The 226552-nt window shown below is 40.9% G+C and overlaps 6 protein-coding genes and 1 long non-coding RNA gene across 33 annotated transcripts; 4 read left to right on the top strand and 3 right to left on the bottom strand.

Moving 5' to 3' along the window:
- Window positions 1-4939: 4939 nt before the first annotated feature.
- Window positions 4940-15025, top strand: FAM8A1 (family with sequence similarity 8 member A1). Its single transcript, XM_061592219.1, has 5 exons — window positions 4940-5749; window positions 9478-9598; window positions 11146-11269; window positions 11711-11850; window positions 13264-15025. Exons 1-5 carry the CDS (start codon window positions 5344-5346, stop codon window positions 13406-13408), a joined length of 936 nt encoding a protein of 311 aa, XP_061448203.1. The 5' UTR covers window positions 4940-5343; the 3' UTR covers window positions 13409-15025.
- Window positions 15026-24844: 9819 nt separating this feature from the next.
- Window positions 24845-75650, bottom strand: NUP153 (nucleoporin 153). Of its 6 annotated transcripts, none has more exons than XM_061592198.1 (22): window positions 75242-75650; window positions 64495-64711; window positions 62516-62728; window positions 61165-61304; window positions 60946-61074; window positions 59726-59842; window positions 59569-59613; window positions 59431-59484; window positions 51461-51607; window positions 49690-49742; window positions 47944-48073; window positions 47037-47174; window positions 45484-45576; window positions 45207-45297; window positions 44744-44848; window positions 41366-41989; window positions 39371-39565; window positions 36756-37565; window positions 28699-29097; window positions 27689-27970; window positions 26426-26531; window positions 24845-25922 (listed from the first exon to the last, which is right to left on the bottom strand). In XM_061592198.1, the coding sequence occupies exons 1-22, from the start codon at window positions 75377-75379 to the stop codon at window positions 25838-25840; spliced, it is 4311 nt and encodes a 1436-aa protein (XP_061448182.1). In that variant the 5' UTR covers window positions 75380-75650; the 3' UTR covers window positions 24845-25837. The 6 variants fall into 6 exon arrangements, with proteins under 6 accessions (XP_061448182.1, XP_061448172.1, XP_061448145.1 ...); XM_061592188.1 differs by having other exon boundaries at window positions 26426-26579; window positions 64495-64708; XM_061592161.1 differs by having other exon boundaries at window positions 26426-26579; window positions 75242-75649.
- Window positions 75651-79340: 3690 nt separating this feature from the next.
- On the bottom strand, window positions 79341-92082 carry LOC133368272 (tRNA selenocysteine 1-associated protein 1-like). 9 transcript variants are annotated; one of them, XM_061592339.1, is made up of 9 exons: window positions 91948-92082; window positions 89309-89472; window positions 88367-88435; window positions 87378-87569; window positions 85032-85208; window positions 83431-83550; window positions 81639-82035; window positions 80822-80864; window positions 79341-79721 (listed from the first exon to the last, which is right to left on the bottom strand). In XM_061592339.1, exons 4-9 carry the CDS (start codon window positions 87494-87496, stop codon window positions 79585-79587), a joined length of 993 nt encoding a protein of 330 aa, XP_061448323.1. In that variant the 5' UTR covers window positions 87497-87569; window positions 88367-88435; window positions 89309-89472; window positions 91948-92082; the 3' UTR covers window positions 79341-79584. The 9 variants fall into 9 exon arrangements, with proteins under 9 accessions (XP_061448323.1, XP_061448332.1, XP_061448286.1 ...); XM_061592348.1 differs by having other exon boundaries at window positions 87378-87454; XM_061592302.1 differs by lacking the exon at window positions 87378-87569 and adding an exon at window positions 87161-87285.
- PAK1IP1 (PAK1 interacting protein 1) lies at window positions 91558-104450 on the top strand. 6 transcript variants are annotated; one of them, XM_061592245.1, is made up of 11 exons: window positions 92320-92337; window positions 92889-93114; window positions 97204-97366; window positions 97797-97917; window positions 99175-99249; window positions 99442-99494; window positions 100919-101064; window positions 101148-101245; window positions 101880-101979; window positions 103201-103330; window positions 104229-104450. In XM_061592245.1, exons 2-11 carry the CDS (start codon window positions 93106-93108, stop codon window positions 104375-104377), a joined length of 1044 nt encoding a protein of 347 aa, XP_061448229.1. In that variant the 5' UTR covers window positions 92320-92337; window positions 92889-93105; the 3' UTR covers window positions 104378-104450. The 6 variants fall into 6 exon arrangements, with proteins under 6 accessions (XP_061448223.1, XP_061448224.1, XP_061448248.1 ...); XM_061592239.1 differs by lacking the exons at window positions 92320-92337; window positions 92889-93114 and adding an exon at window positions 91558-91893; XM_061592240.1 differs by lacking the exon at window positions 92889-93114 and having other exon boundaries at window positions 92065-92337.
- A 227-nt stretch (window positions 104451-104677) lies between these two features.
- Window positions 104678-129063, top strand: LOC133368094 (transmembrane protein 14C-like). Of its 9 annotated transcripts, none has more exons than XM_061592227.1 (7): window positions 104678-106007; window positions 113851-114091; window positions 115236-115312; window positions 120546-120877; window positions 120990-122437; window positions 122768-122936; window positions 125830-125928. In XM_061592227.1, exons 2-7 carry the CDS (start codon window positions 114051-114053, stop codon window positions 125845-125847), a joined length of 2085 nt encoding a protein of 694 aa, XP_061448211.1. In that variant the 5' UTR covers window positions 104678-106007; window positions 113851-114050; the 3' UTR covers window positions 125848-125928. The 9 variants fall into 9 exon arrangements, with proteins under 9 accessions (XP_061448211.1, XP_061448210.1, XP_061448216.1 ...); XM_061592226.1 differs by lacking the exon at window positions 125830-125928 and adding an exon at window positions 124209-125822; XM_061592232.1 differs by lacking the exons at window positions 120546-120877; window positions 120990-122437; window positions 122768-122936 and adding exons at window positions 126878-126965; window positions 127877-129063 and having other exon boundaries at window positions 125830-125931.
- Window positions 129064-148354: 19291 nt separating this feature from the next.
- LOC133368320 (uncharacterized) lies at window positions 148355-148724 on the bottom strand. The gene is made up of 2 exons (XR_009758624.1): window positions 148642-148724; window positions 148355-148432 (listed from the first exon to the last, which is right to left on the bottom strand). It is a non-coding gene; the product is annotated as an uncharacterized LOC133368320 (long non-coding RNA).
- Window positions 148725-148945: 221 nt separating this feature from the next.
- Window positions 148946-224816, top strand: GFOD1 (Gfo/Idh/MocA-like oxidoreductase domain containing 1). The gene is made up of 2 exons (XM_061592237.1): window positions 148946-150119; window positions 219005-224816. The coding sequence occupies exons 1-2, from the start codon at window positions 149867-149869 to the stop codon at window positions 219922-219924; spliced, it is 1173 nt and encodes a 390-aa protein (XP_061448221.1). The 5' UTR covers window positions 148946-149866; the 3' UTR covers window positions 219925-224816.
- Window positions 224817-226552: the final 1736 nt, after the last annotated feature.

Raw genomic sequence — 226552 nt, 5'->3', positions numbered from 1 at the left:
TCTTGTACAAAAAAACTGGTAAAGGGAACCTTTAGTTTATGTCTGCTGATTTACAAATGCTTAGAAATGGGGTCAAGTAGCTGAAACATGTTACAAAATAGGATGTTACAAAATAGGGTTGGCCTTACACCCAAGATCTGTGCAAAATAATCCAAATAAGGCTTTTGTTTATCTTGTTGGCTGCCAGGAAGACAACATAATAAAGGGTCCCTACAGTTTTAGACCCCCTTTAGGATGCACACCTTAACGTGGTGAGAGGGTTTGAGAGTGCTGAAGAAGGTGACAGCAATGCCATCAGGAGGCTAGACCAAGAGGCTAGACTCCTAGCAGGGGCACCCAAGGCAGAATGGTCAAAGCTGAGACACCAGACTAAGAAGCATCCAGACTCAGAGGAAGGCAATGGTAAACCACCTCTGAATACCTCTTACCACGAAAACCCTATGAACAGAGTATCCAAAATGCAACACGAGATAGTGCTGGGTTAAAGCCAAAAGGAATCCCAGAGACTGATGCACACAGATGTGAAAGGAGAGTCCGGAGTTGTACAACGCATGCAATAGTAACATGGAATGTGGGAAGCATGAACCAGGGAAAGTTAGAAATTGTCAAGGGAGAAATGGAACATATCAACATTACAATACTTGGCGTGAGTGAATTAAAATGGATAGGAATGGGACATTTTCAATCAGACAACTACAAAATATTTTATGCAGGAAATGAGAAATCAAGAAGAAACAGGGTTGCTCTAATAGTGAGAAGTGATGTAGCAAGAGCAATTAGGAGCTACAACACAAGGTCTGAGCGAGTGATATCAATGAGATTAAACAGGAAACCTATTAACATAACCATCATCCAAGTCTACTCTCCAACATCAAATGCAGAATAAGAAGAATTGGAGAGATTTTACACAGAAGTACAGGAAGAAATTGATCACACATCAAAACAAGATATGATGATAATCATGGCGGACTGGAATGCGAAAGCAGGGAACAGAGAAGAACTAGGAATTGTGGGGAAATGGGGCTTAGGAGACAGAAATGAAGCAGGAGAAACACTTGTTGAATTCTGTGAAGCCAATAATTTGTTTCTTGCCAACACATTTTTTGAGCAACCAAAAAGACGACTACATGTGGACATCACCAAATGGTCAATATGGGAATCAAATTTATTATATAATTGGCAACAGAAGATGGAGAAGTTCCATACTTTCTGCAAAAACAAGACCAAGAGCAGACTGCGGTCGAAAATCAGAGTAAAGCTAAAGAAGAACAACAAAACAATCATAATGCCAAAATACAATTTAAATAACATCCCAGAAGCATATAAAGATCAAATAAGGAACAGATTTGAGGCTTTCAACTTAGTTGACAGAGAACCAGAAGAACTATGGAATGAAGCCAGAGACGTTATCAGGGAAGAATTCAAAAAGACAATACCTCTAGTTAAAAAGAGAGAAAGACCTCAATGGATGACTGAAAAAAACTCTTAAAATGGTTAAAGAGAGAAGGAAAGCAAAAGCAAAAGGAGATAGAAACACAGTCAGAACCCTAAATGCAACAATACAGTGACTAGTATGTAGGGACAAAGAGAACTATTACAATAGTTGCTGTATTGTTGCATTTAGGGTTCTGACTGTGTTTGTATCTTCTTTTGCTTTTGCTTTCCTTCTCTCTTTAACCATTTTAAGAGTTTCTTCAGTCATAGAAGTCAGTAATAGAAGAGGACAACAAAAAGGGTAGAACAAGAGCCCTGTTCCAAAATATTAGCGAAATGAAAGGGAAATTTAAACCAAGAAAAGGGATGTTGAATCAACAGGGGAACACACTGACTGACCAAGATGAAATAAAAGGAAGATGGAAGCAATACACTGAAGAACTCTATAAAAGAGATGCAAGGATGACAGATTCATTCACGGAGGAACAGTATGATGAAGAACCAGAAATTTTAGAATGTGAGGTGAAAGCTGCTCTTAAAATACTTGGAAGAAACAAATCACCAGGAACAGATGGCACACCAATAGAGATGCTACAAGCTACTGAGACTGAATCTGTCCAAATTTTGACAAAAAATTGTCAAGAAATATGGAAAACTAAACAATGGCCCACAGACTGGAAGCATTAAATGTATATCCCAATTCCAAAGAAAGGGGATCCCAGAGAATGCAGTAATTATCTAACTATTGCCTTAATATCCCATGCAAGTAAACTAATGCTCAAGATTCTACAACATGCTGTTCAACATCTAAATGAAACCATTGGGTGTGGTCATCCGGAGCTTTGGAGTGCGTTGCCATCAGTATGCTGATGACACGCAGCTCTATTTCTCCTTTTCATCTTCTTCAGGTGAGGCTGTCAATGTGCTGAACCGGTGCCTGGCTGCGACAATGGACTGGATGAGGGCTAATAAAATGAGGCTCAATCCAGACAAGACTGAGATGCTGCTAGTGGGTGGTTCTTCTGACCAGATGGTGGATGTCCAACCTGTTCTGGATGGGGTTGCACTCCCCCTGAAGGAGCAGGTTCATAGCTTGGGGGTTCTCCTAGAACCATCTCTGTCACTTGAGGCTCAGGGAGCCTCGGTGGCACGGAGTGCCTTCTACCAACTTTGGTTGGTGGCCCAACTACGTCCCTATCTGGACAGGAATAACCTGGCTTCAGTTGTCCATGCTCTGGTAACCTCCAAATTAGATTACTGCAATGCACTCTACGTTGGGCTGCCTTTGAAGACGGTTTGGAAACTGCTGCTTGTGCAGAATGCAGCGGCCAGATTGGTAACAGGGACCAGACAGTCCGAACATATGAAACCGATTATGGCCCGCTTGCATTGGCTGCCTGTATGTTTCCGAGCTCAACTCAAGGTGCTGGTTTTGACCTATAAAGCCTTACACGGCTTGGGACCACAATACCTGATGGAACGTTTCTCCTGATATGAACCCACCCATACACTACGTTCAAGATCAAAGGCCCTCCTCTGGGTGCCTACTCAGAGGGAAGCTGGGAGGCTGGCAACAAGGGAGAGGGCCTTCTCAGTGGTGGTCCCCAAATTATGGAATGATCTTCCTGACGAGGTGCACCTGGCGCCAACACTGTTATCTTTTCGGCACTAGGTCAAGACTTTCCTCTTCTCCCAGGCATTTTAGCATGTGTTTTAAATTGTTTTTATATTGTTTTAAATTTTAAAATATGTGTTTTAAATTGTATATTTGTTCTGATGTTTTTGATTGCTGTAAACCGCCCAGATAGCTTCAGCTATGGGGCGGTATACAAGTGCAATAGATAAATAAATAAATAAATAAATAAACAAAGGCTCTTACCATATATGGAGCGAGAAATGCCAGGCGTCCAAGCTGGATTTAGAAAGGGAAGAAGCACCAGAGATCATATCGCGAACATACGTTGGATAATAGAATGGACCAAGGAATTTCAGAAGAAAATCACCCTGTGCTTTATAGACTACAGCAAAGCCTTTGACTGTGTAGAGATCATGAAAAACTATGGAATGCTTTAAAAGAAATGGGGGTGCCACAGCATCTGATTGTTCTGATGCACAACCTATACTCTGCACAAGAGGCTACTGTAAGGACAGAATATGGAGAAACCGATTGGTTCCCAATAGAAAAGGGCGTGAGACAGGGGTGTATTTTATCACCCTATTTGTTTAATCTGTACGCAGAACATATCATACAGAAAGAGAGATTGGACCAAGATGAAGGAGGTGTGAAAACTGGAGGGAGAAACATCAATAATTTAAGATATGCAGACGATACCATACTACTAGCAGAAACCAGTAATGATTTGAAACGAATGCTGTTGAAAGTTAAAGAGGAAAGCACAAAAGCAGGACTACAGCTGAACATCAAAAAGACTAATGACTTTAATGACAACAGAAGATTTTTGTAACTTTAAAGTTGACAATGAGGACATTGAACTTGTCAAGGATTCTCAATACCTCGGCACAGTCATTAACCAAAATGGAGACAATAGTCAAGAAATCAGAAGAAGGCTAGGACTGGGGAGGGCAGCTGTGAAAGAACTATAAAAGGTCCTCAAATACAAAGATGTATCACTGAACACTAAAGTCAGGATCATTCAGACCATGGTATTCCCGATCTCTATGTATGGATGTGAAAGTTGGACAGTGAAAAAAGCAGGTAAGAGAAAAATCAATGCATTTGAAATGTGGTGTTGGAGAAGAGCTTTGCGGATACCATGGACTGCAAAAAAAGTCAAATAATTGGGTGTTAGAACAAATCAAACCAGAACTATCACTAGAAGCTAAAATGATGAAACGGAGGTTATCATACTTTGGAGACATAATGAGAAGACATGATTCATTAGAAAAGATAATAATGCTTGGAAAAACAGAAGGAAATAGAAAAAGAGGAAGGCCAAACAAGAGATGGATTGATTCCATAAAGGAAGCCACAGACCTGAACTTACAAGATCTGAACAGGGTGGTTCATGACGGATGCTCTTGGAGGTCACTGATTCATAGGGTCGCCATAAGTCGTAATCGACTTGAAGGCACATAACAACAACAACAGTTTTAGATCGCTAGGGACAGGTTGGCTCCAATGGAGGATACTGGTTAGTTTCAGATAGGAGTAACAAAAGAGAGTCTTAAAAACGTAACTAAGGATTCATAGGAACATATGCTGTACTGGTTGCTGCTTACTCTGAAGATCTTTAGAGACCTCTTCTAGAGGCTTTCTCGGAGTTAAAAAGAGAATATGCTTTAAAGCGTGCTTGGTCAAAACTCACGAGCCAAGGATGCTATGTACTATTATGCACTGTTTGTCCAACAGGTGCCTCTGCAGCTTGGGACCTTCTGATCTCTACTTGCAACGGAATATGACGTAACTATAAGGGTTAGAAGAAGAAGAATCGTACTCCAGTGCGAGGAATTCGGTTGGTCCACAGCGGAGACACGCCTATCTCCCTAGTTCTTTCCTTACTGATCTCGGGTCAGCTGCTTCTTTTTTCCCTCCTTTATTGCGGGCGGGGCATGATCTAAGAAGTATTGAGCGGCGCAGCGGGACCGTGCAGGGCGAGACCATCTGACACAGAACGGGGGAGGGGCAGGTCAAGAGTCACAGAGTGGTAGTCTCCGGTCCATTCCTGTGGCCTGGCCTCTTTCATCTCTCCTACCTCCGCCCCTGCCGCGGCCGCCGCCAGTGACGTTGAAGTTACGCAGCAGCAAGAGTTGTGTTCGGCCTGTCTTGTGTCAACCAGAGAGATAGATAAAGACAGTACGCAGGCGGGGAGCAGGATGGTCCTGCAGCTGCGCAGTGCGGAGCGCAGGCAGTGACAGGCACAGCGGAGAAGGCGGCTTCGGGCCGGGCCCATGGCAGAGCCCACGGAGGTCCCAGGCGGCGGTGGCGGCCCTGAGGAAAGAGATGCCGCCTCCACCTCTGAGTCACTAAGTGCAGGAGAGTACTCGCGGCGCGTGCATCAATGGCTTTGGGACTCGTACTGCGGCTACCTGAGTTGGCAGAGCGGCCTGGCCTCGCTCATGGCCGGAGCCGCGACGGCGGCTGCCTCTGCGGCCACCCCGCCCCCTGGCGCTTATTACTACAGCCCCTTCTACTACCTCCTCGCGACTCCTTCAGCTCCTGCGGGCACCCCCGCTCGCGCGGTCCCGACTTGGCAACCGCCGACAGGCAGGCATGCGCCCCTGACCCAACGGGCTGCCGCCGCCCCTACCACCGCCACCCCTGGCAGCTCCCTGCGGGAACCCGGCCGGCCGGCAGGTGAGGAACTATTCACAGCCCACGGAGCTCCTGGGAGTGCCATTAGAGCTGAAGTAGCCGCCATGGGTTAGGGGTAAGGGCTGCGGGTCGGGTTACCATGGTGATGCGTAGGGGATTGGGTGCTGGGTAGAAGGGGTGCTGGGTGGGGCGTATCAGCAAGGGGTGCTGGGAGGGCGGGTTGGCTACGGGGGGAGGGGGCTTGCACACAGCGGCCTGGGTAACGTTTTGGTAAATGTTGTGGCACCTTAAAAACGACCAAATCTACTGTGGCTTAAGCTTTCCTAAACACGAATGGTATGAAGTGTTGTAGTCACATTATGTGTGTAGAGGGAAGGAAACGCAGGCAATGAGGTTTGTTGGTCCTCTACTTGGCCTTCCTCCTGCTGGAGCCTAGGGTGGCTAACAACAATCTTAAACTACAATACCCATTTCATAAAGCAGTAATGTAAAATTCTCAACAGAACAATGACAACTTTTAGAATACAATGCAGTGGATAATAAACTGTTAAAATAGAACCTAAATATATTGATTATTAAATTTCTACCCTACTCTTTCTCCCAAAGGTGGCAAAACCGTGGCAAAAGAAGGATGCTTTTAGTTGATGCCTTAACATTGGCAACGTGGGGAGGAGGCAACCAAATCTCAGCCGGGAGGGAATTACATAAGGGGTCCCTTGTTTGTGCCATTGCCCAACCAACACAGTTACCACTCAAAAAGCCCTGCTGGGAAGTTCACTGAGGATGCAGTGGAAGCAGAGAGAGCAAGCTTGGATGGAAAGACAAATAAAAGGCTTCTTGACCAGATCAAGGTTTATCTAGTCCAGCATCCTGTTTCTGTTTCCAACAATTGCTAGTGCCTCTGGAAAACCCACAATATCAGTCAGAAGTGCCGTTCACAGTATGATATTGAAACATTTCTAATTTCTGCAAAAAAAACCCCAACGTGCATTGAATGCAGAATGTCAAGCCCTTCCCTGAAAATAAATGCAGAATATAAATTCTTGACATATCATTTTCAATAATTGATCTTCATGCGCATTTTCAGAGTAGAAAGAATGGAATTTATAGTAAAAAAGGCCCCTACCAAGTCAGGTGTAAAAAGCAGGTTACCAATTTTAAGAAGAGATACTCTTAGAATTCGGAAGAAAAAGAACCTTCTCCAGACTGGGAAGAATTAATGTGGTGCTGGTTTTTAGGGTGGAAAGAACATTTAGAATTAAACACAGTTGAATTCTACAAATTGAGTTCCTGTATTTTCATTCTTACTTTAAATTTCTAATCTGCCCTTTGGGCTATCCAGGCCCGCAGCTGATTTATAACAATAAAACCTAAATAGAAATATATAGACCACTGTTGAAAACTGGATTCTGATGGACCCTTCGTCTAATCTGTAGATCTTCTTCATTTGTTCTTCCCCCTCTGGTGCCCTCTAAAACACGCATCACGACTAGGTGCAAAATAATAGTTGGGGATGCAGAATCAGATGCAAAATGATGGGGGTCAGAAGGCAAAGACAATTATCTACTGCTCTCCATGAGTATGCACTGGGATCACTTGTACATAAAAATCTACATCTGAGTTGCTGCATATTAAGGATTTATCACACAATTCTCAAACTGGCTAGCAGAGCTACATGAAGATTACAATAAAAGCAGCCAAGTAATCAGTGTATTTTATAGGCAAGGAAAACTTGAGGCTGAGAGAGATGTTATTAGTACAAGGCTAGTCATGGCAGAAAAATATTTTTACTTGCAAATTTAATTTATTTGCTGTTGTTGTTGTTACATTTGTATACCGCCCCATAGCCAAAGCTGTCTGGGCAGTTTACAACAATTAAAAATATTTAAAACAAATATACAAATTTAAAAACACATTTTTAAAAAACAATTTAAAAACACATGCTAAAATGTCTGGGAGAAGAGGAAAGTACTATTGAGAATTAGATTACTTAAATTCTCTAACTTAGCTAGGAAAAATATACTATTTACATAAAGCATAAACAAATACAAATCTTTATTGTTACAGTCAATGACCAGCATAAAATAGAGACATAAAACTCTCATAAGAGGAGATTATCCTAATATACAGAAGAATAAAATGCAATAAAATGGGCTAAGAAAATACAAGATAAAATTGTTAAAATGTGATATTGTAAGATAAGATTGCTAAGACGTAAGATTATAAAGTTCCAAGACGGGGAAAAAAAGGTTACAAGATGGCTAGGGTCAGTTCCTGGCGAGTTTTACTCACTGCAGCACAAAATCTGGCAACACTAAAAGTAATAAATGTATCTTGGCCAGAAAGGAGTAAAGAAACTTAGAATGCCTCTGATTGTCCTGAGAGAGAAGTTATTAGTACAAGGCTAGCCATGGCAAAAAAAAAATTTACTTGCAAATTTAATTTACTTGCTCTTGTTCTATTGAGAATTAAATTAATTCTCTAACTTAGCTTGGAAAAATATACTATTTAGATAAAGCATATTCATTAGAATATATTTGCATAACATATTTAAATAGGTATAATAGAGTTCATTAAGAGAAAAATATAATCAATTAACAATGAAATGGAAAGGAGGATTGTAAAAAATAATTCATTAATATTGTAATTCTTAAACACAAGAACTTGATTAGTACATTAGATTCCACATAAGTAATCAGAAATCTATACCAATCTATTGCAAATCATACAGAGATCTGCAAGTAGATCCCAGTTCTACTTTCTGCCCATACCAACCCTAGATGCTTCAAGGCCAGGCCTTGGTTCTCTGTGAATAGTAATAAACCAGGTAATAAACGAATAAAAACATTATTAAAAAAAATAGCCCAGGTAATATTGCAGCAAACCTTGTGCCAAGATAGCATGGCACAAGGGAAGATGGTTATATATAATCCTTTGTGGAGTCCCTCTGTACTTTGTTCTCTTCTTGCAGCAATCGTTGGTTCACATAGAGAATACCATGTACAGTACAGTAGGGCCCTGCTTCTCGGCACCCCACTTTTCAGCGTTCCACTAATACGGCACAAGCATGGCGATCAGCTGGAGGGAGGGGGCTGGAGCTCCCTGCACTCCAGCTGATCTCGCCTGAGGAGGGGAAGATAAGCTGTAGCGTGCTACAGGTGATCTCCTCCTCTTCTGGCGCAATCAGACTCCCATGCTTGAGCTGATCACGCTGCAGGAGAGGAAGATCAGCTGGAGCGCGCTCCAGCTGATCTCCTCAGGGTGATCAGACTCCCACGCTGCAGCTGATCACACTGCAGGAGGGGAAGATCAGTTGTAGCACGCTACAGCTGATCTCTTCTGGTGCGATCAGACTCCTGTGCTCAAGCTGATTGCGCTGGAGGAGGAGAAGATCAGCTGGAGCGCGCTACAGCTGATTTTCTCCTCCACCGACCCAATCAGTGGGTTAGGTTCCAGACCCCCACGCTACAGCTGATTTGCTTTTCGGCGATTTTTGCTTTTCAGCGGGGGTCTGGAACCTAACCTGCCTATGAATGGGGCCCTACTGTACTGGTAAATTTCCATTCATCTGGAAGGGGTTTCCAGTAGTGTTACTGACTTGTTTAGCACTATACTGACAACTGTATCAGTTGCAGATGGTTGGAAAAAAGTATATAAAGTGAAATAACTAATAATAAGCCCAGCCTGTGCATATTGTACATTTTTTCCCAATCTGTTCATTTTTCATTAAAATATATTATAGTACTGAATACTCTTTTCTTTAAAAACAGGTCGTGAATATATTATCCCATCCTTGGCTCACAGGTTTATAGCAGAGATGGTGGATTTCTTCATTCTTTTCTTTATCAAGGCAACCATAGTTTTGAGTGTTATGCACCTCAGTGGAATAAAGTAAGTTATATAATACATAATGTAGCAATTGTTATAACTGTGGCTCAGCTTCTTAACAGTACCCCTAGTTCTTAGTGAATTAGCAAAACCTCCATCAGGGCTATACTGCTGGTGGCAGCTCAAGGACTGAATGTTCTTCCATACCAAAATAATTCCTAAACCTACAAAAAGTAGACATTAAAGAGAAGGATTCTAGCCTAGTCTCCCTGTCATGCTAGGTTTCTAAGTATAGGACTGGGTTTTTTTCCTATTGCGGGACATTCTACTTTGTAGAAGCATAAATAAATAAAGGGACTCTACACATACTCAGTGGCATCCTATTCTTCAATTGTGTGTTTGCTTGCAGCTCTGGAGTTGCTGCAATACTTGAGTCATACTTTGAGGCTAAGCAAATGCAGCACCTGATGAAGTAATTGTTGCAGTGGTGTATTAGTAGTGTATGCCCAGGCGTGCCAGGCAACCCAGTCCCAGTAGAAGATAGCCACACACACGCAGATAGTTATAAGTTTAAGAGTCTTTACTGACAGGATTGAAACAGACATGAATTCTCTCTCTAGCTTTCCTAGCATTCAAACACCCCCACACTCAAACAGTTTCACTTTCAAGGATTTATAGAGGTGCAGTTCCATGCCAGCTGGAGCCTTTGTCCTTGGACTACTGTTCAGTGTTTTAACCCATTACTAGTCTTTCCAGTTCTTTCTTTGTGGAAAACTAGACACATACATCTGAGCAGCCTACAGTAATTGTGTACTGGAGCACAACAGTTCTTGAGTATAGGTGACCACTGACTTAATAATGAATATTGTTTCTATATAGAGCAGTTTATTGGAAAACTATGTTGACATTCCTTCTTAAATTATGAAATGCTTGTTAGTTTACCAGCTAGTGCATATTTCACAGTGTATTCTTATAATCATTCAGCACTGTATTGGTTGATACAAAATGTTTAGATGTTTCAGATGGGGTTTGCTTACCTCACAATAATTGATTTAAAATAGCATTTGCATGCACTTTCAAGTATTCAAAACACTCTGCATACACTACCATATTATAAAACTTACAACAGCCTCATGAGGTGGTTGAATATTTTTATCCACAAATTGCTGGTATGGGGCTGAGAGTGTTTAGCTTCCCTAAGTCTACACTGTAAGTTCATGACAGAGGCAAAATTAATCTTGAGGCCTTCCTACAGTATACCAACTCTCACAATTTTGTAGATGTAGAATTGTGCTTTTAAATGAAAGGGAGGAACTTCCTAAATGTGAAATAAGCAATAAGAAATATTTCCTGCTTGAGTTTAAACTATTGCAAGAGTAAGTAGTATCTAGTTTGTGTAATATAAATAAAGTTGGGACTGGTTGAAATCTAGACACAGCTTGTTGTGGTACTCACTATTCATTCGCTATTCACTACTGAATTCTATGCAGTTAAAATTCCCATCAGGTGAATATGTCATTTTTGACAGGAATGTGTTCATGGAATAGAGGTGTTCATACTGTAGAAGTTCGCAGAGTGTTTGTACTTAATGAAATGATTTTTTGCTACAGGGATATTTCCAAGTTTGCCATGCATTACATCATAGAGGAAATAGATGAAGACACTTCCATGGAAGATTTACAGAAAATGATGATAGTGGCTCTTGTCTACAGATTGCTAGTCTGTTTCTATGAGGTATTGAAGCTTAACTACACATTCAGTAGGATTGCCTCTAGAGATGATTTTCCTTAAACATTTAACTAAGTAATGAGAATATATGCCTTAATTTTTAGTTAACTTAAACTGAGAGGGATACTGAGAGCTTTTAGAAAAGTCATTGATATCAGATATGTTGTCTATATATAAAAGGAATCCCAGTTTATATTAGATTCTAGTGTGACCAAAAAGCAGAATCCCATGGAAAGTAAGCTTCACTCTTGGTGTCTGAGGTCACTGAGTCACCCATGACAGGGAGCAGGTTATCCCTCCCACTCCAGTGATGTCTCTGATTACACCAGATGTTGTAAAACTCTTCTAGTTGCATTAAGATCATTTTTGAAGTGTTTGACATTGGAGTATTGCACAAGTTGATTCATGTTTGCTGGTGACAAAACTTAACATGGTATTTTCTTTCAGATTATTTGTATTTGGGGAGCTGGTGGAGCAACCCCTGGGAAATTTCTGCTTGGCCTTCGAGTTGTGACATGTGATACATCTGTACTTATTGCACCAAGTCGTGTGTTAGTGATTCCATCCTCTAATGTGAGCATGACAACGTAAGTTAACTTTTTTTATATCATTGTTATGCCAGTACAAATAATAGTTCATCCATGTTTTTCTAGTAATATTGAGTAAATTGTTATTTTTTTCCTTAAGTGAATAGGGCCTTGTGATTAATTTTATTTGAAGTATTTTTACCTACCTTTTCACCTTAATTTTCAAGGTAGCATGCAACCTAATTAAACTTGGTACAATAACAACAATAAAACAATGGGATTTTTAAACAAAATAAGCCTACAGTAAAAAAAAAAACTGGCAGTGAAAATAATAAGCACCATTAAGATGTTTTTTAAAAACACACAGCAATAGGCAGACCTTACTTCATTGTTGAACTAATAAGACTAACATTTAACTAGATAACTCACTCATTGTCTTGAGGGGAGTGAGGAGCATACTTTCTGAGGAAGAAAGTTAGGCTATTTCTAACTCTCTGAATTAGAAAGCAATCTAACTCAGGGAACCCAGCGGAAGAGAAGCCGGCGTAAAGTTCTGCTGCATCCAACTGCTGTTCAGGAGCCTTTGGGTTGAGCTTCACACAGGGACCAGAAAGTAAAGCCTGCTTTCCTAAACACCCTTACTGGGGAGTAAACCCTCTCCATTGGCTTATATTGTATTTATTTTCTTAGACTGACCTTTTTCCCAGTGTAACTTTTGCCTGAATTGGGACCTGCAGGAGTGCTCTGAACATGGGTTAGATGTGGTCTAAGTCCCCTCACCACAGCCCCTCCCCGGCACACCCCCAACGCACCCTTTTTCAGGACATATCGCTGGCTTCACTTACTCCAGTCTTGGCTGAGCTGGCTGAGCCCCAGCTTGAGGGACTTACACCTGCGTAGCCTGGCTGAGCCGGCACCTAGCCAGCTCAGCTGGAGATCCACCACATCCAGCTCCCCTCAGCCCGGCATAAATGTGAGTTGGATTAAGACCTTACTGTCCTGAATTTTATCCTTTTTGAGGTATAGCAATCAGAACTTTACAGGGTATTCTATGGTACAACTATGTTTGCCTTTGTATTAAGGCATTGTGATATTGATTCCTTTCCTAATGATCCCTAGTTGTTTTTCCTGAAGAAGTGGTTTGTATGTTTAATGAATGGTAAAGTTGTGTTAATAAAACATAAAATTTGAGTTGTGTAGCAGTAAACCAGCTGTGAAAGGGGCAAATAGGCTATAGCATGGATATGTTAAGAGTGGATACTTAGAACTGGGAATATTATTCTTGATTCTGAAAGCAACAATGGAAAAACTGTCTTAATGAAAGCAAACATGTATTGGTTCTTGGAAATGGGGGGGTATTCTGAGAGTGATTATTTTGTATGGCAGTGCTATAGCAGTTGTATAACACTGTCAAAATTATTCCAGTTCACAGAACAAACTGCAGTTACACTGTATATTTTCTTTTCCTACCAGATCTACAATACGAGCTTTGATCAAGAATTTTTCTATTGCCTCCTTTTTTCCTGCATTCATTACCTTGCTGTTCTTTCAGCATAACCGAACAGCCTATGATATTGTAGCAGGGACAATTGTAGTAAAACGAAATAGTGTCAGATGATACCCAAGGAAGCCAAGATGCTGCTATTCAAATGTGCTGATGACATCTGCTGGATTTCTGAATCTGTCACTCCACAACAGTGCCAATGATGATGCTGAACCCTTTTACTTCCAGCAGTGCCATAAACATTGGGGGGAAATGGCACTGATATAATTTGAGAGTATTTGAACTGAGCAAGATAATTAGTTATGTTCAAAAGATCTTGGCAGCTTCCAGTAAGAGTGTCTTCTGGTGTGTGAGAAATGCTAGTTCTGCAGTGTGGATCCTATATCAAAAAACAGACTTATTTTTCATGAACACTAAAACTGTTGTTACAGGAGGTAACTAAAGGGATTACAGTGTTTGAGGGAAATTGCTAAAACTTATATAATCTTATCGTGGTGGACTGAGTTTGCCACTTTATAAAAGCCTTATTATGAATTGCTTACACAAGCACTGTATTGTACTATTCAAGTTTTCTTTAAATATTTTGTGTTTAAATGTCTTGCATGATGAAGGTATCTTGAACATAATTCCAATAACTGAACATGTCAGATATCATCATGGAAGGCAAGTAATTCTGGTCTTGGTAAGCTGGTAAATACTGGCGTTCTGGCAGTATTACTATAGGGAATTCGGACAAATTGCAAGGTAATAATTATTAAGGATAAGGAAAGGTTTGATTTCTCTTCCTCTTCTCTCTCCCCCCCCCCCATGAAAGCACAGAAAACTTAAAACTGGTGCAAAAAATAATTATTTGTTTAATAAGAACCACAATAAGCTTGCGATATGAGTAGAAGAAAGTTTATACATAGCCTTTTGACCATTTTATAGCAAAACAGATTTTTTTAAAACATCCAGTAATACTGTCGCTAAAGCAATAGAGGAAATTTGTGCAACATGTTTGAAAAGCAAATATGAATAGGTATACTCTCACTTTATCTGGTTGTGTGCCTAGACAACTTAAATTATACTTCTTGAACAAAACATATTTTGCATGATTTATTTTTACATATAGAGTATTAGCTGAATAATGCATTGGTATAAAGTTTTTAAGCCTTGGCACATTTTAAAAAGTATTACCTGCTCCCTTTGCCTTCTTTTCCTTTAAGATCAAATACTACTCTGTAACTAGAACAAGATGTTTCTATTTGTTTCTGGTCATTTGATAAGAAACTAACTTATGGGATGCTGTTGTTTTTTAAAAATCATACATGTCTTTTAAAAATGTAATTACCGTATATACTGCTGTTTTCAAGTTCTTAAAAGTATCGCAACTTAAGAAAGTTCACAGCTGCACTGGAATAGGTGCACAATGGTGTTTGAGATTCAATATTCTTGTCCATGTATGCAAGCAGTAATCTTAAACCTCAAAAGACAGAGCAAATGTCTAGTGGTGACTTTCCAATGTTGTTGCAAAATTCATCTAATTAGACAAACGACTAAGGCTAGAAAAACAGTTAAGGTGAAATTGACTAGGGATTAGCAAACTAAATACTCCTTGCAGAAATTTTGACAAGTGTTGTGTTGGAATAAAGGTGAATGTGTGAGAGGCTCTTGGAGGGGATCTTACAGGAGTAAGTACTTAACTTTTGTCCTAAAACTCATTTCTCAAACGGTAAAAACTTTGTGCCCTGACTGCTTCTTTTCTTTTCTTTATTCAGAAAAGTGAAATGAGGCAAGTTAGTCTTTAGGCTGAGAAATATAGGTATAAATACTCTTGCTACTACAGTTTGCAGCACTGGACATAAATACATCATGAGGAAGAATGGCATAGGAAAGCACTGATAGGGGCTTGGTAGATTTACTATACCCACTTGCCTTAAATATTCTATTTCTTAGAACTAGCAGAACCTATGAGTTGGCTTGCAGGCAATGTTAAGTCAAACTCTAAAGTGAACATTTCTGGAAAGGAGATTTCAGCCACCATGCATCCTGCTCCCAGTGAGCTAAGCAATAGTCGGGCTTAGTATGTCATCCAGCCCAGGCTCATGGTTAGTCTTATTCCAGCCAAATCACAAACTGTAACCAAGGTTTGTTCATGGTTAGGCATAGCATCACACAAGAACCAGTTGTGACAGACTTCAATAATTACAACTTTGCAGTCAGTCACTACCTCTGAGGGAACTGCTGCTGTGTGCTGAAAAATAAAAGTTCAAGCTCTATGAATCAAAGTACACAGTAACAGAGGAAGCTCCACACAGCATTGCTGAATTATGTATTGTTTTGTTGTAGCTTAATTAAAGTTGGTCTCGTCTAGGATAGCATCTCTGCATTTGGTGTGATTAGATTATTCACTTCTGATGATGCGAAATAGCAGAATTGCCTACCCTCAGAGCAGTCATACCCAGAACAGTGAATCGCAGAAAAGCATGGAGTGGCGCTGGGCAAAGTGTGCTGGAACTATTAGGGAAGTATTAATACATATTGCATAGTCTTTTTGGATATGAAGAAGGTTGCCACCAGTTATGGGATTGTAAATTTCAGCTTTTTATGCCTGCACTCTCAGCCCAATATTAATTAAATTTGTAAGGCACATTTTGCACATAGTTCTCCATGAAAATTGAAGGGTATGTTGCCACAGTTAGTATTTAGTAGCTTAGATATTATCATTTGTAGAGCATAAAGAACACAAACTGCTTTGATAATCAGTAATTTTCATAAATATGCAGTACTGCAAGGGGCAGGCCAGGCCAACCTCGGGGAACGAGGAATAGATGTTTAATATCCATTCCATGTTCCGGGCCTGCCCACCACCAGAAGATAACTGGGGGAGGTGCAGCTCCAACCAATCTTCGACTGCTGCTCTGTAATGCCAGGTCTGTAGTACAGAAAACATCTCTCATCCATGACATGATCATGGATGAGAATGCAGACCTGATGTGCATTACGGAGACCTGGCTGGATGAGGCCTCAGCTCCTGTGCTTGAGGCCATGTGTCCAGCCGGTTTCCAGTACGCGCAGCAGCCGAGGATTGGGAGGTGGGGAGAGGGAGTGGCAGTTATTTATCGGAGGTCCTTGGTTTTTGCCAGACCCCCTCTCCATGAGACCAAGTTTGTTGATTGCATGTACTGGAGGTTGGGCCCTAAGGGCAGTTTAGGGATTCTCCTTGTGTACTGCCCACCCCGTTGCACAGCTGACTCCCTGACCGAGGTGCTGGAGGTCGTCTCGGCTGTGCGGGTTCTTTCCCCCAACCTTTTGGTTTTGGGGGATTTTAACCTGCATGCTGAGGCGGCTCTCATAGGAGCCCCTCGGGATTTCATGGAAACCATGACTTCCTGGGAACTGCACCTTAGTAATTCTGGGCCCACCCATGTAGCCGGTCATGCTCTTGACCTTGTATTTGCCTCGAGAGGGGGAGGTAGTGCTCTGAAAATGGGGGTTATTTCTTCAGACCCCGTGTCATGGTCAGATCACTATCTGGTAAAAATGGACCTCTTATTGCCGCACACCCTCCGCAGGGGACAGGGACCTATTAGGATGGTCCGCCCCAGACGCCTGATGGAACCAATAGGATTCCTGAATGCACTGGGAGACTTGGAGCTGACTGAAGACTGCCCGGTCGAAACCCTTGTGACAGAGTGGAATAGAGAGATCACCGGGGCAATAGACCGGGTGGCCCCGAAACGTCCTCTCCCCCTGAATAGAGCTCAAATCGCGCCGTGGTATACACCACGGTTGCGGGGTTTGAAGCAGGAGGTGAGATGACTAGAACGCCGGTGGCGGAAATCTCGCTCAGAAGACGATCGGACACGGGTTAGAGTAGCAATAGCGGCCTACCAAGTGGCAACAGAGGCAGCAAAGAGGGGGTTCTTTGCTGCTTCTATTGCATCTGCAGAATGTTGTCCCAGGAGGTTGTTCCAAGTGGTCCGAAGCCTGGTCGGTCCAGTTGCGCAGGAACCCTTGGAGCACTCTAAAGCCTCCTGTGACGCATTTGCAAAACATTTTGCTGATAAAATCGATTGTCTGAAGAGTTCGATTCTGTATGCCGTGGACACAGGAAGCGGGCCAGAGGCGGCCAGTTGCGATCCGGTCCGGTGGGATCGGTTTCAGCCTCTTCCCTCTGAGGAAGTGGACAAGGTGCTCTCTACTGTGAGACCGACCACCTGTTTGTTTGATCCTTGCTCCACATGGCTCATTATGAGCTGTAAAGAGAGACTGAGCGAAGGGATCAAGGCAGTGATAAATGCCTCCTTGGAAGAGGAGGCACTGCCATCTGCCCTCAAGGAGGCGGTAATAAAACCCATCTTAAAGAAGTCCTCCTTGGATCCCCAAGACTTGGAATAACTTCCGCCCAGTCTCCAATTTACCATTTCTGGGCAAGGTGATCGAACACTTGGTGGCCAAACAGCTACAGACACACGGAGGAAGCAGATTATTTAGATCCATTCCAATCGGGCTTCAGGACTGGACATGGAACTGAAACAGCCTTGGTCGCCCTGGTGGATGATTTGAGGAGGGCATTGGATAGGGGTGAATACTCATTCCTCATCCTCCTGGATCTCTCTGCGGCTTTTGATACCGTCGACCACGGTATCCTTTTGGATCGCCTGGAGAGATTGGGAATTGGGGGCACTGTGCTACAGTGGTTCCGATCCTATCTCTCTGATAGGCACCAACGAGTAGCAGTGGGGGAGGAGGTTTCAGACCCGTGGCCTCTTAATTGTGGTGTGCCACAGGGCTCTATCCTCTCTCCCATGCTATTTAATATCTATGTAAAGCTGCTGGGGGCCATCATCAGGAGATTTGGGTTGCAGTGCCACCAATATGCGGATGACACTCAGCTCTATCTCTCATTTAAGTCCTCACCGGAGTTGGCTGTGGAGACCATTTCCAAGTGCCTGAAGTCCATAAGTGAATGGATGGGAGGCAACAGGCTGAAACTGAACCCCGACAAGACCGAGGTACTGCTTGTGGGAGACGAGAGAAGTTTAGGAGATATTGACCTGGTGCTGAATGGGGTTAGTTTGCCCCTAAAGGACCAGGTTCGCAGCCTCGGGGTCATTCTTGACTCCCAGCTGTCCATGGAGGCTCAGGTATCAGCAGTGAGCCAGGCAGCTTGGTATCAATTGCATCTGATACAGAGGTTGCGACCCTATCTTCCGGTTCATCTGCTCCCACGGGTAGTGCATGCCCTGGTCTCCTCTCGCTTAGACTACTGTAATGCGCTCTACGTGGGGCTACCCTTGAAGACGGTCCGGAAATTACAGCTGGTACAGAACGCGGCGGCACGGTTGATTACGAACAGCCGCCGGCGGGATCACATCACCCTGGTACTTGAAGATCTACACTGGTTACCAGTTGTTTACCGAACCCAATTCAAGGTGTTGGTATTAACCTTTAAAGCCCTACACGGTTTCGGTCCAGTGTATCTAAAGGAGCGCCTCCAGCATCACCAAGTATGCCGCCTGACGAGATCAGCCTCCCAAGACCTCTCGGTCCCACCAGTTAAAACAGCTAGACTGGTGCAGACCAGAGAGAGGGCATTCTCGGTTGTGGCCCCCACCCTCTGGAACTCACTGCCATACGATCTACGCCATGTCCCTTCCTTGGTAGGTTTCCGTAAAGGACTAAAAACATGGCTATTTCAGCGGGCATATAGAACCCCTAGTTAATTTTAGTTTTATAGTGTACAGATGGGGGTAAACTGAATATGTGATAATTGTATTTATTTGTGTATTTTATAACTGTATTTTAAAATTAATTATGTACGCCGCCTAGAGTGGCTGTTCACTCAGCCAGATAGGCGGCCTAAAAATAAAATTTTATTATTATTATTATTATTATTATTACTTGTGTTAATAGATATTAACATAAAGGTTAATTAGACCAGCATTAAAACTGTTGATTGCATGATTACTTTTTTTACCATACGTAGGTTAATCTCTGAAAATGTTCAGTAATATGACTTCCCCTCCATAGATGAGGTTGGTCTTTATTGATAGAATTATTTTTTAAAAAGCCAACATTGAACAAAAAGCTAGCAGAATCAAGAAAATATTATTTACACTACACTAAAACCCTCACAAACTGTTTATTAGAGCTTTATAGACCATGTGCTTCCCTCATATGTATGCATTTCGAGCTTTAAAAAAAGCCCCCCAAATGTCTGTATTTAAATGTTCTGTGACTTTGCTCAATCTATTTAACTATCACCCAGGTATCTGTAAGTACCACTTTTGAAAGTTTTAATTAAATAATTTCTAAAATTTCTCAATATGAAGTAATCATCTACAAGGACTTCTATATTTTATGTAAAATGTCCACTCCAGTTGGTTGAACAAAAGGGTATATGTTTACATTAATAAGCATTGTTATTTTCTGTAAGAGGGCACAAAAGCTTACTGAAATGTTTTAAAACTTTGCATTCCCGTTCTGATAGGTAGCAAGAAGATATTCTGTTCTTAGGCATGCTCATCTATGTGCCTCTAGTAGCCATAGCAATCTGTCCTGTATTCCACAAAGCACTAACCAGGGCTGTGGAGTCGGAAGCAATTTTGGGTGGAGTCAGAGTCGGTAGAAATGTACCGACTCCGACTCCTTCATAAATGGCAAATGTATATTAACTAGTAATAACAAATTTACTGTAGTAAAATGGTAGCCCCAGGGATTGGGCTCGTGGGAGTTGTAGTTCAAAAAAGTAACTTTTCCAAGCTCTGGATTCACGTGGCGGTGATGAAATGCCTTGTGCTACCATTTTACTACAGTAAATGTGTTATTACTAGTTAATATACATTAGCCATTTACGAAGGAGTTGGAGTCAGACAGTAGAAAAATAGAGGAGTCGGAGTCAAAGGTCTGGTGTACCGACTCCACAGCCCTGGCACTAACTCTCAAGTCTTAGGCTTATATGCAAATTACTAAAACAACTAGTCACTCAAACATTAACAGAATAAAACACAAAGTCTCAGCTGGAAATCTGTCTCCATAGGCAGAGGTAATAGCTTCTGGATACCAGAGTATGCAGGAGGGGAGAGTGTTCTTGTGCTTAGGCCCTGCTTGTGCGCTTACAGTAGGCATCTGGCTGATTGCTGTGAGAACAGAATGCAGGAATAGATGGGCCATGAACCTGCTGCAGCAGGCTCCTTTTGCAGTCCAGGTGCATATGTGGAAAAACCATGCCCTGTGGCAGAATTAGGGGAATGTGCGGTTGGTTTTATTTGATCAGAAACTACGTGGTACATAATTTCCATGGTGTAACTCTACAGTGTGTGGTGTATATTTTTGATGACATCATCAAGATGGGCACCATCAAAATTCACAAAATCATGAATATCTTTAAATTGTTTGATTTTAATTTATGACTCGATTTAAAGATAAATCAGAGCTACAGAGTAACATTTTTCATAGTGTAACTGGTGTGTGATGCATAATATTGATGTCATCAAGATAGCCACCATCAAAGTTCCCAGAAATACCAATATGTCCATAACTAGTGGATGGATTTTAATTTTTAAGATCTCAGTTTAAAGGTAATTCAGAGACCTACAAAATAGTAAGTGTAACCTAAAAGTCAATAATTTTCACTGTATTGTTATGTCCACAATTCTTGGTTTGTAAGCATCTACTGTAGTGTCATATTGACCACTTATTGAAGTCAACAGACATGACTACTTTAGGTTTATTAATTTCAATGGGTCTATTCAGAGTAGGCCTTTTACAGACTAGTAAACTAGCACCAGAATCATTTCTGGAATGGTAGCCCTGCAGATATAAACAATCTTGTGCAGCGCTCACTTGTACCTGCATGAAAAATGGTTTGACTGGCACAGAGAGATGCCATATACAGCCAAGCTAATGAAGACAAACTTTAAATCTGTCTTTGAACAAGATGATTATGATAATGACTTATTTCACACAGAATATTTTGCATTTATCAAGTAGTTTTGTCATTTTGTTGCTCACATCTGAGTATTAAATAATTTTGGCTTTTTTCCCCATTTTCGTTTTTGTACAGTTAAGGTGTGTTTTTCAATGAAAGCTATTATTTACTGAAGGCTAATGTGCCCAATAAATTTACTACAGTCATATGCTATTGAAAAGTTGCCTCATATTGGCTCAGATGGTACCAACCAACCAGTTCTTAGACCCTGGCTCACAGACTAATAATTTGATTGCATTACTCTTGAGCCACCATGCTTTGGAAAGAGGCAGTATCCAGCAACATTAGCAAGTTATGTCAACATGTGGAAGCATCATCAGAGTTCTCTTACCTGCCCCCCCAACCAAGAAATACTTTTCTCTACCATATACATAAAAGCCAGTTCCTATGCGCCATTTCTCTCTGATGTGTGAAGAGATGGAACCAAGGATGGCATTGTGCATATACCAAAGACAAGTTCTGTAGCACAAAGTGCATTGGCTGCAACTAGCAATGGCTCAGAATGAGTATTTTTAGCCCCCCACACCAACAGATGACCATCCCTTTGTTTCTCCCTTTATGTAAAAAGCACACGAAAGCAATTTACTCCTTTTGGAAAGGGGTACAGGAAAGGACAAATGGGATCAATAAAGTGCTCAGCACTTAAGGTCTCAGAGCATAACTTGTTCTTTGCTGTAAAACAAGTTATAAACCATCACTGAGGACTGCTAGGATAAAAGCAACATGTTATGTGTAACAAGTGTTCCATCAGGTGCCCGGCCACTACTGTTGACTTTCCAACAATTTATTGAAGTCTGTATTGGGGAGTAGATGGCAACCCACTCTGCTGAGATCCTGCCATAGTCCCTTAGCCCCACTTCTCTCACACAGACAGGCAGAGTACTGCAAAGGGTACTCCCTTCCACTCAAGAACTGGAGGTGGCAACCCCAATTGGCACCCTGATAGGAATTGACCTGGCATGTTTCTGCTTCCTGGGTCTTTTTGTTATTAACTTTTTCAAGCACAACAGAATCCTTTTCTGCACACGTTTTGAGGAACCCACTGGTCCCTGCTGCCCCATTTTCTTTACCAAAATCTAAACAAAGAAGGGAAACTAACATTAAAAGCTTAAGTGCTAAAGCTAACCATGTTAGGGGCCCAATGAATCCTGAAGCTCTGAGACATGTTGCCTATCTTCAAAAGACAGAGCCAATTGGGGAGCTTTCCTTATCATTATGGGAGAGACTTCACAAAGGGCAAAACATCCTCATTCTGCTGTTTACAACCACATTCATCATGCTACTTTGTAAATTGAAGAGAATAACAATTCAGAAAATAAGATTTTATCTTTAAATGTAAAGTGTTTCATTGTAAGACAATGGCCAGTTCCTACAGCAGATTAGGGCAAAGACACAACTGGATCCTTTGGGAATCATAGAAAACAATGGAGAATGGTTCACTGGATGTTGATACAGCAGCAGTTAGAAACACTTAGTTCAGTGGTTCCCAACCTGGGGACCGTGAAGTAATCCAGCAAGGATTTTAAAAAGTCTTCACTCCCTGAACACACTGCTCCCCACTGCCGACGACACCTCCCCCTTGCTCCAAACCAGAGGGAAGGACTTTTGCTGAAGAGCCAGAACATCTTTCAGGTGCGCTGAGGGCAGGCATCTGCCTAAAAAACACATGGTAGATGCCGAAGGAGGCTGAGGGTGGAGCTACCAGGAGAAGAGGGGATTACCATTGCAGACTCCCATCTCTTTGTACTGCCGCTGCTGACAAAGCCCTTACTCAGATCGAGAGAGGGCTTTTTGTAAAGCAAAACAAAGCAAGGCTGCAAGGAAAGTCTGTTTTCCCCCTTCCTCCCTGGCAGCCAGCCTGCCTGCTTTTCTTGGCTCCCGATTCACTGCCATCTCCTTTTAAAAAATTCTCATTTGCGAGCCCGCCCAGATCTCACCTTTGGCCCAGACAGACCCATGGAGCAGTGAGGACTTGCTCGCCCCCCCATCTCTGAGGCCAAGTAGCTCTCTCCAAGATGCTGTGGGAGTTGAGGGTTTCCCCCTTTCCACATGCCCAAATGCACGCACGCCTGCAGATGCTTGCAGGAGGGACAGGTGTTTGCGTGTGCGCGCGCTGATCTGCTCCTCTCATCCCGCAAGTGCACACTAACCAAGTCATCAGTTCTGATGATCATCCCACGGCCTAAAAGAACTAAGCCCCCTACTCAATCTATCCACCCTTTTGTCTTCACAATCTAGCATTCCTACCACTACCACATAGCTGTTTCTTTTATTATTTTAAAAAAGCTCAGCAGGTTGGCTGAGGCTGGGGCTCACATACTGCAGCTTATTTATTTATTTTTGCATTTATATCCCACCTTTCCTCCAAGTTGCTCATGGTGGTGCACACGATTCTCCCCCTTTCCATTTTATCCTTACACCAACCCTGCAAGATAGGTCAGGCTGAGAGACTGTATCTGGCCCAAGGTCACCCAGTGGGCTCGGATTTGAACCTGGATCTTAGTCCAACACTATAACCCACTGGTGTTGAGAGACAGGACTGTACATCTTCAGACTGTGAGGGGGGGAAATCCCAATTCGATTGGCCCTTTGCATTAAGAAAGCAACACCTCCCTGTCTGCAGGGAGTTTTTAATGCAAAGCGGTATTTGGAGATGTGATTTTGCCACACACCATTTTTTCAATTGACAGAGGCTAAAACAGAGGGGGGTGTCACAATTTTTTTTGAGCTTATAAAGGCTGTCTCGTACTCATAAACTTTGAGAACCACTGACCTAGTTGAAAGGTGTTCAACTCTCCTTGAGGCATGTACATAGGGAGACCTACCTTCAAGGGGAGGGAAAAGGAAAAATCAGCATAAGCTCCCAGACTAGAGCTCCAAAATGTTCTTGAAGATGCAGACCTGTGCATGGGACTCACAAAGAAGAATCCTTTATTAACCAAGTCAAGGCTGCCAATCAAGTTACCCATGATCATCTTTTATCTTTCAGCTGTTGCAAAGTACTTGACAGCAGCAATTAATTTTATTCTTGTCCTTAGTTTATTATGTATTTAATATGCATTTATGATTGCAAATTAAAACTCAGTTGAACGCTCCAGACAGACAACTGTGTTCAGCCCTCTGGGCTTGGAAATTTAGACGGCCTGTTACTAGTGGAGTCTCAATAGCACAGACTATGCGTTTAATTTACACTGCACAGTGTTGGTTAAATGTAGGTATAGCCTTGAGAAATAGATCCTACTAACTGCTCCGGCTGGGAGGAAGGGCCGGATATAAATAAAATAATAAATAAATAAATAACTGAAAATTTGTGAGAGCCAGTATGGTGTAGTGGTTAGAGTGTAGGACTACAACCCGGGAGACCAGGGTTCAAATCCCCACACAGCCATAAAGCTGACTGGGTGACCTTGGGCCAGTCACTGCTTCTCAGCCTCAGAGGAAGGCAATGGTAAACCACTTCTGAATACTGTTTACCATGAAAACCCTATTCGTCAGGATCAACTTGAAGACAGTCCATCATCATCAACTGAGGATTCAGATAAGACCACATATACTTATATTAAAATTCACACACACACTTTTCATCATTTTTATTGATGGCATTTATCCCATGGTTTAACATGTTAATTATACTGTAATAAACATGGCTTTAATATTAAACTTTTCCTTATTATCCAAAGTCACCAGAGTCCATTTTCGTAAATATAAAAATATATACTTAACACTTTGTACAATACTGGTTTTTGGTCCAAACAAAAATGGATCAGAAAAGCCAATAAACTCACTTTAAGAATTCCCAATTTTAAAGGTCTTTAATGGATTTAGGCAACTTTGAATAATGAGATTTACATAATAAAATCTGAGACAATACTAAACAAAAATTTGCTGTAACACACAAAATTAAAATTTCAAGTTCACAGATTTGTTATGCCAAAGTACATAGAGAAACAGAATTGTATTTACACATTTGTTTCATAATAAAATAATGAAAACGCGAGACAGGTGATAAGGAGTTGTAAGAATGAAAATAGAAAGAGCATCTAATTATTGAATGAAGTACTACTGATCTAACTAGTCCTTAGCATGGACTAATCATTCTTCCTCTATCAGAAATTTTTAGTGCACAGTACACGCAACTCGCTCACTTCACACGTACATCAGCACAAACTTCGCATAGAAATCACTCATTATCCACATTCTCTACTCTATACAGACTCCCTTCTGATATAATTACAATTTCGAGGTGTCAGTAAACGCAGATGAGCGCACAAAGTGGTGCAAACAGAGGTATTATACGAAGCCATTCGCTGTGCAGGCTATATTTATATCTATAGCCAGACCATGCCAAGTCAGTGAAGAAAAACTGTTGAATTCTAAAGTAGTTTTGCTTAAGATCTTCCCAGCCACCAACTCTAATTATTAAAAAACCTAAATGGGGAGGGGGGGAACCGTGAGCAGAGTTTAGGTAGACCTGGCTTCAGCTAAACCCAGCATGAGGTACAATTCAGTAATTGAACAATGCAGGGCAACCAGCTGTGGTAAGAGAGTCGCTGTCTGTAACAATATTTTTATTTTCTACGCCTAACAGCCGTCTTTATCTTCCGACCAGTCAGTGAAGATCCAGGTGTGAATATATTTTTCCCATTATTCCTGCTTTAGGGAGGAAAAGAAGCAAAAGTAAGGGACTTGACTTAGGAGTGATGGTGATATGTCTGAAAACTCTTAATATTGTGGAAGAAACATAAAAAAAAAACACTGTAAAAAAAAAAGGCCACCAAGTATCCCAAAGATCACTTACTGAAGACATCATTTTCTAGAGATTCAGTTAAGGAATTTTAATCTAAGCTTCTGCTTCAGCAGCACGCACATGATTGATCTGAGAGGCTTAATGCCATCAACTTTAAATTCATTTCTAACAGAAACAATTATAGTGAAATTTTAATTTAGAGCAGATTTGTACATTCACTTAATACAAAGTACAGTCCCCCTTCCCCAATTGCTATTCAGTAGTGCAGTATTCCTAAGCAAGTTCCTGAAAAATACTCCCTTGCAATTTGCGCATGGAAGCATTTTAGGGGACTACATGCCTTCAAAATACATAGACTTTTACACAAGATCGTGTCAAATCTATTGCAAGGTCTTAACCCTCTTCTTACCCCAGGTTAAATGATGATGGCTGGGTGAATGAAAATCCTGAAGAGCCTGCAGGCTGTGCCGGTGCACCAGGAGCTGCACCAAAGGTAAATACTCCTGGGCTGTTGCCTGTAAAGTTGAAATTACCAGTACTACTTCCGAACTGGAATACAGATCCTAAAAGAGTGAGATACTGTCTAAGCCTCTTAGATGGAAAGCATTTTCCCTCACAACATTTGTCTGCAGAGAATTTAATCTCTCAAAGACCATTGAATAAGCAATTACAAAGGAGTAGAAAGTAAGTACAGCAGTTCACTCTGTACTTATAGCTGCACACCACAATAAGATTCCAAAACAATGACCTAGATATAAAGAACCATGCATGTTCAAGAGCGCACATTTTTTCTACAAGACCTCCCAATGCTACATGGCAAAACTCTTTAGAAACTGATGAGAGCTTCAAAAGCAGTTTCTAATATAAAAAAGTCAAAAATCCAATACAGCATTTCCAAGCCCATAGGCACATCTAATGTAGATTTTTGGCTAACCTTCTCAAATGTCCTCTATAGTATTCTACACAAGCATCAGACAGCAAGTTTGCTAAGCAATAGCTCTTTGGATGATATTTTGGTTGAAATGGCTCATAAACTATGGACAAAGCCATGGATCTTCAGAAGAATGAAAATTATTCAAATAAAGTAGCTAGATCGAATAAACCATCAGAACAATAACTTGGAAAAAAAGTAGCTAGATTTCTATATAGGCCTTGCAAATCACATTGTGCATTTTTGACAGTCAAAAATGTCTCCCTGTCTCTTCATAAACATTTTACACTTCTACATTTACTATCCCACTGAGCTGTTAATTTGATCAATTCTGGCAATTAACAAAAATTTCTAAATACAGAGGGCCTTTTTAACATTTATAAAGTCTATGCCATCTGTACACTGAATCAGTGCCTCTGTGTATAGGGATTCTCAAACCAGGAAATTATGCGTACAGATGTTTCAACATCTGACTACACATTACCAGCATAAAGTATATTGATAGGAGAGGTCAATACACACCATTTGAACGTAACTGTAAGACACTTTCTGTTTCTAGTATTATGTCGATGCTACTCAACTTTTTAAATCAATGGTTAATGGCAAGCACGACTTGATTGGAGAAGCTTTTCCTTTCAGGAGGCACTATGCCAGCACAAAGGTTAACAAGAGGACTTAAAAATAAGGACATAACCTAAACATAGCTCTGCTTGAGCATCAACACCAGCCTACAGCACTTACCAGAATTAGGAACGGCACTTGAGCCAAAGCCAGGCTGTTGGGTAGCTTGTTGTCCAAAGACAGGAGGCTGTGCACTGCTTGACACAGAGCCAAAAGCTGGAGGCCCAGGCTGAGCACCAGTAGGGAATAATGATGATGATGAAGAGAGTGACCCAAAGGTTGGAGCAGGGGGCTGGCTTGAGCCTTGGCTTTGACCAAATGTTGGTGTCTGGCTTGCACCAAACGCAGGACCAGTTGCAGAAGCTGAAGACCCAGAGCCAAACACAAATGAAGAGGAGGAACCTAGAAAAGCAAGCAACCAAGTGAGTTAAACTTGGGAATTGCATGACTGGTTAAGAAACTGTTTAGATGCTTCTCTGATGTATATTGACTTTTGCTTATATAACAGTTTCTTTCAGCTATTCATTAATTGTGAGATACCTTAAATGGTCAATAATTGTACCTGCTCTTTTATGGCTGACTGTAAGTGGATTTCTATTATTAGTTCCTGCACAGTTTACTAGGAGACGTGCCCCTACAGCAAATGTATTTGAACATGCCTCAGAGTAAACTCCTTAGAAACAATAGTGATGGCAGCAAACAAACAGAAGGCAGCCATACTGATAAGGGACATACAGCAGAGCGTGCTGAAGGCATAGCTGTGGTAGAGAGAAGACTTAGGTAAGTGCAGAGGAAACTGAATCATTCTGAACACTTTCACTGCTAGATTAAAACTTATTATAGCAGTATTTGATGCACAGGGGTCCATCAACAGAATGTATTAAGCTGGTGTAGCACTATGGTTAAAGATTGTGAACTGGTCTCTTAGTACTTAGGAAAAACACTAATATCATTTATTATCTTATTTGCACCAAGAACGTGTTACTCAGACAGAACTGCCATACCGCTGATACTTTGCCAATTCAGTCTTTTTACTAGTATTTCAGAGCTTTCTGTACACATTTTGCACAGCAAGTTTCTGGAAAACTGAATTTCTTCAATAAATACCTACAACCGAGTTTTGAGCATACCTGTAGAGCCTGCTGTTGTGGTGGGTGCTGCAAAACTGAAGCCAGTGTTGGCTGTACTGCTAGTGGTGGCTACTGTACCAAAAAGAAATGGAGCGGGAGTGCTTGTACTGGAGGTGGTTGTTGGTGGCTTGCTCTCTTGAGAGAAGCCAAAGGACTGGGATGTACTGGAGTCAGAGGGATTACCAAAAGGAGAGCTGCTCACAGTGTCACTGGCCTGTCCAAACAAAAAGGTTCGTGGTGGAGGATTTGAAGAAGAGGTGGTGCTGCTGAACACACTACTACTGCTGCTGCTGCTGCTGCTGCCGCTGCCACCAACAACAACAGAAACACTTGGCGTAGCAGTGTTAGAAGAAGTGTTAGAGCTCAGGAAACTAAACGCAGGTTTTGCTGATCCTGGATCTGAAAGTGAAAGTAATTAAAGTATTTTAGAAACAAGAAATGAAGATACCAAGTAAAGTTAGATCGTAGAATCATTGCTGGATGGTATATCAAAAGTCTTCTAGTTCAGCCCACTGTCAATACAGGAAACCTGCTCCTAAGTGACCAACCATCCAGCCTGTTTAAACAGCTCTAATGAGGGAGAATCCACCACCTTCCAAAGCAGTTTGTCCCACAGTCAAACAATTCATATTGTCAGGTATGCTTATTCAAAATCCCCTTTTTAGTAATTTGTTGGTTTTGGTCTTATCCCCTGGAGCAACAGAAAACAAATTTGCTTCATTATCTGTGTGACAGCCTTCAAATATTTGAAGATGGCTATCACATCATCTCTTTATATCTTTTCCAGAGTAAACACACCCAACTCATTCAACTTTTCCACATAGGACCCGGCTCCTAAACCTCTTGACATCCTTGTTGCCCTCCTCTGGACTTATTCCGGTTTGCTGATATCCTTCATAAGATGCAGTGCCCTGAATTAGACACAGAACATCAGGTGAGGTCTAACCAAAGCAGATTAGAGCGTATCATTCTCATGATCTGGGCACTATACGTCTGCTGTTGTAGCCTAGAATTGCATTTGCCTTTTTGGCTGCCACATTGTACTGCAGAGTCAGGTTCAGCTTGTGGCCAAACAACTCCCTTGATCATTTTTACATGTATGGCTGCCAAGCCAGGTGCACATTTATGTATTTAAAGTATTTTAACTCTGCTCTTTAGCTAAAAAAGGCTCCCAGAGCATTATCAACAATAAAGCAGCCTCTGTCCTCAGGCTTATAATCTAAAAGCCCATCTAAACACAGATCTTTACATTTCTCTGTTGAAATTCATTTTGTCAGTTTTTGCCCAGTTCTCCATCATCTTGAATCCTGTCTTCTATTCTGTCCTCAACAGCTGTTAAAACTAGCTGTGGATCTTAACTGGGCAACTTCCAAGTGTTATTTAGAACTAAGCTCCAAACTTTTTACAATAACAAGTCACTGTATGTCAAGTACAGAGGTAGATTTTAGATGCTGCAAAGCAGTAAAGGGTTTCAGGTATTATATATGGAAGTGTGCACGAACAAGTTCAACTAACAACGCTGCAAAAGTTGTACCATGTTTTGCACAATGGCATCACGCAGTTATGAGACATAATGGCCCTATTCAGGTACGACAATTGCAATCTAAAAATTAAATGGAGAACAACAATGTATTCAAATGTTTCCTTCTCCATTCTCTCATGAGCCATAACCCAACATTTCTGGGGTCTGCTAAACCACAGACAGTGCCCCATTAAAGACGTATCAGGAAAGTGTGGTTTTATTTCTTCATAAAAAGCAGAATATGAAACCTGAATCTTCATAACCTGGTTTGTAGTTGGGAGTTTTGGCCACAATTTCTCAGTTCAGATATAAAAGGAAACAATAATTTTAACGCTCCAGAATTTTGATTATAGTGGACAAGAGAAGGGAAGAGGTAAACGAAGGTGGGCACAATGCTCAGTCTGATAAACCATGGTTTAGTTAGACCGAGATGGTCCGAAATGGGCCACTGTATGCAATGTTTGCACTAAGGCACAGAACTTCTATGTTAGGCTGATCAGTTGCCACCCACTTTGCAACAAGATCTCCTGATGCCATGTGACATGAAAGCAGGTTTGTCACAGATATGCCCATGTTTCAAGACATTCTAAATGGCAAAATCTTGGTTGAATCTCTCAGCAGCTCTACCATCACATGCAAGGAACAATTCAACAGTGGCAGGATACATTTTAGAAGAATTGTAGAGGATGCCAAGTTAGTTTATCTTCTTGCTCTAATTATTCCTTCTCCTTTTTACCTTACATTCTTGCTCTTTTGGGCCTTTGTTGATAAACTTTTCTCCATCCAGCCCTCCTTTCATTATCTCTGATCTCTATCCCCATCCCCACGTCTGCCTCATTTTCTTTCATTTATTCAATTTATTTCTGATTTTTTCCTAGCTTTTGTATTTATCTTGCACTCATCTCTTGACTCTATTCCCTTTACGTTTCTCTTGCAATTCTGTCTCTAATTTACACATCAGTTCTTTCTTTATCCTCACATACTCTTCTCTTGAACATGCTCTCATCTCTTCCATTTCAGAGGGGAAAAAACCCCTTCCTTAACCCCCCATTTCCTATATTACCCTATTTGCCCTCCAATTTGTTTCCAAACTCTTCAACGGACAGTTCTTCCATTCTCTCTCTCCCCTCTCCTAATTCTGCTTTTGAAATTATCACTGAATTGTATTTTCGTTACTTTTACAAGAGGGCAGGAGGGGTTTCACTAGAATCCCAAATTATGTATGCAAAATGCTTCAATTTAATGGTTGCTATGTAAAAGTGAAGTATCTTATTTTTAAATCCCACAATCTCTTCTACCTCTTCCATTATTCTGCATTTCCCTGTGATTTTGTTTTAGCTTGGTTAAAAAGCTTGAATAACTTTTTACTACTTTCATTGTCTTCCTCTGCAGTCTTTACTTTTCTTTAATTTTAATTTAGTAAAACTATCACAAAGAGACTGATGCCAATGACTCGCATTGTCCTGTTTCCTCTTTTTATAATGTATATATTCTTCCTTTTGCTTCCATTATCCATGTCTGCAGCTTAAACTGTAATTTTTACCCTAATGACTTACAACTCTCATTTCTCTGTTCGTGACCTTGCCTCTTCTTCTCTCAGAGCTTCTATATGCCTCACCAAACATCCTCTAAACTCAAATTTAATCTAAAACCAAACTTATAGGTTTTCCCTCCTGGATCTTCTTTCTTATTCTCCTTTCTTGGTGTTATTTTCCCCTTTCCTCACATTTGCTTGGATTCTTTTCCCCCCTTTATTTCCTTATCTTCAAATTCAATTTATCTTCAAATTCAATTTATCAAGCCAGGGAGGGAGGTGCGGGGCCAAGTTATAAGAAGTTTGGGCGGCAGGCGCTGGAAGGGTGCTGCTGGCAGACCATGCCGGAATAGGGGAACACGGGATAGATGCATTATACCCATCCCATGTTCCGGGTCTGCTCAGAACCAGACGGAAACTGGGGGATGCAAGGTTCCTACCGACCTTCGACTGCTGTTTTGTAATGCCAGGTCTGTAACGCAGAAGACCTCACTCATCCATGACATGATCTTGGATGGGCGGGCAGACCTGGCACGCATTACGGAGACTTGGTTGGACGAAGCCTCTGCTCCCATTCTTGAGGCCATGTGTCCACCAGGTTTCCGTTATGCACAGCAGCCGAGGGTGGGAAGGCGGGGAGGGGGTGTGGCAGTCATCTATCGAGAATCCTTGGTTTTTGCCAGACCTCCTCTTCATAGGACTCAATTCGTTGATTGTATGTACTGGAGGTTGGGCCCGAAGGGCAGTTTAGGGATCTTGCTGGTGTACCGCCCACCCCGCTGCACAGCAGACTCCCTGGCCGAGGTGCTGGAGGTGGTCTCGGCTGTACGGGCATTGTCCCCAGAATTGTTAGTGCTGGGTGACTTTAACGTGCATGCCGAGACCACTCTCACTGGAGCCCCTCGGGATTTCCTGGAAACCATGGCTTCCTGGGAACTGCACCTTAGTAATACTGGGCCCACCCATGTAGCCGGTCATACTCTTGACCTTGTGTTTGTCGTGGGAGAGGAGAGAAGTAGTCTGAAGTTGGGAGTGGTTTATTCCACCCCTGTGTCATGGTCAGATCACTACCTGGTAAACATGAACTTCTCGATACCATGCCCCCTCCGCAGGGGTGAAGGACCTATTAGAATGGTCCGCCCCAGGCGCCTGATGGATCCGGATGGATTCCTGACTGTGCTAGGGGAATTGGAACTTGCTGAAAGTCGCCCGGTCGAAACCCTGGTGAAGGAGTGGAATGATGGGATCACCAGGGCATTAGACCGGGTGGCTCCGAAACGTCCTCTCCCCCTGAATAGAACTCAGCTAGCACCATGGTATACACCGCGGTTGTGTAGTCTGAGACAGGAGGTGAGACGACTAGAACGCCGGTGGCGGAAATCCCGCTCCGAAGATGTCCAGACACAGGTTAGAGCAGCAGTAGCTGCCTACCAGGTGGCAATAAAGGCAGGAAAGAAGGCTTTCTTTGCTGCTTCTATTGCGTCCGCGGAATGCTGTCCCAGGAGGCTGTTCCAGGTGGTCCGAAGCCTGGTCGGTCCAGTTGCTCAGGAACCCTTGGAACAGTCAAAGGCCTCCTGTGACATATTAGCAAAGCACTTTGCTGATAAAATCGAACACTTGCGGAGCTCGATTCCGTGCGCTGTGGATTCAGTGGATGAACCAGAGTTGGCCAGTTGCATGCCGGTAAGTTGGGATCGGTTTCGGCTTCTTCCTTCTGTGGATGTGGACAAGGTGCTTACAACTGTGAAGCCTACCACTTGTCTAACTGATCCTTGCCCATCGTGGCTCCTTATGAGCTGCAGAGAGAAATTGGGCGAGGGGATTAAAGCGGTGGTAAACGCATCCTTGAAAGAGGGTGTAATGCCATCAGCCTTCAAGGAGGCAATTGTAAAGCCCATCCTGAAGAAGCCCTCCTTGGATCCCCAAGTTTTCAATAACTTCCGCCCAATTTCGAATCTACCATTTTTGGGCAAGGTCATTGAGCGAGTGGTGGCCAACCAGCTGTCAGCACACTTGGATGAAACGGATTACTTGGATCCATACCAATCGGGTTTCAGGACTGGTCACGGAACTGAAACAGCCTTGGTCGCTCTGGTAGATGATTTGAGGAGGGCATTAGATAGGGGAGAATTCTCCTTTCTTGTCCTCCTCGATCTCTCAGCGGCTTTTGATACTGTCGACCACAGTATCCTTTTACATCGCCTGGAGGGATTGGGAATTGGAGGTACTGTATTACAGTGGTTCCATTCCTTTCTCTCCGATAGGTATCAACAAGTAGCATTGGGGGAGGAGGTTTCAGACCCTTGGCCTCTCAACTGTGGTGTGCCACAGGGCTCTATCCTCTCTCCCATGCTATTTAACATTTATATGAAGCCGCTAGAGACAATCATTAGGAGATTTGGGCTGCAGTGTCACCAATATGCAGATGACACTCAGCTCTATCTCTCATTTAAATCTTCACCAGAGTCGGCTGTGGAGACCTTGTCCAAGTGCCTGGAATCCGTGAGTGGATGGATGGGAAGGAACAAGCTGAAGCTGAACCCCGGTAAGACCGAGGTGCTGCTTGTGGGAGACAAAGGAAGGTTGGGAGATGTTGACTTGAAGTTCAATGGGGTGAGTTTACCCCTGAAGGACCAGGTCCGCAGCCTTGGGGTTGTGCTTGATTCCAGGCTGTCCATGGAGGCTCAGATTTCGGCAGTAAGCCGGGCAGCCTGGTATCAACTACACCTCATACGAAGGCTGCAACCCTACCTTCCTGTTCATCAGCTCCCACTGGTAGTACACGCCCTGGTCACCTCTCGTTTGGATTACTGTAATGTGCTCTACGTGGGGTTACCCTTGAAAACGGTCCGGAAACTACAACTTATACAAAATGTGGCAGCTCGACTACTTATGAACAGTCGCCGCCGGGATCACATCACACCAGTGTTGTTCGATCTACACTGGCTTCCAGTTGTTTTCCGGGCCCAATTCAAGGTGTTGGTATTAACCTTTAAATCCCTATACGGTCTCGGCCCAGTTTATCTTACGGAGCACCTTCAACGCCACCAATTATGCCGCCCGACAAGATCAGCCACACAGGGCCTTCTCTCAATCCCGCCGACAAAAACAGCTAGATTGGCGGGTACTAGAGAGAGGGCATTCTCAGTGGCGGCCCCCACCCTCTGGAACTCCCTCCCACAAGATCTCCGGCATGCCTCTTCCCTAAATACATTTCGTACAGCCTTAAAGACCTGGCTCTTTCAACAGGCCTTCGGGATTTCCGGGGAGGGTTAATTACTAAGATTGGAATGCCTCCTACCCTGTTTTAATATTATTGTCTGCTGCTGTATTGTTCTTATATTGTTTTTATATTGTATCATTGTATTGTATTTTATCATATTATGTTTTAACTGTTGTACGTCGCCTAGAGTGGCCATTGGCCAGATAGGCGACACAGAAATTAAATTTATTATTATTATTATCTTCTTTATTTCTAAGATCAGTCTTCTCTTTCTACAACAGGGACACTTTTACATTCTCCTATTCCAGACTCAATCATTGTAATGTTTTATGTTATGGTCTTCCTGCTACTCCATCTTAAAAATCTTTGTTCTCAAGTCTTCTGCTTGTTTGATCTGTTAAAGCACATTGCTTTGACCATGCATTTTCCCTTGTCCACTTTCTAGCACTGGATTCCTTTTCCATCTTGCATCTATCATAAGCCATTACTGAACTTTGTGTCTTCATTCTCTTGCTTCTTGCTATCTCTGTCCCCTTGTAATAAATAAAACAATAATTGCAACATCTCAATGTTCTGTGATTATTTTCCTGACTGTAATTCAACTAAGAGTCAGCCAGCTCCTAGGAAATCATCCATTCATAAATGCCTATGTATAAAGAATGTTATATACAATTCTCATTCAACTCACATATTCAGTTTCTCAAAATATGGTTCCTATTCCAACTTTCCTATGCTCTAAGCATACCTTTCTTTAAGAGATGTTGTTTAATACTGGCTATCTTACCAGTCAAAAATACTTTGTCAACTCAACAGTTAAGCAAGAGCTGAGTATTTAAAGGATTTATTTTGTAAAAGTATAGCAAAGAGAGATTGATGCCAAGGACAGAACTTAGTTAACTGATGAAAATTAAACTCTTGTGAGCAGTTATTTATAGCCAGCTATATTATACACATTAAAAGTATGCCAACGACATTCAAGAAATTGAAGAGTTATCTGGAATCCCTGGGGCAGCCCACAGTTTGTTATGGTTTATTATTCATGTGAAAAATCACCCAGGAAACCGAAGTTATCCATAAATAAAATAAAATATTGTTTAATATTGATCATACAATCAGCAACTGTAAATACCTAAGGTAGTATTTAACCACAGTCAGAAAATAGTCAAGTCAATTAAACAACATCCCAACCCTAATGATATTGCACCATTTCTGACATCTAGCTATTAAAATATCTCTGCACAAGCCATTCAATCACATCTTAAGGTGACAGAATTTAAAATCTGAAATGACTGCTATTCCATAATTAAAGAGCATCTCAACAATTCACTTCAGATATTTAAGTGTAAACAGTAATTAACACTACCAATTCTCTCAGATAAACTTAATCCACCTCTTAATTAGAGCTACTGTCAGAATTCTTATCTAAAGTATTTGGAGGACTCAGTTTAGAAGAACAGATGGGCTGTTTCAAAGCATCAGATCCTCCCAGTATCTATGGGCAGGTTGCCAATTTTAGCACTGAGTTTAGTCTATAGAACTGAGCCTTAGATGACCAAATGAGCGGTGCCATTTATAGCTAATTTCCCACCGCATTAGGCTATCCAAGGAGTACCTGCTTTTTCTAAGCACTGCCCAAACATTTCACTAGGAAACACTTTCTTCTGAAGTATTTCAGGAAATGGTGATCATTAGCAGTATTCCAGAAACAAAAGACTGGCAACAGAGATAGATACAGCAAGCAACTAAAGTCTGAAACTGTAAGGAATTTTTGCACCTACTTGCAGTGCTTGCTTGTGACCCAAATGAAAAAGCTGGCTTTGCTTGTTGTTCAGCTTCTTTGTCTGCTGGTTTTGTCAGGCTGAAACTAAATGTAGGCTTTCCTGTGCTGTCATCTTTGGTTTGCTCTGCCTTCCCAACTGAAAACATGGGCTGTGCCTTTGATTCTTCATTCTCTGTTTTCTTTCCAAACACGAAAGGATTAGAAGGGACAGTCACAGGTTCCACATTACCAAAAGAGAAGCTACCTTTTGTTGAAGGATCATTCTTCTCCTCTACTTTCTTAAAGGAAAAGGGAGTTACTGCAGCTTCTTTTTCCTCTGTATTTCCAAATTTAAAGCCACTTATTCCAGTTTTATTCTCAGATGCAGCTGAAGAGGCTGTGGAACCTGTGCCAAAAGTGAAACCTCCTACAGCAGGCTTGCTAAGTCCCTCTTTCTTTTCTTGCTGTCCAAGGTTAGCTATTCCAAATTGAAATGATGTAGATGTACTTCTAGCTACAGAGGGAAGTCCAAAACTGAAGCTGCTGTTATTCTTGCCATCTTTCACACTGTCCTCTAATTCAGACTCTGAAGGAAAGCTTCCTAGTTTGGACCCTTCTGTTTTAGAGAACTTAAAGCCTCCTGTCATCATGTTTGCAGATGATCCCAGTTCTGATGTAATACCTAATTTGAATCCTGTTTGCTCTCCAAATTTGAAGTTTTTCCCTGCATTGTCCAACATCTGAGGTGATTCTGAGGATGATGATTGAATACCAAATTTGAATGATGTAGTAGATGGGGCTGTAGAAGCAGCAGCACCAGTACCAAATGCTGAAAAGAAGACAGTACAGCAAGTATGTTAAAGGCATAACGTCTTTACACAGAGAAAGCCTGCATGGTCTAGTTCCAGTTGCTTCATAAGTTAATCATAGCAACATTTTTATGTTAAAGATTATTTTTTGTTGGAAAAGTGTGATTTTTCTCCATCCACAGAATTAGGTGTTCTTATAAATGATTCATTCTAGATCAAAAATTACTGATGAGCTCTGATTAAGAAATACGAGTCAAAGAAAATTTGGGGAGAGGATAAATGTATTTTTCTCCATAGATTTGAAGATGGTGTCAGCATCATTAATACAGTTGTATGTAAAAACTTATTGGAAAATAATTTTTAAATTATTCTTCTAATAAGAGTAATTATGTGACTATACACACTCTGGGAAGAATAAATAGGCTTTGCTAAACTCATTTTGTTGAAGAAAAGGATCTTCTACAAATGTATGTAAGAAAAAGGCCACTTGCATTCACCAGAATGAGCAAATTTCACTGGAATGACATCACTTCTGTTACTAAAGTGGGTGATCCGCATGCTGAGTGCCAAAACGAGAAAGGGAGAGAGCGGGAGGGAGCCAATGCAGGCAGGAGGGGAAGACCCCTCAGGAATGCAGAGGAATCCTGTTTTGGAGGAGAAAAAAAATTAAAGCACAGTCCCAGCAAAGGGGTGCAACAAGGACCCTACTCTCATGCTGTCAATGCTTGCTGGCAGCAGAGAGCAGCATGCAGACATGAGCCCTCAATCAGCTGGAATTGAGAGGTTCAGTAAAAGGCAAGCAGAAAAGCTTGTTATTCAGCCTGGGATCTATGCCGCCCACAGAATGCTCTTCAAGTGCACCAAACCCATTTTCTCTCCTTCTTCCCCCTCTGTAAGGATCCTTGTAACTGTGAGGAAAACTCTGTTGTTTAAAGGGCTAGAGAAAAGGGAAACTGGTGTTACAGGAGGCACATCCTCCTAACCCAGAAATGGAGAACCTCAAGCCCAAGGCCCAAATGCTACCCTAAAGTCCTCTCTATTTGGTCCTTGGCCTTGGTCCTCCAAGGCCCACACTCCTTGATGGTCCTGCCTTGAACCCTCCGTGAATGATTTTGTATGGTGGGAATGTGTCCTTGCATTTTGTTAATGCCTCTTGGTTGCCTGGATGGAGGATAGATTTGTTGAGTGTGTGTAGAAACTAGTCTACTGTACAAAAGTAACACTCACATTCATTGCTCTGCCCAATTTGCCTCTGACCTTGCCCACCACTGGCATGTGCCCCTTGGAAGGTTATCCAGAAGGGAAAGTGGGCCTGAAAAAGGTTCTCCACCCCTCTTTATAACCTAAGGTTCCTTAAGCTGGAAGGGGGGAAAGCCTCACAGAGTTTAAAGGGGATTAGGGGATAAATTGGATGTGCATCTCTGACAGATGTGGTCTGTATCCACTGCTGTTTTCAATGAATGTGCACATGTATATTTGAATGTGCGTCTCAGCCACATGGAGATGTGCATGTGCATGTGATTCAAGGGCACACTGCACTGAAAGTAACATAATATGAATAGACAATATCTGCATTTGGGTGGTTATCTGACTTAGCCCAGCAGTTCTGGATCCAACAAGTGATACACATGCATAAGACTGCTTCCAGGCATGGCACTTCTCAGTTAGTTGTGAAAAATTAGACGTTAGAGAGGGAGTACAAGGAGAAATGTTCTCTTCACCCTGAGCTTTCAGGGATAGAAAATAAAAGTGGAGGAGTAAAATACACAACCATGATTTTCTTTTGAGAGACACAGAGAGAGAGAGATCTATACTTTTTACATACCTTTGAGTTCAGTCTTGCTGCCTGGTTTTGCACTCTCACAAGCTACGCACTTTGTGGCGTCTGCTTTGTTTTGTACCAAGCAGGTTTCACAGTCCCAGCTTCCCTCTGGTTTCTTGAATTTCTCTAAGCCTAGAAATCCTCCAGAAAGAGCAGGTAATGAGGAAGCACTGCTACTCACCACAGGCACTGAACTTCCTAGATAACAAAACACGATATAAAGTAAACCATTGGCAGTTTTGCCCATGAAGGCCAAACAATGATGCAGATGATACCCATTTGAAACTTGAAAGAGAAATTTAGATAGAAATTGAATTATCCAAACTGAAATTAATGGCATGTATCCAATGTAGTGTTAAGTAACTCATTCCATTTGCACAAGGATTTATACTTGCACAATGGAACTTTCCCCCCTCCTCCCCCATGCCCCTCCTAAATCTTCTTCTGGAGGTTCCACCAACTCTCCAAGGTAGATTTTGGGAGGGTGAAGGACATGCGTTGGAGGAGCAGAGGGGGGAAGTTCAGTTGTGCAAGCATAAACCCTTGTACTAATGGAATAAGTATATTGGATACTGCCTAATAACTGCCCTTTGGCAGAGCAGACTATGCTGCTATCTTCAAGCAGTACAGACCATCATTTTAGTGTTTTCTCCCTCTGAAGAAGCTATTATAGTTGTCTATACTTTTTAACTGTTAGGGATTCCAGTTTATGACATTTCCTATATCAATACATATAATAAAAATGTTCACGGCTGCACATATAGGTGGTGCTAAGCCAACAGCAGCATGAACGCTTCTACCCCCCGCCCCCCGCCTGCATGCAGCTTGCCACTGCGCACCTCAGCAAGCAGGCAAGGCTATGCCGGTGGCAGCCTTGGACAGCGGGCAAAAGGGGCAGCTTAGGTGGGATGGTGGTGCCAGTAGTGGCAGCTTGGGTGAGAGACTGGTGTGTAGTCTAGGTGCACTGCACAACAGCACGGTTTATCTGCACTGGTGGCAGCAGCCCGGGCAGGTGGGGGAAGGCCTTTGTGTGGCCTAGGTGCGTTGTGTGGTGGCAGAGTTTGTCCAAGGTGGGGCAGCAGAACAGGTGAGGCAAGTGGGTTGGTGAGGGGAGTGGGCATGCCTGGGAGGTTGGCAAGGGTGGTGAGCAGGGGGCAGAGCATTTAAACATCAGCTATATTTTTATGAAGAAATGGGTGATGTTTTGTCAACATCTTCATAGGAGATCTCAGGTGAGCTAGATAGGGAAAAATATTTGTAACTAGAATATTCAAAACCATCAGAACACAGATTCTTGCATATGACAAGAGCTAATTTTCTTACATGATTAATGTACCAGTGACAACCTCATGAATTTTAATTGTTTAGGGTAACACGAGAAATAGTTTCAGAGAGGTGTCAGATTCCATTTATTTTTTGAATAACTAGGAGGAAATTACCTATATTTTCTTCCTATTTTAAGGACACAATCCACAATCTAGTAATGTTGCATTTTTTACTGTCAATATAAAATCCACTTAGGAAAGATAATCAAAGGTGACCTCCTTTTCCTTCAGTCTGGGCTTCTAAGAATTCAATCTTAATCAGACTGAAGCTAGAATTCGTAAGAGCCTATATAGTTTGTTGAATAAGCCAGAATGTCAGGTTAGGATGAGATTATTCTTAGTCCTAGTCTGCCAAGGGGTTAATTTCTGGAAGTCAGAAGAATGAATGCAGCAAAACAATCTGTTATAAAAATAAAGAAAGGAATCCTGAAAAATATTATATGCTCTTTTCAGAATCCCTCCACTTTGCTTCTGCTGGCCATCATATAATAAATGTTGTATATTGTATATTGACAAAAAGGGATGAGAACAGGAAATTTAATTACAAATATGGCAAAAGAGACTTCATAGTATATTCTCACATTTGAAACTCCAGTGCCCTGTGTTTTATTTTCATTACTAATGGAGATAAACATTTTCCCCAAAAAACAATTTCCAAAGGCTGCAAACTCACCTGGTTTGTCTGACTGACAGGCCACACATTTGCTATCCTCTGCCTTATTTGACACTAAGCACACAGAACATTCCCAAGCACCTTGTGGCTTCTTGAATTTGTCTCCAAATCCTAAACTGACTGTAAGATCAGTGGAGCCAGAAGAGGAAGTCACTGTTGTTGCATTGTCTGCCACCGCAGGCAACACAAGAGCTGGTTTTACTCCTGTTCCAGGTTTTGGTGTCTCACAGGCCACACATTTTGTAGCTTCCGGTTTATTCTGGACCAAACAAGTATCACAGTCCCAAGTTCCAGCTGCTGCCTTAAACCTATCTCCAAAGCCCTGTGTCCCCGTTGAAGAAACAGCTGATTTGACAGTGATGTTCTGAGTTAAACTACCAGTCTGCTTAGTAGTGTCTGATGCTGGCACTTTAGCAGCTTGACAGGCTATGCATTTGTTATCTGCCAGCTTATTTTGTACAAGGCATGTATCACACTGCCAATAGGTTGATCCTTGTTTCAAAGTATCTCCAAGTCCTGAACCCACTCCAGAGAAACTACTTATTGCAGGCCTTGTATAAACTACTGTGCTTGCTGCAACAGGCGGAGTAGCTGCTGAAGAGTACGTGGTTGGAGAAGCAAAGCCTAAGAAAAAGAACAGGAAAAAGCCAGAGTTTCTAACATATACTCTCCTTCTACAGGAAGACCAAACAAACCATTTTAAAATTGAAGTATCACCAATTTAGGATAATGTAGAGCACGTGGTTACTCAGATCTAGAAAGATTGGGGGGAAATGGAAGAATTACTCCTTGTTGTGGTTTGGTAAAAATCACAGCACCTAAAATGAAAACCTTGCAGAAAGTTTTATACATATTGTTGTATATGTATACATACGTATACTTCCAGTCTCTTTTCCATTGTTGAATAAAATACAATTAACAAGTTTATTTGGAAGGGTAAACCCTTTCAAGCAGCACTATCACTTAGTTAGAAAGGACTACTAGCTATTCTGAATACGATTAAATATGCAGCTGTTTTGACATCAGGTTTCTCAATGGAGATCAAACTTTGAAAACAGGAGTAGAATCATGGAACAATATCCCTTAGAAACCCCTTTAAGGAAGGAATGCCCTGATCCAAAAATACTGGGGCACTATTAAACATCCAAAGAAAAAATATGTTATAAAAATTTAGTGAAAGTATAGTTATACCCATTGAAATTTCATCTAAAGTCTCAGCAGGGTTTCGCCATGGGTAAAAATGTGAGTAATTGTTCTGGCTGGGAGGAAAATGGCCCATAGAGATATAGATCATATGGATACAGATAGTGATATTTCTACAATGAACAAGGGTTATCATCCTTTGATAATGTAGGGTCTCAACTACAAAGTCTGTTCATATTTTCAATACTTAGAATTAAAAAACACGTGCTAAGGCTTCAAGATTATGTAATACTGATCAAAGGAAAGGTCAGCTTTCTAAAGTTCATGCTATTCTGATTAATCTAGATTCTTTTTAATGAAAGATGCAGACAACAATGGAAACTGATTTGAAAATCCCTATTACTAAAGAAAGCTGGCAATATATTTACAGCTGACAATGATGTCTCTCAATGACGGTGGTTATTTAGATTATATCAAATGTAGTGCTAAATGACTGCAAGGATTTAAGATTGCACGAAGCAACTCTCCCTCCTGTCCCTAAACCCGCTCCAGAGGGTTGGGGGGAAACTCAGGACAGATTCTTGCACTAATGGAACAAGTTAGCTAGATACCACCCTTAAAAAAAATAACATTGTTAGTTTATACACCAAACTGGATTAAGAAAATTTATAATCTTAATACTGGAGGTATGCTATTGGAAGTCGCCATAAATCGTAATCAACTTGAAGGCACATAACAAGAACAAAAGCTACATTAGCCAACTATATGTATATTTTGGTATTACAGAAAGAAAACAACTGAATATGTAATTCAGAAAGTGCTAAAATGGCCTTGTTGACTGATATGAGGGGACTAATTAGGGTTAGTGGACAGAAAACTAGTGGCTAATATACAGGTAGCTAGGATGCTTATGACTAAAAATTGGGAATCTTATAAAACCCCTACTTTGATTGAACAGCTGCCAAAGATATGGATTATGATAATGACCACTGTTTCATAGTAGATCAGGCAATCTACAGGCAAACAGTAAGGTAAAGTTTGGAAGTGTTTCATTCTATAAGGAAATACACATAGACTATCAACAGGGAGTAAGCTTATTCTAGGAGTTATATTAACTTTGTTGTGGTTGTCATTTTTCTTTCTGTATAGTCATTATTTGTTTATTCTTTGTTCGTTTATTCTTGTGCAAGTTTAATGGTTCTGTATTAAAATATATTTTTTTAAAAACTGAGGTATCAATCTCAGATCAGTAATTGATTATTGAACTAACAACTTGCAATCATTTGCACAAACTAGATTCATATACTTCAATTTTGGAACAATGTTAACACTGTTCATAGCTATTTTAGGTAGTTTAAAAAACACCCAAAATTAATCTATCCTGATAGCAATATTTAGGTTCACACAGAATTCCATACATTCTGACAAAGACTAAAGTAGCAAAAAGTAGGAAAGGAAGAACTGTGAGCCAGAAGGTGATAAGGGCATAGAAGCTGTATCCCCATCCCTTAGGCTATGCTTAAAGTTCACACCGATTTTTGAGCTGTCATCAGATACTATGTTTTCACACATTAATTTCACCGGCATACAGTCTGAAAACTTACTGATAAAGAAAAAAATCAGACAAACTAGAGTCTGCATCCAATGTTCAATATACACAGTTCTGATTGGGAATTGTTTAGTGCTAAATTTTAACGATCACAGATCTGGTAGAATGGGAATATGGCTAATTACTATCTTGCTAAAACGTATGACTGTTTAAAAATAAACTGGACAATATATATTATCTGAACAATATATATTAAGAATTGTCTTATACTCCCTAATCTGGGATGATTTAGATAGAGACACCATGGAGCCCTGTTAGTCTTTATTCTGGAGAAGGGAGCGTACATTTTACTCACGCATATTTACCCAAGCATGCAGAGCAATAAGGCTCATGGAAAATCTCTGTTACAAGATTTTTCTATGAGCCTTATTGGCCTGTATGCTTGGGAAAGGCAATGGGAAAACCTTGAACTATTCATACCTCTAAGATATAGGATGAGCATGAGTCACTGCTGATTAAAAAAAGAAACCAGAACAGCTCCCATTATGTTACTAGACTGCTTCATAAGCATTCAACATCTGATAAACAATTTTTCAGCCTCTCCATTCAACATAGTTGTTTTCTTTAAAGTTTCATATAAATACAATATTGCCAGTTACTAACTAAAACCTCATCAATTGACTCACCGGGGCCCTTTAAAATATCCAGCACACTTCCTTCTTTCAAGACTTTTGCAGGCTTAAAGGGACCATCACACTCATTTGCTCTCTTATTGCTGATATTATTGATAGCTGCAGATGTGAAGAAAATAATTGTTTGAGGAGCTTCATGGCTTGGACTATATGTACTTGAAAGGATCCCCCCTCCCGAGGAATACATCACTTGTAAACAGTACACATTTATCTTTAATGGGGTAGCTTACTGGATGAATTACAATCTAATCTATTTGGGGTCCACAGGAGCCAAATAATTATGAGGTAAAGATGCTTGGATATGGTTTTATCGAAACTGAATTTTATCCAGAACTGATACCTGGAATACATTAATTTCTGATATCACAATGGACATTTTAAAAAGTCAAATCTTAACTAGGGTCTGACCAGAATTCTCTGCTAGGGGAAAACGTTTACATTAAATACACTTAATTACCTGCATTTATCAGAGGCAACACTGGAGTATCCTTGGGTCCTGCAGGATCAGATGATTTTGCAACAGGAACACTAAATTTGAACCCACCAACCTGGCAGAGATTTAAAAAAAAGGCAAAAGAGGACAATAACCTAGCTTGCACATCCTAATAAATGTGAATTGTAGATTTCTGGTTCCTAACACTGAATTTCTAAACTGAATATTAAATATATATTTTATCTCTTCTATCATTCCCATCTTTCTTTTGTTATAAGTTTACATATGCATTATTACTTACAAACACAGATGGCAGCACTTCTGCTTCTGTAGATTTTACAATTGGAGATGAAAATCTGAACACAGGACTGCTAGCATTACTGGCTGGTTGCACCTGATTTTTTAAAAAAATTAATTTTTTTAATAGCTTGAATGAAGTGAATCACTAGTCACTAGTTAATAATGCAAAAAACCCCAACAAATACATTCAAATTTGGAAAGAGATTTTGGCATGGATCCAAAGCAACCCATTCTGCATGCCCAAGACAAATTTAGACTTCTGTTTCTCAAGCAGAAGCCATTGTCTTCTCACCCTGTACAGCACAAGAAGTTGTTTATCATACTTGAGTTTCAAAAGCAGTTTGCAATATATCACAGGACTTGTGTCAATGTTTATAGCAGTAGGGTCAGATCTACACCATACATTTAAAGCACTTCTATACCACTAACGGTCATGGCTTCTCCCAAAGAATCCTGGGAACTATAGTTTGCTAAGGGAGCTGAGAGTTGTTAGGAGACCTTTAATGAACAACGCTTTCCAGGAGTCTTTGGGGGAAGTCATGACTCTTCAAAATGGAATAAGAGTGGTTTGAATGTGTGGTGTGGATGTGACTGCTAGTGTCAATACTTATTCTATTTCTGAACTCCTAACTCCTTAGCAGTTTTTCCCCCCTTTGGCACTCACAGTACCTAAATTTCCACTACTTAAAGAGGTTTTTTTAAATTAAAAAAAAATTATGCTGACTCAAGAGTAGCATGAATTAGTCTATCTCTCAAGTACTGAATTAACTGACTAAACCTATACATGCCTACTCAGAAGTAAGCGCCACTGGGGTTTACTCACGGATAAGTGAGAATAGAATTGTAACTTATGTATCCTTAAAGCTTACTGGGTGTATTGCTACAATGTAACTTTTTACAAACTGCTACACTGAACAAAGTCATCCCCCATCAAGAGCCTCTGTAGTTCAGTATAACTGGCCCAACTATAAAAACAATCCAGTGAAAACATTTGTCTCAGTACCACCAATATGACAACTACACTACTATCAATCTTCATTTATTATCAACCTTTGTAACAGGGGTGCTCTAAAGCCCAAGGGAAGCACTGCCTCATGGAACCCTTCTGGTGACTGCACACCAGTGGTGGGTGAGCCAAAGACAAAAGTGGGTGAAGCAACAGGTGTGACTCTTACATTTGAACAGTTGCTACATTCCACCCATGCAAAAGTCAAATTTCTACACATCTCTCTGCATTCAGGCAAACAAGAAGGCATCACCATAGCTCAAGGATACATTCTGGCCAGGCAAATACACTCAATGAGGGCACAGAGCAGGGCCAATGAAGGGTGGGGACTGGGAACAGTCTGACAGCCAGACAGGGAGGCCTGGAGGGCTGCTTTAGGGCCCAGGGTTTGAGATCCCCCATCCATAGAAGATGCCAAGGTAGCACAGCCTATGCCCATATGACTGAACATTTAAGTGAGATGGAGAGCAAAACGGTTTGATGAAGCCACAGAAGGGAAGAGGTAGATATGGGCATGCAAGCAAAACCTTCATTCACATACAAATTACCTTTTGAGCCACTGATTGTGCAGCGCTGACAGGTGAAGATGAAACAGTAGTACTAACAAGAGAGCCAAAGCTGAAGTTTGGCAAAGATGATGTACTGATGGGTAAAGATATTTCTGGTAGTACTGGCATCTCCATCTCCTAGAATTGAGCATTATGAGATTATTTTTCAAGTTCCATTAAAATATGTATTTTAGTTCTACTCAGCCCATTTCTACAGAAAAAAGATGAAAGCAACTCAGCCATTAATGAAACAGTTGTTAACTTAACCACTGAAATCTTAAGGAATTTTAATTCACACACACACCCCAAAAATGCTTACAGGGTAAATAAAAGTGCAGAGTATATGAAACTTCAGATAAAGGATATGACTGTTTTAAAGCTTTTCCTGTATTAACTGCAGCAAAAGCAGAGCCTTCGCCAGCAGCAGTTACAGCAACATCCCATGAGTTGTACCTATGTCTCAAAACCTATTGAGCTGTAACTTACTGCAACTGTAAGTTTGCACTGATTGCCACTATACAGGGCCATTCCTACACCCCTTATGATGCCACTGCTAAATGAAAAAGCATCTTGCAGAGCACTCCTGATTCACGAGGGCACTTTCCCTAGTTTTTAGTGTTATTCCTGCTCCAATGCAGACGACAAGTCCACCTCTTCAATTTCTAAACTGGAGTATGGATCCACTGTGCTGGGACCCTTTGTATAAAAATCCTATACTCTACTACTGCTGCAAAGTAGAGCATAGGCTTGGTCAGCTTTAAAATGTAATGATGAAAATACTAAACGTTCCTTTATTCAATCAGCCTGGGGATAAGCAGCTCTGAAGCTCAAAACTACTCATCATGTATTATCTCGATTTCACAGCTTCTAGATTTATTTTTTTACCCTTACAAACAAATATTCTTACCTCCTCTTGTGCAGATTTTGATACATAGTGGACACCTCTTTCCCTTCTCATCTTGCCACCACCACTGCCTCCTGCTGCAGGAGAAAGTCCATTGGTTGCAGAAGTACTGAACCTGGGGTTTGTGACACTGCTGACAGATAATCAGTATGTTATATAGCATTTCAAGGTCCTACAAACAAAGCAACAACAAAGCATGCATATGCACACTGATGATAACCATATATCAATATATACAAGGGGAAAAGGAATCCATAAAGAGGCTACATAAAATGGCAAAGTTGTAAGGCAGATATTAAAATAGAAAAGTAAGATGTTGTAAAAACTGTTTTTAGCAACTTGGATAGTGTGTAAATTTCACAAAAGAAATGACCCTCACTATTTTGGACACCTGAGGGACTTATGTGCCCTTGCAAGCAGGGTAGGGGGGATGCACATTTAGTAACGGGTGATCTTACACAATCAGTCTGGTAGGGTTTCAGTGCACAGCCAATGTGGTGTATTGGTCAGAGTGCTGGAGTGGGACCTGAGAGACCAGGGTTCAAATGCCCACTTGGCCATAAAGCTCACTGACCTTGGGCCAGTCACTGTTTCTGGCCTAATCTATCTCATACGGTTGTTGTTATGATAAAATCAGTAGGGGGAGAGCCATGTTTGTATACCACCTTGAGCTCCTTGGAGGAAAAGTGGGATATAAACGTAGCGGTAGTAATAAAATATCAATAGTAATAAGAATTTGTCACTGGAATAGAATTTGGACCGCTTGTAATGTTTGCAACAAATGTTTGGACATTTGGACTACTTGTAAAGTTTGCAACTCCTTATATCATTTGTCAATTATAAGTGCTCAAGTCACCCTAATTCATTTTCTGTTTAAAGCTACTACCTCTATCTTCAGTTCAGAACGGGATCTTGTGCATTTCATATTCCAGGCTTGTATTTCAGAAGCCTGGTTCACAGGTCACAGTAAGACAAACTACAGCTTAATGGGATCATGCAAACGTACTGGCTTCTGGAGAGAAGCTTACACCTGCTTTGCTCCTTCACAGTTCTTTTAGCTCAATGTAGAGTGACAGCTAAGCCAAGGTTTGGTTTAGCGTGCCATCTGAACCTGGGATTGTGGTTAAACTCTCTCTTCCTTAATCTTGGCTACAGATTATAGTTAAGAAGGAGAGAGTTTAACCATGATCCCAGGTATGGATGACATGCTGTGCTGAGCTGAACTCAAAGGACTAGGGAGGTGCAAAGCACATGTGATCTCAGGAAGTAGCACATTCATGCTAAGCCATGGTTTGCCTTAGCATTACATGCGAATGTGCCCAGAGTTGCTGTTTCCTAAGTAAAAACAACAAAGAGTCTTATGGCACCTGAAACACTGACTGTACTTTTTGCATTTCATTTCCCTTTGACTTTACGGTTCCCTCTCCCCATATGTACATATATCACTAGCAGAGAATTATACTTCATGCATCTAATGAAGTAGATTCTAACCATGAAAGTTTATGTCATAATAAATTTGTTAGTTTTTAAGATGCCACAAGACTTTTTGTTGCTTTTGCTGCAACAAGACTAACACAGCTACATCGCTAGAAACTTCTTTCTACGTAAACATTTCTCTGTTATTACTACCCTCTAGGATAATGCATATTATTCAGTTACTTGCATTGAAAAAAAGGACAAATTTACATAGTTCCAGTCCACAAGAGCTACCACAAGAGGTCCTTTGGAACTAGGATAGACATCACATACCTATCTGACAATTCTGTTTGCTGATCTACTACCAGATTTTTCTCTTGCGCTCCCTGTAAGGAGAAAAAATACTTTAGGTGTTAATTCACTTTTTCTGATTTGCTACTCCTAGAAAAAGAGAGAGTAAATGTTACAGCAAGTAACAAGAAGTCACTGGTCCTTGTTTACCCAAATGCCTATTTCATGTACTTTTTAATATTTTTGGCTTTCTGCAGTAGTACTCCTTTACTACCTTGAAGTCATCCCAAAAAATCTCTTTCACCGCAAGCTGTATTTCTTCTTGTTAGCAATGCCCATGTGACAGTTCCATTTCTGCCTACAGCAATTATCTACCCTCCCAATTTACAAAGTAAATTGGCTGCTCTAGAGGTTTGAGAAAGAATCATTCTGCAGCATCAGAGATTCAGGGTTGAATCCAATAGTGGCTCTGTACTAATGCAAGCCCTTCTGCAATTCCCTCCTACCCAATGGAGCCTTGTGTCCCTCAAAAAGTTCTAGTGAGGAGTGGGGGACCCTCTAGAACAGTGTGGGACATGGTGCAGAGGCTGCAATTGGTGCAGCGGTAGTGGCAGAGTGCTTCACCTTGCACTAGTAGAAAGGCTTCCACTAGCACAAATCTGCCATTACATACAGTCCTCAGTACATAAGGTTATTTTCAATTAATATATTAAAACTTAGTTTCTCAGATACTTAATAAAATGCAGGAAACATGAAAATTTCCCTTTAGAAACTTCTAACAACTTATTCCAAAGATTTAGATAAACAGAGCCACATGTCAATAGATCTCCAATTTGATCTTCCAATGTTTCGTTTTGTTTTTAACATTTGCGAGCTAAAGGAGTTGTTGCTGTTTGAAATATCTGTAAAACTTTTTAGCAAATCTAATCCACTTCATACACTATGTGCAGTACTTCTCAACAACTGTGGGGCCAGTTGTCCTGGAGGTTTTCCTCTTCCTCCACAATTTTTTAAAAATTACATTTAACTTACTAACCCTATCAGGAGTCCAATTTCCCCATTGAAATTAATGGGAAAGTAAAGCTATGGAATGCCTAACTATTTTCTATTCCTAGCAACTTCTCAAAATAGGGTAGGGAAAATAACTTTGCATTTTGTCTGCATCATAATTTCATTTTTTGTGGTTATACCACTTAAAGAGCACTGCTTCCCCAACATTCCTGTGTGTATGCCCCCCCAAAAAAAATTACAAAGCACTGCAGGTACATTGGACCCCAGGTGTAAATTTTACCGAGGGTTAATTCTGCTCCAAGTTGGCTTTATCTTGACGCAGGAGTTATTTCTCATAGTGCAAAGCTACAACACTGATTTCTAATTTGTAATATTTTTTTGAAAAATAAAGAAGTTACTGGGCCCTTAGTATGAGTCCAGCATTTCACCTTTTCATCTCTTCTGTTTTCTCCTCCAGGGTTTCCTGATAGCCCAATGAGGAATTTCCAGTTAACATTGTGGGGCCCAAGGTGCCCCATCAGCCTTTGTGAGACTGTGTTTTTGGAATAAAATCTATTTTTTTTATTGTTAAACTGGATTCATTGTGAAATCAGTGATTAACGTTATTTGCTGCTAGGACTTCAAGAGGGTCCACTGAAATCCCAACACTAGACTGACACTGTCCAAAATATTAAAAATATTGGTCCACAAGGGTTATACTGTAAAGCAGACATTAGGGCTCCAAATCAGATCACGCTGTGATGATACTGGGGAGGAGTGGGGCTGTGGTTAAGAATGATGTATAGTTAGATGCTTTACCTACCTTATGGTTTATCTCTATTCTCTGTCGGATCCTGCCTGATTCAGCAGCAGATGTAAGAGATGGTTTAAAATATTGTGAACGACTCATTGACAGGGAAACAGTCTTCGGTGTCACAAGCTTCTGGACTGGAGGATAATGGGATTCAGCCTTTAAAGGAAGCAGTGTTGAATGAATCAAAACCAATTTGAATAAAGCTAGTTAATGCAAAATGAAGGTATCTAAATCCATATATGGAGTGTTTATACACGTTTCAAGAGAACAAATATGAAAGTATCTCTTATTACCATTTAAAACCAACATAGTATTCTCTTCTAATATCCAGCATGAAGAAACTCCTGACTTTGTCCAAATTCAATGAATTGTATGTCCATGAATTACCACATTTAAGCTAGAAATTAGGCACATATCTAAAGAAATAAGGCTGAGAGATTGCAACCTCAGTAATCCACACTAGACTGGGAATAGTTGTGACTTACGTCTGAATAAATATGAGTAAGATTGTACTGAATAGATAGATCCCGAAAGTAGTATGGCAATTTTTATTTCAAAGGGAGTCAATTTTTTCAGCTTCAGTGTTACATTAAGTGTCAACATTACATAAGTAAAAAAATATCAAACAGAGATCTTATATATAGTAACAATGGCAAGGAAAATCTTTGCCAAAACACAGAAACAGGAGAGAGGCTCAAGGGAATTAGAACTAATTAGGAAAATCTGGGAGCAACTGGAAGTGATAAAACTAACTGTGATGCTATGACTTCATAAAATAATCAAGGAAGAAATGGAAAAAGTGATACCTTTAATAGTACATACAAGAGAACTGGGTATAACAGATATAGGATTACATTACTTGCAGCTGTGAATTATTGAATGAACTATTAAATTATATTAAAATTTAATTAAATAGCATATTTTTATTTTTATATTCAGATCTATGCGTATAATTCATATTTGCATTTTTGATACTTGTATTGACATGTACTGAGCAATTCTGTCTGGGTTTTTTTAATGGATTATTAAGGAGAATGTTTGTAATATGTATACATATATAATTAAAGAACACTTTGGAATTTGTATTGTTAAAATTTTGAAATCCACATTATTATATAAAAAAGTATATCATAAATCATTTAGTTAGCCATTCCAAACAAACCATTCTAATAGCTAATGAACTGAAGTAGTCATTTTTCTACAGCGGAGGAGGCTCCCCTTCAACGGGTTGCTCTACCCACTCATTCCAATAGGCGGGACTATGCAGATCAGACTTAACTGCTGTCCTGTGTGGGAGAACTCCTCTCCTAGTTCCAGTTCTGCTTAAGCACCAAGAGCACAGGACATTGGCAGAGCTTGGGCAGATGCATGCAGGGACTTGTCTGGAAACCAGAGCCCAGGGAGTCAAGCCCACCTACAGCAGACCAACTATCTCCCCAGAGTCCCAGGAACCTGACCAAGAGAAATGCATGGATGATGAGGATGTTGATAAGCCCAAGTGATCCAGGGTGGTCATTCCGGGCAGACACGTATCCATCTCATACGGCTATTGTGGTACACTAGAGGCTAAGACAACATGGATAAGTGTGAAGTGAATGGTGGGTGGCAATGCTCCACTGAAGTCTCTTCAACCCAACCCCCGTTATGATGGCACAGCTCTGCATGCCAAATTCTGCTACTGGATACATCATATCATTATCAGTGTGGAGTAGTGGTTAGTGTTGGACTAGGACCTGTGAGCCATGAAGCTCATTGGGTGACCTTGGGCCAGTCACTGCCTCTCAGCCTCAGAGGAAGGCAATGGTAAACCACCTCTGAATACCGCTTATTCATACGGTCGCCATAAGTCGGGATTGACTTGAAGGCAGTCAATTTCCATTTAAACACAAGACACAATCACCCTGAGGCAGGAAGTGTCATTATCACTGTTGGGTAGTGATCAGGATTCTTCAGATGGTGGTTATTTTGGAGTTATCAATTTCCATGAAGCTTTTTCAAGGGACACTGCAGGATCAGTTAACTAAATATTCACTAAAAGGAAAAAAAAAAACTTGTGGTGTAAGAACGTACCCGTACTGCCAACAGATATTCCTATCAAACTTCAAAAGCAGAGAAATTGGGTGGCTATCGGGAATGCACTAAGGGAGCAGGAGCTTTGAACTACTCTCTGAGATACTGTACTGCCCTACAAATTTGTAAAAATGCAAACACAATTTGGGTTGGTCTTTCACAGTCCAATCCACTTGCTGTGTAGCTTGGAAGAATTTGGTAACATGTGCCTCTGAGCACAAGGGGGCAGAAGTGGAGAGAGGGGGAGGAGGGAAGAGAAAGAAGAAAAGATGGTGTGGAGTGGGGCAGGAGGGAAGGGATAGGAGGGAAGGTTTGATTATTTGCATGCTTATTGAGTTCACTGGGATTTACTCCTGTGCAATCATGCTTAGAATAGGTGAAACTGACCTGGGGAGGGGCAGGGTGGGGGAGGGAGAAAGGGGAGGAGTAGGGAGAGGGAAGCTTTTAGAACACTGGCAGTTGGTTCTTATTGAGCATGACTGCTCTATCCATAGACTCCAATGTTAATTTTCTTAAATTAATAATAATAATAATAATAATAAAATTTTATTTCTAGGCCGCCTATCTGGCCGAATTAACGGCCACTCTAGGCGGCGTACATAGAGTAAAATATAACAGAGTAAAATATAACATATAATACAAAACAACAATAAGTATACTCAATCCAAACCTACCCCCATCATACAAAAATTTAAACTAAATTAGACAGAGGTCTCGAATGCCTGCCTAAAAAACCATGTTTTCAGTTCTCGGCGGAAGCCTGTCAGGGAGGGGGCATGGCGGAGATCATAAGGCAGAGAGTTCCAGAGGGCGGGGGCCACAATTGAAAATGCCCTCTCTCTGGTCCGCACCAGCTTAGCTGTTTTGACTGGTGGGACCGACAGAAGGTCTTGGGAGGCTGATCTCGTTTGGCGGCCTATCTGATGATGCTGAAGGCGTTCCTTTAGATAAACTGGACCAAAACCATGTAGGGCTTTAAAGGTTAAAACCAACACCTTGAATTGGGTCCGGTAAACAACTGGTAGCCAGTGCAGATCTTTAAGTACTGGAGTGATATGATCTCGGCGGCGGCTGTTCTTGATCAGACGTGCCGCCGCGTTCTGTACCAGCTGTAATTTCCGGACCGCCTTCAAGGGTAGCCCCACGTAGAGCGCATTACAATAGTCTAAGCGAGAGGAGACCAGGGCATGTACCACCCGTGGGAGCAGATGGACAGGGAGGTAGGGTCGCAGCCTTTGTATCAAATGTAATTGATACCAAGCTGCCCGGCTCACCGCCACGACCTGAGCCTCCATGGACAGCTGGGAATCAAGAACAACACCGAGGCTGCAAACCTGGTCCTTCAGGGGCAATCTTACCCCATTCAACACCAGGTCAAAATTACCCAACTTCCTCCTATCTCCCACAAGCAGTACCTCGGTCTTGTCGGGGTTCAGCTTCAGCCTGTTTCCTCCCATCCATTCACTTACGGCCTCCAGGCACTTGGAAATGGTATCCACAGCCATCTCTGGTGAGGACTTAAATGAGAGATAGAGCTGAGTGTCATCTGCATATTGGTGGCACTGCAGCCCAAATCTCCTGATGATGCCCCCCAGCGGCTTTATATAGATGTTGAATAGCATGGGAGAGAGGATAGAACCCTGTGGCACACCACAATTGAGAGGCCAAGGGTCTGAAGCCTCATCTCCCAATGCCACCCGCTGGTGCCTATCAGAGAGATAGGAATGGAACCACTGTAAAACAGTGCCTCCTATTCCCATTCCCCTCAGGCGATACAGGAGGATACCATGGTCAACGGTATCAAAAGCCGCTGAGAGGTCCAGGAGGATGAGGAATGTATGTTCACCTCTGTCCAACGCCCTCCTCAAATCATCCACCAGAGCGACCAAGGCTGTTTCAGTTCCATGCCTTTCCCCCCCTCAAAAATGCAAAAGATGAAGGTTAGAGTATGGGGCAAGGTCAGTAATGGGATTACAGGTACTCTGGGAACATGGCTGATTTTTAATTAATTTCAACAAATTATGAGACTGACAGAAAAAGGGTCTGGATTTTTTTACTTTAAACTGTGGATTCTCTCTTTTGGGTATCGCCATGAAAACTTAGAGGGTTGTTAAGCAAGCATTTCTGAGTTCAGGACTATAAGTTTTGTAAGATCTTGTTTTGAAATGAGCTTATGGGAAGCATCAGAATTGCATGGGGGGGTAATTTCAATTTTACATGGTAGAATGTGAAAAATCCATGCTGGTTATAGTATACAGCCACTCTTGTGACTATATGATTAAGTTTAGGACTATATATTATGGGCTGGAGAATCTATTGTGACAGTCTAGTGGTTAAAGCAGGTAGCTTCATAGTCTAGTCATAGCAACCATACTAGATGGAAGTAAAGAGTGATTGGTATGGCTCTTCCTGCTTTGATATATATTGTCAGGAGAACGTATTCTGCTTCAAATAGACAGTACCCTGGCAAAAGCAATAAACAGGCAAAGATCCAAATATTGTTGCTAGTTAGTATGCCTCCCCCAATGCTCTTAAGAATGTCTGAGCTTTTGATCAGTGTACTTTCACTCTAAAAACTGTGAGAAGGTCTGTCTTCAAACCCACACTAACAAAGTGGATCAATACCTGAATTTTTCTGTGTTATGAAGTGTCTGCTGCTTCTGTGCCTGAGAGGATCACTGTTGATTCCACTAGTACTGCTACTTCAGCTGTACTCTCTACCAACAGACATTGGTAGGGCAGCCACATGGGCACCAATTATACCACTGTGCATCACTATGAGTGAATAACTTTGGTTCTTCCAAAGGTGCCTTCAGAGAATGAGCAATTCAGCAGGTGGTCTCAGGGATCCCATCCTGGGATGGATACAGCTTTTGATACAGTGAATGTTTTTTCACTGTAGAAAAAAGAGAATGTTGGACTTACTATGGTAAGTTCCTTTTCTGCAGTGGATGGACGGTATCCTACCCACCCTGGAGAGGTGACTCTTACTGCTGGAAGGGGGTGGTCTCAGGCTGGCAGGGTTTCAGTCAGTACCATTTGGCTGCTGGGATGCCTAATGCCTCTCTCTTACATTTCATTTTGCCTCTTATGTTTGTTATTAAGGGCAGCAGTCTCTGTATTATCAAAGAAAGTTCAAGCATTTCTAAAGTTGTTTACTGTTTGTGCAATGTTATGTCCCAAAACTGAGGGAGGCTCTCTTCTACACAGGACAGCAGTTAAATGCATAATCCTGCCCACTGGAGTGAGTAGATACTCTATCCACTGTAGAAAAGGAACTTATCACACTACGTTCAACATTCTACTGTCAATGTATTGATTTTAGAGAATAGAAACACAATAAAAAGTTTAAGTTTTTTTTAATCCCAGCATTCCACTAACCCTATATTTTGATTGGTGCAAGGACAGTAATGGGACGTGTGCACCAATTCTGTTGGGTCTATAGCAGGGTCAGATTTCAGCCACTGCTTCAAAGACTAAAGTAGTGCAGAAGACTAAAATCATGACTACTTTTTGCAAATCAGTAGGATTTTCCAATTAAATACAACCTAACAAGAGAAAGAGGGAGAGACTCTGTGTGTGTGCATATGGGAGGGAGCTATATGCAGACACTGGGTTGAATGCAAAGATGCCTTTCCATAACTGAAAGGTCTTGGACTTTGGGGACCATCTCCTACACTGTTTTGTAAAGTCCTTCGAACCTCTGGAGGAGATAGTCAAGGACATAGGAGAAAGGAAGATCCATGTCCCATTCTGTGATTTTTCTAATGCACCCCAGCATTGCTGTATTTATTTCCTAGACACAAATGACTAGGAATTAGTCATTTTATGTTGTAGGATTAATTCAGCAAATGGCAAAACAAATCCAAAATTTTGTTTATTCTTACCAGAAGTAATTTTCTCCTCCCACCATAATACAATAACTGAAGAAATTGGTTTGCAGCTAAATATAGCAACAAGAACTTAAAACTTTGAAAGACTCTTTTAATGGAAGTTGCCTACATCTTCTGAAAGTACTATGCAACTTCCAAATGATGTTTACCATGAAAATTCATTATTATTGTCTGAAACCAAGTTAAGGCATTTTTAAAAAGTTATAATTATTTGATTATTGTAGAAAAGTTCCAAATTGGTACACTGAGGACTTCAGAAAGCCAGCTGCACTATACAATGATATCTGTAATGATTTTACTCAAGAAACTAAGTGGGTTGTTGACAGCCTGCTCACTTCAGTGGCAAATCACCAGCAAACCTCTCTTGGCCAACTATTATTGCTGCCAACCATTTACTACATGATGAATAGACAATTCCTCTTTTTTCACTTAATAACAGCTGGGTACAGTATTCGTTTTCTTTATGACATCCCTAGTATCTGTTGCCTGTTAGCTAGTGTTTAATGTTTCAGCACAAGTGTGAGTCAACAGCTTGAACATTTTAACTACAATAGTGTTTGTTTATACCAGGCCAATACTGCAAATAAGTAAATTAAATTTAAAAATAGTACTTTCATGAAAAGGAAATAACGCAGCACAAGACTAAACAGATTATATCATGAGAAATAATCTAAAGTTAGGGTAATAAAAATCCTGTCATGCCCCCCATATCTTGTTATCGTATCTTATTTGTTAATTTCTTATGCCTGTCAGTATTTCTCTGGTGGTGACTCTGGAATGCCCTCACCAAAGATTGGTGCTGATCTTTTCAGGGCTAGGTTAAGTCATTTTTATTTGTTCAGCCATTTTAAAGATTATGTTATCTCAGTCCGATTTTAGCTTTTGCAACCTCTCTGATACAATGTTTTTATTGGGTAACAAATAGTATTGATATTTTTTATGTTTATTATACATCACCCTGGATTCCATTGAATGAAGGATTGTTTAGAAATATTTTAAATATATACAATTATATTAAAAATTCTGAAGACTTAAGATGAAAGACTTGACAATTTTACAATCCCTATTCTCACTCCTTGATGGGAGCATTTGGTGATATCTAACATTAGTCAAACTCAGAGTGGATCTACTGATTTCAGTGGGTCTGCTCTGAGCATGACTAACATTGGCTATCAGGAAAAATGTTCGCATTTTTTGAGAAACATGCCAGGTTTTTTTTGTTTAAAAAAAGAAGCTATTTTCCGTAACTATTGGGCAAATGGAACAACTTCTGTTCACACAATGAAGCTTCACCTCCCTCTCCTGCCACCACACTCCCTGTAATTGTTCTGCAGTTCCTCCAACTCTCCAAACCAGACTGGGGGGTGCATGGGGGGGGAGGGGAAGTATTCTTGCTCAAATGGAGTTGTTCTGCTCATATAATGGATTCTACTCACTATTTGCCAAGAGATGCATTTCCTAAAGTCTTATACTTACACCCTGTACATTACAAGCAGGTAATAAAAAAGCAATATTAAAATGTTTGGAGAGGGCCTGACAAATCTGCATTTTCCCTTAGGGATATATCCAACAGCTCTCAGAGAACAGAAGAGCTGGTAAACCATGTGGAAATTTTGCCTTCTCCTGCTAAGTACAGCTTAACATATAACACTTCTGGCAAATCTATGCCTCTTAATTTCTCCTTGTTGCACATTTTAGTCCGGATAACACAGACTAACCGGATAGGGACATTAAATATAGAGGATGCAGTGCAAGATTTAAATGTCTTCATCCACTGCTATTCGTATAACCTTGGCTTTATAAAAATTCAGTTTAGTATTCCAGTAATATTTGCTCTAGGTGACAAATTTCAAAAGCAAGTAAACAGACAGATTTTTAGCAGAAGTAGGCAAATGCTAACAGCTTTCTTTACTAGAAGTCATATGGCAGTTTCATGTGACTGCTGCATATCAAACAACTAAATCAGTTCAGCACTACTCAGAAGCAACTAGGACTTCAGGTTGAAAGTTAGCTTACCCTTTTCCTTGGTGAATGGAAGCCGGTGATATTTAGCATACTCCTTTCTACAGGCTGGAAAATAAAAGAAAAAATTAAGTAGCATTATTGTTTTTTAAAAAAATAGGATGCATTAAAAAAGTTTGAAGACTAACTTACAGATGACAATGAAGAAGAAATAGAAGAGGGAATTCTTTTGGCATCCTGTTGAAAAAAAAACATTAAGTTAAGCTACATGTATTCAAAGCAAAGGTTTACTTAATGCAATTCATGTTTAGAAAGTTTCATGTTATGTATTGAAAAATAACAAATTTACTGCTAATGGGCTTGACATCTTCTCCAGAGACTGCAAGATGCGTCGTGCAGTGGAACTTGTCACTCCGTAAGATTGTGCATTCACCTGCTTGGCTTTCATTTGCCTTCTTACTGGTGTCTAAAAAAAGATTATAGAAGTTACAATGCTTTATTTCAACCTCTACTTGCATGGTACTTAATCAATTATCATGTCGGCCACCAAATGTCTAGAAGGGATTTGGAGGCTCAAATATGTTCATTGTGGCTCAGATAATCTAACCAGGGCTGTGGAGTCGGTACGCCAGACCTTCAACTCCGACTCCTCTATTTTTCTACTGTCCGACTCCGACTCCTTCATAAATGGCAAATGTATATTAACTAGTAATAACAAATTTACTGTAGTAAAATGGTAGCACAAGGCATTTCATCACCACCACGTGAATCCAGAGCTTGGAAAAGTTACTTTTTTGAACTACAACTCCCACGAGCCCAATCCCTGGGGCTGATGGGAGTTGTAGTTTAAAAAAGTAACTTTTCCAAGCTCTGGATTCACATGGTGGTGATGAAATGCCTTGTGCTACCATTTTACTACAGTAAATTTGTTATTACTGGTTAATATACATTTGCCATTTATGAAGGAGTCAAAGTCGGAGTCAGAGTTGGTACATTTCTACCGACTCCGACTCCACCCAAAATTGCTCCCGACTCCGACTCCACAGCCCTGAATCTAACAAGAGTCTTTTCTGCTGATTTCATATATATTAATATTTATTATTTATACAGTATCAACGTACATGGCACTTTAGAAGCTTCAGAAGCAAAAGACAACAGGTCCTTGCCCCCAACGAGGTTACAACCTAAATTTTCTTGGACAGTGAAAAGACCTGCAGTATTGGGTAATTAATTGAAATTGGAAGCAAAAACTTTTGAACTCCTCCTTGCAGCCATGCTGAAGAGGAAAGAGGAAGCATAAGCATGATGCTCGTGCACATAAGCCTGGCATACATGAGCATTACATACGAACCACACCATTGTATGGTTAAGAAAGGGAGACCAGAAACTCACAGGTTTATATTTCAGTGCTGTAATGTTCTCAAAACAATTAAATACTAATGTGGTACACATATAAGTATACTATGGAAACTACAAACAGAAAAGCTACATGAGCATGCTCACTATACGCAACCACCCCCTTCTTTGACTATCCCCAAATCCACCCTAGATCACCAGCATAATTCTTACTTGATAAGGAGTAATCCGTGCTTTAGACTGTCTTGCTGCTGCAGCTGCACCACCATACATGGTTTTCCCAGGATAAAATGGAGAATTCCCCAGTTGGCTTGTCTTGAAAATGGATGTGTTACCAAGTGACTGTAAATATACATTGACATCTAATTAGCAAAGTGGATACAGAAGTAGCATAGTTAAAGCAAAGTTGTGCAGGACTTGTGCAGGACTTACAGGGGACAGCGCTCCAAAGGTAGACAGATTAAACCCAGGCTTTTTAGAGCTGGTGGCTGAATGCTGAGAAAGGGAGACAGGTCTTTCCATCTCTGCAGACCAAAGCGGTGGTACTGAAGCATTTTTTGAAACAGCTATATCTAAAACAACAACATATGTACATAATTGTATCAATACCTTATTATGTTATAAAATATAACATTCTCCCACTTTGCAGTCTCTTTTGAATGGAGTCTGTAATTTAACATGTGGGAATTTATGACGAGATACAGACTCTCATTTCTGAAGGTCTTAATAGATAAGAAAGATCATAATAGATCAGATCTAGCAGGTTTTCACTCCTCCCAAAACACACTGGCACTTACTGGTGATCACAGGATAATCATGAAGAGAAACATCACGCAAGCAGGTACTCTGCAAAACTCTACACTGCCACTACATGGACTACAAATATCCTTATGCTGGAGCTGACTGATTAAAAGTTTAAATATTTTTGAAAAATAAATCACTGAGCCAATGTTAGCTCACATCAATATTATATTCCTGTATAACAACAGATTTAAACAAGTATGGTTAAAATCACCACACAACTAGAAGTCTGTGAATGCTGTTTTGACTGAAAAATGATTAATCTCATCAAAATCTTCAGAGGTGGCTCTGCTCTATGTCCTGCCACCATCCAAAGTTAGATGAATAAATACACAGGACAGGGCAGGAATGGAAAACCTGTACCTCTCCAGATATTTACAGACTAACTCTGATCAGCCAGCATGGCCAATGTTGTGGGAGGATGGAGTTGTAGTTCAACATAATCTAAGAGTCACAGATTCTTCATCCCTAGGACATGGCCTTCTCAGTGATGGCACCTAAACTCTGGAACTTCCTCTCTCAGGAGTCCCCTTCAACATCCTGTAAAGGCTATACTGTTCCAACAGGCTCCAGGAATAGTTTGTGATGGCTGGCTCCTTTACTGTGTTTTTTAAAAAATATACTATTATGTTTTACTGATTGCTGTACTTCTCTGTTCCTTTTTTATTTTTAACTGTGCTTCGTGTTAATTGCTCTGGGGGCCTTTGGGATGAAAACAAGCACAGACATATTTACTTGGCTCCTTCTATCAAAGGATCATGGGATAATCTCCTTCCCTCATACTGTGTTGCCTCTCAACATTTCCCACCTCATCCCAATAACAGCATTACATTACTAACATCTGAGTGCTAAAACATATAGTTAATAATTGCCATTTGTGTATAATCTGTTCCAAGGTGATATCAATGAAACACAACCATCTAGTCATGTTATGGAATAATTATACAAAAAATTACCCTAAAAAATCTGATGAACTTGTTACCTTTATCAGATGCCCTTGAAGAGAAGCCACTTGTAGTTGAGATGTTGTCATCATCGTGCTGAGAGGTAGAATCTTTCATTTCCTTTCCAAGTGAAAGTCCGGAATTACTAATTGGAAATGCAGACGATGTGGAGGGTTGACAAAGTGGTGGTGGGGAATCCAAGATGTTGAAATTAAGATGACTCCGATGCAGAGAGGGTCTTGTTAAAATATCTGTGAAATTTAAACCAGATCTACTTGTTGAAGGCTCTCAAGGGGAACAAGGCAACACAATAAGAATTCCCTTAAGTAGCAAGTATGCATATAGCAGAGTCAAAATTTATTTACTATCAACAGTAGTTCTACAGCTAAGCTTCAAGTGTAAAAAATAGATTATAAACTAAATTTAACTTGTACCACATACAAGCATACATGGTTTCATCTATCCATCTGAGAATAGCTACTACATTTCTTCCAAGTACTACATAACTACGACACAACAGAAATGATAGCATTAATAATGACTCATTAGTTGAGATGTTAAAAAAAGAAAAAAAAAGATGGATCTTTGCAATCCTAATCTATACTCTGGTGTTCAAATAGATTCATAAGGATAACAACACCATATTATAACATGACAAGTTAAATCTAAATGTGCAGAAAATAACTTAACTAAGGCTGCAACGCTAGCCACGCTTATCTGGGAGTAAGCCCTAGTGATTTCAATATGTCTTACTTGAGTAGACATGATTACATTGCGCTGTAAATTACCTACTGAGTCATTAGAAGGCCACAAGATTGTTTACCTACCCATGTGTAAACAAAAAACTTTGGCTACAAGTTCAATCTTACCACCTCTCTAAAATATAAACTGCATGACACATCTACATTTGGGAAAGAGAACTGCATAACTACTGTTTCCTCTTTCCAGTAAACCCAGTGGTACATTAGAAGAGGTTATCCACTCAATGCAAAGGGTTACCAGTTCAAATATTTGGTTCAATTTGCAAAAAATAATAGTAGTACCACTTTATTGATGCTTTTTAAACTTTGTTTAACAACATTTCTGACCAGGAGAATAAATGAGAATATGAAAAAAAACAATTAAATGCTTGTGAACTGAGATTTGGATCCAAAGACTCTACCATGCAAGAGGAACTCCATAGGGCTGGAGATCATCTAGATCAATTTAGGGGGGATTAAAGAGACTCCAGCCTCCTGATCACATAGAAGGAACTTTGGAACCATGCCCATCTATATTGCACTTAATTTAAAATATAAGTCACCTAAGACAGGGATTGACTGATTATTTATTTATAACCTGCCCTTCCTCCGAGTAGGAGCGCAGATTATGTTTGCTCAGCTCTTGCCATACTAGGCCTTTTTTGCCTGGGAGGCCAGATCATTATCTCCTCCACCCATGGCCCAACTTTGACAGGTGGATGGGACCACCCACCTGTCAATCATCTGATGTGTCAAAGCTGGCCCATGGGATGAGACAGGTATGAAGCAGGATTTAACCACCCATTCATCCACTGAACGAGACAACTCTAAACCACCCTCATATCAGCTGCTTTCTGCAAGGTTAAGCTGCATGCAGTAGTTCCCTACAGAGACCCCAGCAGGATTGGCACCCCATTCACCAGCAGATGAGCAGGTTAAATTCTGCTTGCTGCAGGGATTGACTACACAAGCCTGTACCTTGCAGGGGACTGATGTGTGCCATCGAATTAAGCAGAATTGAACCCTGTCCATCAGATTAACAGGTGGGTGTGGCTTTTGCAGGCTCAGCTGTAACCCCTGGCAGGCCAAGATTAGCTCATGAGCCAGAGGTTCTACACCCCTGCACTGGAATCAAAGTGTCTGTAACTACTATGTTTTTAGCATTTCTCAAGTATCCAGTTAATCAGTCTATAAGCATATATTTGATATACGTAGGTAGATCTCTGCATACAATTAATAGAAGCTAGATATAATGTTGGAGAGAATTTTCAGCCTACCATCTAAAGGAATTCTTGCAGGTTCGGGAGTAATTCGTCCATCAATCTCAAGGGTATTGTCAGCATCATCATCTGCAAAGGCAGGATGATAGTTTACACTCTCCTCTAAGCTCCTTTGTTCACTTGGGGTTGCTTCTTCGTTTTGTCTGAAGTATCTCTGAAGCCAAGTTGGAACCATACTCTTCACAGATTCCTTCACGATATTTACAATTCCCTGCTTTAAATAAAGAAATGGTTGTTTATTATATTTGGAACATCAATTACAATGTTTGGCTTATAAAGCTACAAACCTGCCTACTATAACCCAACTGTAGGCTGTTAGCAGCTATTTACAATGATATGAAGCAGCCTGAAATAGCAAATTGTTATAACTTCTATTCCAATTATATTAACATTTTAAAAACAGGTGCTTGCATTCTGCAGTTAACACATTAACCCATAATGACTCCTCAGTGTAATCATCAAGCACAGAAACACTCCTAATGTGCAGACGTTGCCTCAGTTCTGCTACCCTATGATGAGTGTGACAAGCCCCCAGCTTCCTCCCAATCTTGGAGGTGGAAAGGACAGCAGCTATCTTTCCCAGGGCAACTGCCTCCAAAGCACAGTGCAGGGATGATTCCGTTTCCCTCTCCAACTCCACTGTTGCAATTTTGTGTGTGTGTCCTGCTTCCAAAGTGCTCCAAGTGCCTCAGAAACAGTGCCAAAATAACAAGTTCAGCTTCCAGTCCTACCTCCAAGCTGGAAAGGGAGGTGGATGAGATAGGTGGAGGTTTTTTTGCACTGTGCTTCCATGCAGCACAATTTCAAGTATGTTTCCCCACCACCCTCCCCAAATTCAGACTTGGAACTACAGCTGGGAGCACGGAATTGTCACTGACTTTGTGCTGCATTTCAGAGGTACAGGTGAGGTCAGAGATTAGATTTCTACTCTTTAGGGGAACAGCAGGGTCCTGGAAACTATAAATTTTTCATTGGCCCAAAAGCCACCCAGAATATGTAGAGTCTTCATAATGAATCTTTTGGAAGTGAACAAGAGGACATAGCTCCCAAGTGATGTCAAAACAAATTGGGGAAATAAAAGCAAGACTACACTTCCAAAAAGTATTCAGAATTGCAGGATTGTTCAGCCTATTAAGTAGTTTCTTTCACTTTGAGAAAATAATTCACATACTTGGCCTTTAGGTTATTGTATATTGAAATGAATACGTATCATTGCCTCCAGCATATTCTTTGGAAACAATTGAAGTGTTACATTAAAAGGCATACTTTTTTATTCAGCTCAATCTGACTTCCTACTTTTATTTTAGTTACGTCAAACGATCATGTTTTCCCTTTCAAAATTCTGGACTGAATAATTAGATGAGAACCAGTTATATTAAGAATGTTGTATATTGCTTGTTAGAAAAGACAGATTACCTAAAATTGTTACTTTCCTCCCAGTTGTGAAGAATTCTTATACATCCAGCACTGTATTGCTCATCGTAAATTATCATTTATTCCCATTTGCCTTCTTATGTATATGCCTAATGTCTCATTAATTCAATAAAAATAGTCATGGGATGAAGACACATATTTCAGGAACATTCCAAGGATTAAAAACTACTGAGCTATAAGAAGCAAGGTAATTTCAAACAATTCCTGTTCAATCTTCAATGAAGATGTAATTTTATAATAGACTAAACTAGGGATGGCTAACCTGTATTATTAGGGGGGAGGGAACACTCTGTTCTCTGGACACAGCAGCCTGGATACTAGAAGTATGTTGTACCACACAAACTAATATCTCTACAAACGGACAGGCTCCATAAAAGAAGTTGGCACCATATAGCATAAAGAGCTTCAAATGTTATGGCATTGCTGAAACATTACATACAAAATCCCACAGACATAATATTAAAGTGTGGATTTTAGTACACAACTTGAAGCTTTTTTCCCTGCACATATGGTCAAATATTTTTCCATAGCTCTGATTAAAATGTGCGAGGGTGGCTAGAAACCAGATATGACAGCTTACTGAGGTCTGTCTCTGGCCTCTGAGCTGCCAGTTTATAATAAGAGGACAAAATAATTTTCCTACAGTCCACAACTAAATGTAGTTCAACAGCAAGAAAAATATATGCTCTTTGTGACAAGGAATAGCATCGAAAGGTTGAAATAAAATTATGTCCTCAGTAAAATAAAAACCGCAGAATTTGTGCCACAGAAAGCGCTTTGAGTTTTGGCCAAAAAGCTCTATCTTCATCTCATCTGACCACAAAACCTTTTTCCACATCACAGCTGGGCACTCTCATGCTTTCTGGCAAACTCCAGATGTGCTTTCAGATGGTACTTTTGGAGTAATGGATTCTTTCTTGCCACCCTCCCGTATAGGCCACTGTTATCCAGTGCTCTTGATATGGTTGCCTGGTGCACCATTACTCCATTTGCCGAGTCAACTTTCTTCACGCGTTGCAGAGCATGTCTAGAGTGCAGATAGGGAATTCTAGTGAGCTAGCTTACAGATTTCTATGAAGCGTACCGCTTTTGATGTTTCCATTACTTTAATAAAACAAGATTTGATTGCACCTGCGTCTCAGCCTCGTGAATCCCGCTCTGAACAGGACAGGGATAGACTTTTTAAAAAATTGTTCATTGGATCAGCAGCTTACATGTGACTATTTGTATGCTGTTTATAATACTGGTGTCTTGCTTGTTTTGCTTTACATCATTTTTGTTTTTAAAACATTTATTTATTTGTTTTTTATGACTTGTTATTGGCTCTTTTTCCTTTTTTTTGTTTTAGTTTTGATTAAACAAAATGACCAGGAAATGGTATGAACTGTATGCTTATTAGTAGCAGCTAGAGGAGCTGCGTTGCTCACCTGGCTTCCCAACGCAGAGGTTGATGCCAGTAACTGAGAGGGAGAGGTGGCAGGGGCAGAACCAACCCAACACTCTGCCACAACCCAAAGGGCAAAAAAGAGCATCACTAGCCTAGAATTTTCAAACTGAGAGAGTGTGCTAAGTCAGACAAGGGATGGGCTGATGAGCGTTCAAACACAGCTATTTTGTTTGCACCTCAAGAAGAACTGATATACTGCTTGAACAGGACAGATGCCAGCAGATGATGTTAAGGTATTCATTGAAATTCATTTTCATATAAGTTGTGAGCTTCATAAGCCAAGTGATGGAAATGCTTGTATACTATCTGGAATAAGTTCAGAATAAAGATGACTCAGTTAACAGAAATTAGGGTTAGAAATAACTAACATTCACTACCCACAAACAGGAAAAAAGAGATCCTATTTTTTAGGGTAACATTATGCAACAGGAGCCAAGGGTTTTATCACATCCACACCATACATTTAAAGCATTCTCATACCACTTTAAGAGTCATGACTTCCCCTAAAGAATCCTGGGAAATGTAGTTTGTTAAGGCTTTGGTGAGTTTTTAGGAGACCCCTCAGAGGCCTACCTTAACAAAATACAATTATATAAGAACATAAGAGCCTGCTCAATCAAGGCCAACGGCCCATCTAGTTCAGCATCCGGTTTTCAGTGGCCAACCAGTTGCCCATGGGAAGCTCACAAGCAGGACCTGAGTGCCAGCACACCCTCCCCTCCTAATGTTTCCAGCAATTGGTATTCAGAAGCATATCACCTCCAACTATGGAGGCAGAGCATAGCCATCATAGCTAGTAGCTTCATCCTCCATGAATTTGGCTAATCCTCTTTTAAAGCCATCCAAGTTGGTGGCCATCAGTGCCTCTTGTGGGAACAAATTCCATTGTTTAACTATGTGCTGTGTGAAGAACTACTTTCATTTGTGTGTTCTGAATCTTCCAACATTCCCCTTCATTGGATGTCCACGAGTTCTAGTTTTATGAGAAAAACTTTTCTCTATCTGCTTTCTCCATGCCATGCATCATTTTATACACTTCTATCATGCCACCTCTTACTCACCTTTTCTCTAAACTAAAACACCCCAAATGCTGTAACCTTTCCTCACAGGGGAGTCACTCCATCCCCTTGATCATTTTGGTTGCCCTTTTCTGAACCTCTTCCAGCTCTACAATATCCTTTTTGAGATGAGGCAACCAAAATTGAACACAGTGTTCCAAATGCAGCCACCTCGTATATTTGAATAACGGCATTATAGTATCCGCAATTTTATTTTCAATACTTTTCATTTGCCTTCTTCACAGCTGCTGCCCACTGGGTTGACTTCTTCATCAAGCTGTCCACTACAACCCCAACATCTCATTCCTGATCAGTCACCGCCACTTTAGATCCCATGAGTGTATATGTGAAAATATTTTTTTTGCTTCAATATGTATAACTTTACACAAGTTTACATTGAATTGCATTTGTCATTTTACCACCCACTCACTCAGCTTGAAAGCCCAAGTACATTATGTCCACTGGATCACCTCTATCAATATACTTGTTGATACTCTCAAAGAACTCTAATAAACTCATGCTGGTTATTTTATCTTTAACAATACTTTCTACCAGTTTTCCCAGGGCAGAAGTTAAACTAACCAGTCTGTAATTTCTGGGGTTCTTTGGGAGAAGCCATGACTGTTAAAGTAGTATGAGAATGCTTTAATGTACGGTGTGGATGTGACCACTGATAGAAGACTGATACAAGAACATGCTATTTTGGTGCAGAAATATTTGCAAGATCCAGACCCAAATGCCCAGGGTTAATTTTCTTCAGGTAAATTATCCCACTGCAGAGACTGCCAAAAGATAGGTACTCAAATATACTGAACGCAAGGTAATCCAGATCTATTTCACAAAAAAGCTTCTTACAAGTATAATAAAACAAATGTTAGCAAAATGTTCCATATCCAAATTATATTTGAAGCTCTTTCTATGTTTTTGTTGTTAATCACTTTGGGATATTTCATGGGAAGTGATTCATAAATGAAATAAAATAAATAAAAGATGTAGTAATTCAAAGAGATTTACTCACAAAGATGCTTAGGATTAGAGCTTTACAAGGAACACAAATCTATTCAAGCATACACCCTTAGGCAAAAGGTGAGGAACACACTGCCAGAATAGTGTGTGGGGCTTTCTTAGAGCAACTCTGGGTGCTCCTTTGCCATGTCAGAAGTTGCAGTTTTATATTACTTGCTTAGTACCTTGTAAGGTTCTTCCCTCTGCTTAGATATACACTTTGGACATGTAGTTGTACGTATGGTATCCAGAACTGCCGTTAAAAACAAAAACACAACAACCTTTAAATCCTCCTCTCCCTCAACTGTCTCCAGGCAGCAGCCATGCTAGCAGGCCACCTCACTGGGAAGATGGGAATCAGGGCTCATTCCATCACGGACCCTTCTCTTCTCTCCCTTTACTATAGTCCAATGGAATGGCTACTGCTTCTCTGTACACATCTCAGATACCCCTTCTTTTTCTATTTCCCTACCAAAGGTATAGCTGCAGCTCCATTTGGGTTGCCTTTTGTTCATTTTCTGTACTCCACAGACCTATTTGCAACCGCATGTTACCCCTCTTTTTCTACTTCACCACACAGCAATCTCCTCTCTGAACCCCTATCTTTTGCCCATTCCACGTCTTTCTATACAGTATACCTATTCCTCTGCTGTTCCTTTTTCTCACACTGCCATCTCCTTGCTACTCCCTTTTCCAAAATCTGTAGGGCTATCTGCACTCCCTTTTTCTCTTTGTATCCTATAACTCTCTCTTCTCTGTATCATCACAAGTCTCTCTGCACCCTTCTCTCTTAGAAATCAAAGGAAGAAGTTAGAAACTATTTCTGTTTAATTACTATCTCTTTAATCTCAACTCTCTCACTAATCTTGGCAGCAAGGCTTTCACTTCTCCAGTAATGAACAGTGGATTGCGCAGCATGGCTGCATGCAACAGGCTAGACAATCTGGTGTCAACTCCACCATGCGTCTCTTAATCCAGGAACATTGATAAGGTGCTAATAAAGTTTTGAGAAGTTCATTTTATTTCAAAGGTGTTCTTTTATAGCTGGGAAAGAGGGGATAAAGCAGTCAAATGTGGCAATAAATCAGTGACAAAGAATCTATTTAACTTTTATAGAAAAACGATAGCCACTGATAGAATACTTTAAATCTGCCCATATATTATATATGAAATCACATATACATTACACACGATGTGCACATTAGACACCTAAGACAATATAAAATTGTGTATAATAGTACTATCTGGCTTTGAATATTGGGGAGAGGGCTAAAGGTTTCCCTTTTATTTTGTGGAACCAAGTGTTTTTGCATTAGTGGAATAATCAGATGGAGATTTGTTAAGAGAACAGTTTTGAGATGTTAAAGTAAAAACGTTTTCTTCACACCTCTGACATCATACATTATACACACAGATATATTTGGTTGCACAATATAGTACAAGTCACAGAGCTGGACCAAAATATTCACCACAAATTGAAGGGCCTTTCCATTGAAGGGCCTTTGTTAATGGAGATCCAATCCAGCGAATGCTCATACTCTGATGACAGGACATTCCCATGGAAAATAAAATTTTGGCTACCCCCCTTTCCCACTGCAGTCCCACATGCCGCCTCCCACTTTGCTCTCCTGAACAAGCGTCTGGAACAGATTTTCAGGCAACATTGGAAGAATGAAGAACTGCCAAAAATCACCTCTTTCCCCTTCTACCCATAGAAGTGTCCAGTTAGCAGAGTTCTGCCAAACAAATCCATATCCAGCAGATAGAATATTTGTATATAATGTGCTATAAACAGCAACAGTATTATAAATACAGGGTTGGATCCAGACTTAGTTTGTTGAACTGGAGTCTCATAACTGGAGTCTCACTGAAATATATGAGACAAGTTAGTTATGACTAAAATCAAGATTGACATGTCCCATATATTTCAACAGAATCCAAGTTCAACAAACTTAGGCTGCAATCCTAAACCCCTACCCAATCCCAACCAGCACATGCAGCAGGTGGGAGTGCACTGACAGAAGGCCAATTCATCTGGCCAACACCTCCATTCAATCCAAGACCCCACATAGCCGAGTGTGTGCATGTGTGGGAGTTTGAACTCCGTTAGTCTGGGTCCAACACATAGTTTGGGAGCCATGTGCTTTAAAGGTTGGTCAGGCAGTTATCTGCTACATAAGATCCTCAAAGTCAAAGTAATGAATAGATTATACTCAAGATGCAAAGATCCGCTACTAATCAGAAATAACTTAACTCCAAATGGTTTTTTTATCTTGAATGATATATGGCCTCTAAAAGTTAACTTGGAATGATCCTTCTGCAGTGGTTCCACAAAAAGCAGCAGTTTACATTACAAGGATTATTTTTATTGGATCGATTTTGCTAACAAACAGGCAAAAATGTGTTTAAAGCAAAACAAAGTATTTTTTTTAATTATGTAGAATCTGCTTGTATACAGTAAAGATTTAGTAGACAAAAGCTCAGAAAAAATAAACAAGCAAGGAAATCCTCAGTGATTTGTCAATTCACTTACATTTCTTGGGGCTTACCAAGTGGGAATAAAGGAAAATAGTAGTGTCTTTTTTTAAAAAATGTATTATTTTATTTGTTCTGAAATACAACACTATTTAAAATCCTCTCACATACATAATTTGTAAAATTCTTAACAGGATTAAAGATACTAAATTTAATCTTAAAACAAGGTTTATAGGGATTTAGGCTTCCAAGATTTACACATTCCATTAACAAAGCCCAAAACTAATTAATTGGATTTAGATGATAATTGCACAAATATTAAGGCAGAACAAAACTGTGCCACAAGACAAATGAACTGCTGAATCTGCCTTCTCCACAAAAAAATCAGCTGTTTTAAAAATATATTCCCTATAGAAGTGAAAAAAATCTTTAAAGCTACAATTCCAGAGGTGAACATTATAAAATAGATAAGAAACTGAAACAATTACAAAAGATGTAACACTATCACGCTTTATATACAGATCAAAAGGAGATGACAAATATCATGCCCATAAAATGTTCACCCATTTAATCCATACAGTGTAACGGTGGTAACCTATATGAGTTGTATCCAACCTTAGTCATACTCAGAACAGGCACACCAAAATGAATGGCCGTTACTATCTTAGATCTATTAATTTCAATATGTAAAGTCTGAGTAGAACTTGCTTGACACAAATCTATGCATCCATTGCTATAAATACATAAATTGTACTTTTTAAAGATGTTTTTAAAGCTTTTTTAAAAAAAATGTTTTTAACATTGTTTTAGTGTATTTTAAGGTCTGTTTTTATGATGTTTTAAAGTGTTTTTAGCACTTCTGTTTGCTGCCCTGGGCTCCTGCTGGGAGGAAGGGCAGAATATAAATCGAATAATAAATAAAATAAAGAAAGAATTAGACTCTAACTACCAAATATGTCAAAAGTACAGACTACACTACTACACTAAGTACAGACTATACTACAGTACTACAGTAGGGCCCTGCTTATACGGAGGGTTCCATTCCAGACCCCCGCCGTAAAGTGGAACCCATAGACTATAATGGGGCCGTTGTGCAAAAATGATGCGAAAACATCGCAAAAGAGCAAAAATCTGCTTTAAAATAGAAAACGAAAGCCGCCACATTAGCAGAACGCCAGGAAGCGAAGGGCCGGGAAGCAGGGCTCTACTATACACTAAGCTGAGAAATGCAAAGGGAAACAGGAATCCTACCTTTAATAATTGCGTAGGAGAATTTGCTTAATCAGTTTCTCACCTCTACATAACAAGCTTCAACTACCTAAAATCCCCTATTACACACAATGATTATAAGGTATAGATGTTTGTCCTACTTTCTGCTCACACTAGTGGTTGTAACCTAACACTTATTGTAGTGTATAAACAGATCAGTAATAACCTCCCATGTCAAATGCATGACTCCTTTCAAATACATTAAAGGAAAGTGCTTTTCATAATGTAATAGCATTTAACTTTTCAGATATTTTCAAAAGCAATGTTTTTGAACATACCTGCAATTATTTTTGATCACAATTTATATGCTTTCCGGTTTTACAACTTGGGCCACTATTTTCTCTTGACTTGATGGGTATCTAGCCTTTGGTTGTAGTCTACAAATATCCTATTTATGGCGAAATTAGTATCTTCTCCTTCCTATTTACTTCATTTATACCCCACCTTTTATTTCATCATAGACAAAAATCCCATCTGATTATTAAGGCTGCAATCATGACCCCACTTACCTAGGAGTAAGCCCTATTAAACTCAAAAGGACTTACTTCTCAGTAGATATGGTTAGGACTGCAAACTAAATCCACAGGATCATTAATGTGCTTATGGAATATACTTGTATGATCTTTTTGGGGGGTGGGGTTAATTCCAGTCAATGCTTTTCACATTTTTCAGTTCTATCATAAAAACACAATTTACTGGCCACATTCACACCAGACATTTATTCCACTTTAAACAATCATGGCTTTCCCAAAAGAATCCTGGGAAATGTAGTTTGTGAAGGGTACTGAGAGTTATTAGGAGACTCCTATTTTCCTGGCAGAGCTAAAATTCTCAAAGTGGCTTAACAGTCAATCTCTCATTCTAGGGAACTCTTGGAATTGTAGCTCTGTGAGGGGAATAAGGGTCTCCTAACAATTTTCAGCACCTTTCACAAACTACACTTCCCAGGATTCTTTGGGGGAAACCATGACTGTTTGAAGTGGAATAATAGTGGAATAAATGTATGGTATGAATGTCACTATCCAAATCTGAAATATTTGTATGGATAGCCATTTCTATTTACATGTTGTTTAACACAACAAATACACCTTCTAAAGATGATCTTTATATATAATTCCATGCTGAACATTTCAGAAGACCACACAGCTAAGTTGCATTTAATGGCTCTTTAAGATGGGCTGGTATGCTGTGTACAGCTCACAAATTAATAAAATTTAAGTTCTTTCTAAACCTGTGCTTTAAAAAGCCAATTTGGTTCCTCCTAGTATTCAAATAACAATTGACTAATCATAATTCATATTTTGCTTATTATATTATCATATAAGCACAAACATAACCAGATTTTGTTTCTCAAATGTACCATCAATGAAATCAAAGCACAGGTGTGGAACACTCAGATGACACTGTGCACAATTACATATTTCAACCCTAATAGTGTAATCCCAACCGTATCTACTCAGAAGTAAGCCCTGTTCTATTCAATGGGGCTTATTCCTCGGTAAGTGGGGTGAGAACTGCAGCCTAAGCCAAGGAAGGGTTCTGTGATTTGTAAAGGTAAAACACTACCCCTCTCGGTCCTATTTTTAACAAGCGATCCCGCTAAAAAGACTTTCGGGAAAGAGGAAGCATTGATTCCGACGAAACACGTTTTGCTTTTCTGCCTTCCTTTCCGCCCCAAAAGAAATCAAGAAAGGGGAGAAATCCCATAACCACACTAGTGCCTCAGAGGGGAAAAGGGAATCCCGTTCCCCGCCCCCTGAACTTTTAACATTCATATCGCTGGGGTTTCCCCTCGAAAATCAATTCCTCTCCCCTTCACGCACGCCCCCTTCGCCAGGGATTTTCTTCCCCCTCCCCTTCCGCGGAAAAAGAGAGAAAGAACATCTTTCTTCTCCTCGAGCTACCAGGTGGTTCACCCAGAACGTGGCCTGGCTATTTCTCATGCCGACCACGGCGACTTCCACGGGGGCGGGGGGAACAGAACATGAGCCTCCCCGGTCAGTTCCGGGGGCTTGCGGTGTTCGGCGAGCTACATGCGCCCGCGGCGGCCTCTCACCTGCTTGTTCCTTGGGTAAGGCTTCGAGGAGGCCGCTGCCAGGTGGTATCGCCGCGTCCGGATCTTCCCGCCGCCGCCGCTTTCATAGCTGCCGCTGCTGCCTCCTCCCGCAGCTCCGCCGCGTTCCCCCGAATCCATATTGGGGCCTCCCTCCCACCCCACGGGTGCGCGGCTCAAACAGAGGCCTGGCCTAGTCCTGTCCCCCCCGCGCGCGCGCGCGCGCGCCTTTCCCTCACACTTCTTTCCCCTCCTCCTGCCCCCCAACCCGTACTGTGCTGTCACTGCCTCTATGACGATGCCCCGCGCCGCGCGGCCTGCCTCGCGCCCTCACAGGATGCCCTCCCTCTCCCTCTCCCTGGATAGCGCGCGCGCGGTGAATCCGTCCCTGCCGCTCCAGTTCCCCCTCCCTTTCCCCCGTCACCGTCTAGCCCGCCCGAGATTCCCCCTCCCTCCTTCCTTTCCTCCCGACCAACCAGAGGACACCCGTCTGTACAGATTTGCGTCACCAAACCGCGACCCGTCATCGTGCATTATTCTAGTCACTACTCAATGGTCCAACAGCTCTCATGGGAAATGTAGTTTTGGAGATAGAGGCTGCGCAAAAACACGGCTATCTTGACCTCCCGGGTGGTTGCCACTCCGACGCATCAATGCGCCACAAAATCTCGCGATACTTCCTTAGCAAACGTCGGAGGTCGATATTCTAGAATTAGAATTATTTTAAAGGCGCCTTTTTTTAACCCTTAACCAAGACCAGAATTTACGAACAGTACTTTCCATTACTGGGGAGAGGTCCTAATTTTGGTAGGGCGGTTGATCCTATTGGACACTAGCAGTACAGCGCTTTTAGATTCGAGACTGGAGACCATTGTTACTGCTTTGTCCACCCAGTAGTTCAGAATCAAGAGAAAGATCCAGTTACGGCATATATAGGCCTCGTTGACTGCAGGGGGAGCGTTCGGTAACGGTTTTTAGTAGCCCGCTATGAATCTATTAAATTGGTAAATCTCTTTTAAATCTAAATGTTGCTATAAGTTGGAGGATATGGTACCAAACAGTTTTAACGTAGGCACACAAATTATGTCGGTTTCTAGAAAAGCCATATTTTTCCCATTAGATTTCAAAATGCTTCCTTTCAGTTGGATCGTGTCCTTTACCTATCATATAATGCATTAAAGCATTTCAAAACTGGATAAACTTACCGAGCAACAATGTCTATCACTAGAAAGGAATATACCAAATATTATGTAGGCAAAGGCCATCACTTGCACAAAAACAGCATGATGAAAACAAAATAGTACATCCAATGTTCCACACAGCAAAACTAATAGCACAATACAAAAGAAGTGAATTGCTACTATTTATTAGCATTTTAACCCAAAGTTAGCAACCCTGTTATGTTTTTTTCTCCCTCCCCACTTTCATTGTTCTGAAGCATGCTGGCAGTTAACCATACCATATTTTTTTCATTTTTAATAGAACTGCACCTAGATCAAATATGAACCTGTGTATTTGGTTTGTCAGCCGAAACGATCAGGATGTCCTCTGCTCTCCAAATATTTTGGTACAAATTTTACCAAATTTGTACTTGAGCAACTACAGACTACAAGGCAGCGCTGCATTTCTGGGTTTCGTTGACTGTCCATGCCAGCATCAGCCCTCCTCCAAGGAAATCTCTCTGAACTCTCCTAATGTAAATGCAGAAGGAAATCTATTCATTCTTACCAAGTAAATTACTCTCAGATATGCTGGATGTGTATTTTTTGTTACATATATTAGGAGCTTCTAGCATCCAGTCTTGGGTAGAAGGGAGATGTTCTTTGTATATTAATCTCTGCCAACAATTCATGGAAATCTAAATCCAAAATATGTTGCCTCACTCAATCTAAGGCTTTCCTTTTCCTTGCACTAGCAAAAGTTCAGATGTGATTACTATTGTAATTATCAGCATATGATTTAACCCAGCCACTATCAGGAATACTAATCAGTGCGAACTTGGACTTTCCAAGTTTCCCTCTATAGGATTTGATCTAATAAACTAGCAACTTGCTATTTATTAGAGGACAACTTTGGCGAGTTGACTGCAGCTCAAAACGGGAAATGGCAGACCATTTGGTACCAGAAATGCTGTTCTTGGGTACTGATTTTGAATAGATTCAATCCTTCACAAAGCCATGTTACTCCAGAACTGTACTCTATAGAGTATCTTTCCCAGTGTAATTAGAATATAGGAAATTCTGCTTTTATGATTAACGTATAAGGGAAACTAATGACAAAATGAATTGAGTTACAGTAGGACTGGAGGAATGGTAGGTTCATAATTGCTATATACTTACCCTGGGAGTAAGCCCCATTGAACATAATGGTTACTTCTGGGGAGATATGCATAGGACTGCACTTTAATTTATATCCTGCCTTTCTACCCAAAGGAGACTGTAACTTGTGTGCAGCCCAATCCTATGCATGTTTATTGCTTGGCAAGTTCCACTGCGAGCACACAATTCTGGCCTTCACGTAAAGCAGAAAGAGTTCTCATTTTACTTAAACTAAGGATATGAAGTAATTGGATTTTTCTAGGTCAGCAACTACAGTTTAATATTATACATGAGCAAATAGCACTATGGACACCTATTAGCATAAATGCCTGCCAGTTAATTAGATTCTATCATCTCCCTCACACCCCTCAGACATAATAGACTTGTAAAGGAAAGGTATGGAAGAGTTGTGTACAGCCAAGAATAACCTAGTCCAGGGGTTCTCAAACTGTGAGAATGTACCCAGCATATGCTGGGGGGTAAAGAATGGCCGAGGAAGGAACTGGCAATCCCACCCCATATATACGGTCTGCCTAGTAAACGTCGCAAGATGTCACCCTAAGAGTCGGAAATGACTCGCACTGTAAGTGCGGGGACACCTTTACACTTAAAAAATATATTAAGTTGAAAAATTTAGTATAACAGTGTAAACAGATGATGTCCTAACCCTCTTTAAAGCTAATACCTTGTTCAATCATTATATTGCTAGCCCAATGTTTTAAAACTGTTTTGAACAAATCATCCAAAGACAGTTATTAAACCTGTTCTTCCATCCAAGGCTGATTCCAGCAATTAGTTATACAGGATTTTGTGCATGAATTGGTCAAGCACTAGTCACTATCCCTACGATCATCACAAGTTCCTATCTATGAACATTTAGCAGTTTCCAGCTATCTAGCCCTATCTCTGAAAAAACGTGTTTTGTGTCTAAAGGTACAAATCTCAAAGCAACTTGTTCCCAAGTGTTTCTTATCAAAGATTCCTCTGACAAGGTTTTAAAAATTGAAGCCTCCTTTGACATGTGGTGTTTATACGAAAATGATTTGGGGTGGTTTTGGCTGGGGCAAAAGGTGTTTTATACAATGAGTAGAATCCCCCAAACAAGTTGATCAGTATGACCTCAGGCACAGTGCCACTTAGCAGTTTTCCAGAACAAGGAAAGCTGCTCCACATGGATCTCATCCACTCACAGCAAGGACAGAAGTAGCTGTGCTGAATGGAACTGACTCCCAGGGAGGTGGGTACACCACTACAGTCTGAATACTTTTTTATTCATTTGCTTTTGATCTTTACTGGCAATTCTAATAATTCAGGAAGCAGATTCTCTTCCTAAAAGACAGCTATTTACTCTTGAATGTCTTTTAATGAATTCACAATGGGTAATTTAATATTTCATCACATATCCAATGGAATTTTCGTATTGAAAAGGCAACCAAACTGTGGTTAGAGATGAGGACCAATAGGCAATAGCTATCTCAGTTATGTCTTTCCTGAAAACATCCTAGTGGAATCTAGCTAGGACTACCAGAGACAGTACTAGGACTAGACTGCCCCTTGTTCTTACTCAACAAATAATTTATTTGCTTACAACACTAGGGCAGAACTTCATGCAAGCTAAACACCAACTTGCTAGATAAAAGACCTAAGATCCATCTAGTTCAGTTCTGTCATCAGTTTGTGACCAGCCTAGTAAAAGTACCACACCAACAGAAGTCCCACCACTAGATTTTGAAAGCTGGATCATATACTTAGTAAGGTAAAAAAAACAGGTTCCAACTGACATGTTTGCAGAAACAAAGTTTTATTATTTACATAGGCAAGTCTATCTTTAGACTAACTTTACATTTCTAGAATATTTACATGATTTCAAGATACTGAGTGATGAACAAAAATTACAAAGGCCATCAAAGCATAGCAAAAAAATCCAACACTGTGCTTTAAAACTTAGAATCTAAAGTAATGTAGAAGAAATGTCAATTTAGCACCTTGGTCATAATAGTCATGCTGTGGTGTTAACATATGCCACTTTTAGAAAGCAGTAGGGATCTCAGAGGTGACCGTATCCAGAGGTTGCCAATGACAGCTCATAAGTGTGTCGAAGAGTTCTTCACTTCTCACCATAAATTCTCTGTTCATTCTGTGAACATCTATGTTGAGTTGTGGATCTGTTCAAGCAAACAATGAAAGGCCCATGAACAAATAATCTAGTAAAACAGCAGCTGCACAAAGAAAAACCTTTTAAAAACTGTATTTTCATTCCTTTTTATTGTGAAATTTTATGGAATAGCTTAAATTGAAAATACCATATGTGCCCTGAAGACATTCTTATCAAAACCTATGTAAAGTGATTTTTAAGGAGTTTCATCTTCAGATTCTCTAGATCTTAATGACTTTCATGTAATTTCTGTTATATTATCCAAAGAAAGGGATAAACAGACTTTTCTTGACATTGGCCAAAATTCACAAATTATCTTTAAGTACATACCAGAGGCCTTCCACATCTATACCAGATGAAATATTTGCATATTATGTTGTACTCTGTAGTAGCTACATTGTTGAGGAAACATTCTAAACTGTGTACCCTAATCTTATTTTTATGATACCCATATTCATTAAATTTCCAATAAGGTTTGGCTGCAATCCTATACATACTTATCTGGAGAAAGCCCTATTATCCAAGTAAGCATGCAAATCACTGCACTATCAGAGGGTGGCATTCCCTCAAAGACAGTCTCCCAGGGCCTTATATGCTAATGGGACCAAAAGCAAAAGTGGGTGAAGCAACAGGTGTGATCTTTTACAGTATGCTACATGTCAGCTGAGCAAAAACCAGAGGTTTCTATGCCAACCCCACATACCTCTCTATTCTCCATCCAGGCAAGCAAGAGGAGTCACTACAACTACACTACAAAGAGGGTCTGTGGCCTGGGAAAGTTCTAAAGGCAAAGGGCTACATATGGGCCATAAGAATTCTCCAACCCTGGTGTAATGCAACATTTCAGAGACCTTCTTTGGAGAATATTACTTTTTGCAGCGATTTCCTCAATGAAAAAAAGGGGCAACGTTCAATTGTTACTTCCACTTCCATAAATGGGACTTATTCTTGCTCCCCTTCCTGCGTCACCCACCCCAGATCTGAAGGTTGGGTGACCCTCTGGAGCAGAATGGGGATATGGGAGGTTTCAGGAGGAAGGGGAATTCTGGTGGATCTCACTTGAGATGAGCATCAAATTCCAGTTGGATATTCTATTAATATCAAAATTACCTTCTGTTATTAGATCATCATTCATAACCATAGAAGTAGTTTCCTGGGGGAAAAAATAGGCATTTATTTATTTAATTTAAATTATATCCTGCCCTTTCTCCCAGAAGGAGTCCAGGGCGGCAGAGAAAAACACTAAAAAAACACTCTGACAGATCTTAAAAATGAAAGACTTTAAACCATTAAAACAAAACATCTTTTTTTAAAAAAAAAAGTTCTATCTAAAAATTATTTCTATCTGCAATTTTTAAAAAGGTAAGAGTTAAAGCACAGTTGCTATAAACAGTATATAAGCTAATCCCCAGCTTCATCCTCCACCCCTTTCCTTAAAGTTACATAAAGTTAGTGATTTAACATAACTGAACTGAGCTGTATTTTGAGTTTACTGCAAGGATACATTTCAGCATAATGTAAGCAGAGTTCAAGGACAGTGGTTTACACAAACATCACTTCTTCATCTTACTCAAGATAAATAATTGCATTCAGTTAAATGATTGAAGAAACCTGATCGATAATTTTAGTTATAATCCTATACAGCTTGGGAGCAAGTTCCACTGATCTGGGCAGGACTTACTTCAGAATAAACCTGCATAGGTTTGGGCTGTAGAAGCCTTACAGTTACAAAAATGCATAGAACCTAGACCTCGATTTCAGCCTGCCCTCTCATACCCTCCATTTTAAAACAGCACAAGCTTTACAATTATTGTAGATATGACAACCATTAAAAAGCAGCCAACACCCATATTTAAGGTATATAGCCATCCTCTCTACCTATGCCCCAATAAGTCATCTTCAACTGTAAGTTCATTCAAGTGAATACCTGAAATACAGCTGGATTCATGGTCTGTTGTCCCATATTTCCAGTTGGTTGCATCCTTTCATAAGATGCGTAACTGTAGTTGTAGTCACTATATTCAGCATTATAATCTCCATATTCTGTACTATAATCTCCATATTCAGGGTAGTCACTGTAGCGGTCGCCAAAACGGGAACCAAAGCGCTCAGCATAACGTTCAGGAAAGCGGTCACCAAACTGCTCAGGATAACGGTCAGGAAAACGGTCACCAAAACGGTTACCTCGTTCAAAACGATCAAGGCGTTCATAGCGATCAAGGCGTTCATTTCTATCATAATTATATTGGCGATAATAGTTTTGATAGTCCTGGTAATAATCATTATAGCTATAGGGCTGGTACCGCTGAAATTCTGCTTTCAATCTAAAATAAAAGGTGAAAAAACTTAACTTACAATTAAAGTATTTAATAAAATCAATCACAACATGGAAAGTCTGACATTCCAGTAAAAACTAAATTTTATAGAAAAGGTTGACCTGAATAAAGTCACAGCCACCTTAAACAGCAAAACTCAAATTAGCAGACATATAACACAACCATCAAGTCCACTCACTATGCCATGCACCAGCACCACATTTAAAAGAACTTATAGTCTAAATATTAAATGGGTAGGTTTATTTTTCTCAAAATGTAATTCTGTTTAAGAATGTGGAAGATCATATACTATATGACCTGTATATAGACCTGTTTTCCTTTTTTTTTTTTGTAAACCTAAACTGAAGAGTTTGCATTATATCTATGTGGCAAAAGGAAGGCTCATATTTTGTTCATAGCTACAGTACAAAAGTTGCTTTTTATGGGTTATTAATAAACTATTTAAGCAGTCAAAAGTTAAAGGTAAGAGTTTAATGTCTGAGTGTACATACATACAGAAAGACAAGGATGAATAATGAAAATAAGAATGTGGATTTTCCCCACTAGAACAGTGGTTCTTAACCTGGGGTGCATGCACCCCAGGGGTGCAAGACACTTTTTCTAGGGATGCAAGGCGTTGTTCAAGAGATTTTGGAAATCTGTCATTTATCTTAAGTTAGGGTAAAACACACATTAAAATAAAAATAAATTAAAATAAAAAATGAAAGTATTTTTTCAGGGAGTGCGAGAGCATATTTTGGAAATCCAAGGGGTGCTGGCAGTGGAAAAGGTTAAGAACCACTGCACTAGAATGTGCAAAAGCAAAGCAAGGAAAATCAATTAGATTTAAGTACAGTCATCCTTTGTTAGTAACATTAAAAATGTTATTCATATTTAAAATGTAAAAGTGGCAACATATTAATTCTAGAACAAAATTCGAATGGAATGAGAAAACATTTGCTTGTGGACATGACTGGCACATAGTATAATCTTGCAAGGTACATCCACTAATTGCTCTTCGAGAATTTAAGCCCTGAATGTAAAAACAAACTTACCAGAAGCCTGGCCATATACGGTAATTATGCTGATTATTCAAAAGATGTTGATAAACATTATGCAAAAATAAAAAAACCCTAAGCTCCAGAGTAATCAGATACAAATAATGTGTTTGTAAGAGATCTGTTATTTATTTATTTTGTATCCCGCCCTTCCTCCCAGCAGGAGCCCAGGAGGACAAACAAAGCACCAAAAAACTTTAAAGCTTCATAAAAACAGATCTTAAAATATATTAATACAAAACAGCATTAAAAACAATTTAAAAAAAACCTTAAAAAAGGGTTAAAAACATTATTAAAAACATATTAATCTGTTAGCAAGCTTCATGGGTTAATTATCATAAATTACCTTTTAGAAATTCCTAAAGTCAATCGGATTCGTTTTCCACCTAAACCAGGTGCATTCTGGCAATCTTGCAGTGCTCTCATCATATCACCTTCTTCAGAAAATCTGACAAACCCATAACCCCTACACAGTTTTAAGACATGTTTTAGTAACACTGGTAAAGAAACAGAAAACATTCTACTAATATTCAATTCAGAAATTTAGTGCTACAAATCAAGTTTACCATTTGTGTTCCTTGGTGTATCAACCACCCTTCCGGTTAACTCCCCTCGGTGAGTTAAAAGAAATGTACATCTTCTTTAGAATTATTATTTTGAAATAAAGAGTACCGTAATTTATCTTATCAAACCCTAACATCAGGATACACTGCAACTGCTTGACCTTTAAACAATCATACCACATTGTATTTTAGGACTTAAGAGTAAAATCATCTAAGCAAGGTACTTGTCATGATACCCCAAATGGTTCTGCTGTATTGGTGGACTCCAAGGTCTCCTAAATTTCCACTAGTCAGTCAAATCAATTATATCCAATACAATGTAGCTATAGACTATTTATTTTTATTTATTTTATTATTTGATTTATATCCTGCCCTTCCTCCCAGGAGGAGCCCAGGGCAACTACTTCTCTACGCCACTGGTAAGCTGTAGACACTTAGTATTCGGCTTACGCTTGATCCTAATTAGTATGTCTTCCTTCCCCCACTTAATTCACCATGTTTACTGAAGATATACAATGTTAGTAAAAGCTAAAGAATCTATTGTACTGTAGATTGAGCAAACTGGAGCTCAGAAGCTGTCTTAAAGCCTTTGCAAAAGCCTCTTTGAAATAGCTCATGTGCAGAGGTGCTTCAAAGGGTGCTTTTCCACAGAGTTCTAATCCCCACTCAACTAGTGAACAGGGATTACATCCTGCTGCCTTGACTGCATGATCTTGTTCCCTACCTAGTTCCCTACTCAGTCAAGGCAGAATTAAACCCAGTCCTCCCACCCATCCCATGAATGACATCAGCTGATTGGTGAGTGGGTGTGGTTCAGGGAAAATGGCCTCAGGGACCCCATGAAGAACCATGACTGACTTACAAGTTTAGGACTGTATCAGGTTTCTCAAACTCCAATAGGCCTCACTATACAACCATAAACAGTTACTCAGCACTGCAGCTTTGACTTTCTCTTCCAAACTTCAAGTATATACCAACGGTTCCAACAGGCTGAATGTGAATCTCACACATCTCCATCTCTCACCTTACATTTGTTTTAACACTAAATTCCTTCTTCATTTTTATAAATCAACAATCCTATAGGCACCAAGAAACTCCTACAGGGCTCATTTTGCTTCACTTTAGCTCTCTTCTTTAGAAACCTTTATACCCACTAGAAACTTATCTTGGGCCTGCTACCTGTTTTCCATGTGGATGCCAGGATCATACTGTGAGAAAACTGAACACCGCTAGTCTGCTTTCTTGGTTTTTACTGTAAATTGCACTTGGGGCGGGGGCGTCTCAAACCATTTCTTTCTTAAAGTGAAGACCTCATTATGCTTTTAAAAACTTTAGCAATACATTGTTTCAAGCCAACAATGTTTTTAAAGCTGTAATAGATTACCTGGAATATCCCAGCAGATCTGTGGCCACTTTACAGTCTACAGACGATGGATACCTTTTGAAAAAGTAGTCATAGAGCAAGAAGTCATCCACTTCAGGAGTTAACTCTCCTACAAATATTGCAAATTCTGGCCTGGAAAATTCTGGCCTAACAAATTCTGGCCTTGTAAATTCTGGCCTGGAAAAAATTAAAAGAAAAAATACAATCAGTCTCTTGCAGCCTAAACCTCAGGGCCCTGTATCCACTAGGTTACTTTCCACAGTGAACTCCACTCAAATACCTACCTAGGATCGATCCAGCCAATACTGGTTTGTCCTTGCCCATGGTGCATTCACTGGCACCATGCACAGAAGAAAGCAATTATCTTGGGTCATGTCTGAGCAACAATCCTCAAACCACTTTTTCTGAAAATCAGCTTCTGATCGAATTGTGTGAGGGGCTGCTTCCACAGCACAAACTGCCTCTACAACAGTCCCCCATAAAAAATGTTTACTGTAATGTTAAATCCATTTAGCCCTGACAGAGGTCAGCTGGACAAAGATAACTTAAGCACCACTTTAAGTAGTTTGTGGATTGTTATTAGCCTTCTCGGCTTTCCGATTCAATATAGCAGTCCTCAAAGTTAGTCCAGAACAACTCTCTTTCATAAACAGTTCTCTCTCATGAACGCTAAGCAGAAGGATCAAGATTTTCATTTCTTTACTACAGCTGTCATTGTCATCAGTAGACCACAAACTTACAAAGGTATGCGGTTAAAGTTATAGCGCCAAGACAAAAATCAACAGAGGTATACATGCAATCTAATGCAGAAAATATTAAAAAGAAAGTTCTTCAGCAGTTCAGACTAGCTATTAATTCTAACTGTTTTGTTGCTGCCACCTTCTCTTAGAGCTGTGGAATTACCTGGAGTCTTCTACTCTGCAAACACCTTTTGTGTGGTGCAACATGTTCTCTCCAACAATGTTTGTGGCACATTGCTATCTGGGTAACATGCAAAGAGAACTGATATTTGGGAAATCCTGTGTAGGCAGCAAAAGGTTGGACTTTATGATTTTGCTTCTTCTAGCCCTATAATTCTAGAATTGATCTTTATATTCCCAATTTAGACTTGTTAAACAGAAGCAAGAAACAGGGAAACCGAACATAAAGATAAGCAAATATTTGCAAATCATGGTTCAGATTAAGCAAAAAACACTTCAAAACACTGTAATGTTAAGCATCACAGGTGCTTTCAGCAAGTGGGGCATAGATATCTGAAGTCAATAAGCAGCCTTTTCCCAACAACCTTTATCAGAGAATACCAACACATTTAATACATATATCTACTTACATATTCTACTAGTCAAAAGCTGAATGCCAAAGAAGCTTCAAGTAGTTTTATGGATAATTATCCTGACAAATGGACACAAATTAAAATAAAAACCGTATTTGGAAAAAATTATCATAGCTGGTTTGGCTCCAATTATATACCAGATTCCCTCTTATTTTATAGCCTTAGTAAAAATTGATCTGCATTTGTGGAAATGGACAATGCTCGCCAATATCCTGTGATGAACTTGGCTTCTAATTCAGATCCCAACTGTCATGATATTCTTTGTGTAGCACTGAGATATGTTTCTTGTGATTTTTTTCAACATGTGCCCTCCAAGTTTAATGAATTTACGTGGCAAAATCTTAAGCATCAAAAGGTAAAAAAGGTACAAATGACAAATCATATTTTAAACAATGAAAAAGCATAAAAAAAACCTTTGGGGAAGTTGTATACAACACAATAGGCAAGAATACTCATGTCTATTCTGGATGTCTACCATCAGATGTTAATGCTGGACACAGATTTCTCCAGTCAGTCCAGGAACCATTGCCTTTTAACTTATTTCATTTCCTTTTAGTTAAAGTTCACATCCACTGAGCCTTTAAAAGCTACCAAACATCTTTAACAACTCTAAAATTGGCTTATTTCTTGATTTGTTCAGCTATGTGATGAGCAGTTTTTCTATTCACAAAACTTTACAAAAGAATTTTTCAGAACAACCTAAGGTTGATTTTGGTTAATTTCTTGCTACTTGATTTAAATACTATTATATGGACAAGAGCCGGCTTTTTTCTTGTCAGTTTCAAGGTTTCTTCACCTGCTTGGAATACTAGAAAAATCTGGTCTTCCTGCTCTTGCTTTACTCTTTTTCTTCCGTTTTTTGTGGGGGGATCTCCACCACAGAGGCAGGCTTTCTTTTTTGGCCTTTCCCACTGTATCCTGCTAGAATGAAAAACAGTTATACAGTATTTCATCTCAATTAAATGCCTCCCTCCCTCTCCCGATCACCACCTTGGTGATTTCCCCATATTCACCTTTCCCTTGACAGAAGCCTGGGGTCCCATCTCTCCCTCCGCCTCCCATGAGGGAAAGCAGCCTCTGGGGAAAATGCCTGGCAAAAATAACAGAGCCAAAGGATTGTATGAAAAGCCATATTCCCCTGACTTGGTCAAGCTGGCTATAGGAGTAACTGCTTTTCACGCCAACATTTTGACTCCCTCGGTTTCCTTAATTTAAAAAAAAAAGTTAACCATTAGAGGCTGACCAAGCATTTAGTTTAAGACTTGCTTTTACAACAGGACCCCACTTTGGATTTCTCCAAGGCTCGCTCAGAGATGCTACAGCAGAAAGAGGTCCAATGAATGAGATGTAGAGCCAGGTCACCAATTTTTATTTTAACTTAAAAGTGGTCTTGGGCTCAAGATATTGATCCCACACTGCCAGGTGTTGGCCACTATCTCAGGGCAATTGTCTGGGGTAGACGGAATCTTAAAAGCACAGTCATGGGAACTCATGTCCAGCTTTCACACCAGCAACATGCAAGGGGAAAAAAAATGCTGTGTTCAAAAAAGAAGCCAGCAGAGGCAGTTATATGGGAAGGAAAAGGGAAGGAGGAGGCAGTCAACAAGGTAACATAGGCAATATCCCTCGCCAGAGGGATATAGATTCAACATTTTCATTAAGGTTTACTTACATGGATAGTATCATTTCACTTCTAGGTCACCAGTGCAGGTATCCTAAATAGTGAGTGTTATAGGAAAGTCCCACCACAAGAACTCACTGCGCAACAGTGCAGAAAGCAAAGCTTCATGTTCTGCCCCCAAGCTGCTTCAGTTGACGTGATTAAGGATTCCACAGCAGGGGAGAACAATCTGTCAGAAATTTATCTGAGGAAAGCATAGGACTAAAACCACCACCACCCCTCCCCCCAGAAATCCTTGTTTTAAGTTTGACATTCTCCAACTGCTCTAGCCATAAGCTTAGGAGCTATGAATGTGGCCTCATTCTCACCAAATGATCTTACCTGGCTAGCCATTGTTAAAAGCTATCTTGAGAAGAAAAGGAAATATGCTGCAGTTGCTCTATTGGTGCTCTAAATAAAAAAGAAAAAAAACTTTATTAAAAATAATTCAGCCCCACACACATTGTTCTGGTACCTACAGACCATTTGGGAGATTTTGTCAGAATCCTTCCCTGAGGAATGTAAGAGTGACAAAGCACAATAGTAATTATATATGAAATTCAAATCCAAGTCCTTCAACCTTCCAGAGATTTTTGGGACATGCAGGGGAGTGCCACAGAGGCGAGGAGAGAAAGGGTAAGTCACACCGGAGAGCAGAAGTCCATTCTGCTGGCAGATGGACACTGCTGAAATGTCACCCAATTTCTTTAGATTTTGTTCATCATGGCCTATATATTGCCAAAAACTTCAATGGAAGATGACAGAACACAATGTTTCTCGAAATGAGTAACTGACTACCACTCATTTATGAGTTTCATTTAAGGTTTATGTGTTTAATAATTTATCTGTCATCTTTCAACACTGACGTGCTCTCAAAACAGTTCATACTAAAACTACTACAATTCATAAAATACAAAGTTATGAATAAGGCCTGGTCTGACTTCTCCAGGTGAGGATGCAGCTAGTATACCAGTTGAGAAAAGACCACTAATCCCATGAGAGCATCTTACTGAAGTGCCAGATCAAAAAGAATCCCCAAGCTGTAAATCTGCCTCTTCAGGAAGAATTCAACACTACATGGGAAGAATCCCCTCCTAAATCAAAAACTGCATTCCCACTTACAATGCTAATATCTCGTAACGTATACAGTAATGAAGTTAACACTTTACTCCACTTACAAGATTGCTAGCAGACATGTAATCATTTTTTAAAAACAAGCGAAGAACTTGTTCTACAACTAGTTTTTCAAACTGAATATTTTCAAGTTCTGCTTATTCAACTTACCAATCAATGTCTATTACACAAACTGCTGAATAAAAAGATCTCCTGATGCATAAGTTAGAGAATACCAAGCAAGATGTGATCCAATATATTTCTGGTTCCAATTATCCACACAAAACTGTTTTTGGTATTTTCCTCCTCAAAGACTGCTGAACAACCTGTTTTCACTACAATACAAACAGAAGCACATGTTTAGTTTCATAGCAATATGACTTATATTGATCCAAGGGAAATGAGGGGGGCTTTGCTGTTTTGTCACTGGTGTTACAATTTTTTGTGCACTTGGTTTTGCTACTGTAAATGATCTAGTAAAGGAAGCCCTTCTTTTGTGCACTGTACTTTTAATATCTACCAAATCTGTTTTACCCTAGACCACTGCACAATAGATAGAAACAACCAACCCTTTTTCAAATAAGGGCAGGTAGCACTGGCAAAATTTTGACAGACAACTGTTGGTTGATAAGATTTTTGAGAAAAAATGCTAAATGAGATAGACCTTGGACTGATCCATCAAAATATTTATATTCTTAAACAGCATATACTCAAGATTACTAAACAGCTAAGTATGCCTTAAGACCATACATATGCACTTGTGCTTTGTGCATTTAAAAGTGTACCAGTGAACTATGAATAGCGTAGCGTATGTGTTTTTAAAATAAATTATACAAGATTGAAGTCCACAAATACACATGATATTGTGAAGCTTGCTATTAGTTTAAGCAGCATTAAATATTGTAGCATTATAGTACCTAAGTAGATGGGGACATTACTTTTCATTTATGTAAGCAGCTCTACAAAGTTTTCAGCAGACTGTAAGTACAGTGAATTCTATCATGTCCAAATTATAAGCTTACTCAAGATTCCAGATGTGGTTACTATCAAATAGTGAATAGACTACTGAACTATCAAGCAGTAAACAGACCACTGATGCAACTCAGGAGAACTGTTCTTATGGAGTGATGCAAGACTGGAGCAAAAGAGGACACATCAACTTGAACTGCAATTCCCAGCATACTGCCTCAGAAAGCACAGAACATAACCACTGATAGCCTTATCCCTCCATGAATTATTTAATCCTCTTTTAAAGTCATCCAGCTACATGCTGTGGGAACATAATTCCATAGTTTAACTCCAGAACAAGATTTTGGACACACGTGGGTGAGGAGAGGAAGTGAAGTCCTGTGGTACAAGCACAGCATTGTATTCCAACCATAAAGAGTTTAATCGATTTGGAATGTGCCCTAGTAGTTTGGGTAAAATATAAAGAAGAAAATAACTGCACACGAGTTACATATTTTTCTCAGAATGCAGTTCAGACTTCAGATCCACTGTTGGCATGTTAATATACTATACTATAACATAAAGAAATACAAATAAACAGCAAATTATTAGTAAAATGGAAGTGTCTGTGAAAAAATGTTTGTTTTTACACTTTTAAATCTGAAAAATTCAGAAAGTCAGGAGATCCTATGATAGATAAAATAAGAAAAGTGAGTAAAACAGTTACATTTAAAGTCAACCCAATAAAAATGTGTTTAATAACTTTAAAAAAAACTTATCAGGCCTTTCATTTCCAAATTTTATTTTATCCTAAGCTACATATTTATATAAAAAAGGTGACTTTATAGAACACGCCTACCATCTCTGTATCGCTCCCTTTCGTAATTTTTATCCTGGTTTTTAAGATTTACGGGCTCCAGGTTTGCGGGGAGAGGGCGTTAGACCGCAATTCTAGACATGTCTATTGGGATTAAGTGCTATTAATTCAATAGGGTTTACTTCTAAATAATGACGATCAATAGTACAACCGTAATATATTTATAACAAACCCATTAGGCCGAGCGGGTGTTATATGGAACCTTGCAAGCCAATCCTTCGCATGTTCAAAAGCAAATCTTATCGACCATAGTCGAGAGTAGGCGTGCACAGAATTACAGCCGTAAAGTGCTAAACGGAGAAAACGGGAGGGAAAACTCCAGCCCGCGCGGAGGCCTCCCTAATAGGGGCGGGGCTGGAGAACCTCCACGCGAAGAGTTGGTAATGGGGAGAGGGAAACAAAAGCCCGGAACAGCCCAAAGAAGGTTTTTCTTAAACAGGAGGACTTCCCCTCATCACCCGCTAGCCACCAAGCTCGCCAATACTAACGTCTCTGGCCTTCCTGAGCGCCGCCATAACGAGCCGTTCGGATATCGCAACGCTCCCTTCCGCTGCCGCACCGCGCAACCCAACCCTTCTTCCTTCTCCTCCAAGAACTTCCGCCCAAGGCTGCCCCTGTGACTGCCTGTTTTCCCTCAACCCGCTTCCCCATCTCAACAAGTCACCGAACATATTGAGGATAAGCGCAAAAAAAAGGCGTTCAAACTGGCGGTGACAGCCGCGCGGGCGTGCCACACTTTTCACCTCCTGATCAGGCGGAGAATTAGACACCCATCAACCCCACCACGAAAAAAAGGGGAGGGGTAGCTGAGCTCCAACAGGAAAGAAAAGGACCCAACGGCATTAGGCGCCGCCGAAGAGGCCCAGAAATGGAGCTGTTAGGGGGCTGCTACGAACAGATTTTGTTCGGGTTCGTGATACGGTCGGACGAGGTAATCCTAAAAAAGATCGGGGAGGCGGCGAAGGGCCACACGCCGCCCACTTACCGCACTTCTACCACGAGGGCCGCACGCGGCGCCCAAGGCGCCTTAGCGGCACGACATACCAACGTGCAGGGAGGATACGTAGGGATGGGTTCGCCTCGCCTTGCTTAAAGTCTTCTTTCCCAGAAGCCTCCGCGGTATGACCGCGCGCAGCTCCGCCCTTGTGGGTTGCGAACATTGCCGAGCGGTGGAGTAGGAGGTATAGATGTGGGAGGCAAGGGTGTCATCCTGTTTTCATGGACTAGACCTAACCTAATTTTACCAGATATACGAAAAGCTGGCATATAGGCACTTACTGTTTTAAAGAGTGTGTGTGAATGTGGGCCCAAAAAGCCATGGGTGGAAATGGCACTTTTCCATTTCTATATACATCTTAAAAGCAAAAGAAACATAGTAAGTATCCATAACAGCATTAATTGGTAATGATACAGGCTTCCTAACTTTGTTGTCCAAGCTGAAATCAATGGTATTGACGTGTAGGTATTATGCATGCTTGGAAGTAAATCCTACTCGAGTTTAGTTTTGAGTAAACAGGCTGTTAAAAGGGTTATGCAGACAAGGAAAATATAACAGCAGTTGTGTTTTTTAAAATGCACCTTACTCGTATACTGCAACTATTAAATGTATAGGACTGCTGTCCTCCTTTGCAATAGGCTATGCTAGAAGTACCAGCTGTATTGGGAGAAAAACTGGTAACAAAGAAATCAAAGATACAACCTATCTATTTATGGATAGATAAATAAATATAAGATAACTATGGGAAATAATATTTAAAGCCTGTCAGGTAGCATCAGCAATTTGCCTGCATAGAATGAGCCCCGTTTGGTCAGCAAGAATATATCCACCCACCACCCTATAAATCCTGATGCCAGGACTGCAGATTATATTTTTGCATCCTGATTAATTTGTGCGATATGAACCCAACTGTGCTGGATCTTTTCCAGGTTTGACTATTACTACTAGATGTGATTCTTTCCAGGAACCAGGTTGTCTCCCACCCACCGTTATAAGGTTAAACAAAAAAGTCAATGAAGAACCAGAACATCCTAAAAACATTTATAAAAAGAACTCCCAAATCCATCCTTCCTAGCACCTTGTACCTTTTTTTTTTATAAATTCCTTAACTTCCACCACTCCAATGGAAGCATTGAGCAGCTCTGAATGACAAAGGTAAAGTGATCTGCCTGGTGTAAAAAATCATGAATAAATTGTGGATTAGGGGAGTCTGTTGCATATATATGAGAATACTTCATAAATGCATCATTAATGGCTTTAACTGTATAGGTATGAATACAATCAACATTCATTATAAAAGGGACTTTGTGCCACCCAGCCTTCTTACGTAAAGCTTTAGCCAGCAAGTGGGATTACTTATTACCAAAGTTGTGAAAGGAACAATTCAAGTAAATCATGCTAGTATTTTTATGATCGATGTCCAGAGGTGCCAGTTTGCTGTGCCTCTGTTCCAAAAGCTGTAAAGTTTTCTGTTCTCCCGATAGCTTATGTGAAAGGTTCAGCTACTTCAATAGTTAGCAAACATCTGGCAGAATCCTTAGCGTGTTTAAGTATAGATGCTTCCTTAATGCATTGTCTTCTGATAACAGGTTTAAGAGCATTCCGCACCACAGTTGGATAAACCTCAGGTCCAAATTTTCTTCAACATAATGTTTATTAACATCCTGTAGCCTATTAATTTCTTTATGCAAAAGTAAATGGAGTGGGAGATACCATGGACAGAATGAGGCTCCCCTGGCTCCCATATATCATGTTGCTGTTACAGGGGCATAATCAGAAGCAGGTATCACTCCAATCCTTGACTCCATAATCCTTTTCTCCTCCACCTGGGAAATTAACAGGGAGTCTATGCGTGAATAAGATTTGTAATATGGGGAGTAGAAAGTAAAATCATTTTCTTGTGGATGTTTGTGTCACCAGATGGGGATGGGGTTTGATGCATGGTTCTGATCCGCTTGCATTCTGATAGTCCGTTGCTTGATCCCAAACCACCCTTTTTTTGTTCCCGCTTGCACTTGCTGATTTGATCTGCTGTACACATTTTGGGGCGATTCAATCTGTGGTTTATTTTTATTTTTTTGGTGGCCAAAATTTCGTAGTTATCATCAGTGTAGATACTTATATAATGATGACAGTATTTGATGTGGTTTTTTGGTGGCAGGAAAATCATTGTGTAATTTTTAGGTAGCTTATGTGAATGATCACAGTGTTCCCCTTGTATTTTTGGCAGTGAGAAAAACATTGCATAATGTTTAGGTAGCTTATTGATCACAGTGTTCCACATGGTTTTTTGGTGGTGGGGAAAACATTGCGTAATTTCTAGGTAGTTTATGTGAATCATCACAGTGTTCCATATGGTTTTTTGGTAGTGTTAACGTAAAATGGGGGGGGGAAGTTTGAAAGAATAAATTCTTGCCGATTTGCAGCAGCGGCCACAAAATCCGTGCCGATTACAGCTGCGGCCCGCTGGTCCAAAAGGTGCTGGTCCAAAAGGATGGCAAACTATCGAATTCAGCTGGAACCCGGTGCCAGGTCCAACTTAGCGGATATTCTCTCCCATCGCTAATATCCACCATACCAAAACATGTTAAAATGTTAAATATAGGGGTGGAGGATGAAGCAGTGGAAGTTAGCATTCTGGAACTGTCTGTAGCCCTATTCATAACAACATTAAGGTCACCTCCTAACACAAACATCCCTAACCAAAATTATCCAAAACACCCAGACCTTCACACAAAAAAGCTGTCTGGCCCACATTTGGGTTGTACAGTGAACCCAAAGCGAGAAGCTTGCCCTCTAAGTGCCCTTAAGCAAAAATATGTCACCCCCTTGAGTTAGTGTATCTTCAATAACTATTGGGCAGTTTTTGGCTAGCAAACAGAAACACCTCGAGCCTTGGAAGACCCGAAGGAATGATATTGTTCTCCAAGCCATTTGTGCTTAATAACGTTAATATGGGCAGCCTTCTGGTGAGTTTCCTGTTAGAAAAATTACATTAGGGGCTAGGTTTTAATAACAGAGCAATGCTTGACCTCTTACATGGATTACCCAGTCCCCTAACGTTTAAGGAAAGAACTTTTAATGTGCCCCAAACCAGTAACAGAGTGCAGCAATTCTCTTATACCTGGCATGAATCGTAGAAAAAGGTATAAAACAAGCTCCCCAAACGCAGCAGGAAAGGGAAACTGTAATAAACATGAAACAGGAGCACCATCAAGTGAAAAAAACTCAGGGCAACCCCAGCAGGGCAGGTTGATGCCCCTAACCTCGAGGTGTAGGGAGGGAGCCAGACTCTGAAAGAGAATGCATGAAACCAAAAGCTGAAACAGCCTCCCTCATCTGACAGGCCAGAAGAGTATCAAAAGCATAGATTGCTGACAGACTAGCAATGCATAAACACAGTGAGTAGAGGAAAATAGGTGTGTGAAACTTCATTTGACATCGCTAGCAAAATCCTGGCCCCAAGCTGCCAACTTCCCTGATTGACCTGGTTGAGATCCTCCAACTGCTGCTGCTTATTTCCTCCCCTCTTCTTCTTTATGTTTGTGATCCAGCCACAACCTTCCAACAGCATTCGTTTTGCTTCATGCAATGATGAGGCAGAGAGAAATTTGCTTTTATGGCATATGACAGCTTTAAAGGAAAATCCCCAACGGTATCGAAGTCCAGCTTTTTGCAAGGCTTTTGTAAGTGGGCTAAAATCAGGAAACCCAGATCTCTCAATGCAGTCTCAGCTGGTATTTTTAAATCTTTCCACTATTGCATGATGAAGTCTGTGGGATTCCCCACTTCTTAAAACTCCAGTAGTCCACGTAGTCTAATATGCATTCTGCGGGCTTTGTTCCTCTGTTCCTCCCACTTTAGTTGAAGATCGTTGGTGGTCATTTTGAGTTGCTCCAGCTTAGATTGGTGTTTCAGACCAATATTAAGGGCTTCATTAGCTGTTGTGGCAACTCCTTACATTTGGGATTGTAAATCTGAACGTTTACATCTATGGGGGCTAGCACATCTTGCCAGCCCCCTGCTGGTTCTTTTCTAAGAGTCTTTTTGAACCATTGCAGCAACATCTTCATCAACAGAATAATGCTAGTCAGTTTTGTGCCTTTACCTTGTCATGTCATGTCATGTCATGTCACTTTCTTCTGGGTTTGACAGGTCTGATTCTTCCGAGGGATTGGCCTGTAGCAGGGCCAATTCTGAAGCTTTTTTCTGCGTTCTTTTGGGAGCTGAGCACATCCCCTCATCTTTTTCACCATTTGACAATAACTTAAGCTGTCAGCATGCATCTAAACGGCCCATTCAGACTTAGGAGCAAAGACCTTAAATGTCCATCTTGCCTGATGGCAACCCCCATGCCCAGAAGCTGAGTTCAGCTGAGCTTGCTCTTCAATAAGTGCATAGAAGTAAAATCTTGGGACACCCTTTTATTTAAGAACTCCCCTGGCAGCTGTAGGCAACCACAAATTCCTTGCAAGTATGCAGGTTGATGGAGAAAGACAGATTGCTCAATTTCTCCTCCTTCAGCCCCTTTTGTTTTCTATGCTAGCCATGGAGAAAGGAAAATCTCAACCTCCGTGACCAGCACAGAAACACAACTGGAAGGAGGTCAAAATAATCTGAGTCAACCCTGGTTTTCTGTTACCTGTATGCATACAGACAGAGATCCCACAACAGCAGAACTGAATGACCTACACTTGGTGAATATCTATGATTCTTCATTCACATGTAACCTTTTTTTAAAAAATGCACCAGTATACTAGTTTATGCTACGGTAGTCTAACATTTTTTATTTTAAAGGAGCATTCTCCATTTAAAAATATCTCCAAACGCTTCCTTTACAAGCATGTTAAGGCAGATAATGTAGCTCATCAAAGTGTTATAATGTTTTGTATTCTGTCAAATACAGTTACAGTTCCTGACTATATATTTACTCTGCTGAGTGACAGTAAACTAAGTGCAGCTTAGTCACAATCATAGCTACTGTATATTTTTGGAAAGGTGTTTGTTTGCTATGCATTTGGACACCTCTAAAGATATAATAACTAAATGTTGCTTAGTGGTTCCTGAGATCAAGCAGCAGATTTTCCTCTGCTATAATTCCATTGCTTTCATAGAATTTAATAGTAATAGCAATGAATAAGTTTAGCTGGATCAAGCTCTCTGAAGATAAGTGCACTTTTTCTGTTTTAAAAATTGGAATATTATAAGCAAATAATAAACATTCTTTTTATGTTTCATTTTCAGAACTGGGCAGCTGTTCCTGATTTCACCCACCATGCTCACAGTGCTTCATTGTCAGCAGTAGCTGTGAATGACAGATATGTAGTCACTGGTAGCAGAGATGAAACCATACAGATCTACGACATGAAAAAGAAAGTTGAACATGGAGCACTGATGCAACACAATGGTAAGGAATTTATCATTTTTGTATTAGTTGCATGGTATGAGAAAGAGATGTGTATTAGTGGAAGTTGGTTCCCAACATGACTTAAGTACAGAGAAATATGAATAGTCTTAAAAATATTTGCCCTGATCCAGAAGCTACTTGCATATGTGGAAGCACCAATGTGCCTGTCTGCATAAAGGCTTTCTGATTCATTCCAGTGGTGTTAATGAAAGGGAAAGCCAACTTTAGCAGGAGCCCCATTTCTTTCCAATTCTAATTAGCATAACACAGAAATAGCCATAATCTTCCAAATATAGTTTTGTATGCGCAGTTTTGCAGGGCATGTATAAATCTGCTATGTTGCAAAATTCTCATTTAGAAATGTAGAAGACTTACTTCAGTTCAAAGTGGCTGTAATACATTAAATAGAACTGATTTTGTTGATCTTCAGGCACTGTAACCTGTTTGGAATTCTATGGAAGTGCACATTTATTGAGTGGAGCTGAGGATGGTTTAATGTGTATTTGGAACACAAAAAGATGGGAATGCTTGAAGTCCATTAAGGCACACAAGTAAGTATTGTTTTTTTTAAAAAACAACAGCACTATGGCTTGGATCCAGAGATGCTCTCTTCCCTCTCCTGCAACCTTTCAACAAAGCTGTTTGAGAGAATCCAAAATGGCATAGTACGTGGTGCAGAGGCCTGTAGTGGTTGGTAGAAATTGGATAGGGACAACTTGCAGAAGCCACATCCCATGCTGTTCTGGAGGGTCCCCTTATGCTGGTATAGTCTTATCACACAAATGTGCTTAACCAATGAATAACAAAACATCATAAAATAATTGCAAAACATCATTATGAAGCTATTATTATTGAAACAGCAATAGTATCAGACAAACAACCACCAAGTCAGCCTAAGTCTCTTACTGCCCCCAAACTCACCTAAACAAATACAGTTTTGTTGGTTTGTTTCAAAATTCTAAAAACCTAGTACAGGTATGATCAAGCTGAAGCAGGTTTCTCATTTATTTATTTATTTTTATTAAATTTATATCCTGCCCTTCCTCCTAGAAGGAGCCCAGGGCAGCAACAAAAACACTAAAACACTCTAAAACATCTTAAAAATAAAAGACTTTTAAACATATTAAAACAAAACATCTTTTAAAACGTATTAAAACAAACACATAAATATGGTGCCTAATATTTAAAGGGAGAATATTCCAAAGGGTAGGTGCCATACCTTCAGAGAAGGAAGTTAGTGCAGCAATTGAGGATGCTGTGTTCTAAGCTTTCATTGACCCCATCTCCCAATGTTATGGGATCTGGAGACATCACATCTTGAAAAGTTGGGAAGTTATTTTTATATTTAAGCTATTTATATCTCATTCTTGATCAAGATCTCAGGGCGGGTAACATAAACTCTTCTAAAATAACAATATCAATATTTTACAGAATCACAGTTCTATATAAAAACACAATAAAACACATTTCAATAAAATCACAAGAATATATAAAAACACAGTATATCCATCTCACAGCTGAATGTCAATATCAGTTTTCAAAAGCCTCATGTTTTAAGGAGATGCTTGAATGACAAAAGCATACGTGCCAGCTGGATTTCAGGGGGCAAGGAGTTCCAAAGCCATGGAAAAGGTCCGCCCACATATCACCCCCGATATATCGTTCCTAATGGCAGGACGCTAAGGAGGGCCTCCCTAGCAGATCTTAATTCATGGGCAGGATTGAATATCATTGAGTTTTGATTGAATATATTGTTAATGTGTTCATGGGAGTCATGAATCATGACTGATACTTGCTCCTTTTATTAGGGGACATGTGACATCTCTTTCTATTCATCCTTCTGGGAAGTTGGCTTTGTCAGTAGGAACAGACAAGACGTTAAGGTGAATCTTCAGAAACATCCCATTTAATTTTATTTTTAAAAAAATTACTCTTTTTTTTTAAACCAAAGCAATCGGCAAGTAATATAAATTCAAAATGAGTTTCAGAGGAAAAAAATCTTAAATAATTCATATTTAAAAATTTGTTGTTTCTCCACTCCAAAAGGTGTTATTAAGCAATGTGTTGTTTTTCAGAACATGGAATCTTGTAGAAGGAAGATCTGCATTCATAAAAAATCTAAAACACAGTGAGTATATCTGCTTTGCATTTTGTTGTGTTCTGTAAGTATAGAAACAGTTACGTATTGCTGAAGTCTGCAAGTCTCACATTTTGAGTCAAGGTCCATAATTGCTGTCTAGTTGCATTTGTAATGTAGCCTTTCAAACAGTGCAAATCTCTTATTTGCCTGTACGAATGTTTGCTAGGCCAGCTTTTCTCAATGCCCTCATATCCCATAGAATGTTAATTCAAGTAACTGGCCTTTTCACTGGCAATTGTTTCTGACAGAAATGTCAGTCCCATCCTATCCCTCCTCTGAGCCCTTCAAAGTCCCTATCAATCTATGTTAACTACTCATGTTCTTAGTCTTCCATACTCAACCTGTTGCCAGTTACCTTTGGAGATCTCCAAGTAGTCTTCCTTTGTGCCTCTTCCTCTTCAGTATAGCTAGAATTTGGTTCCTCTGTTTGGAGTGCTTCTAATGCCTTTGCACTGGTTTCACATGAGAAGTAATATTTGGGGCAGAATAATTAGATCATGCTTTAAAAAATTGTGCAACCAGGAGTAACCAAATTTTTTTTGTTGGTCTTTAAATAAAAGCTGAGATCAAACGTAGTGACCATCCAGATTAAACCTTCAGTTACATGGAACAATCAGGTGGCTGAAAAATTATGTGTGTTAATTATAAAGTCAGTTTGATAGCTCTTTACTTCATGCAGATTCCTTAATTAACAGCACTGTCAAAATAAAGACCCTCAGGCTGGTTTTGTGGGTTGTATCCAGTAGTGTCCCTCATGCTGACAGAAAAATCTTTGATCATTCAGAAGCTTCTATTAGTGGACTTAGGAAGGAGCTTGGCACATCATCCAGATCTGCTTCAAAAGGGTAAAGGATCCTTCAGACAGCATGGAAGGTGAAGTGGGAGGCTGCAGGGAGGAGAGGGGATTGCTGAAAATTGACAGAAGCCTGCACTGGATCAAAGATCCTTCTAGGAACACGAAGAATGCCATTGGTTACAACCTGCTATGTATTCCAAAGTAAAATCACTAAGGAACCTTTGGTTTGTAGATTGCTGATATATTTGGTTTCTATATTTTCATAGCATTTTATAAAGAGACACTTGAAATCATGGCAGAAATCTTACATTGTTGAGCATGTTTATTGTTTTGAACAGAACCTTTGTCACAACAGTCAAACCCCTTTGTTAATCGAACTGATAAAAATAAATATATTTGTAAACTAATTCGCCTATTAAATACCCAAAAATGTAAAAGGGGAATGGGAAGCCAGGAGCTTAAAGTCATTTATTCTCATTTAGGTTTTCTTTTTGCTTAGATTATTGATAATAATCAGTATTAGATTTTCTTACATCTTCTGTAGTAAGGTGATTCTTTTGTGTTTATTTGAAATTCATATTTTACAAAATCTGTATCATTTTTCCTCTTAATGTAGATGCGCATCTTGTTAAATGGTCACCCAGTGGTGAGATATATGTGGTAGTTATAGCTAACAAAGTGGATATGTACAAGCTTGCAACTGCTTCTGTCTTTGGCTCCATCACTACAGAAAAGAGAGTATCTTCAGTAAAGTTTATTACAGTAAGTAGTAACACAGTGTCAAAGTAGCAAAAGCATTTTAAATAAAGCCAATCTCATCTATGTTTTCATAACCTTTTCTTTAGGATTCCATACTTGCCATTGCTGGAGATGAAGAATTTGTACAGTTATTTGATTGTGACTCTCAAAAGTGCCTTTGTGAATTTAAAGCTCATGAAAACAGGTATTTTATTTTTGTTGCATAATAGAAAGGGTATTTTGCAAGGTCTGGCTTAACTTTTAGAAGTATATAAAAGTTAACTTTCACACTTTTTCTTCTGGGTCTTGTTTTGTGGGGCATGAGTATTTTCATTTTCAGTCTGTCAAGGTGCAACACTTTCACATTTTTACTTATTTTAACATGAGAGAAAGCATGCGTTCACTTTCCTCTTTTAAACCGGTAGCACTTGAAGTGATTAAATTGGGCTAGATTGTGTCAGTTATCATTATTTGATGTATAACATGTCGCACAACAGTTGTTTCAGAACAGTTGTTTTGTATCTTGTCAGAGGGATGAGTTAAGCACTCAGATTTGGAGCTGGTGAAAGCTGGCATCCCCACCCACTACTCCACAAGGCAGCCTCCCAGATACCCAAAAATGCTGTGCCAGGGGACTCTGCTCTCCCATAGAAGGTGCCTTTACATGAATTTGAAGGTTACACCTTCCCCCTCAGCCTGCCCCCACCCCATTCAGCAGGGTTGCCTGCTTAACTCTGGATCCAGCCCATATCTGTTGAATATTACCAGTTTTTTTTGCTCTTGCTGTTTACTTCTTGTTGATTTTATTGTAATATTTAATATCAACTATTGATCCATAGAATAAAAGAGATTTATAGTTTTGAAATGGAAGGTCTACACATTCTGGTGACTGCATCGAGTGATGGATACATTAAGATGTGGAGTCTTGATCTTAACAAGGTTTGTATATTACCAAGCTAAGTCAATAATTCATGGAAGAACACTAAATTCCAAAAAGTACTCTTAATTGATTTCATTGATATTTAACATGGCAATCTTATGTAAAAGCTAACAATGATATCATTGGGATTTACCTCTAAGTAAACATAAATAGGATCACATTGCAGTTGTACCTAGGGCAGCCAGGTAAAAGAAGAACAGTGCTTTTGCATCATCTACCACCCTTGTTGTGCTTGTCTGATCCTGTTTTAAAAACAAAAGTAATTTTGCTGTTGGTTTAATAGGATGTGGATTGCACTTATAAGAGCATAAGGAAGCTGCTGCCTTGTTCTTAGACCATTGATCCATCTAGCTCAGTATTCTCTATTATACATTGATTGGCAGGGGCTGTCTAATATTTCAATATTTGGTGAACGATTCTGAAATATTTGCCTAAACAAAGACATGTATCTGCATTGTTAAAATGAAATGGTAGCCTTTCTAAAACATAATGCAAATGTGTTTTTCATCCCTGTTCTATGTATGTATGAACATTAATTTCCTATAGGTTGTTGTTCCTCAAGGACTATCAGCTTTTTTCATATAATTTTTGTACAATTATTACTTTGGTAGATGTGGTTTTATGGATGAAAATGGTTATTAATTTATTTAGATAATGTGCATCAAATTGGTTTCAAGCCCATGTTTATATGATCTGTTGGTAGTAGAAACTGACAGTTTACAAGTGATCCGTGAACAGTTTCTTACAGAAGATCAGGCACCATATGAGGTTTCCATATGAAGTCCCCATCCTGTGCATTCTGTTCACAGAATCAGGATATAATTAGATTCCTTGTATATATGGGTACAGAGTTGGATCCGGTCTAGGTTAGTCATACTTTTGCCTCTTTGGAATTAGTTGTCATGGCTAACTTTTTATTTCAGTGGGACTTGTTACTAACTTCACTTGGATCCAACCCAATGAAGTATGAAATTTAAGCGATTGTAATTCCCACCATCCATTGCTACCATCGCCTCAGCTTCTTCATAAACCTTCTATATATATATAGATATATATAACTAGATATATAGTTCATATATGAGATGACACAGACTGTTGTCTTGGAAAGCTCATCCCACAATAAATGGAATAATTTTTCAGTGTGGTACAAAATGTCTTGGCTGCTACAGAGGATAACACGACTCCTGGAATTTACATTAACTCATTCCTTTTTTCTTCAGATTAAGAATTCTCCATCATTGCTATGTGAAGTCAATACTAAGGCTAGACTTACGTGTTTAGCAGTTTGGCTCAAAAGAGATTCAGAAATCAAGGAGACCCCTAATGAAGCTGCAACATCTTCATCTCAAGGTACCATAAGGCTTTCCTAGAGTTGTGCTAGTTTTCAGCCGTATGAAATGATAATGAAAAGCTTAAGGGAGGTTGGGCTGATAAAAAGAGTCAGCATGGTGTAATGCTTAGTATTGAACTAGGACCTGAAAGACCAGGGTTCAAATCCCAACTCAGCTATGAAGCTTGCTGGGTAGCCTTGGGCCACAGTCTTTCAGACTAACCTACCTCACAGGATTGTTGTGCAGATAAAATGGAGAGGAAGGAGACCCATGTACACCACCTTGAGCTCCTTTGAGGAAATGTGGGATATAAATGTAATAATAAATATTAGCCAGATTCTGCCATAAAGTATATTTACAGATTTTCTGGGACAGTTGATTTTTGGCTGTCATCAAATCAGTTCACTCTGCAGAGATCAAAAATGCAGAAGTCCAGTGATGGTTTGATTTAAGTTATGATTTAGACAAGTGTGATCATGTAGGTTACTGTTTGTGAATGCAACCCCCCCCCCCAAAAAAAGACCAAAAAAAACCTGGGTATGGAGAATTTTTTATTTTATAAAGTGTAGAGGATTGTATCTGGTTGTGACCTTCCATTCACCGAAAGCTGTTTTCCAGAGAGGCTTCTGTGAATGGAAGGGAGGGAAGGTGATTTTGGCTGTTTTCCCTTTCCCTCTGGAGCACCCTGCACCCCTCCTGAATCTGTTCTAGAGAACTGGAAGACCCTTTGGAACATAGCATGGGGGGCTGCAGAAGAAAGGGGGAATTTGTGAAAATTGTTTTCCTTCTGCTTGTGTTGATGGAAGCCTCCATTGGAGAAAAGAGTCTTCCATGAGTGGAGGGACATACTTGTAATGCTTTAACTACTTTGGATTGTATTCATCTTGAAATTTAACAATAAATAACTTTTGTTCCAGCACATGAAGAGGAACAGCCATTGACAAAGAAAAAGAAAAATTGTTGGACTGAGTGTGAGAAGTCATCAAAGGGGGATGGCCAAGAAACACCCGTGAGAAGAAAATCTGCAAATGTACAGCAGCAGAAGAAAAAAAGTTGCAGAGATTAAAATGATTGTGTGTGCATTACCGTTTGCAGTTCTAAACCAATAATAAACGGCCACCAACCTGTTTTCACTTTAATTGCAATGTTATGGCAGTGCATTTATGACAATTTAATTTATTAATATTTGTAGAAAGCAGCCATTCCAAATGTTTTCAAAGGGGGGAAGCATCTTAAGTTTTAATTTAAATATTTTATATTAAAACATCTGAAACTTTCTGCTCTAGTAGTAAAATTTGTTTGCAAATTCTGAAGCTCAAGAGTACATTGGATGCACTTTTGAGCTTCAGAAAGACAGTATTGCCCCTTATATACCCAGTTGATTACTGCGCTCTGCAGGGGAGGGCCTCCTGCAGATACCATCTTATCAGGAGGTCTGTTGCTCTCAAAAGAGGAAGTGGACCTTTAGCGTTCTGGCATCGACTCTTTGGAATTCCCTCCACTTTAGACAGTCACCATCTCTATTATCTTTTCAGTGGCTACTGAAGACCTTCCTCTTTCAACAAGCCTTTTAAGTGGAGACCTTATCCCAGTTTGCATCTGTTTTGGAATTGCTTTTAAACATGTTTTAAAATATTTTTTTAAAAGATGTATATTTTAAAAATATTTTTAATATGTTTTGTTTTTGAGATGTTTTGAAATTGTTAGCGTTTTGTTCTTTGCTTGCCGCCCTGGGCTCCTTCTGGGAGGAAGGGCGGGATCTAAGTTTATTATTATTATTATTAATATTAATAATAATAACAACAACAACACCTATTATATTTCTGTGATTCAAAAACAAATCTCCATACTATCAAAATATTTTTTAAAATATTAACATACAGTGACATCCAATGATACTGGTCCACTTGTGCAACAGAAGTTCTGGTTTCTTTCTCCCCCCTCCACCCCTCTGTGTGTCCTCCAAAAATCTGCTTTAAAGGGCCCCCCAACCAGCTGGAGATTTTGGGGATGGAGGGTGTTGCAGGAGAGAGAAAGGGGGGGCAAAGCCCTGTTGCACAAAAGGAAGCCCACTTACACTATGCTGGATCTCACCCTTTTTAAGCAAACGTTTCACTTTTGGATTCTTAGCTGATAGGCTAAATAAGGATCCATGTATTTTTGAATGCATATGCAAACCATCTCTTATATATAGGATAATGTAATTATATATGCATTAGCATTATGGACTGAGGCTATAGTTCCCTATATTTTTGTACTTTTGGCCATTACGAGCTATCTACTGTCATGTATATATGTTTAACAATCAGTGATGTTGGAATATGGCTAAAATACAAGCCAGGTTTTGTGCTTTACTATCTACTGTCCACCCACCTTAATCCCCCCAATACTGGGCAGACAGCCAATGTTTACACCTTGGCAAGTGTAAATGAAGAGATAAGACAGCCTTAGTTTCATTTTAAGGCAACAGCTGTCCTCAGAGATTGCAGTACTGTGTTCAGATCTCAGACTGAAGTAGCAGATACAGTCCACATGTTAGTGTAAATGTCAGATAGAGGCAGTGTTTAGAAGGGAACATGTGAGATAAACAAATGCTATAAAAGACAAACGGCCGTAGAGATCTGGGTCAGTTGTCCTGACAATGGCGGAAGACAAAAGAGAACATCTGCTCTGGATATCGAGATCCACACACAAGGGTAAGATTACTCCTTTACTGAGGTGAAGTGATGTATGCTGTACCTTGAAATGTGATATGTCAGTGTACATCCCCTGTGTCTGTGCCGTGTTGGATTGGTGTTCTGATACAAGGTTATCCACTTGTACCTGTGAATATATATGTTACATGTTTATAATAAATAGAAATCAAAAAGAATTTCTGTTGCTGATCTTTCAATTTTTTACCTGAGGCATCCTTGGACTTTGAGAAAGTTCTCAAGTGGGATCTCTGCCCTCTTGGTTTGCCTGGTCAGATCTAACTGCTGGCAAAAATGGTGAGAACTTAAGTGACCACAAAGTTTGTCATATAAGTTATCTGATAGATATGGACCAAGGAGAGACACAAGAATCCTCAATCCTGTGCAGTTTCACAGATGGAGATGGTTGGAGCCCATCTCAATAAGAGTGTTTTGCATCCATTTTATTTAACTCTTCCAGGATTCATCATGCACTTTACAAACAAATTTGGACATGCATTATAGTTCTAAATAAGGCCTGAATAGCATAAGGGAATTTATGATTTCTGTAAAGATGTCAAACTGGATCAGTCTCCAAATAGGCAGAATCTAAATTTTGTAAGTACTAATTCAGGTGCTTGTGGCTTGGATTCAACATGGTATCTTGTTACTAAGTTGTTACAGTTTGTTTACATACTGTTTGTTGGCCAAAAGGCCCCCATAGCAGTGAACAGAATATGGATACAAAAAAATACCAAGTATAATAAACACAAAATAACAAAAATTAAATTCCTACCAATCACACTGGATATACATATGTGAATTTACTTTGTTAGAATTTATTACCCACCCTTCACCCAGTGGTCTCAGGGCATGCAACAACTATTTTAAAACAGTTAAAAACCTAAACACAGAAAATAGGGTGGGTCCTAAAAATAGACCTCTCAAGTGTCTAAGGCCAGGGTAAAGAGGTGCGTCTTTAGCATTTGCCAAAAGTTGTACAATGAAGTTGCCTAACACAACTTGGTGGGCGGGGGAGTTCCCCAGCTTAGGGGCTGCCACAGAGAATGCTCTCTCCCAGGCCACCGCCGTCTGAGCTTCCAAGGGTGGCAGAACTACCAAAGGGGCCCCCTCTGGTGATCTCAACACCTCAGAGGGTCTGCAGGATATTTGGGGCCTAAGTCATTTAGGGCTTTAAACACAAACATGAGCACCTTGAACTGGTTATGCTCTCACCACAAACATAGCTCCCCAGCATTCTACTTCTCAGAAGCCAGGCTAATACACACACTCCCTGTCACTTACTCTGAATGCTCCAAACTTACAGAGGAGCAAGCCTAGTCACAAACAATTGCCCAGTGAGAAATCCTAGTATATTAATGACAGAGCTTGCAATCCTGTGAACACATACCTGGGGATGAAGCTTACCCAGAATTTGGAAGTAATTAATTACTTTTTTGAGGAACGAGTGGGTAATTCCTTTACATTTTAATTGTACTAGGAGTAATTTTATTACTTTTTAGGAGTAATTGTAATGTTTCCAGCATTACTTTGGGGCATTACTTGGGGGGAGCAGGGCAAGTCTTCTGCTCCTCTGATTTGCGGATGAAAATCGTGCCTCAAACTGGGCTGTGCAGCATCGCTCTTCCCTCATGCTCTGTGGGTGGGTAGGAGGCGACGAGGGAGGAGGTGGAGAGTGAGACAGGGTGGAGTGGAGAAAACAATTGTTTAAAAAAATGGATGGTGGTGGGGAAGAATGGAATGGAGGGAAAAAAGAGCCGGAGGGCAATAACATGGAAAAAGAAGGAGGCAGCAGCAGAATGGAGATAAAGAACTGTGGAGGTGAAAGATGACAACGTGTGTGTGTTTGCACTTGGCACACAAAGTGGTCTCCACCACCCTCTCCAGCTACTGTGCTGCATTTGCAGTATTTTAACTTTTTTGCATCGGGAAAATGTTTGCTTGGGTAAGTGTCCCTTAGTTGGTGGCAGGGCAGGGTCTGGGAGGTGGTTAAGTGAGAGAGATTATGTTGGCTGGCTGGGGGGGGTTGCACTTGGTTTGACGTGCAAAGATCTGAGCTGTGGCCTCTGCCTCCCTCCCCACCTCCCTTACCAGCACAGAGACCACCATTGCTATCTTATGGATAAAAAGAATTATTCTACTACCTCTGTATCTGTGTGTTTATTTTTAATGTTGTTTTAGGCTACTTAGATGTGCAGCAGCCAAGGCCAGCACCTTGTAGGCGTTTTTTTTTAAAAAAGTAACTGAAATGTAATTGTATGATTACTTTTTAGAAAAAGTAATCAGTTACTTTCAGAGCAATCGTAATTGTAACAGTAATTACTACGTTTTGGGGGGCATGTAATTGTAACTGTAATTTATTACTTTTTAAAAGTAATCTTCCAAGCTCTGAGCTTACCATTGAAAATGGTAGGGTTTTCCTCTGAATAAATAGGCATAGGTTTACACTGTGGATAGAATTAACATTGGCACCTTGGGAGTACAGATATAAAATGTCTGGAAATTTGGAAGCCATGGGGGGGTTCCCCAGGAAAAAGATATATTACTTATTTATAGCACCTTTTATAGAAAGTCACTTTGTTACTTTAGGAACAACATGTATTATGATAACTTGGTTTTAAATTATCATGCTTGATATATTAAAAGTACAGTTCAATCAGACAAATAATTACAAATTTAGTTACTTTTTTAAATGCTTTAATTTTTTGTTAGAAATAGAGCTACAAGCTGCTTAACTGTAAGGAACCTAGCATCTCTTTTGTTTTGCCAGTTTATGAGGAGCAGGCAAAAACAATAACAATGGGAGAAACTAAAAAAAGAAATTATGTGTTCTGGAAATTATTAGGTCTCCCCTAGTCCTCCATAGTGTCAAGTAGACACAAAGCAATAATTTCTATAAAATAGAAAGAAAACCAAGACTCATTGAATACTACCTGAAATTTAATCAGTCTAATTTTCTGATCTATCACTATCAGTTTCTTTTTCATATTTGTCCTCATATTTTCATAGACTTTTAAAATAGAAGATTTGCCTGGATTGAAACAAGCCTTTATACCTTTTCACATGTCATAGTCCAATAATGTCTAACAGCTTGTTAGGGCTGTTTTCTCTGTCTTTTTGTTATCTTCTGGAATAAAACTCAATGCCTGTTGGCACTCCTTTTCCACATCTTCATAGGCACACAAAACCCATCAACATAGGGAGTAGTGTCAGGATGCAGGATTGGGGCCCTGAAGTTTCAGACGATGAAGAGAGGGAGGGGGGCATTTGGACAGAGTTGTGTGAAGGAGAAGCAGAAGAGGGGGAGGGAATCTCAGAGATAGAACTGTCTGGGAGTGAGGACCTTGAATGTCCAACAGACACAAATTCCTACAGTGAGCTTCCCACGCCCCCTCCCCCTCCGAGCTTGGAGGAGAAGGAGGGAGGGCAAGGAGGAATCCAACCCCCTCCTGGTCCAGGAAAAAGCAAGAAGAAACAGCCAGATGGTTTAAGCATTGCCCCCCCGCTTTCCCCCATACCTGAGTCAGATTTCTCAGAAGGGAAGGGGGCGGTGGCACCCCCTTCACCACGTACAAGGAGACAGCAAAAGAGGCGGCAAAAGAAGGGGGAGAGGCGGGGTGTGGATGAGGGCACTTTGAGGCGGAGTGACAGAATTCGCGCCCGTTTGCCCCCTTCTTAAGGGACAGGGGGAGTAGTGGTTCCTTGTTCTGTCAACTCTCTTCTATTGTCGCAGGTTATGTTTTGTAATTAAAGTTCATGAGTCGGCGTAGTCTTTGTCTGGATATTACTTTAATAAAAACTGATTTGCTTGCATCAACTGGTCTGGTTCCTGAGCCTCAACCTGGACACGACAAGTAGGGATGCAAGAAGACCTGCCCTTCCAGGTGGAGAATGCATAATAGAACTATCCCCAACTTTCCCCACCTCTTGCAATCAGCCAGCCATAACTGAGACTCCTTCGTTGTGTATGTTGCTGGGGGGGAGAAACCACAACCTTGTGTAATTCCCAGCCTTTTTGGTATGGCAACCCATCCATGTATTGTCACATGAATTTTGGGCCTCTGGTCTTTGGCAGCTGGAGGTTTCATGCATTTTAACTTCAGGTTTGCCTCTTTTTATAAACATTAGTCAAGGAATTCAAACAAAAAGTTACTTAACTCTCCTATTCATGTGGAATTTATTGAAATATTAATATGATCTACAAAATTATTCACAGTTTTTATTAAGGGGAATGTAAGAACACCAACCATTTGATTGCAGGGCATTGCTGCATAAGCTATAAAAATATTCTAAAAACATACACAAGCAGTATATCTATTAATATTTTAAATTGTTTTATTCACTATAAAAGTCCATTTTGGTGAGTATCAATGGGATGGCTGAGCATGCATTTTGCCCACAAGTAGGTAATGGGGGGGTTGAGAGTTGCCCACACATCAGAGGCAAGTTGTAATAGTTACTCAAAACAAGCACCTTGTGGCAAACTCACTGGATCTGCTGCCAGCAATTGGTTCCCAACGTTAAAATGTAAGACTTGAGCCTTTCTGATATTTGGTTACAAGCAGCAACACACAGCATTATAACATGTAAGAGGTATTCATCAGACCAGTGAAGGATTAAAAATAGTAATTATTTTGTTTATCTATAAAGGTCATGGCCCACATGCATGTCATGACCCGCAGATTAAGTATTAAGAGGGTAGGGAAGGAGTAGGGAGAAAAAGCAAAATTATGGATTGAAAAGGGGAAATTGAAACGAGGCTGCAAAGAGTTCTGCAGGAGTGCAAAAACATTATATGGAATGCTGAAAGAAAAGGTAGTGTGGGGTGCAGTTTGCTTTGGTAAGCAGGAAAGATTAGGATAGGTCAGAGGTCACTAATCAGACACCAATGGGCACCAATGTGCCCACCAGTATCTCCTATGACGCTCATAAAAGGTCTCAGCAGTGGCGACTGGTGCCTCCATGACAGTGGGGCAGTGGAATCCATTCCGGCTGAAGCACCTTGGACAGCTTGAAAGTTTGGACTATAACCCGGAGCCAATTCCACTGCCCTATTGGCATGAAACAGCTGCAGCACTGGGGAACTGAAGAAGACCTGCCCTGGGAGTGAGTATCTGAGCATCTGGGTGCTTGCTTGCTTGCTTGCTCCTCTGGGTTGCTGTCTCTTGAGACATCTGGAGTCCCTGGAAAGTGCTACAAGGACTGGGACCCCCTGCCTGAACCTGGCTTCAGAGAGAGGCTGCAGTCATTCTTGCAGCCTCTTGTATCCGTTCCTGGCTGGGTCAGGTGTCATAAAAGCCCGGCTGCCCTTGAGGAGCCCCTTAGGGAGTCCCGAGGGTGAGGGCGCTACCCCTTCTATTAAAAAAAAAAAAATCTAGAGGAGATTGGTAGAGGGAAGGATGTAGAGGGATCCTGTGCAGGGTGAGAGCCTGTGCAGTGAACTGAACGATAGGAGAAAGTTGCCAGATGCCTTCAGAGTGAGAGTCTGCAAATGGCAGAAAGCTGGCCTTCTCTGGGTGTGAGACGGGGAGGGGGGGAGTAGATGTTTCCAGTGTAAAAAATATTGAGTGGGTCTGACTGTCCCCAATTCTCGCAGAGGCCTACTGGGATAATTGGCTCAGGTAGGTTTTGTTGGTGGGCTCTTGTTGGATCCATATCAAGTGTTTAGTATGAGTCTTAGTAGGGAGGGACATGGGTGATGCCATCCCAATTTCAGTCATCACGGGTAGAGGGAGGTATGGCCATGGGGAAGTCGTGAACTACCATAGAAGATGAGGGCAAGGCTATCTATGCCTTGTTCCTTGCTCCCACTTCTCCCATGGACAGGTTCCTCATTGCTCATCTGCTGTGCCCACTGGCCTGTGTGTGCTGTTGTTTAACGCCAGATTGGTACACAACAAGACCACACTCATCCATGGTTTGATCATGGATAAAGGTGCTGATTTGGTGTGCATTACCGGGACCTGGGTGGGTGAGCTGGGAGGAGTTGATTTGACCTAGCTTTGTCCACCTGGATACTTGGTGTAATACCAGCACAGGCTGCAGGGAAGGGAGGGAGGAGTTGCTGTGGTCTACAGAACTTCCATCCCTGTCACCAGGAAACCACTCTGTCTAAGAGCTGGCTGTGAGGGCCTGCACCTTGTGTTGGACCAAGGAGACAGTAAACTAGGGTTGCTGCTGGTGTACTGTCCACCCTGCTGCCCAGCAGCTTATTTGACCAAGCTGGCAGAGGCCATTTCGGCTGTGGTGCTGGAGGAGTCCAGAATGATAGTCCTGGGTGATTTCAATGTCCAGGTTGAGGCTGCCTCTCGTGTTCTGGCTCGGGACTTATCATGAGATCCGTTCCACATAGGAAACGGACCTTTAGTGTAGTGGCACCTGCCCTTTGGAATTCTCTCCCCTTAGACAGGTGCCTTCTCTGGTATCTTTTCAGCGCCTACTGAAGACCTTCCTCTTTCAACAAGCCTTTTAAGTAGAGCCCTTATCCCAGTCTGCGTCTGTGTCAGAATTGCTTTTCAATATTGTTTTTTAACCTTTTTTTAAAAAATAGATTTTTAAAAGCTTTTAAAGATGCTTTTTTAAATATGTTTTAATGGTTGTTTCGTTTTAATATATTTTAAAGTCTGTTTTTATTATGTGTTAAAGTGTTTTTAGTGCTTTTGTTTGCCGCCATGGGCTCCTACTGGGGGAAAGGGCAGGATATAAATCTAATAAATAATAAGAAGAAATAATGCCACCAGCCACCATTGGGTCTCAGTAGATATGCCCTCAAAAATCCACAGTGCATGAGAGACTGTTTGCACCGTCTTGGTGTCTCCTACATTATTATTATTTTATTATTATTTGTATTTATTCAATTTGTAGCCACTTTTCCACACAAAAGTGCCCAAAGCGGCTCGCAACACAACAGAAAAAATGCCTATCAATATGCCATTACAATAACAGTTCAATATTAATTCAAACACAGTGTAAGAATCCAAACAAAGAATTCATCACACCACCTTGAACATGCTGACATTTCTTTATGTGTCAAGACTGGATACCAAACCCCCCTTCTGTTCTGAACAGAGGTGAGGTACAAAGAGCTTCTCTCTTGGTGGCTGATAGTAAGTGCCTTTTTTCTGATGGAGGAAATCAGCATTTTGAGGTTCTTTCTCTTCTTTTTAGATGTGGCAGCCATTTGGCAGCCACCGCTGCTGTTGTGTGGCTGCTGCACATGCACACATACAGTTTCTCAACATTCAAAATATTCCAAAATGTGCCCACTGGCCCAAAAAGATTAGTGACTGCCAGGACAAAGAAATCTCTGGCATGGGTAAAGTGGGAGATAGTGGAAAGCCAGGGGCCTATGTGTGAGGTAGAAAATGGTAGCTGAGATGGTGCCAAAAAATATGCAGAGTAGGAAAACAAATGAGAGTAAGGAGAGATTTGTGGGGTGAGGAGACATGCTCAAGATTCCATCAGATTTAGGGTGCAATTCTAAACTTGCTTACTAAGCCATACTGAGTTCAATGGGATTTCTTCCCGGGTGTTTATTGAATTGCTGTCTTACTTCCTATCGATCTACAGCCTTCCTAATCCACCCCCAGAGAATCCAATGAAAATTGTTAAATTTTATGCTACAAACTGAATGCTGCAACATTTGGTGTAGAATTTAGGTAGCAAGAACCTCCAGTCCCTGAAAAACACGCTGTAACATTCCAGCCACTAAAAGAAAGTTATTATTTTGAGCTACCTTTATGATTGTCGAATAAAGGCATTGCACTGGCAATGACGAAAAATGCATTCTAACGTTCAGAAGCGTTTGTTCTGACTGACGCTTGCCCCCACCTTTTATATTTACCAGGAACAGCCATAGAAGCATGGAATAGACTCAGAAGTGGTGACTAATCTTCACATGAGCCCTTGGCGATCGAACGTTTGGGCTGACTTTCTGCCTGCTAGAGACCACTCTCATTGGCCAAAGGATTGAAAACGCTGGGCAATGAGCTGGTTGGCCGGTCGCGGCTTTGCGAATGCAACTCGAGTCGTTGCTCTGATTGGCCCATGCAACGCTCCTTGCCCCTCCGTAGTTCTTCCACTACCCGGTAGGTTCGATACTGGAAAGTGAAGTTTGGTAGCGTTGCAGTTGCTACGTTGTGAACTTGCCGCCGCTACTGAACATCAAAGTAGGTAACTGATTCCTGCCACTCTTTTTTTCTTGAATAAGACGGAAGACAGTGAATGGCTTTGTACTGAATTTTTGGTGCGTATGATAGTCGATGAACGATTCTGTGAATAGATATACGAGAATCAGCTAAAGCTCAGAGGGGGAGTTCCCATTACAAAAATTCACACGGGCAGTAAAATAATTGCATAAATGTATTATGAGGAATCCGAATTAGGCTCTTGATATGATCACAAATGCTCATATGGGCTTTTGAATCACAACTCTTTTCTAAACCTGGATATTCTAGATTTTAAAACAAAACACAACTCCAAAAAGAAAATTCTAAATTTCAAGGAGGATCCCGCTCCTAACAGAATAGCTATATAAATATGACTAACACCTGTGTATTAATTCTGATAACTGTGCTAATGGTGACATGAAATTGGCAGGTAGGCAAAATTGGCAATATAGATTGTGCCTATATTGAAAAGTGTCTTTTGAATTCCAGTCTTCCTTCCACTATAGGGTACAGTATTATGCTCCCAACAATGTAGTTCAAACTGACAGTTATGTATGTTATGTTTTCCTTTCATCTGCTCCCCACCCAGTTTCAAAATTTAGAAGGGTATTTTAAGAAAAGCTTTTAAAAATGTTTTTAAAGAAGTTTTGTTTTAATGTATTTTAAAGTCTGTTTTTATGATGTTTAAAGTGTTTTTAGTGCTTTTGTTTGCCGCCCTGGGCTCCTGCTGGGAGGAAGGGCGGGATATAAACCAAGTAATTAATTAATTAATTAATTAATAAGGAAAGTAATTTTATGGGTCTATATGACTCTAGTCTGTAGACATTTAGTAAGTCAGTGTATAAGCCTAATACAAAAGAGGTTATTTCTGAGTCCATTCCATGCTTCTGTGGCTGAGAATATGAATTCTCAAATGCTATGTCAGAGCCAAAGGAACAGTTTACACGTAAGGTAGTTTAGTACAAGACAGATAAATATAAAGTCAATTTGTATCTGATTGCGACCCATTAAAAAGATTTTTAGTAGTCTTTGAATTACCATAAACATTTTTGTTGCATTCCAGAATGGGGCTGGACTGGATTGGTTTTGGCTATGCAGCCTTAGTGGCTTCTGGTGGGATGATTGGCTATGCAAAAGCAGGTATAGTATCAATGTATTCTCATGGTGTCTTGTTTTCTGCAATTAAATCAGCCTTCCATAACCTGCTGGCCTCTAGCAGTCGATGGACTCCAATTCCCATCAGCCACAACTAGCATGGTCAATGGTCAGGGAAGATGAGGGTATCCAGTTAGGGAAGGCTGAATTTTTTATTTATTATCTGTAACCAAATTCTCTCTTGTAAAAAAAGGAAAATTTCAAGTATGCACTTTTTCAGTCTGTATAAAGATAAAAAGTTGCCGTTATTGGTGACTGCTGTACAATGCTGATTTGCAGTTGTAGGGAATGGACACCCTTCCATTTGAGGAAGTGCTCTGGAATGATAAAGTCACAGAGAGCTATGCTGATAACTTACGGCAACACCCTCACTTTTTATATGGTGCAGGCTGCATTGTTTTTCACTGAATTTCAGACGGTGCCTCTTGAGGTGTTGGGCCACACATTAGGTTTTTTGCACAAATGTGTAGACTGAGGACAAGCATGGCACATTGCACAGTGATCCTAATGTGTAAATTATCACCTCTGCAGATATAACCACAACTAAAATCCATTTCTAGGATTGTAATGGCATATTTTTCAGCTGTAGCACTGACTGCTGAGTTTCCTGTTCTGCCTAAAGATGGGAAATTTCTTAAAATGCTAAACCTGCTGGGGAAACAAACGCTCCCTCCCCTCAGAAAAACAATGGCAATATGTGAATGGTGGTTGAAATACATGTAATATATGTTTTCTTATAAAACCGAAATTTACTTAACTACTTTAAGAACATGAAATGTATAATATATATCTTGGCAACCCTAAGTGGAGCTGTTCTGACATTTAGTTTTATTCAGAGATGAAAGTGCAAACTGCTGCAGCTTAAGATCCAAAAGGAGATCTTGGGGAGAATTGAGAAAATAGGAAAAGAAATAAAACAGGAGTTGAAAATAGAAACTAACGACATTGTGGCAGACAAAAGGATTTCTATTACCTAGTCTTAGCAATGGCATATAGCCGTCTATATTATGAAGAAATGGGGAAAAGTTGTATATTTAGAGAAGGAAAGCTCAAAAAGTAAACATTCCTATAATGAAACTAAAGACTGACAATAAATCTGGATATTGTTCATCATCTGTGTACACAGTAAGGTCCCATGAAGTCAGAGCTTGGAAGTAACTCGTTATTTTTAACGAGTTACTTGTAATTAGTTACAATTTTAAATAACGAGTGGGTAATTCCATTACATTTGGCAAGTAAAGGAACGACTAGTAATTTCCCTACTTTTCAGCTGCAACTTTAACATTTCCACGTTAGGTTGGGCGTTACTTGGGGGCGGGAACAAGGGGAAGTCAGCTCCTGGCTGTGATTGGTTAACACAAGACATGTGCCTCACACTGATTGGACCTCAGCGCAGACTCTCTCTTCCCTCGTGATCTGTGTTAGGAGGCACGAGGGAAGAGGTGAATAGGCAGGGCCTGCTAGCTAGCGTCTGACTCTGAGAGGAAAAAATGGACGCCGGAGGAAAAAGCCAGGGCAAGGAACGCAGCAGCAGAATGGCGAAGAGCTGTGGAGGTGAGTGACGATGATTTGTGTGTGTGTGTGTGTGCCCCGGTGTGTGTGTTTTCGGCTGGAGTCTCTGGTTTTGGGGGGGGGCTCCAGCTCTCTGGCTACCACCCCTTACTCTCCGGACTCTCAGCTTCAATTTAAAAAAAAAAGTAAGTTTCTAGGTGGTCTAATTCCCGAGATATACACCAAAACGTCAACTGCCCCCCCCCGCACAACTTTTTTTTAAACAGATCCATGCTCTAGCTACAACTCCCATCAGCCCAATCCAGTGGCCATGCTGGCTGGGGCTGATGGGAGTTGTAGTTTAAAAAAAGTAACTTTTCAAAACTCTGGCTGTAACCCCGCCCTTTCATGATTGTAGCCAATGATGCCAGAGTTGTGACTTGTTGATCCAGGCATGCCTAGGCTGAACGTCAGAATATGGTGGGTTTGAGTTTTTTGCAGTTTGCATAAGTAATATGGCTTAATGTTTTTTTTCCTCTTCTGTCCAAGAGTCAGACCCTGGGCTATGAAATATGAAAGTATTTAATCCAATATCTGCTTTTCTGGGAGTAAAGCCATTTCTGGGAGTAAAGCATGTACCTGGAGTAAACCCCATTGAACTCCATTAGGACTTGCTTTTGAGTAGACATGATTAGGATTGTGCTGTAAATTAATGGGGCTTGTGAGTAAACATAGTGCAGACTTGTGTTTGTGTTGTAAATCTCTCTCCTTCCAACCCTATTTTTAAAGAAATTAGGCAGGGTTTATCACAGTTTTTATTATGTAGGAAACTAATACTCATTTTTTAAAAAAATGAATGACGTTTATTTATTTATTTATTTTTATTATTTGATTTATATCCCACCCTTCCTCCCAGTAGGAGCCCAGGGCAGCAAACAAAAGCACTAAAAACACATTAAAAATCATAAAAACAGACTTTAAAATATATTAAAACAAAACATCTTTAAAAACATTTTTAAAAGCTTTAAAAACATTTTTTTAAGAAAAAGTTTAAAAACATATTAAAAAGCAATTTCAACACAGACGCAGACTGGGATAAGGTCTCAACTTAAAGGACTTGTTAAAAGAACAAGTTCCTTATCACTTGAGGCTGCAGTTTTCCCTGGTTGAGTAAGCCCCATTGAATACATTGGGACTTGCTTCTGAGTAAACATAGGATTGCACTACAAATATCTTTACAGGTTATATAAATAAACATATTTGATAGTCATGCTTATATAAATATTTTCATAGAATCATAGAATAGTAGAGTTGGAAGGGGCCTATAAGGCCATCAAGTCCAACCCCCTGCTCAATGCAGGAATCCAAATCAAAGCATTCCCGACAGATGGCTGTCCAGCTGCCTCTTGAATGCCTCCAGTGTCGGAGATCCCACTACCTCTCTAGTAATTAGTTCCATTGTTGTATGGCTCTAACAGTTAGGAAGTTTTCCTGATGTCCAGTCGAAATCTGGCTTCTTGCAACTTGAGCCCATTATTCTGTGTCCTGCACTCTGGGATCATTGAGAAGAGATCCCGGCCCTCCTCTGTGTGGCAACCTTTCAAGTACTTGAAGAGTGCTATCATATCTCCCCTCAGTCTTCTCTTCTCCAGGTTAAATATGCCCAGTTCCTTCAGTCTCTCCTCATAGGGCGTTGTTTCCAGTCCCCTGATCATCCTTGTTGCCCTCTTTTGAACCTGTTCCAGTTTGTCTGCATCCTTCTTGAAGTGCAGAGACCAGAACTGGACACAGCACTCAAGATGAGGCCTAACCAGTGCTGAATAGAGGGGAACTAATACTTCACATGATTTGGAAACTATACTTCTGTTAATGCAGCCTGATATAGCATTTGCCTTTTTTGCAGCCACATCACACTGTTGGCTCATATTCAGCTTGTGATCAAGAACAATTCCAAGATCCTTCTTGCATGTCGTACTGCTGAGCCAAGTATCCCCCATCTTATAACTGTGCATTTGGTTTCTTTTTCCTAAGTGTAGAACTTTGCATTTGTCCCTGTTGAATTTCATTCTGTTGTTTTCAGCCCAATGCTCCAGCCTATCAAGGTCCCTTTGAATTTTCTTTCTGTCTTCCACGGTATTAGCTATGCCCCCCAATTTTGTATCATCTGCAAATTTGATAAGCATGCTCTGTACCTCCTCATCCAAGTAGTTAATAAAAATGTTGAAGAGCACTGGGCCCAGGACCGAGCCCTGTGGTACCCCACTCATTACTTCCACCCAGTTTTGTCATGCTGTGTCCCTATAAGTATCCAATTGCATACTATGGTTGTACAATACTTCCTTTACATTTTAAGTATGCCTTGGGGTAGTCATGGTTCTCCATTGTTTTCATCCTGAGGGGCAGATAGGCTGAGAAATGGTGAGTAGCCCATGGTCACCCACTACACTTTATAGCTTATTTCCATTTTGAAAAATTAATTAAAACAATTTACATGCAGTCAAAATTTATTAAGCGGATTCACACAATATGTGTAAAGCACATCCAACTCGCATTTAAAGCGCATGACTTCCCCTAAAGAATTCTGGGAAGTGTCATTTCCCCCTCACAGTTATAGTTCTCACCACTCTTAACAAACTGCAGTTCCCATGATTCTGTGGTGGGATTCATGTGCTTCAAATGGGTGTTGAATGTGCTTTAAAGGAATGGTGTGGATCTGCCCTAGGTATGATGTTCATTCAAGAGTGAATTGAAAAGAACAATTTTAAAAGATACTTCTTACTCTTACTCATTTTTCAGACCTCTTTCTGAAGTAAAGGGTCAAATCTGTAAAAACATTTGGAGCAGCCACATTAAAAGATAAGGGCAGGGTATTCCAGGCAGGGGGTTGCCAACCCTGCTTGGATATGGATGTCTTTGCAGAAGAACCCTAGTCAAGGTTTACCAACAGCACAGTCCAAACTATATCTACTTAGAAGTCAGTCCTGTTGAGTTCTATGGGGCTTAATCCCTTAGTAAGTGTGTTTAGAATTGCAGCCTTCAGGAGCCTCCATCTTTACTCCCCAAAGCTCCCATCTAACATCTCCACAACACTAGGCTCCTTTGTCTCTGCTGTGGCCTTCTGGTGACTGCCCTAGCCTGAAGGCACTTAACTCTTCTTGCTGAAAGCAAGTAGGCTAGATTAAATGTTCCCTACCCAGGCTCATATATATAAAATATAAAAGATAAAAGATAAACGGCATTTTGTCAAAAGTATTTTTGTCTACATTTTATACCTCATCCTTGGTTTTCCAAGCTTGACATGGAATGCTTCTCATACAGAATTAATTTGAAATGCTGCATATTTATTATCATAATCATCATATTCAAAATAAAAAATATATGTACCGCCTTCAAGTTGATTCCAACTTATGGTGACCCTATGAATAGGGTTTTCATGAGGCTGAGAGGCAGTGACTGGCCCAAGGTCACTCAGTGAGCTTCATGGCTATGTGGGGATTTGAACCCTAGTCTCATTTTGTTCTCACAACAACCCTGTGGGATAGTAGGTTAGACTGGCCCAGGCAGGGTTATTCAGTGAGCAAAAATGATGCAAATAGGATCTCTTTTAATTGTGCTATCGACCTGCTTACTTCCACTCTGACTGGGGGATCTTGCAGCATGGGGAAGAGATGGGGGCACATCACAGCTGTTCACCCATATAAGGAGCATTATCTCTTGTTTATTACAGAGACGCCTGTTGCAGGTTTTGCTGCTGAGAGCAGCAGTCAGTTAGTGCGGCCACTTGAGTCACAGCTTGTTGATCCTGAGGAGGCAAAACTAGAAAGTGAGGTTCAGAAAGGAGGCCCTGTGCACAAGGAGGAGGAGGGCATGAAGCAGTGCCAGTTGCCCACAGCCACATCTGCAGAACAGCAAGTACCATGGTTTGGCTTTGAGAAAGCTTGTACATTTGTGAGCCAGAGTGGGAAAAATGTTGTTGTACGATGCAATTACTGCCTTCCAAGGATCAAAAATCTGAGATCAGCTGTTTCCTCCTCATCCAATGTGAAGAAACATTTTGAGGTAAGCCTTTGTCATGCTGGTCCTCAAAGAGTGTCCATTGTCTATTTATGTTTAAATTGTGAAGTTCCTCTTCCATTTTTTCTTGGATTCATGCTTTGTTCTTCTTCCTCAGAGGGCACACCCTGAGAAGCTGAGAGCAATTGAAGAAGCAATAAAGGCAAGGAGACGTGGCCTTCCTGAACCAATGCATGACACCCCTCCTCCCAAAATGCTGAAGCAGCAGCAGACAACGCTTGAGAGGTGGGGATCTGGCAGGGAGCCTGTCACCCAGAGCAATCTCGACAGGAGAATCATTGATTTCATTGTAGAGGAGACATTACCACTTCAAACTGTGGACAAACCATCATTCATTAATCTGGTTCGCATTGGACTCCCCAAAGATCTCACCATCATATGTGCCAAGACTCTGAGAGACAGAATTGAGAAGAGAGCATGCCACATGAGAGAAACTCTTGCAAACCGAATGGGTGCTGTGGCATATATAGCAACCACTGCAGATTGTTCGACCAATGGCAAGAAGAGTTCCTTTGGGGTAACAGCCCACTGGATCAACCCAACTACCCTGAAACGTGAGGTCGGGGCCTTGGCTTGTAAGTGTCTGAAGGGGCGCCATACATACAATGTCCTTTCAAAAGCACTGCATGATGTACATGTGCAGTACAGGATCCACAACAAAGTTATGTGCACTACTACAGACAATGGCTCCAACTTTGTGAAAGCGTTCAGAGTTTTCATGGCCAAAGAACCAGTGGAAGCTGCAGGCACCAGTGACGATGATGGTGATAACCAGGAGGAGGAGGAGGCTGAGGTGGAGTTTGTGCCTATCTGTGAGATCCTGGACACAGGACCTGAGGCAGAGGAAGAAGCTGCAGACTCAGGAGAGGATTTTGTTTTACCACCACACCAGATATGTGCTAGCCACACCCTCAACCTTGTGGCAACACAAGACATAGAGGCCATGCTTTCTGACTCCTCCAAAAGTAGTCTTCTTGGTCCTTTCAAGAAACAGTTTCGTTCCTTGATGGGAAAGTGCAGCAAGTTGTGGTCCAAGCAGAACCAGTCAGCCCAGATTGCTGAGTATATCCATGTGCAATGTGGTGTGTATCTGAAGGTACCGAATAAGACCAGGTGGAATTCCACCTTTGATGCGTTGAAGCAACTACATGAGCTCCTGTCAACTGTGCCACTAAAAATGCATGCCATAATGGACCGCTGCTCCTTGTCCAGGATCACAGCTGCTGAGATTGAAGTGGTACAGGAATACAAAGAGATTATGGAGCCACTAGCCCAGTCCCTAGATATCCTGCAACGGGAGAACGGCATGTTCATGGGGTATTTGCTACCAACGCTCTGCAATCCGGACCGCAAGTTAGAAGGACTGGAAAACAAACCTGAGAGGTACACATACTGTTTTCAGCTGCTGAGAGGTGTGCGCGAAGCCCTAAGAAAGTGGTTTGCAGCTATCTGGGAGGACAAGAGGCTTCTTCTGGCAGCCTGCCTACACCCTCGCTTCAAACTAGATTGGCTGGAATCGTGTCAGGCCACCACCCATACCAACAAGTAAGAACATTAGGGAAGCCCTTTGGGTGGATTACTCCAAGGGAAATGTTGTCTCCAGGGAGGCATCAGAGGGCTTAAGGTGGTAGGCAGGGGCTGGTCCTTTTCTTCCTGGGGCTCCTCATCACAACCTTGGGTTGCTGCAGGTAATCCTTAAGGGTCTGCTGTGCTGCCCCATGAGTGTGGTGACTTGGTCACCTTCCTACCTTCCATGTCATCATCCACAGGCTCAGGCTGGACCCTGAACCAGGGGACATGACAAGCATCAGGAAATGAAGAGCAGATGATGGTTTCCTAACATATATGTGTTAACATATCCTCTCTCTTTCTTAGATACACAATGGAAGCCTTGCTGAAAGCTGAAATAAAGATGGGTGTACTTAATGAGGACAGTGATCAGTCTTCAGATAAAGACCAGGAAGGAGATGACTTAGAAGATGACTTCTTTAACTTTCTGCCCCAGGGCAAGAAGTCAGCTGTGGACACTGCTGAGGAGGAACTGGTGAGGTACCTGAGGTCTCCCAGCAAGGAAGTGTCATCACTCCATGGCTTTCCACGTGTGCTGCAGTGTTTTTTGCAGCACAACACAGGCATGCCTTCAAGCGCCGCAGTAGAATGCCTGTTCAGTACTGGTGGCAACGTAATGACTGTAAAAGACATTCCTTGTCTGACATGCTCTTTGAGCATCTTGTTCTTTTGAGACATAACAGAAACATATTATAAAAGCATTTCAAGTTTAAATTTGATTTCAAGAGTTGGGGTATCTTCATTGCTTGGAGGGATGTGAGATTCTGTTATGCCATTATGTTAATCTTATGGATAAATTTTTTTATTCTACTACCCCCTGTGTGTGTGTTTATTTTTAATATTGTTTTAGGCTTCTTAGATGTGCAGCAGCCAAGGCCAGCACCTTGTAGGAGTTTTTTTTAAAAGTAACTGAAATGTAATTGTAGTGATTACTTTTGAGAAAAAGTAAAGTTACCTTCAGAGCTATTGTAATGGTAATTACTACTTTTTTGGGCCAAGTAATTGTAACTGTAATTTATTACTTTTTAAAAGTAATCTTCCAAGCTCTGCATGAAGTCTTACAGCGCAATCCCAACCACATCAACTCAGGAGTAAATCTAATTGAATTCAGTGCAGCTTACTCCCAGCTGAGTGAAAGCCTTAGTGGGACTAACTTCTAAGTAGACATGCATAGTATTATTCTGTTAATTAGGAGTGTGAGCTCCATTAAATGTGGCAGGGTTTGTTTCTTCTGAGTCAAACATGCGTAGGAGCCAACTGCAAATGTTACAGTAACTGTTAAGAATCATACCTCTTCTTACCAGCTATATTTCTTTATATCTCTGTCAATAAACAATACATCCTTGAAAAAACTAGTAGAATTTTATTGCTCCAATTAGTATTTGACAGATCCAGAGATTCTGTAAGTTTAATGAACTTAAGGAAATGGAAGGTTTGCATGAATCATTCTTCAAAAAGTGTGCCTGTGATTTCACACAAGCCTTCAGTTTCCATGAAACTGAAAAGTATTTTATTCTTAATTGTGAAAAAGAAAATATTGCATGAGATTTTTCCCTCACCCCCCAAAAAATGTCAATTAAAAAAAAAGAAAAAAGTTTTTCTTGGGTTTTTTTTGCCGGGGTGGTGGTGTCCCTAGGCCTTCATATCTCTGATCCTGCCAGTGATTAAATTATTTTAATTCTAATGAAAGTTTCAACAAAGTTAAAACAACAACCTATACAACTAGCAATGGTTTTTGTGTTCATAGAGCGCAGAGATTGCATTTTTCTCTCCATGGCATTTTTCTACAAGTGAATAATTTAACAAGGAAGGTCTCTCAAGAATTGACAGTAGCAGTACTGCAACAAAAGCCCTTCAGGACATATTATTCTCTGGGCTTGCATGTTTAATTTCCATTAACCTTGATGGAAAACGTATGTATTGATTTGTGATGAGACTTTTCATGTGACAGGGCTTTCATCTGATCCTCTTACATCTTGAGTAGTTGAAATGATGGTTAGGCACATATGACTGTTGAGGTTAGAGAGCAAGCAAATCAAAAGAAAAAGCATGTAAGCAGAGGCCTTGTGGATCAAAAGGAAAAGGAGGGAAGCAGGCACCTTCTGATTTTTAAGGTACTTGGGAGAAGGCCTCTAAAGAAACATTTGAATTCTAGCACTGGCCTTTTACTCCCAAGGACATTATGAAGCACACTTATTATGAAAATAACAAATCCTTCTGCATCATTCCAGTGGCATTGATGGAATGAAGATGAAATCACTAGACAAAAAAAAAATTCAAGACCTGTTAAAAAATGCCCTTGATGCGTCAAGTCCAATTAGGTTTGACCTGCAAATGGAACAAGTGGTGTTTGAAGTCAGTACTGAGTGTACCCTTAAGTCTCATTTATGGAACTCTTCAAGGGTAGCCAAAGGTGGTGACATTTCATCAATTTTGTTTGCAGGTCACCTCTTTATATATAACCTGATAATGGGACTAGAAGCAGCCTCCTGAGCCACTTTCCTAGAATATCCTTTGCCAGAGTAAAATATTAATGGCTTATTTTAAAGGACACCCAAATGAATGTTGAGTTAACACCGAAGTAAATGTAATTTTGCATTAGAAGGTTGTGGGGAGATGACAGAAAGAGCAGAGAGTTTTGTTTTTGTTTTTAAAAAGATGGATTTGTATTTCTGGTTTGTAGGCAACCTGGATCCAATGCCAAACTTTGGTTTGATCAAACCATAAAGTGAGGGAGGGAATTAGAATGCACAAGGGGAGGGGAGAGCATGCAAGTTCAACACTTGGACAAAAACAAACCACAATTTGCTGTTACACATGAATAATGTCTTCATCTTTGAGGAGATGACTAATCCCAGTAGTCTTTTGTATCAGTACATTCACCATTCAGTTATTTAAAAAGGGGAATTTAAATAGTTGGGGTAAATCTTACTTTGTACCCAGACGGCATATATAATTATTAAGTCAGCATGGAAAATGGAAATAGTGGATATGAAATATTTTGTAAGTCAGGACTTATCATGTTTTTCAGACATAGGATATGAATACCAACAGGCAACATGGCACTTATTTTTAGTTTTACAATATATGATCATCTTTCTCTTCTGTTTTTATCCTGCTCTACCTTCCTTGGTCTTTGCTTACCAAAATCTTGAAAGAAAATGGTGGTGCCACTGGTGCAACCCACCTCGTTTTGCCTTATTTGTGGATCTCATTCCACCAGTTGAAGACTAGTGCTACATGACATCAAATCAATTAAAATCTTAAAAACTGAAAATTGCTTACAACAGGATGACTTTTACTGGTTAGGTTTCTGTATTCAGTGTATATCTCCAGCTTAACCAACACCACTTATTTTATTTTTAAAGGCAGTGTCCCATCTTTAGCAGCTGGTCTTCTTTTTGGCGGGTTAGCTGGACTTGGAGCTTACCAACTTTCTCAAGACCCAAAGAACATTTGGCTTTCACTGAGTAAGTGTACTCTGAAAAATGCACATATGTGAAATACATACAAGTAACCCTTGCAACAGCCCTTTGAATACATCTAAATTTTATATCGTTTCTCCACAATTATTTTGTTCAACGACGACAAAACCACTTGATACAAGCTGCAAGTGAAATACTGTACCAGTTTTGATTAGGACACTGATTTGGAGTAAATGTGGGGCCATTTCATGTGTAGCCTTGTGTGTTATACCAGGAAACTGGTTACAAAGCAACAGTACCTAGAGACCATCATTTTATAAATGAAACTGCATGTGTAAATTAAGGCAATCCTAAACACACTTACTGTGGAGTAACTCCACTGAACACAATAGGACTTCATCAGGGATGGTGGGAGTCGCAGTCCAACAGTATTTGGAGGGCCACAGGTTCCCACCCCTCTCAGTATCCCATGCTCTCAGTTGTGCAATATGATACAACCTGCAATTATGATACCACTGGATGTTCTTTAGAGTAAATGTTCTCAGCTACTTAGCCCAAATCCAACATGCTGACCTTTTTTACTTGGTGATACCAGTTTCCTCTGGGGTTAGATGTTAAGTAGAAGTGAATTGCTCATTTTACAATTTCTAATTCCTATCTTTTTTAAAATGTTTTTTTAAAAAGTTGTAGATAATTTGAATGTGGTGTGAAGCATCCAGAGCACTTTGTTGACTGGGTGCTCACCAGTTTTCTTACTAAATGTAATTTAAAAGCTGGGTAGAAGCATATTAAAGACTTTTTCAGTTACTATTGTTACTAAATTGTGTAAAGTGATCACATCGGTGCACACTTCTGCTCTGTGTTCTTATTTTGTTTCTGTATGTGAAATAATAAACTTACATGATACTGTTGGCTTTTTAAAAAAAAATATCCTCAAGTGGGCAGAAACACCCATGAGATAATGCTGCTTTTGCTTTTATCTTTCATTTAGTTGCTTCTGGAACCTTAGCTGGTATTATGGGCATGAGATTCTACAACTCAGGGAAATTTATGCCTGCAGGATTGATTGCTGGTGCAAGGTACTCTACTGAACTTTTATTTTATTTTCAACATTAAGGTGGTATTCCTGTTGTGCATTTGCTTTGGAATAAGTTCTACTGAAATCAAGCTTCTAAATAGACACTGTTAGCAAAAGGTTGTAATTTTAATTTTTAAAAATTGCATTTCAACAATTGTATGCATAACACTTTTTTTGGATAGGTAGTTTTGTTATACATTTGCATAGTTTTTATTAGATCATTTTATTAAATGAGATCTGATTTATTTTGAGAAGTCTGTGGCTCTAAAGACTGTAGGTACCAACCACCTCTCAAAATGTTGTCATTTTCTTCTCCCCCCCCATCATTTAGATTCCATTTGGTGACAACCAAAGACTCTTACTGTTAGCCCTTCTTTCAGCCAATCAACAATTAATGCATTTTCTTAGTCACCTTTCTTTAAAATGTTGACTTACAGAGATAAGTGTAAAGCCAAACAATAAAACAATGAAGCCATGCTGAAAGCATACGTCCCATAAACATTAGCAAAATAAATAACTGCAAAATATACCACTGGTGTTCTCTAAAGCCAAATGAAGCTGGTGTCTATGGCTGCATTCCAAGAAGGGAACTTTTCTCGTTTGTACTCTGGACTCCCCTTGGAGAGATGAGGGCCCAGAATGTTTTAGCACTGGCAAAAGATGAGGCCAGAATTTCCCTTGTCTGATTCTTATGCACTGCATGGTTCCAGCTTGGCAAGGCTGAGAGTTGCGGTTACTGGCATAATGAGTAACCACCACTGAACAATATGTTTATTTTCTCCCCATTTCTGCCTCAGTTGTCCTCCAAAACAAAATGTGGATGGGTGGGTGCATGTGCAATCACTCAGAAGCAAAGCGATTGTGTAGGATGTTTCTGTTGTGTCCATAAATTGACTACATTTTTCTTTAAAGCTTGCTGATGGTTGGGAGACTTGGACTGAAGATGTATGAAAAGCCACACAAAGGATAACAGGACATCACATGCAGCTTGAGACGTGGATAAGAAGACTGAATACCAGGCACCAGGATGAATGTGCTGTGCTAAGCAGAAAGAGAGCGAGCGAGCACACCCTAAATATTGAATGGTCTAGTTTTAAAAACATGTAATAGAAATTATTGACAGTCTCTTTTTGTGTACAGAAATATTTCTTTTCACATTCTAGAAGTAACTACTGTTTATGATATGAAATTTGGTGTGGCACCTTTGTTGTAGATAAAGAGAATGTGAGTGACTGAAAGGCAGAGGCAAGCACCTGGTTTAATTGAGAAAGAGATTATAAATGGTCAGTCCCAGGAAAGGCCTGGCTGAATGCAGTCTGTATGTTTTTTATCTGTTCTGCTGCATAGAGACAACAGAGAAAAGGGTCAATCTGGGCTTCCTTTCCCCCATGGCCCACATTGCCTTATTCTAAGAGTGGTGGGAATATTCCCTTATACAACATGTTGATCCAACATTACTCTTCCAAATTCACATAGCAAGAACTTTTAAGAGGATGCTTCTAAAGGCAAAGGTGATATAGCCTGAGAGCTCCACCCTACCTGCCTCAGACAGCAGTGTTGGAGAACCTTTGGTCCTTAAGATGTTGTTGAAATCCAACTCCCATTAGTCCCAGCCAGGATGGGCAGTGGTCAGGAATGATGGGAGTTGTAGTCCAGCATCCTCTATAGAGGGTCACAGATTCCTCACTCCTGTTATATAGGCTGTTGCTGCAGCTACTGTAGCATAAATCTCTGCAGATGCCATCACAGTTTCAGTGCAAGAGAGTATCAGGCTGCCGTGTCTTAACTGGGTTGGCTTTTGAGCTGTGTTTGAGCTATGCTTGCTTATGTAGAAACATAAGGATAATTTTTTTGTTAAACCTGCTGAAAATACTTTTTTGTAATTAAGCATATACTTGGGTAGTCAAAACTATTTACTGGATTGGGGTACTCTTGTGCTCTTTTTCAAACTTACTATTATTATGAATGGAAGGTGTTGAAATGCAGTCTTTGATCATGTATCCATGTCTTATCCTTTTTTTTAAATTACAAATTGGGGAAAATGTTGAATTCAGTGCATATATGTTATTTTCTTATAGCATTAAAGCCTACACAGACTACTTGACACTTCTATTATGATTTCTTTGAAGAGAGGCTATGACTACATCTAGGAGTGGATAGAGCGTGCTATAGCAAAGTAAACATCTTAAAAAAATTCTTGCAACTTACAGATCAAAACCTTCTTTGAAAAGAATGGCAATGTGTTTTTTGAATGAGCGCCTATGTGTCTTATAAAAATGTAAGAAGAGTCCAGCTGGATCAGACCAAAGGTGCATCTGGTCCAGCATGTTCTCACACTGACCAACCAGATCCGTATGGGAAGCCTGCAAGCATAACCTGAGCACAACAGCACTCTCCACACTTGTGATTCCCAGCAATTGGTAGTCAGAGACATGCTGTCTCTGACACTGGAGGCAGTACACAGCCATCATGGCTAGTAGCCATTAAAAGCATTATCTTTCATGAATTCATCTAATTCCCTTTTAAAGCCATCCAGATATTTTAGTACTGTCCCTTGTACAGGTTCCATACTGATCTTTCTGCAATCCTAGCCAAAAAACCAAGAAAGATGGAGAATTTGTGTAGGCACCGAGCCCTTGCAAACATCACCTTTATCTACTCTGGTTTTAAGTCTCAATGGAAACACCTTGGCTGTATTCTGAACTGAACCCTCAGTTGCACTTGAGAGATAAGCCTTTTCCTCTCCTCATCCACCACTTAACAGTAGTTGGCATAATTTTCTTTACAGTGAAGTGCTGCCATTTCAAGCGCAACAGTGTAGGAACAAAAGCATTTGTCCTCTATAGACAAGATGTCACTGATGTTCCAGGATTGTTGTTTTGTTTTTAATGTACAGTTCTGCAATATCTGTTTCAAGGCTCAAGCACTAGCAAAATTGGTCTTCTCTGCAGTAGCCCAATTTACAGAATGCTCTTCCCAGAGAGGCCTACCTGGCACCGACCTTGTCATTTTTCCTAGGCATTTAGGCAACACCAATGATATGACTGTATTGTTAAATTTGTTTTTAATGTATTTGTATGATTTTTAATAGTATATTTTAAATCAGTGGGAAGCAATATATAAATTCAATAAACCTCATTTAACCAATGCATATCCCATATTGCAAAAAAAAAAACCCACTTTACATAGATAACATATTTTTTCATAGGCTTGGTTTATGAAAGGAAAGCATGACGTAAAGTGCTTTTGCTGTCTCATTGTTGAATGCATAGGACACGATACCTTCTCTTTAAAGTAAATTCCCTTACATGCTGTCATCAGTGGTTCCTGCATCCTAGTTGTCAGTCATTGTGTTGTGAGCTGATGGTGCCCTCTCACCTTCAGAGGAGTGCCAACTCCAGCTGAAGTGGTGTTGAGGTAGTAAATCATTACTATCCATGCAGTGTTTGTGAAAACTTTTTTTCATTTGATTAGCGTTATTTAGCTGAACATTTTCACATCTTGGAGAAGAACAGTGCGATGGCCAGAATATGCCTAAAGCTTTCCAAATTATGATTTGTTGTATGGATGGATGCGGCAGGAACACCAAATGTTTAGTGAACTTGACATGATTAATCATTACGTGATGCGTCCATGAAGACTGGAGCAAAAATCTTTGTCTAAATGCTAATATATGAAAAGGGAGTGCACATGCAGTGTGCTGGGCAGAAATTAAATGGGTGATTTTTTCCTATCATTGTTTCCCTGTGGTGAGAAAAGTTCTGTGCAGCTCTGCCAGCAAAAACTGGCAACACTATGGAACACTTAACATGCAGATGATTGGGAGAGATGTTTTTTGTTGCTACCTAACATTCAGTTACTGTTACTGTGTTGCAGGTCTGTTTTGCTCATGACCCAATCATGTGTTGTGGCCAAGAAGAAATAAGGCATAGTGCTGTTAAAAAAATAAAAAAAACAATTTATAAATATTATGTCCACCATGTGGAAAGGCTTTTTGGCAGCTTTCACTTAAGGGTAGTAAGGTTTGCACTATTTCATGGGTTCTAAAACCAAAGGATTTATGAATGAATAAATACAGGACCAGATTACATGTAATAGTAGAATAAATCTGGTCCTGTATTTAAGACAGATACAATTAACATGATCAAAGTAATGTACAAAGAACTATAGGTGGAACCCCCAAGCAGGACTTGGTGCATAGCCCTGGTTTGGCTTTTTACTAAACAGACGCTATTCAACAAATACTTCTTTGTGTGGATCACATTCACAGTAGCATTTGCAGGTTGAGACAACAGAGGGTGCTAAAAAGCTGTGTTATCTCAAATAGGATTAATACAGATTAAAACAAAAGTTGAGGGATAAAAAAACACTGGGTTGTTGGTTTTTCTTTTCAACCTCTGAGGTGGGCTACCAGATGGTTTTGTCCAGAGACTAGGAATTTGGACTATTGCTGGAATTTTTGAGTAAAAACAGCATCATATTCATGTGCACTGAAGTACCCAGTGATATGGGCCCTCCCTTGAGCATCCATTTAACCCTTTGTTACATGTAAGGTTGTTGCATGTATATAATTCTTCCATAGCCACGCAGAGTAGCAGAAAACCAGAATGAAAATGATAAAGATGGTGGGGGCAGAACCATGTGGTAGAGGTTGGATGTCCAGGGGGAAAAGAGAATAGGGCTACTGTAACTTTGATAGTTGTGTAGAAGAGAGAGGTCAGCAGATGTAGCTTAAAGAGGTAGGAGCCCTCTTCTCTTCTTCACCTGCTGGTCAGGCTAGATAGTAATGTGACAGCAGTGGCTATGGAGATTTCTGACATACTTGTTTCCCTGTTATAGAATTTAAGTATAGCCTTTAGCCCACCACATCTTCCAGGAGCAAAGAGAAAGTGTTTGCTATTTGCAGAGCTTGGCAAAGTTACTTTTTTGAACTACAACTCCCATCAGCCCTAGGCAACATGGCCACTGGATTAGGCTGATGGGAGCTGTAGTTCAAAAAAGTAACTTTTCCAAGCTCTGGCTCTGCCCCTTGACTTCTAGAGTCTGCCAGGCTCAACCCACCCCAGCTTCCATGGCCAGCCCTATCATTAGTCAGGGTGAAGTAGTTGCCTCAGGTCACAAAAAGAAAGCAAATTGTTAATCATATAATTGACTATTATTGGGCTGCATCCAATGTTGCAGTTCCACTGATGCAACAGACTTAGGTGCTTAGGTGCGGGCAATGGAGGTTCTTCTTCTTCTGGCTCCTCCAGCCCCCCTCTGCATGCCCTCACAATCAACTCTGGAGGGTTTGGAGACCATCCGGAGATTTTGGGGACATGTAGGGGAAGGGAGAAAATGAAGTCCCTTTGTGCCAGCAGAACTACGCATCTGGAGGATTGGACAACCCACTGTATTTCCATTCCCAGAGAGAGATTTTTTTTGCTTCAGGTGCAAAAATATCTGTAACACAAGGCTACCAGTAGTTGTAAGGATCACAGAAATAATGCATGCCATCCACACTGAACTATGCAAAGATGATGTAATATATTTTTTAGACAGAATTGTGTCGGCGTTCATGTCATAGGAGGACCAAAAAATTTGAGGCTTGCCCCTTCATATTGTAAACATTTTTCAAGCCCTTGGTAACGTTGAACTGTAACTATGTGAAGTTATTGTCAATATATATTTTCCTTGTCCCCTCACAAGTATGATTTGTTGCCATGATTATTGCCTAGAGAAGAATCTGAATTTCTTATTGGAAGGGGCGGTGGCTTTTAGCTCAGAATTCCAGATAGCCTTTAATTTTTTGCAAGGCTGATCAAAATAATTACAACTCTACCAGCCCTTCCCCATTTTTAAGGACAGATTAAAAGAAAGAATTAAAATAATTCAGCTATATATCAATGGAGAGTGAGAACTGAGCCAGGAAGGATACGGCACGGCCAATTAAACAACCTTATTAAATAAGAGCTAATTTTGTTAATCTCTCAATTTCTCTCCTACTCTAGGCTTAATGCAGCCACAGTGAAGGGACGTTTGGACAAAGGGGGCTACAAAAGGTCAACCTAGCCTTAATTGTCTTGTTTAAATTGGGCCAATGTAACTGACCTCTTTCAAAGCATAAATAGCTGTCTTGAATGAAAATGTAGCGTTGTGACACTGAAAAAATAGTAGCATTACAAGTCATTCTTGGCTTCATTGCTCCATTTGATATGATTTTTTAGAAATATCTGATATAAGCAGAGCTACAATTTTGGTATAATATAACATCAGTCTTGTTTAAAATATTTCTATTACCTCCTGCTGCTTCTTTCTTTCATTGTTGGGTATTTTGAAATTTATTCTTGTTTTAATATGTTGATGAGATAGTAAGCAGAATAAAAACTACTTTTGAAATAAAGAACAAATAAATAAATGCATTTCACAGCGAACATGTTGGATCTGTACACTCAGCAGGCATCCAGATGCGAAGGTGCATAATGGCCTCTATACCTTTTAATGGTGGTGTATAATAGGGAAATTTAGTTGATGCAGCTTTTGTATCCCCTGGATGCAGAGCTTTGAAAAGTTAAATTTTTGAACTACAACTCCCAACAGCCCAATCCAGTGGCCATGATGGCTGGGGCTGATGTGAGTTATAGTTTTAAAAAAGTAACTTTTCCAAGCTCTGCCTGGATGACAAGCTTTACCTGCCAAACTTCCCTCTTCTACAAAACCATCAAAGGTGCAGTAGTCCTTCTGTCATCCTTTATATCTAGTCCAGGGGTTGCCAGCATGATCCCCGCAGGTATTAATGTGCCAGCCAGTAACTGCTATGGAACCCATGAAAGCGCTTGGTAAATATATCTTCAAATAATCTACATTGCATGAGAGACTACTCTTTCTGCTCAGTTCCTGTTTGCAGTTTGCACTGGCTTGGCCTCACCTATAGGCCCCCATGGCAGCCATTTTGTGTTATGCCACACCTCCACAGCAGCGATTTTATGACTGGCACCCACAGCACTTTCTCAAAATTTCAAATGTGCCCACTGCTGAAAAGATTACCAACCCCTGATCTAGTCCAATCTATTAAAATAAGAATTACTACACTGGATTAGAGCAACAGTCTGCTGAGCTCAGCTCCTTGTCAGCTAGGGTTGCCAGGTCAGAAGCATACCAAAACCTGAGTTTTTAGGGGCAGGCCCAAGTGATGTCATGGGGTGGGCCTGAGTGATGTTACGGGGTGGGCCCGAGTGATGTCACGGGGCGGGCCCGAGTGATGTCACGGGGCGGGCCCAAGTGATGTCATTAAGCATGATACATTAAGCATCAACCACAGTTGCTTGGAGCATACAATTAAAAAAATATCTGACTGGAAATTAAGCTAGACATCTTAGCTAAAAGATGGAGCCTGGGTAGGGAACATTTAATCTAGCCTACTTGCTTTCGGCAAGAAGGGTTTAAGTGTCTTCAGGCCAGGCCAGTCACCAGAAGGCCACTGTAGGAAGAAAGGAGCCTAGTGTTGTGGAGATGTTAGATGGGAGCATTTGGGAGTAAAGATGGATGCCCCTGAAGGCTGCAATTCTAAACACACTTACTAAGGGATTAAGCCCCATAGAACTCAACAGGACTTACTTCTGAGTAGATATAGTTTGGATTGTGCTGTTAGTAAAGCTTGACTAAGGATCCTCTGCAAAGACATCCATACCCAAGCAGGGTTGGCAACCCCTTGCCTGGAATGCCCTGCCCTTATCTTTTAATGTGGCTGCTCCAAACTTCTTTACAGATTTGACCCTTCACTTCAGAAAGAGGTCTGAGAAAAGAGTAAGAGTAAGAAGATTCTGTACCCTTTCTGTCTGCATAGATACCCTCATCCTTCCCCTGCGCCCAGCAGAAGCTCTGGGCCAGGCGGGACGCAGTGGCATCTCATAGAGGACACCCTCCCCTTTCATGGGGTGTATGATTTGTCCTGGCCCAGAGCAGATTTTGGGGTGGGCACCCCCAATTACTTATTTTTCCTGTATGTCTTTTTCTGCTTTGATTTTACATAGATGCCCTCTTCTGTGCCCTGGACCCAGCAGAAGCTCTGGGCCAGGTGGGACGCAGTGGCATCTTGTAGAGGACACCCTCCACTTTCCTGGGGTGTATGATTTGTCCTGCCCCAGAGCAGATTTTGGGGTGGGCACCCCCAGTTACTTATTTTTTCCTGTATGTTTTGGTTTGCTTTGATTTTGCATAGATGCCCTCCTCCGTGCCCTGCGCCCAGCAGAAGCTCTGGGCCAGGCGGGACGCAGTGGCATTTCGTAGAGGACACCCTCCCCTTTCCTGGGGTATATGATTTATCCTGTCTCAGAGCAGAGTTTGGGGTGGGCACCCCTAATTACTTATTTTTTATGATTTTATGACATCATTATGTATTTATGATATCAGAAGCCTCATGATTTTGATTGCATACATGTATTCTTATTCTTGACGGGGAGAGTCCCCCGATCACAGTGATATATCATACAGGGTACCCCAACGTATATTTTGGGGTTCAGAGACATGTTAAGTTTGGTTTGAAGTTGCTGTAGTTGTCAACTCTTCTTTTTTAGTGTTTTGAACTTTCAAGCAAATAAGGAACTGGGAACTAGGAACCAACTTCAGCGTCGTATCAGTTAAATAGATTAAACAGTCACGGGGGGCGGCGGCTGACATTTTGGTGTATATCTCAGGAACCAGACCACCTAGAAACTTAATTTTTTTTAAATTGAAGTTGAGAGTCCAGAGATTAAGGGGTGCTAGCTGGAGAGTCGGAAGGGCCCAAAAAAACCCGGAGACTCCAGCCGAAAAACGGAGACCTGGTAACTCTATTGTCAGCAGAAGCCTCAGGAAGATTCACAAGACAGGCCTCATCTAGATTTCCATGTCATACCCAGCTGTGAATTACCAGGATCTGGTTGTCACAGACACCCTGTCCCTAAAAATAGACAGAGGATGCCCTTTATGACTATCGTGGCCAGCAGACACCAGTAAATCTGTCTACCACATAAATGTTACTCACTTGAAGAGGCAACATGAGAGTGCAAAGGCGTGTGGGGCAATGACCTTAACCTTGTTCCCCGTTGTTGTGCTGGCTTCTCATGTTTGTGTGTAACTTGTGCAACAAGGAACACTCTCCACTTGTGTAGGCTTTCCATCTGATTTAGAACTGTGATCACCCAGTGAATCATGGGAAGAGCCTACACAAGTAGAAAAGGCTGCTCACTTTTCACCCAAACACATCAGCAGCTGGCACAAGGCCACAGCTGGCACTAGACCTTTAGCTGCCTGAAGCGAAAGACAAGGTGGCACTTTCCATGTACAGAAGCTGACTGGACTGGCAGTTGAATCCTATTTCAATACTGGTGATGGAACAGGGTACTCCACCACACCTGAGAGCTTGGTAAAGGATACAGGGCAGGCTATGTGGCACACATAAATCTGTCCTCCAATGCCACTTGAGGCAGCACCTTCACTCTGACAGTAGGGTTGGCCTTGCAGAAGTTGTATCCTATGTTGGGAGCAGGACTCAAGGCACAGCCCTGCAGTTCCTTTCTGCTCGCATTGCCCCTTCACACAACTAACACCTAAATAGAGCTATTGCCAATCTCATCTGTTTTATAAAGCTGTTTATGCTAGCAGCTGTTACATAATTCCAACAATACAGTGACTACACAAAATACTGACATGGAAAGAGTGTGTTGATATGTAGTTAGAAGAGCAGAAAGTTTGTAGATATGCTAGCTCAGAAATTAAACAAATCCCAAACATGGGGAGGTGGAGATTAAGGCAAATAACAACAGCCCACTTGGAGATGGGGGACTAAATAGCTTTGTGAGTTATCTGCTTGTTCAAAAGAAAAGTTAAACCTTCTCTGGCATTATACTTGAATATTGGAATGTTTGCCTTTCTGGGACTTGACTGTGTAGTCTTAGATGATAACATTTAAGGAAAACAGGGAGAAGGAAGGCAGGCACAGAAAACTCAAAGGATCTAGGTCTGCAGTGCCGTAGACACAGGCACTTAGTGGCACCTTGCCCGGATGCAGAGGTCTGCAGGTTTGATGTCAAAAGCAGTAAGAGGAAGGAATCAATACACAGCACATCATCATTTAATGACCCTGGCTCTCAAGATCAAACTTCTTTTGTCCTTCAGTTTGTTTGCTTTGTAATGCTTTGCCACTGTTGCTTACAAAGTAGTAGAATTTTTGATACTTTATGGTTTCATTCATCCAAGGAGGCTATTGACAGATTTGGTAGTCTCTTTTTAAAACAAGACACTACCAAATCTGTCAAAAGTCTCCTTGGGTGAATGAAAACATATAGTATATAAACAAATTTAAAATTATTTTTGTATGCTAATACTAATTACTTATGAAATGCTTGTATCAGCTTTTGCCAGTGCACTCCTATGCATGTCCACTACAAATAACTCTCATTGTTTCCAACGGAGCTTATTCCCTGTTAAGTGTGTATAGAATTGTAGCTTGATTTACATGAAATAATCTTAAAGAGTATTAAGTTAGGAACTAGCACAGCCTTTCCCAACCAGTGTGCCTCCAGATGTTGTTGGACCACAATTCCCATCTTTCCTGACCATTCGCAATGGTGGTTGAGGCTCATGGGAGTTGTGGTCCAACAACATCTGGAGGCACACTGGTTGGGAAAGGTTGAACTAGTGTACAAGGAATATAGCACTCCATGAAAATGGCTGTGAACGCATCAAGCAAGTGTTGAACAATCTTGCACTTTCAAAATGCAGTTGTTTACAGATCCTCAGTCCCTTGCTACAGAAACAAGGCCAAGGACAGTGCTTTTCACACCTACTATAATCAGTGTCTCCTTTCTACATTGTGCAGTGTGTTTCATAGGATTCTAAGGGTAGAGACACACTCACTGTTATGCCGGTTCCAGTGTGTCTCCACTTCTCTTTTCAGAAAACAGGGGCACCCAATGCTAGTCAAACCCCACCTCTTTTTACTGTAAAACTTGGTGGGAGCAGCTTGCGTGCATTTTTAAAAATTAGCTTCAAAGAGATTTTGCAACTGATTGGCAGATCAACCAGTTCCCCCTCCAGGTGCGGCCAATGGAAATGCTTTGCTGAAGGCGACTAGCGTGCTCACAGCCTATCACATTCAAGGATAAACACTCAGTTCATCTGTGTGACCCAGGGCAGGCCAAGCCTGCTAGCCTCTGCTTGAAGAGCGTGACTGACAACGGCCTGGATTTTTTTCCAGCTGTACATTGTAATATAATCCATTTGGGGGTGGGGGATTATTTTTAGGCAATAAGAATCTCACAGCATTCAACCACTGAATGCAGTGGGACTTAATACTGACTCTGAGCAGATGTATCTACGATTGCACTTTAAGTTACCTTTGTTAAAAACAAAAACAAAACAAAAAATGTTCACATTTAAATGGCATCAAACACGTGTTCTCTGGGCAAAAGCAATTCCAGCCACATGCTAGCAAAAACTATGCATCAGGAAGAAAGAAAAAAGAGAGATCTGGACTTCCCTGAAGATTACATTCAGGATTGGGTAGTATATATCCACCCCCTGGCGATGTGGACCAATAGAATCTTGAAGATAAAGGCTTGTGAAAGGCCAATCAGGGAGGCTTATGCTAACAGGATTTCAATCGTTAATAACTAATGAAAGATAATTTAAACTGGCACTCTTGCATATTGAGTGATGAGAAAGAACCAGGAAGGATATGTTAGCTACCTAATTCCACATGAGGTAGTCTGTCAGGATGAAAGAGCATTTACAGGACACTGAAATATGATGGACAAAAGGTAATTGTACAGGAAGATAATTATTGTTGCCATGGTAACAAAAGGAAATGCATATAAACCTTAGGCTAAGTAAAAGGAAAAAAAGGCTTGCAACACTTGCTAAAATTAATGCCATGCTGTCAAACACGTCATGATGACCTATAGCAGGGGTGTGGAACCTGTGGCCTTCTCGATGTTGCTGGGCCAACTCCCATCATCCCTGACTGTTGGCCATGCTGGCTGAGGCTGATGGGAGGTGGAGTCCAACAACATATGGAGGGCCACAGGTATCTCACTCCAGCCTATAGACTCAGTTCATCACAGGTGAGATGAAGGAGATATGGAATAAACCAAACAGCAAAACAAATTATAATCAGTCTACCAGCCTGACCCTGATGGATTTCTAGATTAAAGAATAGTTACCTTCCAGCACACTGGCCCATGGCAACTGCAATGTCTAGTTTGAGTGACAGAACCTGTTAAAGCATCTCTTCTTGATTAGCAATCCTGAGCTAGCCCAATCTCCTGCCATAGGATCATAATATTTTATCATAGAGCCAATATGGTGTAGTGCAGGGGCCGTGAACCTTTTTGCACTAGTAGACACATTTTGAATTTTGAGAGTGCTGTGGATGCCAGTCACAAAATGGCTGCCATAAGGTAGTGGTATAAGACAAAATGGCTGTCATGGGGTATGGCAGAACACAAAATTTAAAAGTGTATAGCCATTGCTTCTCACCCCAGCAACAACCTCATGTTTACCATGAGAAGTTTGCTATGTCCTGCTGGTCCTGATTGTGAAGATACAGCTGTTAAAGAACCCTGTTTTCTCCAGTGCCAACCCTAAACCAAATCCTAGACTGTCATCCTGTACCTACTTACCTGGGAGTAAGCCCAAACGAATGCAAAGAGACTTACTTCTGAGCAGCCATGTACAGTAGGGCCCCACTTATATGGCAGGTTAGGGACCAGACCCCCGCCATAAAGTGAAAACCGCCGAAAAGTGGAACATTGATCAGCTGTAGTGCAGGGAGCTCCAGCTGACAGTGCTTGGGCTCTGAAGCTCCCTCCACAACTGCTGATCGGTGTTCCGCTTTTCTATGCATTGCTCTCCCCCCCTCGCTTGCTCACCCTCATTATGGTGGGGGAGTAGTGCTCACTTTCCACAGGAGGCTCCCTGCCGCAGACTGCAGGGAGGGAGCTGCATGCACGCATGCGCTTGCTTGCCCTCCACCGCCTCCCTGGCTCATCCCCCCTTGCCTGCTCGCCCTCCTCCCTGCCTGCTCGCTCACTTGCTACCGTCGCCTCCTTGGCTCGCCCCCCCTTAACCGCTGGCTCGCCCTCCATTGGCTCCCTCGCTCGTTCCCCCTTGCCCGCCCCCTGCCTGTTGGCACGCTTGCTTGCCCTCCGCCTCCTCCCTTGCTCATCCCCCCTTGCCTGCTTGCCCTAACCCGCCTGTTCGCGCACTAGCTCGCTCTCCGCCACCTCCCTCACTCGTCCCCCCTTGCCCGCTCGCTCTCCTCCTGCCTGTTCGCACTCTCGCTTGCCCTCTGCCACCTCCCTTGATCATCCCTCCTTGCCCGCTCGCTCTCCCCCCTGCCTGTTTGCATGCTCGCTCACCCTCTGCTGCTTCCCTCAACAATAAAATGGCACGGGACGCCCTTCTTGGACTCAGCTGCTGAGCGCGTTGTCACAGGTTGGAAATGTTTCTTTTTTGAACTACAACTCCCATCAGACCAACTGTAGTTTAAAAAAGGAACGTTTCCAAGCTCTGACGACGCGCTCAGGGTGTCAGGAGCCATCAATTTGTGCACTCAGCACCTCTCTTTTCCAAGTTCTTCGAGTCATACCACAAAATCGCCGCAAAAATGGAACAAGCGCCGAACATATGGAACATGGACACAATTAAAAACTGCCACATTAGCGAAGCGCCGAGAAGAGAAGCACCGGAAAGCGGGGCCCTACTGTACACCATAGTACTGTAAGTTAACTATACAGTGATTTCATAATGAGTGCCTGGCTTTAGGTGCTGCACAACAGGATACGTAACAAGAGACATATCTAAGCTTTGTGTGTGTGTGTGAGAGAGGTTTTCACATTTTGCATTTGCCATTTGGTTGTGGATTCTTTAACATTCATCCACACTTACTGTGTAGTACTATTTGGAGAAAATAACGTAGGGAGTACGTGTCTCAGACAAACCCACCATAGGAAAGATGCATCCTGGTTGCTAGGAAAAAAGGGAGGATAAACTATGGAGATTTAGAAGACTGTTGCCCTGGGTTCCTGCTGGGAGGAAAGGTGGGATATAAATCAAATAATAAATAAATACTGTAAAATAAGATAGAAGCAGGAAAAATGCACCAAAGGGGAGGGAAAAACAGCAGCTCGTCAGGGTGTCCAAACAACTCACTTACTAATTACAGCTCTGACTTCACTCATTGGCTGAAAACACTGGCCATCTAGGCTGGCTCATTTCACAGATATCATTTGGAAGGGTACCTGCACATTTTACTTCATAACTTTCTTCCTTGGAGGGCTGAAGACTTTCTTAAATGAAAACTCAGAGTCTGGGGCTCCTACTCAGGGACACCAATGAAGGCCTTCATAGGCATCATGGAACCCACAAGCACCACCGTAGTGACCTCTGTTGTAGAAGTTGATGTCAGATTTGAACTGGAGACACCCAGGTTCAAATCCCACTCATCTATTAAGATCACTGGGTAACCTTAGCCGAGTGTTTAGCCTCACGTACTTCACAGGGTTGTTGTGAGGATAAAATGCACACCACTTTGAGCTCCCTGGAAGAATGGAATGATAGGCTCTAAATTCAATCAATCAATCATTAAGAGCCCTTATGCTAATCTCTCCCCATAGTAGTTCCTTCCAGCGCCTCTCCTGACAAGCTATATACACAGGCAGGGTGACCCTGACTTTCATTTAGTAACAACTAGAAGAAGAGACCTCAGAAAGGAGAGAAGCTGGTTTCAGCTAGCCACTGGTTTTGTGGTGACTGATTCTTGGGGAATCCACTGTTTTGTGATGACTGGTAGGGATATGTAAGCGAAACTTTTTAGGGATATGTAAGCGAAACAGTGACCTCAATCCTTGAACCAAAAAATAAAATAAAAATTATTTGAAAACATAATGCTTGGAAACAGAATAATGATAGTAATACTTATGCAAATTTGTTTTATTTAGAATTATTCTGAGCAGCGTCTGGCTTTTCTTGATACAGAATTTTAATATACATACATACTCAAGTATGAATGCAAGTATTTATGACTTATGTATTTTGATCCAGAGTACACCAAGGGATAGGGGTTGCACATGTTCCTTTGCTGGAGCTTCCATGTCTCTCCTGCACAAACTCATGATTTCATCTTAAGAAACTCCTGATCTGAGCATGTACATGAGAATGTGTCTAATGTGGTATAGTTTCAGAGGACTGAATTGCCTCAGAGTGCACAGAAGGGAGTCTGCTTGTTTGAAAGTGCTTCCATAACAAAGTCTCCTTGCATTTGGAAAGCTAATGTGTCAGTTACATAAGATAATTGAAGTCTGGCACTGTTTTCTTTTATTTATTTGTGTAAAAAAATATTTTAAAAAAAATCTAAAATGATTATTTCTCAAATCTAGACGTGTTCATTTAATTAATTACATTTGAAAATCTAAAAAAATTAAGTTCAGAACATCCGTAGTGAATTCAAGTTTTAAAAATGTTGATATTAAATTCTTTTGTAAACCACTTAAGAGTTTGTTTTTCACAATCAAGTGCTATATAAATTATGTCAAATAAAAATAAACAGACTGTACCAACACTTAGAGCTTTGCTGCCCACATCTCATAATCCAAATATTAAATGTACTGTTTGGTTTATACAGAAAGTTTCCAAAGGATCATTCAGAAGATTGTTCAGATAATGCTGTGGGTTCTGTTTTGGTATATAATTTTGAGTTACATTGTTGACTATGGGGACTCCTATTGTTTTAGTAATACTGTTCAATGCTGATTTATCATTTTTGAGGAGGGGTGGTATTAAACTATGGCCCCGTTCAGATGTCACAGTCTTGGCAGACTGGAACAAGCCATGTCTCACAACATGTGCTCTCTTTGCCCCTCTCCTCTCCTCTCCTGCCTGATTTTGGCTACAACATCCTGCTTTCTTTATCTAGTTTTGGGTAACATCCTGACAGGGTAAGCTATGGTTTAAAGGCTCTTTCCAAATTAGGATATAATCAGAGCCAAATCAGAGCCAGATCCTGGAATTTATATACTGGTTCAAATGGAGCTCTTAAACCAATTTTTTTCATTTTGGACATCACAGGAAACTATGGTTCAAGAAACCAGGATATTTCTGCTGAAGATAGTCATCTGAAGGGAGGACAGAAGAGGTGAGGAGGGAGCATGTGGATGCACAGTTAGCACCTCCCTAGCCACCTTGTGCTGCCACACTCCCTTGATGTCCAAGCATTCAATGTGTGTCAGAAGGAGTTCTATTTGCATACCAATGTATGCATGTAAAGCTCCGTCACACAAGGAGGAGGTCTACACACATACGCTGGTGCTCATGGAGAACTCCTTTTGGCATATGCCAAACGCCTGAACATGAGGGAACTGTGGCTGCCAGTGCAATGGGGGTGATGTGATGCTAGCTTTTGCGACTCCCCCCAACTCCTTCCTTCTTTCTGTGCACAGAGAGGGTAACCTGAACTCCTCCTATTGTCATGTCATTAACTGGGCCATTGAGTCCTTCAGTGGTTCACAGCTCAGCCTTTTAGGCACTATTCATTCAAGTTTATAGTGAGAAAATCACTAATTAGATACCTGTTAATTAGATACCTGTTAATTAATTAATACCTGTTATTCATCACTTGACAAGCATGTGCCTTTAGGCGTGCCATGCCAGTAATTTCCCTACTATAAGCACAGTAAGTGAGCACTCTGCAGGTACACACGGAATGTATAATCCTTTGCAACAGGGCACACTTTTGCATACTGGATCATTTAGGCCACATTCACACCAGGCATTTATTCCACTTTAAACAGTCATGAGGATTCCCTCAAAGAATCCTGGGAAGTGTATTTTGTGAAGGGTGCTGAAACCTGTTAGAAAACTCATGTTCCCTCACAGAGCAACAGTTCTCAAGACTTTTATGGGAAAAGGAAATGACTGTTAAACCGCTATGGCAAATTGTAGCTTTGTGAGGAGAATAGGGGTCTCTTAACAACTCTCAGAGCCCTTCACAAAGTACATTTCCCAGGATTCTTTGAGGGAAGCCATAACTGCTTAAAGAGAAATAATAGTGGAATAAATGTCTGGTGTGAATGTGGCCTTAAATATAACACATCTTAACCGCTGTTGTCTTTACAAGAAAAAGCAAGAATATTGTGGGGTGTCCCTACAGAAATGTAGTAAAAAGAGGTCTTGAAATGAACGGTGAGGTTTCAGAAAGGAATGAATTCCCATTAGTCTGAAACTTCAAATTTCACTGAATCAAAGACTTCCAAGGTCTCAGTCTCCACATCCTTTGTAGATGCAGCAAGCATATTAGCTAGAGGTGACTCAATAAAGTCTCTGTGTGGGAGAACCAGACAGGTCTGAATCACCAGTTTCTTTATCTCTGAATCACAATTAGCGTCATGTAAAACAGCCAGAGTTCTCAGGATTGCATAAAACCAGACAAGATGATGAAAAACCATGTAATCAGAAACTGGTTTGTGCAAACTTCACTTTGCACTGAGAGATGTCAAGCATGTTTAGACAGGAAGTTTAGCACATTCTTGAATTCCAAAAAAAATTCCATGCATATAATAAGCTTTAATTTCACCAGTCCTGTATCTGTGTGGGTTTTCACACTAACTGCTGTCTTTAAAAGCAGCAGAACAGCAGATGGGGAATATAATTATATAATACTATATAAGTCTATTGAAGGAGATTCCAGGTGAAATTAAGAAATAAGAGATACAGGGAGAAGTGTGAAGAAAATGTTAAAAATGCCTAATGCAACATATGTATTTTTCTCTAGCAAAAGGAAAGCATTTTAAAAAACTCTCTTGTCAAACTGACACTTCATACCCAACAGTTCCCTTTGAGCTCACAATGTGTTAATTAATCCATGCAAACCAGAATTCAGTCTTTTAAGTGTGAGCCTTAAAGGCAAATTTTTGCTGTTCCCAGACCCCTTACGCTACCATCGTAAACTTTTCCATTATAAACTACAAGCAGACTAGCAACTGCCTACACTATTTGCCCAGTTACCTGTGAAGCTAACACTGCCCTCCAGAATCTGTGAACCTTTGGGCAGGTCCACTGCAAGTGAAATAAAGCCCCCACTTCCCTGAGCCCCCTGCAACATTTAGGTGATACCTGATTGTTGATATGATGAAGCCACACTGGTGTCAGATGCCACTGATGAAGTACCTTAAAATCAGATTCCCAAACTCTTGCAGAGGTTGTGTGTAGTGGTTCCTGAATTCAGATCCCCCCCCAAATCTTCAGAGATGTCCAGCCCCAGGTCCTGCCCTCACACTATGTTAAGTCTTGCAGTGCTCCCAAGTTTCTGAAATCAAGGTCTTATACACCCAAGAAAATATTCATTTCTCTAAATAAAATAACTGAATGCATGCATTTTCAAAGTATTAAGGACCTGCCCAAATACCCATCTCTGTGCATTTTTTTAGGCAAACAGGATAACCTGTGCACTTAAACCATGAAAGGCGTATGCTTTGCAAACGCTCCCTAAGCTTACCATCTTTCAGAGGGCATCCTATGTTTAACAAGTTCCGTAATCTGAAGATGCCCTTAGTCTCCCTGACAGTATACTGTCTGTACTTATCACGATCCCTGAAGACTGGATTATCTAAGAACAAAATCAGTTGTGTTGCATAGGAGAATGGCTCCATTATTATTATGGTAGAGATGATGACAAATTTAGCAATGATATTGAAGATCAGTATTGTTAACAATCTGCAATTCATAATTGTCTTTAATAAATCAGACAGAATTCATATGCACATGGCTGAAAACTGGTTACTGCCCCTGGCTTGCGTCTTCAGCCTCTCCTCAGCTGAGGTGTCATTTTATTTTATTTATTTTATTATTGGATTTATATCCCACCCTTCCTCCCAGCAGGAGCCTAGGGTGTCATGCAGTGTTCAAAAACAGTCTAAATGCTGAGAAGAAAATTAACATAATTTTGAGAAATGGTGTAGCTTCTATTATGGGCTGGCATAAATGGGACTCAGAGCCATGAAGAGCTATGTGCTGTATGTGTAGGAAACAAAGTTGAGAGCTAGGAAATGAATCGGAAGAGTGCCCTGAGATAGAGTGATTGAAGAAAGGACAGAGGCCCAATTAGCGTTATTTTGCAGTCCTGCTTCTTCTTTCTTGCTCACGAGTCAGATGAAGCATGACCCAATCAGTGATAATATCACAACTTCTGTCCCCTTATGGTGAGATTTCTGACTCATTTTATAACAGCTTTTTATTTGTTGTGTTGTCCTTGCTCTGTAGATTTCCATGTAAACTAACCACTTGCTATTCTTATCATTATTGGTAGGAATGGCTTTGATCTAGCAGTACTGGTTTGGCTCTCTTTTCCCTAACCTTTCTTCCTGCCCAGTCTTTAGCCTTCAGCAGGTAGAAGTAAATCTGTGGGAAGTTTTATCCTCCATTTTACTCTCAACAACTGGATGTTATCTATATGTTCATCTGGATGTTACTTTTCAGTGCAAACCTGTGCTTAACTGGAAAGCGATTCCCCAAAATCTTCACTTTTCACTGGGGTAGGGGAAGAACATTTGCGACTTTATCACATTTCCCTCCTCCTTTTTGCGGGTGGGGGAGGTCCTTTTTCAATATACTCTATGCTATGCAGTTTTCTGCAGTTAGAAATCTCAAATGAAAAATGTTGCTGGTGCCAGAGATGTTGGGCAGTGAGTGTTTCTTAATGCACAACAACATTTTACCCTGCATTAAGTATACAATAGGTGGTAGTTACATGCATATCCTTTTCCTAGCAGCAAAAATCAAGCAAATGTATGCTACAGTATACCCCCGCACCAACCCAAATTGTATATTATTAAGCACAAGACAACTTTTCAGTTAAGAATAATAATTTTATGTAATGTTTAATATTTATATGCAGGTGCGCAGGCATCTACCTTTAAGAAAAAAGAGGAGAAAGACACACCAAATTGTATGCACGTATGACTCTCTTCATAGGTGTGCATGTATTTACCTGAGTAAAAATAAAAAAGTGATCTTTCAAATGCCACCCACTTACCATGCAATTACAACTGTAGGGATGTGAGTTGTATGATAAAGAAATACAATATATGACTTAAGCCTCCTCTACCTTTTGTGGCACTTCCAAGTGCATATAGCAGATTCATGTTATAAACAAAGGAAATTACAGTGTTATATTCCATACAACATGAACCCTGACTGGCAATTGGATTTGTGCAAAATACTACTACAGTGATGTCTTACAAATAAAAGGGAGCTCCACTGTGGATTGCACCATAGTAGGCTGAGAAGCAAAGGCCTTAGAGAAGCAGGACTAGGGGATGAAGAGGAGTACAGAGGTTAATGGAGTATTTCCACATGGGTGTTTATTGTGGGATCAGTGCTTCTCATGCATGCACTTTTCTGCAGTATCCACATGACCTTCTTGTCAGCCTGTACTGCCCTTCCCTGCCCCCACTGAATCTGAATCTACCCTTCCCAAGGAAAATCTCATCAGATGTTCCTCAACTGCAACTCCCATCATCCCTGGCCTTTGGTCATGCTTGCTACGGGTGATGGGACTTGTAGTTTAGCAACATCTGGAGGACCAAAGGGTTTCCACTACTGTGATAAGTAAAAGAAACCTGTTGCCAGTGCCTCATTTGCAATACCTCAACAATTCATTTGGAAATTAAATTAGTGGAAACATCCACTATTGTAATGGGGAAGAGAGGAAATACAAAGATCATTGTTACTTCAAACCAGTCATCTGGCATCTGGATTAACAATATATAATGCTTTACAGAAGAAAATAACATTTTCCTCACATTTTCTAAAGGCTGCTTGCAGTATTACATTTTTCCACCTGCATTTTAAAAATGCATAGAAGGAAGCATAAAGAACTGTGTCTGAGGGCAGAGACACACTTACTGTTATGCCAGTTCCAGTGCAACTCTACCTTGCTTTTCTGAAAACACGGGCACACAACGCTAGTCAAATCCTGGTCCTTTTTACTGTAAACCTGGTGGGATCAGCTCAAGTGTGTGTTTGTTTTTTTAAAAAATTGAGCTTCAAACAGACTTCAGAACTGATCGGCAGATCAACCCATTGCCCCTCAAGGTGTGGCCAATGGAAGCACTTTGCTGTAGGCCACTAGTCTGCTCACAGCCACAATGAGACACGTGCCTTTTTATGTCAAAAAGGCCTGATTCCAGAGCCCGAGACTGATGTGGGATCTCTAGGTATGGTCTTGAGAGTTCTGCGGGTCTCTTATTTGCAAGGAACCCTTCTGTTCCATCATTACAAGGATGCACATCTTTGGTCACTTTCTGGTTCCTCCTAAGCACATTTTAAAAATGTGATTAAATTGGGGAATGAATGACATGAGTTTCCAGACTTGCCTGAGACTAGAAAGGAATCCTTATTTATTTATTCTACTGATAGCATGTACATGCCCGATAACCACGTTTTGTGGGCAGCCTGCAATAACAAGAAAAACAAGAAAATGTAATTATAAACCCTAAGAACATGAATAAACAAGGTAGCATTAAAAAAAAATCAGCAGAGAATAAAAAAAACAACCATTTCAAACTCTCAAGCACTAGCAACGATATTTTAAACTCGTGTTAAAACAATCGCAAAGTGTTTTTTTAAAGTTTTTAAAGGCCCAGGAAAATAAAAAGAATCACCTTGTGCCCAAAACAAGGCAAAAAAGGCGCGAAGCGAACCTCCTTAGAGAGGGAATTAAGACGTGTGGGGGGGGGGCGCAACTTAAACGCAGTCCAGACTTGCCTTGATGCCCCAAGGGAGAGGGATTGCGAGAGCTGCGTGGGGTGTTTTGTCGGAAAGGCCGGCCGTTCCCCCGTGGCCTGCCATGATAGCCTCCCGACCTTTCGACGTCCTTTCCACAGCACAGCGGGCTCCGCCCGGGGTCAAATACTGCCGCAAGCCAGCCTGCCAGCCCCAAGAGAGACTGAGCAAGAGAAGCCGCTCACATTTGCCTCGCAGCTCTTGGTGCTGTTTTTTTTTCCTCTACAGCAAGCTCTGGGGAAAAGGAAAAGAGAAAGAGCGGGGGGAGCAAACCAGCCGGAGCCACCCCGCCAGCTAGATTCGCGGCCAGTAACACGCTGAGAGCTGAAGAGGGCGTTGCAGGAAAACACACAGAGGAGGTGACAGTCCAGACTCCTCCTTTTCTCACAATGTTCAGGAGTGTATTGTGGTGAACATGGCAGATGAAGAGGTTTTAAGACCCGGGTAGCTGCTGCTGCTGCTGTGACTGTTGCTTCCTCCTCCCGCTGCTGCTCCTAACCACTGCGCCACTTGTTGGCTGCCCTTCAGCTCCTTTTGTGGCCATCATTAGGAGGACGACGATGTTGGCACACGGCAGTTGCAAAGGGAGGTAGTAGCGTTTGAAACGAGCAAGCGATCGGGTGTATTTTTTATTTATTATTTGAGAGAGAGTGTGTGTGGCTGCTTGTGTAATGCGGGCAAGACCGGGAAGCTTAAGAATCCGGGGCTGGGTTTGTGTGTGATGATCCGGCAATGGAGGGGCAGCGACGAGGAGCTGAAGAGGTTGCTGGTTTTGCCGATGAGGCGGGGGGCACGGCAGGGGCCCGCCGCCAGGAGCAGAGTCGACCACTGTTGCAAGGATCGGGTGCCACTCGCCCTGTGCGGCGGCGGCAATAGCAGCAGCAGCAGCAGTTCTCAGCTGGGACTGGGCGCCCTTTGCATTGCAACTCCGCATTGCTCGTATTATTGCAGCTCCGCGTGAAAGGGAGGAGGAGAGCCAGCCAGGAGGAAGGGAAGGGGGGGCATTGAGAGGGGAAGGGCAGATCGCAGCAAGGCGGATTGGAGGAGGAGGAGAAAAGGGGAGGGAGGCAGCTAGCAGCAGCAGCAGCAGTAGCAGCAGCAGCCATGCTACCCGGGGTGGGTGTGTTCGGCACCAGCCTGACCGCCCGGGTCATTATCCCGCTGCTAAAGGACGAGGGCTTCGCAGTCAAGGCGCTTTGGGGGCGCACTCAGGAGGAGGCGGAGGAGCTGGCCAAGGAGATGAGCGTCCCTTTCTACACCAGCCGGATAGACGAGGTCTTGCTGCACCAGGATGTGGATCTGGTCTGCATCAACCTGCCGCCACCTCTGACCAGGCAGATCGCGGTCAAAACACTGGGTGAGTTTATATGGCCTGGCCTTTGGGGGCAGCTGGGACCCTTTGGGGAAAAAGAGGTAACTTATTGAAAAGGTAGTGTCAACCCTCATGGGAAACCTAATGCCCTGGGAGTCCTGTGTCCTGGATGCTTTTAACCCTGTGGGTGGGATCCTGTTGCAGCTACCTCTTGGGGGAAAGGATGCTCTGCACGTGCTCAGAGGTATGGGTTTATTGTTACAACGTAGTCTCCAAAACCATAGGGGGGAGGGTCATAACACATGCTTTGTATGCAGAAGGCCCCAAGTTCAGTCCCTGGCATCTTCAGTTTGGACTGGGAAATAGGCCTGCCTGAAATGTCGGGAGAGTCACTGTTGGTCTGTGTAGACAGTGCTAAGCAACATGGACCAGTGGTCTGGCTTGGTATCAAGCAGGTTCCTATGTTTCTAACTTATTAGGTGGCCTTAGGCAAAATGTTTGTATCAGAGGCAGTGAGCCTGTGATTATCAGTTTCTGGGAGCATGAGGAGAATGCTATTGCATACATATCCGGCTTGTAAGTTTCCCCAGAGGCTTCTAATTCTGTGGGACAGAATGTTGGACTTGATGGGCCTTTGGTCTGATCCAGCAGGGCTGTTGTTATGTTCTTATGACCCAGCTCCTCCATGAAAAGCACGCTGTAACTCCTGAGGTTATTTTAAGCCCCGGGCATGGAGGGTCATCTCAACATTCCCTTTTTTCTTTGTGGTTTGGCATGTGTGGAGAGCCAGTGTGGTGTAGTGGTTAGAGTGTTGGACTACAACCTGGGAGACCAGGGTTTGAATCCACACACAACCACAAAGCTCAGTGGGTGACCTTGGGCCAGTCACTGCCTCTTGGCCTCAGAGGAGGGCAATGGTAAACCCCCTCTGAATACTGCTTACCAAGAAAACCCTATTCATAGGGTCGCCATAAATTAGGATTGACTTGAAGGCAGTCCGTTTCCATTTTGGCATGGGGTAATTTCTAAAACTCAAGCCTTTTTAGGTGGCTCACTTCTTCTCTAAAAGCCCTTCTCCCTAATCCTAGGAGTGTGGCCATTTAATCGGTGAGGAAAAGGCCCTCTGCACACACTCAAAGGTACCTTTGACTGATTACTGGCACTGAAAACAGGTTCCACTTTTGAGTCTTAGAGAACATTCAAATGAAATGTAGTAATTAGTGGAACATAGCCCTTGATGGGCTCTTATTTAAAGCTCAGGGAGGAGCTTTAACTGTCCTCTCACATTTTTTCCAAACACACCCTAAGTTTTCTTTCTGGTCAGGATTGAATTCCTTTTCCCCAGGTGTCTCTTTGAAGCCTTGCCTATGTTTGTTTATTTATCTTATTTTTATCACAACATTCATCAAGAAGCTCATGGCCAGCATATCTCACAATTGTCTGAAAAGTGGGATAAAATACAGTAAATATCATCACCACAATAACTATGTGAGAGAACAACTATGCTGAGAAAAAATGAATGGCCCAAGGTCACCCACCCAGAGAGTTCATGACTGAGGAACTGAACTCACAGGGTTCCTGATCCAACACTGTAACTATCACGGCACACTGTTAGAATACACTGCCCTACCTTTTTCTTCTGTTTTGGCACTAGGGACGTTTTCTTTTTTAAGTAAGACATGCCTGGTATTGGTCTCTTATATACAGATTAGCAAACTGAGGGTAGGACTTGTGTCTGCTGAGAGAATTGTGAAAAAGAATTATGGCCATATCTACTTCTAAATCTAAAATCAATGTAATTTTGAACTTGTATGCGTTGTAAAAATGTCACCTGATGTGTTCTTTTCTTTTGGGGTGGGGGCAGGGGCAGAACAATTTTGTTTCTATTTATTAACTTTTATAATCAAGGGTGGTGCCCATTGGGACTAATAGTGTGGAAGGCAGGAAGACCGGCATAGGTGGAGCCAGAGTCACCTAATTCTTCTTTTGTCCCCATCCCTCTCTCTGCTGAGTTCTACAAGGGCAATGCTAAGGCGAAGGCGGAGGCAGCTGACAATCAGTGCCACCCTTGGGAAGGCAGGCAGGCTGGTGAGGGCTGGCTGAGGACAGACTGAGGTTGGTGAGGCAGTGACCCATTTGCCCTAACAGACCAGCCTCTCTTTTGAGAAGTGCTGTCTAGGTATGATGCAACAAACCTGAGTTTCCTGAATCATTTGATTAGTATGTCTGAAATATGCAGTGGAACCGTATAAATTGTCTAATATAAGAAGTAATGGATGCAATAAAAATGTGCACAGTTGTTCTTTCCTTCCTTCCAACCCTCTCATTACCACCCCGTTATTTATACTTTTTCAAGTTTTTCCCCCCAATAGAAATAGCTGTTTGTAGAAATTGTATGGTATGACGAGAGCATCCTATTTAAAACCTTGGAGTGCCGCCGCCAGTGATTGTAGCTGTTAGTGAGCTAGATAGATCAGTTGTCTGACTGGGTACAAGGTAGCTTCCTACGCTCGTACATTTAAATGCATCAGTTCACAGGCTACTACCGCCAGGAGAGATGGGGCCAGCCCTGCTGGTATTGCCAGTTTTCTCCCTCACCACACATTACAATATAAATGTATTTATTTCATTTATATTCCACCTTTTCTCCAAGGAGTGCAAGACAGCGTACATAGTTCTCTGGCTCCCTTTTTATTCTCACAACAACTCAGGGAGGCAGCTTAGGTTGAGAGGCAGTGACTGGTCCAAGGTCACTTACTGAGCTTCATGGCTGAGTGGGCATTTGAACCTGTCTCCCCAGTGCTGGGATGCCATGGGGGGTTGGTACCCTCCAGATGCCAACTCCCATTAGCCCCAGCCAGCATGGCTAATGGTCAGGGATTCTGGGAGTATCTGGAGGGCCACAGGTTCCTCTTCCCTGCTTCATTTATTATCAAATTTCTGTTCTGCCCTTCCTCCCAAAGGGACTCAGGGCAGCAAACAACAAAGCAGCAAAACAATACAATTATAAATAAAATAAAATATTTACAACATTTTAAAATGTTGAGAAGAACAATTAAGGCAACTTGAGCTGTCCCACTGGTATGGTACAGTGGGGAGTGCTCAGCCTGTTGAAAAATCAGAAAATTCATTCAAATTAGTTCATTTAAAAATAATAATCTCAGAATGATGTAAGAATTTAGAGAGAGGGATGCAGGACCACGAATACCAGCCAACCAATATGTGTTAGTGACAGTGATGTAGCTGTATTTCCACATGGCATTCCAAGTCAGAGAAGGACACTAGGGAATGCAAACTACAGTTTTCAAAGCAATCTAATGAGTTTTGAGATTTTAAAATCTCTTCATGAGGAAGCTCAATTCATTGTTAAAAGTATCTTATTCAGAAGGATAGCCCTTACACATATTATATTTGCTGAGCAACAAAGTATTTATTGGTTTACACTCAAATGGACACCCTGCCTTTCTATGCACTTCAAACTGCTTGCAATGCTTTTAAAAACAGAAATAATAACAACCAAATTAATTAAAATACAGTAAAATAGCAGATAGAGAGCAGTACAGCAACAGAAATGGTAAATGCACTAGTGAATAGGCCCTTGCTAAAAAGTGCTGGCTGAATAGACCTGCCTTTAAGAGCAGACTTCAAAGTTGGCAATCAAAGTGATAGATGCATGTATGTAGGGAAGTTGTTGCATGATCTGTGCCATAATCGAAAAGGCCCTTTCTCTTGTTCCCACCAAAGTTCAGTCAGAAGGGCTGCAGTGTCATCAATATGCGGATGACACTCAGCTCTATCTCTCGTTTAAATCTTCACCAGAGTTGGCTGTGGAGACCTTGTCCAAGTGCCTGGAATCCGTGAGTGGATGGATGCGAAGGAACAAGCTGAAGTTGAACCCTGATAAGACCGAGGTACTACTTGTGGGGGACAAGAGAAGGTTGGGCGACATTGACCTGAAGTTCAACGGGGTGAGTCTACCCCTAAAGGACCAGGTCCGCAGCCTTGGGGTTGTGCTTGATTCCAGGCTGTCCATGGAGGCTCAGATTTCGGCAGTGAGCCGGGCAGCCTGGTACCAACTACACCTCATACGAAGGCTGCAACCCTACCTTCCTGTTCACCAGCTCCCACTAGTGGTACACGCCCTGGTCACCTCTCGTTTGGACTACTGTAATGCGCTCTACGTGGGGTTACCCTTGAAAACAGTCCGGAAATTACAACTGATACAAAATGCGGCGGCTCGACTACTTACGAATAGTCGCCGCCGAGATCACATCACACCAGTGTTGTTCGACCTACACTGGCTACCAGTTGTTTTCCGAGCCCAATTCAAGGTGTTGGTATTGACCTTTAAATCCGTACACGGTTTTGGCCCAGTTTATCTCACGGAGCGCCTTCAACACCACCAATTATGCCGCCCGACAAGATCGGCCACACAGGGCCTTCTCTCAATCCCGCCAACAAAAACAGCCAGATTGGCGGGTACTAGAGAGAGGGCATTCTCAGTGGCGGCCCCCACTCTTTGGAACTCCCTCCCACAAGATCTCCGGCACACCTCTTCCCTAAATGTGTTTCGGAAAGCCTTAAAGACCTGGCTCTTTCAGCAGGCCTTCGGGGTATCCGGGGAGGGTTAATTGTTATAATTGTAATGCCTCCTGCCCAGTTTTAATATTGTTGCTGCTGATGTATTGTTTTTATATTGTATTATTGTATTTTATCAATTGTATTTTAACAATTTTGTAAGTCGCCTAGAGTGGCCATCGGCCAGATAGGCGACGAAGAAATTAAATTTATTATTTATTATTATTATTATTATTCACATCTAAGAGGTAATTTATTTTTTATTTTTATTATTTATTTACAAAAATACTGGTATACCGCTATTTCGTTAAAAACATCAAAATGATTGCCTGCATAAGCCTGGTGGAGCAGAAAGGTTTTCAGCAGGCGCCTAAAAGTTGAATCTCTGTTGGCAGAGCATTCCAGAGAACTGGGCCGATGACACTGAAGCCTCAATTTTGTGTTGATGTTAAATGAGCCTTGCCAACTCAGGGGATAGCAGTGACACCTAAGTAAGCGCTGCCTAACTACTTAAAAAAAGGATTGGAGGGGGAGAGATGTTTTAAAAGTGGTGTCACATGTTGTCGGCCATGTGCTCCTATCAGCAATCTGGCCACTGCATTTTGAACCAGGGCCAAGGGCAACCCCACATAGAGTGCATTGCAGTAATCCAGCCTCAAGGTTACCAATGAATGAACTACAGAGATCAGGCTATCTCTGTTCAAGCATGGCCATAGCTGACAAACCAGACAAAGCTGGTAAAAGGCGCTCCTAGCCACAGAGGATATGTGGGCCTCTAGTGACAAAGATGAATCCAGGAGTACCCCTAGGCTATGGACCTGGTCCTTCAGAGGAAGTGCAACCCTATCCAGAACAGGTAACCTGCCTGTATCCCAGACAAGGGAACCACCTACCCAAAGAGCCTCCATCTTCCCAGGATTCAAGCACAGTTTCTTGACTCTCATCCAGTCCACTACAGCATTCAGGCACCAATGCAGAGCGTACACAGCCTCTCCTGATTCAGATGTTGAGAAATAGAGCTGTGTGTCAGCATATTGCTATCTTGTTCCAAAACTCCTAATGACCACTCCCAATAGTTTTATAGAGATGCTGAATAGCACCGGCGAGATAATAATACCCTGTGGAACCCCTTAGCACAAGTGCCAGGAGGCCAAGGAACACTCACCCAGTGCTATTCTCTGAACGTGACCCTGAAGGTAAGAGCGGAACCACCGTAATGCAGTGCCTCCAATACCCATCCCAATGAGTCAGTCCAGGAGGATACCATGGTCAAGAGATCAGATGCTGCTGTGCCATGGAGCCTGCTTTGCTCCTTGATATACTGAGCTGTGGTTGATTAAATGGACTGGGTGAAGGCTAGAGCATAAATGGCATAGATCTTGCTCTGGAGCAGACCAAGCACTTGTTTGGGCTCACAATCGGGCCTACCACATGGCAGTGAGGGCAACAAAGAAATCCTACTTTGCTGCCTCCATTGCATCCTTGAGGAGCCACCCGGCTGGGTTGTTCCACGTGGTCTGGAGGTTGGTCACTCCTGACCAGGAGGATGGATCTCTGGAGCACATGGTGTCTAGCTGTAGCTGGCTCGCTAAACACGTTGAGGCCAAAGTTACTGAGCTCCACAGTGATTTAGACGCTATTGTGGCAGTGCCAGCTGAGTTGTCCAATGCAACAACAAACCCAGTGTTGTGGAATCAATTCCAGTTAATGTGGCCTGATGATGTGAAGAAGATGCTTGCAGTGATGTGCCCGACCACCTGCTCATTAGTTCCTTGTCCATCCTGGCTTATTACAGCTAGCTGGAGTGGGGTGACTGAATGGGTCACAGGTGTAGTAAACACATCTTTGCATGATGGTGTGATGCCCACTGCCCTTAAAGAGGCGGTAGTGCATCTATTTCTTTTCATTTGATGTTTCCTTGTGCGTTTTTCAAAATGCCAGACAGAAGTATTTCTCTTTAATGTTTGTCAAGAGCTACATACCTAATACAGTTGCATAACCCTTTCTGAAAAAAAGAAGTGTCTTCACTTCTGCTTTTCAAACCCCTAACGCATTGCAACAGCTGGTTCAGGTTTCACTGAAAGAGAAGAAAATGAAGGCAGGAATAGGAGTACATCCTCCTAACTTGCCACCTTCTGGCTCTGCTCCTAATTTTTTAACAGCAGCCTGATACTAAGAAATTAAGCAGGGGAAGATTTTCTGTCCTTTTCTTTCTCTTCATGGAAAAGCTTCAACTACTTAATTTCTTTGTGTCATTTTGCTGTTAGAAGCCCAAGTATAAGAACAGGACTAGAATGAGGTAACAATCTCATTCTTTCTTTCTTTCTTTCTTTCTTTCTTTCTTTCTTTCTTTCTTTCTTTCTTTCTTTCTTTCTTTCTTTCTTTCTTTCGATTGATTGATTGCATTTGTATACCGCTCCATAGCCGAAGCTCTCTGGGCGGTTTACAACAATTTGTTAGGCCCTCCTTCTGCTCCTTCCCAGGCTGCCTTGGGGTGCCTCCATACTGTCACTATTTTGCGGGAGGGATTCAAACGCATACTGGAACTGTAGGTTTGTGGAGTTAAAGTGGGTTAAAGAGCTCTGCAGCCCTAGCACAACAAATCTACTTTTAAAAAAATAATTGGATTTTTTTGGTGTGGTTTTGAAAATGACATTGCATTGGAAAGTGTGGGCTAAACAAATGACTAGGGAAGATGTTTAAATACCCCACAAGAAAATGAGGATGAATGTAGGATGAATGCTTGTTGTATAACTGCTGCACAGACACATCAGAACAAATGCTCAATAAAGACTGGGTATAATCTAACCTCCGCATGAACTTTGTGCAACCAAATCAGGGTAAATGTTTAATAAAGAAGTTGTCTAGAGGAGCCCTTAGTCCACAGAGATATGTCTACATATTTCTTTTCCAGAAAGCAATCATTGCATCCATTTTATTAGTCATTGTCTTTTACATCTACATGAACAGCTGAAATAAAACAGATGCAGTTTTTATATAGTGTGAACGTAAATAATATTACCTGCTAATGTCTGCTAATGCAGATTAATGTAGATCCTGTTTTCAGCCCAAGGACCACATTCCCTCACTGGGAACCTTCCAGGGACCACATGCTGATGGTGGGCATGGTCAGATGCAACAGTGAGTGGGGCAATAGGTGTGACTTTTATTTTTGTACCATAGGTTACTTTCTAGCCATGGATAAGCCAGAACATTCCCTACAAACCAAAACTGACACCTCTCCATCCGGGCAAGCAAGAGGCATGATCCTAGTTCAAGGACACTTTTCAGCCAGGCAAAATCACTCAGGGAGAGCATAGACCAGGGCCAGTGAGGGGTGTGGCCTTGGGAGAGTCTTGAGGGCAGCATAGAGAGGTCTAGAGGGCGTATTTGACTCCTGGGCTGAAGTTCCTGACCCCTGTAATGATGTATAAACACCAAAGGCACAGAGTTAGAGGCTGAAGGAAAACGCAACATAATCTTCCATACAGACACACTTCTGCTTTGTGTTGAATGGCACAAGCATTTGATACTGAAACAAAATTTAATTTGGGGCAGTATGAAGAAGACTGGGAAATGCAAGACGCTGGTGGTTCTTTAGTCCTCTCCCCATCTCCATGACTTCTAAAACCCCTTGCAGAGATCATAGGCAGCTGGTCATAGGACTCGTCTGTCTAGGCCAGGATTTTATTTTTTTTCAGATTGCCAGTGGCTTGCCAGGGTCTCAGGTAAAGGTCTTCCGTATCATGTGTGAAACATGTGCTGTACAACTGAATTATGGCCCCTCCTCCCAAGATCAGAAAGATAGCTATTTATTTAATTTAAAAATGCATACGTTGCCCTTCATCCAAAATGGATTCCAGGATGCTATCCAGAGACATTAAAAATTGCAGAAATACCGTAAGATATAAGAGGAATAAAACCATCCAATCAGCTAGAAGTATCATGTAATTAAAAATGCCTGGGCAAATGCATAGGTTTTAACTTGGCACTGAAAAAATTCGCTGTCGGCACCAGGCATAACTCCATTGGGAGGGCGCTCCACAATCGAGGCGTCACCATAGAAAAGGCCCTCTTTTTGTACCTAGATAATGTACTTCTAAAAATGTAACTTGCAAAAGGGCCTTCTCTGATGATCTTAGCACAAAGGGGTTGGAGGCACTCTTTCTGATATTTAGGCCCAAACAATTTAGGCCTTTAGATGAAAGCATCAGCACTAGATGCAAAGTGGGTAAATGAGTAAGAAACAATGACAGAAAAGAAAATGGGTTGTTTTGGCACCTGCTGTTAAAAACATGCCCTTGGGTTGTGTTTAGATTGTACTAAAATATGCTTTCTGTAAAATAATTATAAATCTGGAATCACTCTAATGACTTTTGGGGCCTCTTGTCAAGATCATTTTCTGTGGTTTTTCTTTCAGCTTTCTATGTGCAATTTGAGGTCACACATTGGCCCTTTGAATACAAGCAACTTTGGGAACGAATATGACCAGTCATCTATGAAATTGATAAAAATATTTTTAGATTCTAAAATCAAATCCTGATAATATTGTTTCATAGAGTGGTCTTGGCTGCTTGCCATTTATACTTATTGCATCATTATTGTTTGCAGTATATTCAGTAATGCTGCATTACTACCAGACAGACCAGTCACGCTAAAGGTTCATTAGCAATGTCATGGATAATTATTAAGGCCAATTTTGGCATAAAAGAGTTGTCTAGCCTGTTCCTAAATACATTCACTTGGAAGTAATTGCTACTGATTTCAACAGACTCAATTCTGAATAAGCACTTGTAGGATCAACCTTACCATCTCTGTGCTTAGTAAGGGAATGTGGTCATCCCTATACAAAGGTCTAGTACAGTGTTTCCCAACCTGTGGGTTGCAACCTGCAGTTGGGTTACGAAGCTTGTGCAAATGGAGCTTGTGCAAATTGAAGCCTTTATAAATAAACCCCAAATAATTATTGCTTGCAACCCTTAACTGGTATGATGAATGCCTCTTACAACGTTTCCTGGCATATTATAATGCTGTGTGATTCTTTGTTGGAAAGGCTCTATTCTTAAGTTCTAATACATGGGAATTGCTCTCTTGTGGCTGATGGCGGAGAAGATCCAAGGTCTAAAATTTATGTGACAATAAACTATACCAAGTAAATTTGGACTTCTGGGTCATCATACCAAAAAGGTTGGGAACCAGTGGTCTAGTAATCAGTGTATCAAGTGTTCAGAATCTCAACAGACCACTAATGCAGGTCTTTTCAATAATAAAAGACTATGAAAAACCATTTCTTATGTTATGGAGTGGATTTTCCTGCTGGGAGGAAGGGTGGGATATAAATCAAATAATAAATAAACAAACAAACATAGTTCCATTCAGATTTAGTCTAGTAAATAAACAGATTCCAGTTCTTATGGAAAGTATCTGTAGATAGTTTACTTTCCCGACAATTGCCTTAGAAAGTGTATTTATTCATAATTGTTGTACATCATATGTATAGATACTTTGTACACATACACATGCACACATACCCTCAGTATACATATATGTATATTGAGAACACATCAATAGACAGGACTTATTTTCCCCTCAGTTCTTGGCAAGTATCTTTTTAGTTGCTACTAATACATCTCCTACCAGTTCTCAGCATTTTGAAATGCTATTACATAAAAGTAAGGCTCAACGGCATGAACAGTTTGCCCTTTATGACTTGGGGCCCACGTGTCTCAGAGAGTGCCTGTCCCCTATATTGTTCCCTTGCCAGCTTCATTCTCCTTCTCAGGCCTTGCTCTGAGTTCCTGTTCTGTGTGAACTGGGGTCACAGCGAAGAGCAGTAATTTCACATCAGTTTCCTTGAAGCTGTGGAATGACCTCTTCCCTGCCCCACAGACCTGTAATTCTTCCTTTCTACTGGCCTTCTGGAGGTGGTGTCAAACTCATCTCTACAGTAGAGCTGTGTGTATTAACTTAAATAATTTAAGTTAATGGCATAACTCTTAACACATAGTTTGTTTAACAAACCACAAATTAACCCACAGACAATCAAACAAACCTTGACTTGTTACTCCAAAGTTTGGTTTGTTTCCAGCTGTTCTTACCTCATGCATTTGTAGTTTGATGAGCAAACAAACCATGGTTAAGGAACAATGCCAGATTCACACATTAACACCAAGCCATGGTTCAAGCAAATCAAGATTCATAAGCCAACAACAAACCATGGCTTCAGATTGTGTTCATTGGCAGTTAAAATAAACTATTTAAGCTGCTCAGCAGGGTTGACACATAATGCTAAAGCATGATTTTATAATCATAATTTAATAAATCATGGTTTAGCATCGTGTGAACCCGGCAATTGTAGAAGTTAAGTCAAGTTCTTTATATTGCTTCTAATTAACTATATTAAGCAAATAACATTTTACATATGTTAGGCTACTTATATTTAGATTTCTGATATTTTGCATTAACTTATAGCCCCATCCCTGTTACTTTCTGTACTTTCAGTTCTGCCAACCCAAAAATGCCTGCTGTGGGCCTGATTTGAACTCATATCACTGTCCACTAGTATGTCCACTGGCTCTCCATTCACTTGCAGATTTGCTTTTAGTGTGCAGAATTGAAGTGTCATTTAATTCACTGAAGGTGACAAGCTACTGTCATATTATTAATTACTGTATTATTATTTACATGCTCCGTGAAAATAATTGTTGCATTTTACTAAGGTTAAATATTTTCAGGACATTCATTCTTGAATACAAATAGTCCTGTTGTATCTCACATTGAATACAAACTGTTTTTCTCAGTCCTTTTAAAAAACTCACATTTTAATAGTGCTTTGTGCTGCTAAACAGCTGCTGTGGAACAGCCATTGATTATACCGTACGTACGTCAGTAAGATCAAGCCAGAGTTAGAATAATTTATGTGTCTGAAGTTAATCCCTACCCTCTGGATGCTGCCAGATAATCTTTGTCAGAAATTATTTATCTTTATGGTTCAAATAAATACTTGCAAACATCAAATATTTTGCTTTGGGAATTGTTCTGTGTTCCCATGTCTGTGTATTTTTATCAGGATGGACCCTGAAGTTCATCTTAGTTTTGTATGATTAATATCTTGATATTGATCATTTCTTTAGCAATGTTTTGCCTCAGTATTACTCCTAATGAGGTATTGTCTTCAATACTTGATTCCTTTTGGATTTACTACATTTGAGGGGTGATTATAATCATGATCAGCTGTCCAAAACAGAAGATTCAATAGGCCATATGGTGCTTTCCAGAGAAAGTAAAGCCAACTCCCATTGATTTCTGCCTGAGATCAGTACATGTGTTATACCATGACAAGGTCAGCTTGAAGGAGGATATTGACTATTAAGATTGCAGTCCTGTACCTTTTTTTCTGAAGTAAGATCCATTTAGCTCAATGGGACTTTATTCATAGTAGAGATGAATAGGGATTATACTGTATGTCTGGAAAAAAGTCACTTCATATTGATAATTAGGCAAACACCATGACTGTACTCTTTTAGATGCCTGCTGAAAACTTTTCTGGTTCAGCTGGCCTATCCAGACACATTATTTTGTTACATCTGTTCTTAAATTTGTTTTGGATATTTTAGTGTGTTTTATTGTTTTTCAATGGTTTTAATTCATACTGGTTTCAGAAACAAAGACAGCAGTAACAGGACCATAGCTGAGTCATATGTGGCCTGTATTTCTACGCAAATATATATTTGTGTAAGAGTGTCACCATGGTATAATGCACATGGCTGCTGACAGATGGTGCTAGCCCTGCAAACTACAGTGTGATGACAATTAGGAGGTGAGATTTGGAGGAGGAGAGGAAGAAGGATGGGAAGGTGAGAGGAGCAGTTGAGGGGCAGCCTGAGAGGAGGGAAGAAGGGAAGTGGGGGAAGAGTCAGCTCTGTTTGCTGTTGAAAGAAGCTGCATGGGGTAGCTTGCAAAGGACTCAGATTCATTGCACATGCTTGTTCCCTCCTGGCATATGCAACCAAAGCAAGCTGCCCCTTCCCCACCACCCAGACATGGTGGGGGGAGGGAAAGCTTTGACTTCTCCCTCACTCCCATGCTTGGGATGGGTGGGAAGCACTAAGTAGGACTGAACTTCCCCCTGCATTACCTGATGCAAGGAAGATCAGTCCAGATTATTTAATTTTTAACTGTATATTTTATCACAGAATGTTTGCCTCCCTAGGCTCCTTTGGGAGGGAGGGTGGGATAGAAATTTAATAAACAAGTAAATAAATAAATAAATAAAGGTGGGAAAATGTGCCCAATTTTTTACCAGCCAAGTGACTACATCCTCAGTACTAAGCTTTTTCTTTGTTTGTTTCTTGCTATAGTTCATACTGCATACTTCTTTATCAAGTGTGGGGAACTTCTTGGTAACATCGCATCATCGATGGAATGGAGATGCCACTTTATTCAGGATCTCCTAATTAAACCATTCTTTAAAAACGTACATAGAGAATCTCCATCCCTACTCGCCATCGTTTTCAGTGGGTTTAAGGCATAGTCCTCATTTTCTTCTAGAAACAAGTTGAACTGTATTGTGCTCTTGGATATCATCAGCGTACTTATTAAAGTTCTGCCGATTCAGCCCAACGTGTTTAGAAACATGATTCAAAACTATGCAGTGCTCTTTTGTGTCCAGGTTTAAAATGGATCTAAGAGTGCTGAATATTGATCTCACTAACCAAGTGTGGTATTAAAAGGGCTCCCATGAATATCAATAGAAATTCTGATGCATTAAATTACCTAATTGACCTTCATTCCAGAGCTGTCAGCCAAGCATCTTTTTTAAAGCAGTTCTCAACTCACTTGGATAAATGTAAATAAATAATAATCTCTTATAACACAGTACTGCTGTTTCACTTTGATTTATTCTTCCTATTTATATAAAACAATTTGATTGTTGATATACACTAGGACAGTTAAAGCACATTTCATGGCTATCACTTTTAACACCAGTTGAGTGTTCACAAAAGTGTTACTAATTTTTTTAAGCACTTACACCATCCGCAAGGATGGCCTGCAGCGACTTTCCCCAATCTGGAGCCCTCCAGATATTTTGAACTGTAACTCCCATCTCCAGCCAGCATAGCTGTCCTGGCTGGGACTGATGGGAGTTGTAGTCAAAAACATTTGGAGGGCACCAGGTTGGGGAAGGCTAGTCTAGAGTAATGCACTTAATGGAAAAACACTATTTGAAGAGCTTTGAACAGGTTGCATTTGATGGCTAATGTTTTAATGTATAGCTGCTGCTCTCATGTTAATTAAATCTCCAGCATCCCGTTCACATGTATTGATTCAGCTACCTCTGTTTTTCATTTAGTCCCTTGGCAAGAACGCTGGTGAGTTTTCCTGCTAGAAGTTAGTGTTTGTTGCCTCCTGTGCAGCTGGTATAATGTGAAATACTATGTAGCAATAATAATAGAAGTACTAGAAATGCACATTGCTGATCCTCCTTCTCTTCTTTTGAGGTCTGTGACCCCAGGAACCTATTAAACCGCTATTGGTAATTGCCAGAATGGATGAATTACCCCGAGGATTCTGTTCATTTCTTGCTGAAAACCTGAACGGACACATGGCTCAATTAAAAATGAAGGCAAAAGCTCTTGATTATGACATTTTTATGGGCAGTAATTATATTCCTTGTGGAAAACGGTTTGTAGCTCAGGTGTAGTTGACATTTGATTTCAAATCCCAAGGCATTGTCTGTGGCCTTGCTAGTAATGAGAAACCCAGGTTATTTGCTAATTAGTCCCCCCTCCCATTTTTCATATCTCTTAGATATAAATATGACCTTGAACATTGTGATATATGTTAGTGGGCATGAAAAAAAGTCCAGAGTAAATTTGGGTGGGTTTTTTTTTCCTTTCTCAGATCTCATCATTCTGAAAGCCATTTTGCAATTTGAACCTTACTGCACAAACCATTGTGGTTGAACTGTTACTTGCAAACCGCATCTAATAAAGTTACTAGCAAAACTTCTATTCATTTGAATGGAGTGGAGTTGCAATTATACTAATGGATAAGTGTGTCTTTGTTCATAGGTACTGTGTTTATGGTCTTACCTATGATAACTGATCCTCATTTACCGCCGAATGCTGTCATCTGCTACTAATTTTTACCACATGCCTTCATCCACATGTACACATGGATGTATATGTGTACTTGACTGACATATGTGGGATCTTTAGTCAAAATGTATGATGTACCATAGGGAGTTAACACTCATGCAAGGGAAAATTAGCAACCATACAAGAACCCAATACTTAGAATGAAAGAATATGCAATTAGTTGCAAAAATAGAAAGATTATGGTGAGGGAAGGGCAATAAATGCCAGGTAGATACAAGAATATTGTAACTGAGTTAGAAGAGGAGTTAGAGCAGTCTTTGCCAATGTAGTGCCCTACAGATGTTTAGGACTACAACTTCCATCAGCCTGAGCCAGCATGGTCATCTAAAACATCTGGAGGGCTGCTGGTTAGGGAAACAAAGAGTATAAACAAACAGATTCTTCTTTGTCTAGGGAATGGTGTAAATCATGACGTTGCCCTTAGCACCAGGACACCAGAATTGCTTGAGATATCCTTGGTAAATCTGCAGTGGGGGCCTGGGGTCAAATGGAGCCTCTTCAGGAGCATCTTTGGGTGAAGGCTTAGAGGGTGAACACAACCACTGATGAGTTGTGCATTCCCTTGGAGCCCAGACTGAAGCCAAGTGCAAAAATAACTTTCACAAATGTACAGAAGATAAACTGGGGTAAAAAATAGGGTGGTGGTCAAAGCTACCTAAGTGGAGCCTTAAGCTAGCCGGAACAACCAGTTGACTTCAAACTGAACACTTAGTTCTATTTTTTTATTCTTTTTATATGCTTGGTTATCCAAGGGAAGGATTTCCCCAGAACAAACAGGGGAAAGATATGTGGAGTACTGCTGGACCTAAACTTCCTTGTCATGAGTGATGAATGCAAACTGGGCTCCATGTGATAATTTGGGTGGAGATTTCTAACGTTAATGGGTACTAACAGGTATGCTTTAATTTGGATTCTTGCGTTGAGCAGGGGGTTGGACTCAGTGGCCTTATAGGTCCCTTCCAACTCTATGATTCTAATGGGTGACTAAGGGCTCATCCAGACGACTGTAAAATGTGTGACATGATCACTTTGTGTTTTCATTATTTTTCGGTCGTCCATATGACGCTGCACGCTTTTGCCAATTTTTGTGCGGTTAAATCCGCTCCTGCAATACCGCAAATCATGCGATTTGCTTTTTTAAACCAGAATAATCCACTGTACCTTCAGGCACTCGGATGCAATACTGCGGACTTTACAGCTGTGGGCATTTGATGGGCAGTTCTTGGGCGGTTCCCCATATCCCTTCCCTCATTCTCAGCCAATCACGTATTTCTACTGTTGCACATGTGCACGAATGTCTGGGGAAAGCCTGGGAAAAAGGAACCTATCAGAGCAATGGTGTGGTGTTGGGGGGCCCCCTTGCAACTTCTACTGCGCAGATGCAAAAAAGCGCATTTGCGCAGAAGCAGCAACAGCGGTTAATTTTTAGCCAGCCTGCAAACTGCGCAGCCGCTCAGGGTGAGATCTGCAATTGTGGTTGTTTGTAAACTTTTTCAAGGGAGAAAATATTTATCTTTGCCTACCCTCCACCTCCCATCCCTCACCCCCCGCATCAAATGCCCTTCTTGAAGGTATTGGTCTTTGCTTCCAGGCATCCAGAGTCGAGGGAGAGGGGGGAAGAAGAGAAATAGAGGCTTTCCTCTTGGATTACAGACACTCATGCACTCTTAGTCAATTTCGCTGTCCTGCCTGCAAGGCTACTGTCTTTGAGTCTTGTCAATTTCAACCACAGCCTGCAGGTTCTTGGCAGACCAGCTGAGCTGAAAAGCATACAGTAGCTTTTGTGAAATATCACAAATACAAGCAAAAAACCCACAGGAATTATTGGCATATAAGTGGTTTGCTAGAGCGTCTCAGCCACCCGCAACCATAGAGACTGGTGGTCTACCTTCCTAGACATGACACATCGTTACTTGCTGTTCTGGAGAAATAAGTGGAATTGCAATCATGTGTATCTCCAGAAACTTAAAGGTAGAAAAGCATACAGTCGTTTTTGCAAAATATCGCAAATACAAACAAACAAAAATACAGGAATTATAGGCATATAAGTGGTTTGCATGTTTCTTTTATCAGAGGGAACACTGCAAAGCCTGTGCTGGTCACTTCAGTGCAGATTGACACAGCAGCACCCGGGGCTGTTTGCCCGCATTCCCTGCCTGAGCCAAGAGCGGCCATCCGTGGGGGGGTTGTTTGCTTCCCTCAGGGGAGCATTCCTGCTGCCGAGCCGCATAACGGTCTGGGGCTGAACCCTTCAGTGAATGAGCCCAAGGGTTATGGGGGGATTCGCCCGGCGATTACAAGCGCTGATCCCTTGCACTGCCCACAATCCCCCTGGATGGTCAGGGACACCTGGACACACACACCCCGGCCGGCGCTGCTCCAGAGTGGTGAGCGACAAGGAACTCCATTACAGCCACTACTACCAAACCATTAGGAAATTCAAACTTTCGCGCTCGTACGTTCAAGCGCATATGCCTTGTTGTGCTTTGTTGCAAAGGGGGAGAGGAGCATACGTCATATTTTTGCGGACCAATTGGCTGATGGGGGGAGTGTTATGGACGGAGCTGGGAAAAAGTGAGAAGAAGTACGGGTCCTCTCGCTGCGTGTGTGGTCGCAAAAAAAGTGGTTTTTTTTATTGGGAAAGAGCGAACAAACAGGCAAAGTGAGGACTGTCAGATGACGAACCAGATATGGAAAACGTGGATTATCCCGCTCCGTTTGGATGAGCCCTAAGTACCTACAGTGTGTTTTCCAGCGAGTTCTCCAGTGATTCTGCCATAGGGCTTCACCAGGGCTCTTGGAGGACTGACTAGTGGACATGCTTTAAATGCCTTGATTGCCCTTGTGGAACTAACAGAGAGGAAGGTATGTGCATTTTATGCAATTTCACACCTCTTTGTTTCAAGAGTTACACCTATTGAACAGGCTACAGGTGATCTTGTCTTGTTTGGCTCACAGCATACCCTTCTAGACCGGGGGGGGCATGCCCTAAAGTCAAGGTGCTCGGAGCAATAGTTAAGATGCCTGTGAGGCTGAGTTCCTTGGTAACATCAGTTTTCATGTGACTCACCCTTGTGTTTTTCACATTTGGGCTTAGCAACTGCAAAACAAGAATACTGTGGAGTGAAATGGAATACATCTACTAGTTGTGGCTCTATGAACTAGAATGTTGAAGCAAATTATAGGCAGGTCAGGTTAAGTATACAGAAATAAATCAGACCTGCACACCTTGTAGTGCAGAAAGCCAAATATAGTGCACCAGTCATATTTTGTGATCTTTCAGGGGCTTAATAAACTTCGTAGTTTTGCTGCTTGAGGCTGCGAAACATGAAGTTCTGAAGCAACTGACAGGCTACAATACCTGGCTCCCTCCATCTTGTTGGGTCTGTTCTTGATTTGTTGCAAGTTATGTATACCTGGACTAAATGTTCGCATTAGTAGTATTGCTTCAGTTATTTATTCCTCTTAGTGCTCAGTAAACTACACACCCTGGCCATTGTAGACCATCATAAACACAGATGAGGGAGCCTGTTTGGGGGTAATCAAATGAAGGCAAGCAGATGTTCTAATTCAAGTGTTTAACCAGATATTAAAAAGTGAACAATGAGTAAAAATATTTGTGACTGTGTTGAAACATTTAAATCTATAAAACTGTCACACATGCTGTATTTAATACTGCAATAAAACTAAACTACTGTATCAAAGGGATATGGTGAAAATATGTGTATTTAACAGTGCTTGGAAGTTCCACCTTATCCTTCATTTCCTCATATGATAAGGCAGTTTTCAAGTTCCTTATGAGGGGATGGAAAATAACTTAAGGAACTTCTAGACAATGCTCAGTTGATAATTGAGGGGGCTTTAAAAACAAAACTTGATGTTCTACTCCATATGCAGCTGAAAGAGATACATTTTACTTTGTCATTGACATGATATATCTCATCCCATGTAATCTTAACTGTTGTAAACTTCCCTGGGACCTGCTGGTGAAGGTTGGATGATGATGACGATGATAAAATAAAATTAGTGCTCATGGATTGCAGGTTTTTCTTATAGAAAGAAAAAGAGGGGCATCTCATAGAACGCTCTGAATTTTGAAATAGCAAGTTCCAAATTTCAGAACAATAAATTTCAAGAGAAATCCCTAATGCTGTCATAAAAAATATTATTAGGCAAATGAAAGCATATATGCCATGCTACTTCATATGCATAACACTTTTATAGTGCTGAAGTTGGAACCACATGTGCAAAAAACAAAGCTTGAACAATATCCACAGATAATTCACTCTGTCGCTCAGCTTCAGTTATAGATCACAACCTAGAGAGCTATTTTAGGTATGCCCAAAGAATGGCATGTGCACAGCCAAACTCCTGATTTTTTATCTTGGAGCAGGAAACTGCCATGCTTCTCAAATGTCATGAGTTTCAGAAATGGCTTGTTATACAGCATGGGAGACCTGCTGTTTGAGAAGCATGGAATATATGGAACACTGAGTATATGGTGATTGCTGTGTGGTTCTGTGCATTAGGATGCCCAGATGCAAAAGGGAATGGGGTTTCCTGTACCTTCAAGAGAGGGAGTCTAAGCAGGTGCAGCTTGTCTTAGCCCTGTTCTCCTTTTTGTCAGTCAGCTCTTCTTTGGCCATGGTTAAAAATTTGATCTAGCTGAAATCTAGCTTCCTGTGCTGCAGTTTTCAGCAATAAACACCACTAAAATAATTCAATAAAATATGTTAAAAAACTGTCCCCAAAAGACAGGAAAACAACAACAGTTAAAAACAATATAGGGTAGGGCAAAAAGCCCAGCAGAAGCCAATTTTCAAAGGCCAACTGAAACAGAAAAGTTTTTTGAAAGGTCAGCAGGGAGGAAGCTATACTATTCTCAGAAGAGAGTTTCACAACAGAGGGGCTGCTATGGAAAAGCCCCTGCTCCTAGTGGAGGCTGATTTAGCATCCCTATAAGGTGGAATCTGGAATTGTCAGAAGATTTTAAGTGACAGAAGAAGGTTGTTCATGCAGGAGGAGAAATCCCCTGAAATATCCAGAACTCCAGCGGTTTAGGGCTTTAAAAGTAAAAACCACCATTTTGAAGGGCGCTGCAAACAAACTGGCAGCCAGGACAGATGTTTTAAAATGTGCAATATATGTGAATAGTGGCCCACATCTGTTTTTAGGTGTGCTGCACATTCTGTACTAGCTGAGGTTTTTGGACTGTTTTCAGATAGAATACATTGCAATAGTCTCTGAGGTCACCAAAACATAGGTCAAGAGTTTCCCACCTTTTTTGCGTTGTTCACAGGATCAATTCTTCCTATTAAATTTGTTTTGTATTGTTTAAATATATATTATTTCATACAATGCTGTATGGATGAATTTTTAATGATGCATTTATTTATTGACATCATGATAATCTGCAATTGTTATGATAATGATCAATTGTTACTGCTGTTCAATTTATTTGTTATGAGGACAAGATCTTGTGGAAGAGTGGCATATAAATAGACTGATGATGATTATGAAATCCCTCTCCTGTCTAGGTGGTACTCATGTAGGATCTGCTTCTCAGGTGTTATCATTTTCTTTCAGCTGGGAATGCTAGTAGAAGAGTCTAATTAGTATAAGATGCATTCCAAATATCTTTGAAGTATTAAATGATCTTCTTACTCCATGTTTGCAGTGCAAACAAAAAACACAGGATTTGACATAGAAAAATGATAAGCAACTGCTTCTAGAAATAGAATACTGACATTTTACATATTGATCTGTAATCAATGTGTAACCTAAAAGAATAAAAATGGAGCCCCAGTTCTGCAGCACCCTCTGTTTCAAGTTCTAAAAGATTTAATGCTACTGAAAAGAGACAGTGGGTAGAATCTTGGTCCCGGTGGAACCAGGTTTAAATTCCACCTCAACAATAATGGTCACTTGGAAATTTTAGAATGCATATAGATGTATCTCATAACAGAGTGTCTAGTTTTTTCCTACCATGGGGTGAGCTTGATTTTACCCTCCCCCTTGCTTTAGCATTGCAAATGACAGACGTACTTGTTTCCAGGTCCAATGCTTGACTTACCTTCTCTTAAATATTAGACAGGCATCATCTCTTATCTTTTCGGCACCTACTGAAGACTTTCCTCTTTCAACAAGCCTTTTAAGTTGAGACCTTATCCCAGTCTGCTTCTGTGTTGGAATTGCTTTTTAATATGTTTTTAAACCTTTTCTTTCTTTTTTTAAAAGCTTTTTTTAAAGCTTGTTTTAAAAAACTGTTTTTAAAGTGTTTGTAGTGCTTTTCTTTGCTGCCTTGGGCTCCTACTGGAAGGGCGGGATATAAATCAAATAATAAAATAAATAAATAAATAATGATCACTTGAACATTTTAGAATTTACTCCTCAGATTTACCATTCCTTCCATGTTTTGCACAGGCTGTCTGCCTTTTTATTTGTTTTAAATGTCATTTGTAGGTTTAAAATGACTCTTGATTTGGTGGTGGTTGGGACTGAGTAAGTTGCTCAAAGTTGCTGTTGAATAACATAAATTTGTACAACTGACCTCAGTGCTGTGAAGGCACTTCAACAGCTGCCACAATCCTTCCTCCTCCTTTTTAGATACATCTGTATCTCCTCCAACCTAATTTTCTCATTTGTAAAGTGACTTCATTCTGTGACTTCTTCTGAAGATAGATGGTTTAAGGGTTGCAGTGTACGCTGTCAAATTAAAACTATTATATAAACAATAGTTATTAATAAACCTTCAACTGTCCTTTAGTGTGGTGGATGGGATGTGCAGTGTGGGATGACAGATGCAGTGTCAAGATGCTATCACAGAGCAAGAGAATAGCCTGACTAACTCAACTCTGCTCATTCCTTGGCAGTAGCTCTGTAGGGAAGGGCCAGCATGCATTGTCTCTCCACATAACAGTGAAGGGTGAGGCCTTCCAAGGAAGGTGAACCTTTTTTATCACAATTGACTCAGGCTATCCTTTAGCAGTGGGGATCTGGCTAGTGGGCCAGATCATTATCTTCCCATTTCCTCATGGGCCAAGTTTGATGGGTGAGCGGAGCCACCCACCTGTCAATCACAATAACATCAGGTGACCTTTTTTGCCTGCATGGGTCTTGCAGAGTGCTTTGCAAGGGGCTTCATGAGACCTGACAATCAGTCCCTTGCAAAGCTCTCCTCAAGACCCAACAGTCAGCTGATAGTCTGGTCTTGTGCAACATTTTGTAGAGGGCTTTGCAGATGCTGCTGATCAGGTGATTGGTGGTGCCTCCTTTCAGTTGATCCAAGTTGTTACCTGCCCTATATCTGACATCATATCAGATGTCAGGTGTAGGGCAGGTGGGTGTGGCTTGGCCGAAATGGCCTCATGGGCCAAATGTGGAGGCCTGGTAGGCCTAATTAGGCTCATGGGCTGGAGTTCTCCACATGTGCCCTAACAGGTTTTCCTTTGCAGCCATGCCTTTATCTTGCCCTGCTTTATGAATGAAAGAATCAGAGAGAAAAAAGCCTACTTCCTCCCTGTTTTGTATGTGGCCATGGATGGCTCTACTATTAGGCAAAGTGAGGTGATGGCCAACTCAGGATACTGGTAGGAGGGGAGTAGTGGCCAGGTATTGGAGGTAGGGTTGCCAGGTTCAGGGCCTGACTGATCCTGTATCTTTAGGAGAAGAGAAAGTCAGTCAAGTGCAGGTGTTCTTGCAACACTGTAATGGGAAAAACCACAAGGTGGAATTCTCCCTTCTCCCTGCACAACTTTTAAAGATACAGAAGACCTCTTGGAGGCTGGGCCTGGCAACAAGAGGTCTTCTGTATCTTTAAAAGTTGTGCAGGGGGAAGGAAGAATTCCCCCTTGTGGTTTTTCCCATTACATGGTTGCAAGAACACCTGCACTTGGCTGACCTTCTTTTCTCCTAAAGATACAGGATCAGTCTCGGGCCCTGAACCTGGCAACCCTGATTGGAGAGCAGATCACTGTGTGCCCCCTAAGCTAGGTGTGGTGGGGGGATGCTGTCTTATCACTATTGTTGAAATGAAATTGAACTGCCAGGCTAGTCAGGTTATGTACATAGAAATTTTTTTGCGGGGTGGGGGGGAATGGGATACACCATCCTTCACTTCAGGCAGCAACATGCCTTGGGCCAGCCCTGCTGTCATTCAAACTGGGAGTGGGTTACACCTGAAGAACCACCCCAACCCTGTTTGTCCTGCTGTGGCAACAGCCTAGATGATGGGCTGTCATGTGGAATATTCAGCAAAGGGTTCTTCCTCTACCGTTATTCATCAGTAACATTCAGGAGGAATTTAAAAAACATTCCTGTTCACCCAGGCATTTGATGACTGAAAGATACTGTTTCCGGCAACCTTGAATTTATTAGTTGCGAAGGTAAATGATTGTTTTTTAGATGTTCTTAATTTTTTAAAATGTTTCTATTTTATTTTAAAGTGTTGCTTGCAGATTTGTTGTTTGTTGCCCTGGGCTCCTTTGGGAAGCAGGGTGGGATAGAAATTTAATAAATACTCATAAATACCATTGTGGACAGTGAACCCAAGGCAGTTCTGTGCACAAGGCTGGCCCAACCATTAGGCAGAGTAAGGCAAGCATCTTAGATAGCAGATGCTTTGGAGCAGCAGCAACAGCCCCTGGCTGTTTCTTTTGAGGCCCAAGCCATTCTCCTCTGTTACCACAGGGCCTCTTCTGGGTCCCCTAATCTGGCCTGCTGCCTCAGGTGTGGTGGAGGATGCTTATCCCATCATCACTATTTAAATATTTTAAAACAAAGATTCAGTCTGCCAGTTTATTCAATTTCTGTTGTGGAACTGGGAGGGGATAGCAGCTTGTCTGCCTCAGGCAGCAAAAACTCTTGGGCAGCCGAAAAACAGAGCAGCATTGTTTCTCTCTGCTTTGCCAGAGCCACTTCTTTATCTTGGTCATATATGATTCAAAACCAACCAACCAAGTTGGATGTTGCATCTACTCCTAGAAGCACAGTGGAACACAGTATTTTCTTCATTATCACGATAGTAGTAGAAAGAGACAAAGTCATCTGACTATGCCATATTTGTACTTCAATCATACTAATCCCATTTTCCCCCATCCCCAGTTGACAAGCAATGCATCAGCAGAATAAGCAATTTCTGGCAATGAATGTCTGTTTTATTTTAGTTGCTGATGACAAATAGTAATTTATGAGTGGGATGTCATGGGGAGGTGCTTGGCGGATGGTGCTGATAAGTGGGAAGTAGATGGTGTGCGCAAAGTATTGTGTCTGTGACACATCAGAGATAGATCATGGGCAGAAGGTGATGGAGAGGTAGAAGTAATAAGTTCTAGGCATGCCATTTGTGCGTGAGCTTAAAGGCATGATTGGGCCATGCTGCTACCTGCCAGGTTTCAACCAGCACCAGTTATCATAGGCAACCAATGATATTTCTTCATTTGTAGTGAAAGGTCACAGGTTGGTTACGTGATTGATGATTTAGCCTCTCAGAAGTCGGAAAAAGCCCTGTACTCCTTTTCATAGCAGCCTTCCTGTGCTGCCAGTCACCTCCCTTGAACAGTATGCTATAATGTTTGAAAGAGATTATATACAGCTCTCTTGGGAAGGAAGAATCCTGACTAATCTGTTGAAGCAGAAGAGAATATGGCTGTGGTGGGAATTCCTATAAATATTGAATAATATTTATATGAGAATCCCAGTTTTTCTAGGAAACAAAAATTATGTGTGTGTGTGTTTGTTTTGCTGTGGTTGTGCCAGATAAATAATGATTTTGCTCTGGGGTCTGTCAGCAAATGTCCTTTTGTTGGTCATATATCATGAATCTGTCTTAATGGATATTGGAGAAAAGGTATTACATCAGCTTCCTATTAGCAGTGATGGCTCCACAGTCAAGGGACTTTGTGCATTTACTTTTAATGCCATATTCAGTTCTTCAGCACATTATTTGTTCCCTTAGGTGCCAGAGATTATTTCTGCCTTATTTGCACAGAAGATGCATATGATCAGTTGATAATGTTGTAAGACATTAGCAAAGTGTCATAGCCTGCTGTTGATAAAGTAAACGGAGCCACCACAAATGTAAATATGACAGAGATGCGGTTTGCATATTTTGATAAGCCAAAGTTTCTGGCTTTTCATGGTTTATTATGCTGAGCAGTGTGCTGGTGCATACTGCCTGATTACTCTTCCCCTGATAAGAGTGGGAGAAACAAACCAGGAAGCTGCCATTAAATATGGCTTCCAGTTACATCTGAACCTAGTATAGTAGTTAATTGGTCCCTAACAAGCCACAATTGCTGGCCAACTTTAAACCATGGTTTGTTGTTGGTTTATAGAAGATTGTGATTTGTTAGGAAGCAACAAACCATGATTCTAGGTTTGGACATAATAGCATCCTTTAAGGCTCTTCAGGGGAAGGATCCAAATGAGTAGCATTAATATCCCACTGTTCACCCAAAGGTCTCAGAAAAAATACATTTATTTTTAAACAATTGAAAATAAAACCAGCACAAGTGCTGGCCTAGCACTAGATCTGCAGGGGAAGGAGAAGAAAAACTCGAGTGGACCGGGGACTGTCTTTGTTGTGTTTTTCTGTTCCAACATCACTGTTTTTCTTCCCAACATCACTGTTGTCTTTTTCTCTTATTCTATTTGACCTTTATGAAACTTGTTGGAAGAGGGAGAATGGGGGAAGTTCTTAATGTTCTTAGCAGCTGCCCCAGACCTTTTCTAGTGGTTTCTGGAATGACAGAGAAATAGCAGAGGGGAGTATAAGCCTAGACCAGAGCTCACCAACCTTTGGGGGGCAGTGGGCACATTTGGAGTTTTGAGAAAGTTTTGTGGATGCCAGCTACAAAATGGCTACTGTGGGAGTGTGGCATAAGACAAAACGACTGTGGGTATGCCCCCCTTTCAAGGGGGAAAAAGCACTTACATCAGCCACCGTTGCATTCACTCACAGAGAGAAACTCTTTGCATCTCTCTCTGTTCAGAACAAAAGGGAAGGTGGGTGCCCATTGCTGGCGTCCACTGGAATATGGGCATGTTAAAGTAAGGGTATTCAATGAAGGAGAAGCCAAGCTTGCGCAAATAGGAACTGAGGGTAAAGAGCAAACAGTCTCTCACATGTAAAGGTAAAGGTGTCCCCGCACTTATAGTGCGAGTCATTTCCGACTCTTAGGGTGACGTTTTGCGATGTTTACTAGGCAGACCGTATATATGGGGTGGGATTGCCAGTTTCCCGGCCTTTCTTTACCCCCCAGCATGTGCCGGGTACTCATTTTACCAACCACTGATGGATGGAAGGCTGAGTGGACCTCGACCTCTTTTACTGGAGATTCGACTTCCTCCTTCCGTTTGCTGCCCCTGGGCACTATGTTGGTAATCCCTGGCCTAGGCAGTCTCACACATGCTGTCTTTACTCTTTGTCCCCCAAAACCATTCAGGCTAGCCTGGGCCTTTTGCCTCAGTTGGCTTCAGGGGAAATGATAACAGCCCAAGTAGGGTTGAATGGTTCATTTTTGTCAGAGATGGAGCTGTGTGAAGTTGGCAGGTCCCTGGCATAGTGACTAAGCTATGGCATTTTTCCTCTTGGTCTAAATGAGACATACACAAAAACTAGACAATCTCTGTGTTGAAGTTGAGATGAGCTGTGCTAGTTTTGTGTGTGTGTGTGTGTGTGTGTGTATTTAGCATGAATTGCCTGCTTTAGCAGTTGCCTGTGTCTCTTTCTGGAGGCCTGGCTCATTTGTTGAGAACCCTGGTTTAATATATAAGAAGCTCACACGTGTGCTTTGAAATTGGTTGCAAAACAACCCTTCAGCAGAAATCTTTGCTTAGAGGAGTACATTCAGGTTTGCAGCTTCTATTAATGCTGCTCACATGTTTAAAATTATGCTCAGAATTGGCTCCAAGCATGCATGGTTCAGGTCCACACAGCATTTTATTTATTTACCTACATTCTCTCCATTCGCTGATACTTTGGAGGAAAACCACCCAAAAAAAGAACAGTTAAAGAGCTACTGGAAAAGTATGTTTTTTTATTTGGTAATGCACACTGAAAAATATCCCATGACTAAGAATAAACTGTGTGAATAAACTCACCTTTGATAATTCGTGCTGTACTCTTGATAAGACGAAAATGAATCCCCTCGGAAAAACTGCACTGTGGGATGGTACTGAGTATCATTTCTTTTAAAGTGTATGGAACTAATTATGGGAAACAAGTAGATTGTCACTGTGCAGTTTTTATGGAAATAATTCTGTAGGTAGTTGTGAAATTATTCATACTTTCCAGCATTGGGGAAAGGATTCTAACAAAGCAGGATAGAGGTTACTAAGATAGCCATTCTTTCTTTTCTTTTCTTTTTTTTTAAAAATGCTTCTTACCCTGTAGATGTAGCAAGTTGCAAGCATCAGTCAATGCCCTGTCACATATCCGTATGCCAATTGTAGTCTTCAAAGACAGCAAATCGTAAAGAATTTTAGATTCATTATAATACAGACCAATAGGAAAGAAGGTTGTTTCTTTCACTGGAGTTTTTCCTCTCTACACTTATACATCACATCTCTACATCCTATTCTTCCAAATGTTTGTTCCTTATTCATTTAGTTTGAGGTTTTCTGTTCCAAAGGATTCCTGTTGTTGTTCAGTATTGCTCCTGTAGCTGTGCTAAGCAGGGAAGTGAGCTCCCAGTCTAATGCACTTCCAAGGCTTGCTGTGAAAATATGAGATTGGGAATATTGCCCTCTCTAAGTCCTTGAGATAGGAAGGAAGAAGAACAAATTGCTTAGTTTGAGAGTCACTGTGTCATAATGGATAGAGAATTAAACTTGGTTTCACATCCCCACTCAGCCACAATGCTCGCTGGGTAGCCTTGGGGCAGTCACTAACTAAATCTAACAATACTTGTGCAAATTGTGCTTCATTCAACCATACTTCATTCAACCTTGTATGATACAACATTGATAATGTTGCTGTTTTATAGATACAGGGCAATATCAGAAGGTCTAAACAAGTTACTTTAATCCATAGTTATGCTTTTTAACTATGGATTTCCTCTGGTCTTTCATACACCTCCCCCTGAAGTATTTTGATCTGGTAAAATTTAAAAGGGAGGAGGTGGCATGTTCCAAGAGCTTGCTTTGGCTAACAGACACACTATCTGTAAAGGTCAACGCTTCTGGGCTCAGTGCCATGTTACACTGTACTGGATGACAGATAGCTTTTAATAATATTTTATCAACCTTTCGCTCCCTGATTCTCCCAGTGTTTCTATGTTATTTGTGATAAAAATATTTTTCAAAAATAGGCAGTCACTGAATTTAATGTCCTATAGTTATCTGTTGTAAATTTAAAAGTGTAATAAAATAGCACAATGGCCTGGTACCCTTTCCCCCCCACCCCTCTAAGGCACAGTTCAAGTCAGTCCTCTGTCTCTTTCTAGCACCAGTCCCAAGACTCTCTCTCTCTCTCTCTCTCTCTCTCTCTCTCTCTCTCTCTCTCTCTCTCTCTCTCTCTCTCTCTCTCTCACACACACACACACACACACACACACACACACACACACACACACACACACACACACACACACACACACACACACACACACACACACACACACACACACACACACACACACACACACACACACACACACACACACACACACACACACACACACACAAAATCATCTCCAGCCGGGAGAGGGGGAAGAAAGAATGGCCCCTTCCGCTCACCTTCCAGAAGGGTCTCCAACTGTTTAGTTTCTGTGATAACTCATTACCCTGGTTTACATTACAAAGCAGATGCCTCTGCGTCTGTGTTGGAATTGCCTTTTAAGATGTTTTTAAAGCTTTTTGTTAAAGATGTTTTTAAAGCTTTTTTTAAAAAAATGTTTTTAAAGATGTTTTGTTTTAAGGATGTTTTGTTTTGAAGTCTGTTTTTATGATGTTTTAGAGAGTTTTTAGTGCTTTTGTTTGCTGCCCTGGGCTCCTACGGGAAGGAAGGGTACTATATAAATCTAATAAATAAATACAGCAGATAGTTAACTGACTTAAACTTATTAATTTTAAAACCCAGCCAAGCCATCCAATGCTTTTCTATTCCACTTGACTCTTTTTATCAGATAGATTTTATATGTGTTCTTGTATCTTCAGTGTGAGATATATACAAAGTAGTTCATTTGATATATTTACTTGAGAGTGCTTCTATCCTAAGTGGTATCCTCTTCTTGCCTGCCTTTCCTCCAGTTCTCAAATTTGCAGTGCAATGTGCAAGGGCAAAATCGCACACCAAGGATTTTGTAATTAGTTTCTGCAGCCACTGCAGTGAAAGTCAAACAAATTCATGATGGAATATGTAAGAAAGAACAAGGGAGTATTTTGAAACAATCTGTTTAAAAATGATGATGGCATGCTTGGCTTTGTTTTTCTCATTCCTATGAATATAGAACAAGCCTACAGGATGCAGCTGGGGTGAGCTATGTCCGTTGATTGTAGCCATGCTTGGAAGGTAGACAATAAACCCATGACTGTACATTCTTTATTGAATGGTACATTCAGTTGCTTGCAAAGCTGGCACTTGCTCTTTTGTTTCAAGTGAGTGACATTTCATGTCTGGGGACCAAGGAAATAAGTTGCTGGTCAGATGTAGGTGGTTTAACATTAGCATACACTTTAGAACGGAAACATTTTTTCTTTTTTTCAGAATGGCAGTGAAAAGACAGTACAGTTTCATGATGTGGTGAAGTAGTGGTGGTGGGCTTTTTTTTGTAAAACCCGTTCAGATATTGGTCACACACACATGACATTTAGGGCTGCTTTTAGAGAGAGCCTGTGCAGTTTGTCAGTCCTGAGCGACAGACGTGGGTGGCAGTTGCATACAGCTCTCTGTTTAGCAATCCTTGGTATTATAGTCTGTTACAGGCAGCATGTGCTGAAAATGTGCTAGGCGCAATAGTATCCACTGAGAATGCAAATATATCCTGTTGATATAACAGGCAATGTTAAGGGTACTGTATTCTCTTAACTGTACCTGTTTAATAGTCACAATATCTGCTTGGGATATGTGGCACATTTGCACTGAATGGTGAGATTTATTGTCTAGCTGGTGGGTTGCCAGTGTGTGTTTCGTGTATCACATTTGCACTTAATGGTGAAACATCTTCCAGCTGCATCTGTACATTAGGCTTGTTTAATAGCAACTTGGTATATATAGAGTATTTTTATTCTGAACATTATAGCATTTGTAAGCTAAAAATGCAAGGGACAAATTAAAATATACAGATATGAATAAAGAAGGCAAATTAAATATCTGTTTGGCACCCACATCTTCCTCCTGCCTCAGGACTGGAAGGCCATATTAGTGTTTTTTTAGGCTACGCCTTGGGCTTATTCTTTGGATTCCTATAGACTTTAAAGCATAGGAATATGTATTACAGTCTGTTGAGATGTCACTGGAATAATGGGTGGCATCAAGGGTCAGTTTCGTTGAGCACTTAGCGTTGACCCAGCAGAGCGCCCACTGATGAGTCCACTGAACCTTCTTTTCCTTTTCACCACTGCAAATGGCTTGTCTGTTTTCCTCCTGGCCCAGAGAGGATGAGCAAGCAAACAGTTGCAGCAGGGAGAAGGAGCCGTCTCTGTCTGCTTGCTGGTCTGGCAGGCAAGCAAGTGGTAGCAGTGATGAGGTAGAGCAGCAGCAGTGGCTGGCAAAACCAACAGTGAGGAGGCACATTTGCTGAAGGAGGGGCCCCCACTAGGGGTTTATTGCTGAAGCCCCCTCTCCCCCCCCAAAAAAACACCTGGAGCTGGCACTGATGGGAATAAGCCGCATCTTAGATATTTATCCCAATTATTCATTGGTAAAGTGGAGCTTCCCTAAATTGCCTTTAGTTATAGTAGGCAGCTGAAACTCATCAACTGTGGTCAAACACAAGGAAAACAAAACCGTTCATCATAGGCCCCTACAATAAGTTTGAGGGCATGCCCTACAGAGCAGACACTGCCATGGCCTTTAAGGGTGCTCTGTACTCCACCTACCTGCAGTTCTCATTACACTTTTTGTTTTTGCTGCTGCTGGAGAAGCCGCTGTCACCACATCACAGGAAAAAATGGCAGGCATCCTGAATGCCAAAAGAGCTTGCAGGGGGCAAAGGGAGACATATCTACCCATGGGCTGGGGGTTCACAACCCCTACCATAATATGTCATGATTTTTCGTAATATTTCTTACAATCAAAGTTTTCTTTCTGTGGACTTATTGAGCAGTTACTGTTCAAAGTGGTTGAAGATCACCACCAATCTGTTTAAACTACTCTTAACATTGTCTTTTTCAATTTTTGTAACCTGCCCTGAGACCTCATGGTGAAGGGCAGGTAAGAAATAAGAATATAGGAAGAGCCCTGCTGGATCAAGCCAATGGCCCATCTAGTCCAGCACCCTGTTCTTTCAGATCTTTATGGGAATTATTAATATAATAAACAACAACAACAATAGACCAGTCTTGCTGACAACAGAATAATACAAAAGCTGCCAACCCTTTCTTTCAGATGCCTTGAGGAACAGACAAAGTCTTTCCCCTCACAACCTTAGAGCCATTGAGTTCAGGAAGAAGAATTGCCTGTTACGGATAATATGCATTTACTTTAGGAAACAATAAGCTTGGCAGTCTGCAAAATATGACCTAATTTTGGGCAACACGCTTATCCATTAGTAAGCTGCCTTGGCTTGGGCATTATATTAGCAATTCAGTGGATGCATTTTGTAAATGAGTTGTGAGGGATGCCAACATTTTGTTCGTCAAAATTATTAAGAGTTGCAAGCAGAAATTGAGAAGGTGAATCTTTCTGCCTTAGGCAGTAGAGGTACAGCTGCTTGGAATGGTAAAATGGCTTGGATTAGCCCTGTCTCCAGGAATAATATACAAAGTCTAGATACTACCTGCCTTTTGAAGTCCATTTTTAGATTAGCACAGCTCCACCCTTCCCTTCAGCAAACATAACATGTGATTAGTAAAAACCACAGCATGTGAATTTTTAGCTCTGACCTCTTCAGTAGGCTAATGAGTCACTGCAGATACGTGTGGTCTTCTTTTCTCATTGCACACTGATTAGATGCTGGTGCAAAAAAAGAAAGAAAGAGAGAAAAAACATGTCAGATAGGAACTCCTGCTGCTGTTGCTGCAAGGTATCTTGGGTAGCAGTAGGTTAATATTGGTTTCAAAGCCTGATGGGGGTGGACAGGTTTGTCACCAATAAGATGTGCTTGGCTCTAATGTGTACCACTGTAAGGATGATTTAATATGATTTAAGTGCAGTGTACATTTGCAGCTCCTTTTCTTTCTGGTATAATACAGACAAAAAGAGCCAAAATAGATATTTTGAACTGGGGGAAAATGTGTGATTAGAATATATTTCACAGAAGCAGTGTTATCTATATTCAGTAAAAGGCAAAAAAACCCTTGCAGTTTAAGAATGTACCTATAGCCAACAGATATTTCTATCAAACTTTCAAAAGCAGGGAAATTGGGCAGCTATAGTGAATGTACCAGGGGAGCAGGAGACCTGACCTCCTGTCTGAGATATTGTACTCTCCTACACATTTGTCAAAACACAAACACAATTTGGGTTGGTCTTTCACAGTTCAATCCACTTCCTGTGTAGCTTGGAAGAATTTGGTAACGTGTAAGATTTTCTCTTGAGTTTATTTAGAGCCATCTACATGGTATTTGGGTACACTATTGCCTTTCCTTTCAAAAAGGAAAACATTGTGAACAGTATCATTGTTTTTCAGCATTTCCCCCACCTTTTTGTTCTACAGCAGGCACATGTAGTCTCCCACCCAAATTTAAACTGGCCACATCAGCATCAGACCTTTATTTCACTTTAGACAGTCATGGCTTCTCCCAAAGAATCCTGGGAAGTGTAGTTAGTGAAGGGTGTTGAGAGTTGCTAGGAGATGCACTGTTCCCCTCACAGAGCTTCAAGCAGAGCAGCTGACTGTTAAACTGCTCTAGCCACTGGATCTCTGTCAGGGGAATAGGAGTCTCCTCTCAGCTCCCTTCACAGACTATACTTCTCAGGATTCTTTGGGGGAAGCATGACTGTCTCAAGTGAAATAAAGGTCTGGCATGGGTGTGGCGCCTGATTAGCCAAGCCAAGCCGCTGTGAGTCTAGCTTTTAGAACACTGACAGTTGGTTCTTACTGAGCATGCCTGAAGCTATGATAGGCTTCAATGCTAAATTTCTTAAATTAATTAAACATCAGCCAGGCATTTTTTTTTAACTTTTAAACTGCAGAAGATGAAGGTGAGAGTATGGGGCAAGGTGAGCAATAGGATTACAGATACTCTGTGAACATGGCTGATTTTTAATTAATTTCATCAGATTATGAGAACTCTGACAGAAAAAAAATCCAGAAGGGGTCTGTTTTTTTCCTCTCAATTTTTACACTTTGAACTCTCGATTCTCTCTGACTGTTTTGTGTATTGCCATGAAAATGTAGAGGGCTGTTAAGCAAGCATTTCTGAGTTCAGGATTATGTCTTGTAAGGTTTTGTTTTGAAATGTGCATATGGGAAGCATCAGAATGGCATGGGGGGTATTTTCAATTTAACACTGCGAAATTCAAAAAATCCATGCTGACTATAGTATACAGCCACTCTTGTGGCTGTATAATTATCCTGAAATTTTAACTCCTTTAAAAAAAGTTTTTTAAAAAAGATTTTGCTATTGGAGAAGGCTTGAAAGAAAACTTTTTTTTCCAAATACACTCTAGTATGAGCCTTGATGAGCCAGTGAGACATATTGTACTGCTGTCAACTTCAGAACATTTTCTGTGCTATTAGCTTTGTTTTACTTTGTGTTCATTGAACTGTGGTGGGGCTTTGTGCACTAAGCCTGTACGCATGGGAAAACAATGATCCTGAGAGCTCATGGACAGGCCATGCTTTTGAAGTGCAAACTGGAATAAATTAAGTTATGACACTTCCTGTCACACAGGCTTCTCCCAACCCTACTGAGTTTAGAAATGTGAGTGTAATCCTGCCAGTATTAAGCATTTTGAACTCCCATTGATTCAACTTGAGCAGGTGTGGGGAACCTTTGGTCCTCAAGATGCTGCAAGCATAGCCAATAGCCAGGAATGATGGGAACTGTAGTTCAGCAACATCTGGAGGGCCAAAGGTTCCCTACCCATGAACTAGAGAGACTATTACACTGCAATCCTGTGCACCCTTACCAAGAATGGATTGAGCGGCTCTTACTTCTGTGTAAACATGTTTAGGATTGTACTGTACAACATTTAATTTTCCCTGGATTGTGGCCATGGATGTGCTGGGCCTGTCAAAATGCTGGTTTGGTTAAGTCACAGTTAAAGTGTGCGTGACTATGAAAGGATCTCAGTAACAGTCACCTCATCTTTTGGCACTGTCTAATTATGGTTTGTCCTTATCCTGGGATTGCCAGCCTTCCCAGATCAAAAAAAGAAACTGTTCTCTGCTTATTTGCATACACATATATTAATTAAATAAATGCAACAATAAAACTGTCCTTTTGTTGACATTTCCAGAGGCATAGCCATGGTAATCTTTTACAGTAAACACACACAGAGAGACAGATACCTTTAAGACAAACAAATTTACTGTGGCATAAGCTTTCATGAACTAGAGCCCACACGTGCATGAATTGTTATCCTCAATTAGCAAATATATGTAATTTTTCTTTATAGCCATGTATACATATACATGGGTATAGAGGGGGAAAATAGTACTGTAAACAGTGGGCCAGAAGTCGATAAAATGCACAAGGTGCAGTCATATTTCTATACAAAGCTCAGATGTATATTAGCTCAGTGACCATTCATGACAAGAGTAATTGGCGATAAACTCAGTCTTCCACCATAATTGCCATTTGCTCCTGTTGTGTATAGTCATTTTGCTTATCGTGTATATATTTGATCTACACATAGAAATGTTACAAAACTGTCCTTTCACGGCTTCTTGGCCCAGATGTTTACAATTGTTTTTGCGCGCATGTGTGTGTTTGCTACCAGTAATTGGTGCATCTGGTGTAGTCTAGCCAATGAAAGTTAACACTACAATTAAACTGTCAATCTTTAAGATGCCCCAAGACTCTCTGTGTTTGTTGAAGCTGAGTTGGGAACAAAATGGACAAGTGGCTCAAAAGCAAACAAAACTATTGTGTTGTAAATTTGGCCATGTGGCAACCTGTCCATGTAATGAATCCAACAAAACTGGGAGCATTTTTTTCTTCTCATTGTGTGATTCAGCAACTCAGTTATAAAACAACTAAGTGGTCTGGTGATTAACGGTGCTGAAATATAGACTGTGGTTTAAGGACTCCAACCGAGAACCTCATGAGCCTGGGACTTACTGTAATAAGCTTCTCAGGATTGTGGGTTCTCACATCTCCGTTTAAGGCACAGAAAGCAACAGTAGTGTATAATACTGACCCCTGCAATTGGCAGGAAGTATGAAGCTTCTGGATAGGATAGGCTTGGTATCTAAATCAGAAACCTGCTGTCTGCTCTTGCCAGATGAACAGAACAACCTGTCTGCCTACTGCCTGCTACAGCTCCCCAGTTCCAGCAGTGATGGCTTAGGCTTGGAAAACACACATTTTCAGGATTCAGGTACTGCCATCCATTGCTCCAATACTGGATTCAAGCTCCAAGAAAGAGCTGCTTCATGCATTAGGTTATAGCAGGGATGGAGAACATCAGGCCCAGGGGGCCCAATGCAGCCTCCGGGACTGTGTATCTTGTCCCCACAACTCTCCCCAGGCCATACACTTTTCCAAGCCAGCCCCATCACCAGACTTGCTTTGCACCCTCCTTGATTTTTTTGCCTGGCTGGAATGTGCCCTTCAACTCTGGGCTCCTGCTGGGAGGAAGGGTGGGGATATGGAACCGACTGCCTAGGGAGGTGGTGGGATCCCCTTCGCTGGATGTCTTCAAGCAGAGGCTGGACAGCTATCTGCGGGAGATGCTCTAGCTGTGGATTTCCTTCTGTGAGCAGGGGGTTGGACTCGATGGCCTACAAGGCCCCTTCCAACTCTATGATTCTATGATAAATCAAATAATAAACAAATAAAATAAACTCTGATCATGTCTCTTGCTTGCCAGGATGGAGGGTGGAAAGGAATGTGAGAGTGTGTGTAGAAACTGGCCTACTATACAAAGGAAAAAATCATATTTAATGATGTTCCTCTTTTGCCTCTGGCATCACTCTTCACTGGCATGTACCCCCCCCAAATGCTGCCCAGAAGGAATTTGTGGCTGTTGGGCTGAAAAACATCCCCCACCTCACGTCATCAGCTTGGACAGCTTCTTGAAAGTTCAGAGCAAAACTTGGAGTGAATTCCACTGCCCCGCTGACATGGAGCCACTAGCTGCCCTGGTTATAGCAAACCTATAACTACCACCACATACATATACTGATTAGGAAACTTCAGGCAATTCTAGTTCTCTGCTTAGTGTACCTTTATAATACATATATTTGCAAACACAAATTTGTTGTGTTCATACATTACATTGTCACGTGTGCTTATAGAATGATTTAATGGATAGATCTTAACTGTAAGATTTTCTCTGTGAGTTTATTTAGAGCCATTTACATGGTATCTGGGTACACTATTGCCTTTTTTATTTAAATAGTGTCATCACTGAACATAGTGCTTTGCATAGCACGTAGCAAAGAAGACTGGTTCCTGCTCAAACAGCTTACAATCTAAGATTTTACGTTGAGGGATACAACAAAGGGAGAGGAAGATAGCAAAAGGTAACAAATTAATAAAAGGGAAGAATAGTGTAGACAGATGTAGCAAAAGAGAAATGTGAACCAATACAGTTGAAGGGTCTGTAGAAGACTCCAGTCTTTAGAAAGTAATTTCTGTAGCTATTTTTGTACTTGCACCTACATCCATTATTGCTGGCCAATTTATTGCATACTCTGAGTGCCAAAGTTTGGTTTCCATGTACTTGTAATTGGTACTTATACTCAGTGTTTCAGAACGTCACTCTGTTCTTGAAATCTCTCAAGTCCTGCGGATCTCCAATAACTAAAAAATGCCCCATGCAAGATCTTTCATTATTAGACATGTTCAGAGGGAAAAGTGCAAGGGAAGAGACTGCATTTAAAGTAGCCTTTTCAGCATTCAGCTTCCTGCAGTTCATCTGCAAGATTGCAGAGGCAGAACGTGCTCTGTTGTGCATTGCACTAAAAAGTCAAATGATTACGGCTCTGAATGGCACACTCCTGCATTCTTTGCAGAGCTTGGAAAAGTTACTTTTTTAAACTACAACTCCCATCAGCCCCAGCCAGCATGGCCACTGGATTGGGCTGATGGGAGTTGTAGTTCAAAAAAGTAACTTTTCCAAGCTCTGATTCTTTGTATGCAAACGGCTAAGGCTCAGAAAGGTGTGTAAAAAGTTGAACTTGCTTAGCTTTTGTAAATCTCAAATAAACCTTTTCATCGTGACCAGATAGTTTACTTATTGATAAGCACAATGGAAAGTATCTCTGGGAGAATCGTTGCTGATCTGTGAAACTGTCCGTTCACTTCAGTAAAATTGAATTTTGCTCTGCATTTAATGCTTCTGCTTATTGATTGGCATCTTATCTGGCCATTTTAATAGTCACCATTGGTGTTACAAAGAAGAGATTCATAGATCTGCTTCAGGACTTGAACATTTTCATGTGTAAGCTAGACTGTGAAAGTTGTATTCGGTTTTGGGCTAGAGCTAGATACAATGAACATGGACTTGTTGCCTACCCCAAAGCACCCTATATTGTGTGTTCCCCCATCATGCCACTTATCACATCATTTCTTCCTCACCATGCCCAATTCTACATTATTGCCTGGGCAGCGCTGGCCCAAGGCATTTTGTTGCCTGAAGCAGAACAGCAAATGGTGCCCCCCTCCAATCAAGGTGAATAATGCCCAAGGTTAGCCAAGTTAGTTTGGCACTTGAAGCAAAAACCAAATCAAAACCACAATCACATCTCTCTCACAGTAAAAATATAATACTAGCAATTGCTGCCTTTTCATGCCATCCAAAATCAGTTAAAAAAACACCCTAAGGGGGCAAAATACCTCAGAAATGACCAATGATGGCTGAGCATGCTCAGTAGCCACAGAATGCTGAATGGAAAAGTAAAATTGAAGGGGGCAGGGAGGGACAAATGGAATGAGGTTTCCTGGAAGACGTATGGTTGGCTGGCTGGAACCCTGAACAGGAGCACTCTTACTAAGTGGTAATTTGTTTCAGGTCCCACTTCTAAGCCTCATTCTTAAAGGTTGTGACATTGCATTGGAAGGGTTGCAGTGGCACATGCCCCTCGTACAAGTATCTGCGTTATTGCATCAATACAGTTCTCAAGATACACATATGTGAACCGGTGCTCTAGAAGTATACCTGTGCTAATGCAGTGTCCTTCACATAATTATTTTTGATTATGCTGGCATAATGGAGGCAAAAGTTGATTCTGCTGGATTCTTGCTGATAAAAACACTGCCATGACATAATCTGACAAATTGTGAAGAGAGCAGAGAGCGAGAACAGATTAATAATGCTGAGGCTTCTGTCTGTGGTACATACCTAAAATGCAAAGAGCTTCATTTGAAAGCCTGGCAATAGTAATCCTAAGGAAAGTGAAGATGTTACTAGGAACCTAGATAACAGCTGGATTATTCTGACATATTGGCTACATTCATGTCACAGCAGCAGTTGGTTGTGTGGGAGGAAGAGGCACTGCACACTGCATTTTGGCAGCAGCAGCCCTGCACTCATTGGGACATGGAGAGGCATCAGCAGCAAGGGCAGAGGAGCTCTGAGTTGGCATGTATGGGGCCACCCCACCTTGGAACTTCCTGATCTCAGTACTGACACCTTTCCCCTCCCTTGACCTTTCCCCTCCCTTGACAAGCACTTATTGTTATGGGAACAAGCCTATGTGAGAAGACAAAGCTTAGAACCACTCTTTGATCTAAGAGCCTCAGCTCATCATAGCATAGGATTGAGCCTCTCCCTTCCACTCCCTCCTACAATACATTAACTAAGATCACAGCCTTCCTTAGATATGTTTCTGGTTCTGTCTTCTCTCCTCTTCTCTCCTGCTTTCTCCCTCCAGCCTCGTCACACACAGTTTGGGGTTCAGGAACACACTATATTGTGGTTAGTCTTCTAATCTCCTTGTGACCATGCCTGAGGAGGGAGGGGGGAGTGTGCAAACCCAAGGCTCACATAAGTGCATTCCTATCAGAATAAATAATTGTTTTTTGTTATGTCCAAATGAAGCATTTGTGTTGCTTCCTAGTATAATCCAGGGTTGTATAATGCTGTGGCAGCGTAATAAAAAAGTTTAAGAAGTGGACACAATGAATAAGTTTTGAATTGTTGAAGTCTGTTCTACTTACTAGAATTAAGGTATTTTGCATCATCTGTTTTTCATGTGATATTTCTGTGCCCTTCAATGTATCATAAGCGGTTGGTACATTTAAATTCCATTCCCAGTTTTGTTGTGAGAAACCTTGATTCAAATGAACAGAAAAACCCTGAAACATGAAGATGAGTTGAGCTTACTATGAGTTATGGAGGTCTCCAACAGCATCATTAAGCTCCTGGCTCTGTTTCAGTATTTAATATTTTAGAGATGAGGTAATTAAAAAGAAGCAATTGGTATCTACAGCCCGTTTGTGGTATGAGAAGGATGTGCAAGTAATTTATAGTCTACAAAGGTTAATTATTGAAAACAGCATCTTCCCTAGGACTGGCATGTATCTAAGTTACTCTAGATAATTTTGTGTACATTTCATAGAGCACTTAAGAGATACATGAACATGCTTTTGTGAACCATACTTGGCTGAGATAATTCCCAAATGCAGCACAACAGCCTCTTTAGAATAGCATAGAGAAAGGGCACAATCAGTCCAAAGTTAGCTGCAGCAAAGTGCCATTAAAAGCACTCTTGTATTCACTTACCTGAAAATCCCATTGAATTTGCATAGGATTGCACTGTTAAAGTAGTTGCAATGCAGTCATGTTTCATTCCTTTTGATGGGACTTAGAGGACAATCCCAACTAAATCTACTCAGATGTCCTATTGAATTCAATGGGGTTTACTCCCAGGCAAATGGGGTAAAAATTGCAGCCTTAGTTGTGAGTTTTGTTGGATTAAACAACAAAGAGTCTTGTGACCTTTAAGATTAATACATTTATTATTGGAGATGCTTTTATGGATGAGAATCCCCTTCATCATATACAGGAAATCTTATCCTTGATTGCAGCAATATATTTTTGCTGGATTGTGCTCAAAGGTTTCATGTTATACACAGTTTCTTGGGAGTAGGTTTCACTTAACTTAGTAAGACTAACATCTGAATGTTATCCATATGTAATCGTAAAAAAAGGAAAAAGTCTGAAAAAACCAGTACAAGGGTTCACATCCTTTTGAGTGAGTTATTCCGGAATTTCACATTTTGTATATGTTTATAAGGACAACATCATATGTAAATTGTGCAAGTAACCATAAAATCACATTTGCTAAACAGCATTGGTTTTAGATTTTTATTTTTTGAGTGATTGCTTATTTTGTGGACATCACTGCCCTTGACTGAAACAACCTCCTTTAGTTGTTTTAGCTCCTTCCAGGTTTTTGCCCATTATTGTGTGCTGTCCCATTGTGTCAAGTACTGTGAACATTTTAGGCCACTTCACTTGTGCAAAGTGGTCTTCATGTGATTGATGGATAGTGGAGACAGGGTCCTGAAGAAAGAAGGGGCTAAGGAAAAAGTAGAATTTGGGCAAAACCTAGGGATAGGAAGGTGTATGCGTTATAGGAAGGGAGTAGATAGGCAAGGGTTCTTTGTAGGACTGGGGACTATAGGTCAGGCAGCCAGGACGCAGTGCATAAGTCCAGGCCCTAACATGGGTGCCTTTCTCCTTAGGTGCTACAGAGAATAGGAATTCATCCCATTATGACTTCTACTGCCATTGCTTATTGTTAGCTGGCAATTCTAAGGCAGAATGAGAGGCAAAAAGCTATGTGAATGTGTGCTGAATTTTGGATATTGATTTGAACTAACCAGTTTGTTTTAAGTCTGTAGAATTCTTATTCATCATCTGTCTTACAGAACTCTGCTAAAATGTGTATTTTCTGCTTATAAATAGTTCTTAACAAGAGAGATTTTCTACCAAACTTTTCAGAGAACTTGCCCTCCTTTGTGCTTATAGTATCCACCATCCTCTGGAAGAAGGGAAGAGAGAAGGAAGACCAGCCAGGTCAGCTTAGTGGGCACACAGCCTTATGATACGCTACTGGATTACCCCCTCACAGACAGGGTTTATTTCTGGAAGCTGGGCTGGTCCTACCATTAGGCAGAGTGAGGTGGTTGCCTGAAGCGGTGGATCCTGGGTTGTGGGGAGCAGCAGTGAGGTGTCGGAGGACAGAGCTATGTCTGCCGTACGCACCCTAACTGTTGCCTGTTGCCCTTGGATGAAATATACTGTTTCATCATCGGTGTTGATGCGAGTTTCAACTTCCAGTTCTGTTGACTTATGAATGTAGAATGAGGGGGGCACCATCTTGGTCCTTCACTTCAGGACCAAAATGTTTTGAGCTGATCCTGTATATGTGCAATTCTATCTGCTTTCAATATTAGCCCAGCCAATTTTTGCCAATAAAACCAAGTCCTGCTGCTTTATAATGTACCTTTTGAATATTTTTGTGCCAAACAGAAGTACATAAAACAAGTGAAAAAAAGTCTTCATTTTTAATCAGAGATCAGTAGGAGCTGTAAACCTGAGTAGCTTCTGTGTGAGCTGTGAATGAATACTCTGCTGCAGTGATTAATGTGCAAAATCAATGCTACTTTGATTTGAGAGATCCTGTCTGTGGTTAACAGGGATTCCTGTTGTCTTATGATATTATTATAAATGGTGTTTTGTTTTTAAATTCTATTTCATTGTGTGTGACCTGGCCACAGACCCAAATAACACAATAAGTGATGGACTTGGAGGAACTTGAGGCTTTATTGCAGCTCTGATTTGAGCACAAAGATGTTTCTGCGGTTTCCTGGACCTTGTTTCTTCTGTCTTAAGCTAATTGACCTCATGTAAAAAGCTTGCTCTTACTTGTGAACACAAATTATCATTTATCTTTGGTACAGAACATCTCTGTTTCCAAGACATCATTCAGAGAAGGAAGCTATAGCTTATGGATGGAGAACCTGGGGCCCTTTATATGCTATTAGACACCAACTCCCATCAGTCCCATTCATCATGGCTATTGGTCAGGGACAATGGGAGTTGTGATCCAACAACACCTGGAGAACCACAGGTGCCCTAGCTTTGTTGTAGGTAGTGTAAAAATCAAAGAGCATGAATGTCTTACAATATAGTGTACAGAACATGTCTACTGAGGCCCATTTAATTCAAAGGGATTCACAGCCAGGTAAGTATATAGGATTGCAGCCTTAGTTTATCCTCTTCTCTTTTTGTTTTCTCTTGATACATTTCTTTTTTTCCCTTCAGACTTTAGTATAGCAGCAATTTAACAGGAGATGGTAACAACTGTGATGCAAATTACCATAGGCTGTGGTAGCTGTTCTCCCTTCTTCGTGTATAAAGATCAGCACCTTACTAGCAACCAGCCCCAATAGATTAGTTGTTGCTTGACTGCATTTGCCGCTTATATTTTGGAAGCAGCTTTAAGATCCTGTTCAACACAGAAGAGGGCCCCAGCCAACTTGGCCAGTGGTCAGGGATGATGGGAGATATAGTCCAAAAACATCTGAAGGGCCACAGATTCCTCACCCCTGCTATAAAATAAGGTCAGCAAAACAGCCTGTCATAACTTAACCAATATATGTAGTATAGTAAGGTTAATGGACAAAAGAGGTACCCAAGCTGAATTTCACAACAGCTGTAAGCAGCACAAAACACAGCACACTTCAGACTGCAGAGAACTTACAACTCCTTGTTAGAAGAACTCCTTATTAGAAGAACAGGGCCATTTTCTTTCTCGCCATGTAGCTTTCAGGGGAAACCCTTGTGTATAAACAAAGGAGCCCCATCATTAGTGTCTGAAAGGAGATAAGGCTTCCTATTGGGGTATAAATTATAGCACTTTAAAGAGTTCCTCTTGTAATTCTGTCCGGGCCATGTATTCTGGGAATGGTAGCCAGTCAGTTGCGGAAACATAAACTAGGAGTAGATGGCCATTCCTGGCCTTGTGTAAGAATTTGTGTTAAGTGAAGGAGGAAATTCTTGTTTCTATAATTGTTGAAGTGACATAATCAACTTGAAAAATCCCTTTTCTTCCACTTCCTCCCTAGAGGCGATTCTTTTTCTGCTCCTGTCACTTCTGTGGTTCATAATTACATTTAACTCTCCCACCCCCAAGCCATTTCTCCTCTGAGTGTTTGAATAGAAATGTGAAGTGAAAACCATTACTTAGTGAACAGATGTTAAAAACATCAAGGGGGAAGAACTTGTTCCTCCATCTGTTCTCTGCCACCTCTTCCTTTGACTATTAGGGTACCACAACTTTATCCTTGGAGACTGTTAGTAGAACTTCTGAGTAGCATGTTGCAGCTTGCAGGCTCTGGAAGTTATAATATTGCATGACTCCTTGTATTCAGTTTTCAAAATAGGACACATGAAAACAATAGAAAGACAGGAAATGAACGGAGGCTTCTGAGGTCCAACATTGGAAGAACCAGTGTTAAGTAGGTCACATTGCAACTGAATTAGAACTTAGTTTATTAGAGTTTACTAATCTAGCGTATTTTTACAGTTATGTACTTCAACATCACTAAATTAGCTCAATTTTCTGTTCAAAACAACAAAAGTGAACTTAGAACAGCCATTCACAATTCAACTAACCTCCTAAAGGGAGGGGTGGCCAACGTGCGCTTCATAGGCCACATCCAGCTTCCTCTCCTCTCCAAATTCTGTACCACATTTGACCCATACCCCTTTTCACCTGAAAGGCATTACTGCCAGGATTGGCTCTACATTAGATGGGGAGAGGCAGATGCCTCAGTTGGCAGATGCTGAGACACAGAAAGTGTACAGAGCTGTTTTTTAACATACCGGCAGTATGCATCACCTAAGCTAACTGCCTTCGGGTGCAATGGAGGATGCTGTCCCATTGCCAGTGTTGAAGTAAGCTTCAACTGCCATTCTAGACAGCTTTTGTACACAGTGTGTGTGTGTGTGTGTGTGTGTGTGTGTGTATTATCTTGTCTTTTGCCTCAGGCAGCAGAATTTCTTGGGCCAGCCCTGTTCCTCCAGCCACTTGGAGTATGCCTACCAGGTGAGAAGCGGTGCTTTGCACAATGTTTTTGACCTGATCAGAGTGGTTTTGCTCAGGGACTGGTGCTGGTTGAGCTACAAAGGCCAAAAGAGAATCATATTCTGTTGCTTTTTTGCTGCTGAGAGGCACCTCTTCCATCAGAATATGGGAGGTCACACCAGCTCTGTTTGTCATTAGTTCAACTAGCCCAAGCTCAGAAGAGTGGTGTTGGCTGATCCAAAAGCAGTTCATGCTTCTTCTCACTCAGCTAGAAAGTGCCTCTCTCAGTGGGAAATAATTTTGATTGCCCTTTCTTTTGGATGTGTGACAGGAAGCTACCTGACTTGGCCATCTTTGTGGTAGTGTCTTTGCTATGCCTTCTTTGTGGTGGCCTGTTTCCCTTTATCTTTCATAAGATCAGTACAGTCTTTTTGGACTCAGGAAGGTGTTCAGAAAGAGACCCTGCTGCACAGTTTTATAGGCTTAGGTAAATTGTGGAAATCACTGAAAGCATGATAGAATTTTTCAAAATCCTTCTTCCCACAGGTCCAGATCATGAAGTTGTTATTGATGTATTTCAGGCAGAGAAGAGGCACTTAGGAATAGGAGCCTAGGTCTCCATTTTTGCCTGGAGACTCCAGTTTTGGGAGGTCCTCTCCAGGTCTCTGGGTGAGTCACCTTAATCTCTGGACTCTTAGCTTTCATTTTAAAAAAATAAGTTTTCTAGGTGGTCTGGTTCAAAAGATATAAACCAAAATGTCAGCTCCCCCCCCCCAACTTCTGTTAGTACTGGCTGTTCTAATCCCTGCCCTTTCAGGTTTTTAGCCAATAAGTGAAGTCACGTTGTGATGGACAAGATTTGTTGACCCCCAGACAATACCTAAACCCCATTTCAAGTTCTGAGAATGGTTTCCTTTTCCTGCTTGTCTCACATCGGGAATTCAGTAAATGTATAGCTTTCAGCAGCATAAAGAGTACTTTGTCTGTACAGGATTGGGACATGCTTCTGAGTAAACATGCATAAGATTGCACTACAACAGAAGATCACGGCAGGATTTTGGTGGGCATACACAGTAAACAATTTTAGTTATAATTATAATAAAAGTGTACATGCAGGGTTTTTAATTACTTGCAAAAATGGCATATTATACATTTTATCTTTCAATTAATTTTTGAACAAGTTTTAAAAAGTATACATGCTTCAGTGTTATACTTTTCAAATTAAGGAGTCAAACAAGTTTAAATTTTACTGGACTTTTGAAGAGGGTAGTTTATTTGTCATATTCATAACCTGTTTTGAAAACCTTCCCAAAATGAAACTTCTGGGAGTAAGGCTGCAATGTTAATTCCACAAACCTGGGAGTTAACCCCATTGAATCAGGAGGACTTACTTTTGAGTAGACATGGTTAGGATTGTGCTGAAAATCAATGAGACCTTTGAGTGAACATAACAAAGGATTGTGTTGTAAATCTTTCTCTCCCCCTCCAATCCTTTTTTTAAGTAGTTAGGAAGGGCTTACATAGGTGTCACTGCTTTTATTTGGCAAGAACCTTAATACTTTGAAATGGCCAACTGGTTTTGACAATAAACTATTATATGGGGTGTATGTATTTTTACATCTCCAGTGTGTGTGTGTGTGTGTGTATGGAATATTTCCAACAACCCTATGAGGTAGGGTTGGAAACCAAGGCAGCTCACAACAAGAAATAAAGCCATGTAAAAACCAATAACCACCAAACAAGTATAAAACAGTTGCACAAGAGCTTGAAGTGGCATGATTCTGAATTTTGGATTGGGTGAGTGAAGTTCCTTATCACTGAATTGCAGTCCTGTGCATGCTTCCCTGTTTGAGTAAGCCCCATTGAATACGTTGAGACCTGCTTCTGAGTAAACATGCATAGGATTGCACTGTAAATATCTTTATAGGTTGTTTAAATAATAAACATCTTTGACATTCATGCGTATATATTTCTTTATACTATGTCTTGATATGTATCTGATTTCACACTATATGTATGTATCTAATTTCACACTGATTTCACACAGGTTGTAAATTGTTATTTACAAATTATTATTTCCTCTACATTTTAAGTGTGCCCTTCTTCTTGGGGCGGTCATGGTCCCCGTCTGTTGTTTTCAACCTGAGGGTCAAATTAGGCTGAGAGATGCTGTGTAGTCCATGGTCACCCTGTAAACTTTGTAGTTTATTTCCATTTTTAAATTTAATTAAAATGATTTATATGCAGCCAAAGTTTATGAAGTAATGTAGATCCACATAATACATTTAAAAATATATCCAACTCACATTTAAAGTGCATGACTACGCCCAAAGAATCCTGGGAAGTGTAGTTTCCCCCTCACAGTTACAGTTCCCACCACCCTTAACAAACTACAGTTCCCAGGATTCTGTGGTGGGATTCATGTGCTTCAAATGTATGTTGAATGTGCTTTAAATGCATGGGGTGGATCTGCCCTAGTATGCTGTGCATTCATTAATGAACTGAAAAGAACAATTTTAAAAGATACTTTTTTAAACAGGGCTGCAGTTCAGTAGTAGGGCACATGCTTTGCGTGCAAAGGTTCAACATTCAATCTCTGGAAGAGACTATTGTCTGGAATCCTGGAGAGCCAATGCTAGTCCATGTCATAAGTGCTGAGCTAGATGGTATAAAATGGCCTGACTCAGTATAAAGCAGATTCCTATTCCTTTGTGCCTAAAAGAGGAAAGAGATCCAAGGGCCACAGTGACTCCAAAATTTATTTATGTATTTTATTTACAACATTTATATGCCGCGTTATTATAAAAAACCACAAAGCGGTTTATAGAAGAAATTAAAACAACACAATTATTGGCAAAAACAGTTAAAGACAGGTATTTCAAAACATTCAAAACAATAAAACCAACAATGAGTTAAAAACAGATTAAAATAGAATATGCATGCCTGGTAGGCTTGCCTAAACAAAAATGTTTTAGCAGGTCCAAAAAAAGTGCAATGAAGGTGTCTGCCTAATGTCAATAAGCAGGGAGTTCCAAAGCGTAGGTACTGCCACACTAAAGGATCGATTTCTTACAAGAGCAGAACAAGTACTATGTGGAATCTCTAACATGGAAAGCCCACCTTGAACTTGGCCTGGTAGCAAATCAGCAACCAATGCAGATTTCAGAGCAGAGGTATTATGTGCTGACAGGGTCTCACTAATGTCAGCAATCGTGCTGCAGTATTCTGCACTAACTGCAGCCCCTGGGTCAGGTTGTGCTGCATGGGGATTTCTGTGACCTTGGCTGACTGGCTGCTAGGATTTTTTTAGTTTGGTTAGGAGCCCTGACTGGTTGTGGGATGCTGAGTTTTCTGTCTTACTCATAGGAATCTTGTTGTGGTTGGTATGGTATTGCATTTAGGAAATCAACACTGTCTTTTCTTTTTCTATTTGTATTTCATTTACCTCTGACCTTACTCCCTTACATCCATCGAAGCAACAACAGTGGTTCCATGTGGTCAGCTCAGCCCCCTCAGCTCAACCCCCTTAAACCCACTGATGATGCACCTTGTTATTTGCATGATGGTTTATTTCTTGCCCAATAGTCGTAAAAGAGAATTCACATACTGGGAAGTGTAGCTTCAATTGTTGTTCCCAATCTACTGCCTGTGAAGGTAGACCAAACCATGTGTGTTTTCTCTCTGTCAGTTTACTCACTGGAATTGGGTTGGCTGTCAAAGTGAGTGTATAGCAGCCCACAGAGTAGGCAGGAAAGACTAGACAATCTTCTTAACTCTTACTCATTTCTCAAACCTCTCTCTGCAGTGAAGAGTCAAGTCTGTAAAGTTTGGAGCAGCCATGTTAAAAGGCAGGCAGGGCATTCCAGGCAGGGAGTTGCCAACCCTGCTTTGATATGGATATTGTTGCAGAGGATCCCTAGTCAAGCCTTACCAACAACACAATCCTAACAATATCTACTCAGAAGTAAGTCCTGTTGAGTTCTATGGGGCTTAGCCCCTTAATAAGTGTGTTTAGAATTGCAGCCTTCAGGGGCATCCATCTTTTATTCCTGAGTGCTCCCATCTAACATCTCCATAACACTAGGCTTTCTTCCTACAATGGCCTTCTGGTGATTGTCCTGGCCTGAGGGCACTTGACAGAAGCAAGTAGACTAGATTAAATGTTCCTTACCCAGGCTCTCTAAGCAGGTGAGAGGAATGATCCTGTCACTTCAGCTGGACCTGGAAACACCCTCATTTAACTAAGATTTCTATCTTAATTTCCAATCAGATAATTTTTTTTGTTCGAGTGGTATGCTCCAAGAAGCTGTGGTTGATGCTTAATGTATCATGCTTAATGACATCACTAGTGCCTGCACCCTATGACATCACTAAGGCACACACCCATTACATCATTAGGGCCTGCACCTGAAATCTCAGGGTTTGGGATGCTTCTGCCCGATTAGGAAGTGTTCTAAGGGAGTCGTAAATATTGGCATACCGAAAAGCCATACAGATACCCACAGCTGTAGCAGTGATCTAAATATGTAATTTGTCTTCAAATCTGAAACAGTGGTGGGTCAACCACCCTCAGTCACCAAGTGTGCTTTGTACTCTATCTTTGCATGAGACGTCTCTATTTAGAGTGTTTCCATACCTGTGTTGTCATATAATAATAATAATAAATAATAATAAATTTATCTGGCCGAAACCACTCTAGGCGACGTACAACATTAAAGTTCAAATACAATATAAATACATAATAAAATACAGTGCAGTCAACAATAATCATTTTAAAAGCAGCAGTACAGAACAGTTTAGGGCCATCAATAGACAGTTTTAAAACAATATAAAGAAATTAGCCTACCCTGGGGATCCCAAAGGCCTGTCCAAAGAGCCATGTTTTCAAGGCTCGGCGAAATATATCTAGGGAAGGGGCATGGCGAAGATCGAACGGGAGGGAGTTCCAGAGAGTGGGGGCCGCCACTGAGAATGCCCTCTCTCTAGTCCCCACCAACCTAGCTGTTTTCGTTGGTGGGACGGAGAGAAGGCCCTGTGTGGCTGATCTGGTCGGGTGGCTTAGTTGGTGGTACTGGAGGTGCTCCTTCAGGTAAACTGTGCCGAGACCGTATAGGGATTTAAAGGTTAAGACCAACACCTTGAATTGGGCCCGGAAAACAACTGGAAGCCAATGTAGATGAATTAACACTGGCGTGATGTGATCACGGCAGCGGCTGTTTGTAAGCAGGCGTGCCGCCGCATTCTGCACCAGTTGAAGTTTCCGGACCATTTTCAAGGGTAACCCCACATAGAGCACATTGCAGTAGTCTAATCGAGAGGTGACCAGGGCATGTACCACCAGTGGGAGCTGATGAATAGGGAGGTAGGGTTGCAACCTCCGTATGAGGTGTAGTTGATACCAAGCTGCCCGGCTCACTGCCGAAATCTGAGCCTCCATGGACAGCTTGGAATCAAGAACAACCCCGAGGCTGCGGACCTGATCCCTCAGGGGTAATTTTACCCCATTAAGATTCAGGTCAGCAACACCCAACTTTCCCCTGTCACCCACAAGTAGCACCTCGGTCTTATCAGGATTGAGCTTCAGCCTGTTTCTTCCCATCCACCCACTCACGGATTCCAGGCACTTGGACAAGGTCTCTGCAGCCAACTCCGGTGAAGATTTAAAGGATAGAGCTGCGTGTCATCAGCATATTGGTGACATCGCAGCCCAAAACTCCTGATGATAGCTCCCAGCGGTTTTACATAGATGTTAAATAGCATGGGAGAGAGGATAGAACCCTGTGGCACTCCACAAGTGAGGGGCCAAGGGTCTGAAACCTCATCTTCCAATGCTACCTGTTGATGCCTGTCAGAGAGAAAGGAACGGAACCACTGTAAAACAGTGCCTCCTATTCCCAATCCCTCCAGGCGATCTAACAGGATACCGTGGTCGACGGTATCAAAAGCCGCTGAGAGATCCAGGAGGACAAGAAAGGTGAATTCTCCCCTGTCTAATGCCCTCCTCATATCATCTACCAGAGCGACCAAGGCTGTTTCAGTACCGTGTCCAGTCCTGAAACCCAATTAACACCCGATGGTGTTTTTGGAGGAGATCATGAGTAAAGTGTGTTATGTTCTGTAGATAATTAAGAGTCCATTTAGTCAGGCACACATTGCTGTGTGTGTGTCAGTGCCTGAGACAACAGGGCACCCAGGATGACTTGTTTTGTGGATTTGGAGCATATTAGCAAAGAAATCTGATGACTTGATGTTTTAAAATCGCTAGTGTGGAAAACTTAGTAATTGCTATTCTCCCATCCCCAGCCTGAAGCATGTGTTGAATGTGTCAAGATGACCTTCCCTCTGCTCCCTTTCTTACTTTTTACTTCTCCCCCTGGTCTCAAGGACTGGGACTAGCAGATATTTTCAGGAGCCCTTTGTGACATCCTTCCCCAGCACCGCCTGTGAAGCTCTCACTTTGTGGCTACCAGCAGACAGGAACGTCAGGTTTATTCTTACCCTTTACAGCAATAGCACAGATCTCAACAGATTCCCCCTGCTAGGCCTTACTACCCAAGACTCTGTATCTCTTATAACCTTTAGACTGTGCCTTAGTCTCTGCCAGGCTATCTTGATACCTTGTGTCTATGGGTATAGGTAATTCCCAAACCCCCTTGCAGCCTCTTGCACTGAAGCTTACAGCCCTGGGTTTCTCTGTGGTACTGGATACAATTTCCTCTGCTCCGCCGCTGCCACTATTTGATACAACTGTTTGTTGGTCAGTGAAGCATGCTGTGAGACTCACAGACAGGGTTTTTAGCAGAGAGAGAGTAAAACCTGAAGCAGAAGGGTTAAGCTGAAAGAACAGAGTGCCAGACTGCCAAGGTCAGCAGCTGGCTGGGAAGCCTGATAAGGTGAGACTCTTGCAAAATCTCAGTGTGTGGGGGAAAAGTCGTCTGTGATGAGAACTGTGTCTAATGTCTTTGCCTAGTAAAGACTCTTACAAGAAACTGGCCTGGCCTGGCTTATTCCTGTTCTATACGACACTTGGATTCCATCCTTGTATGATCTATACACGCACACGCAACAGGGGCTATGGGCCCAGCTTATCATACAAGGTAACGGGTTCGAGAGGTGTTGACGTGACGTTGTTGCAGAGAGAAACAAAGTGCAAGAAAGAGGCAAGTAAGAATGGGCAACATGGCTGTAAACCTGTTATCCTGGATGCCGATGGAGAGACTGAATGCTGTAAACTACTCCAGCTGGAAATGGAGAATGAGAGCAGTTCTGATTAAAGAAGATTTGAATGATGTCGTAGAAAACCCCCCTCCGGCAGCTCCTTCAGCAGCGTGGTTGAAGAAAGACGAGAAAGCGAAGGCTTTTATTACTCTGGGGCTGTCTGATTCTCAACTGTTGCTGGTGAGTAATGAGCCGACAGCTAATCAGATGTGGGAGAAGCTAAGAGCCGCTCATGTGCAACAAACTGCAGGGAGCAGGCTGTGTTTAGCACGGAAACTTTATCAGATGCGTTTTACAGATGAAGTGACTATGACAGAGCATCTGGCTGAATTTCGAAGATTAAATGCTGAGCTTCAAGATAGAGGAGTGCATCATAGTGACATTCAGATGGTCTATATACTGTTATCTTCATTTGATCAAAAATGGGATGTCATGGTCTCTAGTCTTGAGACTTTACCCGACGGACATCTGAATTTGGACTTTGTAGAACAGAAACTTCAACAAGAGTGGAATAGAAGACAAGAGAATAAGAAAACAGAGTTAAAAGAGACTGTGGCTGAACAACAACAACAAAATCAAAGAAGCAGGCAAGAGAATAAAATATGTTACTTTTGTGGGTCCCGTGGACATATACAGAGACATTGTTTAAAGAAGAGAAATAACAGGGACTTTGAAAGTCAGAGAACAAGCGTGAACTTTGTTACTAAGGAGGACAATAAACTCATTAACTCTAAGTGGCTTCTTGACAGCGGAGCATCTAATTGCCTAATCACAGACTCTAGTTTATTTTACACTTCAAAGCCGGCGCAGGAGAAGCTTTATCTGGCTGACGGATCGACTCAGGACGCGATTGCAACAGGCACGCTCAGGTTGGGTAATCTGGGAACTATATTAACAGATGTGTTATTAGTTTCTGGTTTAAAATATAACATTCTATCAGTTAGAAAATTGGCTCAAATAGGTTGTAAAGTTACATTTGAAGGGGATAGATGTTTTGTGAGAAAGGATGGTGAAATATGCATGCAAGGGAAATTACAGAACCAAATGTTTATGGTTGAGTGCAATCTTGATAAACCCACGTGTGCCTGGATAGGAGTTAATAAAAATAAACATGATAATTGTTTACATGAATGGCACAGAAAATTGGCTCACGCACATTTTGAAAAGGTAAAAAACACCCCACAGCATAGTCAAGATTTGAAATTAACACACTGTGAGCATGTGGATGAGTGTGAGGTATGCTATAAAACAAAAATGACTGTGACTCCGGTAAATAAGAGCTGTGAAAGCACGACCACTGAACCCTATCAGCTCATACATGTGGATTTGGCTGGACCTTTCCAGTGCTCAAAAGGTGGAGCAAGGTTTTATTTAGTGATTGTGGATGATTTCTCCAGATTTACACATGTGTTCTTATTGAAAAAGAAAAGTGAAGCAGAAGAGAAATTAAAGGCATTTATACAAAGGACAGAGACACAATATGGGGTTGTTATCAAAAATATCAAATCAGATCAAGGTGGGGAATTTACCAGTAATTCATTTAAAACATATTTGGAAAAGAAGGGAATAATACAGAGTCTCACTGCTCCCTTCAGCCCATCCTCCAACGGAACTGCAGAGAGGAGGAACCGGTCATTGCAGGATTCAATGAGAGCCATGCTAGCAGATGCAGATATGAATAACACTTATTGGGGTGAATGTATTCTGTACACTGTTTATATTCAGAACCACCTTATGCACAGAACAATAGGCATGTCTCCCTATGAGAAACTGACTGGAAGAAAGCCCAGGGTGAAACACATAGAGCGTTTTGGGGCAAAATGCTGGGTACATATTGCAAAACAGAAAAGGCATGGTAAATTAGGCTCAAGAGCTCAGGCAGGACGCGTTTTGGGATTTCAGAATTCATATTATAGAGTTTGGTTGCCTGAGAAACAACAAGTAGTGTTAAGCAGAAGCATAAAGGTGATAGATAAACCTTGGAGAGACAGTCAAACAGTGATACTTGAGGGTGCAAGCAAGCAGGAAGCAGCAGATGTTCCTTTTGGGCAGCAAATTCCATTAAAAACTGCATTGACTGATCTAATACACGGTGGCAAACGTACTGTGAAAAGGCTGAGAAGTGAAGACATGGCAATGCAAGATACAGAAATGCCAAGTACAAGTGCAGACACAGGTACAGGTCCAAGTAAAATAGAGAGTGAGGAAGAAATGGAAATAGATAATGTTAGGAGATCAGAAAGAAAAACGAAAGGTCAACCACCTCAGAGATTCACATTTAATGTTACACAACAGAATGATGAGACAGATGAATATCCAGTAGAATGGGAAAAAGAAGGACCAATAGATAAAGAAACAATGGATCTCATGTGGAAGTTTTGTGTTGAGGAATGAAATATAAATGTATTATCAAATAAAAGTGAACAAACATAACTCTGTAAAACCTGTGTGAATAAAGAAATAAAGAAACAAAAACCTGAGCTGAAAATGTAAATAGAAACTGTAAGGAAACAAACTGATATGTATTGTAATGAAAAGTTAATATTGTAGAAATGTAATAATGAGAAATGTAAGTTTTGTAATCTGTGAGTCTCAGGTGGGGGCTGTTGGTCAGTGAAGCATGCTGTGAGACTCATAGACAGGGTTTTTAGCAGAGAGAGTAAAACCTGAAGCAGAAGGGTTAAGCTGAAAGAACAGAGTGCCAGACTGCCAAGGTCAGCAGCTGGCTGGGAAGCCTGATAAGGTGAGACTCTTGCAAAATCTCAGTGTGTGGGGGAAAAGTCGTCTGTGATGAGAACTGTGTCTAATGTCTTTGCCTAGTAAAGACTCTTACAAGAAACTTGCCTGGCCTGGCTTATTCCTGTTCTATACGACACTTGGATTCCATCCTTGTATGATCTTTACACGCACACGCAACACTGTTCAGCCTTGGTTACTTGCTATCCCCCCTGGTTTGTGTTTCCCAGCTGAAGGAATCAGGCTTTTGTTTAACCAAGAAATATTTATTTAGTATTAGAAATAACAAGATTACTTAAGGAATGTTTCACAAGCGTATGGTTTCATCTATATTCTGTTATGTACTTGATTTCTTACTAATTGCCTCAGAACTCCGACTCACTCTCAACACCAACCTCCAAACACCACTTCACAGCCACCACCTCAATTCACCACCAAACCTCCACCCAGATTCAACTGTCATTTTTCCATTTATACTCCCAGCCATTCAAACGCTCAGCCAATCATTCAGCATTCTACTGCTCATGTACTCCCCCTCTCTTTCACTCCACTTACCATATATCTTCTATATAACCAGCACTTACCATATTTACAATATAAGCAGGAACATCACACCCTTGTCCAACTGCCTTTGCAGATCCATAGAAGGTGGAATATAAGCTTCTGGCAGGGTTTTTTGTTGTTGTAAAACTCAGATGATTAAAATGTTTCTGTAAGGAAATATTGCATATTTAGGAAGTTAGCTATGTACATCTCAGGGCAGATGGGATTTACCTCACCAACTAGCTTGGCATAAGAAAAAAAGATTCCTAGTTCAGTGTGATGCACGCATAGACATGATCATTATCTTGAGGTACAGAATTCTGGAGTGAGTTAAATCAGGGCCTGAAGTAAATTGAGAAAAAGAGCCCCTAATTAGCCAGAAGCTCTTTATTTATTATTTTATTTATTTGGTGTTTTTTTTTTAATGACTGCTTTTTCAGCTGATGCTCATACAAAGTGGCTTAAAGACATAAAACACAAGAAGGGAAAAACAACAGTACAGAACTTTAAACTTAAATTTTGCTCAGCAAAACTCATCAAAATTTAAAAGAGCCAGGAAAAAACAAACAATTCAAGCTATCACAGGTGGAAATTCCATGTAGCAAATACTTGCATTTCTTCTTTTGCAAGGCAAAGTGACTTTGTTTTAATCACAACCTTGCTTCAGTTTCAAATTTTGCATCCAAGCAGTATGAGAACTCATTTTATCTGGCATTTTGTCAGTATAGCCTCCTTCCTGCATGGAGTTTCCAGTCCTTTAAATAATGATGATATTGTAACATATTCTGAAAGGATCAAACTTTCCCATCCTTGCTGCCTTCTGTATTTCAATTTTCTGTCAGTCCCCATTTCATTATGGTGATAGAATCCAACCAAAAGGATGCAGAAACTTTATTATGCAACCGCATTTGATGTGGCAGGGATCTGGTTGTTTTGCAGAAGTCATGCATTTAATTCATAATATTAATTCTTGAATGGACAGTTCTACAGATATAGGAACCAAATGTTCTTACATTATTGACAGACCAATATATCAACAACATTAATTTGTTCAAGGCATGGTTGGCAGAGATCTTTTATTTTAAACAGTCATTGATTCCCAGGAATTACTGTTACAGTGACTGTCTTTTATTTTTTGTTTCCAATCTCCTGCCTCCATTTCTAGCTGAAAAGCTTTTGAGGTGGCTTACAAGCCGATTTATTTTGGACAGGACAGTTTCAAAGTACTGTTCATTTTGAAATGTTAATCTGCCTCTCAATTAAAAACTGCACATGCAATTATTTTTAGGCAAGAGCTATAACCTTGGGGGCATAATTAACCCTTGTCAGACATTACCAGGAATAATTATTATTTCTGTGCTTTTGTCTGTACACCCCGAAAGATATCAGAGCTTTTTTACACAGAAGATATAGCTCACTGGTGGGGAACTTCCAGCCTGCAGGCCTAATGAGGCCTACCAGCCTTTCCATTTGGCTCACAAGGTCATTCTGGCCAAGCCACAGGACTATACCCTACATCTGACATATATGATGTCATGTTTGGATAGGTACATACCAGGATGAGACATAAGGGGGTTCACAAGCACCACCAATTAGCCAATTGGCAGTGCCTGCAAACCCTGAGCACATAGCTAGGCATCTCTCCTTATCAGTCATCCATCTTGTCTCCCAGGCTATGACATGGTATAAAGCTAGCATTGGGATCCAGAATTGTATCACATGCTATGTACTAGTTATAATGTAACAAAAATGGAAATGGACTGCCTTCAAGTCAATCCCAACTTAAGGCAACTCTATGAATAGGGTTTTCATGGTAAGCAGTATTCAGAGGAGGTTTACCATTGCCTTCCTCTGAGGCTGAGAGGCAGTGTAACAAACAAACAAACAAACACTGCCAAAATGAGTTCAAAAAGGCATAGAGTGAATTGGAAGTTGTTAATGAGAAGGGTTATCTGTATGAGGCTGAGGTGTAACTAAATTTGAATGGGACTTGCTGCATAATTATATCAGGGTTAATCTTACTCATCAGTCTACTTGTGGTGCGTCATGTTCCATGGTGATCTTCCTTTTACTTACTTCCAGCCAGACATTACCTTTTGTGGAATAGCCAATGGAAATTACTTTTCACCAGTTTTCCCTCCTGCTATCTTTAATATGACTGCCACTGTGTACTGACAGAGCTATAGCATGGGATGAATTTGGAGTCTGGCCACATTAACTTGTCACAGCATATGAAGTGTGTCACTAAAGCACAATCTATGAAGGCTAATAGAAGACATTGAGTGGTTATGCGAGGACAAATGTCTGTAAGGAAATTGATGGGCACATACTATTAAGCTAAAACTTTGTTGATATAGGCCTAGTTGATATATTGCCTAGTGCTTGGAATGGATTTGCAATATTCCACTTGACACTGTCCATTTAGTGAATTAGCGGGTCCTGATCTGTAACTTTCATGAAAAAAGCACAACCCTCTATCCCTTTGTAACTGAAAACTAAAAAAGAAAATGCACAGGCAGTAAGCATTCTGCCCAGTTTTTCAAGTAAAGTCAGCCTGCCCAAAGCCTCTGAATCTGCAAAAGAGAGTCAGCCTGTCTCATGCTGAGCGTAGGCAGGTTTCTCTCACATAAGCCCAAAACCTGGCTTGTAATTCACAACAAAAACAAGCTTTTTGGACAATAATGAAAGAAAAGCTGGAATGAATTTCAGCAAAATGTCATAGTCGTCGTTTCTGTTTAATATGCTCTGGAGAACCTCTTCAAAAATCTTTCTAAAATATGTAATAATGTAAGTGGTCCTCTTTGAAATCCAAACCAGTTGTCCTGAACTGAAGAGAAGACAAAGAACAGGGAGTGATGAGACTCAACACTCTGCATAGTTTCTCTCTTCTCTGTGGCTTAACAGAAGACTACCAAATAATGCAAATACATGCAAATATATTTGAATAAATTATTCAGAATTGCTCCCTTTTAGAGGCAGAAATTTGGATGCTTCTGGCACAGACTATACATGCCCCCCCATGTGTGTGTAAATGTATAGACTTGTGACACAGGAGGAAGGAGGGTGGTGTTACTTATTAGCTACCTTCTGCAATATTTCTCTCTTGGACCGGGAAGTGTGTCTGTAACTTTTTCTGTACCCTTCTGATTAGATTGCAGTAGAAAGAGAAATGCCTGCAGGCTTTTCCTCCCTGTTAGTCAAGTGTATTGTTTTGACTTTACAGGCAGCGTTCTATATCTGTGCAATTACACATCACTAAAATCTTGAACATATAAGTTAATTAGACTTTCCCCCATAAAAAGTGTGCTTTACACACATATAAGGATGGAAAATCACTTGCAAGCCATTATTTCCATTAATGTCAAGCAGGGTACAAGTGAAGGAGGAATCTCCAGTTCTGCCTTACTGTGTCATTTATTTATTTATTTTTATTTATTTATTTAAAATATTTATATCCCGCCCTTCTACCCTATAATAGGGCACTCAGGGCAGCTTACAAAAATAAAATCAGACATGTACATAATAAAGTCCTTTACATATTATCGATTGCAACATCCACCAAGCCTCCATTCTGTCCAGAGAAAACCTCCTCCATCATACTGAGGTGCCAAAGAGCAGAGAGCAACGGATTCCATTTGTGGTAGATTTCCATCCAGCATCTCCTAACTATCACTGAGCAATCAGGGAGAGCTACCCATTGCTGGCCAACTCTGAACATCTTGCTAGAGCCATCAGCAGGCCTCCTGTTGTAGCATTTCACCAACCTCCTAATTTGCGCAGACTGTTAGTGAGAGCTGTACTTAAGCCACCTGTCACCAATCCTGGGTCTAATCCATGTCACTCCAAACGCTGTATCACCTGTGTGTACCTCAGGGAGACAGCCACTTTTAAGAGCAGTAGGGCAGGCAGGACCTATTACATCAAACAGAACATCACCTGCAGGTCCTGCAATATAATTTACATCATCGAGTGCAAAAGACCAGGATGTCATATCCAATACGTAGGAAAAACCACAACTGACCTACGCACGCGCTTCAGGAACAACAAGTCGGCAATTTTGACAAAAAAACTGGAGCAACCAGTTGCAAAGCATTTTAACATTGAGGGTCATAGCCTGTTGGACTTTTCCATAACAGCGATAGGGATGCCAGCAGATCCAGCAGCATTGACTAAAAGGGAGAATTTGGGGATATAATCTCTGGACACATTGGCACCACATGGCCTGAACCTGGAGGACAGTACCACCACTACTCAGCTTCTGCAAATGAAGCCCCTCTGAGCATTCCATCCTCAAAGCTCTATAACTGCCACCCTGGTAACAGCATTTGTATGTTAGCAGCTGATGAAGGTGGAAGCTAAAACATTTTGTTAATACAATAAAAACCTCTGTTTTGTTAATCACAATTATGTTCATAGATGGATAGATGGATAGATAGAGAGATAGATATGCACACATATATATAGGGATTGGTACTAAAGGGACTACAAAGGTAAAATTTAACATGGAAGACATAAAATCAGTGTCAGGCTCTACCTTCAGTCTCTCCCAAAGGCTCTCTGGAACAAGATCATTTTCAGAAGTCTCCAGAAAACCAACAGGGAGGGAGCAGATAATGCAATGCTAGATCAAAAAGCATGTGATACAGTTGGAATAGTAAACTGCTATTGGGAGCAGATGACATTAGTCATAAAAGAAGACAGGATTTGGACTTGGGAGGCTTAAATTTTGATCCTATGCATACTTACCTGGACACAAATTCCATTGAAATTAGTGGTATTTGAACTGAAATAAAAATCATTAGCGTTGGGCTGTAAAGTTTATTGGTCACTGAGCCATAAACTCATTGAATGGCTTTGGACAAATCTCTATGGGTTGGATCTAAAGTCTTCACTCTGTGAACTGAAGGAGCTTCCATTTCCATAAGGATAGTTCTACTGACAGAAGGGGTCCTTCTATGAGTGGAATTACTGAAGTTCCTTGCATTCAGAGAGTGAAGTCATTGGATTAAACCCATTCATTGTTTCTCAGTCTTGCCTATAATAAAGCACTTCTACCTAATAACATACCGGGATGGGGACGTGAATGAGGTGAAATAAGTGAGCCTTCTGCATCTGTATGTTTAAATTAAATTACTTGTTTCTGGAAGCGACTGTGTCATGATATCATCCTGTCCTGAATTGTTTGCTAGGATTATTGATGTGCATCCATACATTCTGAGTCTGTAGTTCTGACCCCAACACTGAACACATGTGTTATTTGCCACTGGCACTTAGTTCCATATGTTGAACACTTGTGCTTTTAAGAGTTGTTTGTATAGTGAGTAAAATTTTTAATAATGTAATGAGCACACACTCAGAATGTTTGCTTTCCATTAGTGAAGGGAGGTATTTGATTCCTTTCTGAAATTAAAGTAGAAAAGAAAGCAATTAGTTGGAGTTGACGTTGCCAGAGTCAGCTGAATAGCAGGACCAGATGTCTGTGTTTTTCTGGTTCTTGCCCCAGAGGACATCTGTGGATAATTCAGAAGGGAAAAACAATTGTAACACACAAACAGATATAGAATAAAGTAATCTCTTGACACTTTGGGTTGAAAACCTGATGTTTTGGAAACAAACATGACAAGCTGAGTGTTGTTTTTTCACTTTTAAATTGTTTGCTTCCTAGTGCCATAGATCTTGCTGAAAAAGTATACATTTTACCATAGCTTCTGGAGGCATGCTTTTATAACTCTTGGTTTGATTTGTGTTTTCCTCTGCTTTTGGTTTAATTTTTTTTAAAAATAACAAATAGCAGTAATCTATCCTAGGGATTTGCTCATTTGTTTTGCTGCATCAGTATGCCTGCTGGAAATCTGTTTGGTAAAGGTATACTGCACTGGTGTAATCTTTAAGCCTTGTTTTAGAGTTATGCCTTCATTTTAACTAAACTAAAATTTGCATGATACTTTAGGGAAATTCCCCCAAAATAAACCAATCTCACACAGGTATAATGTGGCATCATTGATACAGTACATACATACTTTCAGGATGGACTTCCTTCAAGTCAATTCCAACTTATGGCGACCCTATGAATAGGGTTTTCGTGGTAAGCGGTATTCAGAGGTGGTTTACCATTGCTAAGGGATTCTCAGTCTTTACCCTAATGCGTCTCTGTAAGGCTGCAGCTTTGCTGGGGAGGGACCATAGCTAAGTAACAGAGCATGTGCTTTGCACCAAGTAGATCTCAGGTTCAACATCCAATATCTCAGTTTACAAGGATCTTGAGTAACAAGGCTAGGAAAAACATCTGCTTGAGATCTTTGAAAGCCAGTACTTGTTAGAATGGACAATATAGTGCTGTGATAAACAAATGGCATGACCTTATAAAACTCAATATCATGTATTCATTGCAAGCTAACTTTTTTCTCCATGATTTTTATTTATTTTATTCATTATTTTATTTATACCCTGCCCTTCCTTCCAGCAGGAGCCCAGGGTGGCAAACAGAAACATCAAAAACACTTTAAAACATCATAAAAAGACCTTAAAATACGATTAAAACAAAACAACATTAAAAACATTTAAATGTTTTTTAAAAACATCTTTAAAAAAGGGTTAAAGATATTAAAAGACATATTAAAAGCAATTCTAACACAGACGCAGACTGGGATAGGTCTCAGCTTAAAAGGCTTGTTGGAAAAGGAAAGTCTTCAAAAGGCGCCAAAAAGATAGCAGAGATGGTGCCTGCATAATATTCAAAGGGAGGGAATTCCACAGGGTGGGTGCTGCCACACTAAAGGTCCATTTCCTATATTGTACAGAACGAACCTCCTGATACGATGGAACTGCAGGAGGCCCTCACCTGCAGAGCGCAGTGATCAACTGGGTATATAAGGGGTAAGATTGTCTTTCAGGTATCCTGGTCCCGAGCTGTATAGGGCTTTGTACACCAAAACTAGAACCTTGAACTTGGCCCGGTAGCAAATGGGGAGCCAGTGCAGTTCTTTCAGCAGCGGGGTGACATGTTGGCGATACCCTGCCCCAGTAAGCAGTCCTACCGCTGCATTTTGCACTAGCTGCAGCTTCCGGACCAACCTCAAGGGCAGCCCCACATAGAGTGCATTACAGTAATCCAGCCTAGAGGTTACCAGTGTGTGGACAACGTCATCTCTGCTATCTTTTAGAGTGCATTACACAGTTTGATCCACATTCATGAAGTGGTATATATTTTCTAATGTGAAATGGCCACACAAGTGTGTGTCTCCTTTAGACTGGGGACACGTAGCTGGAAGTCATGCTGCTTCTGTTTACAGATGTGTATATTGGGCCAAAAACTACTTGCTCAGATATTCTCACATTACAGAAGAATGCACTCCACACATAAGTGTAGTTCTCCACGTATGGACTTGTAATATGAGTAGCAATCCTCAAATCTGCTTATTTTTTATACATATTGTGGGCAGCAATTGCACTGTCTACTTGTATATTTTAGTTTGTTTTTAATTGTAGAAAATCTTGGGGCTCAGATGTGCCATTGTGTTGTGTATAATAAGGACAAAAGGAGGGGGATATCAAACCTTAACTCTTTGAACTGTTGAAATAAAGAAGGATGACAGTCTTTCTACTATGGGCTTGGATCCTAACTAATGCCCTTCTTTTATGCATGGCATCAAGATCCAGCAGAGGATCTTGCTGGCAAAAGGGAGAAAGACATTATCCACTGATTCTCCCTTCCTTCTGTAATCCTCTGTGCCACCTCTCATGCTGCTCCAGAGAGTCTCCTTCAGAGTACCAGCCCAAGACATTTTGCCCAGGCAGCTGCACTGTGTGATCCAAGGGGTATATGACCCAGATTACCCCTTCAGGTGTCAGATAGGATGATGAGGTACCCCACTGGGATTACATGCTGTTTCACTGGCACCCCATGTGACCGATAGGGTTGTTCGTTCTGTTGGGCCAGGCCTACGTGTGTATAATGCCCTTACGCTCAGGTCATGAACAATAGCTTGTTCAGTGAGGGAAAAAGAACAACTTGCCACCCTTTCTTTCCAAAAAAGATACGGCAGTCATTGCTCCCAAATTACATAATCCCAAATGTTTATAAAACAAGAATGCCCAAAAACTGTGGTTCTCTTGCTAGCAAAGCAAGCCAACCACTTGGCAGATTATCATGTAACTGAGGCAAGACAAAGCTGCAGCGCTGAACAGATGGCTGCAACGGGTGTTTATAAAAGGCAACACTAAAAAAAGTATATAGCAAGTGCATGATTTGCTGTGGGGGTCTTTTGTTTGTTTGTTTGTTTGGTTACTGGTCCATTGCTGTATTGCTAGTGGCCAAATTGTAGCTTCCTATTGTTTCTGATTAAAGATTCAGATGTTATGTTTTCTTGCCTCTCTACTAGCAAGATGTCATTGCCTGATGTTTCTCAAATACATACAAATGCAGTAAAATGTATCAAGCAAATGTGTTTATCGATTACTGTACAGTAGGGCCCTGCTTTCCGGCATTCCACTGATGCTGCGGCTTTCAGTCAGGGGAAATTCCACATTTTAAAGCAGATTTTGCCGTTTTGTGTCATTTTTGCATCATTTTTGCGCGACACGACCCATTAAAGTCAATGGGTTCCACTTTACGGCGATTTCCACTTTATGGCGGGGGCCTGGTCCCTAACCTGCCGTATAAGCGGGGCCCTACTGTAGTTGGAACTAGGGATGGGCAGACCCTCTGAAGTCCAGTCTGCTCCAGTTCTGCATGGGAATGGGACTAAATCTACCCTGTTCTATTTCTGGGTAGATTTTTAACAGAATACCTTTTAAAATCCATGTAGAAACATACGCAACCATTTGAGGGTTACAACACTATCTCCGTTCCTCTAAAAATGTTTTGTTTTCCACGTTCTGTTAATCTCAGGGAGAATTGTACTGGGGGCAGCCATGTACAGGGAGTACTGCACATTAGCTGCTTCAGGCTGTAGTACCTAGATATAAAAGTTTAAAATAATGTTTTAAAAAGAGGAATGGAGGTAGCACTGCAACCCTTGGACCACCTTATGAAAGAATCCACAGGACTACAGAGTCTGAAATTGGACCAGTGATCTGATCTGAGGCATGATGCACCTGGAACAAATCAGTTGAGTCTGCTTTGAAATCCATGTTTGACGGATTCCTCCCCCATCCCTACTTGGAATGTTAATCAAATGTTCTTCATTGTAAAAATTCTTACATCTGATTTACCACAAAATTACACAGGCTAAAAGGGAGGAAGCAACATAGGGGAAACCACATCAAAAAAAAATCTGTGTTATGCACTCTGATTCACTGCATCTGACAATCGCAAGACACATTGAAATTACATAAAATCTGAAGGTGATTTTCAGTAGTGCAGACCATAGCGCCCCTCCAACCCACTATTGCTTGGAAAACACACACCAGCATGTTTGTTCCATCTTGAAAAGTATTCCAATGTTTGCAATGCTTTTAAATTTTCAATCCAGATTAAAGGACATTGGTTACACTATGTGAGGGGACATAATTTAGTGCAAGGGTAACCAGATGTTGTTGGATTACTACTCCAGTCATCCCTGACCATTGCCTATGCGGGGGGGGGGGTGATAGAGTTCAACAACATCTAGAGGGCACCATGTTGGCTACCCCTGGCTTTGTGGTTGTCTGTTTTGCATTCAAAAGACCTTTAAATTAACCTCAGGAACTGTAGATGGGAAAGACCTCTCTTTGACACCCTAGGGAAGAACGACTGCCAGCCTGAGAAGATAGCACTGGGAGAGGGAGTAAACTAATGGTACAGACACACTTACTATTGCAGTTGCAGTGCATCTTCATCTTTGTTTTCTGAAAACGGGCACATCATGCTAGTCAAACTCTGCCCCTTTTTTAAAACCTGGTTGGATCAGCTCCAGCATAGGGTTTTTTTTAAAATTCAGCTTCAGACAGATTTTGCAACTGATTGGTAGATCAACCTGTTGCCCCTCCAGGTGTGGTCAATGGATATGCTTTGATGTAGGCCTGGCAGAGACAGTGATTGGCCCAATGCTTTTCTGTGGGCAGTCCTGAAAGGTCTGAAGTCAGCAGTGAGGAAGAGATGTATACAGCCAAGGGCAGAGTCACTTCAAAACGTAGCTAGAAAAAACATTCCTGCTGCTTTTGAAGCAACTAGTATGCCCACAGCCTAAATGTCAGTGGGAAATTTCTTCCCAACTCAAGATGACAGCTTCAGGAGAGGATTTTTCCACAGTAGGGGCGAGGAAAGAATTACATTCCCTCTCCATGCCTGCTGCAAACTTGACAATAGCCCCTTCCCAACTGATGCCATGTTTTTTAAAAAGTACAAAGAGCACATTAAAGGCAAAGACACATTTAACATCATGTCTAGTTTGGCCCTCAGAGTATAAAGCAGTTGCATGTATTTACAGGCTGGCTGATTTCAGTCCATTGAAATCAGCAAGCTTAAGCACATGCAACTCCTTTCAGGACCACATCCTAACTTTCTAAATACATATACACATTTGTACAGATCTAAAGAGCAGGGGTTGAACTTCTGCTGTGACTCATTCTGTGCAGTCACATGCCAATGGATGCTGCAACCCACCCATGTTGAAATGCTGAAATGTTACTTAACAATGTACTAGGGAGCTGTGCCCCATGTCTGCAAGTTGAGGGAATGTCTAATGACACAGGTCTCTTGCTTCTTCCTCCCAGTTGCTTTTGGCTGCATCACTATAGAACCATACAGAACCATATGCCTTCTACATTAAATTTTACCCTTGTAGTCCCCTTTAGTACCACTCCCCCCTCTCTTCTATAGCATTTTATCTCTTTTAATTGTATTTTATGTATTTTAATTTATTTTAATATTTTTGTGATTTTATTGTTTACAATTTTATTATGTGTTTGATTTTATTTTTGTAAGCTGCCCTAAGTGCCCTATTATAGGGTAGAAGGGCGGGATAGAAATATTTTAAATAAATAAAATATTTGCAGTATTCTTTCCTCTGGAGCTCATCCAACAAAGAACCTGGCTTGTTTTAAGGCAAGAGTCAATGGCTCTTAAGAGAAGTTGGTGAAATTTTGCTGGTTCTAGTATGTGGGTAACTGAAGTTTTGGGCTTCCAGTTGAGAATCCCAGCATTAGTAGTTGGCAATGGCCCTATGGCAGTAAACTAGAACTTCATGCGAGTTGTAGTGGCAGTATTATTAATTATTACTATTCACATTTGTTAGTTCCTTTATACAAAAAAGTCTCAAAGATAAAATACAAATAGTTAAATTAAGGAATTAAAAATCAGAAAATGTAAAACAATGTAGAATACAAAACTTCTAAAATGCTCATCCAACAACAAAATAAGGATAAGTTCTATCCCACCCCAATTAAAGGTGAGCACCACCGTGGAGGCTCTCTTAGCTTTAAAAACCAAAAATGATGGTGCCAGACATTTTCCCCTGGGGACAGCATTCCACAGATGGAACTTCTCCTTTGCAACAGTTAATATTTTTATTTTGTAGGATCTTTATATTTGGATACTTACGTTCTCAAAGCAGATACATCACTCTAACAGGAAGTGGCCTACATGAGGCTCTTGGTGATTCTTAGGGTAGAGACACACTGTTGTGCTTGTTCCAGTGCATCTCCATCTCTCTTTTCTGAAAACTGGGACACATGATGCTAGTCAAAGTCTGCCCCTTTTTATTCCAAAACCTGGTTAGATCAGCTTGAGTGCATTTTTTTAAAATTCAGCCTCAGAGGGATTTTGCAACTGATTGGTAGATCAACCTGTTTGCCTTCCAGGTGAGGCCAATGGAAATGCTTTGCTGTAGGCTGAGGCAGAGATGGTAATTGGCCCAACACTTTGCTGTGGGTGGTCCTGAAAGGTCTGAAGTTAGTAGTGGAGAAGGGAGGTTTGTCCAGCAGAGGACAGTCTTGCTTCATGCAGCCAGAAAAAACAATTTTCACTGCTATTGAATCTACTAGTGTGCACACCACCTAATGCAGGACATAAAAGCCATTGGTGGTGGATGAGCAGAAGTGATGGGACTAAATCTTCGTATTTGCAAAGGCTGTTGCCAGCCACTGCTGCACTTAGTCTTCTACCCCTCAGCCATATGAATAGGCTTAGGAAATTGGGCTTCGGAAAATCTGTTGCATGCTTATATAAAAGCTGTATTTCTGCATTTCTGGCTGTTTGCCAACCCTAGAATCTGACAGAGAGATAGGGTTGCCAGGTTCAGGGCCTGAGACTGATCCTGTATCTTTAGGAGAAGAGAAAGTCAGCCAAGTGCAGATGTTCTTGCAACCCTGTAATGGGAAAAACCACAAAGTGGAATTCCCCCTTCCCCCTGCACAATTTTAAAAGAACAAAAGACCTCTTGGTTGCCAGGCCCAGCCTCCAAGAGGTCTTCTGTATCTTTAAAAGTTGTGCAGGGAGAAGGGAGAATTCCACCTTGTGGTTTTTCCCATTACAGTGTTGCAAGAACACCTGCACTTGGCTGACTTTTTCTTCTCCTAAAGATACAGGATCAGTCTCAGGCCCTAAACCTGGCAACCCTACAGACAGAATATATTTTGTTGACAAAGACTTGTTAAATGAGTCACAGATTTACAGAACAGCTGAAGGTACAGCTGGAACTTTACCTATTAAAGGAATGTAGGTCTGCTACATGAATTCTGTCTGTGAAGTCAAACCAACCTAATTTTATATGAATCAAGTAGATATAGCAGGAGATGGTTGACTTTTAGTGACAAACTAAACTCAGTTTAGTTAAACTCAGACCAGGCTATGGTATGAAGGTACATGAGGCCAGCATCCTGCTGAAGCTAAGTAGGGTCAGGTCTGGTCAGTGCCTGTATGGGAGACCGCCTGGGAACCATATGTAAGCCACCTTGGGTTTCTATCATGAAAAGAAAGGCGGGGTAGAAATGTAATAAATAACTAATAATGAATAAACTTTCAGAGGCACTACATCTCAGGCAAACTGTACATTTGAGGAAGAGGCTCAGTAGAAGATAAATATGTCTGTGGTTGTCAGCTCAAGATATTAAAAATCAGAGAGGCTTGTTCTGTAAAGCGGGGAATATTCTGAAATAGTCAATGTCCCTTATTTTCTATAGCCATAGTTTTCAGATATTCCATCAGGGACTCTTTTCACCCAGCAGAAAATCCTGGGGTAAGTTGTACAAAGCATGGTTAGATCATTCAGAGCACTGGCCAATCCACATGTGCTTTTCCTGCTGTTTTGCACTGAACTGAGTGTGCAATCTAGTACACATCATTTACATTCTTCTGCAGCTACATATCGGGGAGAGTCCTCCGTTACTCATCTTCTCCTTCAGGAACCCTTGATAAGCTTCTGAGGAATTTCCCAGATTACAGTGAAAACCACTGTATACTTATCAATACTGTTAAATGAGGAAGAATCCTTGAAATCAGGGGTGGCCCACCTCTGCTGTACTGTAATGGGCATCCGGTAACCTTGAGATAGCAAAGCATATGCTGAACTATATGTACAATTGTTCTGTTCAGTGTAACCAAGAGGCTTTAAATCTCTCGGATTGGCTCACTTGCTTTAATCATGCCTCTTTTTGGAGATGACAGGTGTGTATATCATTGCTGTGAGTTGTAATAATGAACTAGACTTAATACTCGTTAGAGAAATAGTGAGTATACATTCATAATCTTTTTTGAGAAACATGGCTCTTGTAATGATGAAGCTATGGAAATATGGATAGAGAATTCACTGGATATGCAGTGTACCTGTAAGGAGATGAATTATTATCCCTGAGATAATACCTGGATTATTTTCCCTGAGTTAACACTACCTGTCTGCACAAAACCCCAAGATCTAGAACAGTATCTTTGTCCTTTTAGCAGCGGATAATAAAGTATAAGCTAAATAGGTAAATAAGTTAACTGGAACCAGATTGCCCTTATAAACAAACAGTACATATTATGGAGTAGGGAATATACTTAATTTAGTTTAAAGATGATACAAAATCAGGAGAAGTTGCAAGTACTAATAAAGGACAAGGGTCATCTTGCAAAAGAAAGGTTTGAAATAGACTAATGGGTTTTCATCTTATGATGACATGAGTTCCACAATCTCCCTTTTCAAAGTGAGATATTTTCTTTTCTGCCAAGAAAGTAAGCTGTTTGTACTTGGCGATGGTCAGAAACCCTGAATTCAGCTCATGCCACATTCATTGTAAGTGAACTTAGAACAGAGTATCTTCTCTGCATCTTTCAGAAGGCATGTCTAAAAAAAAGCAAGGATTTTGTGTGAATGATACCCTCTATACTTTTTTCTAATGAATTTTTCCTTTAGCAACCTTTCTGGCCCATAGGGCCATGATATGACATAACTTCATACACTTTCTCTTTAATATTTGGCAGGGATTGGGAAGAATGTCATTTGTGACAGAACAGCCACTCCACTGGATGCCTTTAGGATGATGACTGCTGCCCACTATTACCCCAAGCTCATGAGCATTATGGGTAATGTTCTTCGTTTCTTGCCTGCCTTCATGAAGATGAAGCAGCTGATCCAAGAGGGCTATGTCGGAGAGCTGCTTGTGTGTGAGGTACAAGTTCACAGTGGGAGCCTCCTGGGGAAGAAATACAATTGGAGCTGCGATGACTTGATGGGAGGCGGAGGGTTGCATTCTGTTGGTACCTACATCATTGACCTCTTGACCTTCCTCACTAGCCAGAAGGCTGTGAAAGTACATGGACTGCTTAAGACCTTTGTGAAACAGACAGACCACATCAAGGGAATCCGCCAAATCACAAGTGATGACTTCTGCACATTTCAGATGGTCTTGGAAGGTGGGGTGTGTTGCACTGTTACCCTCAACTTCAATGTGCCTGGGGAATTTAAACAAGATATTGTTGTCGTAGGTTCTAGTGGACGGCTGATTGTTGTAGGTACCGATTTGTATGGACAGAACAATAGCTCGCCACAAAAGGAGCTCCTTTTGAAGGATTCCACACCCGTCAGCAATGCTTTGCTGCCTGAAAAGGCCTTCAGTGATATCCCATCCCCATACCTCCGTGGAACTATAAAGATGGTACAGGCTGTCAGGCAAGCATTTGAGGATCAAGATGACAGACGAACCTGGGATGCGAGGCCACTCACGATGGCTGCAACTTTTGATGACTGTCTCTATGCTTTGTGTGTGGTGGACACCATTAAAAGATCAAACCAACTGGGTGAATGGCAGAACATTGCAATTATGACTGAGGAACCAGAATTAAGCCCTGCTTACTTGATTAGTGAAGCAATGCGCAGGAGCAGAATGTCTCTGTACTGCTAGCTTTTTGTCACATCTCAGAAAAGAAGAAGTGGATCAGTGCATTTTTTTCCTGACAGGAAAAAAAATGCCATGCATCTCAGGCCTCAGACAAGGAAGACAATATAGGGAATAATTTGTTATTTAAACCACATTGCCTAGTTGGTGCTGAAATATTAGATGCATTTGATATGCTTGGTTGGGTAGTTGTTCTAGACCCTGTTAAAGAGAAACCTGCATTAACTGTTTACAAAATAGCATTATAGGAAGGTAAGACAGCATCCATTTACAACCTACAGGTGCATAGCTGATTCAGTTGCATTTACTGTGAAAAAGGTTCAGGAAGGTCCAATTAGCAGACTGCAAAGATGGTTACATATCAGAAAGCACCTTGCAGAAAACAAAATGGCTGGCTTCTGACATGAACACTGCCTTGCAGGGCTTTCTGCTAATAGCATGTTAATTGATTACTGTGTCATTCAGCAACCCATGCACCTATATCAGTTTAATAGGCAGAATAAGAACACTTGGTATGAATGTGTCATGTGATCTGGAAAATTTTGGCAGCTTGATTTTCATAGTTAATATGAACGCTTTATGTTGTGTTTAGACTTTTTTTCCTTTCAAGGTAACATAAATAGAAACATGTATGTATTTTAAAATACACAACAATCCAAAATGGTAGGGTGTTTCACATAGGGTCCCAGAAGTTCATGCTAGGCTCCAATACTAAGCACAACAATCTGTAGAGAATGAAGGCATGTGCAAATATATATATATATTCCAGAGGGATAACCATATTAGTCTGTCATAGCAAAACCAACAATGAGTCCTCTGTTATTTGAAAGACTAACACATTTAGTGTAGTGGCATAAGTGTTCAAGGACTGGAGCTTATTTCTTTAGATGCATGAAGTAGTCCATCTCATAAAGTGGATATGGTCTACAAAAACTTAATAGTTTTTAAGGTGCCATAGGACTCTTTGATTTGAGGGTTTGTCTTTAGGGCCTACCATAGGGCAAGATTCAAAAAGCATAGGTTTCAACAAAACTTCAACAAAATCAGAAAAAAAATCAATTTCTTAACAGAATACAACTACAAAAAGACAGAGTTACGGTAAAATACTCAACTGAGAGTTTACAAACATGAAAATACAATTTTAATACTCCATTTAAGATAAAATATATACACTACAAATAAATATTAAGAAATGCACTCCTATATTCAGTACTTAAAATTAGCTAGATATGTCAGAAAGTCTGGTAAAATGAGCTACTATTGTTTATTTGTTCTCCTGTTGCCTGAACAGCTACTAGATTTTTTTTTCAAAATTTGCACATCATTGCTGAGATAGCATGGAAGCTTGCATGGAAAAATCTAACTGGGGGCTTTTCTGCTAGAAAAGTGGAATGAGTTTACTTTTCCCTTTGGTATCTACCAGATTTTAAAAGTATTCAGTCCACTTCACATTCTCTGTAGCTAGTTAATACATTATTTTAGTACCTTCTTGCATCATTGCATTCCAGTGATTTTTTTTATCAATGCCTTGATATAGACTCCTGTTGCTTCTTCCTCCTTCAAAGCCCAAAGAGGCTGCTCACATTTGGAGCAGTTGGTGAACGACTGTAAGATGGAAGAATGGGAGGGATGGCAGCACTCCTGTTAGTTATCCTGGCCAGCCATCCCATTCCACCAATTCTCATATGGAGCAGCATGATGCAGACAGCTGTAAGTAAGTTCTCTGCATGACAGATTTCTGCTAGGCAGATGGATGGCACTGGGTGTGTCAGATCATGGAAGGGAGAATAAGTTCAGAATGGGTGGGAGCACATTCAAGAAATCCAAGAACTGAAACACTGCTGTAGAGTTTGAATCTTGTTCTGTATGATTTGACTGCATGGATAATCAATAGCTCTCAATTTGTATTGCTGTGGTGTTATACACCACCTCTTGAAAAGCACTTGAATGACTAATGCATTAACTATATGAGTTATACTATGGATGCTGTAGACTCTTCAGTTTGTTTTTAATTGCCATCAATCTTACTTGTGTCATCTTACCATTTTGTCCCGTTGTGGGAAGGTCTAATCTCTTTGTTTTCCTGCCATTCTCTTATGCTCATCAGCCAGGTGATAAAAAACAAAGGAAAAATGGTACCCAGTTCTGTAAATCCTCATGTGTAGAATTAGCATACCATCATCTCCTAGTGATTGCCCGAAACTCTCTACATTATCTGGTTCTTGAATGATGCCTTGTTTTCCCTTTTGTTTTTTAAGCTTAAAAAAACCCCAAGTGTACATTTACTGTTGTATTTTATTTATGTATTTATTGTGTTTTAAATATATATGTATGTATGTGTGCATATATATAAATGAGAGAGAGAGAGAGAGATAAGAAGCAAACTAGATATATATAAAATGTCAGTGCATGGGCATTTTATGTACAGTAGATATTTTTTAAAAGTTATTTATCAAGCAAAAAGTGTGTGATAAAAACAGAATCTATATTTTATATATCTATACTGTAGATAGCAAAATGAAACAACATTTAAATTATAGCAAGATGATATGGGGGTATTTTTAAAAGAAAAGGGGAAGGGCTGTGATGGGTTCTAGCATTTTGACCAGCCCAGCTACTTTTAAAGGAAAGTTGCCTTCTGTGGCTCTCCGCTGCAGCAAAATCCATCCTGCTTCCTGAAAATACAATGCTCATTTATTACTTTTCCATTGCTTGGGGAATGTAGTTAGTTCTAGTCAGCCATGAGCATATATGTGCTCCTTAAAACACGTTTTCCTGCTGTTCTTATACGTTTGCATTGTCGGAATAAAAAGAACCTAAACAGTGAATAAAGGCACAAAAGAAGATAGGATTCCAAGTGTCAGACATTTTTCGGTTGTTTTCTTCCTGCAGTGAAATAGCTTTGCATTTTTTTCTGCCATCTATCATGACTGCTAGATGTACTTGAATGAAACCTCCAATATCCCTGCTTCTGAAAATTGGTTTTTGGGAAGAGGGGGAAACAGAAATAAAAAGAAAAGGGTTTCAGCTGGTTGCCTCCCGAAACACGTTGTAAAATATAAGGTAACTTTTTTGTTTTGCTTTCTTCACCTGCTCTGTGTGGAACAAAGTCATGTCAGGAGCTGATGTGGGATAATAGATGAATCCTAGAGATGGCCATTTTGAGGTGGAGACTGATGCTGTAACACTGTAACATGGCTTTTCTTATTTGATTAGGGAAAGTTTAATCCCAGTCTTGCCACATCGGTGATATAGCAATCCAATGAGCATCATGCATATCTTCATCACCATCATCATCAACACACACACACGATACTCAGCAGTAGCTTCTCCACATTATCTCCTCAAAACAGAACAAAACACCACAAAATATTTTGCCTGTGCCATCAGAATGTTTACTGAACTAAAGCTTGAGCTCTTATTGTAAAGGGAGACAATGATACTGTTTTTTTACTTTATCGAGAACTCAACTAGAGTTTCCATTCATTGACTTGGAACTAACTTTGCCAGGTGTGTGCCTTATTTTAAAGAACTGCCACTTTGCCAGGACATTAGAGTCTCAGAATGTTCTAGATTGCTTCTTATTTTGACACTGACATAGAACATAGATTCCCTTATTTCAGATACTGTGTTATTTTGGAAATTCTGATCTCATAACAATCATGCCAATCTGCCATATTATAATGACACCATGTGATTGACAGGTGGGCAAGACCACCCATCTGTCATATTTGGCCTGTAGTTGCCACAAAGGATCCCTTATGGAGAGAAAAACAGAGACAGGGTTTCTGAGGGAAAGAGGTGTTTTTATATCTACAGTTTAATTCAATGACTCACAAGTGCCTGACATTAATCAGATATTTTAGCACACTGGGGAGGAGAGCCTGGCTGGGAGTCCAGAGTCTGTGAGTTCAAATCCCCACTCATATCTCCTGGGTGTAAAGGGCCAGCTAAATATCACCCCCACAGTGAGTGGCTCAGGGCTACATGGCCTGCCACCTGTGCAGCTGTGGGCAAGCTGCATATTCCCAAGGAGTCCACTTGCCCTGGGGAAACAAAAACAAGTGGTTTAGATGCAATTGGCTTGATAGAATACAATTACAGTATAGATTAAGTAACGTAGCCAGTAAATATTGACACAACTGAATTTCAAAATAGTTGGAATAAGGTTATCAAAGTGTAAAGGGGTGTGTAGCTCTTTTTTATGAAAGACTTTTGAGCAGTTGCCGAAGGGATTACAAACAAGCCAGGAAAAAAAAAACCTTGCCTGCTCATGTGTCTTTAACACCAGCACAACATGCACAAAGCAGAACCTTTTCATAATGTGGAGATAAACTGCTAATATCAAGCTGTCAGGGGGAGAGGAAGCAGCACTCACTTGTTTCCTGACATCCACACCATACTTTTAAAGCACATCTAAAGCATGTGGCTTCCCCCAAAGAATCCTGGAAACTACAGTTTATTAAAGGTGCTGGGAACTGTAGTTCTGCAGTGGGGAAACTAAAGTTCCCAGGATTCTTTTAAATGCATAGTGTGGATGTGACCCAAGCCTCTATATGTAGCTGTGATATGAAAGGCCCTCTCCTTCCAGCTATCAACTATAATTGCTGAGGTGATCAGATGATGAGAAAATAGCATCCCCTCCATTGGGCCCAGATCCAACTCCAGGACCTCCTGAATTCCTACTTCACATGTAGATGTGAAGGAAAATGAAGCCAGTCTGTACCATACCAAAGGTTCAACCCAGCTGATCTGGGAAACTGTAAAAGTGAAGGGAGCTCTGTGTAGGTCAACAGCATGGAACATGTGTTGGGGCAACATGTGGCAATTTTCTCTTCTACTATTCTTATTGATGATATTTTATCTTAATATTATTTAGTTCCATGTTGTAAACTGCCTTGGATGTTTGAAGTTGCAGAAAGTTGGGAAATAAATGGAAACAAATAGTAGTAATAAAATTTCAAATGGCACAACTGAGCACGGTTTAAATCTGATGACTAGTTACTGGAGAAGACCCAAATATCCTACCCGCTGTTAGGATTGGGTTGCTACCTTGTTGACTTTAAAAAATGCCCTGTTTTTAGTTATTTGTCTGCTTCTTTTGTGTTTGGAATTGTTTCCTCCTCCATTATCAGCAGCACTAGGACAGGGCTCTTGCACTTTTAATAGTTGTGTACACATCTATTAAAGGTGCAGGGGCCCTGCTTTCTTTTGTATCCAGCCACTCTAATCAGCACCTTTATTTGCTAACTTTTCGACAGGGTTCATCATGTGCCCTTCATAGGCTTTTGCCACAAATTAAACTAATAAGTGTGCTGGTACAGAGGCAAAGTGATGAGGACAGTTTCAACTGCTTAATTCTTGCAACTGAGGCTGCTATTAAATGCATGCTGGAATAATGCATTTGAAATGGAGTATCCCAAGGAATTATTTTTCCACCTATGCCAAAAGTAGGCTATGAGATTCCAGTTGATAACTAGGGGCATAAAAAAATTATTCCAGTTCACTGGAAAATCCTATTCTGGAGGAATGCATCTAGGAAAAACACAAACAGTTCTGCAATCTACTAATAAAGACCAATTCTGCCACAATTTACAATGGTTATATTTCTCCCTCTCAGCAGGTTATCTACAGAGACACAAAACTCTGTAAACTTTAAAAGCCAGTAAAATTTTCCAGGAGCCAGCTTACAGAGAGGGAGACCTCAGTATGCCAGGGGGGAAGGGATCCTGTTTCTGTTAGTGAGTTTTGATCTTCCTGTTCTCTGCATGGAAAGGCTAATGGACGTAATTGGGCCAGGAAAGGCAAGGACTAAGAGAAGGCTGAAGCTGGGTCTTACAAACAGCAGCAACTATGTGAAGTACGTTAAACTGACAGTGACTAGCTCAAGGGCACCCAGTAAACTTCCTGGTTGAGTGGGGATTTGAACCCTGGTTTCCCAAGTCCTAGTCTAACACTCTACCCACTATACAATACCACATTGGCTCTTCAAATTTTGAACATCCAGAATTGTAAAGGCATCTGAAATGGGTGACTGGTGCAGGCAGGAAACATTGCATCCCTGATAGCAAATCTAGCTAGTGTGGGGTAGTGGTTAGAGTATCGGATTAGGACCTGGGAGACTAGGGTTCAAATCCCCACTCAGTCTTGAAGCTCACTGGCTGACCATGGGCCAGTCACTGTCTCTCAGCCTAACCTACCTCACAGGGTTGTTGTGAGGATCAAATGAGTAGGGGGAACCACATACACTACCTTGGCCTCCTTGGAGGAAAAGTGGTATATAAATGTAAAAAATAATAAATAGAATGTGTACCTCCCAACTTAAATAGTTTTCTTACAATATTTTAACTGTCATAGCTCCCACCCATTCCCAGTTCTGGGAAGGGGGTCCTTAGATCACCCCTGCACTGTGCTCATTATAATTCCCAGGGTTCTTGGGAAGGGGGAATATTAAACCAATTTAATCCTGTAGTGTAGATATGCCTAGAAAATTACAGCTCACAGTGTACAGTATAAATCCTGTTTCTAGAACTAAAACTCTTGTAGTTGTACAAGATCTGAACAGGGTGGTTCATGACAGATGCTCTTGGAGGTCGCTGATTCATAGGGTCTCCATAAGTTGTAGTCAACTTGG

Source organism: Rhineura floridana, chromosome 1, assembly GCF_030035675.1.
Source record: "Rhineura floridana isolate rRhiFlo1 chromosome 1, rRhiFlo1.hap2, whole genome shotgun sequence".
Lineage (NCBI taxonomy): Eukaryota > Metazoa > Chordata > Lepidosauria > Squamata > Rhineuridae > Rhineura > Rhineura floridana.
Note: the sequence above shows the minus strand (reverse complement) of the source record. Positions and strands in the feature narration are given on the sequence as shown.

Bases quoted from the DNA above. Each gene is read 5' to 3' on its own strand.
- NUP153 (XM_061592161.1), bottom strand. From the start codon at position 75,379: ATGGATTCGGGGGAACGCGGCGGAGCTGCGGGAGGAGGCAGCAGCGGC. The intron at 59,614-59,725 runs GTAAATTTGTTA...TTTTTTCAACAG, and splicing joins AGATGTCAAGCCCATTAGCA to GATGCCAAAAGAATTCCCTC. The intron at 51,608-59,430 runs GTAAGCTAACTT...CTTCCTTTAAAG, and splicing joins TCCATTCACCAAGGAAAAGG to GCTGAATCCCATTATCCTCC.
- PAK1IP1 (XM_061592238.1), top strand. From the start codon at position 93,674: ATGGACAGAATGAGGCTCCCCTGGCTCCCATATATCATGTTGCTGTTA. The intron at 101,065-101,147 runs GTAAGTAGTAAC...CCTTTTCTTTAG, and splicing joins CTTCAGTAAAGTTTATTACA to GATTCCATACTTGCCATTGC. The intron at 101,246-101,879 runs GTATTTTATTTT...ATTGATCCATAG, and splicing joins TTTAAAGCTCATGAAAACAG to AATAAAAGAGATTTATAGTT.
- GFOD1 (XM_061592237.1), top strand. From the start codon at position 149,867: ATGCTACCCGGGGTGGGTGTGTTCGGCACCAGCCTGACCGCCCGGGTC. The intron at 150,120-219,004 runs GTGAGTTTATAT...AATATTTGGCAG, and splicing joins GATCGCGGTCAAAACACTGG to GGATTGGGAAGAATGTCATT.
- LOC133368094 (XM_061592226.1), top strand. From the start codon at position 114,051: ATGCAACGCTCCTTGCCCCTCCGTAGTTCTTCCACTACCCG. The intron at 114,092-115,235 runs GTAGGTTCGATA...GTTGCATTCCAG, and splicing joins CGTAGTTCTTCCACTACCCG to AATGGGGCTGGACTGGATTG. The intron at 122,438-122,767 runs GTAAGAACATTA...TCTCTTTCTTAG, and splicing joins GCCACCACCCATACCAACAA to ATACACAATGGAAGCCTTGC.
- LOC133368272 (XM_061592289.1), bottom strand. From the start codon at position 87,407: ATGGGACCCCAGGCTTCTGTCAAGGGAAAG. The intron at 87,286-87,377 runs GTGAATATGGGG...TTTTCATTCTAG, and splicing joins AGGCTTCTGTCAAGGGAAAG to CAGGATACAGTGGGAAAGGC. The intron at 82,036-83,430 runs GTAATTTATGAT...CTTTTATTTTAG, and splicing joins ACTTTAGGAATTTCTAAAAG to ATTGAAAGCAGAATTTCAGC.
- FAM8A1 (XM_061592219.1), top strand. From the start codon at position 5,344: ATGGCAGAGCCCACGGAGGTCCCAGGCGGCGGTGGCGGCCCTGAGGAA. The intron at 5,750-9,477 runs GTGAGGAACTAT...CTTTAAAAACAG, and splicing joins GGAACCCGGCCGGCCGGCAG to GTCGTGAATATATTATCCCA. The intron at 11,270-11,710 runs GTATTGAAGCTT...ATTTTCTTTCAG, and splicing joins TGCTAGTCTGTTTCTATGAG to ATTATTTGTATTTGGGGAGC.